This window comes from Molothrus aeneus, chromosome 3 (assembly GCF_037042795.1).
Source record: "Molothrus aeneus isolate 106 chromosome 3, BPBGC_Maene_1.0, whole genome shotgun sequence".
Lineage (NCBI taxonomy): Eukaryota > Metazoa > Chordata > Aves > Passeriformes > Icteridae > Molothrus > Molothrus aeneus.
Window position 1 is genome coordinate 39,632,269 of NC_089648.1, and position 288,358 is coordinate 39,920,626.

The 288,358-nt window shown below is 39.6% G+C and overlaps 5 protein-coding genes across 14 annotated transcripts; 2 read left to right on the forward strand and 3 right to left on the reverse strand.

Annotated features, from left to right (window-relative positions):
• Window positions 1-38,959: 38,959 nt before the first annotated feature.
• On the reverse strand, window positions 38,960-131,027 carry WDR27 (WD repeat domain 27). The gene is made up of 24 exons (XM_066545647.1): window positions 130,782-131,027; window positions 129,780-129,921; window positions 127,433-127,557; window positions 126,854-126,967; window positions 125,888-125,939; window positions 125,328-125,398; window positions 124,351-124,465; window positions 121,556-121,688; window positions 118,453-118,556; window positions 117,941-118,008; window positions 116,905-117,038; window positions 115,406-115,482; window positions 113,821-113,899; window positions 113,238-113,309; window positions 111,994-112,097; window positions 110,780-110,869; window positions 107,756-107,877; window positions 107,061-107,194; window positions 104,551-104,648; window positions 104,122-104,243; window positions 100,102-100,199; window positions 90,667-90,769; window positions 80,805-80,903; window positions 38,960-39,730 (listed from the first exon to the last, which is right to left on the reverse strand). The coding sequence occupies exons 1-24, from the start codon at window positions 130,962-130,964 to the stop codon at window positions 39,683-39,685; spliced, it is 2,487 nt and encodes an 828-aa protein (XP_066401744.1). The 5' UTR covers window positions 130,965-131,027; the 3' UTR covers window positions 38,960-39,682.
• A 4,045-nt stretch (window positions 131,028-135,072) lies between these two features.
• Window positions 135,073-139,984, forward strand: C3H6orf120 (chromosome 3 C6orf120 homolog). Of its 4 annotated transcripts, none has more exons than XM_066546714.1 (3): window positions 135,073-135,212; window positions 135,455-135,723; window positions 136,894-139,984. In XM_066546714.1, exon 3 carries the CDS (start codon window positions 136,937-136,939, stop codon window positions 137,492-137,494), a length of 558 nt encoding a protein of 185 aa, XP_066402811.1. In that variant the 5' UTR covers window positions 135,073-135,212; window positions 135,455-135,723; window positions 136,894-136,936; the 3' UTR covers window positions 137,495-139,984. The 4 variants fall into 4 exon arrangements, with proteins under 4 accessions (XP_066402811.1, XP_066402812.1, XP_066402813.1 ...); XM_066546715.1 differs by having other exon boundaries at window positions 135,666-135,723; XM_066546716.1 differs by lacking the exon at window positions 135,455-135,723.
• Window positions 138,666-157,523, reverse strand: PHF10 (PHD finger protein 10). Of its 4 annotated transcripts, none has more exons than XM_066546713.1 (12): window positions 156,933-157,046; window positions 154,289-154,395; window positions 153,595-153,725; window positions 152,691-152,768; window positions 151,043-151,176; window positions 150,780-150,929; window positions 149,575-149,684; window positions 147,976-148,129; window positions 145,397-145,552; window positions 140,611-140,719; window positions 140,160-140,348; window positions 138,666-138,893 (listed from the first exon to the last, which is right to left on the reverse strand). In XM_066546713.1, exons 1-12 carry the CDS (start codon window positions 156,999-157,001, stop codon window positions 138,808-138,810), a joined length of 1,473 nt encoding a protein of 490 aa, XP_066402810.1. In that variant the 5' UTR covers window positions 157,002-157,046; the 3' UTR covers window positions 138,666-138,807. The 4 variants fall into 4 exon arrangements, with proteins under 4 accessions (XP_066402810.1, XP_066402809.1, XP_066402807.1 ...); XM_066546712.1 differs by having other exon boundaries at window positions 152,691-152,774; XM_066546710.1 differs by lacking the exon at window positions 145,397-145,552 and having other exon boundaries at window positions 152,691-152,774; window positions 156,933-157,523.
• Window positions 156,739-181,181, forward strand: ERMARD (ER membrane associated RNA degradation). 4 transcript variants are annotated; one of them, XR_010783358.1, is made up of 19 exons: window positions 164,017-164,347; window positions 165,216-165,384; window positions 166,502-166,641; window positions 167,136-167,237; window positions 168,366-168,455; window positions 168,886-168,983; window positions 169,517-169,653; window positions 170,943-171,057; window positions 171,599-171,701; window positions 172,148-172,177; window positions 172,688-172,755; window positions 173,522-173,693; window positions 174,582-174,665; window positions 175,461-175,540; window positions 176,009-176,137; window positions 177,631-177,840; window positions 178,762-178,875; window positions 179,461-179,869; window positions 181,075-181,181. XR_010783358.1 is itself a non-coding variant. In XM_066546707.1 (18 exons), exons 2-18 carry the CDS (start codon window positions 165,216-165,218, stop codon window positions 179,618-179,620), a joined length of 2,001 nt encoding a protein of 666 aa, XP_066402804.1. In that variant the 5' UTR covers window positions 156,739-156,824; the 3' UTR covers window positions 179,621-179,991. The 4 variants fall into 4 exon arrangements, 3 of the variants coding, with proteins under 3 accessions (XP_066402804.1, XP_066402803.1, XP_066402806.1); XM_066546707.1 differs by lacking the exons at window positions 164,017-164,347; window positions 181,075-181,181 and adding an exon at window positions 156,739-156,824 and having other exon boundaries at window positions 179,461-179,991; XM_066546706.1 differs by lacking the exon at window positions 181,075-181,181 and having other exon boundaries at window positions 179,461-179,991.
• Window positions 158,680-164,036, reverse strand: DYNLT2 (dynein light chain Tctex-type 2). The gene is made up of 4 exons (XM_066546718.1): window positions 163,894-164,036; window positions 161,273-161,419; window positions 160,298-160,456; window positions 158,680-158,982 (listed from the first exon to the last, which is right to left on the reverse strand). The coding sequence occupies exons 1-4, from the start codon at window positions 163,927-163,929 to the stop codon at window positions 158,872-158,874; spliced, it is 453 nt and encodes a 150-aa protein (XP_066402815.1). The 5' UTR covers window positions 163,930-164,036; the 3' UTR covers window positions 158,680-158,871.
• Window positions 181,182-288,358: the final 107,177 nt, after the last annotated feature.

Below are 288,358 nucleotides of genomic sequence, written 5' to 3' on the forward strand. Positions count from 1 at the left end.
CAAAAGGAGTATGTGGAATTAGAAGATATGTAATAAGTGCTTGTAAGAGCCCATAATGCATTATTTCCTGTAGCCAGAATGTGAAGATTATATCAGGGTTCTCAGCACCTTTCTTGGCCACAGACATCCTCAGATGCTTATTTGTCCTCTTTTAGGGCTCTCAGATCTTAAACTTGGAAAACCTTTTGGAAATTTCTCTTTCAAATTTCAGTCTGGGATGATAGAAGCCTACTCCCTGCTCCCAGACACACCTCCATCCGTGCAGAGAAAATGTTTAAACTGCTCAGACTCCAGCCAGGCCCTTTTGTGGATTCAGCTGTGCTCTGCCCCACCACAGGCAAAGCCTTCCTGGAGCCTCTCTCTATCAAAGCCCCAAGGAGCCGCTGCCAGGCTATTCTGCAGTGCCATCTAGTGAGGCAGGCACAGTTCCACGAAGCTCCCCGCTGAGCCCAGGCACATCAATCATTCCTACACTTTTTATTTTTTCACTAAGGATTCTTTTTAGGCCGTGATACAAGCTGAGGTTGCAAAGAGGATGGATCTGAGGAGCAAGATGACTGGAGATGTGGGGGAAAAGGACATGGAAACAGAGCTAAGAACGGCGTGAGGACCACGTAATAGGTGTGTGCTCTGGGAGGGAGGATGAAGAGAAAGGACTTAAATTAGCAGAAGAGCTGAATGAAGGAAAGTAAAACTAAAAATGGTGGTAATAGATGATACAGTGATACAATAGGAGATAAAAACAGTGGAAACACTTATATCCACTGTGGCTGCCCTGGGAAGTTATGATGGGAAAATGGGAATGACCAGGCCTGAACAGCAGCACTGAGAAGCTGGGAGAAGCTAGTATCAGACTAGGACAGGTGGAAATTCATGGAGATTTGTCACAGACATCTTTTTGTGAAAATCTTTTCTTAAGATTTTTTCTCTTCTGAGAAGCTGAAGCCTCAGAAACAAAATGTAAACAATGGTTATCTGCTGCTGTGAAATGCAACAAGTAGATCCTTGATTAGTCTCCTGTAAATGTTTAGATTTACTGCCCAGTCACAGCAGAGCTGGCTCTCGCACTCTATCCGAGCCAGCTGCTTTTGTTATCATTCTTTTCTATTCTATTTTTACCTAGCCTTCTGAAGAAACCTTTCCTTCTATTTCTTTTTAGTATAGTTATAATGTAATATATATATCATAAAATAATAAATCAAGCCTTCTGAACATAGAGTCAACATTCTCATCTCTTCCCTTGTCCAAGAACCTCTGTGAACACTACCACAGATATTTACTGAGGATGGAGCCTGTGGCAAGTGACAAAGGTAAGTGCCAAATGATGACTATGCTCATGTGTCCATGTTCTGGTTTTCAATTTGATAATTTAAAGATTTAAGAAACTGAATGTATTAATGCAAAGTGCAAGCATGCCCAAACCTTACATTACTTTATTAATATATAACCTAAACCCTGTCTTACACTGTAGATCCAGCTCCAAGCTCTCCAAAATTGATAACAGTTGGAGAGGGTTACCTATGCCTCCTAATTCCCAACATGCCTTTAAATGAGCTGATATTCTCCTTTGAGAGAAGTCAAGAGGGTGCAGTAGGGGAATTGTCTGTAGGGGACCATGCCTGCCGTTTTTCTTTATAGTCAGGAGATGTAAGGAGACAGTGAGCTCATGGCTAAGGCAGATGAATGATGCCAGATAGCCAGACTCTATCTCTTCCTTTCCCCAGTGTGCCTGGGGGACACATCTAGACTTTTTAGACAGACTTTTCTCAGGTGGTGCTCAATGTATGATCTTTGCTTTGGGGTTCCAGACCGGAGGTCTATGGATGTGGTTTGCAGAAAGGCAGAGACATAAAGCTATAAATAATGTCATGATGAATTCCCATGCTGAATCACTGCTCAAGACTACACCATAAAACCATCCTGTCTGGAGGGCACCTATATGCCAAGAAAACCATCATCTTGCACAATGGCAGTTTCTGGCTTTCTTATGTGTTGCCAAACAATTTCCACATACCCAAGCACAGCTCTACTTTTTCAGAAGGTAGATGTGCCTGTGGTCTGACTGCCATGGTTTTTCATGTAGTTTTATGGGGCTAGGAGTCAAAGTACTAATAAATGTAGCAGCATGTAAACTGATCTTTTAATAAAACTGCAGTTATTGGGAGGAAAAAATCTTTTTCAGATTTTGGAGTAGTCTGTATTGCATTTTCCATTTTTCTTGGACAGAAATTTGAGGTGGTGCCTGCACTGAGGAAGAAGAAAACAGCCCCTTACAGCCCTTAACTCTATCTCCAAACACCTGAAAGAATACCACAATCACTCTCTGTTTTCAGTTCAATAAGGTAAGGAACTTCATGTACTTCTAAGTAGCAAAAGGAAAAACAAATATGAAAGGGAGAAAAGCCACAATAAACTCATGGGGTATTTTCCATCCTGTGGGGCTGGCTTTTCAGTATTTACATTACATAATATACAGCTACTAGAATTACTGTGTCCTAATCCAGAGAAGCTTCCGGAAACCAAATTATTTAGTGGCTAGGCATGCATTCTGACCCTATCATTTAAAACACAAGCTAATAATATAGAAGTTTATTCCACCCAAGGGTATGTGCATCCATCCTACTTGAAATTTATTCTTCTGTGTGATAGATTTCATCTTGATGGGCATGTTTGGAGAGGCTTTCTTCCTAGGATAATTGGACAATTTTGGTTTGGGGGAATAGAGACATTTGAAAAGAATCCTAACATAGTATAAAAAAACTCCAGAGATCTGGCTACAAAGAGTTGAGGCCTGAGGAAATGAGCAAAACTCAGAAAGAAGAGATGAAATCATCAGTCTGCAGCGAGCAAGAGGCCAGCTTGTGTTGGCTGTTGTTGTCACTGAGAGAGCCATGGTCAACGTAGCTGCCCCTTGCTGCCTACGACATACAAGGCTCAAGAGCACTGGTCATTCAAAATGCTTGAGCTCACCACGCTTCCCTCCCATTTTCCCAAGGAACTCTTCCCATGGAGCAGTAAAGACCTTCCCATGAAACCCCTAGGGCTTGCAGTGCCTTTGCAGCTGACAGGGCATCCAGCGGCCTGAAGCACAGCCTGAAACCCATGGCCAGTAGACTTTGCTATTGCAGCTTAACATTTAACTCCTCAGATCGTCACTCCCCACCCACGCCTGAGGCCAAGCTGGGACAGCTAGGGCAGCTAGGTTTATACAACAGTGGAGATTCCCTGCTGCCTGCACATTCCTCTCTCCTGACTCCCTGTAATGCCGGTCCAAGGCGATATATTTACCACTTCCCAAATATCACACCGATTTGTCCACAATTTATAGCAATGAAAAGATGCATTCATTTACCCTATTTGGCCATATGAATATACATTTTTTTTCTTAGAAATATCCTGAGGGCTTCTGCTCACAAACTACTAGTAAACTCTTATGTACTACTGGCCAAAACCCGAGGCATTATGTGGACAAATTTTACCAGAAATTCAGGGGTCAGGTTGGACTGCATCACCAAGCTGCTACTTTGTTGTAAAAACCAATTTTAAAAATGTCCCTTTTCAGAAGCCCATTTTCAGAAGAGGAGTCCCAGATTGCAAGAGTTTCCTTTTATGCTTAGTCTGATTCAGACTGGCTTTTCATGGCAGCACAGGGAATGTCAGAGTTCCTATTCACATATATCTCTTGCTGATCCGTAAAGGATCAAGTCCCAAAATCACAGTGATCAGGGCCAAGTCACAGGAAAAAAACCCCATCATTACAATGGGGGAAAACAGGGGGGAAGCAGGGAGAGGCAATGGGCAACTCAAAGTGGATTGTATGGAGGGTCAGCTCCTCCTTAGTTTGTGGAAACAATGCAGGAAGGAAGCTGGAGAAGGATATTAGAGCTCTTTCTGTGCCAAAGTGTCAAGCTTCCTTACCCTAGTATAAGGTTCTGCAAAAACAGTGATTCCCAGCTATTGATGTGTTATGGCTTTGGGGGATCTGAAACTAAAAACCAATTTTTTCTTTGTGTAAAAACTATCAGTGGCTCTCTGCTTTTTCCTGAAAAGTTCAAAGAAAAATCCCTGTTTGCAAGACTTAAAATAGACGGTCTTTACCCAGACATCTGTTTCTACTTATGACAAAGTGACATCAGGGGAAAGGATACTCTCTTTGCACATTCTTTAAATCTTACCCCCATTCCTCCTACCCCAAAGCCCACTTGGGCTGGTTTCAGCCTTGAAAAGAGATTTCCTGACTGTCTCAGGAGCAGACATCTACTACAGAGTGACTAATAAAGTGTGTAACCACTCAGGGTCAAGTTTGGGAATTTCGTGTTTGTGGTGCCAGCAGCCCAAAACATCACTAGACTAGGTCACCTAGTCTCCATGTATCCAAGTAATGTCCTTCTTGAGGGCTTTGTCTGTTTATCAGGAAGAAACCTGACCTGGCCACTGATTTATCTTTCCAGAGCATCAAAGTACGGTTCAGAAGCCAGCAGAATTGCAAGAGGATGGCATTCAAACTTTTATTCACCACAAACTGCCCACAAACAAAGTTAGAAACCATCAAGTGTCAAAATCTACCGCAGAAGAGTAACTTAGCTCTCTTAGTTGAGTAACTTGGTTGGATTCAAAGGCTCCCAGAACCAGTTTACCACCAAGATCTTGCTATTAAAAATAGCATTTTTAAATTAAATAAAAAAGAAAATCTGATCACAAACTGTGATTTTATCAAGTGACTCTCATATCAGTAAAAAGCTTTTTGCTAAGATCATCTGTCACACAAGGAGTCAAATGCCTCAAAGTCTGAGAACATCAGCTGACAAAAGCAGTATCAGTGCTAGAATTTCAACCACATTGAAAAGAAAAGTTGAGACAGACAGTAGTTTTATTACATGATGATTTGTATCTTAGCATCACGTTACTGTTTTCTGGACGATTTATCCTAGGAAAACTCTGGTGTGCAAAGTGTTCAATCAAAAGACATGAGTTCAGTCATTTCTCTGAGCCTGGCATAAACAAAGGTGTTCTATGCCAAATGGACATAACCAGGCAAGATCTTTGACATTCCTACTGCAACAAGTAATTATTATTCCAGCTTTAGATATGACAATAGCTGTCTTTTCTCCTTACACAAGAAGGAGCCATCATTTACTTTGTTAGGTATGGAAGGGAGAAGGGACCACTTTGTCCTTCAGAGAAGAACTTATTAGATCTGGTTTTAGCACACATGCCTCAGAGTTTGGTCAGTATAACAGTATGTTCATGTTTAAAACCCCGTGATGAGAATGCATCCTCAATGCAATAAATTTGTTTTAAAGCAAAATTTTCTACCTCCTGAAGCCTCGCCTTGTTTCCTACTCTCAGAGAAGTATGGGGGAATTCACCCTAACATCCTTGGAGCAGGAAAGCTCTGTTTCTGTCCAAGAACCACTGTATGATTTCTGGTGATAGAAAAATTTACCACAGCTTGTATTTTGCCTGATCTACAATCAAACATTCAGATGAGTTTGGAGAATTAATTCAAGTTACTAGGACAGATAAAAGGCAAAAGTTAAAATGTGTTTTAGGTCTTAGCCAGCTTTTAACTGCTGGTTACGACACCTGTCATCCCCAAGGCTATTTATGCCATCTCTGGAGAAATTGGTGCTGCCCATGAACTGAAAATATATAGAGGGTCACATGGATTTGGGATGTAGTTCAATTAGGCGACTTCCACATTTAATTAGAAATGTCACTAGTTTATTCAGCAGGTATTTGTTAATCAAAGAAAGGAGATTGCCCTCCAAAAGAAATACTGCAATCTCCATTTTCTTTCACCAATTTTTAACATTCCCCAGTTCAGAAAGCAGAACATCACAATACTGCTGCTATTAAAAGAAGAAACACCAGGTCACCAAGTTATCTAATAATCAGAGGCACTGATAACTGTTCTTTGCTGAGACACTCTGCATATCTAACTGGTGCTCTGATCCCAGCTTCAAAAGACATCCATTGACAACAGCAGATCCTTAACCCATCCCATCTCTATGCAATGCAAAAGTGTGACCCTCAGCAAAGTAAAAAAAAAATTAGTCTTCCAAAAAAGTCCCTCTTGTAATATGAGAAATAGATAACAATTCTTGGGAATAAAATGTTTCCTTTCAACAGATGTGGGCAAAACTATCCAAGCATGTTTTACTGGAAAGATAGAGTTTGCATCAGCCCAATGGCATCGTAGTCTGCAATTTGCCAAACAAAAGACGTTTCATCAGAAACAAACCATCTTCACCCTCCCCATGGCCAGGTATTACACATATCTTGCAAACTCACAGTTCTTTTTCTTTTCTCCTTTCAGGAAAAAAAGAAAAAACAAAACCAGGAACCCAGATACAACAAGAAAATGTGGCTGAAAGCATCAGCCATGTGTATGATGAAGAAGATCACCCCCTTCAAAGTGAGGTGTGAGCAGGTGCTGCTGTGGCTGCTTTGGCAGCTCACCTGCAGGGCCCATCAGTTGTCCTCTTCCCTCTAGCTGCCAGTGCATGGCCTGGACCCAGAACCTCCCCCAAGAAGAAGAGATAAGGAGAAGTGCAAAAGGGGAGAGGCTGTTCCTTTGTTGAGAGCAGAGAGGTCTGACAGCGCTGGAGCCCACCAGGATCCATGGGCCTGCAGGAAGCTCCCACAAGAAGCCCATGGTCTTGCATGCCCAGGGAGGTGCAGGACAGCCTGTGTCCTCCTCCCATGCAAAGAAGCAAGAACCCCATTTTATGAATGCCACCACTGCTATGAAGACAAAGTCTACTTCTGAATTGCAGATTTATTCCTGCCTGTAAAGTTTCATGGGACAATTAGAATTTCTATACTAGTTGTGAATTTAAATATTTACCTATCACCATAGTAAAACTATCACTCTGAAGGATCTTCTTCACTTTTTCTCACACGTATGATCACTTGTCACAAATGTGAATGTGAATGTGTTAGAGGGATTTGAGCATGGAGAAGAAATTCAAAGCCAGAATACTTTGCATTCATACTCATCTTTAGCAAAATACAAACCCTAGTGAATGCACAGCTCCAAGTCCCTCATACTTAGCCCTGCCCTGTTACACCCAAAAAAAGAACAACACCTCAGTGGGTGCTCTGCAAAAGTCACCTGTGAAGGGAACACCACAAGTCAGACTGCAGAATGCAGACTTTTTGCAGGCTTTTTGCTACTTACCTCCTACAGCACACTATTCTGTGCCAGTCTGCCTGAGATTTAGACCCAGGCATCTGCTGTGTGTTTCCCTGGTAAGGACCAAGTTTGATCTCTCTGGTGCAGAGATGAGGTGCACAAAGGAGCCACTGCCTCATTGCTTGGTGATAATTTTTCATGAGATCGGCGTCGCACCTTTGTGTGTGTGTGAGAGTGTGTGTGTCTCTGTGTGTGTGTGTGTGTCTGTGTATCTCTGTGTGTGTGTCTGTGTGTCTGCATGTGTGTAGTGTGTGTGTATGAGTGTGTGAGTGTGTGTCTGTTTCTGTCTGAATCCTTTCAACTGGTGTTTCTTACATCACCCCCTTGGGATGACAGCAAACATTCTTCTCACATGACTGGTGCATTGTACTTTCTGCAGCTCTCTGGTGCCATATTTTTTTTTAGGACTTTAGCCCTTCCCCATCCTTTTCCATCCCATTACAAAGGAGAGTAAAGGTTCACTGGCTGGATTTCCAAAAGGGCGGACAAATTTATTACCACTAATAATATTTTCAGCTACAAAATTAAATCAGCTGAGCAGCCAAAGCTTCTGACTGAGGTAGGAGGATCCCACATTTGGGACTGTGCTTTTGCTCTGTGTAACACATCAGCAGTCCCCAGTCAGAACTCAGTCTGCTCTGGCCAAGAACTCGGGAGGAGGAGCATGGAGATGGCTCTGCAGGCTGGCTCCTCGCAGGCATTTAGGGCTCCCCTGACACCTGAGAGCCTAGAAGGGGCAAGGAGGGCAAGGCAAGAGGGAAAGAACAGTGTGGGAGAAACAAATCTCAGTTCCCTCGACACAATGAGCAACAAGGATGGGGGAAAGTTGGACCATCTGAAGGAATGACCAGCTGTGTTGGCTCAGGGTGCAAACAGGCTGTCACTTGTGGCAGAAATGGTTTCCAGAGTGACACGTGGCTGTGGTGTCACAGCATGCTGTTGCCCTGGTTTGTTCATCACGTCTTTCTTTGCTTCCCCTCCAACAGAGTACTGTCAGCTGCTGACAGATGAGGAAGGTTTCCTGCAATGGCAAAAATGTCTTATGTTCCTCTTCCACTCTCCCTCATCCATCACACCCACTTTTCCTCAGGGTGCAGCTTACCAACACTCAAGTTTCCCTGATCTCCATCTGCTCCCAAAAAAGTTTCTTTTTTCAGGAGCATATTAGTAGCCACAACCAGAAGGACATCTCACAGACAGCTCCAGCTGTGAAGTTGTGGCACAGGAGTGATGGGGTAGTGCCAAGGGATCATCTTATGTTGTCTCTATATCAGAGGAAAATTTAACACATGAAAATTTAACACAGACAACACCTGAGGTGCGAATTTCTGGCAAAACATGCCTTGTCTTGCCACACCACTGACTCTGGCGGGATTTTAACCTTATGGAAAATGTTTTAATAAATGTCATTCATTGGTTTTTTTAAAAAATGTACTAATTTTTTTAAATTATGCTTATTCTATGGGCACACAAAAGTTTTAAATAAAACGCTTGCAATGTTAGGCAGCATATTACTGCTCCATTACAGAATGTAGGGTATAGTTGCTATCTGTTAATGAAATGTACCCTGCAATGGTTCATCACTTAGGTGAAAAAGAACATTTAAGCCAAAGCACATTCACTGTGAGATTCATGGTTATTTAAATTTCTTTCTTGCCAGATTTTGAAAGTATTTAAAACAAGCTATAGATCAAGTTTTTTAATGGCAACACTATCATTTTTTTAATGCTCCTGGAAGAAGATAGGAGTCATGCAAAATCCAGAGTATCTGTACCAATTTTGGATTAATTCCAACTTCTGCACATCTTGAGAGTCTATCTATTAGAGATGAGTAACATTCACAGTTTAATTGTAGACATTTGCTATTAATATAAGTCTGTTTCTGCTTATGACTCAGGGTACTTTGCTGCCAGAACACAGTGAAAAACCCCAAAAGGCAGTGACAATGAGTGCATTTATTACATTGAGAAGGCAAGGAAGGGGAGGGAAATGGTAAACTCATTTTGTGAAGTTATAGCTATTTATTATGAGTCATTTTATTGTTTGTCTCTGCATTACCTTGCTGGAATCTCTGCTGAGCTCCATGCTGTGAGATAGCCCATGACCTTGTAGCCTTCCCACCCCACTTAGGCACAGAGTGTCTCTGGGGGAGACAGGCAAGCCCTGGAAGGACTGCTCCTGTGGGGGGCTCAGCCAGGACAGTGGGGTCCAGGCAGGAGCCCCAGCTTACTCCAAGAGCACCCAGACACTGTTCACAGTGATGAGCCTGTGTGATCTCCCACATGCTGCTTTGAAGAAGAAAGTGGCCCAGGAAGGAAGAGGAGCTCCTCTCACCCAGGCTGATACCTCTCAGAAGCAAAAGAAGGGAAAAAGAATAGAGCCTCCTATTCCTGCTATAAGCCTAATCACCCTCCTTATAAAAGACTATTCCTCATTTACATGTTAGGGACAATTCCAGATCTGTGTCTGCAGTTAGGCATGAATGAAAAATGAAAATAAAACTGTTGGACACCAACAAGTAATGTCTCCTTTTCTGGCCACCCCTCATTTTGAGGAGTAGGATCTCTCTAGGAAGCTGCAAAACATTACAGACATCAGGAGGAGCATTTCTATCTTTTAGCATCAGTGTGGATTGCCTGACACTCTGTTCTCTATTCTTCTGAGGCAGGATTTGTTTTATTCACGCCAAGGGCAAGGGCACAGCACGGCCACGTGCAGCAAGAGCTATTGGATGTCAATCTCTAGCAGGATTTCTGCAGTGTCTACAGTCTGTTTTCCCCATTACAGACAGTGATTTCTTCCTTCATGTCCTGAAATAAAAAATTTGTCCCCAAACCTACCCAACAAAAAGCTGCCTTCTGTACCTTCTTTCTCATTTGCTTTCCACACTGGCCTTTATAGACTTGGAACCTTGATCTCTTCCTCAAACCTTGTGGAATGCCAGGTAGTAACTCAGAGGAATTTGTTCAGCTCAAGTAATTCTAATCTTAATGCATATATATGTAAGAAAGACAAACAAATAGGCCCAAAAAATACCAAAATACAGCACAGAATCATTCCGATATTACTGAAATATAAGCAAATAAAGCAAGTAAATGTGTCCAGTTGACTGGAATGACTTGTGGGTTACACAACCTCCAAAGGACTGGGCTGAGGATTTCCATGTGTTTGTTTCACTGAGTCATGAGTGTGTCAGGCTCCCTGGGAAAGGCCAGCCAAAGGAGATCGCTTCTGTCTCCCTTCTTCTTCATTCCATCCATCATAAACAATTCCCGTACATGTTCTTAAATGGTACAAAACAACAGGAATTGGATCAGGTTCACAGGGAGAGAACCAACATCCCATAATTCTCACTGCTGTCTTTCCTGTCAAGTTCATTATCTCAGCATGGCTATTCTGTTGTCTTCTGTTTCTATTTATATGACTTTTTTTTTTTGCCTAAATCACTCCTTACATTGATCCAAAGATTTGGTAAGTATAAATGAGAAGCCTCAGAGACAGAAAGAGACACAAAATATTTTTTATATTTTATTTTTTTCTGCAGAGTATTAACAAAACATCAGCAAAAAACCCCAAACAAACACAAAAACAAAACAAAACAAATTTTAAAAAACCTCCCCTTCAAAAGAGTGTTAAATTTACGAATACATCCTGTCCACATCTTTTACATGAGTGATTTGGGTTCTCAGAGTGTACCAGGAAAGGCAAGGCTGGGTACTGTAACACTGTCATCCTTGAAGTTAGGCTTTGCACATGTCAAACCCTTATGGTTGCTGGGACAGAGGGCACCTTGCAACCAAACTGCAGCTCATGGATCAATATGCCTTCACCAAAATCTTGCTGAAAATTATTTGATCACAGAGATCATTTGAACATCTCTTTACTTCAACTTTTAGATCTCACTGAGAGAAACAGCATTATTTATTAAAGGCCTATGTGATATTGATTATCTATAACACCTGTTTGTTGAGGTTTTAATTTAAAAAAACCAAACAAAACCTTCACATTGCAATCTGCCTACATTTCAAAATTTAGGCCTGCAAGTGTATGCTCGAAACATGTGGGCATGAGAACACAATGTCTGGGTACATTTATAGGTAAAGAACTAAAGGTTGACAGGTGAACAGAAATAAACAGTTGAGAACTTCTTCTGCAAATGTTTTTAAATAGATATGACAACAGTTCATAGGCTGTAAATGTCTTTAGGCTACAAAATGCACATGCACTGGATTTATTTCCTTTATGATCAGCATTGTTTTTAATTGGAAATTTACAGTATGAAGTTAGAGTGACTAAAAAGATATCATAGCAATTTTTGTGAAGGACTCAGTCTTTCCTGATCAAAAACCTTTTCTACTGAAAATTCATTAACTGGTCTCAGCCTCTGACCTAATTTCATCTTAACTCTCTGTCTGATGTGTCTTAAATTTTGGAAAAAGCTGAAGTCAATATAGCTGCTTTCTCCATTTCTACTCTGAAAGAAAGTAAATAGCATGTAACATGTTTACACTGTGTGATGCCAACAAAACGCTGCATTTGTTAGCTCCTCTCAGAAGAGCACAGCCAGCCTCATTTAGTGCCAAGGCTGTCAGCAGCAGCACGGTGTGTCTGGCTGTGCCTGTGCCTCCCACAACCCCTGGCAAGGCTCACCCGTTGTCTCCACCCTCTCACATGCTGGAGCTCTCACCTGGACAGTGGTTCTCCTGCAGAAAATGAAATACATGTTTCCCAAACCTCCTGTTGCAAAGTCAACCAGGGCAAGATTGAACACTCAGTCCAGCCTTGGGAATGCAAGTTGTGGTGGTTTGACAGGAAATGTGTTTTTTAGGATGCTGTGTTTTTGGCCAATAGATATTCAGACTTTAATATTGGCATTTAACCTGGCCATTGGGACATGGACATGCCTCTGAGAACACGGGGTTAAAAGCAGAGCTCTCCCCTGGGAGGGTTCTCTTGGGTTTCCGGCGGGAAAGAGTTCGGGTCTCTCCCCCGGCCCAGCTGCTGGCTGGGCAGGGGGAGGGGAAAAGCCATGAGGCCGAGAGAGGTAGGCCTGAGCCCCGGGGTGGAAGGGTGGAAGAGAGAGAGAGAGAGACCGGGAGCCACCGGGCAGCCCCCCCTGAGAGACACAGAGAGAGAGAGAGAGAGAGAGAGAGAGCCGCTGCCTGGGACTGTAACCTTGAAACTGGATAAACATGGGCCTGTGCTGGCAGCACGGCTGGGACGGAGAAGAAGGGGGGGTTCAGCCGGCCGCTTGTAGGAGCTTTTAACCCCTTTTTTGGAGAATGAGAACTTTATAGAACATTGACCTTTCCTAGAAGATAGAGTGGAAGATGAAGAAGGAAATAGGCCAGTGTGAGAGAAGTCTGAGCGAGTGAGAGATAGTAGAAGAATAGAGAAGAATCCTAGTAAGAAGAGATGATAGAGTAGCTTTTGCTGGACTCTTTTTGTATAGCCATGGACAGAACCATGTTCCTTGTGATACAGAGACTGCATTCTAAGGAGAAGCAATAGCCTCAGAACCAAGAAAGTTCAGTGTTGATGCCCCTCAGCCCCAGGAAGTGAAAATATAGAGGAGACAGGTGTCCCAAAAGAGAGATTGTAGAGACAAGTGTCCCAAAAGAGAGATAGACAGACCCATGTTCCTTGTGATACAGAGACTGCTCAGTGTTGATGCCCCTCGGCCCCAGGGGGTGAAAAAATATGGGGGGGACAGGTGTCCCAAAAGAGAGATTGTGGAGACAAGTGTCCCAAAAGAGAGACTGTGCCTTTTTTAGATCGAGACAGAGCATCCTTAAAAAACAACCCTAGAAGCAGTTCTGGTCCGTGTTCAGTGGTGAGAGCACTGAACATGAAAAAGAAGAAGTCACGATGGCAGATGTTCTCCAGGCAGTGCCACGAGTGACACAAAAACACACGAGGCTTCAGCTGTGTTTCCAGAAGAAGCCCATGGCACAAAAAAGACTCCTCTCGATGAATTGAAGATTGATTGTCTAAAAAGTGGTGCTGGACCGAGAGTTAGTGATTTGAAGAACCAAATGTATTGTGTTAGAAATTTAGTGGGGAGAAGAAGAAATGCACTTGTGAAGTTTTCATTTTCCCTGTGTGTGTATTCCTTTTTATCTGTAGTTGTAGAGTAGTTAATAAAGTTCTAGTTCTTTTTCCCTAAGTAAGAGCCTGCTTTGCTTATTCCTAGTCACATCTCACAGCAGAAACCAGAGAAAAAGTATCTTCATGGAGGCACTGGCATTGTGCCAGTGTCAAACCATGACACAAGTCCTTTTGTTTTCAGTCCCAGTGCCAAGGTAAGGTAGGAAGTGACATGCCTGACTGTATCCCCCATTCTAAAACAGATGACACCTCCCACTTTGAGGATGTGAGGCTGGAATTTTGAGGGCAATTGAATCTGTTGCACACCATCATTGTAGGCATTGCATGGCTGAGGTGTTTGTGCCTCTTGTGATTCAGTGGGAGTTTCTTAAACCACTGCTGAGAGTGGAGATTGTTCACTGTGTCTCTGCACAGCAAACAGTGGGCTGTCCAAGGTAACAGCATTGTCAACATCCTAAAGATTTCTCTACACTACTTTGTTTCAACTCTCCTTGAGCTGCAGCAGCTGCATTTGCCTCATTACAACATACTTTTTCACTTCCTGTGGTGAATCCTAAAATCTGCAGGGTCAGGGTACATACCATAAACACATACACATCTATCTGCCCTGCATAAATAATTCCCAATTCAGATGCAACTCCTAATTTGAGGAGTTCAGCTCTATTTCCACTTCCACAGAGCATTTCCTGGTGGAAGAAAAGCAATCACCCCAGGCCCATTGGATTTATTTTTATTACAGCTTATACAGAGCCACAGATCTGTCAGGTATCCCTTTTCTGAGGAGAGAATAGAGATGGCACAAGCCCATAGCTTTTACAGCAACAAACCCTAAGCCCACAAAATCTGGACTAGAAAGAAGTCTTGCTTTCTAGCAAGAGTTCCAGAGACAGGCATGCAAGCTGAATGATCAGTTTTTACTTTTCTGGTTATCTCCACAACAAAAAGAAAAGTAGAAATCTTCATTACACACATGCATGCAATGCAAGCAGAGGTCAGCTCTGGCACTTGATGTGTTTTCAGAACTGCAGAAGCAGTCCCTCAGGACCTCTTCTACTTGGCAAGCAATATCTTTTTCCTGTATGAAATAAAACCAGATACAAACATGGGACTTGTGGTTATTGCAAAGGAGAAACCATGTACCACATAGTTCATTATTTGGGGTTGATCAAAATCCACTCACCTGAGGTTCTGACTAACATTCAAATGGGTTTTCCCCATCTTGACTGGGAAAATGAAACATCATAAATCACTCCTGAAATGGTCTTCTCACAAGATTTCCGACCCATTCCTGCAAACTCCAGAAATTTGGATGGTTCAAATGAAGCTGGGCATTCAGTTTTGTACCTTCCAATCATGAAATCTTGCCCCTCCATGCTGTCACCCAGCACTGACCATTGTATGGTCACATTTATTTAACTACACTACAGTGGTGGTATTTGCAGGTTGAGCAGTAAAAATTAGGCTTTAAGTGGGAAACAATAGGAAATTTCCCTCCAACAATATGCACATAAAACCTGATAATTTTGTACAAATTCTCTTGAAGGTCTTATAAGTGCTTTTCCACTTTTTATTTTAGAAAATATTTCTTCTACTCATAAAAAAGAAATTATGTTAAATAATTTTTCAGTAAACTCTGGATTCAAAGACATTAGAATGGAATTAGGCAGTATGAAAGAAATTTGCACTGTGCTCATTTCAGAAATGTAAAATGATAAAGAGTAAAAAATGGCAATATTTTTAATGTGGAGAATTTGGACAATTAGCAAAAAGGAAACACTATACTGCTGCATTTGAAAGAAGGCACTAAACTTCTGTGCAACTTCTAGGTTTTCAGATGCTTTCTTTAGATGCAGAACAGCCTCTAAATACAGATTTAAAATGTTCATCCCAAATTAACTAAGAAGGAAAATATGAGCAATATATATTCCTCCTGAGATTGCCCTAACCTGTGCAGCAATTTGTAGCACAGAAAGAGCCTCATGCTGGTCTCTGAGCAGCCTTTGGCACGTTCCCTACAGAGAGCCTCTGTACCAGCTACACCCACACTGCCCAAGGCAGAAAAGTTTCAAGGGACAGGAACTTCCAGCTTTGCTATTTTCCTGGAAAACACAAACTGCTATTTGTACTTTTACCAAAGATGAACAAACAAAAGAAGTTGCATCTCGCATTGAACTAAAACCAACCCATGGTTTCTTCCTGAATTTCTTCAGCTGAATCTGATTTGTGTCCTGATAATATCATGAAGTCTTCTTGATTTTAGATGCCCAGGATGCCTTTGATCCCATAACCTGTGGTTGTGTGCTGTGAATGATCACTCAACAGTTATATCTATAATGCCTCACTCTTCAAGGAACAGGACAAACGTACCCAACCCCCCTCCCCCCAAATTCTCCTTGCAGAAGATGCAGCTGGACATTCCGGGCGCATATGATTTGTCAGGAAGACTGAGGTATCTAGAGAAATAAGCCAAAGCTTGGATATTTCACAAATATTTCAGAAAAAAAAAGTCTCTTTTAACATTATTTTGACAGATTTCATTATGTTTTGCAAATGGGAGATTTAAGGATGCAGGAAACTTAAAATTTGCCTTTTGTTCTTCCAGCTCTTACAAAACCAAAGCAAACAAATATAGGAAGGGGTCTGTGACCCAGGAAGTGTTAGGATGTAAACATCCACAGGTTCTGTACTGTGAAGTGTATTCTAGCTTGTTCATGGCCTGGAAAATAAACATAGTAGTGCTCAGCAGCTGGATGCTGGATTAGAGCTGCACAGCTGAAAGCCTACAGTTAAAAAAGTGTTATCTATAACACAGTGACAAACAGAAGGATTTGCTATAAATTTCTGAGTAGCTGAAAGGTCAAGGAGGAAATACAGGAACAATGAGAGAGAATAAAAATGTTAACTTGGTTATTTACTTTGTTAAGTCAGCTAGGAAAGTTTGAACTAGACATTTTGGTTATTTCTCACTATAAGGCACATCCAAGTGTGTTAGGGAGTTCTCAGCTTTAAAAGCAAAATATGTATGAAAAAATGTTTTCTTAGATTTTCTAGAGAGAATTCCTCCTGAGGAACCCTCTAGAGCTGGTGACCATGTCCAGTGCATTTCTCTCTGCTTATAGTTGGGTTCACCTCAAAACCATGGACGTCCAAGCTGTTATTTAGTTATTGATACAACTCCCATGGGCAATGGAGACTGCTAAACATCTTCCCAGAATAATTAATTTCACTGGTTTTAGCCATCTATCTCTTTCCAAAAAACTCACAAGATGATTTTGAGAGACATCAATTTAATCAGGTGCTCAAGATCTGTTTCAGGGCACGGAACTGTTAAATATTCTCTAGACCCGGCCTGGATGCCCTGCACACTCCCTTTGAGCAGGGTAGAGGGAAATAGTAGAAGGCTTGGTGCAGAGTGACCATTAAGTCAAAGAAAACTAATATGACAGACTAATGAGTGTTTGTAGAGGTTTTTCTGTAAGCTTAAATAGCGTTTCTTATACAAAGCAATCTCGTTGCAATCTACACAAACTGATCACATTGTGTTGTCCCCGTAAGAGGGCTGAAAACACTGACCACCTCTCTCTAACAGCAAAAAAAGAAAAAAACAAAACCAGAAAAAGCATAGGATTTTTTTTTAATTATTATCTGCTTTGCTGATTTGTTTGGCTATTTCAAATTAAAAGATAATGAAAATACCCTTCAAGAAAACTGTACAAGAACTAACACATCAACATCATGAAAACATGTAAAAGTGAATGCACATTGTATATCTGCAGACTTTTAAAGACTCTCTGTATTTGTAAAGCTCACTCAGAGGTATTTCAGTAGGTGAAATGTAGAGGCATCAGGTACAATATATTCAGCTTAATTCACTTATGGAAAAATCCTTTGGAATGTAATGAGTGAAGCCCAAAAAGTAAGAAAAGCAATAGAAATATTATCCAACATCCCTCCTTTACAATTATACAAATTGACTTTTGAATTCTGTAGGAAGACTATCACTCTATTAAAATCTATCATATTTTTTTCCATAACGACCATGTGCCAAAGTCCTTATAGCTATTCCTGCCTTCTCCTCCAGAAAAAAACCAACCCTCTCCAGCAAAACCTGTGACCCTCTATATATCCACTTTCTAATAATTGATTGATACTAGAAAAGAGAGAACTTTCCTTTTCTTTGGACTTAGGGGTATTTGGAAAGAGACCCCCTGCAATCCATCCAACAGGGCTCAGTGATGTGAGAAAGGAGACCACTAACACACAAGTGCTCTGTAACATTGGAAGGGAGACCCCCTTTTGCACTGAATTAACGCCTGGAAAATCTGCTCCCCTTATGATTTTTCCATGTGATTTGCTGGAGCTCATTCTTGCTCCATTGCTGTGAAGGCCAGGACATATCCCCTGGCAGTTTTTAAAACTTTTATAAACTGGAAAGTATTTTGCTGGCTTGAACTTAGCTCGCCTAGAATCTGTGAAAGATGCTGCTGTTATTGTTGGGGTTTTAGTTGAGTTTGATCATGTTATTCATTCCTGTTAAATGGGCTGATTTGGTTTCTCTTAAAGCTTTGTTGTTTACCTCAGGATGTCAATTAATTAATTTCCCAATTGCTTTCTTTTACTTCATGCCTTTGCTTCATTCCTGCGTGTGCAGAAACTTTCTGTGGGGAAAATGGGAAAAATTTATTGTTCCAGCTTGGTTTCCAATTTGTTATTTTAGTCGAGGTGAGAAGGCAAATCTATAGTGTTTCAAATGCCTGCAAGGTGAGAGGGAGATGGGTGTTCTCATGCCAAGAGAGCAAGACTTTTTGCTGAGGAGAGTCCAGTGTGTCTTAACTACAGATGCATTTTCAGCATCCTTGAAATCTGAGCAAGCCAGTTGGGGATCCTCAATGTTTCAGGTGAAAATAAACCCCTGTCAGTTTGTGATTAGAATTTGCATGTATTAAATATTAGTCCAGTGGCACATCACAGTGTTTTTTCCTAAGATGAAAAGCTGTGCCTCCCTGAAGTTTCATTGGCTGAAACATTGACTTGAAATCCTGGAAATGATTGTGTGTATGTATGTGTCTGTACAGAGAGCTCAGGTGAAGATGAGACATTCTAAACAATCCTTACATTTTGCATAAAAATCATGTAAAGATCTAAAAATGGGAAGTTGAGATCATTTACCATTCAGTGCAGTCAAAAGTTTGCTAGCAATTCATTCACTTATTTACTTGGCTCCTTGCCTACAAAATTCACTGTGGAATGACTTAAACAAAGAATTTCATGGAAATGGGAGACCAAGTCAAGACTATATCCCCGTGCTGCTGAGGAAATATATCTTGAGTAAAATGAACATAATATTTAGTGTGCCTGGAATGGAGTTTTAAGCTATAGTTTAAACTGGTGATTTGTGTACTTTGAACTATACACTGGAAACAATACCAACTGCTGGTTTGGGTAAGATCAAAGCCTGGGATGGCTTTTGTCTCAATGGTTTGTTCGCATAATAAAGGGAAAGTTATCAAGTCTGAAGGCAATCACAGTAGAAAACCATTTGGGGATCATAAGTAAGTCTCCTTAAACCAAACCCAAAGTTTACTGAAAGCCATAAAATATTAGGAAAACCTCTACTTGGGTATTTGTATTTATCTGCCTGCTTATATTGTTATCATAAATGCACCATTTCACTGTAGATACACAGAATGTGTTGTGAAATAGCATGGCAAGACCCTATCATCAGCATTAATAAAGACTTGATTGTATGAAAAAGTGAACAAACACGTAACACACAATATGTGAATATTATCAGAAGTGAATTAACTTTAAATCAGCTAAGGAAGGGTCACTGGGACCTCAGGAGGTCATTACACAGCAGAGCAAACAGAGGGGTGCACTCCTCATCCCAGGGCACCCTTGGTCCCTGTCAGAGTGGAAATACCAATCTGCTCATGAGCAGCCCCAATCTGACTGTCAGCTACCCCATGGTCTTCTGCTGGCCCTTCAAAGCCTCCAGGAAGTGTTCCAAGGCTCCATACTGATGATCAAGTGCTCTCCCACTGTCCTCCATCACCTGCTGTCCAGCACAAGGGTGTAATATGTGCATAGTATCAACAAAGGACCTCCGGAATCATGCATGTAAGAAGAAGTTTTGGGAAGGTCATTTTAGTCTGTGTCAAAATAGAGGGTTTGAAAGAGCCATGGCTTGGACAAAAAGAGATTTCAACCATACTCTTCAAATGTTGCATTTCAAACAATCCTGGACCCGAGTTCCATAATTCTGATCTCTGATCTCATAAAAACCTAGAAAAGGTAATGTGAATCATGGTGAAATATTTTCAGGCCTGGCCTGAAATAGCCCATATGATTCCAGTGTAGCTGGAATGCATCTCAACAGGTTTTTTTCCTCCTCAAATAAGCATATGTGCTCAGCTCTGTATAAAGCACACAGATGGCAAACCCACAGGGCATGGTCAGATAGGCAGGAATACTGGGGTGTCTGTGAGGAGAGAAGGGACTCACTGTATCAGCTGAATTTCTGTACGTGTAAACAGGCCTTGCCAAGCAACATAAAGTAACTAATGAGCCATAGTTCAGTGAGAATCTATGGCAAAATGGCATTACCTCTGGCTTCATTTTTTGTTATGAAATTATAGAAAGCAAATGAATTTGTGTACTTAAATTTCAGTACCTTTGCTCTGGGCAGAAATTAACTCCTCCTCTGCTGCATGGACTTTGCTTCCCCTTGATAGCGCAATTCTCACTCATTTTTCATCCTGTCTATAACTGATATTAACTAACACAGTGCTCCTGACAACTGTCTCACCACATTGAAAAGAGAGCAGAAATTCAAGTGGAGATGGAGAACAGAGTTCAATATTGACACCAAAATATGTTGCAGGGTTAGTGCAGTAGTTATTTACGGTTGGTTTTTGGCACAGAGTGCAGAATAGAGGATTCGTCTTGTTCTCTTCATCAGGAATCACCCTGTGAATTGTAGGTACAGCACACTGCCTTAAAATAGTCTCTGCATCTTATTGGCAGTGAAATAATCTGTGCTTCAGAGTCAGTGTATTTATTTATTGCATGGAAAAGTGCAGCCATGTGCAGCATTCCCTGATACTGGTGCACAGGCTCTGACAGACCATTCACGTTCTCTCTGTGGTATGTCACCCACAGGACAGAAGAGAAGCCCTGCTGAGATCTGAGGTTATTGATAGACATCTCAGAGATCATTTTGTGGAGAGTGACTAGATTCTCAGCCAGAAAAAGGGTGAATCATGTCTTCACTAACATAATTCTGAGTAACAGAACAAATTCCTCAAGGACGAGCTTCATTTTTCACAGAAACAACTAAAACCAGCAGCATGTACCTGGTATTTTAACAGTTCCTTAAAATAACCCTGCCATCAGGAGTTTGCAAATAGAGTCTGGTTCTCAGTGTTTATTCCCAGTTCTGATCAAAAATGCCTCTGTAGGCATGCTACACAGAGACCAAGCCCCATGAAGAGCCTGTAAATTGTTATAACTGGGGAAAAAAGTGGCAGCTAACATTAAAATTTTATTTTAAATAACAGCACCTCAAGAAAATATGTTTAAAGTGGCTTTAAAAACTCTGATCTTTTACTGTGCAAGAAAGCTGTAAAAGTGAAATTTACTTTTCAGGCACCCAAAATGAAAGAATAAAGCAGATGGCATTAGTGAGTCACGGGTGTTAGAAAAGAAAAAGGAGCAGACTCCATGAACAGAGTAACCCAACTAAATCCCAGTATGAGGACTATTCAAAAACTTACCATCCTCCTGTGATGGCTCTGCTCAAAAGAGGACCACAAAGAAGATATGCATCTCACCCTATAAAGTTCCCATGACATCATGGATTGCAACACCAAATTTAAGTTTGCATTTCCTCAACACCAGAGGGATATGTTGCACAGCAACTCCAAAACACACACTTGAATTTCAAAGACGCTTTGAACCAAGACAAAACTACCCCAGACCCAGGGCTTCACAGCAGGTCTGCAGACTCCCAGGCCCTCGGCACACTCACCATCAAATCTGTGCACAATCTCCTCCAAAGGGCTTGAAACATTGCCCATTCCAAATACACATCTTTTCTAGCTTCCCCTGGGTTCTGAATCCCTTTCTTATGAAATCACCCCTCCATGTGACCACAGCCTTAGTGATGAGAATGGACTCCTATAGCATTCATCTCCCAAATCCAATTAACATTGCTTGTCCAGGTGAAAACCCCAGGCCTACAATTTCCCCATAAGTCTAAATTGACTGTCAGACACAACTTTGTCAACTGCCTTTCTGTTTAAAAGAAAATAATAACATTTATTCATCAGTTACCCAACACTCTGCTGCTTGATTTATTTTTAAGAATAAATTGAGGTGAGTTATGAGGCAATTGACTGCCAACTGCAAAATACCCATCCCAAGGGCACCTCCTGAGTTTGAAACACTAGCTCACACTCAATTCAAGCAAAATTTTGTTATGTTTCTGAGCTCCTAACTGATTCCCACAACTCTGTCACTTTAAGAATTCATCACCTCTTCACCTAAATCAGCATTTTTAGACACACCAGTCAAGATGGCAATGTTGAAAGGGAGGAAGGAAGGACCATCTAGAGCTTTTTCTGGTCTCATGCAGAGTTGCAGAAGATGCCATTGGCCTTGTAACTCCTTCCAGATGACAAAAAGATTAGAGTAGATGCAGATGGCTCACAGTTCCATTGTCTGTCTTATCCACTGTGCTGGATTGTTCTGCAGACATGGAGTTCAGTGTTGGTGATGGATGTCACCAGCACCCAGATTCTTGTCTTCTCAAATATAACTGCATTCTGTTAATGAAAACCAACAGCTGAAAAGCCAAGGATGGGGGAACAGATATAAGGTTTCTTGCTTGAAACTTTGTTACTAATCTACCACTTTTGCTATAATTTACAGAAAAATTAAGAACAACTTTGAGATCATTGTTTAAGGTTTTTCCAGAGTTCACTAACTGCCTGCTAGAAAGGATCTGAGTGAAGGAATATGGCCAAGCACCTTTCCTATCAACACTGGGTTAGGTTGGATTTAAAGGCATTCAGGTCCCATGACTATGCTGTGGAGAAGCTCCATTTTCCTCATTCTTGTCACTTCATTCATTCTCACTACTGTCAAAGGCACCCCTGTTTGGTGACTGCATGAGACAAAGAACTCACCACTTCCCTTGGTAGTTTTCCTTGAGCACTGATAAAACATATGACTACAGATTCTTGTTATCTTTTCTTGTATGGATTAAATAAAAATGTAATATTTGCTTTGCCCCAGACATAAAGGTATTCAAATTATGCAACCAAGACCCATCTTTTTGATAATCTAAAATACTGCCATATAAATAATTTCTCTATCTTTTGAATTGTTTCTGGTATTCTTTTTTACCTGCACTCTCTAATTTTTTTCATCTTTTCCTGGCTGACAGCAGCATTGAATCTTCAGTGTCTGACAAGTTCAAAGCAAAAGCACTCTGCTACACTTCTAGGTCTCCCCAGCTGTGTTCCAGTCGCATGTTGCAATTTAATCATTAGGTGTAAGCCTGCTGTGTGTTCTCCAGCTGCTGTGTTCTCATTTTTGCACAAGGCCACCAGTTTTGATACACTGGCAGATTTTATTCATTTTATATTTTCTCCTCCATGTTATGGATACACTGAAGATTGCCAGCCAAACAATGGCTTAATGCAGAGTGCCTTCTTAAATAATTAATTTGATAATAATTCTCCTGGGATGATTACTTTTTCAATGAGTTTTATGAGATTCATCTCACACACAGTCCTGAATCTATTTAAAACACATTACTTCTTGTAGCTCTAACTTCAAACACCTTGCCAGACTCAGCTAATTACTTTACAAAGTCTAAATACACTCCATCATGCAGATCTTTTGCTTTGGTCATTAGAAACTGTATCAAAGATGTATGCAACTTCTGTTTAACAATAACATTACATGCATCCAGAATCATGCTATCAGAATTTATAGCTTTGTATTTTTAACCATTATTTGATACCTGTATTAATTACACTATTATTTTATCCAAGACCTAATTTAGATCAAGTATTTTGTTTGTCTGAACACAGTGTAGCACTTTTCTGAAATATTGGCAGAACATTAGCACATTTCAGTTTTCTGAAATGTTCTCAGTTTTCAAAGATTCATTTAAAATTAGTATCAGAAGGACAAAGATATTCTCAGCTTTAGAATTTCAGGACAGAAGTCAGCTGTGTCTGGTGGTATAAGAATTCAATGAAAATATCTTGAATTCTTTCTATTTTCTCCTCTTACAATTCGCCTTGATCATATTTTTCATCTTTAATTGATTCTGTAAGTTTGCTACCAGGGGTTTAAACCAGAGACATCCTTTCTTTTCTGACAGGGCATTAAGCCATGTAGTCGATACAAATCTCTTCAGGGACTACATCTCATTTCTAATAGTACCCTCCTGCTCAGCAACATTGAGTTCATCCCCTAGGGGAGCTGTGTACAGGAGAATGTTCCATTGTTTTCATGATGACAAGGGTTCAAAGTTAAGGGCTTCAGGATGGAAAAGTTGCATTTTTACTTCTTGCTCTGTTAACATTGAAGCTCTTTGCACATAATTGTTAATACAAGTCTTTATCGTGGTCCAGATGAGATACATGTTCAACATGAGTTGTTCACCCACTGCAGCTCTTGTATTTCCTGTTGGACCTATTTTTTTTGAGGGCTTTACAGAAAGGAATATTTCTTTCAAGCTCTGAAATTCTTAGTCTAATATTGATAGGAAAGACCAGTTCTGAGGATCAGAATCCCTCAGACCCCTAAAAATCATAATTTTTATCAGTATTATTTTGTTAACTTAAAAGGTGCTGCTCCATATAGGGCTTGGCTTGTGAGATCTGCATATGCCTTCAGTCACTAAAGCAAAACAATAAAACCCAACCTCCTCCTGAAAGCAATCGTGCATTTTCAACTGACTGTCTACATAGGGAGAAGGAGCAAAGATGTTTCAGAATGGAAAGAAAATTTCCATAGAGGAGGGAATCCTTTCAGATGTCTGTTATAGAGAAATCCACTAACCAGCACCAACTGTGTCCCTGTAAGGAAAGAGCCAGCTGCTCCAAGGGAATAACAACAATATGTGAGCTGAGGGTGCTGGGCAGCCAGCTTGTCTGGAAGCACTTGAAAAAATGCAGGGAGGAAACCAACAGAGACAAAATAATAATCATGATGAAAAAGTGATAAAAGATGGGGGGAAATTATTCACACTGTAAACTGCTGTAAGTCAAAACAGCATTTGCAAAGCCAAATGGCGAGGGTGGTGATTACCACAATAAAGAACCTGTCTTGTACTAACTGATACCTGCTGCCCTTTCCCTTGAGTTTCTCTATTTGGCCCTGGAATGGTCCCACTCAGCTATGAAGAAAACTGATGCCATCTTCGTTTAGAGTCAAAACAAATTGCAAATACACATCCCTACAGGAAACTTGGGTGTGACCAATGATCTGAAAAATTCAATCTCTGGATTAAGTAGCCAATCAGTGCAGGTCTGCCTAATTTAATACAGTGGCCATACAAGCCCAAAGCATGATCTCATTTAGCTCTCTTGGAGGTCATATGGCCTCACAAAGCCTCCTCCACCTACAGCTGCCTGTCCTATGCTTTGAAGAAGACCAATGTTTCTCTGTCTCCCTTGGCCCTTTTGCCCTTCTTTGGGTCCCCTTGGTTTTCTTTTCTCAATTCCCACTCCTGTTCTTGCATGTCCCAAGCAGAATAGGCCTTTCTTCTAAGAAAGCAGCACCTGGAGAATAGTGGGGATGACACCTTCACCCCCTCCATCGCCTCTGGTACCACTGTTTGCCAGTGGCCCCTTCTCTTAGGCTTGCCCTGGCACTGAGCCTGAGCCAGGACTATGGCTCTGGGAAGGATCTGGTAGGCACAGAGAGCAGCTTGACAGGGTAACTCAGTCACCTCTAGCTTTTGGCTGTAGGTGCTCTGCATGAGCAAAGACAGAGTTTCTTTGTTTCAGGAGCTAAGGACTTGGCAGACAAGATAAAACGTCTCAGATAAAGAACTTATGTCAGTCCCCATTTGGCTGTTTATGATACTTCTCAATGTTCTGGCAAACATAAGCTCTCTCCTCAGGACCTGGAAAGCAGCTCCCTTACTTTGTAGTACAACCTGCTTTGTTTCCACAGGTTGCCAGTGACCTAATCAGGGTGCAGGCTAGCATAAATCTCTGACCTGGCCAGCACATCACTGCAGCCTGCCAGTTAGATGTCTTCACTTCAAATGCAGCTTTCTGTCTTAGCAGTAGAACATTTTACCCTGAAATGAGATTTTACCCAGTGAACTGGAAAGTTCTGGGCAAACTGATCTGCTGCTTCACCTGCAGCCTTGCTTTTACTGTCAGAGCCAAAACTCTGAGCTGGATTTCTGTCTATCTGATAGCTCTTAATTCAGATGATAGCCCAGAAGACATATTGCAATGCTCTGGTGGGTCAGCACGATTGATTTCAACTGAGAACAAAGCATACCTTTCTGTACTTTCTAGACGATCAAATGTTTACATTTACTCAGTTTGATTAACAGCTGCAGCCATACTCAGCCAAGCTCAGCTTAGAAAAATTACACAATGTGTCCTGTTTACAGCTTAAGCTGAACAGAGGCAGAAAGATAAAAGATTTCATTTATGAACTACTGATAAGTTGCTTAAATCTGGCTCAGGAAGCAAAATATCAACAGCTGTGGAGCATGGGATTTTTAATTCCTGGACAAACCATCATGGTTGTTTTCCCAGTGACATGGCCAACTCACAGCCCTGCAGCTGAGATAGCTCTGAAGTGAGGCAGCTCTGACTCGTCAGTCGGCTGGAGGGAGAATAATGAATTCAAGATTCTCCCTCAGCCTCTACTACAGGTGTGTTGTGTAAATGAAACAGCTCTGCACCTCCATTTACACTTCTGTGGAGGAAGTTAACTGCTACAGGGAGGGAAAGTAAAGCACTTCATTAATTCTCCAGAGCATTCTGAAGGTAACTTAAAGCATCAGATTAACAGGAACATACTTAGAGCATAGGAACGAGATTTGAAAAAAATAAGGCCTTAATCAGAAACTGTTGAACATGAAAATATTGGTTTTGTAAACTCTGGGATTTTTAACACTGATGTTTCTTCCTGTACAGTTAGCAACAGACTAACGTGGATGCAGGTCTTCATCTGGTACTTATTGATTCCTGCTAAAATCCATAAAGATCCAAATCCAGGAAGACCTCTAAGACAGAACAATTATCTGCTGAAAGAGTTAAATTTACTTAAATTTAATTTTTCTACCAATCTAAGGACTAGGTTGTACGAAATAGCTTCAGGTGGCTCAATTTATAAGTATCTGTACCATTCACATATTCAAACATACTTTTATTTACACACACAAGTAGTGCAAAAAATAAAAAACCCTATTACAATTCCTATATTTAGATAGAAACAGAATGAACAATTAACAAGACATGTGTACAAATTATTGTGCAAATCTTGCTAATCCAACTTTGATTTGAAAAAAATGCAGCTTTGCTGCATTGTTTTTTGAAAACAAAAAAATTTGTTTTCACACTGTGCTTCAGGTGTTAAATATGCCTGGAGAGATGGCAATCTGCAGTGGGAAGGAGAAAGGTGACTTTGGGTATTGGCTACAGTGTCCAGCAGCCAGGACTCTGGTACAGCCATCCAGGCAGTGGTTTCTGCCCTAAGGAGGTGCTTGGCACCCTGCTCCCTCTCGGTAGGAGATTTCAGAACCTCTGCTACTAATAGCATGTTCGTCAGACTCTGGCTGCCATCACTCCCATCCAGGAGAGATATTGCTCCTTCTCTGCCCCCAGGGACCTCAGAGGACCTGCCTGGACCCCTGTACCAACCGTATCACTCCTCTCTCTGTGCACCTCCACTCTGGTAGAAAACAGCAGAGCCCACACTTCTGCACCAGGGGCCAGATCCCTAAAGAGCCGCCAAAGGAAGAGGAAGCACGGAAAGAGAACTGTGGGGACCATCAGCAGCCTTCCGTAGCTCAGCAAATCAAAGGTTTCCAGGTTGCCAAGCAGGTCTAACAGGAATTATAAAAAAGCATGACATACAACAAAGGTAGCAAGAAGAGAGTCCAAGAAAAGTGAAATAAAAAGTCCTTGAGAAGAAGCCAAAACAGTAAGAGGATGGAGGTTCAAAAAGTCTGTGTCTAACACCAATAGTATTTCTGAGGATTTGTACAAATCAAGGCAAGCTATTCTTGCCCCATCTTTTATTTATTATCTTATGAAGGAATTAAATATGAGAAGAAAAGCATCATGCAAAACAGAATGAAAATAATTTCATTTTCAACATTGCTGCAATATGTCATTATTTCATCCTTCTATCTGGCTTCTTAGATCATCAATGCAACCCAGAGTTCAAAGTTACCAACATGTGTAATTTTGCTAATAAAAGTTCTAAACACAGCTGGCAGTAATGCCTTAAGATGAAGGGGAAAAAATCCCATTAGAGTCCTCATATTTATGTATGTGTCTCTGTTCTTGAAGAGATGTTGCCAGAGAACGCAACCGGGGCATCGTGAGTCAATAATCTTTTATATTCACATGATGTCCTTTGGGGCTGTGTACGTTCTAGCACAAAGCCATATGGTTTGTTATCCTGGAGAATGAGCATTTAATCGTTAGTATTATATATGGCCATGATTTTGTTTTCATAGATCAACTGAGCATTGTTTGCATAGCAAGCACCATGGAGTCTACATTTCCAGCCAAGTGGCTAAACAGAGCAGTACTGTTTCCCATATGTTACGTGAACTTCATTATCACCCTCCACATTTGGAACTGGAAGTTACATTCTTTTTTTTTTTTTTTGTATGCATTGCTTTTTTGGCATTTCATATTTAAATCTTCACAAAGAACGTCATGGTGAAAAAATTTAGGAGGGTGTCTTCTCATCAGCTTTTGAGAACAGTCTTGAGAAACAAGATATTCTCCCAAGCAGAGGGAGCAGAGCCCCACTGTTCCAGCAAGGAACAACACAAGAATTTCCAGACAGCAACACCGATCCATTGTGCTTTGCCTGTACTTTAGGGCAAATCTCACATCTTAATGTGAGATAAATAAATAATAAATAGATAAATCTGAGATAGATAAATAATAAATCTCACATGACTTATCAGGACCTGGGACATCCAACAGAGATCCCAGAAATCTGTCATAGCCTTATCCCAACTAACACTGCAGGCAGAGACCCTGCAGGCCACTGGGGCAGTGTGTCAGGGCTGCAGCTGTCTTGTCCCAAAGACTTTGGCTCTGTTGCATGGAGCATGGCAATGGGCTGAGCAAGCCCTGTGAATCCCCTGTGGCCTGTGATCTCTGGGGAGAAAACAGGGAGAGGATTCCAGAATAACAGAAGAGACAGGCTTTGAATTGCAAGCAATTGACTTTAAAGCTGCAGATGAGTTCAGGGAAAGCCTCTCCCGCTTCCTTCTTTGTTCAGTGAAACTAAGTCAATACAATTTGAAGCTGTGGTTCTGCTATTGAATTTAAGCCACTGGAATACAGAGTCATCTGCCAGGTCTAGAAGCTGTGCAGGGGGATTCACTGAGAAATTATACTTCTCATGGCCTGGAGATCCCATGCAGTTGCTGTGCATTAGGATGCATCCTGAATTTACTACTTTCACTGGGATTTTGCCAGTCAGTCTAGTCGTAACCTCATCTTCTAATTGAAACCTTCATCAAAATGATAAATGGTTTAACAGAAAATTATTTATGGGACAAAAATATAAAAACCAAAATCTCTTGTTCTTCTGCAAATACACATTGGAAGTGAGAATGAGCTGATGAGTCCGAGCCTAGAAATTCGGGATTTCTGACCATCAAAGAGAACACTAATAGATAGAAAAGCAATTAACTTCTTCTTTTTTTTTTTTTTTTAACTGCATAAGGGCCAGCAGATCTTTATTCTCTGAAAGTCTGAAAGAGTGGAGTAGCAAGACATTTTTCTACGCAGGATTTGTAAACACATCCTGTCAGAGCAAATAAGCACTCTAGTTCTTAGCACCTCCAAATCCTGTACATTTGTGGTGTTTGCTGATACAGGAGGGTTAACTAGCTCCTGTGGAAATTTTTCCCATGAGAAAAGGAAGAGGACTGGCTGCTGTTTTGTCATTTCAGCCCAGCTATACTTAGGGCTCCTGGTTTCCCTGTAAGCATCCTGGCAAAGGATGTGTTTGACGTCTCCACTGCTCTCTTTTTGCTCAGGCTCTCCAAGAAGATGCCAGGGATCTGGAGGCCTTTGGATTTTGTGGGTGGCAGAGGCTCCTCCAAGGTGAATGAGCATCCTCGCCAGGTCTCCAAGCTTTTGTCCCTGACCGCAAGGGCCAGCCCCAGGGCCAAGCAGTGGACTCCATGGTAAGCTCCTTCCCCATCCAGTAGTTTTGATTTTCAGGCTTCCAGTCTCTGCTGTTCCTTGCACTACTCAGGAATAAGAGTAGCTATTCACTATCTCCTAGGCCTCACCTGGGACTGTGGGGATCCCCTTGCCAGGTATCTACCTTGTCATCTAAGCATCTTCCTATGATCCCTCCTATTATGAACAGCAAGGATATGGAGACAGGCAGCCTGTCTGCCTACAAACCAGACAGGAGGAGCAAGGAGACGAAAACTTCATTTTTTCTTTCATGAAGCCGAATTTCCTGGAAATCCCCCCATGTTTTGAACACCCAAAGCCTGCCCTTTGAAATTTTGTCCCCAAGTAGAACAATGCCCTTTTAAGAATATAACTTTTCCTGGGAAGAGATTCTCATTTTGTCAGCACCACGGATGGGGCTATTTGTTAATTCAGTTTCAGATAGGAGCCAGAGACATATTCACTCTCCCTCTGAAGCATGCACACAAAGGAAGGGCAAGGGAAACAGGAGCTAAATGTGACAGGAGCTTTGAATTTCTGCAGAGCTCTTTCCTTAAGGAAAAAATTCCAAGGAAAAGTTTTGAAGCCTCAGGCATTTATATTTGAGCCTTTTGTTACTCAAAGTAAAGGACACTAGGAGAGTCCTTTTTGCAGTGAATGGCAAATTGCAAAAGCAGAGGCAGGCAAGCATCTAGCGTATTAAGCGTCAAGAGAACCAGGAAAGCTCAGAAAGTTTTTTTCTGACATTACATTTGAATCCAAAATTTTATATTAGAAAGTTTTTCCAACTGAGTATCAATGAAGGAGTTAGGATAGGGAGAAAAATGTTTGTGACAACTAATTTAATTTTGTTTATCATTTTTATAGAAATACCTGTTTTCTATTACACCAAAGGTCAGTTTCATGGGGAGTACTCTTCAGTGTGTTACCTGATGCCAGGGTCCCATGGGCCTGGATTCAGTATTATCAGCAAAAACTCTTTTCTGTTTTGGCTATAGCTTTTGCTATCGCATTTGGCCTTGATAACATTTGGCCTTGATAAAATTAGTCACTTAACCAAGTTTATTTTCCTTCTACTCAATTTGGAGAAAATACAGGCAGTTTATGTATGTAGGGAATCTTTTAGAAGGTTGGGAATTGAAGCTCTTGTATCTTTCACATAATTTGCAACCTACTGGAAAAAGGAATTTGGAAAAGGCACTACAGGAGGAAACCTCACCCTTCTTACATGTTTCCCTTTGGGAGAAAGTTATTTCCCTTCCTAATTATATGTGTCTTCTTAAGTAATGTATTACCTACACAATAAATATGAAATTCATATGGATTTTGCTAGGTGTTAGCTACTGTTGTCATTTATTAACTTTAAAATGTTTTTCCAGTCTGTCTGCCAAAGGACTGTGAAGGATGATGACAGTGTGTGTATATTATGACATATATGACATATATAATGGGTGTGCAACTTCATTATCCTTAGTGGATGTCCACACTTGGAAGAAAAATGTCTTAAATCTCCAGTCTCCTCCACCCCAACTATGTTTCTTTCACATCATCCTTACAGTTTTTATTTTAATCACTGGTGTTAGATTATTCTGCCTTTTCTTAGCATGCAAACCATTTTAATAGGTGCTTAAAAGTGAGATGATAAAGATTATTTGTATTAAGGTATTAACTGGCAATCTAGAAAGTATAAATGCATAAATATTTCTAAAGAAGAATAATAAAAGCACTTATCTCTTGATGGAAACATGAAAAAATTTTTTACCACTGTCTTATTACACAATTTTGTTTCCTTTCAGTGCAGCTTACTATCCTGAGATTGAAAAGCAAACAATCAAACAAAAAATGCAGTGAACAAAAAAGCTTTTGGATGAGTGAACTAAAAAGGTAATTTTTATTTACTGAATACCATAGATACACATCATGCTTCACTTGAATATATTCACTATTATGACTTCATGGGTGTGAGCAAAAAGGAATAATGGGTGAAATGAAATGTCAGACCACTGATCACAATGGTTTCAACTAGAGAAGTGAAAAAAAGCTCATTGCAACTGTGTTTTTCACAGCCCAGCATCACACAGGGTGGAAGGCACTTCATTCATTTGTTTCAGCTATTATTTCCTTTTCTCAAGATGTCTTTTTCTCTCTGATTTTGGAGAGTGTGTTTTATATTCATTAGGTCAAGTTCCCCCCTGGTGCAACCCTAGCCGGGTGTGTGGCATTGGGCCAGGAACAGTTTCAGCCTCTGGTGTGCTTTTTTGGGGGATTGTTACTACCTGAAACCAGCATCCTCCCCCAAGGCCTGGCTTTGGGATGGGTTAGTCAGCGTGAACAGACGTGAGACAATGCTTCCTGCCAGGGATGGGCAGCTGCCTGTGAGCCCTGTCTACAAGCGGGTAAAACGAGACATTCTGGGCATTGTGGGAGAGCAAACTACACACACACTGCCTCTCTGCCTAAATGAGAGCTTAAATAGTAAATTTAGGGGCAGGTGTTGCTTTGGGAAAGTAAAAAGCAGTTCATCCAGGCGTTTTGGCAGATTGCTGAGCAACAGCATGGAAGCAGAACCACAACCACGCTACTCTGTGGTTACTTTTCACAGCTCACATTACAAGATGGCTCTAGGAGCTCTAAGTTTGCCCTTACAGACCCCACAGACAAATGGGAAGTATTCAAACAATATTCCAGTGAACCCTTAATTTGAGCCTGTATTTATGATATTGCTGCCTTTTCTTATTTACTGTTTCCCTGAGGGTTAAAAAAACGGAATGTATAAGAAAGTTCTGTGCCTAAGCTTACTCCCTGTAATTGTCCCAAGCTGAAATACACTGAGTGATGCTGGTAGATGACTAGAATTCTTCTTTCATGTAGAGATTTAAAAAATGTTGGATTAGGATTTTAGACCTAATGAGACTCAGACCTTTGAACTCCTGAAGGTGCAGAAAAATCAGGTTAACTTCTATCCTTTGCTTTTATTCTTATTAATTTTCACATAAAAAGCCCAAAACAATGGAGAAATTGCTTACCTTACATAGCTTTCGTTTTTCCTCTGGCTTCAAGAAAATTGCATAATTCTTTTCTTCTCCTAATTCAACTGCTCAGAGACATATTATGCAATAATATCCAAGCTCCCTATCCTTGACAGAGCTAATGAGAGAAACAGGAGCCAGAAATCTCCAGTAGGTCCAGTAGGCTTCTGCAGTGGCACAACGTAGCCTTTACATGGAAGCTGCATAAAACATCAGAAAATGTTGTCTTGAAGATGATAATAGTAATACTTTGGGGTTTTTTTGCTATTCCTTCTAAAAGATCATAATTCACTGAGGCTGAATCAACACAGCCACTCACTACAATGACTTTGGAGGGAAGTAAAGTCAGAGATTTAATTCACCTTAATTCTATCAGTGCTAATGAGGAACCACTCTTTGAAAATGACTGGAGAGATTCGGTGTAAAACAATCATGAAGGCATTTTGGCCAATGTATCTGGTCCTTTTCCAGCTATGTTGCTTTTCTCACAGTAGGAATGCTGTAACTGGTTGTCCAAAAAGGTGATAAACGCCCTAGCCCTGGAATAGCCAAGATGAGGCTGTGTGGGGCTCTGAGAAACCTGATACAGTCGAAGACGTTCTTGCTCATGGTTGGAGGACTGGTCAATGTGCCCTTTAAAGGTTCCCTTCAATACAAACTATTCTATGATTTGTATGAAACTGCTTGAACCTAAAAGGAGAGTGAGACCAACAGTGTTTCAAAGCCTATGCCTTCAGATAAAACTAAAATGTCTGCACATAAATGTGTGCAGGATTGTTTTTTTACAGCAGAGGGGTAATGCCTCTACACAAAGCCCAGATGAGTGAAGGAAGAGGAAATTTGCACCATGAAATAATAAAGTAACAATGACACATTTTGTCCTCAGCAACATCAGTAAAAGCTGAAGTGCCCTGCCTTCACTTTGGGGACAGTAATTTCAGGTAAGTATTCACTAAATGTCTTTTCTCATGAGCATGAACCACGTAGAGCAAGTGAAATAAAAAGAATACCTTCTCTGGCAGTGAATATATAACCTAGGAGCCAAATCAGCAGTCAATCCACTTTCTCTACCCTCTGGAATCATTACTGATCTGATTAACAGAAAATAATAATAAAAAAAACTGAAAGGCTGGAGGCAGTTCGGAGTGCAGGATCAGAATGCAATGTGATGGTAGCTAGTTGGAAAAATAAGCTGAAATGAAGGATCCAGCAAACCTAGGGGATGGACGTGAGTCAGTAATGCCACATATCTGTGGACCAACTCAACAGCACAGTGGAATGCCAAATTATGAGTGCCATATTTAAGAGGCCACGCTAAGCCATGCCTTCACTCTACACTGCACTGGCACAGCACATACTGGTGTAAGTTTTTGAGACCACTGCACTGCCAGAAAGAGGAACATGGGACTATAGGAGGTTCAGAAAACAGCAAAAATTAACAGACATCTAGAAAACATGACCTTTGAAGACAGATTGAGTGACCTGGCTTTGTCTAAAGTAGAAAAGAGAAGTCTGAGGGGAGACATGATAACAACTGACAAGTTTGTAGAGAGCTGCTAAAACAAGAAGGCAATGAATTATCCTCTCTGCTTAATGGATTAAAACAGAGAATAATGGGTTGAAATTGCACCAAGGGGATTTCCCCCCTGGGGAGGCTGTGGAATCTCTGTCACCAGAGGTTTTGAGGAGTAGTTTAGACAAACATATTTTAGGAATGATTTAGAAGTAAATGCTTTGGGCCATTGGGCTGGTCTTTAGACATGACTTCCCAGGGTGCCTTCTGTGACTGGATGGCAGAGGCAAGTTAATTTTCACAATATTTTACAATATCTTTGTATTTTGGAACATATTTTCATCCAGCAAAACTAAACCAAAGAAGTCACAAACTCTCTCTAGTTTGGACAGAAGGGAAGGCATTTGTATACATTACCTAAGACAGTGGAAATGTTTCATTGTGGTTCATTGCATTTCAGACACAACATAAAACTAATCTGGAAGGTCCTAATCTGGGAATGGAATGTATATTGCTTTGCTAAATCAAATTCATTATAGCTATAAATCTAATTTATGCTACATAATTTACTCTGTTTGGTCCAGTATCTTCCTTTAACAACATTCAGTTTTCATTAAAATATGTATATGAAAGACATTCAGTTTAACACTAAATTTTGAATGAAGGTGTGTTTTTAGTTAAAGACAGTATATTCACATCAAACATAAAGATTTAACATAAACCAGCTAACACGGGACGTCAATGATTTCTGTAGGCCTTCACAGGTGTATTCAGCTTTTAGACTTGATACCATTTTGTCACAAAATTTGTTATTAACACAAGTATGCTGTTTCCTCTTCAAAGTTATTAAAATGCCTGAGATGGAGTCCACTCCTAGCCACAACTTTTTCATAAAAATAAGGAGAATTACTCTGGCTTTAACAAAATGCAGAACTCTGAAGAGCAGAATTTGGCTTAAGTGATCGTGGGAATGCTGGTAGAAGTTCAATGTAGACAATAAGATAAAAAGCAGTATCTCCCAGAACATCTTACATTGTCCTTAAAAGAAATTTCACTTTCAAACCTGCAAGGATTTAAGGGAAGGTCTTATTTTAGTATTTCTTTCTGCTGCTCTGTGTTTTTTGACTGCCATTCATGCATTGAGGCAAGGCATCCTAAATTAGATTTTAACAGAAATTACCTACCACTTCACTTTTATTTATTAGACATGTGCCAATTTTTTAAAAAACAGTTTTATGGATTTTTATTGATATTTTCTCTTTCTGCAATAAAATACCATGAGACAAATAGATCTATTCATTCTTTAAAAGGGAAAATAAAAGCCACAACACAGTTCTGATCACAATTTGGTATGATCAAATGAAAAAAAAAATGGAAGAAAACAAAGAATAAGAATAAGTGCTGCTGATATTACTACCTCCAGATATTCCAGGGTTATATAACTTTATTTCTAAATGCAATCATCATATACAATGGAAAGCAATATAGTCTTGGAGAATACATCCAAAAAAGCACTTCTTTAATGAATTAATGAAAGGGAAAAGGCCAAGAGAAAGCAGAGTTCATGGGCTTGCTCTTTACCTCCTCCTGACAGTGCAACCCAAGCTTGTCTGTATATTTGATTTATACAGAATACTGGGTAGTACCTGATATTTTGGAAACTTCTTAATCCCAAACAGTTTTTTACAGCATCTGCTTTAGAACAGTGCTGGCCACCATGCTGTGCTTTCTGACCTTTACAGCACCAGAAAAAAAAACTGCTATGCATTTTAAGAATTCTGTGGCATTTGGTAGATGTTCAGCTGGGAAAGTCCCTCACATAACAGCACACAGAAAGTCACAAAAACACCACTCCTTTCCCCAGCATATAGGACATTCAAAGACATATGACACAGCAGACATTTAATGAAACTAGACTATTCTTCTGCCAGCTGTTTTCCTCACATATTGCTACATAATCCTTCAAAGCAAGACTTTCAATTTTCTTAAGCTATTTGGGAGTTATATTATAATCACTCTTTTCCCCTAAAAGCAGTCTGAAAGCATACTCAAAATTCCTTAAAACTACATATTAACTATTTACACTTGCAGCTGTTTGTGTCAATGTTTTTAGCTGAAACATGCTATCCACCTTAGCTAACCAAGAATCCTTCCTATCTGCTTTTGGGACTTTCTAATTTCAAATAGCTTTGTCTTTAGAACAGAAACTGAACACGTAAACTGTCAGTTTTGCCTGTTAAAAACACAAAGATATAGATGGTGCTTTTCTGGATACACCCTCATGACTTTAACTCTTTAGTATTTAAATATGCCCTCCTGTGTTCTTCTATCAAAGATATCTCAGAAGGATTATGATTATGAAAATTCTAGTGATTGTGAAAATTCTAAATATAATATTATAAGATGGTAACACCATCCACAGCAGTTTTTTCCTCCTATTTGCCATTAGAAAATCTTCTTTCAAGCACTTAACTTTGCCAAACTTGAAGTGTGTCAGCTAAAGTTTTCCATTCTCAAAACCACAAGCATTCAAGCATTTATGAGGAGTCCAGGGGGGATTTTTTTTCTTTCTTAAGATGGAAAAAAATTACAGTGAATTTCCATTTGAAAAGTTCTAGTGCCTGTGTGGTAGGACAGATTCTCTGTCTCCCCTGAGGGAAAAAGGGGTTAACAAATTCCTGGGCTGTCGAAGAGCTGCACATCTGCAAGGCCTGAACAGATGAATGTCTCTATTCATCCCGGATTGATGATGCAGTGGTCACAGCCAAAATGCCCCAAAGAGTTTTCTATCCAGAAAAAGTCCTTGATAAAAAAAGAAACCAGAATACAGCTGAGTCTCACTTTAAGGAAAGAGAGATAACACCATGTGTTTGGAAGAAGAGTTCCTCCTTCAGAGATCAAACTAGCTCAAGATTATGAGAGGCTTTGAGGATATACACTGTCTGACTGGGCACTAACAGCAGTTAGTTCTGGAAGGTAAGAGATGTAGAAAATGGAAGTATTTCCTGTGGGAATCCATAGAATTAGAGGGTTTTGGGGAAGGCTGCAAAAGGCAGGCCTCAGATACAACAGAACTGTGAGGAGAGCTAAAGCAGCAGCCATGAGATAGGTCAGCAGAAAAATTATTTAAACTATAGAAAAAGCAAGGGCAAATAGAACAATGGCCTGTGTATTAACACTTGTCTGAATAGCTCTCTAAGCTGCAGAAAGTTTATCTAGCAAAATATTAGGAAGGTTAAAGCTTAATAATGGAGCGCTGTGCGTTGAGGCTTACAAGTAGGTATTGTATTCGAAATAAGCAAGCATTGTTTTAACCAAAGGCACGTGTGCTTATGGTGATTGGATAGAACTACTGTCAATATGCTTTTGCTTTGTGTGATTGGTCAAGAAGCTTATAAAGGAAGTTGTAACATTAAGTTTTTTGGCCTGCCGCCTGGAATGTGAGCTGCTAGCATCTTCCCATTGTCATAATCATGTAATGAGACTGATGCTGAAAAATAAACAGCTCAAGACACTTTCCACAGCAGCCCCGTCTCGTTCACGTCTGTAAATAGCCCCCCTTGCTGGTGTCATTTCCCTTTTATTTCAGGCCAGTGGGGATTGTGACTACCTCCATGCTTGCAGCAAAAATTCACAGTTTTTCCGTGTGTCCTCTACCTTAGGCCTGAGAATCATTCTTCTGTCAAAAAATTTGGTGCTTTAAAAAAAAAATAGTCATAATTACAGGTCACAGCCCTTTGGCAGATATTTCAGCCTTGCTGAAGAGTCAGTCACTACTAAGTAATGACCCATGGCTCAGAAACACTTAACTTGCCAATACAGCTATGGGCTGTCTTCTGTATTTGATAGTGACTCTTAACGTGGAATCCACAGCATGCAGATGAGAAAATTAGCTAAATTACGTTTGAAAAAGACCATCCTGAGGATCCCTTTGGTGGAAATTAAAATTTAAATCTTGTTGATAATTTGTGAGTGGAGCATACTAGCATTTAGCTGCAACATAGAGCATGACTTCTTGGTTAATCTGATTTTGAACTGAAAAATTATTTAAAAGTGTTGAAGTGGGTTATTTCACATTTTCTTTGCTCATGCAAAACCTGATTCTGATATTCAGAGTTCTTGTGAGTATGATCAGGCTGCACTACATTCCTATAGTCATTGATGAGACCACTGTGTTCTAGAGAATAGGAGAATACCTGGATATGATACCATGTATCCTACCACTGTATGATTTTGCTCTGCAAAAAACTACTAAATACTTTACAAAAAAATGCTTAATGGAAACTAAACAGTTTATAGAAATAACTTGATCTACTTATACTTAATATTAAATGCATGAATTAAGTACATCTATTAAATAAAACATTCTTTACAGTACTGAAAATGATCTGGCTTTACTGATTGGTGTTAAAGTGGATGTAGGGTAATAACTCCAACTTTTCTTTTATTTTTTTTTTTTAAGTAATCTGATCAATAAATTCTGTTCTGGGAAATTTAACTTTGAAAAGGCAGCACAATTTTGCAAGGAAAATAAATTCTGCATCTCCCTTCACCAGTCACATACATGCTCTCTACTCTTAGCTAAAGCCAATGAAGAGTGAGACTGGCCAACCCCCCCCCAAAAAAAAGTTGCCTAAAAACTGTTTTCTAAGAGCAAGACAAGTAACCTATGAAGACTACATGAAATGAACATTTTTTTCTGATAATTTTATTTTCATATTATTTTAACATTTTTGAAAATATTTAACAGTTATTTAAAAGAAAGAAATAGTTTCTTTTAAAGAGAAGAATTTTGTAACATATTTCCTAAGAAATTTACAGAATGTGGTATAAATAGCAAGCTGGCAAAATTCTAACCTCAAACAACATCCATGCTGATTCCAGTAACCCCAAAGATTCCAGTAACCCCAAAGAAGTATAACAGAAGAAATCTCATGGCATTTCAGAAAGACATACAATCCTTCTTTCTGTCAGGTTAATTTAAAAATTTGTCACAAACAGATCTAGCTTTAAAAATGGAACACTTATTATTTTACTTGAATTTTCAGTCTAGACTAAAGTAGTCCCCTGTCTAGCAAAGCACTACAGAATGCACCTGACCATAAGAACCCAAGAAGACCTTTGAAAGCCACATCTGTGGTGATTTGCTAGAATGAAGTCAGAATGAGTAGTCTCATCCTTTTCGTTATCTTTCACCCTTATTTTTGCAGTAAGGGTAACAGACTGTACAGCAGAAAAACTTTGAGAACAGCTTGAGGAACTTCCTGAAAATGACATCAGAAGAAAACTGTAGTTTAAAAGGGAATATTATGCCACTTTCTTCGGGCCAGTTAGCAGTCTCCTTTCTCTCAGCAAGTCATTATTCTCAGAGTACCATGGCCAAAGCTCCACAGGCTGGCAAGTATCAGGGTAGGAACAATCGGAGTTTGCCATCCAAGGTGGCTGTGGTGAGCTGCAGTTCAAAAGAAAAGAACATGTGGCTTTAATGAAGATCTTTCCAGTAAGCAGTTTGCTTTAGAGCAACAAACCAAATGAAGAACATTAAGATGATATTTAAATTACTTCTATGTTAAGAGGTCCAGGATTTGTTAAAAAAAATAAAAACACCATAGACTCTTCTCAACCAAACTAATCTGAAAATCCCATTTCACTTAGATTTTTCTTTTCCAGCTATTTTCAAAATTGTGTCAACATCCGCTAACACATCAACAGTCTGTAAAACTGAAGCATATGTTAAAACCACATAGAAAGTCAAACAGACTTCACTGTGTATGACTCAAGAAGAGAATATGGAAGAAATAAGAAAATGAGCTGGAATAAATGAAGATGGAAAATACTGTGAATTAAATCAGGCATACCAACAAATACAGTTTTCTGATTTTTATTGGTGTTAAGTGTAGAGTAAGAATTTCCTTTGTAAGAAAGTATGTTGAAAAATTTTATGAAGAGGCAAGTCTTGAAGACATGCATAAAGAGCCTTCAGCTGCATTAGCTTTCTTTCACTAGGCTGAGAAAATCTTAATTATAAAATAAGAGGCAATACTATTTTCTGCACTAACTCTACAAACAAGCACTTGAAAACCTGCTGTATCTCAGAAGGAAAGGGACAATCTACAAATGACACCACTTATTAGTCATTAAAAATTCAAGGTGTTTAGGTCTTGCATATTAAGATTTACAGTTATTTCTCACCAGTGATGAAAAATATGAAGGGCTGGAACCAAATAGGCTGCTCATGCACTGACAAGTTCATTTGGGTAACTTTTTGCATCCTCATTTTTCTTGATCTGTTCTTTCTTTGATACATTGACTTATTTGTTTTATTCCTCTGGATAAAGGAACTCTGTGGTCAATGAATTATCTTCTTGGGTTTGTATTCCCTCTTTCAATATCTCCAATGATCAATTCTTCTAATCTCTCCTAAGTGTTGACTCTCAAGACACTGATTTATATTCCCTCATTTTTCTTTTTCTAACTCTCACTTAAGTAACCTGAAAGTATAGAATATCCAGAACCATCCAATCTAATTTCTGCAACTCTACTTTTTACAGCTATCTAAGATAATAACATATTTCCAAAGACTTCCAACATGTCTTTATCTACCTCTGCAACTTACTGTTGTGTTTTTATTTAACCCCAGACAGCAACTAAGCACCACACAGCCTCTTGCTTACTCACTCGCTCTACCCCGAGGGGGCTGGGGCAGAGAATCAGAAAATAAAAATGCGAAAGTTTATGGGTTGAGATGAAGACAGTTTAATTGGACACTAAAGGAAGAAAATAACAATAATGTTAATGATAACAATAATGATGAAAGAATTATAATGTACAAAACAAGTGATCACAACACTCACCACTCACTGACCAATGGCTGGACACTTTGCAAGCAGATGCACTAAGCCAGCTTTCCCCTCAGTTTATATACACTGAGCATGGCATCATATGGTATAGAATATCCCTTTGGCCAGTTTGAGTCATCTGTCCTGGCTGTGTCCCTCACAACTTCTTCTGCCCTTCCAGCCTTCTTCCTGGCAGAGCAGGAGAAGCTGAAAAATCCTTGACTTGGTGTAAACATTACTTGGCAGTGACTAAAACATCAGTGTGTTATCAACATTATTCTCATACTAAATCCAAAACACTTCACCTACTAGGAAGAAAATTAACTCTGTCTCTGCCAAAACCAGGACATACTGGAAAGATTATATAAATGTAAAATACCTAAATAATGTGTCCTTTCTAAATTTTTGTAGCCATTTATTGTGTGCATGAAAAAAAAAGGTTTTATTATTTCATGTTATCAAAAGAAAACTAACGTAACCTGAAAAAATCAGAGATTCATTCTATTCTATAAGAGGAGATCATATAGAAACCCTGTTTAGCTTTCAAATTAAAATAAAATAATTTTAAATGAAATGAAGTTTTACAAGGAGGTCATCTTGTCTATCTTCCTGGTCTCTAGGTGGAACTACTTAAAACATTAGATGAGCTTAGCTATGGCTTTGTCTGGCTAAATCTTGAAAAAATTCAATGAAATTTCACAACTCATTCCAGTGTTTAAGTGCTGTCTTAGTTGTCTTTCAATTTTTTTCCCTAATGTCCAACTTGAACCTCAAAAACTGCAATGTGCAGTCATTCCTTCTGTGATGTCCTCTGACAGTACTGAAACACAGCTTGGCTTCCACCTGCTAGATGTATTCTCCACACAGCTATTACATTCTGCCTCCAGGGACCTTCAGCTTTTATTAACCATAAAAAATTATCTTTCTACTCCAACTAACCACTTCCACACTTTTGGTAGTACCAAACCCATCACTGAACTGTTGGCTGAACTAAAAATGCCCACGTCCTGGCTTTATGATCCCTCCTTGTTGGTCATATGCTCTAAACTGCTGTCTCTCAAGTCCTTCTCCTTCCTTTCCCCTTTCTCTTACCTTTTCCACCTATTTTCCTTGGCTATTGATAAAATGGGGTTGGTCTTTGACTGCACCATTCTCCAGAGAAGTGTTACACTCAATATCTTGCCACAAACAAAAGGAATATACCTATATACAGAGCCAGTAGTCTTTATTTAGCTCAACTAATGTTTCAAAAGCCTAACAAAAATAAACCAATCATTAGGCAGTTAATACTCATAATACCAAAAAAAAGCCTAATGCTTAAAGAAAGATTTCATTAAAAATTGAGGGTTTGATGGCATCAATTAATCATTAGCATCCTGAATTCTTTCAGTGTTATTGATAATTTTTGTCCTTAGAATGAGTTTTTTTCTTGGGTTATATATTTAGACATTATATGAGTTGATGTAAACTAGCTCTGCTCTGGTACAATCGATTGAAAGTCTGTTAGACACTGAGTTCATTTTCTAGTTGGATGTTGTCAGAGACAAGCCCAAAATGCACCCACACTAAGGATACAGCAATGAGAAGTGAAGTGGGATAAGTAGGGACAACTGGCAGATTCAAAAGCACATCTCTGATCCAAACTAAATTGCTAATACACACTCACAGGGCATCCAGTTTAGCCTTCAGATATTAGAATAAATGCCTATGCCTGACTGCTGAAAAAGCATATTCACTTATGTAAGTGGCACACTTCATAGAATCACAGAGTATGCTGAGTTGGAAGTGTCTCACATGGGTAATTGAGTTCAACTCCTGGTCCTGCACTATCCCCAAGTGTTACACTATGTGTCCAAGAGCATTGTCCAAATGCTTCTTGAACTCTGCCAGATTTGTGTTCAAGCAGTATAGAAATTTTAGTTAATAGTATAATAGCAATATAATAACAGGAGAAAGCTAATTCCAATTCGTATTAACACAGATAATAACAGTTACTAAAAAACTAGCCTGTAGGACCCTTGAAATTCCTGATTTATCACACTTAAGAGCTATTAAAATTGATTAATAGTGTTCTCAACTGTATTTATAATCCATAGAAATCTCAATAAGATTTCTTTTAACAGTTTAACTTATGCCAACATTACATTTCCAAATAATGCAAACATGTTACTTCATTCAAACCCCTCAGCTCCCAAACATGCTGCTCCAAAATTGTGTTTTACATTATACTTGAAATCTCTATAGTAGTTAAGTCAATATACTACTCATAATTAAAAAAGGGAAAAAAATAAAAATAAAAACAAACCAAATTCCCAAACTAATTATGTCTTACTATTACATATTCAAATCTTGGCATCAGTCCTGTGAATAATTTGACACCTATGTAAAAGCTTCCTATGGGACAAACATTAGAATGTTATGGAATATTATGAAAGTGTAGACTATTTTCTATATCAATAGATTTTTTGAGGGAAGAAAAGACCTTCAAGAAGGACAGAGGACAAGACTGAAGTTCTGTGCATTTTGAGCTTTTAACAAAAAAAAATTCAAACTTTTAAAAGTACCTATGACATTTGGCACCAGAATGGGGAGGAGAACAAGTTCTTGAACACAGCTCTCTTCTACCTCATGGTCTGCACAACATATAAAAGTTGATTGGATATTTAAGCTCAACCAGTGACATGCAGTGTTGGAAGGCTGTGAGTTAAATTAACAGTATGATTTTCAAGACATTGTCTACTGCATTACCTTTCATATTAATACAATGTATATATTTTTCTAGAATTACCTTTGGTTGGAGGGAAATTTGTTTCTGTAGTGATACCACACCAAAAAAAAACCCCGAAGACCATGCTGCAAATTAGATACCTGGATTTTCTTAAGCCACAAACACAAACAGTTGAATTTGTATAGAAATGCATCAAACTAATATTTTGTTTTAATATTTCACACAACACACATATGCATATATGTGTATGTATACAGGGAAGGCTTCAAGACATTCCATTTTATTTCCGGAAATAAAAAGAATCAAAGCAATTTCAGCTGGTTTCACATCACAGGTACATAACATCCTTTTGTTTTCCTTCAGTTAGTATAAGTATGCATAATATGCAAGTAGAGACACAAATTTTTTAGAAATACACAAGCTGCACAGCAAAAAGTATCATCTGGCCAAAAGTCCAGTATCTAAGCAGAACAGATGGGAATATAGTTTTTAGGAGGTTAGTATTTTCAGCTTTCATTATTCAAACTATCCTATGAAAAAAGGAGGCCATAAGTAGAACCAATGATCTTGAATTTTGCATTTGTTTCACAACTACCAACAAGCAAGAGCAACAGGAAAAGGAGACATTATGGAATTGGATTTTACTATATTTTTCCTGTTCAGAAAGTGGAGTCTAAAGCAATGAAGAATTCATCACCTTTATGATCTATAGTGCATGAAGGCTTTACCAACTCTGATTTTTTAGTTTAAGCCAAGAACAGAAGACATGTAAGTAGCACTTTGGAAAGATTTGTTTTCTTGAAAGATGAGTGTTTAATTTGACAGCCGCACTCTTAAGCATTCAGCAGCTAGATCAAAGCCACATGGGGTTTTTTCAAACAGAAGACAGAAACTTTTATTCTTAAATAGCTCTCCTATTGCAGAAATGAGAATTGAGAAGAAAATACAAAAAACAGGTTAAGAGCTTTCAACCATAATTCCTTGGGGTGTATCATGCACGCATAACCATACAGGGGTAAGTACAGGTGGTGTCACTCAAAGTGAGCATTTCAGTTTTTATAGTACCTGCAGATGACATGCTCACATTTTCCCTCCAATTATGCTCAGTGCATGGATAGGGTTGATCAATTTTAGTGTCTCTAGTTCCTGTATTTGATATGCTCTGCATATCAGAGGCGGCTTGCCTATTCAGAGGGACTCAATATCTGAGGCCACCATGAATAAGACATTAAACAGTTGTTAAAGGACCCACTGATGATGTTCATATAGAGATGCTCTAGGTAGGCTTTTTGCCTTAAAGAGAAGAGTTTTTTCTAGAATTGATAGGAAGGATAATTTTATAGAAAGTCAAATTATTCAACAGATTAAAGTCATAAGAGGAAAACAATGTCTCAAAGTTAGTAAACTGGGGCTGTAGAGAGGCCAAGGAATAAAAATATTTTTCCAGACAACCTATATGTGCCAAATCCCATCAAAAGAATTATGAAAATGTAACTGATCCACAGTTACAAATCCATAAACAAATGAACAGATAGATTTAAAGATAAACAGGTATACAAATATTCTATTCTTCCCATATAGGACTGGAATTTCAGCCTCTTCAGGACTCATTATTGTTGAAGTTTATTAATTTGCCTCTCTTCTATGCTGTCTTTAATGTAAAGCATAACTCCACTGCCAGCAAGGTGCAGTCTGTGTTCCCTGCACACTCTGTAGGCATGTACTGCAGTGCCTCTCCTGATTACCCTTCTGCCACCAAGTTTGTGATAAGCCTGACCAGTCACCCAGGGCCACCTTCACTCAGTGCTGTCCATTCTGTTTTCCCATCTCATTGCTTTAGTTTTAAAACCTTTTGCCTTCCCTTAAGACTCAGATTAAATTCATCTGGAACCTCCTGGGAAGTTTCTCTAAAGCATAATGCTTTTAAAAGTATTACCTACTTCAGCACTTCAGCACTGCATTTCTTTGCTGTCGGCCTTTAATAAATATTATTTATGTGCTTATTAAAAGCAGAATTCTCATCTATTTCATTTTAAATGACATTTTTATAGGCAAGTAAAACTAGTAACTCCCAATAATTCTTTTGATGTGTTAAAATTACTTGATCAACTTGTTCTTGGACTCTTCACTACAGTTATGTAAGATCCATTTCAAATTATGTTCACAAATCTGGAAATACTGAGTTTGGTAGTGTAGGGTGTTTTTTGGGTTTTCTGGGTTTTGGGTTTTTTTGTTTTGTTTTGTTTTGTTTTTTGTTGCTGTTGTTTGCTTGCTTGCTTTTTTCTTCTATCAATCCCTAAACACTCTAGATTTCCTTCATTTTATCATTTTGGGTTTTTTTCCTCAACCTAAATAACTAGGAAAAAATTACCAGTAAATTATATTTTCTTTCTAGTAGATAAACTGAGTTGCTTGGTGAACATTTGTTTAAAAGGCAGTAAACGTCTTACTGCATGTCTCAGGTCTAAAACTAAGAAACTACAGACATAGAAGTTCATAAGGAAGAACTGTAACTGGAAAGATCAAAACCCAGTAAGATGGAATAACTTATTTAATCTTTTCCTAGGCTAAGAACAGAGAAGAGGAATAAAACACATCAATATTGATAAAAGTATTCAAGTCAAAAAGGAGAAGAAACTTCAAAACAAGACTTAGCCATTCATGTCTAATTCCTGCTCCCATCTGAGGTTCAGGCAACCTCTGTCCTTTCATTCATAAAAACATTCAGCTTTATTTAAATTAATAAACAGGCCCCCATATCTAAGGCAGGGATTTTTTCCGTTGCCAAAACTCCAACTGACTTCTTGTGGGCCAGGAGCATAATTAAGATCTTTAATTTACAGTATGGATAGTAAGCCACTTCATCAGTTCTGACTTTCCTTACCAGATTTCAGATGCACAGAAAGCTGACCCTTACCTCAGATTACTTAATTATACTTCCACTAAATTAATTAGCAAATTTACTATCAAATTAGGAATTTTGCAGTATTTTGACTTGTTTGAAAAACAGAGCTGATGTGGGTCCAGAACACAAAGAAAACATATCTCAGACACCAAAATCTTACAGCAAGGAACATTCCTAGTTTCTGCAGTCTTCAATATTTTATTCCAGAATTCTACACTGTCCCCACACCCTAAGCATGCACAGCATCCTCAGTGAGAGGGTGGGAGACCCCATCTTATGTCCAGTCCCAAATTACACAATAATCCACACTGGTTCTTACATCAGAAGTCAAATGTCAATGTGTCTGATTGTAGCACAGCAATACTTCCTGCTCTGGGAATCCACACAGAGCACAGCTAATTCATGAACAAGGGAAAAATCTAGTCTAGAGCAAGGGCTTCTGAAGGCCACAGAGAAAGCAGCACAGTACTACCAATGCTTGAGACACAGTTTCTACAGACAACATAAGAATCAAAATTGTTTCACTCATCATGTAAGATGAGAACTGATGAGTGATTTTGATGTTTTGCTCATCCATGATGCAATTTGTCACGTACTATTCTTCACATATTATTCCTCAAACTGACAAATATGATACTTGGCTGCCTTGTACATAGAAGTTTGGCTTTCCTTGGCAAAGGCTAACTTGTGCTTGCATCAAGCCTACTGGAGTCAATAATAGATACCATTTCTTGAGGCCAGTAGAGCATTTCCTGAAATGCAATGTCCAAAACTTGCTAGTGTCCCACGCAGTGATTCAGCACCACTGATGTAGACTGAATAAACTACAAAAATTGATTGATGTCTGACATTCATATGTTGCCATCCCTCATTCAATGCACTTAGTGCAAAACTTGGCAACAAATAGTATGACTTCATGTGCCAATTATGCCTGTATTCCAAGAAACGAGTTTCTAATTTACCTTAATTAGAGGTACCATGCTAATCACCTGAAGCTATTTCAATCTTATTTCTGTCACAGATAAAATAATTTCTATTCCTATGTCTCATTACCACTGCTAATTCTTCTTTGGCTTCCATTTTCTTTCCTTTACATCAACATCAATAAGAGATTAAAAACATACCATGAACATTTCCTCTGCTTTTAGGTAAAATCATGCCATAAATTACCAATACATGTTTTTATGGGCATTTACACATATCCATACACATACATAGAGTTTATTGTTACTTTCTTCAAGCTTTAAAAGTTGGTTATGTATTGGTTGTGTTTCAGATAAAGAACTGGTTGTGCTTCAGAAAAAAAGTACCTCAGAGCCTTTTTTACTGAACCCAAAAAGGTTCAGAATATGCATTTAAACAAGAGTGCTATGTTAATATTACTATGTCCTTATAAATACACATCAATTTACATACAAAAACACACAACACTATTTAAAATACAGCTGGCTTGCCTCAGGATATTACACTGAGGAAGCTTATAATGTCTTACTTCACTGATTCGTAAACATAAAAACTCTAGAAGAAATAAACCTATTCATTGTTAGACTAACCCAACCTAAAATTTTACAATATGTTCTAAATTTACAGTATCTAAACAGCCTGTAAGCATTCATATCTGGAATTTATTTCCTTTGATAGTTCATACTCAGAATCAGCACTTCTTTGTTTTCTGATAAAAAAGCTGAACTGTTTCAATGTTCCTGGATGAAGCCATGCTCCCATTGGAACTGAAAGGAAAGTCACCATCAACTACAAAGAGCTGGAAATGATTTCTAGGTTTTGTGGTTTGTACCACCAACGAAGATTATGACTTCTGCTTTAGGTATTCATGTTGACTGCTTCATCTGTTTTGTAGCCATAAAAAGAGACTCACAGAGCTTTAAAATCCTGCAGAGATTGAGATGTGAAATAGGAACACCACAAAAATATTTTCAATTGCAAGAATAAAGAAAGACTAAGGAGCAGATTCTCATTCCTAACCAGATTTAAACTGGATAATTCTACTGGTTTCCATGTTGTAACTCCACTTTTTCATTGCTTTGAGTCATATCATAGTCAGTTTCGTCTCAGCTGCAAATGGTCCTTCTACCAAAAAATTCCACCGTGGAATTCATTCTTTAGATGGTCACCTCAGTTGTCCATAAAACAGCAGAAGAAAAGTAAGCACCTCAAAAAGGAATCCATACCAGCACACAGAGTAGGAAGATGTTTGCCAACAGAGACAACAGAGGAACCATGAAAATAAAGAGATGTCTTAACTTCCATCCTTTCCCAGGGTTTGGCTCTTTACCCAGGATTAGGCAGTGGGAAGCTCACTTCACTCAGGATTCATAGTCTGGAACATGTTCCTGAAAATAGTTTTTATGGCCTGCATTGCTGTATCTATTGGCTGATTACTGCAATTCATAGAGGATTTTTTCCTTTTAGATTCTGAATGTTTTATTTAATATTCACTTCATATATATACATATTTCTCTGTGTGTCTGTGTCTCTGTATGTCTATATACTTCAAACAGCTAACACTGTTAGACCAGGACGTGCATGGTTTTGGGTACTACCAAAGAACTGATGCTACACAAAAGGAGCTGGCACTAGGAAGGGAACCTCCAGGATAGGTTATGGCAAGTGGCTGCAGTTATGTGCAGGAGTTGGCAGCATCATTCATTTCCAGATGACCTAAATAATAACCTGCACTGACATTTCACCATGAAGTAAGCATAGGACATAGAATGAAAAGAGTATTCTAGATCAAGAAATGTTTATCTGTTTCATATATAATCAAGATCCATTCTGCAATTAAAAGTCTTTCTATCCCAAAACTTCCAACTAGAAGTCTGTTCCAGGTCCTCACTCATTGATTACTAGGCAGGAAATTACGAAAGAGATTTTAAGTTTTTCTGTCATTGTTGTTTCTCTAGGAATACTTTTTGAAAGTTTCATGCATGGACTAGAGAATTCTACTGAGGTTCCCCATTATTTCAGGATTTCAGGCAATTCTCCCTTCTCCATAGTTCTCTATCTCAAGTACTGTGCAGCAGACACAACATTGCACAATCAAAAAGTTGCTAATCTGGCTGCTGATTTTTTCAGTCACACATCCACTTTTAATGTGGGTCATTGTAACAAAAGGGTTGTCATAATTACAGCTTATTGAAGGCCATCTTGCAGTCAGATTGCTGTCCATTTGCACAGAGAGCAAATGGAGGCCCCATTGTGGAGCCTCCATTCTGGAAGATATCCAAAAGCTGACTGGACATGGCTCTGAACAACCGGCTGCAGGTGGCCAGCTTGAGTAGAGGGATTGGACTGGATGACCTCCAGCTGCCTCTTCCAATCTCAACCTTTCTATGATTTTGTGATATTAGGTTGGTGAAGCAGGGATCTGAAGATACTGCATGATGAAAAACAACAAAGAGCACTGTGCAGTTATTTGGTTCAATCATTATATGAGAAAGAAAGTGGCAGGACTAGCCAAACTTGCAGAGATCAAAGCAAAATCCAATTAAATTAAAAATATGCATAATTAGTGGTACTTTAAATAAATTTTTAATGTAGAAAACACTTGTACTCTATCCTTACAATAGCAACTTTTGAAAGTCTGCAAAATACACTTGGAACTTACATGGCTGGACAAATGATCAGGAATGTTTTCCAGATCATTTGTTTTAATGATGGGTTTGAAACAACTTAAATGTAATCTCAGACATTCTTCAAAAGCCTGCCATAATCTCTGAGGCTACTAATGTTTGCATGACATCATTGACATTACAATCCTGTCTCTTCACTCAGTAACTAAATAAACTGAGGAAAAAATGAAAAAGAGTTTTTACTAGCATCCCACTCAGGTGTATAATTTCAAATTCCACTTCAAAATCTGGACATTAGCTCACAGGAAAATGCACTAAAATCCAAAATTCTTTCACGCAAACCTAGCCACACAAGTGTAATCAGGCATTCCTCTTCAAAGAAGTAGTTTTACACCCCTAATTAGCCTTGAAACACCAGAGGAATGGATTTTTCTTTGTAAAACTGAAGCTTGTATCAGAATTTAATAGCCTCACACTTCTTCTTTTATTATTCCACACTCAAATGATTCAACATGTTTACACAGAGTATACTGTGGTATTTTTTTACCAAAACTCAGATATTCTCATGGAATTTCCATATTTTAAATAGTCACTTCATTATGAAATGATGTATCACAAAAGACAGACAATTATAAAAAGACTAAGCCTTTTGTATGAAAGTATTTCTATTACTTCTTGCATTCAACATTTTCAAAAAAAATGCAAGAGTAAAAGGAAATTATCAATATGATTCATCCTGAATAGTGTTGTTTCTATCCCCATATGATATTGACAAAATTTCTCCAAGTGGCATAAAGTCTGTATTACAAAAGCTTTGAGAAAGAACAACATTTTTCTTTTTTTTTAATTAGGTGCTAAGTACTGATCACAGAGGCCCAAAGCAGCATAATGAAGTAATTTGTGCCTGGCAGATCTAGACCCAGTTAAAATTAACTGCAGGTGGATGTATTTTTTCAGTGTACTTACATATACATTTTAAATTGGCACCATAGTTCAAAATATTTTGAAATAAAATGTATCAGATTGGTTGCTAAAAGAAAGGGGTAGAAAATCAGACATATCATTAGAATATTTAGCAATTACCACAGTGGCTTGAGGCATCCTAAATTTTGCTCAGTTTTAGTTTACTTCTGGGCTAACAATTTAAATAAAGAAAAAAAAACAATTATTAGTTACAAATCTTCTTATATGCTTATACTGAAAAATTTACTACTGAGATGTACTGAGTTAATCTATATACATTTTTTTTAATACCATCAATGTAATTTTTTTTAAATACCATCAATGTTAAGAACATTAAATTACGGAAATGCTAAAAACCTTCAGTTCTGCCCTATCCTAAAAAATATAGCATGATCTTTTTATGTAAGTTAAATTCTCTAAAGCCTCTTAATATTTACTAATGACATTTAGGACATGTATTCTGAAACTTATTAAAGCAAAAATACAATGATTAAATAAAAATAATTCCAGATGTCTATTAATATTGCCTAAAATGGTAGAAAAAAATGAAATTTGTATTTTCATCTTCCATAAACATATGTATGAAACAAAGTTTAACCTGAGATTAAAATTCAACCTTATACATGAGCTGCAGAATTGTACCTTCCTAATCACAGTAATAGAAATGTAATTTCACAAAAAATCATTGCACTAGTCTTATATTATCAATTTCTGAAAGAATGAAACAGATTCCACTTTGTCAAAAATACTTCTGGAAGCAACTACTGAAAGTAATTCTTAAGATGAACTTTGAAGAAGAGGAGAAGCCAAATGTGTTTTCCATATATAATGAAGTACAGTTGCTGGCAGCCAAAAGCCATAAAACATAATGAGATGTCACCACCAGAAGAAAGTACCTTCCCACTGCTCAGTGACACATGACAACTGTCTGTACCTGAAGGAGACCAGGTGACTCATTAGCAGCAGTGTGAGTGTATCCTTATAGCCCCCACAGGCTCTATTCTGAGAGTCACGGGCTACTGTCACTTGGAATCTAACACACCAAAAAGCACGGATAAGTCCTAAATCTGAGTGCTTTCTTGCCTTAAAATGGAAAAGCTCTCTTGTCAAAAAGTGGAAGATGATTTGTTACAGTGTAGGCAGCTAAAAAGCATCTACAAGTCTCTACAGCAGGATCAGCTGCATGACGTGAATTTTCCATTCATGATCACCACAGTACGTAAAATCATCTTGAGTAGAAGGCCATAATTCATTTCACTTTTGTCATTCAGCAGATGGTTATTTTAAAATTTTTCAAATAGTCTTAATATTGTGAGATTATAATTGTTGACATTAGTAATTACAAGAAGTGGGCCAAGATGCAAAGTTTTAATGGCAAAATAGGGCTCAACTGTGGACATATAAATGTAGATGACTCTTGATAAATGGACCTTCTCAAAGAGAATGAAAGACCTGGTAAACCACTCAGGATATCACAAGAGGGAAAGAGGGAGAATTTACATATGTTATGCAGGTAAGATATTTCTAAAAGTATTTTTTTTCTTGAACTCATAAATATAGTCCAAGTTTCATAATATAATACAGAATATGAAAGAAAACTCTAGTCCTGTTGTGATCATAGTTAATTTTATAAAGAAACTTTTAAGATTATTGAAATCTTGTGCAGATTCACCTTTAAATCTTAATATCTGTGTTTAAGTCTCATCAAATCATTGTCTTATTAAATCATTATTTAAATCTGTATTTAAGTCTCATCTGTATTTAAATCTCATTAAGTCTTAATGACTAAGACTTAAACATGTCTCTTCAATAGTTTCCTATTCCTGTGAAAAATATTTGATGAGGGTGTACATGTTTTTTTACCTTGCACTTTTACAAAGAGTATGTCATCACATCTGGAATACTCTTCACTTCTCCACCAACAGATGCAAGGTACAATAGAGAGGAAATGTGAACTGATTTCACTTTTCACTTTCCATATTAACTTTATTAAATTAGGAAGTTTAATCTTTCAGGTAGGTGAAATAAACTTGGCAAAGGTGAAATTTTAAGATTCCTCACCATTGCAATTTTATCATGCAACAGTAGGCTCTACATGTGGAAATATTTATTTCATAATATGAAGATTATTTATAAACAATTATTTAGAGTTGTTTGATGCCATTTGGGAAATGAGGATTATATCTGAAGTTCCTACAAATGATAACATTTGCTTTTTATCAGTTCCTCATTAAGCTAATATCTTTTGAACAGCATATACAATATATCACAATGAAAAGTTGAAATGAATTTTTTTTTAAATGCAAAACATTTTTTTAAATTATGTTTTAATTTATTTTCTAGTACGTCATTGGAAAGTATGCAGATTCCTACTAATGTTTTTGACTACAATCCTATAAAAGATGGAAGGCAATAAATATGCATCATTATAAACATTTCCTCTAGCTAGCAAGCCACACGGAAAACACACATTTTCAATAATCTAATTTCCAGAGCCTTGGATATTTACCAATTTCTGTTAACTTTTCAAAATTGCAAATATGGAGAAATGTTCTGCAGGAAAAAATGCAACATCACATTGCAATTTGGAACAAAACCAATTACTAAAATAATATACACTCTCGAAACACTCAGAACACTAACAGAAGACTAACCAGAATTAGTTTCCTGGAACTTCTTAGCTCACAGAGTAAAAACAGTAGAGAAGCTAGATTAATAGGTTTCTTAAAATGTGCTTTTCCTAAATGCATGATTTGTACAGCCAAGTGAGAACTTTAAATGTAGCAAGTCAAGTAACAAGCTCATTTAGCGTTCTCTGCCTCAAATATACATATAAAAACATTTGCGTTAGCAACCCAGGGGGTGATTGGACTGCATACGTTAAATTTAACCACATTTTTAAAACAACTGTAAGTCTTCTAAGAAGTCTGCTATTTATATCATCATAGAAACAAAAATGAAGACCTTGAAGGCATGAAATTAATAGTTATCCCTCTGTCAACAGAGAAACAAGGCAGGTTCATAGAGTTTAGCATAGAGCAACACAGTCTTACATATGTGAGCTTGGAAGCAATGTAGCCGTGTTAGTTTGGTGTGACCTTCCAGGGAGTTAGTAAGGTTGACAAGAAGCATTAGCTCATTTACAGTGCTGGAATAAAAGTTTAACTGTCCAAGACCACAAGCTGGCTTGTTAGAACTCCACTGATGAGTTTAAGCCTAGTGTGACTAAAGCAAGGCTGGATCCTTTGTGCACACCTACATAAATATCACAGAGCCATACAATCACAGAATGGGTCAGGCAGGAAGGGACCACAGTGGGACATCTGGTCCAGCCTCCCTGCTCAAGCAGGGTCATTCTAGAGCACGTGGCACAGGATTGTGTCCAGATGGTTCTTGAACATCTCCAGTGAGGGAGACTCCATAACCTCTCTGGACAATTTGCTCCAGTGCTCAGTCACCTGCACGGTAAAAAAGTTCTTCGTCACATCCAGGTGGAATTTCCTGTGTATTCAGTTTCTGACCATCGCCTCTTTTTCTGTTGGTTGGCACCAGCAAGCAGGGTCTGGTTCCATCCTCTTGTCATCCTCCCTTCAGATACTTATAGACACTAATGAGGTCCCCTCTGAGTCCTCTCTTCTCAAGGCTGAACAGGCCCAAGTCCCTCAGCCTTTCTTCATAAGTGGATGCTCCAAACCCTTAATTGTCTCTGTAGTCCTCTGCTGCATCTACAGGAGCTCCATGTCTCTCCTGTCCCGAGGAGCCCAGGACACAGCACTCCAGATGTGCCTCAGCAGGGCTGAGTAGAGGGGCAGGATTGACCTGCTGGCAATGCACTTCCTAATGCATCCAGGATAGCACTGGCCTTCTTGGCCACAAGGACACTGCTGGCTCATGGACAGCCTGTTTGCACCAGGAGCCCCAGGTCCTTCTCCACAGAGCTGCTTCCCAGCGGGCTGGGCCCAGCCTGTGCTGCTGCATGTGGTTAGGCTGCTGCAGGTGCAGGACCCTGCATTTGCCCTTGGTTGATTTCCGAAGGCTCCTCTCTGCCCATCTCTCCAACCTGTTGAGGTCCTTCTGAAGGTCACTCCTACCAACTTTGGTCACTCCTCCCAACTTTGTGTCATCAGTGAATTTGCTGAGGAGGCATCTGCCCCTCCATCCAAGTCATTAATCCAAGACTGGACGCAGTATTGAATCTTGGGGGACACCAATAGTGACAGGCCTTCAGCTACAGCCTGTGCTGGTGGTTATGACACTCTGGGATCTGCCATTCGGCCAGTTCTCAATCCACCTCACTGTCCACTCATCCAGGCCACAATTTCTGAGTTTGCTTACAAGGATGTTGTTAGACACAGTATCAAAAGCCTTGCTGAAGTCAAGGTAGACAATATCTACCACTGCCCTCCACTCATAACAGGTAGGTGTTAAATCACAGAATCACATGTAGGTCAAGCATGATCTACCTTTAACAAATCCATGCTGACTGCTCTTGATCACCTTCTTGTCATCCATGTGGGCAGAGATGGCCTCCAGAATGAGATATTTCATCACCTTTTCAGGGATGGAGCTGAGGTTGACTGGCTGGACCTTCCCTGGGTTCTCATTCTTCCCGTTTTTGAAGATGTGGTTGATGCTTTCTTCTACTCCTCAGGCACCTCTCCTGATCTCCATGAGCTCTCAAAAATGCTTGAGAGTAGTCTTGCTATGGTGTTCGCCAGCTCTCTCAGCACTTGTAGATGCATCCTGCCAGGGCCCATGGACTCTTGAGGATGTTCAGTTTGCCTAGGTGTTCTCTAATCCAATCGTCCTTGATTAAGGAAAAGTCTTCCAACATTCCTTTACCCTGAACTCCTGAGTAAGGAAGGATGGAGTTGGGGTGTTTCCCTACTCTAGTATTGAGGATAAAGGGAAGTCATATATCAGTATTTTAAAGTGGAGTAGTCTGCACAGACATTCAGCCTGTGCACAGGTGTGCCATCAAGCATCGAAGATTAGAGATATCCATGAGGTTTCCCTGTCCCACTATCTGAACCTAAAAGAAAAGATGAAGAGAGGGCCCCACCTTGTTTGTTACAAATCCAACTTTTCCCTTTGAACAAGGGCCAAAGAGTAGGAATGCAGCTGTGAATACAGATAACAATTTCCTATGAATTTCCCTCTCACCATCCCTCTGGTTTTTGAAGAAATAATCTTTTCAACCAGGAGATTATCACTGCATACTCATCCTCTGAATGGCCTCAGACTTTATCATTCCTAGCCTATTCAATTAGACAAATTCAGAGATATTAGAAGAACATATTAACTTTAGCAGTTGCATAATTTTCTATAAAAGCACCTATCTATCTTCAGACTGTAAATACACACATCACTAGCTTAGACACACTTCCAGAATTTACTTCGGAGTCCCTTTGGATTGACCTGACGTCTTGCTGCTGAAAATTCTCTCCAGCACCTTCACAGCAGATATGCACAAAGCTGGCACTACTTTGGAGAGGAATATAGTGAAAGCCTCAGGAGTAATCATATCAGGAAAAGCAAATAATATGCAGCATATCTTTTTAAAAAACCTGAATCTATGTATTTTTCCAGGAAAGATGTTGATTACCAAATGGTCATTTTTATTAAAAGAAGATACTGTAGACATAAAAGGTTCACAGTAATTTGATACCCCTTTCAGTGATATAGTCTCTAGAGGGAGAAAGCAGAAATTGTTCAAAGTTACAGATGTCAGTGTATGAAAAAATTTGATAATCTTCCACAAGAGCACTGAGCAGACACTGATGCCAAGTGCATCTTCACACAGTTTACAGAATTCCTCATGCCAAATGGGGAACAAATGGGTCTTCTGGGATTGAAATGCATCTGATTACATTCAGCATCGGAATGCCAGTCCTCTTCACTATGTATTTTCAGTTTCCTTTACATTATTAATTATCTGCCAAGTAAACTTGCTTTAACCCTCAGAGTCATACAATATTCCTTGGAGCAGATTTACAAAGTTTGCATCAAAGATTTATTCCAATCCATTAAAGAGGCTTGCACTGGTAAGCAGCCCTGAAATCATGACATCTCTAACATGCCGGTGAGGTAATTTTCTTGAGAAAATGATGCCTTGCTTTCCTCTATAATTACAGAAGGAAAAAATCTTGACAAAGCAGAAACAAAAGGACTATATTAGAGCTTCAGATAAAGACAAAAGATAGAACCAACAAGGAATCCTAAACTGGTCCTGGAGAAGAAAAATTGGCATCTTCCTATAAGTAGTCCTGTTAGCAGAAGACATAACAATAGAGGAAAAATGCAAAAAGGTTGATTATGGCTGAAGCCATGGCTAGCAGCAGAAGCTCCTGGCATCAGATGTTTCAGGGGAAACAGAGCTCTGTACTTTTTCTTTCCTTTATATTCCCCTGAATGGTTGACACATAATATACAGAAGCACTGGGGTTTGATCCAAGTTATTAAGAACTTCCTGAGCAGCCATGCAGAAGGTGAGAATGCCTGGACCAACTAATCCTTGAAATCTAAAACCAAATTCTCTACTAAAACCACCCACATTTTTTCTCAGTAACTAAATAGGAATCCAAAAAATGAACATACCTGAGCTCCTAAAGAGACAAACAGTAGAGAGAATGTCAGTTTTTCCTGATACTTCCGCCTAATTCAGAGAATGAATACCCAAATGCTTAGCTGTATGTGTTCCTTCTTTAAAGAGTGGAAGTAGGCTGCCAAACCAGAAGTACAGGTGAAGCTCAGTCCATTCATTTAGGAGACAGTAGGAGGTCAACAGTGAAATGTCAAGACAGGCAACATATTCAAGACCCAGAAACTAATGTGGAAGAGGAACATGCAGAATATAAATAAAATACTACATCAAAAGAAATTTGCCTCTGCTGGAGAGTCAAGAAGAGATGTGGTACATTCCCTAAGATTTTCAAAAAGTAAACAATGGAAAATTAGGAACATGCCCTGTGGTATTGCAGAGATTATAAAAGCCTGGGGTCTTGTTTGCTGCCAAAGTTTGCAGGTCAGTTTTTAATTTTATCCTTACACATCTAAACCTGTCAAGTTAATTGGCAGATACAGAAATGTGCATGAAAACTTATGAAAATCAGTTTCACTCACCTATGTGAAATATACAGAAAATGATGACAAAAATCTTTTTTCAGACTTTCAAGATGTTAACATTTTCTTGAATAGGTTCTGAGAAAAGCCCTATTGTATATGCATCTTTCCACAAGAAGCTGTTAGTGTATTTGTGTTACCCATTTATTATGTTATATAACATCCTGACTGTGGCTTTAGGTATTACTCCAGTAGGCTTTGCTACTATTTGTTATAATTTCATGACAGCCTCCAGACACGACACTGCTCCAAATAAAACAGATGGCTGTTTTCACTAATGTCAGTCAGAGCAAGGTCCATTGTTTCAATCCTGCACTTAGAGCACACAAAACACAAAAACACACTTGCTTGTATTTTAAAATCACTGTCATATTAAGTACAACTACAATCTACTAACCTTTAAGCAAAGTTCTATATTTAGAAGTAGGTCCTGTCTCCAAATATCAAGATTTTTCACCATACTATATAATATCCTAGTTAGGCCAATCAAACCCCAAGTTCTTGGCCTGAAAAGCAGACTCCATAGCCAAATAAAATAGCACTCAGGATCTGTTACAAACATTTCATGAAAAATTGTCAAACCCAGCATTTTCAGTCCTGTGACTATATTTTATATCATAAAGGACTAAAATTCTTTTTATAATTAAAAGATTTAAAAAATTAATCTATTTTACAGTTTTTCTCTGAATTTTAACAAGTATTTTAAAATGGCTCTGGTATAAATTAATAACATGCTACATCTTTTAAAAATAAAATACTAAAACTATTTCCTTCCTAGAACAATTGGATTTAAAAATATATTTTTATAAGTATAAGCCTGGAAAACTGCATCCACTCACAAAAGTATGTGTGATACTACAATCATTATTAGTCCATTCTTATGCGCAGTGATTAAGAAAATCCTTTCTTACATGCAAACAACAATGGAGAATCCACTGATGCATAACAGAAATTTTCTCCCACACAGCCATCAGAGCAAATTTTTTTCTGTTTAAATAATTTTGATATATTTTCTTTTATATAATTATTTTTGTCAAGTTAATACTCAATTTTTAATCAATTATTATTTCTTATTCTTGGTGAAATGTATTACATTTCTAATATCAATGTCTCACAAATCCAAGGCATATTTCTGTTTTTATTCAACTCATATTTACTGATGTTTTTAATATTTTTTCATTACCCTTTCTTGTTTTAAGAATTTTTCATCTTATAAAAGTAAATGTTCATTCTACCCTTTCCTGCAACTTTAAAGCTTTGCACTAGAATTGTGTGTGAATACACAATTTTTTCTTGTTTTTTTCTTTCCTCCTGGATTCTGTTCTACTTCAACTTCTTTTTGTTATGTTTTGTGAGTTTAATTGTATATAATTATTTTACATAATGGTTTAGTAGTCTGCTAGAATAAATTTCTATTACTTCTTTTGAAGATTAATTTTTACACAAATCCCTGTATAATATACAAGCTTGTGATCTTGGTACTTTTTTCTCTGTAGTTTTGCCTGAGTAAGATTTCTCCTTTACATCATAGACCCATCAAAACCAGAGGGAAATCTTATTATATTTTTACCTAGTAGATGTATTTCCTTCAGGAAAAAAAGAATTTTCAAATGGAAAAAAATAATCTCCTCTTCTTTTTTTCAAGTGCCAGTACAAAGCCAAGACCATGAAACTGTCAAGGTTTGACAGGCATGCCAGTGCTAATGTGTCACCTTCCAAGGTACCTTTTGAATAAACATAAGCAACCAGATTAATAATATGTTCCATATATAAATATAGGGTAGGATGGTGCAATTAGCCTTCTGAAAATCTACTATTCCATATGGGAGAACATAAAGTATAACTATTTTGGCATGTAAAAATCTAAACACTAATGGCATAAGCTCAAACTAGTAAGAATTGTATACATAAAGAAAATCCTTTGCCTTGGTTCTTATTTCATTTGAAAACGTCAGAACTTTAAGTAGTAGTAGTAAGTAGTAAGTAAGTAAGTAAGTAAGTAGTAAGACTGATGGGTCACTTTGAAATAGCATATCCTTGGGCTGCCATCATGCCTATAAAATTTAGTCCATAAGGAATATCATATTGCCCTACACAGCTAATAAAGAAATTTTTTTGAGAGACTCAAACTGATGTATGTTAAAATTGAGAGGAAAGCATTCTAAAGACTCTTAAAGAAGACAACACTCCTCCATCTGCATCCCCAAAGCATGAGTTTCACAGCACTTTGCAAGAAAATATGTAATACCCAAAAAGATTAAATAAAAAAAAATTGCAAAGATCTATCTGCATTTTTCATGAAGGGTTATCTTTTACACATTTATGAGTACAGATCCCAAAGACAAGCTCTATGGAAGATAAAATATGGGCTAGCAAGAATTGCAATTGAAGTACCCTTGCCCTAATGACAGACTAGGTTTGTTTATTATGTATGCACATGAAGGAGTGACCTGGCTAACTCTGCTGCTTCAGCTGAGCAGATGAATTGAAAAGGGGGATGTTCACCTATAGGAATGGTCAGCAAGCACTTCAATAAAGAATTTGAGAATCTTCTTTCTTTGCTTTTGGTGAGGTTACTACCCTGGTTAAATAATGCTTCTTTTCTAGCATGAAATTTCATAGTTTTAATCACTACAGTTTCTTTCCTAATCATCCCTATTTCTCCACGGTATTTTCTACTTTTCTCATAGTTTTCCCCTACTACAGTGCTGCCTTGTCAGTTGAGATATTCCTCTTCTGTACTCCTTCCCTTGCTTCAGAGGCCCAGTCTCACACATTAACTTACTTCCTTTATTCTCTCCATTACTTATTAACATATCAATGTCATCTGACTCTTCCTCCCTGCAATGTAACCATTCCTTATTTTCTGTGTCCCTGAAAGTCCTCCAGTGGTCCACATTTATTTCTCCAATTACAGATCATCTCTCATTTACTTAATAACAAAGCATGAACTGTTTAGAGTCAGGTTTGGTGAGGGTTTTTTTGCAGTTCTCTTGTCTAACATACCTTTTGCCCTTGAATTTCACCTTAACAATTCCTAATATTCTTTCCAATGATCTGTTCCTAGACATAACTGACAGTAAATATGTCATCTGTACTTGCTTCTATCTATCAAGCTGCCTTCCATACAGCTGATAATGCTTTTCTAGATTTTAGATGTCTCTTGGATTCCATGTTTCTTCTCTGTCCTGATTATCTTTTATCAGTCCCTCAGAAGAGCATTCTTATCTCCCAGTAAGTTCCCCAACAACATTTCACAGGAATCTTCTTATGTTTCTCTTTCCCCCACTTACATATTAACTTTAAATAATGTCAACCCACTATTTCTCTAAGAACAACTCAGAGTTAAACTTCTCTTCCAGACCAGTCTCCATGCCAGTCTAATGATTCACCATTTTTTTAACTCCAACAAGACCAGAACAAGGATCCTTATTTCTCTTTCACTGCAATTTTTCTTCATACCTTCTCCATCATTGTAGACATTGTAACTTTTCACTGGGACAGGTAACTTGGAGATTATCTGCAACTTAAATGCCCTTCTACATCGTCACTTCTAGGTTATGTGCTACTCCTCCAACTTTTTTCTCCTTAGAATCTCAAGATATGGTCTTCCACATTATTTTAAACAGCTAAAACATTTATCTAGGTCTAGGACTCATTGCAACCATGTCATTTTACCTCATCTGGTTAATTGCTTGAATCCTTCCTTTTTTTCACCATTGCCATCCCTCGATTCAAAACAAAACTGACTATGCACCACCTTCCCTTCCTTTTTTTCACTGCAAGCTAAGAATTTTCACTACCAAATTTTCAAAGTTTGTTCCTGCATCCAGCTTTGAGCATCTTGCTTACAGGAGCACAACTCATTTGTGTCAGACATAAATGCAACAAGTAATTCCTTAGCCTGCCATTACATTCAACAACAAATAGCTGTGGAATGCTGCAACGTGTTAATTAGTACTACATAATGTATTTTTACTTGCATGGATAGATCTCTGAAATTCAAAACTAAATTAATAGGTAGCATGGGAAAACCAAAAAAGATGATGCTTGAGTGCAAAAGAAAATTTCTTCCAAAGAGTTTATAAATGTAATAGTCTTTGGGGTTACCTGTCAGGGTAGTATAAAGTAGGAGAACGTAAGGTATACTGTTAGTCTTTGAAAGTATTAAATCTTGAAGGTTATTAGGAGAAAATGTCCATGTTTGATAAAGTTTTTTTCAGAGAATGACCAAAGCCTCCATACAGACTTATAGAGAGAGAAATTCTTACATGTTTACTCTGAGCAACATAAAGAAGAACCAAGTGGAAGCAAGTGGAGAAAAATAACTGTGATTTAAAAATTTTAAGAGACAAATATAATTCTTTCAAAATAATACAATTCTTAAAATTGAAAATATTTACTATTTTCAAAACATTTCATATGTAGTTATAGATAATCCATAGTCTTTATATAACCTCTCTATTTAAAAAAAGGACCATATTACATCAGCAATAATAATATTATTTGCATACCTTCAAAAAAAAGCCCAAAATGGGCATTCAATAACAATTGCTAATGCCAAACACAGATTAAGGTTCTTTGGAATGTGAAGATTTAGCTTTGGGCATGCTGAGTGTGGGACAGATGTGAAATTCCAATACTCTCAACTGCCCACACATTGACCATAGAATTACTCCACAGCAGGAGACCGTCTATAGCAAGTGAGGATAATCACTCAATCTCTGAATGCTGTGACAAGCAGACACACAAAGAATGTTCATGAAGTCATTTTTTTTTAAAAATGTATATATTCTTACCTTGTTGCAAACTCTCTGGCTCATCTGCTGGAGGTTTAGAAAATTTCCTAGTGCTTGTCCAAAAGAAATACATCCTTAAAAAATGTCTAGAATTCTGTGAAAATAGATATTTCTGTCTGCTTTATTTTCCCTGTGTGTTCATGTAGGTTTTTTTTTTCCCTTGTTACATCTTTCTTACCTACATTTAATTCACTGTCATCCTTCTTTCCCACTTCTATCCCATACCACTTCTGACTCTGCACCATGCTGTTTCCAAAGCATTTTCCATGCACAGTTTCCTTACAGATCCAAAGCTATGCAGAAGCCTGGATGGTGGCTGTATTTCTGGCAACATCAGTGCCCTGTCAATAATTTTGACAAGCATGCAACTCTTGACAAATAACAATTTCTTAAGAAAGCTGGCAACTCGAAAGTTTTTCATTATCACAATTCCAGCATAGAAAATCATTACAAAACAAACCAGCAAAAACGGAAGGAGCAGTTTAGTTTTACTGCAAATACTTTTATGATTGATCTCGTTCTGTTACTTGATATAAGACAAGGAATAAAATTAGAGAGTGCTGATAATATCGGGCTACCACTCATTATTCATCCTCAGCATCCATAGTCTATTAATATGAGACAGAGACACATGAGCTACTCTGCAAATATTTCACTTTCTGAAATTTTTGTTCGCAAAAATAAAAATTTGTTCATCTTTTGAAAACCTACTACTGAGCTGGCAGATGTCATCAACAGTCCCTGAAAGAGTTACAATATTGGACCTTTATATCCCTGGCAAGTGATTTTCAATATGGACAGTTATAATCAGGAGCTGTATTGTTAACTAAGTCAATATAAACTTTCTTCTCAAACTGTGTTTGGGAGCAGTTGTATTGACTTTCAAAGGTAAGCCAAAAATGACATTTCATCACTGCTGATTTCCAAAGCAAAGTAGTACTACATACTGTCCAGCTGAGCCACTTACTAATAAGAAACTCCTTGAAATTACAATGGGGCAGCTTGGATAAGGACACATGGAAATCACAAAGGGCTGTCAACAGTTCCACAAGATTTCATTATCCACACATGGTATCAGCTCTAGCTGTGCAAAAAATATTTTTTCAACTGTACTGAGAGGAAAAGATTGCTGCCTAATTGGACTCTCATTTAGAAATTTTCAAACATGTGAAAGCACAAAAAGATCATTAATTTGCTTTCATTTACTTCAATTCTTTGAATTGAAGTAAATGAATTCTTTGCCATTATCCATCAGGAAAAAAGTGTTTTATTTTGCTGGAAAAGGTAATTAACTAATTTAAAATATCTGTATTTCTTTAATAGTATGAGGAAATAAATGTCTTCAATGACAAGTGACAATGTTTATAGCATCACAATTAAAAGCAGACTATAATAGCAGACACAAATGGTTCAAGGTACTGAATACTAGTTAGACCTGAAGCTTTCTTCAGAATAAGAAGGCAAATTATAGATTTTCTGATGATCTCTACAATTGTGTGTACATATAGAAAGGCTTACTTACTCATGTGCCACTAAACAGTGATGTGGATTCAAAATCAAAAAGGGGATAATTTACTCTTTCATCAACACTGATATACCATCCAAGAAATCAATTGTGAAATCAACCTGTTGCGAGGTAATAGTTGGTTTCAGATTCACATTATGAATTTTGGAAATAAATGAAACCAAGAGCTGATTTTTCTGAATTCTTTATCAAGCAAAATTGCAATAAAATCAAATATGCTTTCAAATTCTAGCTTGCAAATGCAATGATCAATGTTGACCTAAAAAAACCTTTCAGATTTGTAGCCTCATCAACTACAGTTTTCTGAACAGCAAATAACAGGAAAAAAAAAAACACCAAACCCTAATTGTAGCTAAAATAAAGACTTCACTAGTCTGTCTCTATTCTCATATTGCTAGGGAAGTAGGGGTATAAGAAAAAATGGAAGCATGTTACAGATTTCAATAACTAAATAGGCTGGTTTATATTCTTGCATAACTAACTATAAAAATTACCAATAGGTCACTCCTAACTGCCCTTAAGACCACTTTGTGTGTCAGAATTAATCAAATACTAATGCAGTGTACTTTCTTGTTTCTTTCTTTGTGAACCCTTTTTTCTCCCACAAAAAAAAAAAATTGAGCAGTGTAGACTCCTGTCAGGTTTACTGAAAATACTGAAAATATACAGCATAATGCAGTAGAGAACTGCAACAGTGTCTTCACATAAACTAGTAAAAGATACTTTATGAAAACACTAGATTCTTGCTATGATTGTAGCAGATATTTCATGTTACTGAAACATTTTTCAAGACAGACAAGAGCAAGCACACAAAAAGTGCAAAGAATGTCTTTTTGCTCACTTATTCCTTAAAAAATATGAAAACACTTTTTCTTGAGAGCTGAGAAAACATGTGTTAGTAATTTGCCCCAAAAAAGTCAGAAATTAGTAAACAAATGACACTCTAAAATGAAAACATCCACAAAACTCAAGTATGATTCAGCCCTAATAGCTGTTTCTAGCAACATGTTTTTCTGTTTTTTCTTCATTTGTTTCCACTTAAAACTTTTTTTTTTTTTTGCTGTTTCTGGATTGGCATTTTATAAAAAGAAAGACATAGACTACAATTAATGAAGAATAAACATATAGTATCCAGACTAATGAAAAGAAAAAAATTGGCTACTTTGCTCATTTATCATGGCTAGATTTCAACTTCTCTGACATAAATATATTAACATAAACCACTAAGAACTGATCAGTGCATTGGCATATGAGGAATACATGGAAGGCACTGAAATCACAAGCAATAGAATAGATTTTTAAACAAAGGAGCTGCACTACTGAAGTCTCCTTCTTAAGAAAGAGTCAACAAAAAAGAAGCTCTCCTCTAATAAGAAGGTAACCAAGGTGATTCACTTCCATACTACATCATTCAAATCAACAGTTCCCCACAGCTTTTTGGCACACAAATTTCTTTCAACTTCAAAGTTTGGAAAAATTCTGTGGTTTGGCAATAGAGAAGCACAAGGGTGCAACTGTATACAGTATTGTGAAGTAAAACTGTGTTCTTTCAGAAGAATGCAACTATACCACTATACCAATTAATGTAAAGAGTTTATTTCTAAAGATATTGCAAGATGTATAATCAAATATTCTGATCTTTCACTACTTTATCACGATCCAGGAGCCATACCTGCCTCCATAATTATAAACTGAGTTGTAAACTCTGATTTTCTTCACTGAAATATAAAACCCCAGTTTACCAAAGTATGCCTACAAGTGAGACTGCGACCTGTGAGACTGTTTCATGTGGAGTCATTATGTATGCAGTATCTTCTTTTCCTATGTCTCCTTCCCAAATGAGTGGCTGTGACAAGGCTAGCCATGCTTAGAGGAGTTAAACAAGAACATACCTATAAACACAGAGCATTACACTCATTCAAGCCATTTCTTCCAGAAACTGTCTTTTGCAGGAAACTCTTGGACCACCCATGATACATCCTATTTAGGAGCTATTTGTTATTGATCGACTCTCCCAGACTGCCAATGTGTTATGACCACCCATTGTTGGTTTGCTTGAGGAATGCAACTCAAGCCATTCAACAACAACAGTGAGAGTCTCCATAAGTTGACTCAAAGGACTAAAACCTCAAATACTGAATAAAAGATCTAACAAATGAATAAATGGTAAATAAATAAGAGTGACTTAAGAGCAGCTTCCAATTCCATCTTCAGAAAGGATTTATAAGCTAGAAGCCTAAATCACTTGAGTGTTTTTATATCCTGCTATTCAGTGCATAAGCCAACATCCATCGCAGATACCTTACACTCTTTATGCATGAAAGCCTGGAAAAGTACAACAACTTCTGATTCATTAATATGGGCCGCATGTTTTTGCAATCTACTTACATTTCCAGACTCCAATATCACTATTAATAAAGAGCCACCATTGTCTATGGAGCATTCGTCATGAGCATTGCTGTATGGTCCAGCTATACTCCAACAGAATATTGTTCCCACCAAGTATTGTATAACTCTCAGTCATTTTGCTGTTCTCTTAGTTTTAACTGTAGCAGAATTTATTTTTACTTTCAGATCTTTCCAATTCTTAAATCTAGAAGCTTGTAACTCAGAAGCATGGTGGAAAAGAAAATGCAAGGATGCACATTGCACATGGTTTGAATATCATCCATTAATGACCTGTAACTTAAATTTAGCTCTTAAGAAGCCCTTCATTCTACATTTTGACTATAACTGAGGGACCCTCATTTGTTCTCCTTCTCAACTGTAAGGCCATACTTTGTGTCCATCAGGCACAAAATAGAAAACATTTAACAAATCAAATCATGTCAGAAATATAGGCATACATGAGGCTAAGTTGAAAGGCACTTTGCCATATAATATATAATTCCCTACTAAATTAAATTAAGTAATTTTCAATACTGTTTCTTATACTCTTACTTATTGGCACAACTTCTTTGAAACCACTGCATGTTAAAACTCCCAAAATAGCTCACTGGAACAGGAAGTGTTTACAGAAGTGGGACCTTTAAAACTATGACAGTTTTTCACTTCAGCTGTAAGCACCAAGGCAGGCTGGCCAGCTGATTGTTGTGTCAATCAAATGGACTTCAGATCTGATATAATATAGTTTGTTTATAAAACTTTTCATTGAAATAAATTAAAATCTCTGTCTTCTTTAAAGTTTCCCCCATAGCATTATAAGTTAACAAAAACCTCTTCCTCTTCCAGCATTAGTCTTAACTATGTAATTTAACAAATATATTAACATTTGTTTTCTTTGACTTGCCCCTGAAGAACAGTCTTTTCTTCTTCAGACTTCATCACATTCTTTTTTTTTTTTTTTGCATTTCCTTCTTAAAGAGAGGCCAGAAATGCTAGCTCTAGATAATTGCATTACCTCTTTTGACATGCAAACAGAAGATAATATGACTCATTTCACTGTACAAAACTCCATCACATCGGTCAATTTTAATATATTCATTACATATTAAGGATATTTTCCTTGAAGTTTAATAATTATTTTTCCTTTTAAAATAACATATGTGTAAGATTTTAGCTGTTCTAACACACATCACAGTTCCATAACACACAACCTGATTCAGACAATGAGGGGTTTTCTTAATCCAGCATTGCTTCCTTTCCATAAAGGTTTTCTTTTCCTCTGGATGATACTCATACTCTGTGGCTGAGAGATTTATAATGTCTATATGTGCCTGGATAATACACCCTGGGACTCAAAATATATTTTGTTCATTAATTATTCCACCCTCTAACTATATGTCTACAGAAAGCAAGTTCATTTTATTGCTGGGTAATCTACCTTTTTCTGGAAAATATTTCTCAGATAGCAAAGTCAAAAGACAAACCATGGTCTTACATGACATATTGCATATTTAAATATTTTCAAAAGAAAAGGATATTCTGTGTAAAATTAATAAAGGCATATAGCTCACACTTGAAGAAAAAGTGGAATCATATTTATTTCATACAGACCTTTGTATCTTGAAATATTGCACTTAACTTCCATGAAGGACTTTATTATTTATAAGATGTTTTAAAACTCTGTGCTCATATTCAAAGTAAAAGTAACAGGAGCTGTTCAAGTCATGGGATAGCAATGCTTGCATAACACTTGGTAAGTCAGCGGGAAAACTAGCTAAACATGCCAGGCTAGCAGCTTCCCAATGGAGAGTGTATCATATTCTGCAGTGCAAACAAAACATTTTGAAGTTGAGTCATTCACGGACAGAATTTTTTCCAACCTTCAAATATAGAGTAAGTCTGAAGTTTGGAAAGAGAACACACTTGAAGTGAAAAACACTTCTTTCAGTAAGTATCATAGCTACTTACATAAATTATTGATGGAAAAACCTACATTTCAGAGGAGATACCTCTAGCTGGAACCTATTCAAAACTTTTAGATCACATCTAGATTACAAGCAAAATAAAAGATAGTCCATGTTCTTATTTCATACTCAAAAAACAGTATTCTGCAAGACAAATAAGGGATTTCAGAAATCCTTATGAATTCTGTAACGACCTATAGCTTGGGTGTCCCTCATTAGGTACTTCTTTTATCCTTATGATGAGTACTAAAGGTATTTCTCGAAAACCACCCTATGAAAAAATGATTTTTCAACACTTTGTAACTATTACTTTTTTGCATGACAGGCATTTATAGGAATCTATTGTTGTAACTGATGTATTCCTATAGACTTTTGGACTGCTTCTCAAACAAAACAAAAAAATTTCTCAATTTTGTATCAAACTTCATATTAAAACAGTCATGAAGATAGAATGGAAGGAATGCAACTTCTAGTTAGAATCACAGGAGAAAATGTAATATGCTCCAGATACAATAAACTGCTGCCATGTATAGTGTGAATTTTAGTTTACAGTACATCTTCTTGGAAGTTCTCAAGATTTGCCTGACAGTTCTGTGTATTACTCCTAAGGAATTCTAACTCTAATTCTAATTCTACTCCTAAGGAATTTGTAATTCTTAGAAATATGTACCCTTGAAAGGGTAGCATTTATGACATACTCTTTGTATAAATTGTAATCTTGCTCTATGCCTTTTCTTAGAATAATAGCTCTACAATTTCTGTTTCATTTTTTTATTATCATACTATTTATTATATTTGGCATCATACATTTATTTGAAAAATTCTTTAATATAGAAAGGTTAGCTAAAATCGGATAACTGGAATCAGATGTTGCTTTTAACTACTACAGACTTCTTATCCTCAGTGTTCTGTCCAAAGTCAAAGTGGGTAATTGCATTTCAATTACTCTGCTTTACAAAGGCTCCTATCCTACACTCATCAGGCTATCTCAAACCTAGAATTTTAATTTCAAAAAGCAACATCTCATGTGTTACATTTCAGCATGGTCTATTTTAAACAGTGAAGACCAACTTGTGCCTTTGCAGGCCCACTGCTGAGACAGAGTTAATGAAGGCTCATGTACTCAAACTGCCTACACAGGATCAGCATTTGTACAAGGAATTCCTTGCCTAAAACAAAAGGTTTAATATGATATATATTTTTTTGCTGCCTTCAGCAGGCCAGACTGTATAGGACTAGGGGAAAAAATTGGATGGAAAGGCTGGCCTTCAAAACTTTTGAACTGCCATAGATATTCAGGAATAATTCTCTCTGTGGAGTTCATTGCTCATCCTGGGAAATATACTATCAGCATATTAATAGTATATCAATAACTTTTCTTTTAAAATTTTACCGGTGAGGAACATTTTCATATTGATAGTATATCTACTAATTTTCACCTTATCTATGAAGTTTCTGAACACTAAAATATCTCAAGCAAATTTCAACATTCTGAAAGGTCCCCCCCTTTTTTTTTATTTAATGCTTAAAATGAGAAAAAACCCAAAACACAAACAGAAAAAAACGCTTAAAGATGAGTGAAAACAGAACTACATAATGGAAGATAAAGAAGAAGGAAGTTCCTTAAATCCTTAGATTATCCATAGAGTTTATGTCTGAGAAAACCATACTTGACAAACCTATGTTACAACTCAGGAAACTTCCTATCCCCTAATTAAAATTCAAGGTCTAGTCCTAACAAATACTGTTGAATTTATGGCCATGAGTTTTGAATATACACTGTGAGACCATAGATGATTCTGTCTTGACTGTAAACAAGGGGAAAAAATCTATTTCTGCTGAATATACAAATTTATAATTTGAGATTTAAAACTATGAGCACTCTATCAGCTTTTGGATACACTAATAAAAAGCCTTTGCCAGAAATTTATCTTGGCATAACAGTGAGAAATAAGATTCATATTTCACTAGTCATTTTTTAGGACCTGTGTTAGTAAAAGTTGCACAACAAAGTAATTTTATTTTCCACTTGTTTCAAAATTTAATATTTAATTAAATTGCTAAATTTGAAAGCAAAGAAAACAACATATTATAAATGTATTAATAAAACTGTTTTCTCTAATCAGGGTCAAATGTCTGTAGAAATCAAACAGCTAGCTTTTTTAAAAACAATTTTCCTGGCACTATTAATTCAATGTAGAATTTCACAGATTTCACACTTTATCAGAAAAGTGCTTCTTTCATTAATTTTAAGTGCATTTTTAATGTGTCTAGGTATAATACATGGTTCACATAGATGTTAAATATATACACCTATTCAGACAAATCTGGGTAGACACAACTCCAGATATTTCTTTAGGATTTAGCTACCCTTATCATTTCTCAAAGTCTCTGCATCAGAGCAATTGTATTTCCCTTGAACAAGTTAAGTAATTTTCTAAATGGATGCTTGAGTTTCAACTAGTTAATAAGCAAAAGGCTTCACTTTGTCCCAAAAATTCTAGATAAAAAGATAGTCCTATCTTTAAGCATTTTTGATACAAAAATAATTCCTTCACTTTAGAAAGACACAAGATAGAGACCTCATGAGAGCAAAGTCTATAAAGTCATGCCAAGGTAAAAACTGGCTTGTGAAATAAATTTTATCTTATATAAAGTTGTACTCAGTAATCCATAATAATGAATAAATAGATTTTAACACATTATTGGGATTCAGAAAAGACGATTAAATGATAGGATTTGACATGTCTGCATTAGCTGTAAGAAAACTTGAATAATCTGAATATTGAGATAGTTTTAAGTCTTGTGAGCATTGGCTCTGAAACAGATTCAGAAAGACAAAAGAAAACAGATAAAAATATTGTTTCCACTTGTAATCTTCATGACATGTCCTTGAAAGTGGTTCTGGAGCTGAAAACTCCAGGCATTTCAGGCAAATGATAGTCTCATCTTTATTCAGCTCATGCTGAGTGCAGGAAATGTAATAAAATTGAATAATTATGTTATGTTATGCCTGGAGTTATCCCTAAAAAGCTCTGACCCAGTTTGAGTCATCCATAGAGCAGCTATCTACATTGTGGGTCCCAGGCCCATCAAGGAAACAAGGACACGAGGGACACACCTATAGCATCACTCAGACAGGACTGCAGGGCCCAGGATGAGCTGAGACAAATCCCCTGGGTCCTTGGCAGGATTCTGTGTGGTTAGAGGCTCCAGAGAATGCCAGTCCCAGCCAGAGGAGGCCTACACTCTCTGGATCCTGGCAGGAGCAGCCCTGCACCATTCATAAGCTTTCCTTTCAACAGTGATGGCTGACCACTTTGAAGAAGAGCATTGGGCCAATGGACCTCTGCTCTGATGAGCACTGCTGTTCTCAAGCTGTCTTGTTTTAGCTTTTTTTTCTCAGAGAAAACAGGTCAGGCATTTCTAAAACTGATTACAAGGGAAAAAAATCCACAGGGAAATGAACAGGTATTGGTATTGCTCAGCTCAAAAATATTTGCAACCATTTAGTTCAGGAGCACACCTGCTTCAGACTGAGCACTTTGTCTTTGAGCCTTGCAAGTGTCAGGGATACAGGGATTTGACATCCTGTGGAAACCCAGCTGAACTTGATGAACACAAACTTTAAAAAACACACTTCCCACATGCTTTTTGCAAATTTTGTTCAGTCCTTCAAATCATCATACAACAATCCGCAGCTCTCACACCCATCAGAAGGTTCATGCCTTCTTCTCACAAAGGGACACAGCCAACACCTAGGCTGGAACATGATTAGCTATTCAGTCCCTTCTACTAATGCAGGGCTGGGAAGAAATATGAGAGATTTCCTCAGCATGTACTGCTTGGGAAAGGAGGAGATAGAAACAATAAAATTTAAATTTAAATTTGAATTAGAAATTTAATTAGAATTAAATAGAACAGAACAGAATTAAAATGGAAGAGATGCACAAGTATCATCTAATCCAATTTCCTAATCACTTCAGGGCTGACCAAAAATTAAAGCATAATATTCAAGCATTGTGCATCGACCTGTTCCTGGGTTTCACCACTCTCTCTGTAAAGAAATGCTTCATCACATCAACTCTAAACCTCCTCTAATGGATGTATCCTTGAGCCATTCCCACACGTCCTGTCACTGGACACTAGGGAAAAGAGATCAGTGCTTTCATGTTCCCTCCTCATGAAGCTGTAAAGAGCAATGAGGTCACTGCTCAGCCTCTTTTCTCCAAAGTAAACAAGCTCAAAGTCCTTACTGCTCCTCACAGGGTTTGAAGACCTGCTATGATGGAGTGACTGCAATGGTCCACAAGGGAAAACTGACAGTTGTCATCTACCTTGGCTTGTCTCAAGGCCTTTGACAAGGGCCCACATGACATCCTTATCTCTCAACTAGAGAGACATGGATTTGAAAGGTGGATTTGAAGGATAGATAAGGAATTGGCTGGATGCCAGCAGGTCAAGGAATGTGATTCTCCACCTTCACTCTGCTCTTAAGGAAACCTAAGCTGGGATAATGCATCTAGCTCTTGGGTCCTCAGCACAAGAAAGATGTGGAGTTGGAGTATGTCAACAAAATGATCAGAGGAGTGGAGCACCTCTCCTAAGACAAGCTGAGAGAGCTGAGGTTGGTCATCCTGGGGGAAAGGTGGCTCCAGGAAGATCTTATTGTGGTCTTTCAGCACTTAAAGTGTTTTATAAAAAAGGAGAGTGACCCTTTATACATTTAAATAGTGATAGGAGATGGGGGGATGCTTTAAATTAAAAGAGGGATTTAGGTTAGATGCTTGGAAGAAATACTTTACTCAGAGAGTAGTGAAGCAATGGCATAGGTTGGCCAGGAAAGTTGTGGATACCCCATCCCTGGAAGGGTTAAAGACCAAATTGGATGGGGCCCTCAGCAACCTGGTCTTATGGGTGACAACCCTGTCCATGGCAGAGTGATTTGGAATAGGTTGTATTTAATGTACCTTCTACCCCAAGACATTCTATGATTCAGGTTAAAGAATTACACACATCACGTTGACATTTTAAAAGAGTCTTCATAATTGTCGCTTTTCTTTCTCCAGATCTAGCTTCTCTCTGCAATGGACCGTGTTGGTCATTCCTTACCTGGTCACAGAAGAAAAATGCAGTGGCAGAGTCAGTGTGATTTGCCCCAGATGTTAGCAGAGGAGCAGAAAGGAAGGCATTAACTGTTGGAATAAATCCCAGATTTGTGTTTGTTTCTGGTGTGGTATGATATGGCATGGCATGGCATGGCATGGCATGATATATCAGCAGGGAAATTATCTATTTCTTTCAAGAAATCTTCTTGCATGAGCAAATAACTAGCTGGATAGAATACAACTACAATTCTGCAAAAAAAACACGTCACAGTGTCTCAGCAACTACAATATTCCAGACAGAAACATTGTGAATGATTTATGAAAAAGCATCAATTAACCAGTCCCTTCAGATGACAAAGTTAGCATTTTAATGCATGTATTACCATAATTTTTAAATATTTCAAACACTACTCTTCAGAAGCACAGCAACTAGTGGTGATTGCAGATGTTGAATATTTCTATGAGATAAGAGAAAGGGGCACAAGATCCCCTTACCAACATGTACTTTTCCCTGCCTACCCCACCACACAGCACAGCCCTGAAAGCAAGAAGGCAAAGCAAAAGTCCCCCCAGTTGCCAAATCAGCTCACAGGGAAAACTTGTTAGGGATTGCAGAATCAAGCACTTCTGAGACTGCTTTACTTTACAAAGTGGACTGGAAGAAGAGAGGCACAAAAGGCAGCTTTAAAGAATTTCTGCTTCGCGCCTTTCTCCCTTTATGCTGAACACAGTTCAGATACAGCCAGGAGCTGGGCCAAGATATTTGGTGTGGCTGTATCATACTCCATCAGTCAGCTGGAATCATTTTATGTTGCTATTTTAATTTAAGACAGAAGTTGAGTCTGTTTTTCTTTTCATATTTAATCTGTTAGCTAAGACTTAGCTTTCCCTTTTCCAAAAGCTCATTTAGAATGCAGCTTATTCCACACTTCATTTTGGTTGTACTTCATCTAAATATATTTTAATGCATGAACTCTGATTTGTTATACATCCACTATACGTTTGATTCATGACTGCCAATTAATTTGGCTTTAAATTTCTCAAAGACTATGTAAGAAGGGAAAATCTTAGAATGCAAATGCTGGAATTTTAATTGAAATGGAGGAAGAGGCTTTGTACCTGTTCTACATGAAAAGCCCAGAAACTTTAAACTGGAACTTCTCACAGAATGGTTTCTAGTATCAACAAATGTTTAACTGAATTCTATGAATACTATCTGTTGAGTGAGTTAAATACAACACTTTTCAAGAAAGAGAAATAAGATACCTTGACAGCTTCCTAAAGTGCTACATAAGATAATTAAATTAAAAATTCTATTTCTCTATGAAAATGTAGCTGAACAAACTCCTAACCATTAGCCCTTTAGTTCTTCCTGTTTGGCAAATTTCAGATCCTCTGGACAGAGGAGGAGACTGTATTCAAAGTATACTTCACAGAATACTTTTTTACATGCCCCTTCATGGAGCATTAAAAGCAGGTGCTCACTTGCTTATCCCCTTTTAATATTGTATTATCGGCTCTTAAAAGACAGTTGTGTAGTGTGTAAAGGGAGCAAGTGAGGTTTATCTCATCTGGAAGCTTCCCTTTATTTCCTTTGAAAAGATGGGGTTTTTTCTGAGACACTGAACACACTAATTTTCAAAACTGTTAAGAGCAACCTCCTGTTCTCAGCAGCTCTGAAAACCAGGTGACAGGCATCTCACTTTCCCTATCTCTTTCTGAAACAAGGCTTAACCAGAAGTTTAGAAACCGTAATTCTTAACCTTGCAGTTTTCATCTCTTACTTAGGGCTTTCGTTCCCTCCCTCTAGGCACTCTCTTCATCTCTCCAACATCATCACTTCACTCCATACATATGTTCTTCTCCTCCAGTTCTTAGTCTCCACCATTCTCTCTTCACTCTCTGTCTGACAGTTTCCAAGAAGCTGTCTGTTCTCCAAATTATCCCTATCACTACAGTTAGTGCCTTTCCTTCCCGCTCCCAGCCAATCCTCTCTCTTTTCAGTCCACAGGGAAGCCTGTCTAGATACTTGGTAAACAGAACTCACATTGAACAGCAGAGTAACCAATTATTCCAAACCAGCCCTTTCAGCCTAGCAGTGCCATTCAATAAAGTATCTACCCTTGTAAGACGTACCATAAAGATTTTATGACAAATATGCTATGAATTGAGATGCTTGCCTCTGCAAGCATATTTATCTAAAATCATGTGGTGTACAGCTGTTTTTTGCTGGCAACACACTTAAAATGCATAGAGCATTCAATGATTGAACTGAATTATATTGTCCTTCCTAGCTTATAGAAGGCTCTTTCTTTCTCTTTAAAAATCTACCATGCTTCTTCATATGCTTTCCATATTTATTTGCAAGAATTTTTTGGTATAAACAATTTATTGCACTAAACAACATCAACTCATATTTTAATATAATGATACACAACATTATTGGAGTTTGTTAGAAACTGCAAAAGAAATTATCCTTCTGCTATAAACAGTGACATACTTGTTCAGTGATGAACTCAATTTTGAATTCTCAGGGATTGGAATAAATTCAGTTGGACTATCTGCTGTGTCACACTAGTAGCCTAGTTATCCACAGGCTCAGCAGCCCTTGTAGCTGGAGAGTGGAACAGCCCAAAGATCTGCATTCTTTTCTGTCAAAGCAGTTTTTAAGATGGCAAGAGCCAAGATCTGCAAATATAACCACTGGCTTAAAGGCAGTAGCCAAACAAGACACTGTAGGAAACCAAGCCCACTTTGAGAATCTCCCAAAGGTGGGTAGAGCTGAAGATCCTCTTTTCCCCCAAGATACTTAGACTGGCACTTCTCTGCTTTGACTCAATTTCTAAATCCATTTAACTGTTGAAAGTTTGAAAGTTGAATGGTTATCCATTTCTCCAAACCTGAAGACTATCTCAAGATTTTTAACATGTGGTAGGCTTGTATACAACACAGTTGTATCAGTCAATGACTGCTAATAATTTTTTTTAAATCACCATCTTACATAAAAAAAACCCTAAAGTTTAAGTCATGTCCCAGTGATTGGTTTGCTCAACAATACTCCAGGTGCTGTTACCTTTTGAAGAGATCTTTTTACTCCAGTTTCTACCTCTCATAAGCCTTAGAGTCTTACAGAATAAGAAAGGGTGCATGCAGCTGCCTTGAACTGCTTTATATGAGTATCTTGGTACCATTTACAAGCTGATCTATAACAACCCATGAAATATTAGGACAAATTGCATTAACTGCTGTCCTTTCTTTTTTTTAGTAATACCATCACAATAAATCTGTACATTTGAGGATGAAAAAGAGAAGGATATTGAATATGATGGTGAATAAAAATTAAATATTGATAATATAATATTATAATCAGATCTGATATATAATCAGACTGATACTTCAGTAATTTGAATAGAAAATTAAATCAGTATGTTTGTTAAAATTAGGAAATTTCCGGTCCCTATCATCATTCACTTCACTGAGATTAACCAAATGTGAGTACACAGATTTGGCTAACAGTTCAAGAACACAGGGACAGAAATACATTCATCCTCAGAAAAGGTCAGCAGGAGGCTCTATTTTTTTTTTTTAATGACACTGTCTCCTTTGGCTGAATGTTGGTAAAGGAAATATCTTCTAACCAGACATAAATTACAGTACAGTCTTTGGCAAAGACAGTCTTCCTACAAAGACTGCATTACTCCTAAACTGTATACGGAATATTTAACAAAAGAGAACAGGTTTGTGAAATGAGTAGAGAGTTTAAGAATTGATACCAAGATGCATGAGAACATGCTGACCTCTCTTTAAATAGGAAGAACATTTAAATAGTCTCTCTCTTTCTTGGTCATCTCTGATTTGCCACTCAATTTAATTATACTCTGCTTCAGAAGGTTCTCAGCCAGGCCAGCTGACCAACTGTGTAGGCTCAGCTCACCAAAAGCATGAAACTACCTCCCATAGTGTTTCAATGGGGTGCTAGCAATGCACACTGATTTCAAAGTCCTGATTCTGTCATGAAAAAATAACTATCATCATAGCATATACCAATATTCAACTTCACAAAACCAGTAGATGAGAATAGAGTCCCCATTTGCTTTTATCCTGCTTCAAAATCACAGAGATTACTTATTGTTTCCATATTTAGTAGATAAGACTCACCCCTTTTTTAATTTAGACTGACTAAATGTGTTATAGTCAATAACTACAGTTACTATAGTTAAACACTAGAATAACTCTTAATGTATACTCTCTAAAATAGATTGAAATGCTACTAATGGTTTTGGTAAGATACATATTCTTCCCTACTTAAGTTTTGAACAATGAGTGAAAACCAGAAAGTGACAACAAGAAGCCAAAACTGAGAAATCATCTTGAAAATTAAGATAAATGCAAATTTTCTAGCTTATTCCCCTTCTCCAGCTTTCATAGCAATCATTTTATAATTATTTCAGAGTACCATATGATGAAAGCAACAATGCCCCCTATAATAATATCATATCCATCCAGGGTTTTTCCCTCTTTTCTGGAAGAACACTTATGCAAGTGAGAGTTATAAGAATGGTTGGAATAAGCTACCTCATGGACAGGTGCCGGGCAAGCAACAACTGAACTGGAGCACTGACAGAACACCACACTTTTGGCTGGATGTTTCCACAGCAAAAGACTTAGTTATAATGTCTGAATTTCACTCATCAGCCACTTTCTTTTTTCACCCATTTTGCTTTCTCCTGCCAGTGTTTCCCTTTGAATGCAATGGGGCTTTATGCAGTGGCTGCTCAGAATCAAATATAAATCTTAATTGCATTCATTCAAACATTGGATGAAACAACAGAGTCAATTTTAAATCCCTAACCAGTAGTAGAAATGTGTACAAAAATCTTTCAGTATTGGAATAAAACAAAGTCTTTCTTTCAAGGTATGGGATTATTCTTTTCTGATTAATTTATGGTTTTCTTCTTTTCTACTCTACAGGTTTATCATTGCATTGCTTAGCAGCTTCTCCTAGTGCCTTAAAATATAATCTCATGCTAAATTCTATGTTGGAAAGTTCAGGTAGATTTTTGGGATTTTTGGTTTGGTTTTTGTTTCTGTAACCCCCCTAAAAAGAATTATTTAGAAAGCATTTTGGAGTGCATATCATGCAGAATTATTTGGTTTATCAAATTTACCTTTCATCTGTAAATTTGCAGCAGCTTTACACATTCCTTGTTATATAGTACAGTGTTTCTGATAAAACCATCTTCGAAATCTTTCCCCACAAGATTATCTATGGGGAAAGCCATCAGTGGTTCAAGACCACAGGCCTGGTTTCTCAAGAAAGAGCTCTTCAAGAAAAGGGTTTGTGGCTCTTGAACATCAGATTTGGCTTTAACTATAATACTTAATTGACTGTGTAATGTTTGATAAAATTCAGTATTAAAGGGTTTGTGCCCCAAGGCACACTCTCATACCAGTCTGGCTTGGAGCCACAGCCAAAGCTTATTTTACACCATTTGTAGATTCCTCCCCCTTGATTAACAACTGATTTTCTTGAACTTAATTATTTCCAAGTCTTGATTCACACTACTACTGCAATTGAGCCTAGACTTTTAAAAATTGAACTCTAATTAGACATTTTTCACCAAAATGCATTCCAGCAGCTGGACCACAGATCAGAATTCTGCAAGATTACAGTCAGCTCTATTCTTATATTATACCTTTTTTGCAGAAGTATGTCCAGTGCTAAACCTTGCACTAATCTTAATTTGTAAAGTTTAATAAACTGTACCATTTGCTTGAATATAACATTGCTGAACCCAAAGACCAGAAATACGTAATGTTAACCCTAAGACGGCAATCAGCAATTTCTCAGTTCAAACAATATATACATAAGGAATAAAACTTCCAGAATTTCTAAAATCACAGAATGGAAGATGATATACAAATGGAAGGTGATATATAAATGTTACAGCACTCCTACAAGTAAATGAATTTTATTTACTCCATAAGTATCTTTAAGAGCAACAAGTATAGTCAGTGGTGAGGTGGCAGTGAAGTAAACAGAAGCTACTGTACTACCTTACATAAATATATATAGTGACCATTGTTGTGTCTTTAAAGTAAGGAACAAAAAAGTAGAAAGTATAAGGCTTCAATGCAAATTCAATATATGAAAACAAAGAGGGTAAATCCATAGGATTTAACTTCTTTAAAAACAGCATACAAAGAATTCACAAGATCAACTAGCTGCAGGGAAGCTTGGGTGTCAAAATAATACTTAGAAAACAAACCTCTTTGCTGCACTGCAATTAAACCATTACACTGAAATGTAATGCTGTTAACATAGTGCAATGATCACTAAACAAATATAAATTGTTACTGTATAATGCCTAAGTTCTTTGAAGTACTTTTCACCTATCTTTGAAGTACTTTTCACCTTTTAGATATCTAAAAGGTTCAAAGCACAACAGTAACAGTTTTTCAAAATATTGTGATTAAGCAATTTCAATAGCTATTCTGACACAGCACACTTGAAATAATGTTACTTTTTAAATCTTTCAGGCCTTTGAGTTATTTTACATGCTTTCATTACTAAGAGGAAAAAAAAGCAATGGCTTACCTGTGGAGATGAGGGATTAAAACTGACATTGATTACAGATTCTGTGTGTCTCCCCAGTTTTTGTAAAAAAGTGCTTGAACGCATTTCATAAATGTAAGCCTAAAAAACAATGAGTTGGTATTTTCAGTATTAAAAAACAACCACATTCTTGAAGCATTAAGTTATAGTATAGTAACACTAAATATATAGCCTACAAAGAAGTTAGAAAATTTTAATCATTGGAGTTATCTAATTTAGAAAGGTATTAGATTCTACTTAAAAGAAAGGATTTCAATTCCACAGAACATAATTTAAAATGTATTTTTAAAGGGTAATTTTTTACCTGCTTCTTTAAGTACACGTAATGTTTAGTTATTTATTGGGGAAAGAGTGCATTATTCTTTCTAAATACTTTTTTTTTGAGTTAATTTAAGCATTTGCTAAATTTTCTCAAATTATAGAAATCAGTTTGAAGATATTGGTGATTTTCATATCTGTTTAGGTCTTGTACTGCCCAGGGTGTATCCTTGGAAGGCCTTTTACTAAATACCTACTTGATTCCTTTAACTCTGTCTAGCCTCTGTTCCAGGTCAGCCTCTTTAGGCTTCAGTTCCCTTTTTTGGAAGGAGGAACAGAGAAGAGGCAAAATCAATTACAGCAAGAATCAAGAGCACAAAATTCTCTGATTCACAAAGAAATATGCTCCATCTTTTAACCAAGAGAACATATCACAGAGAGGCATTAGTGAAGTTGAAATTTTTCCATCATAATCTAGTGGCTTGCAGAACTTTGGCAGAATTATCCAGTAAAAATTAGTTTTCCATTCCAGGTCCTCAGTTTAATTTGGGAAGGACCATGTTCATTTTTGGCTTAATCTTTATGTCCCTGTTCCACTCTGTAAAATAGATGTGATAATATTTCATTATTTTTTGAACAAAACTCCAAAGTTTGTTAAACCCAGGTATTCTGGTTATTTATTCTCTTCCACACTGTTTCTAAATCAACCATTTGGCTCATACCTTTCTTTCAAAAATGCTGTGAAGCAGTCCTGCAACTTAATTATAATCTAATGAGAGCGTATTTGGTGCTGTAGTCACACTTCTCAGCCTAAAAAGCATTCAAACCCTTACCTCCCACCCTTCAAGAGATGATTCTTAGCCCTGAGCTAGAGATTAGGCTGGGATGCAGCACTTTTCCAAATTTCCACATTGTATAGCCAGATTCATTGGATCAGAGGAAAGTCATGACAAGCAGCCACTGGCAGAAACCCACCTGCTAACCCACCTGCTAACCACCAAAGCATTGGGAAAGACCAGATATGGGAAAGCCCTTTCCTCTGACCTTTACCACAAAGACTCTATGCTCATTTTGAACAGCTGCTAGGCAAAACACACAGAACATGGCAGGGAACACAACCTGCCCATTGATCACTCCTACAAACCTTATCCTAATGGAGCTACTGCTAAATGTCCTTCCAATACCATATTCCTAGCCCCAAAAATCTTAAATATTTAGGTGTTGCGGTTCAACAGATAAAGGAGCAGAGTCTCTAGCTACATGCAAGAATAGTTTAACACATTGTGGCAGGTATCATCTCTTCCAAGAACTGAAAGGAAAAGTAATTTAAGTAATTTTCTGAGTAATTTTGACATGCAAGACAATAAAATCTGATTAAAAGAAAAACGTCATCATATAAAAGTGGATAAAACCAGCTTCTGTTTAAGTAGCTCTAGCCATAGATATTTCAACTAGCCAGTGACAATCTAAATTCTGAGAATAAAAGTTAAGTTGGTAAAAGATTGAAAGTACATTTATTTTTAACTTCAAAAGTTTAAAAACAAAATAAAACATAAACCCCAAAGAGAATTATATTTTAACAGAACTAACACTCATAACAAGAGGAATAACTCCAGTATAAACATTCTTCTTCTACAGTCTGCCATCATTTTAGTTTTGCTGTATTTTCTGATGTCATTCAAATGTTTTTTCTAGTCTTTACTTACTAGATTATTTTAGCATAGTCTTCTCTACAGAAAAAAAGGAAATAACAGTAACTGAATAATAAATGATACCATCAACACTATCCACAGAAGAATAAAAAAACTTGAAAATATGAAATCAATGACAGAGGAAGAACAGATTTTCAGCAAACTAAATGGAATGAAAAAGAAAACAAAACAGTCTAGAAAGCACTCAGCAATACCCAAAATGCATATGTGCATATAATGTTTTAGACTTTAGCCAAAGTCAATCCCCTTTTTTTATATTAAGACGAATTTTGTCTAATAAAAATACTTATTCAGTAGATATTGGTATTTCCTTTCCAATTCTTGCTGAGGGTCAGCCAAAAGTAAAAATAATTTACCTGTACCAATAGCTTCCAAAGAAGTTTCCTGGACCCATAACCACATACTTACTTGTATTTCCTTTCACTAGACATTTGAAGAACATTTGGAGTAGTCAGTTTTCAGTAACCCAGAGTGTGACAGTGTATTTAGCACCTTACAAGTAGACACAAGCTTCTGTTTTCTTCCCTAGACTTGTACCAAGAGACAGGGAAGAATGAAAAAAGGCCCTTCCTTGAGTGGGGCCTTGAGGGATTTGTATCCAAATGGAAAATTACTTAATTCTACTGCATTGGTAGACAGAGTGTGCTAGATAAATTGAGGCTTTATCTGCAGAGTTTCACTGTAAATTCTTTCCTCTGTTTTCTCACACTCTAACTTCAAAGGAAACTTGTTCCCATCTGTTCCCATTGCCCCATAATCCAACCCACGGCCATAAACATTTGTGTCAAACTACTTAAACTCCTACAGCCTCCTAGGATAGGAAAGAGGGGAAAGCAAATAATAAGCACTTGACTAATAACAGAAGAATTCTCCTTGTTATCAGCTTTTGCACGGGGATCAGAAAAGCAACACCAGTTTCAAGGAAAACCCTTTGTTGCTGCTGTGGCTTTAAGCTGAAGCATGTATTTTACAAACAGATCACAGGAAAAGAACAAAAGAACACAACTAACAAACAAACAGAAAGACATTGATATCTAAGATACCTAATTTGGCCTTACACAAATAGAGTGTTTTCCTCACATGTTTTGCATGGATTGGCCAATGTCATCACTTTTCTGTGACTATTTTTCCTAATATTTCAAATGAGCTACAGAAGACAGAAATGTTTAAGTCCCTTGACAGAGGGACAGAGTCCCTTGGTAATCTAACATGTTTTTATAAAAGACATCTGTCGTTATTAATAAGGCATTATTGGCCATTTGCTTCCACCAGTGCCATCAAACTTGATGCATAATCCCACAGTACATAATATAAGTGTTTAACTTGCACTCCATCGCTCCCTATTTATACTGGGCCACATATTCCACTGAACCATGTATTTTTCCTCAATTTCAAGCTAAAAAAACTCCTGAACTACTTACACTAAAGAAAAATAACAATTAACCTGAAGCAGACACCGAGCATGGAAAGTTTCAGCCCAAAATGTTCTTACTTATAAGCAACTGAAAACAAAATTATAGTGGAAAGTGTTAGACTACCTTAACTATAGGTATTGGTGCCAAATCCACAAATAATAAAACAGATTTCACAAGTATCCTAAGCATTGATTAATGCTCTTCAATCCCAAGATATCTTATACATTTACCACATGGTAGCATGGAAAGTCTAATCAAGCCTGGCACCAAAATGTTGAGTACAGTACACCCTCTCAGAGTCCCTTTCCTTTTTAATGACTCTTATGGAGGCTCTCTTTCTGGTAGTCACAGGAAACTTCCCACTACTGTAAGATCCCAGTTTCCATATGATTTCCTCTGACATAACTAAAAAATAGGGTGACAGTGAACATTATTAATGCTCTTTATTATTAAAATAATATTACACATATCAGTCATCTTTCAAGATGCAGGGGATGTTTTTCAAATGTATCAATCTTCTGGCAGTTATAGCTAACACATTTGAATTTTCCTCACTAAAAAAAAATTACATAAACCATCTCTGACTTCCTTCTCTAAGCCACCCTTCTATGAAGCTTCCAAATTGTAATTTTTGCCAACTCAATTCCTATTTAATTTGCTAATTTTAAGGCCTAATGTATGTGATTGTTTTTATTTGTTTTAATATGAAATTTATGCAGCACCACGCACCACTGAATTTAGGTTGCCTTTATTTTTAGAATACACATAGTGTTGTCAGAGTACAGAATTATAAGTTAAAGACTTTATTCTAAGAATTCACATCTCACTATGAAGCAGCATGGTTGTATCACACCCACTTTGGCTCTTTTCTGACTGCTGCTTAGATTCTTCTCTGTTTCAACAGTACCAATAATTGCATTTCCTGCTTGTGCACTGGTGTTGACTGACAGCAATACTGAAAGGTTCATATGCTGCAAAGGACCTTCAACCAGATGTTTGTACCAGATGTACCAATCATACCCAAAATTCAACTACTGTCAAGAATTGAGACCAAGAGGTACGCATATAGGAAACACAAGCTCTGCGGATATAAAACTATATAAACTATATAAAACTATATATCCACTTTTAGCACCTCACTGCTGTATGCATTCCAAAATGAACATTGGGTATTCATATCTACTTCACCTTCCTGTTTTGTCTACAGTTGAACATGGGGTATTATCTTTTATAAAATTAGTTTTCTTTAGCAAAAAGGCTAATTTCTCACACTTCCTCCTGTGTCTCAAAAACATTAGCAAAATTCAATGTTAACATAGTAACAAATTACAGACTCATAAAATACAGTTTGGAAAAAAAAAAAAAAAAAAGTTGTTCAGTAGTAGTAGTTAAATAACAATACATCTATAGCCACCAGAAAATCATCCTCCACCTCTCTCAGCTGCTAATCTGGTTTTGTGGTGTACTGGCCTAGATAAGCAATAGCCCGACCTGACCATAAAGCACACAAGAACAATTAATGTGCTCATACTCATATAACTCCATGCTTCATAAAATAACCTACAAAGGACAAGATTTTCAGTCATCTTCCAAGATATATCCAAAGAGACAGTGAAGTATCAGCATACCTGAAGTCATGACTGTATGATCAAGAAAGCAGTATTTATCTGTACACTTCTAGGATAAAGGGCCTAACAGCCAACCACGTTACCAAGGAATCCAAAAAACCTCAGATTCAAGACTAAAACAATACTGTGCTCCTCTTTGGAAAGGGGTAGATTTTCTCCATCAACAGTTGGCAGAGAGGCTGTCACAGCCTGTCACTCATTCTCTGCTATGGATTTTGTTCTGCCAAGCAATGTCAGTCCTGCCTTCTCCACAGTAAACATTACTAATGCTGTTTTCTCCAGATGTTTCCTGTTAAAGCCTATCTTAGTTAAACAGTACAGACACATAAGATAAAACTTGAGTGATATATAATTGGAATACCAATCACACTGAAAACCAAAATGCTTCAGATAGTTGCTACCACTGCTTCATACAATAGATTCTGCAAGCCCTCTGGTATGAAGTGTAGACCAAGACAACAACTTCAATACCAATACAATGTTAGCATACATTTCTAAAAGTAATTTTTCGGTAAAGAAAATATCCTCTTTTCTCCAAATAAAGTAATAAAGCATACTTCAACATATATCAAATATACCTAATTTAAACCTTAGTGATGCCTCCAAGATACACTCCCAAGAGATATGGAACAAAGCATTCTAGACTATTAACTAGTCCTATCTCATCCATTTACATACAACTACATCAGAATATCTTTGCCAACTCCCTCATTTGTAGTCTTTTACCTAGCATTATTAGTACCTAAAAAGTTCTAATGAAGTGGGCTATTAAAGGGAGAAAATCAACCACACAATTTTATCATTTCACATTTGGGATTTCCTGAGGTGTTTCTTCTTTGTAGTGTATCTAGATAATTTTATGTCATTTTTAACCTAATCAGATGCAATTTTAAATCTTATCACACCACAGACACATAAGGATGGAAGCATTTCATATAAGATCAAAGCAGCTGATCACAACAGTAACAAACTGAAACAGGCCTCATCTAAACTCTTAAAGACAAGAGGAGAGAGGAAAGATATCATTGCTAATCTCGATTTTTATAAGTCAGAACTGAGCCACAGAAAGACTAAGGTGGATAATAATATATTTATGGGGGTTGAGAAATACAATCTTCTTGCCAATGAAGAAGTAGGAAGCAGTGCAGTGCAAGAGGAGTAGATGTACAGAGTGCTGGCAACCCAACTCCCAAATGTATTTTTCCAGTAGTAAAGCATTACAGTATATTGCTTAGCAGCATTGATATTTTATTTGGAATATCAATCTCTGTAGCTACTTAAATTAAGGTGTCAACTATAAACAAGTTCTACAGTCTGTATTATGCCTGATGCAGAATCTTGTATCTGAAAATAACTCAGTCTGCAAAAAATATCAGGTCTGGGTTTGCATCCAGCCACCACTCACAGGTTTGCAAAACTCTTTGGATTTGCCCCCGGACCAGCATCACTTTCTACCATCACTTGCATAATGAGAACTCACTCTAAAATCAATTTTGCATGAAGGTTAATATTCAGGGACTCACACGTGGTATTAGACTGATGTTATGTAAAAGAACCAAATTGCTTTATCCTGTCTCCTGCTACTCCTTTGAATGATGATGCCCTATGGGCTACTGCTTCAAGCTTTGGTGCCTTCACAGTTGAAGGCATAAATTTAATCTTGAATTTAAAATGTGTTTCAAAGACAGTGTTGTAAGCAAAATCCTAGGCTTTATTGAAAAGTGTAAAAAGAAAAGGGAAGAGAATTTCGTACATTACCCATGTAATTTTTGTTTTTCATGCAGCAACCTGATATGCTGAAAAATTTCTGGGTTTGTGATATGGGTCAGTCTGTGTGAGCTATGAACACAGGCATTGAGATTTGGCATGGACAGAGAGTTTTATGTTAGAAAATCCAATTTCAGCACTAGGGTCAAAATGTGCCTCTTAGAGTCTACAGTTCAAAGAGAGCTAGCAAGAATGAGTCTGAAAGCAATTAAAGAGACAAATATTTATTTCTTCATTCCCTACTTCATTTCTGGAAACTTGGAATTTTTTCAGAGAGCCCTAAGGTCTTCAAAGACAAAAATTAAGTGGCTAATTAGACATAAAGTAAAAGAGCTAACTAGAATTACATAGCACAGAAAGAAAATGAGGGTTTTTTATTATAAAAAGTAGTATTTCACACTGTCCAGATATCTTTTTACACTAAGATTGCTTAGTCAACAGTTTTGTATAGAGTCCAGCAAAATGGAAATCTAAACCCAATTAAGGTGTATTAAGGTCCAACATCCTTGATAATATTGATATTCAGAAACCTGAGATTGTCCACTTGTAAAATGGTTAAAAATTACAATATTATGTGTATTCAGTTAAGCAAAAGTCAACTAAATTCTCTTGTAACCTTAGGCTATTTAGGATGCAGAAAAGATTTGACATTAAAAGTGTTAGCCTTTTATATTTGCTAGTCACAACTAATTACAGAAAGGACAATCACAGTCCAAAACCAGGATTCTGGTTATCTGTTTATCAGACTGTAAGGTCCTACACAGGTCTTGGTAAAGGTTCTCTTAAGGAAGTTGGAGTAATCATTTAGGGAAACACTTTCAACCCCAATTTACAGTATCTACAAGTCTCACACTAACATGCACCAGAGCAGTTCACATAAAACCATGTGGCCACTTCAGCCACACAGAAGCTACATCAAGCTCTTATATAAAACAGGTCTTACACCCTCAAAGTAGAAAAAAAGGCAGACAGAATTTTCATCCCTTTTTTTACAATAACATATTTTGGGTTGCTATTCTATGTCCTGTAGGAATGTGATTTTGCTATTATTCATTGTAGACAAAATATTCCTGTTTGTCAAATGCTTCAGATATTGTGAAATACAAAAAGCAGTTTAGGGTCAATGTCTCTCAATTGTATTTCAATTATGCCTTTTTTGGCTTCAAAATCAATCACATTTGTTAACCACAGAGTGTAAGAATTGCACTTGATAAAGTAAACTCCAAGACGACTGAAGATGCAGTTGCTTTTCAGTGGAAAGGTACATAACCTATTTCCAGAATGCTCTTTTTTAAGATAATGCTTTGTATCCACACTACTGATTTTTTCATGTAGCTTATTCCAATAGACATTCATTCATATAATCATCAGGAATATGGGACTCCTTGATACTATTAAAACTGTCCCAGTCACACATTAAGCCATCTGTCAGGATGCTATTAGTTGAAAAATATGAATGGACTATTCAGTGCAGCATTCAATTTTCTGTTTCAAAAGAAAGCATAAAAGTATATCCAGCCTCAACACTTCAAAGGGAAGCTTCCTAAAAAAATGCCCCAAAACTGCATTTTGTCCTAACAGTACAGTATAAGCAAGAGTCCAAGACTTTACTAAGTTTTCCTGAGGGGACAAGAAGAACAATGAAAGTTCTCTATAGACACAGGACACAAATTATGCAAAATTCCAACCCAGGAGCCAGACTAAAAAGTATTGACTGGCACTGTGCCCACCAGGGACCACATGCCAACTGGAGCAGGATGCATGCCAGCTATTCAGCTTCCTTTGATGACCCACCATGTGCCAAGAATTTGGAGTTAGGACAAAATCATGCTGTCTTTCTTTTCTTGAATCAGCACTAATTCCAAACAAATACCCTAGTGCAAAAGAGAAGACAAAAAGGTCTTGTGACTGCACCTATTTTTATACAATTCAAAAGCAACTTTAGTTAGTAGCCTCAAATAAATATATTACTATATCATATATATCGTAACCTGAGATTAATATTAAATGCATTTCTTCACAGGCAAAGCAAAAAGCCCTTCTTTTGTATTGCAAGCTACATTCAGAAACTCGAAAAATATGTTTTATCATTAAAATGTCAAGAACACAACACCTATTGCCAAACATCCAGCAATCTGCCAATAAAATCTCTAACCTTCACACATTATTTGAGCCTGTATTTCAAAAATATCCAGAAGAGTAAATTCCTCTTCTGAATTTGATGTTGACCAGAAACTGTGTCATGTTCTGATGATTAACCTAGAAATACCTAAAATAAATTTCAACAGCATTCCTACCCAGCTGTTTCAAAAGGATGTATTTGCAATGAGCCCAACCTCAGTCCAGTTTCAAAGGCCTATAGTACAAGTTAGCAATCTTCCATCTCTTCACAAACAGCAAGACAAATGTTCTGCTAACATTGCAGGCATACTGAGTTAAAATTAGGTGCAAACTCAAAAAGGTATCAATACACTTTTACTCAGGATTCCTCTCTAAATAATTAAATAATTAAATTTTATTGACATTGATTCAGAAGAGAAACTGTCAGGGGAGAAAATACACACACAAAGGGTCTGGAAAGTACTAACTCCAGTTGAATGACTTCTCATTTTTTATTCAGCTGATTGGTTCATTGGTTCATGGCTTTCTAGCCATACTAAAAGATTCATCACCCGGTATTTGGGAGCTTAAGTACATTAATTTGTATTTGCTACAGATTTCCTACTGGTCAGATATATATACAACACATAAAGCTGTGCTACAGGAAACACCATTCTCCTCATCTTTGATGGCACATGACAATTCAGAGTCAAATATTATGGAAACCTATAGAAACAATCTTTTAACAATTACTTTGAGTGCTAAGATTTAGCTGCTCTGGGATTTTTTGGACAAAATAATCATGAATCATTTGTAACTGCTACATGTTAATGGACTATACAGAAGTATCATAGGTTCCAGTAAACCATGTTAAGATGAATCCTAGAATCCTCTGAAAAGACTCTTTTAGATACAATGAGTAGTTCCTGTAGTTTAGGAGGAAAAATAAGCAAAAACTACTTACGTATTTGTCATCTGATCCACTGGCTATAAAGCGTCCACAGGGAGACACTGCAATTCCACATGGATAGCAGCGGCTACTGTGCCCTTCAAAACGACGTTCACACCTACAGAGAAGTTTCAGTGTTATTAACCCCAACTAAAAATAACATCTTTTACTGTCATTTTCATGAAATCCTCCTGGTATCATGTTTTTCTTAGTCTACAAATTAACTACGGCAAATCCACAAATAAAGTTTTAAATATATCAGCAGTAGGATTTTGTCAAAACTGGAAGACATTGAAGAAAGAACATTAATGACTAAAAATCAAATGAACACACAAAACTGCCCCAGGACAATGACCAATCCCATGCTTTGGCCTTTTTTGGTTTACAGGGATAGAAACATGATTACTAATTAGAGAGGAGGAGCTGTGATGCCTATCGGTTAGCTAAGGGGAAGGTGTTGTGAAAGTCTGCTCCATGAAGATTTATAAATCTCCCTCAAGTTATTTATATCAAATGAAGATGGAATCATGGAATCATGGCATAAATAATTATTGCTTGCTTTTCTTACACCCAAATCTGAATATTTCACCTTTGTTGCCTATTTACATTCTATTCCATTAATTTATTGTATATGGTAAGTCAAGAAAGACAATAGCTAAACATTCCAAAGTGAAATTCCAAAGTGAAAAATCTCTCTCTCTTTATCTCTCTCTCTCTCTCTCTGTTCTATAACTGTAGATAACTTCTTACCTATCTGTAGGGATGGATTTAAAATTAATGCAAGGAATTAATTTCTTACTTTTCAAGTTAATATTGCAAGAAGCATTGTAGAGTAAGTTTTAAATAGCTGAGCATGCTTGGGCCATTTACAAATAATAATGTTTTTAATGAGCTGAAGATTAATATCCACATAAAAAGCACCACATGGTTGTAAAGAACTTTGCAGTCAGCACAAAACTAATGTTAAAAAGATATTATTTAGTGTTTTCCTTGATATTAAAAGATATTTTAATACAAGTTTCAACACCATTCAGACCTGTGATTTACATATGCATACCTCATTTCAGAAGTTTATTTTTATACCTTTGAGGAATTATTTTCAAACAGACTTATAATAACCTATATTCCTCTTTTGTCTGTATTATGAATACTGTCAACCTATCCTTTTTACAAAACAAATTCACATACTTCACCATAATGCAGATGTCATATTCTTTTTTTTTTTTTATGTATGCTAGGTCCAGGAACAAATTTGAAATAGTAAAATATCCTGCCAGCTCCTGTGATATACACGTTTTCCTGGCCAGTGAAATCACAGAAGCTAAGTAAATTCAGTCGACAGAACCTATGTGCAGAAAGCTCTAAATTTTTATACCATATTGTTCTGTTGTAGACACATATGTATGTCTAAGAATGTACTAAATGCCAACACGGTTTCACCCAGGTGAAAGAGACATACTTAAACAAAAACACTACTTTGTACTACACTACAGATCTAATTGCTATCACTCCTTAAAGCATAAAAGAGACACATTTGAATGCATGAAAATACTTCATTTTATAGAGCCTAACTCTGAACTTTACTGTATTCTGTATAACAAAACTACTGGTATTAACAGACCTTTTGAGCATACAGTAACCAGACACTTCACCTCAGACAAGTTCTATCCTGAAACTGCTAAAATAACCCAACTTAAAGAGAACACTACAATTCAAGAGAAGCAGCTTACGAAGATAGCCAATTACTGTGACTAAGATGTAGAAACATTTTGCAACTTCCTTTTTTCACAAGAATATTGAGAGACTTTCAGTAACCAATGGCCACATGTGGTCTATTGAATAACCTGCCTCTGTTCAAGCTCCCTATTTACAGCAAAGGAGAATACTAGCTACCTCAGTCTCCTCAGTATTTTCTTCCTCAGTTAGCCATCCACATAACATTATTCGTTGTGTAGAGTAAACTTCTCATACAACTTAGCCTCAAGTCCCAGTTGCACTGTTTGCAAATTTCAGGGAATTTTTTTTTTTTTGACTGCCTTCTCATAGAGAATTTGAGGAAAAAAATTCTCTTTAATCTTATACTTGTGAGATACAACAGCAACATCTGAAAGAAATTTCTTCATGAGAAAAATAAACAAAATTCATATCCATTGTCCCTTCCAAAGCTGTCTTCAGATTCACCATTCTTCCTTAAGTAGAGGACTGGTCATCAGGACTACTTCTAAATGTTTAAGACCTCATTGTCAGGGCCTGTAAAACATCATTTCCTCAATGGGATGTTCTTCACAGAAGAGACTCCTAATAAAACACTGAAAAAAACAACCTTTCAAAAGAAACATCTCAGTATTTGTGACCAATAACTCGAATATTTCAGCTATAAATAGAGCCGCAAGAACTAACAGGATTCTAAGGTTTTCACTCATCTTTTCTCTGCTATACCATAGCAGTATAAAGCAATGTCTCAGTCAAAGGATAGTGCCCTTTTCCTTGTGCTAGTGCAGCCTCAGTAATAACCAACACCCTGGATTCTATTTTCTTAATTGTTTTCTTGTTCAACTTTTCTATTATATCAAGATATATGTTCCATTACAAGTTCAGCTACTTCCCCAACCTCTCAAAATCCTACACACATTTAAATTAAAAAAACCTGATTCCAATTAAACTTTCCACAGAATTAAGTAGAAATTTGTTACTCAATCTATTAACTCCAGATATCTACAGGTATCACAGCAATGGGGAAAAAGGTGGACAAAAAAATCATAGCATTATTAGATAGATACTATGTGTATGATTTTAACATATTTTACGGATTGTCTTCTTTCAGGCTTTTTTTTTTTATTTCTATTTTTTTTTTTTAAGTAGCAACAGGTGGTGATCCAAATTATTTTGGATATTGCAGGCTTTACGTGGCCAGCTGGCATGCTCTCCAGCCTCCTAAGAATGCTTTTCTGGTCAGAGCTTTTCAGGGGTTACCATGACAAACATCTGGTAATTGCATGGGACAGCAAACAGCCAAATTTTCCCTATGTTCTTCATTGTACATCTTTTAGTCTACATTCCAAAATATGTATCTTTTTATGTTGCTAAAAAGCTTGAATAATATTAGAAAAAAAAGTACTATTTTTTTCTGTCTTTGGAAGAGAAAGATACTGGAATGTGTGTCTCCTTATAAATAAGAGAATACTCTAACAAAGAAGTCTATTTCATTCTACTTGATGCATTAAAAAAAGAAAACTGCAAACAAAAGTTTGTGTTTTGTTTTTTTTCTTAAACCACTTTCATTTGTATTGTTACTTTGTGCCAGTGCTCTGATATTTGTTCACAGACTCTTCAGTACCAGCAGATCTACTGAGGCTCTGCAAAATGTGAGTCTAACTTGACAGTAGGAGTAGCAGCCACCTTAGATGTACGGAACATGTGGGTTTAATTTCATTATTCCAACACCAAACCCTTCACATAGGAGCTCCTGATGTTTTCAACATAGCATCCAGCAGGGACCACATCCCTGTGTTCCCCATCCTCTATACTTTCATGCACATCCAGTCCCAAACTTGGAGGAACTCCAGACACTCTTTTATCCCTCAAAATCTGGATAACTAGACTCAAAAGCTACAAGGGAAAAAAAAAAAAGTCAAACCATGGGATCCTCATTTTCAGAAGAAACCAAGAAGTAACCAAATTCTGAGTATGTATATATTTGTATCTTGCTTAGGATTATGTCAAGCAACTAGTTCACAGTGAAGATGCAAACTGAAAAGTATCTCAAAATTCAAACTGCCTGTCTGACTCTAAGTTCTCAAAGTGCAAATGTGAGAAAAAGTATGAGATGAGTTCCCTGTGGCTGTGGGAATTCTGCTAAAATATGTTGCCAGCGGAGCTTATGATCATAAGCTCCTCCGGCGCAGCATCATAACACTATTCAGAGATGATAACATAGTGGCATAGCATTAGAACACTATTTGAAGATTTTGCCCTAATGTCTAATACTATCTTCATACAACTGGTAGATTCTGTCAGAGGCTGAAGGAAGGTGAAACTGATTTTCTCTGGGATCATACATCAAAGCATTATCGTGCAGCTGAGTATTCAGCTGAGGCAATTCAGTATGTGCAAGTGGTTCAATATTCCTCAAATCTTCACTGTGTCCAATAAGCATCCACTGCCTTTTTTGGTTTTTTTTCAGGAGAAGAAAAATGGCTGTTTCAGCAGCAAACAGCATAGTTCAACAGCTGAACTTCCATTTCTCAGCTGATCAGAGTATAAGTCACAGGCAGGCAGCTCCTACCACCATAAGTTTTAGTGGATTGGGTGTTGGGAGCTCTTCCTAACACCTTGTCCCGGCTAGTCTTATTACCTGCAACAGTAATCTAGCACCTACTACATCTACCTCCTCACACTACCATAGCAGCATCCCAGACTTCCAAATGGGGCTGTACTAACTCTGCCCTGCTCTCACAATTTCTGGGTAGGTTTTAAGCACAGCACATCTGGCAGCATAGCACAATTGTCCCTTTCCTGCCTTTTAAATTAATTTTCAATTACAGCTGTTATTGTACATCTTGCTCTCTTAGTCAATATCACATCAGCTACCCCAGCAAGTTTCCCATACCCTATCTCTTCTGTGGAAAGTAAAGAAAAAATGCAATTTTCATAGAATCACAAAGTGACATGATGGTTGAGATTGTTAGGCAAGTTTGGAGGTCATCTTATCCAACCTCAGTGCTCACATAGTACTAGTGTGGCTTCACCAGTGCTAAACAGAGTGGAGGTATCACCTCCCACAGCCTGCTGGCAACACTCCTCCTCATACCGCCCAGGACATCATAAGCCTTCTTTGCCTCAAGGGCACATTTCTGGCTCATGTTCATCTTGGTCTCCTTTCTGCAAAGCTGTTTTCTACCTAGTTGCCCCCTCAGCATATATTGGTGCCTGGGGGTTGCACTTGGTGCCAAGAGGACTTTGCACTTCCCCTTGCTGAACTTCATATGGCTTCTTCCAGCTCATTTCTACAGACTTCTACAGCCTGAAGCAAGGAGCAGAGCTCATGGGTGGGATTCCAAGGCTCGTCAGGGCAATTAAGGCCCACTGGTGCAGTAAGGGTCCTCACAGTGCAGCTGGTTACTTGACTAAATATACATCTGAAAATCTGATGTCAAGCCAGGTCACACAATTATTGACACAAAGAAGGATGAAGCTTTATTGCATGATGGCTTTAGTCATAATTTACTGATGAGCAGGGAAGGTCCACACCAGTGCCTAAAAGCTTTGTAGGGGATCTGAAATCTGCCTCAGGGAAGAAAATTTTACACTACTTCACATTCTAAAACCTCTCTTGAGGAAGAGGACTCCTTGGAATGACCCATGCAAGAGAAGCTGCAGAAAACTGGACACACAATTTTTCTCATTATCATCCAGTCATGAAGATATCTGTATTCATGTAACTTTGCTAGTGAATGTGAGCTAGTGCTACTAAGTGTTTAGTCAATATTCTAAATGCATTTAATGAAGTGAAGGGTGCAACTCTATGAATTTTTAGTTTTCTCCTAATAGAATTAATGAAAGAAATTTCCTTTCTTCTGGACATTTCAAGCACAGAATTATCTAATCTACAAGTGGGAGGAAGTGAGAAATTGAAAGGATTCAGACTGGTAAAGCAGAATTAAAAACTGTCATATGAAATTTAAGTGATATATGAACATATTAAAGCAGCTGGTATTTAGTCTAGTCTGATACTTCCTGTTGTTATGAGTTTACTGTGTAAGGGAATTGAATGTTTATTAATTCCTAAGTTTCTACATTCTTTCTATGCATTGGTTTTACAGCACTAGGATGTCAAAGTACATCTCACTGCCCTATATGTTCATGAGCATAGCCACTAAACACAGGCGGGACTGGCAGACAAGGAGGCTTAGTGTATTGGAATTTTCTGATATATCTGGCCTCTGTGGCTTAAAGGACTCAGCAACTTGTGTCATTCCAATCCAGACTTTTCTGAGATATTAAATTGAATTGGTGGAGACAACAGGTATGGCTGAGTATAAATCAATGCTACATTCCTGAATCCAGTAAGAGTAGCAATGTCTCCAAAATACATTCAATACACACAGCAGTATGAGAAAGGATGGTAAGGTTTCTTGTGTCTTACATTAATGAGTCTACAAGGTTTCATAACAAAGAACTCTTCAACTCCTTCAAAAATGTAAGAATGTATTAACTTTTTGCACCTCCTGATCATTAAATGCTTTTCTGAGTCTTTTTTTGGGAATCCTGAGCCTGGTGACTATAATGTCCATCTCATTCAGATTTCCACAGCATCTCAGCCTAACTCTTGTGTTTACTGCTTTCACCTTGGACACAAGAGAAAGAAATTTTACTTTTTTTCCAAGTAGTCATTCTTTTTGACAATACAGACTGAAATTGCTCTTCAAAATATCTTGGAAGTTGGTCAAAGGTCATTATCTTACTCTAAACCATGTATTCATATGGTCACATAGTTCATTATCCTAACCTGGAAGAAGAGTAGCCATATTTTTCTTCTTCCAAGAAAAACTATTTTCCTTGCCTTTTTTTTCCTAAACCTGTTTTGTAGATCATCTGGAGCTTTTCTTAGCTTTAGTTATAAATGAGGAGAATGCAGGAGAATTATAAAAAATATTCAAAATCTTCAAATGAAACTTTACAAATCCATGCATTTCAAAGCAAATGGAGCAAGAGTCTGAGTAAATCCAAAAGCCACTAGCAGTGTCCAAGATTCCCTCATTTATTGGCAAGATGACCTGGCTGTGTGAGGTTGGCTGACAACATCAGAAAGTTAAAATGTCTTTTCTTGTACCACCTTCAGAGGAACCCATGAGACGTTCTGGCACTCTCTGAAGGAATCTTGGAATTCCTCCAGATCATCAATAGTGAAAGAGACAGACAAATTCACAGTTTTATCCAAAAAAGATGATGAAAATTGAATTTGCTAAATAATTTCACCAAATTCAAGAACATAAGAAAAGTTAAATGAATTTTCATTGGGAAAAAAATTGTAATTTGATAACACAGGTTGAACAGCAAATTTTTTGTAGAACTCAAAGCAAAAACATTCATATATCCAAAACTTATAAAGCTATAGGCCAGGTTAACCTGTTTGAAGATTTAATCTGTGCAGATCAAAAAGGAACCAGAGCATCCTGCTATGATTCCTCGGTCAATTGTGAGAAAAGGAATGCATGTCATATGAAAAGGAACCATCATCAAAGAAACTGAATTAAAAACCCCCTAAGAGTCCAAGGGAATTGTGCAGTTATTTTGTAAATTATTTCCCATGCTTTCAACAACAGCTTTGAAGAGCACTGTGATGAAGGTATTTTTCCCCCTTATTTAATCAAAATGTTGTACTTAACAGAATTTTTAAATAAAGTAACAATGGATAGATTCTCAAGGGCAACAAACAGATTAAAGAAAAGCAAAATAATTTTCACTGTGGACAGCTAGGGAAAATATTTAGAATAAAATCAACAAACATAAAGTGGAGATCTTGGACTTAGTGTTACTATCCACAACCCTGCAAACAATATAAATGAGAAGGTGGACTTACCTTTGCTATATTGCAAGAACACTGGACAAAGATTTCACTAAACAAACCCTATTCTGGCAAACCCAAAGGAAAAACAAAGGCAGGTCATTCCAGAGGGACTGGAAACAGTTGTTGATGCACCAACTTTACAAATCAACAACTTTAAGAGATTAAAGGTACTGGCCCACCATAAGGTTGTTTAGGAACTAATCTCTCCTGTAAGTACTCAACAGTGCAAGGGATGGACTGGATTTGATTGGATAAAACCTAAGAACAAAAAAAAAAAAAAGCAAAAGTGTTCAATCTGTGTAACTATAGTAGACCTAACACTTCAGCAGAGACTTGTTCCAAGTTCAAACAGACCTTTCCAAACCTAGACATTTTAAATTTATTTATGTGAAAAACACCTGGTGAACACATAGGAAAAATTGAACAGTTTTACTCCTTTTGAGAACTCAGGAACAGATTTTAAAATATAGAAGACTCAGTCTCTGGTTTGAGCAATGGCAGAAAATTTCATTTTAAAAAATGTGGTTTGTTTGTCTTTTGTTCCTTGAAAATTGCTAACAAGAAAAAAACAATTTTTTTTTCTATTTCTTCTCCACAAGAGTTTATACTACTGATCACTGTGTAATGTGTAACAAACACACACATATACATAGTACCTCACAAGCACCCTTAAAATATCTGTCATTAAGGATTTGAACTACTTTTTTGAAGCTTGGCTAATAGAACACAGTGGATACTAGAATACACTGACCTAGCCAAATTAAATATACAGCAAGAACATACATAAATTTGCTCCTTCTTCTCAAGACATATTCATTTAATTGATTGCCCAGATTTTACACTTTAACTATTTTACCTTTCACTGACTTTACTTATATTAGTATTTAGAAACAAAGAGACAGATAAGTGATCTGTGAAAAGCTTTCTACTTTTTCATTACTCTTCAGCAACACAGTTTGAGCAGCTTATTAGAAAAACATAAGAAGGTAACATATTCCAACCCAGCAGTTTCTAGTTTCATTACTTTCTGGCATTGAGTGAAGGTAATACAGCAATGATTTTGAAAAGAACACATATGCCCCCTATAGATTTAATGTATTCTTACCACAGAAAGATGGAAATAAATGAAAGGTTTATTAAACATTGCCCAAATAGAAAATTCGGTACTAGAAAAATTATATGACATCTTTCCATAGCTATGTTTACATACACAGAAAGCAAATAGGAAATTATTCTTTGAAGCCTAAACATCCTCCTGCCCAATCCCCTTTTCTTTTAATCATAATTCTTTTGGCCTCCACAACAGAGCTTGCCCCAGGTATTACTTCTCCTGAGCAATGTTCCCTCCTTGATGTTCTATTAATTTGTCCCAAGGCTTTCTCAAAATTGAAAGGTGTTTAGAAACAGTGTAGCATTTAATTCTGAGTTTATGGTAATGTGTCATGCAAACTTATAGCACTACATACATGGTTTTTAAAAATGTTGCTGCAATTGGCTTATATTTTAAAAGATAGATCATAGATTTTACTTATTTTAGCAGTAATGGCATGCTGTTTTGGAAATACCATTAGCATTCAGTTCAGGGCACCATTATATATATACGATTAGATCTACAAATGTGGGTAAACATAGATGAAAAATCCTAAATATTCAATGGCTTCCACATAACTAACTATAATTGAGGAATGAGCACTTTGCTTGGTATCTAAAAACTAGTAAACTTCAATTAACCTGTTGTTCAGATTCCACATCAAAATTTCTACTGGTATATGAGAGCAAGTATGAATTCTGAATAAAGATAAAGCATATAAAGATAAAGATAAAGCTTTAGCAAGATAAAGATATAGCTTTTTATTCCAAGGTACCTAATTAATTCTTACCTCAGTGTTCTTAAATCCCACAGTTTGATGCCATCACCTGCAGCTGTGGTCAGGAAAAGGTTGTAAGCTTCAGGTTGCTGAGTGCTGTAGGATGATCCCTGTAAAACAATAAATCAGTTTCAGGTAACTATTCTCTATGGCATTAATTATTTATAGAATCATAGAATATCTTGAGATAGAAGAGATCCATGGGAATCATCAAGTCCAACTCCCTGCTCCTTGCAGAATTACGCCATATGATTAAGAGCATTGTCCAGATGCTCCTTGAACTCTGAAAAGCTTTAGTGTTGGGACCACTTCCCCGGGGAATCCAGTCCAGTGACCAACCACCCTTTCAGTGGATAATTTAGTCCATCTAAGAAACAAACAGTAAATATTTGTTAGATTATGTGAAAAAAAGCTTGTCTGTACACATGCAAAGGAGCAAAGAGGAAGAGCATGCAAAGAGCATGTAGAGGAAGTCCCATAATCCAGTCAGAGAAATGGAGCACGGCCTTGGCTCCTCCCAGTGCTGTCCCAGGACAGCCATGAGCCCTTTGGTCCAGGGGTGAAACCCACCAGGACAGTCAGTGAGACAGGTTATCTGGGGCATCTCACTGACTGATGGGGATTGCTAAAATCAGGGTATGGGATCCATTATGTGAAGCAGGGGAAGATCTTTTTGTGATTGCACAAGACAGTACAGGATGTTTTGGGACAAAAACAAGGGCAGTGAAAGGGAGGGAGCAAAGGTTACTTCAACAATTAATTATAAGACATTGTTAGCCCTGGGCTAAGTGTCCAATTCCATTGACTTCAGTAGCAATTGCATTCATTCATCACAAGACTAATTTTGGCTTCATACTTTTAAATAATTAAATCCAGTTTTAAACCTCTGATATTTTAACATCCACATTGGCAAATCCCAGCCTTTTTGCTGGCTAAAGACTTCTTTCTCCAGGGAACCAGATTGAAACAGTTAAAACACTTTCTTTCCTTTCCTAACCATTCACTTTCTTGATTTGGCTGAATACATCACAGAAACCTCAAGGTAATTTCCTGCAATCAGTATTTGACTGCCAGGAATCTCCTATTCATTATGAAAGCTGGTGCATAGCTTGCTCTAAGAGATGAATTAAAATGTACTGTGCAACACATTTCCCCACAAAGTCTACACAGTCTCACATTTTCTCTGTATAACTAAAAAAAAAGAGTAAAGCAAAAGACAAAGACAGTAGTAGCCCAAAGGACAGTATTCATTAAAAGTAACTGAGCACCCTTTTTTGTGCCTTTGAAATATTTGCTCACCACCCCTTGATTCAGCCAGCACTGGTCGCAAGAATCCAAAACAAGAAGTTCTACAGACACATACACATTTACTTTGTGCATTACTCCTTTACTATAGAATACACAGAATACAGGGAAAAACTAAAGTTAAGAAGAGCAATCCATTTGTTCCTTCTCTGCCCTGAAATTTTGCCGGCAATATACTTTATTAATACATATACTTGTATCTTCAAATGACATTGGCTACTGAATTTTGATATAAAAGAAAAGAAAATATATACTTGTTGGGATAATATGCAAGCTGAATTTTATTTTTCACTTTGTGTTTTTATAGCCCATCAATTTATGATAATCTATTATTTATGAGAATCTGATGCAAAAAGTAGCAAAATCCCACACACTCTTGAAACTATGCTTTCATTCTGATAGACAAATCCCTTTCTTCTGCCCCATCAGCCTCCTTATCCTGCACTGTAATCCCTTCTCAGCTTCTCTCTAGATTAACTACATTGCAACCTTCACATAAGATTTGGCCTCAAGAAGGATATGGTTCTATAGAATCTCACTTTCCTTCATTAATTCCTTATAAGCACCACTTATGTCATCCAAGGAGTGCAGCTGGCTTACGCTAAAGGCATGTATCAATAGATATATAAGAAAGCACTCTGTACCTTCTGGTGATCTTATACTTTTGCCAACATTGTAACTATGGTTAGGAAAAAGTTAACTGACTGAAACTTCAGAATTACCCATTACATTTTTCACTCTTCACATCAAGTAGACTTCCTAACTAATGGACCAATGAATTTTGATACAAAAGGGTCTGAACAGAAAATTGAAAATTTTGCTGTTTCTGTGAAAATGAGTGTACTCTATAACTGTGCTAGCAGAACACAATACCATCCAAATATTTGTGGCTCACAATGACAGTTTTCTGTTCAAAGAATGTGTTTTGCACGATTACAAAGGCATTATTAACACTAAAGCTCTGAATCTTTGTGATCTGATCTCAAATTGGCATCTATTTTGATATCTCATATGTTCTAAACTCTAAGACAGGAAGATGATTTTGATATGTCATTCAATTCATTTTACTATGTCTCTTAAAATTCAGTATAAAAAGCAATGGACTGTTATGATAATCTTAATCAAAATACTTAAGGCTGAGATTAATTTCGTTTGGCAACTGCAGACAATCTCTAGAACAGATCAAAAGAAAAATTTAAAATCAAAGTCATTACAAGGCAAATTATATATACTTGCTTCAGCTGTTTTTGTCTAAAATCAAATATAAGAGAACATCATGCTGATCATCTAGGCTTCCATGATATCCTATGCATTTTATAATTTGCTAACAGGTTTCTCCAACATATAATTGGAACATACTTTCCCTATAATCTACCACAACCTCAAAATAGATTTGCTTTTTTATTAATTTAAAGAGTAAATTTTATTATTATGCCCACTTAACGATTATCCAAGTGGAATCACAAAAGAGTCTTGGAACATGAGAACTGATTTGCATGAATCTAAAGAAGAAAATGCACTTCAAGAATATGTATACTGCAATCACAAATGAGTATGTAGTCCACACAATGAGACTAGGAATAATCCAAAGGAAAGCCTTCATAAATTTTGGGGTGTAGGCACTGGATTTTCAGAATGAACTGTTTCTCTCCACAGGTTTGTTTCCATTGAACCGTGTCTCATCACTAGAGAACCTTAGATTCCAGTGTGTTTCATACTTTGAACATGATGTAGTTTGCACACAGCATTCTGCACATTTTTATAAGTCTAATTTGCTCTAATAGGTTTAAACTACCCGATGTAATAAAATAGTTGATGTGTAATTTTCCTATTGACTTATCTTAAGTACTAGTTTTATATAACTGAAAAAAATAGAGAACTTTGATGTAAAAATGTCCCTCAAAATGGTCAGTTTTCTTTGCTCTACCACATACATCTAGTTTTTTCTCCCAAGTGAGTACTTACCCACAGCTTTAGAGTTTTTCTTGATTAAATAACCTGAAGGCACTAAGCTGACCCAGCAAAAAGAAAAGCCAGAACTTTAAGCCTATATGTGTTACAAACAGTACTGAAATAGTTAGCACAATTTTAAGTGTTTTACCAGATCACATCTATAAGGAAAACCCACAAAGAGTTCTACAACAGTAATAACAAGGATTGTTTTAAACCCACAGAAGCAAGGACTTTCCAACTGGGAATGGAGCACCACATTCAACCAGACCTAACACAGCAGGCATTCCAGAACATATGCTACCATAAAAACTACAAATACTCAAATCAGTCTTCAAGGAAAAAAAGAAAGAGGATGAAAAGAAAAGGATGAGGGGTTTTAAGTCATCTATTCTATTGTAGTACTGAGAACTTTTTTTTATTGCTGTTTCCAAAGTTTCAGAATAAATCACACGGTGTCAGATTGAGCTTCAGAAGAGAACACTTACATAAGGAAAAATTCCTGTTGGACTACAGTAATACAGTTTAGCACAAGTAAGGCAAAAGATAATAAACACTTCTCTAATAGCAAGATGACTCAATCAGTCTCACTGCTCCCTCCTTTACACTAGAGAACAAATGAAATCTGTATGGACCTATCACACAGACTCATGTTCTTGCCCATCCTCCCCAACATATAAAAACTTACTGATTACTACCAATTCTACTTTTAGCCTCTGATTTCTTTGTTGATGATGTTGTAGTGGTATTAGAAATAAAATTCAATAAAGAATATACCTTATTTTGGCAGATCTGATGGACTGATCTAACATGAGCTTCCTGTATCACTGCTGTGCTGCAGCCCGCATTGAGGTCAAAAACTTCCAACGCTCGGTTGCTGCCAGCTGTAAGTACAATATCTGTTCAGTTCTCTGTGTTAAAGTTAAACTTATCCAAAGGGGAAAAAAAGCATATAAACAGATTAAAAATACAGATAAATAAGCATATATATAAACTCTGTTGTATTTATTGCTCTATGTGCAACACCAAAAATCTTACAGCACTAAAAATTTATGTCTAAGGATGAAGTTCAACATCACAAAAAATTACAAGTTTTTTACTCCAATAGAAAAGGAGTACTAATTCATCAAATGCTACTTACTTTAGCTGATGCCCATGTCATTAAGTCCAAAGAACTACAAAGAAAATAAGAAATACAAAGGATACAAGAATAGAACTCATTTACTGCTGAAAGGCTGGTAATCTCCATTGCTGAAGTCATGGGAAATTTCTGTACCAATTTGCAAACACTCCTCTGTTTGTATCTGCAAAAAATATCAAATCAATGCTTGTGTTAATGAAATTAGTTATGATTTGTTAACACCCACTGGAACCACAAATCAAAATGCTTTCTTTCATTATTAAAAATTAAAGTGACAGATCTTTTGCCTTATTGTTGAACCCTGTTAAAAACTTAGTAACCAAACTCATTTAGATGAAAAACAACCCATGATATTCATATACAGAAGACTGATTTTCCATCAACATGAAGCACTAAAATAATCCTGTATGTATACTGAAAATATTGAAGAGATTAAAGTCTGTCAAGTACCTATGTTCAGAAAGCAGATATGCCACTGGTTTCAGTGTAGCATTTAATGTGCTGATGATAGGGCAATCAGGAAGAAAATGAGGAGAAAACAGTGAGAAAAGAATGAAAACAGTGAGGAAACAATAATTTCCATTTAGATGGGAGGAGAATAAGGGACTGATCACACAGTACCAAAGAAATTTTGCTTCCCAATAAACACAAAACTTTTTAGGGTCCTGTGGGTTACCTGCCAGCTCCATGCAGAGGTGGCAAACATGCCAAAACCTCTAAAATGGCTTCAGACTTTTTTATTAGACAACTCAAAACTGTGTTGTAATTAAATATAATTAGAACTTTCTGTTTACTGGAATAGATCCACATAGGCAACATGGATCTATTCTTATAGTAAACAGAAAACAGAACTCCATGGATATGGATATGTGGGGCAAGAAGAGTGTGATTTTCATAGAAGTCACCGAAAGAATAGAGAGTCAATAACAACTGTACTGGGTCTGGTTGGGATGGAGTTAATTTTCTTCATAGTGGCTTGTTTGGTGCTGTGTTTTGGACTTGAGATCAAAATAGCATTGATAACACACCAGGGTTTTAGCCATTGCTGGACACTGTCTGCACAGTGTTAAAGTAACTCCTGTGTACCAGTTAATATCATACTTGCATTTTAGCACGTCTGTCTAATGAAAGTGCAAAAGTCCATGCATGACGTGCAGTAGGAATCATTACTGTTTCTTTCCAACAATGCTAGAAGTTTGCAAAACTGAGATCATTTGACAAAAGCAATATGGTTGTCAGCCAGATCTGTTCAAAAGAAAAATGCTTAGTGACTTGGTTTTTGCCTTTCATTGTTATTCTCTAACAATGATCTGCTGATCTTTTCAGATGGACATCAGAACCACTTTAGTAGTGATGGTGAAGCAGAAGATAATATACAGTGTTTTGCAATTTAATCCAAGAATCTTTTGTAGTTTCCACAAGTACTTTTTTTAAATAAACTAAAAAATAAACTGTACTAGACTTCAAGAGCAAATGATTTATTTCTATTTTTCAGTAAATCTACCCAAGCTAACTTTAAATAAGCTGACTGATAAAATAGGTACAATCTAATAAAGGCAGTATGAAGTTTCCTCTGGTCCAATTTACCATGCTGAAAGAAGCTGATTAAAACAGTTAAGATTTTCCCAAATGCAAGTTTTTTGCAACAATTGTTTGAATTGGCTGAAATACCTTTCTTCTACACTGCAGACTACTACACAGATAAATACCTCACAGGGCATGACATGGGTAGAATTTCACATAAAAAGCAAATCAACCAAGAGTAAACTGAGATTCATAAAATACAAGTTATGAGAAAACTGAACCAAAGTAACAGAGGGAGGGGGATATAGAAGAGTACCCATTATTAAAAAAAAAAAAACCAACAGAATTTTATCATGTTTAAGGAATTTTTTTTGACACAATGCATTTGCTACATGTCCTGTATATCTTCAATTCTAAGTGCAACTCATTTAAAATTCAGGCAGGTATTGTGGACACACTGAGCTGGACACTGTACATTCGTTCTCATCTCTTAGAAATTGAAGTTTATGTAACAATTTGGGTTACCTTTTTAGTGGTTTATTAATATCCCCATAAACTAAGAATTAACAAGTAAAACAAACTAGGTAAGCGGATTATGGAAGAAAACTATTACATAATTCTGTATGACCATTTAACATTTCAGTGAAGTTCCACATACCAGGTTCATGCCTCAATCCAGGAAAGCACTCCTATTCCTAAACATATTTAAGCTTGTGCTTAGTACATTTTTCTGTGCAGCAGCAAAACTACAAAGGAAATAGAGGAAGAAAACAGACCAGCTTTTCCCATCTAAGGATGCAGTCCAATACTGACTAATACCATCAACAGACAAAACATACCATTCACAATATCAACTAAGACTTCAGTGTTGCAGCCCTAATTCTTTTTGTTCTTCCATTCAAAACTAAGATATTTTGGAAGTAGCTTTTACTATTTGTTCAGCTTTTTATCTTCTGTAATAGTTTTTCCCCCTCAGCTCACCTCACCTCACCACACACAAAATTGCAGATCAAACTTTACAAGAACTTCACTGGTCTGTTAATGAACTCACCGTTTTAGGTCATCCTTGGTTGTGTCTAGATGGAAACTTAAGAGATGAAATTCAGCTCCACAACACAGCAATATAAATGTATCTATAAAATAAAACTGTGCAAAGCGTACAGTCTTATGGAACTTCTCTTTACCCTGAAATATAAAGGAATTTGTTAAGAATAGAGTCAAATAAATATTTTTTGTTTGAGATTCCTGATGTTAAGACAGAACCTCCCTGTCATCCTGATCATAGGCCAGGAGGTTAAACTCTACATAGTGGCCCTTCTTATTTTTGACATCTATTACTCTGAAAAAAGAAGATTTAATTAAATTAGCTGGCAGTATATCTGTAGTCAATTGAATCTAATACAATCTAGCTTCATACTCTGAACTTCTTTTTGAATTTGGGAATGGACTAAAGTCAAGTAAGCTGAGCCAATGAAAATACTACATACAGACCAGACATTAAAACCAAAACTTCCAGACGTGTCCACTGGGATTTTTTTTTAACAAGGTTGATTTTTTCTGTTCCTAAATTATCATGAGAAAAACCTAATTTGGAGTCAATGGAGATCACCCAGATCATTATATCAGTGGGAGTCACCACTCAGTAGCTCTAGAAATTGGTTCTTTCTACAAAGCTTTTAAAACAGAAGTAGATAAAAGTGTAAAACAGTGTTCTCTGTGACCAAATGAATGGTAGATTCCAATTACCAGAATTAGGGCAGGTTCCTTATTGCAGATTGACCAGACCCTTAAGGTTCTGTCTTCTGATGCAGAAACTAACCACTTCCTGTCATGACTCCAGCCAACAGAGTTAACTGCACCATCATGACCTAATAAAAATAATAATGTCTTGCATTAATAAATTTCTCTAGAGTTACTTGTAGTATTTTAATGTAATTATGCACAACATTAAAATACATTCTAAGTACAGGTTTCAAATGGTTGGATTAAAACTGGTAACAGTAAACCAGCTATTGACATTTTCTTCCACCAAAAAACACAAGAAAATGTCTCTCACTAATGAACAGACAAAGATAATTCCAACTCTAATTTTTCAAAGTTATTGGAAGAGCACTTTCAAGAAATATCCTTGAAATTAAATATAGGCAAAGATTCAGTATTGGAAAAAAAATCTGAGTATTATATTATAATGAAATTTTATATTAAACATGGTCTGGAAACCCCTTAAGACATCAAAAAGGGTTGAAATATTTTGGGGTTTTTTATTAACCTTTTATTACTGAGCTAGATATTTTTGGCATATAAATAAAATAAGCATGCCACTTCAATGGCTTGTTAAAAACAAGATCAGAAACTTATCTTTAAAAAAAGATAAGTTTTAAAAAAACTTTAAAAGCCAGAAACAATAGTCAAAAGGTAAAATTATTAATTTGATCCAACATTATGTTGAAGCTGATAAAAAAGATCAAAAAAGAACATGCCAATCAAGTTTTACAGACTTTGATGCATGTTACTGCAATTTGTCAGATGAAGTCTAATGAATTTCATCTAGTCTTAAAACATTCAAAGTTCTTATGCTGCCCTCTTGTGCATATTTTATCTTTACTCAACGAAAGTTTCATATTAAAAAATAGCTTGCTTTAAATTACAGGAAGCTATTAAATATATCGCAGCAATTGAGATATTTCATTTTGTAGACATATGTCTACAAAAATTCTTATAAAATAGGTATTTTAATTCCCAGTTACCAAACAGCTGTAGAATTTTCACCAGAAAATTGCACAGGCACTGCTCAAATACACATATAAGTATTATTCTTATTTTGTTCACAACAGAAAGATTTATTTAAAGGCTTTCATTTCCTAAAAATATTTGGAAGCCTTGAATAATCTGCATTAAAGAAAAAAAAACAACACACAACACCAATCAAACAAACAAAAAAAAAGAAAACCACAACAGAATACAAAACTCTTCACCAAAGTAGTAAGGAACCTGAGAAACTTTAGGAAAATCTGAGGTTTGGAAAATTGGAAGAGCCACGCAAAAAGCTTAAGAATCTCTACTCTCCAGGCCCCAGAGTCCCAAAGCACAGTGAAGGAGATGCCAGCTGGCTTGAAAGAGCCCAGTAAAATTCAAAACAGGCATTACTCAGGGCTCCCCAGCACTAGAGCACATTGAGAAGAATAGCAGCTGGTTTTGTGAAGAGACTTATTCAGAAAGGCCATGCTGGCTGTAACTCTATACAGCTGTTCAACATCACCTGCACTTCACTACAGGACACAGACACCTGAAGAGTCACCACTGAAGAAGAATGCAGAACTGCTTAAAACTGTAACTCAACCCCTCAGGGAACAAGGCTGAATAAATCAGGCTAACAGCAAAACTGCTGTTATACCATTCCTCTGATGCTGCCTTATAGAGCCATGACTTTTGATAAGCAGAATATTCAGATGTTAATGCTGCCTTGAAACTGAAATTTTTTAGCAGAATAGATACAATTTCCATTTCTTGAAAAAAAAGAAAATTTTACATTGCCATTGATTGCAGCTCTAAGTGACAATAATGCTTCATGGTTATCACATATGACAGTACTAAAACAAGAACATCAAAAGTAGAAAGTAAACAAGTGACTGCATGGTAATCTGAACAACACAGAAAAATGATGTGAATGAAACAAGCAGGCAACTAATGGTTTGTGGTTCCTAATCCCATGCATTACTTTACCTGGGAGTTCAACATTTATGTTGCTTTTGGAAAGAACTATATACATGTTAGAATATGGTTTACATTGCTTTTCAGACTTGTGCATTATTAAAAAAAAAAACGACAAAAATTATTAAAGGCATCAATGAAGGAAGTCAGTGAAAAACTTAAGAACTTCCTATTGTAGAAAAAAAAGACTTTGTCCACAAGGCACATTTTCATCAATTTCCTCACACAAGAAGGATGATATCAGTAGTGTTGCCTCCTTAATGTCACCTCTTACACTAAATATAATGAAAATTACTCAAAAAGAAAAACTGTTTCCACAAATCAGTTTTCAGAGTTATTTACTGAGAAATAATTCTCTAAATTATCTTTAAGATGTCTGATTTTAATACTTGTTAGGGCCAAATAGTAAAAAACATTTATTTTCCATTATGAGATTTCACAGAAAATTCATGCAGCAGGATCGATTTAAAGCCATAACATTTATAGTTATTAAAAATTTAACAGATTGTTCCTGTAGAAATTTAGACATAATCTGGTGTTGAAGACTCATTTAAAAGCATATATGTTTACACATGCATACACTTTTGTAATTTTGGATTTCCTCTTAGGAATAGTCCCTTTTTGTTTAAATGGTTATTCTCTAGAAGTCTGGAGTTGCAAAGCAAACACATCTTTTGCCAAGTCATCACAGTCAATTTTTGGCTAATAAACTATCAGAACATACTGCTATAATATACACATGCATTATTATTGCAATATATTGCCTTTATTTTTTCCCTTTAATTACTGTAATACATATTATACATCATTATGAAGATTTCAGTATATATCATCATAGATTTCTTCTTACCCCACAAAAAATTGAGAAATGTGAACACCTGGTAGTCACTTTAATTCTAGGACAAATTAAGCAATCAGAGAAATAAATTTTACGTCCTGAATCATCAATATTTCCTCTCTCTTGATATTAGGGTGATGTAAGTGGAATCCATGCCATTTTAGATTGAACTCAACCATCAACTCAACTCATATCTTTTATAATATAATTCATAAACTTACCTGAAAAAATACTATGCACATCAATGAGATTGGAATTGAATATCAGCACAGTTTTGTCACCCTGGCCACAAGCCAGCAGCTCTCCATCCCCTACAAAGAAGAGCATTTAATAATTTACATCTGAAAGCAAAAAGAAGCTAATATGCTACTTCTTTTAATCATAAAAATCATGTATGTCACTACAACAAAACAAAACCCAGATATTCATTTAATATGTTTAACACTAACTTTTTATGAACATCACCAATCAGTGTTGCAGAATTTGGTAGGATTGTAGGCAAATTCACTTCTGGTCCGGACATATTCTCTAAATAACATAATTTTTTAACTCAAAAAAGTAAAATCTGAATTTTTTGCTTTACTTGGGTTATTTAAGCCTGTGTGTGCATGCATGGGTGTGGGAGAGACAAAGAGAAAAAGAGAGAAAGATTTTTCTTCCTCAAACTAAAAGAAGATTTATACTTACAACATAATAGCAAAACTCTCTAGGGAACAGAGATGGAATATATTTTAGCAAAGTCACTGATTGCATCTAATTGCTTTTATTTCCCGAGGATTAAAGTTGTTCTTATCTTCAAAACACTTACAGTTATTTAAGTTTTTAAATACTTTGAAAATATTTTGCCTTGCATGGTGTAGATTGACATAATTATATATGTGGTAGAATGCTTGATTGCAAATCTAGGAAGTGCTTTCTGCTTAATCATATTTACATTCGAACAGACTAAACCTATTGCAAGAGTCATTTATCCAAAACAGTTAAGAAAAATCCCTCTCTTTGGGTCACATAGGAGAATTCCTTTTTTAATATTTCAATTTACAATAACTGAATAATATTTATATAAGAAATATGAGTGTTTTGAAACAGAACTTCAGTATTTTATACACCCTAATGAAACTAAGTAAATGTGCTAGAAAATAAATTCCTTAGTGAAAGAACTCTTAATTTTCAAGTAGTAGTGGGAAAGTCAAAGAATAAATTTAAAAGGAAATAAGACATAAAATCAGAAATAGAATCCTGTTGCATATGTAGCAACAGCTTGCATGGTTTTGCAAGATAAAAAATTATGATCAAACAGTATATGGTATTGTCAGAAACTTTTCTGTGGATTTATCCACACTAAATCTCCAGTCTCTAGAAACTATGCCACACAAACTTTTAATTTCTTTCTTCACACTGACACAACTGCACTTTTTATAAAGCCTGTACTTACCAGAATATTGAACAGAAAAAATTGGGGTTGGTTTACAAGTAACAGATACCTCTTTCTCATATTTGATTGGAGGATAACTTTCCAATGGATATTCTTTATTTTTACTTCAAAGAAGGAAAAAAGAAAGAAATTAGTACATCTTCATTTCAGTTATGAAATTAATGTGCTTTGGGAATTATTCTAAACAACTTTATATAAATATTTGCTGGGAAAAAATATGTCAAATCCAATATTGGAGCCAAATTCATTTTAAATTATTATATTTAAACTACTCCTACCAGTAAGAGGTATGAATTCACAAGATCAAGAATTAACAGTGTCTGGCAAAAAAAGAATTTCTTAAGTCACAAAAGTATTTAAAGAATGTCAAGTCTACCTTGTTCACAAAGACCTTGTGGAAAAATGCAATATTAGCTAAAAAAAAAGGCAATTTAAATAAAAAACCCACACACAACTTAAAATACTAAGTAGCTTAACCTATATAAAACAGTGCTAAAACAAAGTTGAAATTATCTGAAGTACTCATGTAAAGGCTTCCTATGTGTGCAAGGTTTACAAAAACTTAGTCTTGAGCTATTAAGTGGGTTTCTTAACACTTTAACATCTCTTTTTAAATAAGAAAAATTATGGCATCAATAATTCTTTACTTTCATGTTTGTATTACTTAAAGGAAAAACTATATAAGAGTAAAGAGAAAAAATGTGTGCAATATCCCCATTTAACATTCCATAAAAATTAACATGAAAATGTCAGCTTTAGAAAAACGTTTGTTCTTTTTGACCAGTGATAAAGATTCCACTGGTCAATTTATACTATTGCACACACTCTGTTTAAATCCATTGGAGTAAGTTTGCATTGACTTCAGGTAACAAGATTTTTAGGGGTGAATGAGGGACATGATCTCAAATCACTTCTCCCTGTGCCACATTCAGTTATTTTTCAGACTAGAACTGCAGCTTAAGAACATGTTAGGACTTAGCTTCCAACCATATTTAGCACCTGTTCTTCCTACCAACACAAATCTAAGAAAATAGATATGCATATTTTCTTTTATATGAAGCACTCAAGTTTAATTCAGTCTGATAAACCAAATCACTTGCTGCAGGGATAAATTTTTATATCAAATTTACCAAGCCTTAGTTCTAGCGGCAACCCTTACTAAAAAGTTCCAATGACAGAAGCATTTTTAATTTCTTAAATTTATTTTAATTTGTTCCTCCTTTAACCATCATTAGATGACCTACCATTTACAACTGGTCTTCCACTTTGATACCTCTTTTTTTTTCAGATTAGTATTTGGAGAAAACATGGCCATTCTATGAGAGAGAAAACATACACTCTTATATGAAATATTAAACCTTGCATGGGAAAAACAGCTTTTTTCAAGCAAAAGCAATCCTATTCCCTTCTTATTATTTACATCTGTGGCTAATGTCAATAGAAAAGAGAATTTACACTTTGATGACAATATAAATGTCTAATATTCTAATGCCTGAGTTTGGACCTTGATTTCTGTGAGTTATTTGTTGAGTAGCATATTCTGAAAGTCAAAATTCATACAAAAAAAGTTCTCAGACAATACTTTCTGCAAGCTGAAAACACAAGAGTCGAGCCAGATGAAAGAATCAGGATACCAAATATGGATTTCAAAAGGAAGTTGGACAATGGCCAGAAGCTGTGAACATTTTGGTTTTTAAAATTCTTTTCTTTGATAGCACCATAACTATTTTTCACAGGTGATTAATTTCACAATCATAAGACTACATAGTTATGTGAAATAATATCACACACCAATAAGACAGGGAAAGTAGTAATATTTCTACTGACCGTGGTGCTGCTGTATATCCTGATGACTTAATTTTATTATGGAAAACCAATGGTTTATCCTTCACTGTGTTCTTCACTCCTGTAGGAAAATAATTTAATTTACATTAAAATGTTTTTTAACATTATATTTTTACAGTGAAAGTAGATGGTTTTGCACAATATAAATACTTGATGTTTCCTTATGTTACAAAACACATAAATGACCAATCACCCTAAGATAATGATTACTGAGAAAAGGAAAGATATATGAACTGTTACATTGTATAACATTCCTCCTCCAGTTACATGAGTAAGTAGGAACTTTAAACTTTGAAGCAGCAAGAACACTCTTCTGAATCACTTTTTTCACCATTCATTTCAGTTAGAAAATGTGTTTTCTATGTGCCTCTGCTTAGCCTTTGTATGTGTTAGCTATAATGCATTCACAGCCTATATTTGGACTAAGGAATGGATCTAAAGATCATTAACCAGCTAACTGGTGGATACCTTTAAGTATTTGTGTTCCTACAGGGCTCAGGTCATGGGTAATGTCTGCATGCCCAGTGCTGTACTAGGAAGCCCAGTGGGCACCCCTCAGCTCCAAACTGAATATTTCATCTCAGCAGAAACAAACCAAACAAACAAACATTGTAAAGGGGGAAATTCTGTTGATATTCCAAGGGAAAAAACCCAGATGGATTGGGACAATTTACCTATCCTGAGGGTAGAAGTCCCATCAAATGCCACTAACTATCCTTTCTCTTAATGCAGCAATGAGGCACAAAAAAGGCCCTTCCTGAGAAGCTCCCAGTACCACACACCTTAAGAGACCAAAGGATTTCATTACAGCACTTATCTATCTGATCATGAGATGTCAACAAAGGCAGCACAGTTGTCAGTGCTGGGTGTCCAAGGCAGCCTGAAATTCTAGACAAAACTCTGTAGATGCATTCTGAAAACACCACGAAACCTTAGAGATATAACCTTTGATATTCTAACAGGCACAATACATGCAAATGGTAAGGATGAAAACATTTTTTAAAATATTTTTTTAATTTTATTGTTGCTCACCAAAAAAAGCTACAGGTGCTTCAATGGCAACTGGACATCAGATCTCTTTTTTTAAGCAGTAGAATATTGAGTCAAAAATTAACTTCCTAAACATCCTAATAGTATTGGCAAAAGATTATTAAGAACAACAAAATATACCAAAACATCTCTTTGGTATATTACATAACCAAAGTTAAGAAAGAAGTGACAAATTATACAGAAAAATTTACTGCATGCTATAGAAAAAGAATGACTTACAAGAATGTAAACCTTCAACACTCTAACACTTTTAAAATTCAAAGAAAATTCTCAGACAATGGTTTTTGAAAAAATAAAAATACTTAGAACCATAATTTTTAACTACAATTGCATATGTATGATATGAAATATTAACAGAAGTCTAAAATTCTTCCTACTGAAGTAAAAATATAATGCAATATATATTTAAACCAAAAAACAACTTACTGATTGTATTAGGCACAAGCCAGCTGGAAGTCAGCTACTATTTTTAAAAATATAACTTAATTAATTAATTTCAGAGTTGGTTTATACTTACCAAGTGTTTTACTGGAAGGTCCTTTCATGTTCTTCTTTAAACCTTTACACAATGGAGAATTTGCTAATAAAGTACACCTAAGTTATAAAATGAAGCACAAAAAAATTGATCAATGCAATGAACAAAAATGTCAGATTAGAAAAAGGTGCCAAAACTCCTTTTTAGTTATTTGTCTGTACATGTGTGTGTACATGCGCAATAGCAATGAGATTTTAACAAAAACAAGTTAGGCATAGTGGATCAGCTATCATCTCAGATACTCAGCAGCACAGACAAGCCTTGGCCCTGACTCAATTCACAGACCATTGCTTTTACATGCTGGATTCCAGTTTTGTGAACATTAACTGATGATTTTATTTTAAGCACTGAAATCTGCATTTCAGTGTATATTGTGGAGGTTCTTTCATCTTCAAAATGTCAGCATTTTCTCATAAATCATTTCTAGGGACATAAAGGACAAGAAAGTAACAACCAGCAGGGATTCACCAAGGGGAAGTCATGCTTGATCAGTTGGATAAACTTCTGTGATAAAATGAGTGTCTTGGCAGATGAGGGGAAAGCAGATGAGAATATTGTCTACTTTGACTTCTGTAAAACTTTCCACACTGTCTCCCATAAGAACCTCACAGAGAAGCTGATGAACTGTGGTCTGAATGAACACACACTGAGCTGGATTAAAAACCAGATGAACAACCAAGACCAGACCTTGATCTTGTAATGATCAAGATCTAGGTGGAAAGCAGGAACTAGTAGAGTAACCCAGAGGTTACAACTCCATTCCATATGATTCCATGGGTATAATAATTCCATTCAAAATCTGCATTAGTAATCTGAATAAGGGAGCAGAGTGACTCTCACCATGTTTGCTGATGACTCAAAGCTGAGAAGAGTGTCTTAAAGAGCAGAAGGTTGTGTTGTCATCCAGGGAGACATTTATTGTCTACATAAATGGGCTGACAGCAACCTTGTGAAGCTAAACAATATGAAAGGCAAAGTTCTGCAGCAGAGGAGGAACAAGCCCATGTAGCAATTCAGGCTGTAAAGCAGACTCTAGAGCCAGGCTCTGTGCCCTAAACCCAGCAGCAGGACAGGAGGCAATACATAAAAAATGAAACACAGGAGGTTCTCTCTGAACACTGGGAAACACTTATTTACTGGTGTGATTGAGCACTGGCACAGGCTGCCCAGAGAGGTTGTGGCATCTCCCTCCATTGACATATTCTAAAGTTGTTTGGACATTGTGATAGGCAAATGACTCCAAGTGGCTCTACTTGAGCAGGGTTGTTGGACAAGATGACCTGAGAGGTGCCTTCCAAACTCAACCATTCTTTGATTCTGTGATTTCTCCCTCTCAATACAACTAAAGCATGATAAGAAAAAAAAAGTAAAATCAAACCATGTCAACAAGCAGCACTATAGAAAACCATATGACACACTGTAGTGCCAGATAAACAAATTCATCATCCAACTTGGAGAGAAAACATTTAATAATTCTGTACCTGGCAATAACTGATAGACTTTTCTCATTTCCACATGGGAGAAAATCACTGTGCTGAGTTCTCACCAATGCAGCAAGGTTAATTTCCAACACAGCAATCATATCTTCAAACATCGAGGAAATCAAGCATAAAACCTGCAGCAATCACCATAAATTAACACTCCATTTACTCAATAATTTAAGTTCAAAACATAATGCATTTATAGTGTAAAATAAAATCAATTTCTGAAATTTATAAAAATTAATCAAAAATATCCATGGATTTAGTCATGAAGAGCATTAAGTGGTAGAGTGTTTAAAGCTATCCTTCAAGAATATGCCTATGTTGCTTAAATGTGTTTTAACAAACTTACATACATAACAGTGACAGAAATTCCAACACCACCTACACTGGAGACAATTCTGCAGCGAGTAGTGAGAAGTACACATGGAAGAATGACTTCAGCAACATGATGAGAACATGCTAAGAGCTGAATTTAAACAAAATCCTAATCTAAAGCAAAAGACTTCTATGTTAAATATGTAGCCTAGATTGAGCTTACCTCTGTAGGAAAATTGCAATATCAAAAATGGAGTATATAGATAAGAATGCCTTCCATTTTCTTAAAATCACTTTTAGTGGCTTTCAACAGAAATTTTCTCACAACCCAAATCGTTTTGACAGATTATTTAGAAGGATTCAGAAGTAGCACATCCTAACATTTTTTTGAAAAACAAGCTATAACAATTTTTTTTCCCCATAAAAGATTTCCTCTGCTTCTTCAATGGTCATTCTTGACATTCAAGGTATACCCTGGACACTGTAACAATTCACCTTTTCCTTATTAATCACTTTAGACTATATATAACCCTTGAAAATCTGCTTCAAAGTAGCAGATTCCATGATGAAGAATCAAGCCTCTTCAAAGAAATTACCATGTAAGTCATATTAAATAACACAAATCTGTGCACTAATCTGTTAGCAAAATGTGTAAATATTTATGGAAAATAACTGTAACTGTTGACATTTATTAAAGCAACATTTACTGTATACTCACCTTTCCATTAGCTGCCTTCCTTGTTAATGCACATGATCTGGCAATCTGAATGCTGAGATCACTGTAATCTTTATCAAGAAGAACAAAGTACTATAAAATAATACCTGCATTTCACAACAAAAAACCTATCTCTATGACACACACAAAAAAATCACTCATACTAATTCGACATGACCCTAACCCATTCTCTTCAGAGTATATACTTCTATTTTACCCTCAAATTATAATGGAGTAGAATAACTTGTATTTTACACTTGTATTTAACACTTATGAACTGCAAAATTGAATAAAAATTCATGGCTAGCCACTACAGAGATCTAGCATGAACATTTCTTCTGAGAAAAATCACCAGGGCCAGGAAAACATACAAAACCTATTAGGGAAAAAAAACACTTTTAAAAACATTTGGTTTCTATTGTATTCTACTCTTTCACAACCTTATTCTTACACTATTTATGTCAGATAACAAAAGCAATCTCATTATCATGTAATCATATATCTTTTAAACATACCTCTGTAAGATAAAAGAGCTTCCAATTCTAAGTTTGCCAAATTAATTATTAACAAGCCAGTAGAGGTTCCAATCCAAAAATAGCTAGTATTCTGGGAAGAATATCTATTAAAACAAGGAGAAAAATATCTCTGAGTAGGATAAAGAAGATTTTCTTGCTACCATACAACAAACAAAAATCGGTGTTTTTAATTCTCATTGCCCAGTCCCAGTGCAACAATAATAAAGCACACACAGAAAAAATACATTACATCTAAAGCTTTTTTTTCCAAATCTGTAGCTCAAAGTTTCAAGCAAAATTGGTGAAGTTTTGAAAACTGGAGAGCAGTTTTCACAATCCTTGAGCAGAACACAATCCTTGATTCATGTAAGTGCTTCATGGCACATCCAAAATTGCACAGGAAATACTTTTCTTCAAAATGTTATTGTGGTTTGTAAGAGTTGGGAGATGCTGTAAAAGCATTGTATACACAAAAATGAAATTCATACCAAGAGACAAATCCACTCGTAATTTACTTTTAACACTCTTATATGAACACCCAAAACACAGGGAAATTCAATGTATGTTTTTACATAATTAAAGTACAAGAGAAAAAGCAGCACAAACTGAAGGGGAAAAAAACCCAGGCAAGTCTGGAATGTCTGTCTCAGCCTGTGATTAGTGGCAGTACTATTGCAGCTGGGTAATGAAATCCGGCTTCTGCAAGCACCAGAGAGTAAACCAATGGGCTTGTTAATTTCAGTTACCAGCCTCACAGAAGAAACATATTATCAAGCATAAGATAATTGTAACAAAATAACAGTTGTCATTCTCAAAAAAACCTAAAAATTTTTTGATGCCACAATAAATAAAAATTGGCATCAACATTTTAACAAATTTTCCAAATAGGAGTCAGTAGACTTATTAGTTTGATTTAAAATCAGACCACAAGAGTTGAAGTAAGGATATTGAAAAATATGAAGCTGTAACATTATTCAGAAAAAAAAAAGTTAAAGAAAAAAAAACCCAAATGTATACAGTCAAATCTGTTAAGAAGCAGACTGGAATAGACAGTTTCATTTCTGGTTTGTGATACTTTTATATGATATGAATAATTTTATTTGTGGTTTGCATTACTTTCATTGCAGCAGTAACAGACTGATTTAATTTGCAAATTCTTTGAATTATGTAAAAAGTGTCACTACCAAGTTATTATGAACACCATAAAGTGATATATCCAGGAAGCTTAACTCACTCCAACTCTAAAATAATAAAATCCATTGTGATGAGATTGCTCAATGTCAAAAAGCTTAGGAAAGTGTGAGATGCCTAATTTTGGACATCAGTGTTCCAAAAATGTTTCATTGTTGCTTTTCATTGCAGGCAGGAAAAGCAGTATATCAGGGATTGCTCAATTGTTCAGATAAATCTGAAGCATCTTCTAAAACCAATACACTCTTTTTAAAAAATAAATAGAAAAGAATTTTTATAAACACAAACCTCTCAACCCAAAATATAATGGAACTTAATTAATAGTAAGAATTTAATGGCCATGGTTGTTTACAAGCAGAAAAAAACCTTCAGCTGCGATGTGATAGCTGAAAGAACAAATAGACCTTAGATGTACACTGTGTAGCAGTAACAGGTGGGAATGCAAAAGTGATGTTATCTCAATTCAGAAAATTATTTCAAATAATCCATTGGATTTCAAATGGATCCATTTCAGGCAACCATGTCCCAAAAGGGGATTGAAAAATAAATGAGATTGAGTTTCAGAAATTTCCAAAGGCAAATGTTACAAATGTTACACAAAACATGCCTTCTACAAGGTACAAACTATTTTATCTGGAAGTGCAGAGGCAACTTGTTCATGAGTTGTAATTGGCTGTCCAAGGAAGGAACAGGATAGTGGCTGGCACTGGACTATCAGAGTGAAAAACATACTAAAGTCCTGTATATTAAAAGACAGCAATTCAGACTAGAAGCAAAATTGAACAAATCAGTTCCTGGAACAAATTCACTAGGGACATGGTGGATTCTTTATTGCCAGAAAACTTGTCATCTTTAAAGATATGCTGCTGTTCAAACCAAACTTACAGTTGTGATGAAGGCAAAGCTTTGATGCTTTGAGAGTGATATTATACAAGCAGTAAGACAGACTGTAATAATTCATCATCTGACCTTCAAGTGCTGTCACTGCATTAAAATATGGTTGAGATGTGCATCTTAAAAATCACCACTTCCTTCCTCTCAATGGTGGTACTTCTAAATATGCAGGTAGCATGAAAATAACAGTGAATAATTACTTAAATTAACATAAAGACAACCAAAATTGTCCAGTACTGCTGGATACTTTTCTTCTTTGTTTATCAAAAGTTATATATCTAACCAGAGTTTAATCGGTTCGACCTGAATAATCCACCACAGAGCAAAGGTTAGGACAAGAGTTTTCTAAAACATGGTGTGGCTGAGAAATTTATACAGGTGACAATCATAAAATGCAACACAAACAGGTTGTTATTTGAGACAGATCTTGTGGGAATGTCCTGAACAGATCTCCAAGTGTCTGATAATATGGTTAAACTTCTCTTCAGGAAAGAAATGCAATGTAAGAATTAATTCTACCTGGCTAACCAATTCCATGGGAATGAGAAAAAGCATCATGTTCTGAAACATCTGTCCCTCTGACAGAAGTTTGACTGGAGCAGGTTATGTAGTTCAAAAATTATTTAAACTTGGAAGACAAACTGACACAGTCACACAGTGGCTGCATGAGATATTTCTTTAGAAAAGCAAACTCAAAATAAATTTGACTTATTAATTACTTTTTAACTCATCCTCCCTGATCAGCTGGTATCAATAGATGTTACAATGGATATTCTCAATGACATTTTTATATAATTATTTTTCAGAATAAAACCCAATTCTAACTTTGTATCAGCTTGTGTACGTTATCTTCCTAAGAGTAGGCCACTAAAACTTGCAGATCACTAAAAACATTATTTGATTTTCCTACTGCATTTTTCAAAAAGTACAAATTGGCAGTGAAAATAATCCAAGAACCAATAGGAACTCCAAGAAATAAATTTGACTCAAATACTAGGTGATATTTTAAAGGACTTACATGCTTTCTTCATTATGGAAACATACAAAAAAGTCACAATGCTCAATTAAGAGGATAGGCAATGATGTTTCCACTGATCCTTCTGGTCTCATGTTGTCTGTTTTGCAAAGCTTGGAATTATTTTGCCCTTCACCTAAGAAAGTCAACAATACCAGCTATCAGAATACTATGAAATAAGGGAAACAGACAGAATTGAAGAGAGAATTTGTAGCAGTCATGAAAAACTAAGACCACACCCAAGAAACTTCTATTTCAAAAGATGGATATTTCCTAAGAGCCGGTTTTCCTTGTTATTACGTGAGGTTTTTTCACATACCTAGAGACAAAAATCCAAAGATCCTACTTATGGACTGAAAAGGATTTTGCAGGTTTTAGGCATTTTCATCTCAAGAAGTGACACTGAAAGCCATATTCCAACAATTCTTAAATATGCTGGGTACCTTTCCACTTAGCCTGAAAATTGTCTTGAGACTAAAGTTACAACATAATCCAAAGGCAAGATAAAAATCCACCTCAATTCCCTGTTCCCAAGGAGTCTCCAATCCATTCTGCATGCGTAATTCACACTCAGGAACTACTAGCACCAAATTCAGCATTAGATACAGATATTACATCACTCTCTTTCAAACATGAAAGTCAGATCCATAGATTTTAAATAACAAGAAATGGAGCAGACTTTCTCCTTAGGTTAGGACTTCAGGGTTATGGAAGCTGGACCCCTAGGCAGGTAAGAATACAACAGTCATTGATCCAGAAAAAGTGCAAGCAAGGTAAACCAGATTTCCCTTTCCCTAGGAAAGCCACAGCAGTGCTGAGGGGACAGGGGTTTGCACCTCACCAGGGAGAGGGTGACCTCCCATTTGTCATGGTTTGACACTGGCACAATGCCAGTGCCCCCATGAAGATACCTTCTCCCTGGTTTCCGCTGTGAGATGTGACCAGGAATAAGCAAAGCAGGCTCCTACTTAGGGAAAAAAGAACCAGAACTTTATTAACTACTCTACAACTACAGATAAAAAGGAACACACACACAGGGAAAATGAAAACCTCACAAATGCATTTCCTCCTCCCCCCACCAAATTTCCAACACAATACATTTATTCCTCAAATCACCAACTCTCGGTCCAGCACCACCTTTTAGACAATCAATCCTCAGTTCATCAAGAGGAGAGGAGTCCTTCTTATACCATGGGCTTCCCCTGGAAACACAGCTGAAGCCTCGTGTGTTTCCGTGTCACTCGTGGCACCACCCGGAGTACATCTGCCATTGTGACTTCTTCCTTTTCATGTCCAGTGCTCTCACCACTGAACACAGACCAGAGCTGCTTCTAGGGTTGTCTTTTAAGGATGCTCTGTCCCGATCCAAAAAAGGCACAGTCTCTCCTTTGGGACACCTGTCCCCACAATCTCTCCTTTGGGACACCTGTCCCCCCCATATTTTTTCACCCCCTGGGGCCGAGGGGCATCAACACTGAACCCTCTTGGTTCTGAGGCCATTGCCTCCCCCTAGAATGCAGTCTCTGTATCACAAGGAACATGGGTCTGTCCATGGGTATACAAAAAGAGTCCAGCAAAAGCCACTCCATCATCTCTTCCCACTAGGATTCTTCTCTACTCTTCTACTATCTCTCACTCGCCCAGACCTCTCTCACACTGGCCCATTTCCTTCCTCATCTTCCACTCTATCTTCTAGGAAAGGTCAATGTTCTGTTAAGTTCTCATTCTCCAAAAAGGGGTTAAAAGCTCCTACAAGCGGCCGGCTGAACCCCCCTCCTTCTTCTCCGTCCCAGCCGTGCTGCCGGCACAGGCCCATGTTTATCAAGCTTCAAGGTTACAGTCCCAGGCAGCGGCTCTCTCTCTCTCTCTCTCTCTCTGTGTCTCTCAGGGAGGCTGCCTGGTGGCTCCCGGTCTCTCTCTCTCTCTCTTCCACCCTTCCACCCCCGGGCTCAGGCCTACCTCTCTCGGCCTCATGGCTTTCCCCTCCCCCTGCCCAGCCAGCAGCTGGGCCGGGGCAGAGACCCGAACTCTTTCCCGCCGGAAACCCAAGAGGGCCCTCCCAGGGGAGAGCTCTGCTTTTAACCCCGTGTTCTCAGAGGCGTGTCCATGTCCCAATGGCCAGGTTAAATGCCAATATTAAAGCCTGAATATCCATTGGCCAAAAACACAGCATCTCAAAAAACACATTTCCTGTCAAACCACCACACCATTGTACCAAGGCTGTCACCTACTCATGGCCATCCAAGGCACAACAAGGCAACAATCAAACCAGTCTGATCCCAGGGAATCACCCTGTTGGGGTTACCAGGGCAGCCTATAAAGACTTATATGTACTCCACGTAACACCACTAGAAATATCACAGCCAGAGAAATATCACATTATGAAGGCACTGTTATAGATAAAAAAAAAGGAAAAAAATAGAACCAAAGCAACTTCAAAGGTAACTGAGAAATAGTACTGCATTTTGACAAGGGATTAATTTTTAGGTATTGGTTCTGTTCTCACTGAGGCCTTGGACAATGAATTCAATCAAAACAAATACTTAATACTGCACATGATGTAATGTTTCATGAACAAATGCACTGGCCAAGAATTTATTACATGCATACATGCAAAATTCCTTCCAGATATACCAATACCCAACTACATATCAGCTTCAGTAAGAATTCCATGTCACAGTCTAAGACTCATAAGTCTACCACTTACAATAAATTATCATGGTAAAAAAAAGCACACACTCAGCAGCCAGTAACAACTAGACTCTACCATAAAGAGCATTCTAGGAGCATTGTGCTACCTATCTCTTGGCCAGATTTCCACACTTTATTACAGAATTTCTCTTGCTCTTTCTTTAAGTCGGTATGTGCTACACAACGGTAATTATGATCACTGATTAAACTGAAGATCCAAAGCTGCAAGAAAAAGAAAAAGCAATTGCAATAAGGATAAAGCGTACATGAATACAAACTAAAGATCCAGTATTTAAAACCATAGATGTAATTAGTGAACTTTTGTCCAAGGCATCTCACCTTGGACAAGAACTCCAATTATATGTATCCCTAAGACTGTTAAAGATAATCAAAGCAGCAATGATCAGTTTGAGCTGTACATCTAATTCCCACATGTTTATGTGTTTTGAAAAAAGCTCCTTATAGAATATTTCTCACAATTAAAAATCACAGGTAACATGGATGCAATTGCTCATTGGGTCATGTGGGTCATGAATTTCATTTACACATTTCTCGGTTTAGACACCGCTACAGGTAAAGCTTTAATTTTCTTCAGAATTACGGAACAGTAACACTGAAGAAAAACATCTGGAAATTTTCATGTAAATATATTCTTACCATTAAAGTGGTGAAATGGATATTCACATTTACCACATTTTTATTAGAATTCTCACATGCTGAAATCAGAGCCTCTTCCATTTAATTGTCATGCATTTCCTTTTTTTGGCCAAAATAGGAGAATCCTATTTTTCACTTTTTTTCTTTTAAAACAGATATATTTATAGCCTCTCAGAGTGCTCTTCTTATATAATCGCTGATTGTGCTCTTACAAGTTTTCCTGGTTTTCAGGAAGAAGTTTCTGTGTTGTAATAGAGGTCTTATTTACCTTTTGTGGTTTACACTAAAAGCACTGAATTATGCTTACTAAAATAAGTCTTTTAACAATTCAAAAAACTTAGGCAGCTTGTGAACCTTTTTTATAGACAGAAGCATCAATAATAGTTGATTCTTGACATAGAGACTGAGTTTAATGAACAATTCTTACCTGTCCCTCAGCACATCCAGTGATAATCTGTTTGTTTTCTTCATCAATTAGCAGACTTAACAAAGGAAATGCTGCTCAAAAAAGAAAGAAAAGCATTTATAGAGTAAACACAAATCAGATATTTAATTAAAATACATCATTCAAAATTGAATCTTCTTATTTATAAAGACAGGGAGAAAAAGCCCTTGCTGCAGTTCTCATGGTTGCACAGAGCTTTGTGTGCCTCAGCCTTTGTGCTGCTGAGGGCTTTGTGTTTGCAGGTCTCTGGACTGCCCATCATCTAAGCTGCTATTGCAGTGGTTTCCTGAACCCTGTCACCCAAGCTGCTGTGGCATGGTTTGCAGAATTATGAAAGTACACTAAAACTATCCATTGGGAAGTAGACATTAAAGGAAAAACTATTTACTGTTGGCTTTAAAGGATAGTATGTTTACTGTTACCTTGTCTACAGGAATTATTTTCACTAAATCAACCCAAAACTTCTATAATAATCATAGATTATTATTTAGAGATAGGAGGTTTTTACTATGCAAAAATACATTTAAAAATAGAAAAAGTACCTGTTATTATTCCTGACTGATATATTAACTGGCTGGTAGAATAGTCCCACACCTTTAGATTAAAAAAATTAAAAAGATATAAAGATAGGTATCTACTCAGATACCTACTGAAAACACAACTTTTAACAGCCATCATTTGGTGAAAACAGAAAAATGGAGGCATTCAAAGTGATGTTCTTAGGAAAGAATTTTTTTTTTCAGCACCTGTTTCCATTTATGAAGGGTTTTCTCCAACTGATAATCATCCCTGATGAGAAAGGGCAAACTCACATGATATGGATACACAAAGTATCAATTTTTCTTAGGTTGATCTCTCAGTGATTTTAGTCAATTTACGAAAAGGCATACATGAAAAAGAAAAGAGGAGAGAGGTGCATTGCATACAGTAAGCCAGTCCAATAATCCCAAAAAGGAAAATTCAAATTTATATCATCAGAATCAAAGGGAAATGTTTTCCTTCAGCTCAGCATACCTGAAACATTTCAGTTACAGCCAAGCTAATAAAAATATTTCTATTTGCCAGATGATAATAATCACTGAAGTTAATACTTCAATGTGTTAAGTTTTGAATATACAAAACCTGCATTGCTCTTTTAAAAAAGAGTAATTAATTTTTATTGTAATTTCCCAAGCAATTCGAAGAATAATGTCCTTATCTCCATAAAGTCAAATATATTTTTTACTTAATCTTCAACGCATCTATTTGCCAGATGATAATAATCACTGAAGTTAATACTTCAATGTGTTAAGTTTTGAATATACAAAACCTGCATTGCTCTTTTAAAAAAGAGTAATTAATTTTTATTGTAATTTCCCAAGCAATTCGAAGAATAATGTCCTTATCTCCATAAAGTCAAATATATTTTTTACTTAATCTTCAACGCATATTTAAAGGGGAATAAAGAAGAATACTTCACATATTCACTAAGTTATTCTTTTTAAATTTCATTTCTACAATTTCCTTGCCTTAAAGGTTCTGTCTTCTGACACTGATATGAGCATACTTTTCTCCCATGTGCAAAATTCAGCAGCAGTCACCGGAGCCAAGTGTCCATCCAATTCAGCTAGTACAGCCTCATTCTGTGATTAAACAAGTCAAAAATAAAACCAGAATGGACTTCAACATAAAACTGGCAATTAAGTGTTTTGATAATTAATAACTCTTGCAAAGCATTGTCAGATTTGTTTTCAAAATATAATTCAGTAAGATTTCTATTATTGAAACTGAAGCCCTGTATACCATCCTGCTGGCAAAGCCACTACACATTACTTTTGCTTCTTCAGACTGACTGATACAGGAACAGTTTTTCAGATGACCTAAGAATATTTTCTACTTTTAAGTTATTGAGATACTGTTTCATTTCACCTCTTTAAACATAGCCTTCTATCTGATATGTGATGCATTATCAAGTGGCAGTTCCTACTTATTTTATGACACAAAATGAATGTTTTTGCTTAATTTTACTAACATTTCTGTATCATGATTTTATTTGAAAGTGAATAAGTAAAAGAAATACCAATACCATACAAAGAACGCTATCTCACCTTTGCACTTAACATGTAGATCTGATTTCCAGCACATACTGCCACTTGTTGATCATCTGGACTAAATCTTATATGAAGCACCATTCCCAAAAGAGTTCCTATAACAATTCCTCGAGGTGTAAACCCTGCAGCAATTGTATTGTTAATGAGACTCAATGAAATATAAAAATTTGGTGCAGTGATTCTAGGAAAATTTGCATAGCAGTTACCATCCACAGAGCTGTCCCAGTTTCTGTCAGGAATATGTACAGAGAAACACACTGTTTACATACACCAGGGTACTGGGGAAAAAAGCAGAGAACTATGGACCACCAGAATTCCTCCATCTGCCCTGTTGCCTAGACATGATCTGTCACTCCTTATGATATTAATCATTCCCATCAAATCATGCTTTCTTGCTTCTATTGAAGATTGCAAGGGAAAGGATTTTTGGAGTAGGGTGATGTGCCCATGGAACCCACTAGTGCCACATTCATTTTGGAGGTAAGAAATCCTAACTGAAGCCCAGAAAACCATGGTTTTGAAAAATACTTCTTCTGGGAGACTATGCCAGTCACTCAGCCAAAAAGTAAAGAGGATTTTCCTTCTCTGCTTTTAATTTTTCTGTGGGAAAAGGCTGAAAGAGAAAGTACACCACTAAATATCATTACAGAGTCAGATAAGACTAGATCTGAGAACAGGTCATATTTCTATCCTGTCTTCATGATTTCATTATGGTCATCTCACTGGTTCAAGCAGATTGGTTTCTGCTGATCCCTATTTTATAATGCTGCCTTTAATGATGTGAGGATAGTTTGGATACGTCATGAAATTTTAGGATTTCATAGTGAACAAATCCTCTAGAATACAAGCACAACTACAGGTGTCCTTTCAGGCATTCATATTAGATGCTGTGGAGTCTTTTTACAATTGATTAACAGGTCAAGGTCACACAAAGAATTCCTTAACTACTTTGACCCAGTTTATAAGAAATAATATGAGAAAATGTGCCAAGAATGTGCAGAGGACAGTCTGTGGAGACAAAGTCTTTACAGCATCTGCTGAAGAGCCTGTAGATGGAAACAAAATTAAAAAATCAAGCAGCAGACAATCTGGATGCCGAATGTCTTTGTATCAAAACTACACACACTCTTTATCTCTCTGCTACTTTCTATTCTTATCTTCCAGTTTTATTTCCTCCAAATTCATAGTCCCATTTTATTCCCAGTTCCTGAAGTACCCTTTGATTGTCTATATTACTCTTTCATGGATTAAAATTGACCTTTATTTTTAAAAAGCACTGATAACATGAGCTCAACATTAGTTTTTATATTATATAGATTTGCAAATTCAAAATGGAACAGAGTACAAGAGAACTCCCTTATATTAAGCCATTGGCAAATCTCTAATTACAGGCAACAAGCCAGAAACTTTTAATAGTGTGGGACATTGCCATGCAACTTTAAAAACTTTAAATATTGTCACCAAAAGGGGACAGATTGCCACTGGAAATCCAGTGAATCATGACTGTGCAGATCTTTCTTTTTTTTTTTTTTTCTTTTTCTTTCATTATTCTCCTACTTTGCAATGAATTTAAGCTTGCAAAGAGGTTAGCCCTGCTCCCTAGAATCTAATGCCATTGGTTGAGGCTCCAAACCAAGATGGTGGTCAGGACACTAAAATTCCTATTTTCTGTGTGCTATGTCACCACAATGCTCTTCCACTCATGCACTCTTCTCCCAGATCAGACACTTGCATTGGTGTCTCTCACACACACACACGAAAACAATGTTCCAGAGACAGAAGGAGAGGCAAAGCAGGATACAAAACACCAGTTCCACAAGTATTCCAGAAAAGGAAGTACTTCGGCATTGCATGTTTAATTATGCAGTACTGCTATGATTATTTTTCTTCTGTCCATTGTATTCCACAGTGGCAGAGCGTCACCGCAGTGCTTCTCTGCTCGCCCCGAGGCGAACAGCACAGCACCTCGGCCAGCTCCGGACCCAGCTCAGCATCGCCGCGGGGCCGCCGCCGCCCGGGGCCGGTGGCTGTGACAATGACAGGACGGGCTGTGCTGCCGGCCTGGTTCAACTCAGCATTGCCGAAGAAGAGCAGGAGAGAAGCACAGCACTAATATGGCTGTTCCTGCTGCTGAATCTGAGTGACTGAGGCGTGCTTCTCAGAAATAAAGAAATCTCGTTAGAGAAGGAGCAGTGGGAGAAAAGGAAGTGTTGGGGTGGCCTTCCAAGGTTATTGCTGCTCAGAAACTGGCTGGACACTGGTCTGAGTGATTGGTGGTGAATGGCTGCCTTTGCATCACTTCTTTGTTTATATAGATGACACACATATATAAACAATACTCTACCTTCTTCCACTTTCTGCGTACATTCATCAAGATTCCACACTATCACACGTTCATGAGAGGCAGAGCAGACAAGGAGTGGATTGATGTTATTTCCAAATGACAATGCAGAAATTGAATAATGATGCCCTGACAAATATAATGGCTGACAAATGTAGATAAAGAAAAGTTAAATTAAAACTTCAAACAAAGATTATGAATCATATAAAAATACAAATGGAACAATAATTAATTTTTATTTACAGCTTCAAAATCACCTAAACTACAATGTAGCTGTACTGGTTTGGCTGGGATGGAGTTAACTTATTTCCATAGCAGCTTGCATGGCACAATGCTTTGGATTTTGTGACAGAAACAGTGATGATAACAGGGTAATGTTTTGGCTGTTGCCAAATGCTGTTTGCACAGCACAGAGGCCTTCTCTTTTTCCCCACATTTTCTCAGTTTCCACATCCCAATCATAAACTGAAGATGCATAAGAGGTCGGGAGGGGACACAGCTGGAACAAATATTTCAGTTTGCTGAACTGGCAAGGGGATAGTCTCTACCATATTATGTTATGCTCAACAATAGAACTGGGCTATTGCATGCAAGAAGGTGTTGAGGGCCTGGGACATTGACTCTAAGGTGGCTGTTGCTCAAAGCCTGTGCTGGGCTTAGTCTGGTTGTAGGGGGTGCCTTGGTATAGCTTTTTTCTCTCTTTTCCCTTCACTCATTAAACTACCTTTGAATCTACATGTGACTTCTCACTTCTTCCCATCCTATGCTCTCCCCTACTCTGCTGGGAAGGAGTCAGCGGGAGCCTGGGTACTGGTTTAGCTGCCAGCCAGGGCCAACCCACCACAACAGCTTATTTTATTCTTATCACAATAAAAAAAGTTCATAAAAATGCTAGTAGCCTTCCAGCATTGAAGTGAAACCTGACACTTCTACATTACCCTCAAGTATTTTATTTATAAATTAGTTTAAAGTAGCAGCCTACCAAGGGCTCTATTCTAGCTTTACCTGAGCAGTGGCTGTGTTCCAGACGCACAACCCATTGCGACTCACGGGGAAAGCGCAGTGATGGTGACTGCACGCCAGCTGAAAGAGCGGCTCCGGCAGTTTGCCTTTAAACAAGTGCTTTTCGCGGACAACGTCAGGATCGCGGCTTCCTCCAGAGGCGCAGCCGGCCCAGGCGCCCTCCATCCTGCGGCTGCGAACGGCCCCGCGGCGGAGCCGGATCACCGGGGCCGCCTTCCCCCGCCGGCTGCGTCCTGACCCCGGGGGCCCACGGCTCACAGCCCCGCTCGGGGCTCCCTCCCGCTGGGAGGCGGAGAGCCCCGGCCCCGGGCCCGGCCCCGGCCCCGGCCCCGGCCCCGGCCCCGGGCCCGGCCCGTAACCAGGGCAGCGCCGCCGCTGACAGGAGGCCGGGCGGGACAGCCCTCGGTCGCCCGCAGAGCGCGGCGGACCCGCGGCGGCAGCCGCTGTTCCCTCACCGGGGCAACCTGCCCCGGGGCTGCTTTCTGGCTCTCCAGAGCGATGTCCAGGGCTGCACAGAAAGCAGCATGGCCAGAAGGTCCAGGAGTGTCCCACCCGTGTCCCACCCGTGTCCCACTCGTGGGACGCCAGCTGTAGCACTGCGCCCAGCGCTGGGGATCCCAGCACAACACAGACATTGGAGCGGGACCTTAAGGAAGAGGTGAACATCTCTCCTGTAAAGACAAGAAGAGATACTTGGGTTCTTCACAGAATCATAGGGGTCAGAATGGGTCAGATTGGAAGAGACCATGGTGCATCATCTGGGTCAATTTCCCTGCTCAAGCAGAGCCATTCTAAAGCACATGGCACAGGAATGCATCCAGACAATTGTTGAATATCTCCACATTCATATCTTGAGAGAGATTCCACAACCTCTCTGGGCAATCTGTTCCAGCAGAGGTCACTTGCACGGTTCTTCCTCATAGTCAGGTGGAACTTTCAGCCTGGAAAAGAGAAGGCTCTAGGGGCACCTTACAGTACCCTGTGAATATATAAAGTGACCATATAAGAAAGACAGAGACAAACATTTTACCAAGATCTGTAGTGTCAGGATAAAGGGCAAAAACATTAAACTAAGAGGGGGTTGATTTGGATTGGACAGAGGGGGCATATTTTTTACAATGCAGGTGGTGAGGCACCAAGAAAAACAAACCTTCTATTTTCCCCAAGTTTGTGGATAATGCCAATTTGGAGGGAGCAGTCAGAAACAAGCTGACAAGAATTTTGTGGAGTCCAACAAGAGTAAGTGGAATCCCACGTCTAGCACAGAGTAACTCCATGCAAGATGAAATGCTGAAGGATGAAGGGGCTCTCCAGAAAAGGATCCAGACATCCTGCTGGACAAGCTGAATATGAGCCCCCACGGTGCCCTTGCAGCAGAGGCAGCCAACTGCATCCTGGGCTGTGTTAGTAATAGAGAGTAGCCAGCAAGTTGTGGGAGTGATCCTTCCCCTCTATTTGGCCATGCCTGCAGTGCTGTGTACAGTTTTGGGGGTTTTGTTACAAGAAAGATCCTGACATACTGGAGCAATCCTAGTATAGAGCAAGAAAAATGGTCAGGGAGCTGGAGAAAATGCTGTACACAGAGAGGCTGAGAGAGCTGAGTCTCTTCAGCCTGGAGAAGAGACAGCTGAGACTTTATTGTTGCCCACAACTACAAAATTGGAGGATACAGGAAAGACAGACTTTTCTCAGAGGCACTCAGTGATAAACTGGATCCTGGGAAAATCCAATTAGGGTCATACCAAATCAGTATTTAATTTTTTAAAATATCATGACAGTGGTTGAATATCAGAACAAGTTTCTGAAGAGAGGTTGTGGATCTCCATATCTCGTCTTGTCCAGGAGTCAAATGGACATGACCCTGAGCAACTCAATTTAATTAGAACTATTTTGAACAGGAAGGTGGACAAGAGGAGTCCAGAAGTCCCTTTCAACCTGAGTTAAGATTTTATGACCAAGTTTTTGATCTGCATCAACTTAAACCGTTTTGATGCAGATCAGTCAATATCAACCTCAGCTTCTTTTTAAACAGATACTTTCTATAGGGATGTCTTAATTGTGTCTGTCTGTAATTAACACTACAAGCATTTTTGCCCTATATAAGCATCTGATATATTTTATCACTGACAACATAGTCCTCTGTGCTTGTTAGTTTTGCCTGGAGAAAGTACCAGTCCAAATTCTCTTTAGTGTGTGCATGTGAATTTGGATAAAGCCACTGTATTGAGAACCAGCTACACAGAGGCAACTCAGTGTACTGCACATGACACTGTTTTTCTGAACTGTGACTTGTGGCTGGGAATATTAGAGAAAATTTTATTGTTATTATGCTGGTGACAATTTTCACAAGCAATACAGTCATGAATGTGTTATGACAGTTTAGTCATTGGTAAAGAAAAATAAATGCTGACACAGCAAAAAGAGTGCTGTTCTGACACGCAACCAACCCCTGGGAATCTTAAAGAACTTGTTCTGAAACATGTTGTGTCTCTGCAACTGCTTCTAGGCAGTTAAGTACTCTTTTATACAATTTTCACTTGATTTTACTTTCACCTTTCAATGTTTGTACCTATGATACTTTCAACAATCTACTACCCATAATAACTAGTAGCAATCCAAAGAAGTATCAGAGATCTTGGACTGGTTTCTTGACTGATCATTATTGACATGTAAATGTGCAGGAAGAATTTTATACCTCACCACACCCCCATGAAACACCTCTGACAATTATTTTTTATTTTTGTTTCCTTGGCTCCACATGTTCCCACACCTTGGGTACCCACCTATCTCAAATCACAGAACCACAGAACCAATTAGCTTGGAAAAGATTTCTGAAATTACTGAGTCCAACCTGTGACCAAACACCACCATGTCAACTAGACCATGGCAGTAAGTGCCATATCCAGCCTTTCATGATACAGTATATACTATATATATATATATATATATACAAGGGACAGTGACTCCAGCACCTCCCTGGGGAGCCCGTTCCAGTGTCTAATCACCCCTTCTGTGAAGAATTTTTCCTGGTGTCCAACCTATACCTCCCATGGCAAACCTTGAGGCCACTACCTCTTGTCTGGCTATTTGTTGCCTTGGAGAAAAGACCAACCCCAACCTGGCTACAGCCTCCTTCCACATGGTTGTAGACAGTAATAAGGTCTCCCCTGAGCCTCCTCCAGGATAAACAGTGCCAGCTCCCCCAGCTGCTCTCTATAGGACAAGTGTTCCAGATCCTTCACCAGCTCCATTTCCCTTCTCTGGTCTCACTCCAGCACCTTCAGTGAAATTGACATCTATGTGGAAAATTAAAGACTGCTGGAAATAACAGTTCCTTATCATATCATGCTTTTGTGTCCAATAGTATATTTGTAGTGGTCTCAATATTCAATCAGAAGAAGAACTTTAAAAATGAGGTCTAGCAACTATAATATTTTAATGTTTTAAGCAGAATAAAAGTCTTTATACAAACAAAACTGATTTCAAAAAAGCTAAAATTTATCAGAACGTGCATTTGGCATTCTTATGCAGCCAGTTTGTTTGAGCTAGGAATGAAGAGAACAAGTTACATGGGTGTATGAAATTAGAGGGCTTTGAAGATAGAACATTAGCTCAGTTAGCACAGGGCCTTGGGGTACATACACAGGCTCTCTTGAATCTCTCAGTACACAAGGCACTCCATGTAGATTTTTGTTTTTTTCAAACTTTCGCTCTTGCTTATGATTTTAAGCAGCTCAGCCACGTTAAGGTAACTGTCGAAATCAATGGGTATTCAATAATGGTGTGCGGTATATTTTCTCTCTGTCATACTGCTTTTCCGTTCTGTGATCTGAGGTCAGGTTTATGCCGACAGTCAAATAAACTGTCACTGACCCACGGAGGGACACCTATCCTCCAAATTCCAGTCTCAGCGCAGCTGAAGGACGCCGACTCTAATGTCAGGCTTTCGTGGCGAAAAGCGCTTCCCACGGCGTACCAAGCTCTCCCCGTTCCGCCCTCGGTGCCTCCCCGGCCTCCCCAGGCCCTCCCCTCCCCTCAGCCGCGCTCTCGCGATATCGGGGGCGCGGCCGTGCCCGGGGCGGGGCGGGGCGGGAGCGCCCGGCGGTACCGGTGGCGTTCGGGGGCGGTGCGGCGCCTCCACCCGCCCCCAGCGACTCCCGCCGCGGGCCGGGCTCTGCCGGGCGCACCGAGCGGCTCCCGGGGCGCGCAGGGGGAGCGCCGTTCCGCCCTGCGTGCCGGCTCCTCGGCGCCGGCCTCCTCTCGGCCGCCGCGCTGCTCCGGGGCCCGCCCCGGGGAGGGGCTTTCCCGCGGCGCCCCGGCCGCGCTGCGCTGCCGCACGTCCGTGAGTGCCCGCTGCTCTTCCTCGCCGTAGCTGCGGCCTTGCCGGAGCCGGAGCCCCGCGGCAGGTCGGAGGTGAGCCGAGCCCCAGCCCCTGGCCGGCGGGGCGACGCCGGCCCGACGCGGCCACCCGGCGGGAGCGGCCCGCTTGCCCCGGAGCCGCCGCCGCCGCCCCCGGCGGGCGTCCCGCCCGCGGAGAGGCGGGGGCGAACCGGGGTGGGCAGAACTCCTCATTCGTGGCTCTGTCCAAGGTCTCTTGGAATCGCTTCTCCTCCTGAGCGCTGTGCCAGCGTCACGACGCTTTCGTTCTTTCCTAGATAACTTTAATTATTTTCTGGTCAGATGTGGAGCTCCTCCTGTGGCTCCGCTCGGCTTTTTCATCACTACTTCGATGGACAAGTGACAGAGTCAGCTCCCTCCTACGGTCGAGACAAAAGACTGTTTTTTTCCTGTGGTTGTTGAGGCAGTTCTGTCAGTCTGGCAGGTTCAGCACATGCTGCACCTCGTTCTTTTATGCTGTCTTTGCAGAATTGTGACCTTGCAATAGAGAGGCCTCTGGGACAGAAAACGTCAAACTACAGAAACAGTTGGGTATTTTTTTCTAATTTTTTCTGCCCTGGATCCATTCAGTTGTAGAACTTCTAACATTTAAGTGACATCTCAGTGGAAGTAATGCAGTTTGTTTTGGTGCTAGCAGGGTACAAAACGAGTTACAGGCAGCTTTCTGGTTTCAGATAATTGTAGTCCTTATGGAAGGAATTAGGGGATGAGAACCTTCCTCTTAAACGAAGTTGTTCAGGCTTGTGGCTCCTGTGATTTGCATGTCAAATTCAGTCAGCTGTATGCTTTGGAAGCCTTCAGCAAGGTTTGGAAGTTGCTGCTTTGCACACAGAGACTTAGTGCAGCTGTTCAGAGGGCTGGAGTGTGGCAGGCTGCTCAGGCTGCTTGACTAGGAGCGTGCAGCAAGGAGGGAGGGAATAGGCTGTAAGAGCTTTGATCTTGCAGCAGTCCTTTCCATTTTCCCCTTCTCCTGGTACCTTCAGCTTTATCTTTTGTACCCAAGTGCTGTAAAGAGCTGAGCATCTATATTGTAACAAAACCTTCCTGAAAGTAAATGCATTTTTTTCAGGGAAGGTGTGCCAAATTTGGTTCTAGAAACAAGCCATACATCAAGATCATGAATTAATGTATTACCTCATTAGATATTTTTTTTATTTCTAACTCCATCCCAATGCAAGCTGGAATGCCTACTGCTTCAAGTCCACATCCAGATTTGCACCGTTACTGTCTTTTGAAGTTGGGAGGATGAGGATGGGAGAACAAATAGGATGCCTTAAGCACCTCATATAAAGTTAAGCATCTTCAAGCATGCAAAAGCCTTCCTCTCCTTAATTGTTTGTTTGGTTTTTTAAAGTGAAGCTAAAATCATTATTGGGTTTCATCCCTCCTGGGTATCTGTCAAGTTTGGCATGCATGCAGGTAGAGTGAAACTAAAGTCTCGATGTCAGTTCTGTTGAAAGAATACTGGCTTGATTAATTTCTGTTTAACTTTTGAAAATGTAAGTAATTTTATTCTGACAAAGTTCTGAATGTTAACATGGTTTCTGTGACTATTAAAAAATACAAGTTAATGAACACAATTAAAGTTAAATTTGTATGGACTAGAGAGGATTTTTAAGAATTATCAAATTAAAAAAATAGATTACTTCCAAGAAGGGAATATACTAAAATCTGAATTTTGCCTTATATTCATAAGGTAGAACACGGACACAGGAAGAATCCAAATACAACTGAAGACCATGGCAACACACTGGAGAAGAATCCTGACAGTATTTGTGACAGCTCAAGTACTATTTGTGGTAAATGCCTTTGAGGAAGAGGACGTACCAGAGGAATGGATTCTTCTTCATGTTGTCCAAGGTCAGATTGGAGCAGGAAACTACAGCTATTTGAGACTAAATCACGAGGGAAAGATTGTTCTTCAGATGCAGAGTTTAAAAGGTGACGCAGACTTGTACGTGTCAGATGTGACACTGCACCCCAGCTTTGATGAGTACGAGTTACAGTCTGTGACTTGTGGCCAGGACATCGTCCACGTGCCTGCACACTTCCGCCGCCCTGTGGGAATAGGGATTTACGGGCACCCCTCTCACCTGGAGAGTGAGTTTGAAATGAAGGTGTACTACGATCGAACAGTCGTACAGTACCCGTTTGGTGAGGCTTCTTACAACCCTGAGGAGATGGAGGCAAACCAGAAATACTCACAGTCTACAGAAGATGAATCTCAGGATGAGGAGTCTGTTTTCTGGACTATACTTATTGGAATCTTGAAATTAATACTTGAAATCCTTTTTTAAATTGATACACACTGGACTTAAGTCACACTTCATCCTGTGAAATTGGTATGAATGACTTGCTGTTATACGTAATACTCACTATGTTTCCTGAAGATATATTTAGGTTACATTTCCAAAACCAGAAAGGAAGTGGGGAGAAAAGCCATATTTAATTTTATATTGTAAATCCTCCCCAATATGTAAAATGAGCAGCCAGGACAGTATTTGCAGTGCTCTTCAGAGATCAGGGCTTAAAAATGAATGTATAGTTGGGATCTTGTTAAATTCACTTAAAATAGGTGCTTAGGAAAATCAATTCCAATTCAGTATTTTCTATTGTTTTTTATAAAGAAAAATGAATAAACTACTGCACTTCAGTCCCCCTCTCAATTTAGAGCATATTTAAAAATAAAACCTGCTTCTTTTCTGAGCAAGCATCTCCAGTAAAACTGATCAGCAACGTGTTTGAGTGTATTCATGAAGTTGAGGAACTTAGGGTGAAAGAAGGAGAAAACAATCAATCACCTAAGGGAATAGATGGTCTGTATTCTGACTGCGTGTGCTCTACATCACATCAGCCATCTGTCAAACAGAGGTTGGTCCAGTCACTCATCACCACTACAAATCCATGACCTGAATCAAGTGCATGTTGCTTCTTTGCTATTACTGCAGGGAGAGGGAGCCTTCAGCTGTTGTTACTTGTCAATATGACATTTTCGTCTCATTAAAAACAACACAGCATACAGGTATCTCAAACTTGAGAGGTGCTTTCTTACACTTCCCTTGATAGCTTTTTGAGACTGATTTTTTTTCCAAGCACATGTTTATGAATAAGTCATTAGCTTGCACAGAAAATTTCTGCTGAAAGATTTTTGCAGTATGTTGTTAAGAAGGTCATCTCATGCCTACTCTTCCTTAGAAGTTACTTTTACCAGGAATACTTTTTGCTTTGGTTGAGTATTTCAGAATAACCAGTTGCTATGCAAATAAAGTACATTAAATTGCTCTGTAATTTTCTTTTCACAGGGCTTACTGATAAATGCACTGAAATAAACGAGTATGTTGCTATTATTTTATACAAATGCATGTATAATTTAAATTTCATTACTGAAAAACTTCTCCTTTTTGAGTAGTAATTTGGCTTGCCTCTCTCAACACCTGACAGGACAGTAGTGACTTGTATCACAAAAAATCACTATATAGACAAAGTTTATTTAGTAAAAAGAAAAAAAAAAGTGGTATTGCTCCTCTTATAGAGTGGTTGATTAAATAGCACCAGAGTATCACTTTAATTTGTGCAGTTAAGTTTTGGACAGCAAGTTTTTAGGGCTTTCTTAGCCCTCCTTGCTGTTTTTCCCCCTTCTTCCTCCTCTTCTGGGTACAGGAGGGTCTTTCTGACAACAATCACAAATCCAGCGACCTAAGAAAAGAAAGTTATCAATTATTGGGAAACTAAGTTTGTTACTCTCTTACCTATTTAGGCAGCCCTTCACCATTCTGTTAGGTGCCTATCTATTTGCAGTATTTCCTTTAATGCGAACAACAAATGCTTTTAAAATTAAGCGTCCTTTCTATAAAGCAGCATACACAATTCACACTCCTTTGCACACCCATTATGTGTAACCACTGGCTACACCAATCTTCATGGACCTCAAGAAGTGCCAGGACTCCAAGGAGGTGGGTATTAGGTAAGAGTTTTACAAACAGTGCTCGAGTTTGCCAGTCATATTTTCAGGTGAATGACTACAGTTCAAGGTTGTGAAGTTACTCAGAGCAGAAATCAATGGCAGCTGGGGAAGCATTTAACTTTTTATTACAACAGCTGGAATCAATGGCTGCTTTGGTAATTTTGTAGTTTTGTAGACATATAATCTATTTTGATTATATTCTTAGGTCAGCCTCAAAATGAAATCAGCCACAGAACCTGTACAATAGTGACAGCTAGCTCCAGTGCTTCCCAAAATGAGGCATTACAGTGTTTTAAGTACTGTCCAGGGAATACTGTCACTGCCACTGAATACAAATTGATGAACTTACCATGGACATAGAACTACATGTAAAGCAACAGTACCACCTGTATTTTCTTTCTACTGCCCTGAGTTGGCCACATGCTATGAGCGACTTGGCAATTTAAAGCTACTGGCTTGCCTGCCTACCTATGGAGGTACTTCTGTTGCAGTTTTGATGTTTAAGAATTAAAAAGGGAATGAAAGGGTTTAGAGATATTTACAAATATTAAATTGAGATAACTATTTCATTTAGAAGCTAAAACAGCACAATTAATGTGAAAGCTATGCTCTAGCAATATGCAGCAATACAGTTTCTTTTACAGGTTTCTTCAATGAAAAGAGGTAATTCTTGTCAGTATTCTGTGGAAATGGAAAAAACATAGTTCTGAGCGAGCCTGTTTGGGTTATGCTGTAAAAGCCAATTATATCTCCTGCACAGGAAATGCGAGGTTTAACTGTGCACAACCAAATATACAGAAATAAAGCTTAGTAAAAAAATCAAGTCCTATAGTGTGAATGTTTTCCTATACGGTTTCTTACTCTTACTCTTCACACTTGTTTTAAACTATTCTTTCAAAAGAATATGTATTAATTCATTAGTTCATGTATTAATTCTGAGAATGAGCCCAAGACTTGAGAGGAAGAGGGAAGGGAACAAGTAACTCTTACTTTATTACCTGAAGGGATAGCATCAAGCCCCACACAAAAAGTGTGATAACCACGGTCACATACATCACAGAACATCATTTCTTCTTCATGGTGAGGCTGCCCACATATAATGCACGTTTTACATTCCATACATTGCCAAGGGTAAGTCTTAATCATAGCAACAAGCTCCGGGGTCATATCAAGGCAAGAAGGGTGGCCTAGATTAAAACCAGCATTATTATTTTTATGCCTGAAATGAAATTTAAAATTAGTTAGACTGTTTGCTTTTACCAAACATGAAGCTTAGGTCACCTCCTGGTGAGATCCCACAGTGTGAGCACAAAGAACATGAAAGAGAGATGGTGTCATAACAAAGGACAGAAAAGGCAACTGAACTCCTGCTACACATGGAGTACACTAAATATGTCCACAAACAGATCTGGATCCTTAGGAATCGACTTAGTGGATGTAGATACTCACCACTGTTGTCACACTGGGAGCAATGTATAAGAGCTTCAGGTTTTCCTTTCTTGTTGGACTCCTTACCCTTCAGACAAATTCCACATATAGCATTTGGAATGACCTTTGGCTGGAAGGGTAGAAGAGGGCTATAAATTCATTCCAGAAGAATTTACAGATTCAACAGGAAATGTCATCTATCTCCTTAACTATTAAAATCTATAAACTATCTGTCAGGATGTGTGAACCCTGAAACACGTGACAATTACTGACAAGCAGCAGCACTGAAAAAAAACATAGATTAAACTATATAAAATTTTCCATTTGTTATACATAGTGAGTTTTATGTAAATCAAATTGGATCAAAAGCATGTACTTGCCTCTTCCTATTAATTCATCAGCTAACATTCTCCTTATGGTAAACTAAATGTGACACAGGGTGAAAAATTTCAGGAAGATTCTTCCAATATAGAATACTCTTTATGAACTTCTGTGTGGATTTTCTGTATATGAAGGAAATATACAGGGTTTTTTTTTTGCATTACATTTGTCCCTACATATAGAAAATTAAATATACAAACAATAAACTTCATTTTTTTTCCTATCTGCAGTTTCAAATTATATGGTTAGCTATGCTGTACAGGGCTGTATTCCTTTTATCATTCCTTCTTGTATCCAGTCATAATAATTTAAGAAACAAAAGCCTTGCATTTGACTAGAGATTTTTACATTTATAATTTTTCTAAGTTATCATCCAGAGTGTGTCTGGGTCCATGAGATCCATTTAAAGGGTAAGAGAAATAGTAGGCTGTTAACATGTGAAACATCTGCCTAGGTATTCTGTACATCAACTTAGTAGATACAACAAGAGTGTCATCCTGATGAGGCCTTAGGAAGAATTAAAGCATTCTGAATTTCAGAAACACGGCAGTAGTTACATTGTTGAGCTTTGACTGCTGCATAATGAACTCAGTGAGAAATGTAGTCTACAATTAATGTAGAACTCACTGATGTTAAACTGACTAGCACCAGTTTTTAAAAACAATGTTGCTGCAAAGACCCAACTAGCAGAGGGAGCTAAAGGCTCTAAACAGGTTGTCAGTAAGAAGACTCCCAGTCAACTACCAATCACTCATGGGGAGAAGAATAAGGTTTAATTTTAAAACAAATTTAAAAAGTGAAAACACAATAAATAAAAAAAGTTACAAAGATCTTTTGCAATACAACTTATCTTTAAGTGTGTTTATTTCCCCAGCCAGTTTTTGACAGCACCTAGCAAGGTAATTAGTATCTTGACTCATTTCTAAAATCAGGATGCATTGCTTTAAGTTTTCTGAAGTTTTCAATGTACTTTTCATGTCAAAACATGGCTACAGCCTGCATCAAATTGTTCAGTCTAAGGAGTTTTATTCAAGAAAGCAAAATACCACACCAAATGTTTATAGGTAACTTCCTTCAAAAGATGACAGAGGCATTCATAGACATTTTTTTGCTTATTTATTTTAAAAAAGCAAAGTCAACCTGTTTTATACATAAATATAATAATAAACAGTAAAAGAAGTCTAACACACAAACATCTCTACAAAATAATAAATATAATGGAAGGAAAACCACGCATAAACTCTTTTACTGTTAACTATACTACGTGTCCTACATGTATACCTTTATACCCTGCTCCTCCCAACAAAAGTGGCACATGCTTAAACCTTGTCAGTGTGGCAGCATTTACCCTTCCATTGTTTAGGCTATTTTTAAATTGTATTGTAATATAAGAAACCAAGCCCTTCCAGAATAGCAAGCAAACTTTTCTAATCAGACTTCTGGCTTGTTACAGATTTGTATTTTACTGCCTTTAATATACATCAGCACACTTCCCAATACTCCAGCCAAAGCGAGCTGCTTTTTGGACACATCCAAGTGTTACAGGTGTGTGCAGTTCACATTCTGATACACATAACTCTCAAGGTAGACATTGCTACAGATGCATTTATTAACAATGCTTCCATCTAGACTTAGTTCACTAACCTGTATTCATTAGAAACTGTGCATATTAAGGGGGGGTGAGAATCACAGCCTTTTAAGAATGAAGTTCCAACAGTATGGAAGTATTTTTACAAAAACAACAACAACAAAAATTTTAAAAAATCAAGACTATTCACATTTTAATCCAGTTCCATTCTATCACCATAAATGGCTTTTAGAAATGCTATTAAAAAATCTGTCAGTTCCAAAGGGTAAGTCACAATATCCCATCTCATTAGGAGTAAATTTTGCTTTCAATATCCCCATCTTACTGGGATAAGATATGAGAGAAAATGAATGCAGGGTCAAAATGATGACTGTGATGTGTAGGTTTTCACTTCCATGCTGCTGTGCTGCAGCTCTTAAAGTAAGCTTTCCAACTACACCATTTTTGTAACATTCTATTCTGAATGCGAAGCATTACATTTTCATATACAGTGATCCAAAACAGAAGTGTTGCAACATAAAGATACTCAATACATTTCAGTTTTATGTGCAAAAAAATCTTTTGTACTTTTAACAGTACCCTGTGTGTGCAATTGTAGCAGTCAGTCCTGCAGCAACAGACTCACTACTTGTAACATGACAAAATGTAAAACACATGCTAATCGTTCTTTGTTAAAGAACTGACAATAAAAAAGACTCCATATAAAATACAATATTTCTATTACTTGAAAATAACTCAGTGGAAATGTATGGAATCCTGTAATACTCATAACATGGCTATACATATATACGCTGATGCCGTAGCAATTATCCCTCAATTTTAACTACACGTAACCAAAAGATTAGTGTCCTACAAAAATAGTCCAATATTAGAGAACAATATAGAACAAAAGTATTATAAACATTTCACAGGGAAAACATTTTGAGTCAGTTAAGCCTTCGGCTCAAAGTGCCTTAACATGCAGGCACATATGGTAGGTATATTGTTATCTGATGTTTTCATAGACTCACAAACAAGAATCATTTTGTCTTGTTAAAACAGCTCATGTAATTTGTCTTATTGCAGTATTTCAAACGTTCCCACAAACAAGAAAGCCAATCCTCTCACCCTCCTAACACATCACCACCACCCCTGACTTAACAACAGGTTGATGCAGGCAATGTATGCTGACATTGTAAAGATGAGGCACTGTAACTAAGACCTTGTTACTGACAGAATCACAGTAAGTAATTGCTGTGGGAATCCATTCTCAAAATGCAGTGCTGTATACTACTACCACTCTTCTACAATTTTAAGTTCAAACCAAAGCTCTGCTCTACTAGTTCTCTCTCTATGCATTCATAAGGCCATTAAATAGATTCAACTAGTCAAACACTTGGGCATCTCGCAGCTAAGTGAAGCTTCTGTAAACTAGTGGCACACAATTTCTAATGTCAAGTTAAACAAAGCTAAAGAAAAATTTCAGCCTTCATCTTTGGATTTCATGTTCATGGGAATACTGAAATGCATTCTATGTCTACAACTTCTTGCAAAGTTACATATAAAAAAATATATATATGTGGTAACCACATTCTAAATCTACACAGTTCACGCATTTCTTAATAAGTTCCTGAAAACAGAAAAAGCAACTGGAGCTTGCTGTCTGTTATGAACTTGTACAGATACTGTATGTAGAGGAAATTTATCAAAGCTGTCCAATTGTTGCTGGAAATTAGCTTCTTATTGTAAGTTATAGTTTATTTACTATTAACTTGGTAAACACAGATAGTAAATATTTATAAACATAAAATGCAAGCCATCAACAGCTCACTTTTGCTAAGACAGATTCTCAGTATGTACAAACTTGTCACTGACAAAAATGTTCCCTGTCCCATAACTATCAATAAGCAATCCTCACTGGTAAACACTCAACCCGATCTTAACTTAGTGTTTTCCTTTTTTATGGATCTATTCCTGCTCCCACTTGAGTCAATGGAAAATTCTCATTCCTCTCAGTGGAACAGGACTAGACAACTACCTGCTTTAAATGTGTTACAGTTTATTCAGATCCTCTCTCAGTATGCAGAACAGTAACATATAAACAATGCATGTCAATTCTCACTTCTTCTGAAAAGCATTTTTATCATAATTCTTGAAATTATTATATAGAAACACTGAAGACTGGGGTCTTAGGTTCGGCAATCACTGCGTGATAGCTGAAATGTCTTAACATCCTCTTTAAGTTTCTAGTTTAGATAAAAGCATATTGCCCACAAATGTTATTACATAGTATGAACTACATAAAAAGCTATTTTCCAAATACTGTTACAGGGGTTACATAGTGTGGCCTATACAACTGTAATAAGCTTTTTGCCTTCCATCCTATACATCATAATATTGCAGGATAAAAGGCTGTATTTAAAATTAATGTTGTAACAATATGCTCAGCCATACCGCTGCACTTTATAGGACTGATCTCTTGGTATGCTGCCATACAAAATAGGAAAAAAAGTAAAAGACAGTGAGTGGTAGCTTCAAACTGGCACATATTTCTGACTGCCATGTTAAAGCAGACAGAAAGATGTTGAGTTCCAATGATAAATCCACAATGGATTTTTCTAGCGTTATTGCTATGAATCTAAGAAGTTAACCCAATAGGAGGCCACTGTACAGCTAGGGTAAAGAAAAGCCCCACGCAAAATATAAGCAAAAAGGAAATAAGGAAGCAAACAGATGGAGCACACAACAGGAGAACAGCTAGTGAAGTACAGCAAGCAGAAGTTCCATATTATTAAAAAAACCAAATACTTCAGGAAGAAGCTGGTGAGTAAAATTCAGTCAGGGGCTTTTTTCTTCGACCTTGTACCCAGGAACTGATTTGGGTAATACAGAACGTTTGGAACCATCTTTTCTTGGAGTAGCACTTTTGTCTCTTGTTTTTTGTCTTCCCTGAAAAGAATCCTCCTGGTTGTCTGTGGCGCAATCACCTTCAGATACATTGCCAGACGAATTGTCCTATAATAAAAATACCATAGCTATATATTTTTTTTTTTGGATAGACAGACAAGTCTTTCCTATGCCCCTTAGAGTCAACTAAGGTAAGAGAAGGGTATGTCATTCCTTCTGCAAAAGCATGGGGTTTATCACAATCTAGAGCACCTTTGTTCACAACATTTATCATTTGTTTTTTTCTGGTTTAAGAGACTACATCAGCAGTCATGTTTTTGCAGTTGGTCTTGGTACCACTGTGGGGAGCACAACAGTATAAATTTCTGAAGTGTTTTCATTAGAAATCAGCAAGAAATCAACTAAATGCAATATGCTGTTTACAACGTAAAGGGCCAGCAAAAAGTTAAAAGTGCCCTTGTCATGCATTTAAAGTATACAAGGACTGCCATGAATTAAACACGTGAAGGTTTTTTTCTGCCACCCTCACCTACTGTTTTCACCAGGAGCAATCTGAGTATTTAATTTGGACTGCAGCAGAAGAATGCCATCAATGGCAAAACACATTTCCATATTTAATACAGAACCAAACAACAGAATTTCTTTTGCAGTAAAAGCTTCCCTTTTTTTTTTTTTGAGGAATAAGGAGGCAAGAAAGAGGGGAAGAGGTTCAAAGATGGTGAGAGATCAATGTAGGCATAATTAAGAGCAGCAGCACAAGACTTTTGTCAGAAAAGTGTTAAGAAAGGCTTCCAGAAAGCTCCAGAAGGAAGCAGTGTGATTACTCACATTTATTACAATAAAACCCAAGAGGCCAAATAACAATGGTGCCCTACATTAAAACACACTCTGTAAAAACACAATAGTAATCAGCCTGTGCCCTAGGACCTAAAATCAAAACAGACAAAACAGACACAGAGCAAATGGTAGAGTGTAACACAAAAGCAGACTGAACTATGTGGCAACAAGAAATGGTAGGTTTCACCAGTATTTCAGGGGAAGGCTTCTTTAGGTCAGACCCACTAAAACACTACAGAAGAGAAAACTGCTACCAACTCCAACAAAGGAGTAGGGGGAGGTGTGAAAAAGGAGAAGTTATAAAGTGTATTGTGGCACTCACCAGGGAGATCTGACAAATGGGAGATACTCCAAATCTGACCATGTCCCACCCCTGTTTTTTTTCTGAACTATATGTCCCCCTCAATGATTAACTATCCAAGAACCCCTGCTCCCACAGCCAAAACCACTTCACAGGAATCTGATTATCAATCTTCCACACTTCTCTACACTATTCAAACTCAGGGACATTTTTCCTTCTGCATTCTGTCACAAAAAAAATTTCTGAGCCTCTGTGAAAAATCAGAAGGATAGCCTGCTTGGTCCAGTTACTTTTCTTTACCATTAATGAGAACAGAATTAAATGGAAAAGGAAACTGGGGAAATATGGTTAAAGACCAAATGACCAACTGTAAAAAAGCTGGAGTGTGATTAAACTGAAAACTTGAATTGACATTCAGCATGCTATGTTTCTGTGATTTTGTCTCAAAAAAATGCAAGCAGAAACAGTGTGTTAAACACCTCTCTTTCTTTTTGTTAACCTACAAGCTGACCTCTTCCTTTCTTCAATTATAAGTTTCTTACAAAATTCAAAGAAGATGTTTACATGACAAAATTTAGACTTGTACATATCCACCATCAAACATGTTCATCAATCATGCTAGAAATTGCTAAATGCACTGTGAAATTCTACTGCTGTTAAAAGCAGGGTTAAAATTCTGGAAAGAGATTGTCCCCAACATACAAACTGCACCAGTACACCAATGGTTCAGGTGTACTCAGCTGGCTCTTGAGCATTTAAAGCACTATCAAGGTACGAATGTGAAAGTTTCCCTTAAGTTTCAGCTAGCAGTTAATTTTGCATTTGCATAAGTGGAGAGAACATAAATATCTTTTAAAAGATGTATTGTAAAGTAAAAAAACCACAATGTTTTTTACCTTCTTTTTAAATTGGAATTAAGTTACTGTTTCTATAGTCAGTACTTGCTGCTTCCACATCACAGAAAAAAAAGTTATGAGGTTATTAATGCCTTTGCTTTGGGGACAGATTCTGTGGGACTTCCAACAGCAAAATATACTGTGACCGGAACTATAATATTCATTCTCCTCAGAAATGCCAGCAACTTCCCCTTGGGAAAAAGGCTATAATGAAGAGCTGCATTGGGAAGTTTCTTCAAAATTTTTTTAAATAAAACAAAACAAACGAAAGAAAATTTTAAAAAACGAAGAAAAGGCCTAAAATATTTGTTCAATTTACTCTGAAAATGGACCAAAACCAAAAAGCAATGGAGAGCAATGTTATGAAATAAACCAAAGTACTAAAAAAGGTCTTCCCTTCATTTTGCAAATGTTAAAAGATTCTAAGAAACTAATTAATCTAACAAAAGTCAAGGAAAAGAATTTTTTTGTTCAAGAATACTTTCAATTTGTCTCACCGAATTGCCTTTGGTTTTCCTTTTTTCATCACCTCGCCCTTCCTCTGCATCATCTGAATCTCCATCACTGTCCAGCGTAAGCAGCTCCGGATCCAAAGGAGGTTCATAAAGGGCTGTGTTTAACGGCAAGTAACGAAGTTCATCTGGAGAGTATCTGAAGTTAAATAAATAAAATGCATTCATTCATGTGTACTTTATGCATAAGTATTGAGTTACACAGTATGCAGGGACTTTAATAACAGTCTCCTTTTTTTCAGGAAGGCACATAAAAACATGCAGTTCTGAAAACAAAGGAAACAACACTAATTTCTCCTCCCAAACACGATGCCACATATACTACTTGTCTTCTTTGTAGAGCAGATATTCATAGAACACAATTTGCAGTTTCACCCAATCCATGCTCCTATGCCAAACAGACCATACACTTTTTTTATCCATGTACTGTGCCCTGTAACGTGTACAATTCTAACCCAGGGCACACAAACATGTCCAAAGCAAAGTAAAGAATAGAGATGTATAGCTGATTATTAAGAACAAAAAAATGCAAGAAAACAAGAAAATGTAGTTTCAGATGAATGTACAGGTGTAATCTCACTGCTCATATCCAGATACAGCTCAACATACATAATCCATCCTTTTTCTTTTTAACATTAAAGACTAAGAAAAAAGTGGAAGTCTTCTTACTGCTGTGGACAAGCATTGTAAGGAACAGGATACTATTTTGCTGCATATTATGAAAGGTCACGTCCTTCACTGAGATGGAAAAGCAGTTTCACTAGAAGCTTACAATTGCAAAATAAACATAACATGAAGTAACTTTAATTCAATTGATTTAATAAAATTGAAGTCCTTCAGGAACATCCTGTAACATGCAAATTTGGGGTGGGCTGTATGAACACTGGAAGGAGCAAGGCACATGCAGACAAAGAGCTTCTCTACAGAAAACCAAGCACATATAGCATGAATACCATCTCTACCGTACAATAAGAAGACTTCAGCAAAATCGTCAAATCTGTACAGATTTGTTCAATGGTAGCACACTGCTAGTAAAATCTTAAATTTATGTCAACAACACATAAGTCAAGTAACACATTTTTCATGAAATGTAAAGATCATGAAATGTAAAGTTTGCAATGTCTTTCTCTCTCACTTACAAATCCAACATCAAACTTAAACCATAAGACCAAACTTTTTTAAAAAGAGTTTCTAAAAATTCAAAATGGAACAGCAAGACTCGTGATCAGAAGCCAGCATAACAACACTTTGATACAAAAAATTAATTTTAGCACATGCAGAGGCAGATGATAAGTAAACAGGAGGGTGGCAGGAGTGAAATCAATGTCCCTTTTTACCATGGGAAATACCTGAGCAGGCTAAATCTCAGGCACTGCAATATATCAGCAGAACAGTGCTCTTGAAGTCAGTACTGTTTTCTTAACAACAGCTGTCACACTATGCATCTTTGAAGCCTATGAAGTGTCTAAAACTAAAATTAATTTGAAACCTTAATGCAAAGACAGTGAAATGTTTTCCACCTGCTAGATGGAGACAAAAGAGATCAGTGCTACAGAATTGGCAGCTGGAATGCTTTTAAAATACCTTTTGTAGTACTCCTGGAACTGGCCGGGTATGAGAGCCACTGGATAAGGACTAACCTTTGTTCTCTCTGTAGGCAAGACTTTGTATTTTCCTTGAGGCACCTGGATAATCTGCATTGTTTAATATAAAGCAATGACATTTTTGTTTAACATACAAACAGTTGAGCCTTCCTCACCAAATACTCCTCCAAGTACTATTTTAACTTGCCAGTTTTACTGAATTGAAACAGCTACCTGAGTTCTCCCATGAGAAACTCAATGCATTAAAATTATAAGAGATCCCAAAACAGTATCATGAATTAAATCAAATCACTAAGTATCTAGTGGATTGAACAAAGATTAGGTAAGACCCCTCTAAACAGTACACTATGAAAAATAAAACTGAAATTAAAATCTAGCAATTGAAACAGTAAACATTAACCTTTGTGACTGGCATCTTTAGCAAGAATTATCAATGTTGTTCCAAATTGTTTTAGAGTAGAAAGAACGTGCCATCTAATTCTGAAACCAGACTGTACTATAAAAAATATCCGTTAATATATAAATACATAATACAATGGAAAGGAGAAGATTACACAATAAGCCTTCCTTCTCTTAGAAGGAAATAGAAGTAATCATCCACTTTCTTGTCTCTAACACGGTCAATACCAGGAAAAGGAAAACTTTCCATAATTGTCTGCCATGTAACAATTTGCAGAGAAAATTTTTGCTTTCTGCCTCTATAGAAGCAGAACAGCACTGCTTTGAAATGACAGATTTTTTTTTAATCAAGCACAGAGGCATGTAACATATGCAATACAAAAATAATAAAACAAATAACAAAAAACAAGGGCATAATATTGACAAGCACACTTTTATGTGTAAAATAGCTTTCTTTTTTACTTCAGGTATTGTCAGGCAAAATTTTGAAGTTATTCAAAAGAAGAAATAGCCATTTATATGAATAAACAACGGTCTTAGTTTTATGCTACTACTATCAGAATAAAGAGATGATAACAAAGTAACTCTGAGATTTTCAGAGCTTTCTGAGACAAGTATTTTCAAGTTTAAAAAGTCTGCAGGTTAAATATATTTAGATTATTATTTTTAGCAGCATTACCCATTACCACCCCCCTAAAAATAGCTAAAATGGTAACAAAACAAACTTCACTAAAACAAACAAGGAGCTCCCTCCTCACAACTGGTAAGAAATTTAAATCTACCTACATGTGTCTGTAAATCAAAATAGGCTCTTCTTTCCTCCATCCGCTCTCGGTTTAAATTGCTGTTGAATTCTGCAGCTTTCTTGGCAGCTTTTTTAATATATTCTGGAACTTTACTGGCTTCTACTTTCTGTGTGTTCTGCTGCTGCATTTGCTGGAATAAGAACAATTATATATTAATTCACATACATTTCGCTATCAGTTAGAGAAGAACCTTTTCTCACACTCCCACTGCAGATTTGGTTCACTTAAGTGGTAATTACTTACAGAATACTCTTTGTAATGATCTGTTATTCGCTGCCGTTCTTTCTCTTGCAGTATAACAGAATACTCAGCATGTTTGGCAGGGTATTCTTTAATCATGAGATCAATTACTTCATCACTACGCAAAGCTGTTAGACCTAAAATAAATAAAGTAATAATGATGCTATCTGGCAAAAGTAACTGCAGGTTATTTATATCTCACAATGAACAACTCAAAGTTTTTGAGTAGCTGAAGACAACAACCTGCTGTGCAAAATGCTTTTCCTTCTCAAGTAGCAGCAAACTTGTGCCATTTAGCTTTCAAGGCTGACTGGGAGTTCGCTTGTACCCAAGGCTCATATCATTACTTACAGCAACAGACCCCTTCACACTGACTCAATCACCTACTTAAACTCACTGGTGAGGCAGAACCTTTGTTCTAGATGGGATCTTGCATACTGTTAGTTTCAGCTTCCAGTGCTGCTGAAGTTTCATTACCCTGCAGAACCTTTACTGAAATTAGGAGGTTTACATAAAGTCTCTATACAAATCAGGGAAGAATTGTTAGGAGGGCAATTTAGAGCAGCAAACTGCACACAGACTCCTGACTCCCGATTAAAGCATTTCACGCTCAGAAGTCAGAATGCCTCAGTTTGCAGCTACAATGCTGATCTCCTCCCCTGAAGATTCCAAAACAACTAATCTCCAGACATGGACAATAGCATGGAAAGATTTATGTCATTACCACTGATTATAACTATAATTTTAAAAACAGGGGTAGTTAACACAACTAATCTCCAGACATGGAGAATAGCATGGAATGATTTATGTCATTACCACTGATTATAATTTTAAAAACAGGGGTAGTTAGCACACATCTCTATTGGATAGGTGAGGCAGAACATAACATTTTACCTCTCCATATAAAAATTAGATACAGTTCTCTTATGCATAGTTAAGTTAAAATTAGCTCACAGGTGAGAAATAAAGGTGGTATACTAAAGATTGTTAGCATATAAAATAACATTACATTTCCACAGACCCATGATACACAGAAAAAAACCCATGGCACCATAATTTAAACTCTACATGTCCAAATGACATATATCAGAAGAGTAAGAAAAAAGCCCTTTCAATAAAAGCCTCAGAAATTAGATCAATCCATTTCAAATATATTCAATTGCCTTAAAATACACTCTTCTAATTTCTAACATAGAAGCTGAGCCATTTAAGATACACTGAAGTCTGCATGCCTCCAATGCAATCCAGCAAAATAAGACTAACGTATATAAAGACACTCTGTACATATATATGCAATATATACATATATACCACCATGCATTTATGCACATATAATGTATATATATGAGACCACACTATTATGGTGGTCTCTTTTCTAAGAGAAAAAGACTCTAAAAGTTAATTTAGAATATAGAAAAATCCCCTCTAAGTAATTAGAATAGATCCAAAATATATTTGTTAATAATGAATCTGGAATATTGATACAACATGGCCAATTTACTAAGCCAAAAATAAACCAGTTTTAATTTTAGAATTTATGTTTCCACTTCAGAGGGATGCAATTCTTCTCTACCAAACTGAACCCCTTTTTCAGAGTGCCTAAATTTACTTTTTATACTGTAATAAGAAGTCTAACAATTTGTTTTCTTACCTAGTGTGCATTGAGTCTCTGTGATAACATTTAGTTCTCTGAGGTAGAGTTTCTCCTTGTGAGATAAATCTCGCCTTTCTAAATCTCAAAAAAAAAAACAAAAAAAAAAAAAAAAAAAAAAAAAAGAAATAAAAATGGGTGCAGTAACTGAAACTCCCCCATAAACACTGTCAAAGTATTTCAACAGTTTTGTTTCCAGGCAGCTAGAGCCTGTATTACACTGCTATTTCAAGAAACATGACAACTTCATAAATTAATTTTAAATTTAACAACAATGTAGGGACATGATAAATTTTCTTGACTTATAGTAGGTCAAGACCCTCTCTACAGTTATGATTTACATAAAAACTAAAGAAACCTGATGTATAAGTTCAGATACAGAAAATTTTACCAAGCACTGAAAGTGCAGTATTTTTTCTTTTGCCATAACTTTTAAAAATAAATTCCCCAACAAAGAGCCAGATTTGACAATTCTGGATAACAGAGGCTCAAATACTACAATCTCCACAAACATATTTTTAAATATTTTTCCACAGTATAGGAATGTTGCTACAATTCACGAAACAGAATACAGAGATCCAGTTATAGTAAGAAATCATCAACAAATCACTAAAAATAAAATTGACACCAGTTTTCAAACAGAACTTGTTGATCTAAGCCTCAAATCAGACTTGTTTGCAAATTTTCAATGGCAATATCACAAAATCTTTTATTACTTTGAAAACCAGCGGACACATTATATTTCCAGTAATGAAAATATGAAGAACAAGTATAATTAATCCAGGTCTACTTTTCCTGGGTCTTTTTTTAACCGTTAGCTCACCCTATAACCAAAGAAGCAGAGACTACATCCAAACTGTTTAAGAATTCAAATTTTTAGAAGAAAGACTTTAAAAATAAATACCTGGATATTTTCTTTTAAAGGAAGTCACACCCAAATATTCACTGACTTGTTCCTGAAGCATATAGTATTCTCCTGTTTCATCAGGTGGCCATTTGTATTCTATCAAATTTTCAGCAGGAAAATAACTATACCTAAACATAAGAACAATGTTACAACAAATCACAACAATCCTTAATAATACTACTTACCTCCCTAGAAATTCAGTAATTCCCATTTATATGCCAATGAACAGTAACTACAAAGTTGGACAAGCACTTTAAAACAATGCATCCTGTTAACCCATTTCAAAAGTCACTTTGTTGTACCCAAGCTCAATTATATTTCTCTAAATCTCCATTTATCAACATGCTAAGGGACAGAATCTGAAGAAACTGATATCCATCATAATGGAGAGGACACCAGGAAAAGCAACTACTACAGAGTCAAAATTCATTCAAGTATGCAATGTCTTAAAAACACATAAACTGTGCTTCTGATTGTAAATCAGATGCAACACTTTTTGTGGCACTCTAAAATAAAATGCCTTAAAATATGCTGGGAGGAATAGATATCTAGCTATTTATAGGACATCACCTCCATTTGTAAAGATGTATGAAGAATATACAAGTAATGACTAAAGAGCTAATACTTAAGCATGCTGAACAATAAAGTCAGACTTACAATAAAAATTGGGAATTGTAAAAAGCAGTATTACCCAAGGTCTTGACTGGAAGTTTCACAGCTTCGAGAACTGTCCCCTGAGCCCATACGCCGCCTTTTGGATGGCTGGCTGCCATCATTGGAATTTTCTTCTGTGTCATCCTGAAATGAAAATAAATATTAAAAAAATTAGACTCCAAAGATAATGTAAAACACCAAAAGCATTGCAAGGCAATCCACAATTTAAATATACTTGAACTGGTAAGCCATTCTATGACAGTCTTAAACAACTCACAGGACAGTCTACATAACAAATTATTCTTTGTTATAAACTATCTGCATGACACGTGGTAGCCCAGTAGGAGAATTGGGTGGCTTCTCACCTGTGGCATAGGTAGACTTCTGAATAGACAGAGCTGTAGCTCTGACCACCAAGTTCATAATTCCTGATGTAAACTACCTCTGGCACTTGACCTGACTAGCACTCCACACCAAAAGGAAGTGCAAAACAAAAGCCCAACTCCTTGCTGAGAGCTGATGCTTACAAAATCAGGGAAATATTACTGAAAGCAACACAGGAGTTTACAGGTATACAGTTAAAATAAAAGGAACGGTACACAGTTTACAAAAAATATCATTGCAAGCAAGTAGCAAAGACTTGAGATGAAAAAATGTACAGAAGAAAAAACCCAACTTGGTATTACAACAGATACAGAAGAGAACAAGGCTCTTACATTCAAGGGGAACATTCAGACAGGTGTCACAATTCAGATCTCATGTGATCAATATAACAAAAGGGAATAAAGAATGAAGAGGAGGAAAAAAAGACCCAAGCAAAACAAAGAGTTCTGTGAAATCTAGAAGAGAGTGACTCAGATAATGTTGTGTTTTTTGGTTTTCACTGCTTTGTTGTCCCATAATGCTGTGCAACTCCTACCTGCATCATCAGCAATCTCAAAGCATTTAGTGACCAACCCTGTCTGATCATAACTGAGATAAAGACAGCAACAATCTTTAGGTGCATTGTCTACCGTGACCAGTAGTTGAGTCAAGAATAAAACAGTTCCTTAAGTAATTGAATTTCTGAAGTGGAGCAGAGTGACAGAATCAATTTCCTAACTTCTGTGAAAACTTTAAGCAAGAGCAATTAACCTGTCAGAAATAAATGGATCAAGCCCAACTATACTTATTTATTTAGAAATGACAACACTTATAATTAGGTCTACCTTTGGTAATGTCTTTCACTCTAGTATGTTTTACTTAACATATAACTTGGAATATCAATTTAAAAATATTCCAGCAAAAAAGAATACATTACTTTTACTAAGCAACATTTCACAATGTTATAATCAAGACAGGCCCTAGACAAAAAGCATTTATCTCCTGGGTTTTTGGCTTATTTCTTATTTTCTGCAACTTTATACAAATTCTTCTTCCTCTTTAAGGAACAAAAACATATTTCACACAGTTATAAAAACTGAAAAGCAAATTTTAATGGAACTGTGTTTTCTTAGTGTAGCCATCATTAAAAAAGCAGTATGCAGCATCTCCACTCACATTAGCAGTAATGCCATTTCTTAGTATTGCTGAGAATACCCTGTGTGAACTCAGACGAATGAAGCAGCAGCCCCCAATCAAACCAACATTGCATTAGAATATTTTGTGACACAGCTGTCTCATCAACTACTTCTCACAAGAATATTAATGCACTCCAAACTGCTAGACAAAGACCTGAAAAGGGCCAAAGCAACCCGCTGTATACCAAAACTTCCAAGAGAATTCAAAACGCCATTAAAAGACAGATCTCAACCTGACAGTTTGGTGGAAGTGCCTGATAATCAGTTTCTCATTTCTCTTTGTAATTTTTCATTGATTATACCCGGTACTGTTACAAAGTATGAGTGTCCATAACACAGAGAGGTCAGCTCTCTCCATTTCCATGCTTGCTTCCTTATTTGCTTAAAATTTCACGAAATTTAATCACACGAGTTTGTTGCAGACGACTTACTACATAAAGAGAAAACATCCGCAATCTAAAGGCACAATGCTGCTCAATCACCTTTACTGCTGAAAAATAGAAAAAAAGGGATAGTTCTGTGGCTCTCTTTACATGAAAAATCAAACACTGTCCAAAAAAGTCCCTTTCTCCCTGAAAACGCACGTTTCTGTAAAAAGCTTGTTAGTCCTTACGAAACATGGTGACGTTACAAACTTCTGGTACGTCTGTCACTGCAAGATCGACGTAACGCTGTTTCAATAAGCTATCGAGAAGCCTAAACAGCTCGAGATGTGTTTCAAAGGGCGACTGCCGATCTGCACCGGGAGTCTTTGGCGCCACAAGTGCCCGCGGTGCCCGGGATGCGCGGGAGCAGCCGGCAGAGCCAACGCGGAACTGCCCACGGCCAGACCCAAACTTTCCCGGCTGCGGCGCTGCCGCGGCGAGCACTCAGCTGCCGCGCCGCCCCCGGGAACACGCCGAGGGACTTTTGCGAAGGAGGACGGCCCCGGGCACCCGGCCCCAGACCCGCGCTCAAAGTTCGGCCCAGGACGCGGAAAGCCGCCCGCCGCCCGGCTCCCCCAGCGGGCGTGAGGTGAGCCCGGGGCGGGCGGGTCGGGTGAGAGGCGCGGGGGCCGCGCGAGGCCTCCCGCCGAGGCGGCTGTTGCGCCGCAGCTCCGCGGCCGCCGCCACCCGCTCTCACCTTGAGGGACTGCGCGCCGGGTGTGGCCGGGTCGCTGTCGCAGAGGCGCGGGGACAGCACGGCCGCCATGGCCGCCGCCGGCTGGGCCAACAGGAGCGACGCCGCCGCCGCCGCGCGACCGGGCCTCGCGCCGCGCCCGCCGGCCCCGCCCCCCCGCGCCCTGCGGGGAGCGGCAGCGGCCCCTACCGGCCAGCGCGCGCACGGGCGCGGCGGCTCCTGCTCCGCCCCCCTCCGGGCAGCCCGCGGCGACCCCGGCCCGCGCCGCCGGACCGGCACCCGCACCGACCCAGGGCCGCCCCGCGGGACCGGCGCGGGGGATCCGTCGCCGCCGGTGCTGCCGCCGCTGCCGCGCCCTTCTCCTCCTCCTGCCGCCGTCGCTCGGGCAGCCGCGCGGCCCGGCCGCGAGCGCGGAGCCGAGCCGCCGCGGTAGCGCTTGGGCAGCAGCGCGGGACGGAGGGGCAGCATCCCCCCGGCGGGGTGGTCAGCGCCGAGCGCGGGAGCCGGCACCCAGCAGGGCCGGGTGCTCCGCTCTGCCGGCAGGCTCCCGTCTCCGGGAACGTCAGCCGGGGACGAGCTACGTTTGTGAACCATCAGCCCCCGCAGGAGGGGGGTTCGGGGGGCGGGGGGCGCACTCGGAGGAGCCGCTACGAGCGCGCTCGCCCCTGCGACGGAGGGAGGGCGCGTGCGGCCGCTCCCCGCCGCTGCGCGGTCGCGCCGAGCCCGCTGCGCGCCGTGGCCGCGCCGCCTCCCGGTGCCGGTACCGGTCCCGCCGGTACGGGCGGGCGGAGCTGAGGCGCAGCCCTCCCTACTCGCCACGGGAACGACCCTCGTCCCGGGGACCGGGGCGGCGCGCGCGCCCGCCCGCACGCAGCCGGGCCCCGTGGGCGCGCACGGCCCCGCGCCGGCGAACAAAGCGCACGGCCGCGCCCCAGCCACGGCGCCGCCCCCGGCCGGGCCCTCCGCCGGCCTCGCGTGTGCGCCCACCCGCCGCCCGGGCTGCTCAGCGCCCCTCGAGGTTTGCCCGGCCGCGGCTCCAAAGCTGCTCAGACCCAAGCTGGCCATGGGGCGTAGGAAAGCACCCCCGCCCCGTCCGCGTTTGTTTTCCGCTCCCAACAATAGAACGGACGTGGCAAAGGCACCAGCGCTAGATTTCCACGCACGGCAGATCCAAAAGCTGATGTCTACACACCTCACAGATCTGCGAGTCTCATTAAAAAAAATACAATCGGTGCTGCCCCTGCCAGTTACAGACCAATTCTCAATAGCCTTGAGATTGATCCCATCGTCCTTCTGCCACTGCCACCAGAAGCCCCCAGACCAAAGTTACCTAACTCGCTCGATTCAGTATTTGTCCACCAACCAGACCCGAGGCAATACTTAACCAAAGGTTATGACCCGGGGAACCTAATAACTGAAATTACACTTCATTCAAGGCAAACGGCTGGAAACGTACACAAGTTTCTAGGACTGCAAAACACAGCTTCCCTCCCAGCCAAGTTTCTAGGCAGACCAGCATTTTATCATAGATACCAACTATGAAAATGAAAAATGAACACTGCTTTTCTTACAAAAAGCATGCTTTTAAGAAAACTGATACCTGCAACTGCATATAAGCATTGGTGAACAGTCCTAGACACTCAAGAGACAAGCAACATTCAGAATTTTGCAATGTTTGGCCTCTCACCAGCTGCTCCCACTTCCACAGCAGAGCATTACAACAGATGAAGCCCATATGTACTCAACCATAAACATTTCCAAAGCAGTTTTGTTTGGTTTTTTTTAAACAGAGCAAAAACGAGCAAAATTATCTTCAATGTACATCAGTTTCAGTGTGCCAACACCAATAGGACAAACATGAATACTAAAATAATGATGTTTTGAAAATTTTCAAATATACCATGTATTGTGATGCACAAATGCAGCTGCGACTTTCAGAGTTTTAGTCGTAATAACAAGCCATTACCAAAGCCAGTGCAATAAATGTATCAGTTTCACATTTAGCTGAAACCCAAGTGTCTCTTTGAGCATCCCAGAGGCATCTGCTGGCAACCTAAAGGGATAAAAGGGAAAAAATTACAAGTGAACCTGTATACCCAGCATTATCTAAATGCTAATTAATCGTTTTAGGAGAGTTACAACTATTAACAACAATGCAAAAGTTGAATAAAATTAACAATTCCTATTCAATGTTAAATACATGTTCTTGCTTCACAGTAAAGCTCCCACACAGAGAGATCCAAAAGCTCAGCACCAAACCTCCAATTGTCTCTTGTGTTCACTTGTTACAATTTAACATACAGTAAGAGCACCCCTTCAAAAGCAATTGAATGTCAGTGTGAACAGACATCAGTTTTGCGAACATTTACAACCAAGAAATCACATCCCCCACTCTTCCACCTCCAGCTTACTACAGCCTACTTGTAAATTTATTGGGCTCTCAGCCTTTTTGGTAAAATTGTTTTCAAAACTAAACTGTGTGAATTGATGGCTGAAATAAACATATTCCTTGGGAGAAAAAAGTTAACTTGGGCCACTTCACTAATCTGTTTGCTCCTACAGCTTCTCAGTCAAAACACCTCTTAAGAGGCGGCATACTGTGGGATGGCACCAGAAAAGCAGGTAGATGCAAAAACTGGATTTGGTGCTGAAGCTGCACCCTTCAAATGTTTTATGTAACTCACTGAACATAGGTTGGTTTCAATCAGGTTTTAAGAATTGATGATGAACACTGCAATGCAGAAGTGTTCTTTGGCACTCTACTAGACAGATAAAAGCATTCTGAATGCCAATGGGAGCTCCAAGGTAGTTGGAATACTAAACTTATATACCAACACAGCACAATCTAGAATCCTTTTATTTTCGGTGTTCGAAGTTCAGATGACTGATGTTAATTTGAAGTCCCAGGAGCATGTCTGGTGGCAGCTGCAGTTACCATCCACCCTGCAGTTCCCTGCCACCCTTCTCTTCCATGACACCTCACACTACAACTGCATAGCATCTCACATGGAATGCAAGAACCCAAATGGAGATCCAAGTACACCGGACAAAGAAAAACAAAATTCGCTGAACTCATGGAATTGTACTGGCACAGCAGGCAGCAGAAACAAGTGGGTGACAGGTATGTGCAGTTGGGGGTGTTTACCACTTACTGAACACATGAAGACAGCAACCCTCAGAGAGGCAGAATCACAGCAGCACCTTGAATTGTCACCTAGGATACTACTAGCCATAAAGAACGTAAAAATTTCAGGACCACCTCAAACAAGTTAAGCTGCTGAAAGTGAAAGAACATCTAGGAGATAACACACAGTTTTAAAAGTTGTTTTTAATTTTCAAAAGGTGTAACAAATAATATGTTTGCTTACAATCATTGCCTGATTTGCCTTTTCCACAATTAGCACTGATACCACATACTTATAACGGTCATAGTCCAATTCCTTCACAGCATTTAATATTTCTTCTGAGATTGAAGCACACAGGAAGGGACTAGAAGCTCCATCGTATGTGGCTTCTTGTAGTTTATTCTATCAAAAACAATTTTGAAAGATCTTAGTTTTCATCCTAGTAGTCTTTTGCAAAAAACACCCTTTACAGTCATTTTCATTACAAGAACATGAGAAGAACTAGTGAGTTGAATAGTCAGTACAGATGATGGTCTCAAACAGCAAAGGATGCACTACTTTTACTCTGAAATGTTTTATCTGTTTTTTTAAAGGTGACACACATGCCCAGCCAATCTCCATTTAACAATCAGGAGAGTACTCTTCATTATTTGGCCTCAGTTCACTGGAAAACAGTGCTACAAGTATCTGTTCCAAATACCCAAGATATGTCTTCCAGACAGCAGAATTAAAAAGATCTGGTTACTGTTCAAAATACCACTAACACCTGTGGATTATCTCAACAAATTGTTTTCTATTTGCTCCATTTGTGTATGTACCAATCTGACTGTCAAGGATACCAAGTAATTTTATGCAGGTCCTGTGATATTAGCAGAATTAATAGAAATCCACAAATTTGATGTCATGATCCTTTGCTAACTGGACATTTTGTGAATTATGGTACTTTGAACTGTGCTGTAGCTCAATTTGATTTTAAAAAATGCAAGAATTTACGAAGCTTCAGCTCCACCTAAACAGCACACGCTCAGCAGTGACCTCACAGAGGCCCTTCTGCACTTTGCAAAACGGAATACATTCACATTACATCCATGTGCCAAAACTCAAAAGACTGCAGAGATTTATGTGTGTTTAAGTTTATGCAATATTCACTGTTCTGCAAATATTTCTGCAAGACAAGCTGCTTTTGCAATGAGACAAGTAATTTAAATAATACTATACCGTTAGTATCGCTTGAGCTTTGTCTTGTAATAAGCCATCCTGAACTTTAGTGCGTGGCTCCAGTCTGTACGTGTTACGGCTTTTTGACTTTGCCTTTCCTTCTGTTGGAGCTGTGCCTGAAGCATCCTGTGGTTTTTTTCCTTTTGACTGTACAAAATAATAAGAAAAAATCCACATCACATGCCATTACTTTAGAGTTTAAAGATTCTAAATAATACTTAATGGTGTACAGATAAGAGAAAAAAAAATCCCCAACAATTAATCTAGGAATATGTTAACAAAAACCACAGAAAGCTAGAAGCTGGTTATCATCTTCTGGCTGTTTTAACTACTGTTTTGCCTGAAACAGGAGAAGTGGTTGACTTTGACTCAATTTTAAATTCTTTTAACTGCATTAACTATGCATTTAAACTCATCAATCAGATACACCATATTACCACCCTGAATCCACTCCCTTTTCCAAGGAAAAATACACAGATATAAATGTACCCATCCAAGACTGTTAGCCACAAGTTCAAGTTTCTCATTCAAATAGCCTACACAATACCCAAAATACAGACTTGGTTCATTTACTACTTCATTTTGCTTGTCCTTATTCCTTGTTACTAAAATAGTAGCTTATGTAATGATGATTTAACTTGCTCATTAAAAAAAAAATAATAAAGGAAAAAGTAAGCTCCAGTGTGCAAAGCTTTGTAATTTTGCTTGGAACTGAAAACAAGATCTCTGAAGATCACGTTTTCTCCCCATTCAGCTATGTACTCTGTATCTTCAAGACACATAACAAAACTTGTCCCTCTATGAATGCAAGAATTAAGTCTGATGTTGCAAAAAAATGTTACCTGCTGCCACCACGGTGGCTTAAAATAGAACTGTAAAATAGTAACAAAGACAGAGACAGAAAAGCACAAGAAACGATGAGATCATAACAAATGCCACAGGCAATGGTCTTCCATACCAGCTACTTCCTAACAAACCACTTCCAAGTTTCACTGACTCTTCAGTCTCAGCTCCACTTCCTGACTACTGCTAGAACCTAACATTGAGAGAAAATCATCAATTCCTTACCAGGAGAGCAGAAAAGAACTCAAAGGTGAAATAACATCACAATGCAAGGCTTATGCTAAGAAGTACTGAAAAAAAAGTCATTTAAGGATAATATAAAAGTCTAATGAGAATTATTTTAGAAGATGCGCTACTCAAGGGCTCACAACTCTTTCCATCTGAGGAGTTTTAAGAATCAGGGAAGAAATGCAGTTTCTTCTCTATGAAATCGCTTGCACATTCATTCTGTCAACAACTGCGGACATTACCTAAAAGTGTCCTCTAGTTCCAAAGCAGTGATGTTGGCAGCCTTAGTGCAAATTGCCTGCTGGTGTTTGTTGAACTCTGAATGGCATTTACTCTAAAAACACAAGGACCAAACACATTTGCACTTAGCCTGTGGACACTCATTATCTAGTAACTGCAAACTCAGATCTCAAAAGACTAAAAAAAAAAAGACTAAAGCCCTGACATGCTCATCACACATCACCTAACAGAAGAAAAACCACCTCAAGTCTTGCAGCTGAGGTCTTCAAATGAGTGTCCCTATCCATGTGAGTAACAATGAACTTGTGAAAAAGGGTGCAGTCCAAAGAGTGATTCTTTGCTGACATGGTTCAGCTTGAGGCACATTACCTTCAACCTCTACCACCAATGATGGAAGAAAATTCATGTCTATAGCACACAACTTCTAACAATGGTGATATTTAAAAGTTTACCTGCTATTATTAGTGACAGGAGTTTTTATAATCACTTGCAAAAAGTCATTGCATTTACTAGTGAGACAACCAAAAATCTTGATTTCTCTATAGACGTGGCTAGTAAATAAACCTTCTTCTGTACATCACTGTATAAAATACACAGTAAACCCCGAAGTTTTAGCACAATGTGGCAATTATGTTTCTGTAAAATATTTGCGCCCTCTGAATAAAACACTCAGAATTTCAAGAACTGACTGCATTTGAGCACTTGACCAAAAAATGCCTGTTCTTAGGCTACTGAACTCGAGTACATTGGCTTAACTTTGGACATACAGAAGGAAGATTGCTAATAGAAAAAAAAAAGCTTTTGCTATTTACATGAAATTCTGCTTGTTAGTAAGTCCATTTTAACAATCAATGGGGTTTAGTTGTTAAAACAAACAGGAAAGAGTTCTTGTTTATTCCTTCAGAACAGGTTTAGAGCAGAACCCCGACTTGGAGAGACTGCCCCACCAAGGGCAGGACGCCCCTTCTCTTTACCAGGGCTCTCAGCGCCTGAGGCAGCACGACAGCCGCAGGGCATGAGCCAACATCACCCCTGACCAAGCAGAAAGAGCAGAGCTATCCCAAACCGAGAGGGAGCAGCATTCCTCATACCAATTTTCACAAGATCCCATCTTCTCCCCGCCCCATCCTTCCCTCCCAACTGAAGCGCCGCAGGCCAGGACCGGCACCCCCGCCTCAGTCGGGCATCACACCCCCCCCCACGCCGGGGCCGCTGCCCGCTGCCCGCTGCCCGCTGCCCCCGCTCCCGGCGGGGCCCCAGCCCGGCCAGCTCAGACCCCCGGAGCCGCCCCTCGCACTGGCGGCGCTCACCGTGTCTTTATCCTGGCGCTTTTTCCCTCCCTCCATGGCTGCGGCGGCGGCGGTCCCGCTGGGCGGCGTGCGGCGGCCCGGGCCCTGCCCGCGAGCCGGCCGTGACGCGACGCGCGCGGGCAGCGGTAACGGAGCCGGCGGCGGCCATGGCGGAGCGGAGGCGCCGGGCCGGGCCCCGGGAAAGGGCGGGGAGGGGAGGGGACAGCCCTGCCTTGCCCCGCTTCTGGCAGTGCCAGCCCGCTCTCCCTGCAAAGGTCACCGCCCCGTGCCTGGCCCGTGTTACAGAAGTGACGGCAGTAAAGGGTAACAGCGGTCGGGCAGGTTTTGCTCTGGCCTTCTGTCTCTGACAGAGAAACGGCGAACGGGAAGCGGAAGAGACACAAATTAAGATGGATTGAATGATATGTCTTCGGAACATTGTAGATTTTTAAATTTCTTTTTCTTTAAATAGCAGGTAGGTACTCCAGATGGCAGCTAATAGCGGTTTCCAATGGGAACTGTTACCCTTGCTTAGTGCTGACAGCTATGTAAATATTTCTTCTCTCCTTGAAGCTATGGATTCAGAAATTACATATGTGAGGGTAAATTCTGCCACCTAATTAGAGAGGAAAAATGTTTTTAATTTAACTTTAATGGTATATTTTTCATTATTATTAGTTCTGGTACTTCATTATCAAACAATTTCTTATCTATCTAATGAATGAAGAAGTGTGACTCTTTTAACTAAATCAGAAGCATTTTCATCCTTGTTAACGTGGCACAGTTTTATCTGTGCAATTTTTAAAATTTAAATGTGTGCTTCTGAATCAGTCCATTTTTCTGTTTACACTAATGTGAAAATAGCATGAATGCTTAAATTACACTAACATTGCTACAGAATTCACATGTTCTTCCCCTGCCTCCCTCCAAGGATCTTGCTGGTTTTAAGGACTGATGCTCTTGGTTTACTTGAAGTAGCATCAGTTTCTCTGCAAGCTCAGATTAGGCAGAAAATTTATGTATAAACCAGGATATTTTGCTTCAGTCTATCTTGTCACAGTTTCACTAGATATAACCATTCTGAAATTCACCCTCCTGACCTTGTGAAAACAGAGCAATGCTTTCCCCCAGTTTTATGAAGGTAGTTCTGGTTGAGAGTTCCTTTCATCAAGTATGTGAATGAAACTTGCATTGCAAACCCAAACAGCTTGTTTACAGACAGTGTATTACTGCCTGTGTAGCTGTGCTGATGGGTATGTTCTAGTAGATTTTGTTCTCGTGTGCTTTCTGGCTTTCTTGTTACAAGGATTCTTTTTGTGTGTGTGTGTGTGTGTTTTTTCTAGATGGCATTGCCAGACTCGGTCACTACTTGCCTTTCTCAACCGGTGCACTATGTGATTTGCAAACTTGGATTTGAGAAGAAAGACACCTATGATATTGATAATATTTTATCTGGAAACGGGGAAGTTTGTTGGCCAGCTGTTACAGAGCATGTGTGTTACCTTGAATCAGGTTGGTGTTTACCTGCTGTAGTAGTGATGCATGTAAGACTGATGCAGAATTTCAGTACAGCTCATAGCAATTCTAGCTGAGTTGTGACAGTTTGTTACAGTACAGCATTAGCTCTGTGGCAGATTAGACTATGTAGAGTTCATATCTACAAAGAGCTTTAAATTTTTCATCTGCATTTGGTATTTGGCTTTTGCTGGCTCCTAAGGTTTGTGTCATCTGTGCTACCTAAGTAGCTCCTACTTTGCCATCATCTTGGTTCCCAGCTTTATGTGCCTGTAACATAAGGGGTTCAGTTCTGCTTCTCTCCGACCCCATGATTGTTTTGTTCTGTGTTCTTTATATTCCTTTTGTGCTAAATTTAAAAGCCTGGGGCCATCAATATTGCTACTGTTGCTTCTGTTTGTGTTTCCCAGCTTTCGGTTGTACAGAAGTACAGTCCTGTTTCACTTCTATGTGGAATAGTTTGTAGTTGTTTTTTAACCAAAACAAAGTATTTATGTCCTGATGAATTAATAGAATTTTAATTTGCCAAATTCCATCATGCAAGCTCTGTTATTACTTTCCAGAGGTGGTAGAAATAGCTTTCAGTAAACCATAAGAATTTGTTTTCCTATAAAAAGTGTCCCATCAAAAAGAGGCAGTGATACCACTCTGTAAGGTACCACATCCATCTTCCTTCTTTAAAGGCCATAAGTGGTGCATTTTGATTCTCACTGAGCCTGCACTAGCTTCCACCTTGATGTATGGAATTTCTATAGAAATTCTAGTAGTTTTTTCACATTTCAACAAAAGCAGAACACAATGATCCTATTTACTTTCATATTTTCTTGTGTTAGGTTTTTGTTGGGGTAGAATTTTTGGGTTTTTTTTTGTTATATTCAGAGAAGGTGCTTGGTATTACCTGGATTTGCATTGCAGTTTTACTTTTTAATACCTTTTCTGTGTGGTGTTTTGGACAGTAAATTGTATTGTATTGGTTGTGCTAAAATAGTCGGGATAAAATTGTCTGTGCTAAATATGTACACAAACTGTAGCAGGTTTTATCCCTAGTGAGTTTTAAAATATTAGGCCTTCAGGAAGGTTGGTACCCTAATCACCTTCTGTTTTTCAATTTAAGATCAAAGTGTGGATTATATCAACAGCATACGATCTTTAGGACCTGTCTGTGAATCTGTTAATTCGTACTTCAAATCTCTGACCAAGGAGCAGTTTGTAATTCAGTATGCATCGTGGTTCCACTGGACAAACTGCACAGAGGTATGGAAATTTCTCTTAAGTTTGTATTTTGGCACCTGAATTCTTTGTGGAAGTTTAATGTGAGAAGACAGAAGAGACATCCATGAACAAAAGTGCTTAGAATTTGTAACTAATTGTCCTTCTCTGATAGATGGTTGCTTATAATTTTTCTGACTTTGTAATTAGATTTTGTGTTAGACAACATGAGGAGCTTTGGGCCTGTTCTAACATTAGTTTGTAGGATTTTGTTTTTTAATAATATGTGCCTAATGCCAAGTTTTACCTTGTAAAGTAATTATGGATATTTATAAATATGTAAGTCACTAGATATCAAGAGGTACTCTAGGGAAGTTTCTCTCCAGGTATCTACGCTTTCATTTCTTTGGCGTGGTTTTCTTTCTACATTTGCACAGCAATTATCACAGAGGAATATTTACGTTTCTCTGTGCTATTGGCTATGTGATCTTTCCTTTTAAATATTGAGCACAACATTCTTCCTCTCCCCCATCATGCAGGTATTTCTGGAAGTGTTTGATGTTTTACAATCTACACAAGCTACAGGAGTTGCTCTAGGCTTAATGAAACTAACATCATGCTTGGAGCGAGCCTTGGGTGACGTAAGTGCCCGCATGAGAAGTCTATCTTGGCTTTATAAGATGGGATTGAGCTCTTGGATTTAACTGTACATTGAAAAAAGTGATATTACCCTGTTCTGTAGTAGTACACTAATAGCCCACATACATTTTGAGTTGGACAGAGGTTCGTTCTTTCCTGGATCCAGTTGTGCTGATGGAAACGTGCTTGTAGAGTTGCTTGTGTGAGTGCTGTTACTAACTAATTTAATTAGGAAAGAGACGTGTTTGATTGATCACTGTACAGAGTAGGTCTTAATTAGTCTGATTTATTTAACTGAAGTAGGATAGCATAGCTTCCACAGAAGATCTGATGGTGTTTTAACTTCCGAGAGGGATGGCATACAGTTGGAAAAACAGGCTACTGGGTATCTTCTTTCCTAGGGAGAATAGAGAAACAGCTACCTATACAGTTTTTGCTGCTGGGCTGGTTTACAGCCACGTAAGTTAAAATGGCTAGCTGTTCAATATCTATGAGGAGCTCTGGAGAAGGAAATGACAGAGAAAGAGCAGTGGGCTAACTTACAAACCAATTTGCCCAATTGTGGGGCGTGGTAAACTTTTCAGTAAAAAAAATCACCAAAGATTGGAAAAAATGTCAGGGAGAGTACAAAGAATGGAAGCTGTGATAGCAGTTGAAAATTGAAATGCTATTATTGTCCAACAAGGATAAAATCTAGTTTAAAGAACTGTCTGAATCAGAATATGAACCACATGTCTCCTCCCTTTCACATTGACCGACCCTGTAAATTTCTATTGTAAAAATACACTGTCCTTGGTAGAGCTTATTCCCTTAATTAGGTGTTCTTGTTGTGCCTTACTGGTTTTTGTGGGATTTTTTGGAAGAGAAAAGCAGTATATGTATAGACCTTGTGAAAAGCCTAACTATGGTCACATTAAATAAAATATCACTATTTCCTGATATGTTGTCTAAATTTTAATTGGTAATGAAATTACGGAATTTAATGCCTTTTAAGGATTTGGTGGGTTTTGTTTGGTTAGTGTTTTTACAATAATGAAAATGGTTATTGGGTAAAATAGTCAAGGTATATGTTTGAAATACAAAGAAGTATAATAAATTATTTATTATCTGTTCTGCTCTTTTTTTAATAGGTGTATTTACTTAAGGGTAATGATTGTCCTTTCCTTCTAAGAGACTTGCTTGCATCTGAGCAGCTTGCAGATGTCTTTGGACAAGCTGTAGTAGGTACATAGTTTTGAAATAAGAAATAACTACTGAGCTGGTTTTCTTCCTACCAAATGTACCTTGTGTTAATTTGCATTAAATTACATTGGATTTATAGTACAAGAAGTAAGAGCTGAACTTGATCTCATTTGTTTGCCTGTCGTAACTGTTTGGGATATCTAATAGCTAGTTTGATTCTTCCCATATTTTATTCTATATCCTGTACAAATAACCTGAGAGATTCTCCTTCAGAGAATACTGGGAATTGCAAGTAAAGAGTTTCTGCTACTGTGACAAGTGATGGCCAGTCATCTTGACAATAGACATTGTAGTCTCTTAATAACTTCTGAACTTTACTGCCAGGGAAAGGTAATAAAAGTAAGAAGGGTAAGAAAGGCAAAAAATAATAGATTTCTTCATGCAGTAATTGCTTTATTTATTAATTAGATGAATGTACTGAGGGTATTCATTGGATCCCCACATGGTCTGAACCTTCGTAATGTTTTGTGGCATGGATTTGCATCACCACAAGAAATTCCTGCCAAGTAAGTTACCAGGAAAAGAATACTCCTTTTCTTACCAGTCAGACTTGTGAGTTCTTGGAAAGTGGTTAGTAACCCCCTACTTCTCTTATGGGAAAGAAATTTCCCTTGCAGCTTCTCCTTCTTTTGGAAATGGATTTCCATAGAATACTTCAGCCATTACAAAGATGGCCAGTATTAGGTCCAGCGGGTTTTGTACTGTTAGGGAAAACAAGAAAATTTAACTTTTTTTTTTTTTTTTTTTTAAGTCAGGGCAGTGAGGAGTAACTTGGAACAAAAGACAGAGTAATGGGGTAGAAGGAGAAGCAACAGCAGCGAATGTAGAATACAGTGATGTTTTAATCTAATTCTACACTTTGTTTCATGCTTATGAATGCAATTAATTATTAAGTGCTCCTACTTAGATGGGGAGAGTACATTCTGGGTGTTTTTTAAAAACCAAAAAAAACCCTTTGTTCCTAACTCACAAATGTTGGTTCTTTGCAGAAAAAATTCTTTGTATAAGCTTTTCTAATATATTGTGGTATTCTCCCTAGATACTGTGCTATGCTGCTCTTTTTAACTGCAGGATTGGGTCAGTTGTTACAGACTTATCTTCTGCAAACTAAAAGTGTTTTAGTACATCGACCTTATGTGATCTTCATTAGCTTAGAGGAGCTTGATGCATTTCCAGGCAAGTATTTAACCACTAGCAATTATTTTATTTTCCTGTATTTGCTATTGTTTCCTTGTCCAAAAGTGCTGTTGAAAATAATGCATTTCCCAGAGTTCCAAGATTAAATTTTAACTAGGATACCTATATACACTGTCATTAGATGAACCAGTCATGCTTGTAGGGCAACTTCTTAATATGTAGACAGTTCACTGACTATTGAGTAAAAGACTGCTGCATTCTAAAATAATTGCAACACATTGAAACGTGAAATATGGCTGCTTCTAAAAGACTTCAGCTGTATGTTACATTTTTTAGATTATGCGAATTAATTTCATGTAACAGTCATCTAGTTTGCCTTTATGAAATCTAACTTTTTTCAGAATCAATGGGTTCCAGCTGCAAGGGTCCCAGCAGGAGTGCCCTGAGTCTTACAGGGAAGGTAGTATTGAAACAGAGTAAAAGGTGGTGACACATCTTTACTACACTAATGCCTTTCTCAGGGAAGGATTTGAAGTGTCAGATTAAAATCTTCTCCCGGCCCACACACCTTGTTTGGTTTATTCCTACTATTTTAAGGCAATAACAATATAGGGGATCTTGGTGTCAGTGGTGATCATGATCCATTCATGCTATATAATCAGTGGAACAACTGTCCCAGAAATTGAGACAGGGATTTTGGGAATCAAATCAATAATTATGTAGTGTAAATCTTATGGCTGTTGATTTGCTTTGAAAAAACACTTACTGTAATCAAGTAACACTTATCATTTTAAGCTTTCTCTTGAATAAGACATTTATAATATGAATTTATAAGTGTGGGTTTCATTACACGGTAGCATTGAAGTATGAAGTGTTAGTTTATAATGCTGTACTTTTAACACAGAAAATTTATAAAATAGTAACTACGTGCTCATGTTCAAATGTTCATACTATTGTATTGATTCTGGCTGAATAAAAATGATTCATAAATATTATACTTTTCTAAAGTATCTGAAGTAGATAGAGAACAACTCAATAGAAGCTGGGTCCAGTTGCTATGTAGTCTTTCAATAAAAAGCAAACATGACTTTTTAAACTGATTTTACTCTATAATTTTATATTATCACCAGAAATACAATCTTACATATTTAAATTCTGATCTTAAGTATGGCTACTGTTGTACTTGCTTAGTTAAAAGAAAATTGATAACTTTTAAATTTCCCTTTACAAATGTTGAAATTATATCATATTTTTAGTAAAATATTTAATATTCCTTAGTCAGGTGTAGATTATGTGTAATTTTTCAATGTTGTTTTTTTAACTTGCAGATCTTAATAGTGAAATACTTTCCATAGCTGAAGAACTTGTAAAACTGTCCAGTTTTGTATTAAAAATTATGTTACCATTTTGGATCGCTGCTTTAACAGCTTTCAAGCAAAGCAGGTAAGATTTTGTAATTTTTTTAAATAGAAACTAAAAAGAATATATTCTGTATTTTTATAACTACATTTGCAGATTCCAAGGCTTCATACTAAATTACTTCACAGCATATAGTTATGCTTTGTTACGGTGATGTCTTGGAAAGTTCATTGAGTTATGGCTTTGTTTTGTGCCAACTAAGATTATAAACTATATTTTGAAGCCCAAAAAGAGCTGTTGGAGATGTAGCAAAAAAGGAGAGGTTTACAAAGCAAGTGGAAAGAAATCTTCGTATGTTAAATCACACATATTTTGAATTTTAAAAAAAAGTGTATTGTTTTGTTTTCCTCTCCCATGCTCCATCTTTTTGTGAGTTATTCTCATCTCTGAGCTTGGATTCAGTGGTCAGTTTCTGTTTGGCACAGGTAGTCATTTATTGTTTGTTTACAAAGTTCATTACAAAGGAATTTTGTAAGGGTTGTTTAGCCTGAGACTGTAACTCTGAAATGCTTTATATTTATAAGGAAGAAAAACACCCCTTTGGATATCTCTGTTACTTTTTCAGATATGCTGACAGTGTGATTCTCTTACTTCCTCAGCTGGAAGCTGGACTTAGATTGCTCTTCACTACAACTAATAAATGTCCAAATCGATTGCTAACAGCGGAGGTAAACTTTTGTCTAAAGTCAATTATGATTTAGTGCTTACAATATTTACAAAAGAGTTATTCTAGAAGTCTAATGTCTATAACCATTTACAGATTTTCCCCACAAAATTTCAATCAATTTTGTAACATTATTTACAGATCTCCAGTTGTGATTCATGAATGCCTTTAATATTTTTTTAAATGTCTGCCTCTAAAAAGGACTGAAAAAGTAGTGGAAGATTAAAGTTCAGAAACAGTAGTTTAGGGTGAAAAGCAGGACATGATATATTTGCTTTAAAAAACTGAGCACAAGATCCCAAAATGCCTTTTTTCATTCATAAGGGGACTTTTTTGCTATTCATGCACCTCTGGTATCTTATGCAAATGAATAAACTAAAGTTTTATATACATGACTAGTTAATTGATTTTGTTTGAAAACCAAATAATATTATTTGTGTTTTGTTCTAGTCTTCTGCTCTCTACACCACTTTTGATGAGGTACTGTGATTTTTTCTAAATATATATCAATGTCAGAATTTAAACCATGCATGTTTTCCATTACTAGAGTTAAGAATGCACTTTCTTTTGTTGAATATGGCATTATTTCTAACTTTTTTCCCAAGTAAAAGATGGTGGACAGTAAACACTTTAAATTTGGAATGCTTCAGCAAATATCAAAATTAATACAAATTATAATCAACAGACTATTTTTTTTCTTCATGTTTTTATCTTGAAATTCATCACTCCACAGAAACAAACATTCTGCTATTTTTCCTAGATTCAGTTATTCAAAATAAATACAAATAAATCTTGTCAGCATAAATCCTCAGTTTCAGAAGTTGATTGGATTATTTCAAGTTGTTTGTCAGTAATAATTAGGCATCTTGATTCTAGAGTAGTAGAAGTAATCACATCAGGTTAGGAAAACTATTTTAGTTGGTGTTTCTTCTTTGATTATATGGTCTTCAATAATTCAATAAATTTCTATTCAATTTTTTTTTTTCCTAGATGCTAGCAAAGCATTTGGATAATGAAGAAGTCAACCAGCTACCTGTAGTTCTTAAAGAGCCTGCCATGGAAAGTGTTTTGGAAGTGTTCTAGGGTTTTGTCATTGTTGTCTTTTGTTTGTTTGTTTCACTTAGTAATAATCTTTATGATATGCCTAATACTCACTTATTTCATATAGCTTATGTCCAGCAGCTTAGAACCTTAGAACTTTAGAAGCTTGTTAGTCTTTTTTTATTGTGGAGGATGCAAAGTCATACCTGACAAGCTATATTGTACTGGGGTCTGGGACTAGATTTCTTTCTGAAATATGTCTCAGATATATTTGTTTTTAGACTCCTGAAGTTCAGCTGAATGGAGCAGAAGAGGAACTGATGCCTCATACAGGGATATTTCAAAACTTATTTCTGATTGCTTGTGAGACATGCCTTACACTGTCTGGGTAGATAGCACAAAAATGTGGCTCAGACCTACCAGAGCACATTCTGCATCTTACTACCCAGACAGATTGTGATCAGGAAAGCTAGGGGGGCTGAGTTTAGAGGTCTTTTGAGAGTATGGGGACATCTGAGGTTACTGTTCTGTTGCCAGAGGCAGTGGGGCTGTGAAGGGCCTGGGACACAAAGCTGATGGAAATCTGTTGATAGCTGTCACAGTATAGAATGTATGTTACAGGTACAGTTTGCACTGGCTTTTTTTTCTGAATATCTGGACACCCCTATAATATAGACATGGTCACATACTTGTCTTTCAGAGATATTCTATACACACAATATGTTCAATTTTGTGTGAATACACATGGAATAGAATTCTGTATTGTTGGTGTGTGTTTCCACAGGACTTCCTTTGGGATTTCTTGAACCACCAGGAGGGTCCACGTATAAGAGATCGTTTAAGCCATGGAGAGATCAATCTAGAAACATTTCCCAGAGAAATAGCTAACCAAATAGTTGGATTTGCTATTACAATTCTCTGCAGATTCTCAGATGAGGCTATGTTTTCTCTTAAGGTAGGGACCAGTATTTTGTTCTCAGAAGATTTTTTTTTTGTTATTTTGGATACAAAATATTATTTTAGAGTTTTATGACTGAATCTTTCCTGACAACTGCTTCTTGTGCAAATGAAATATTCCTCCAAGTAAAAAAATGTGAAACCTAGTTTTGTAGTGAAATAAGTACAGAAGGTTTTCCAAAATGTTACCCTTTCCTGTTGTGCTATAATTTGTTGGCTGAACCAGTCCTTATTCAAATGGTTGATCTGTAAATTATAATGATTCCAGTTAATTTTGTCAAATTGTACTGATGAACCAGCCTGTTTATCTGCAGAATTATCTGAAAGGTATGTAGAACATCTGTGGCTCACCCACTGGGGTATGTAGTGTGTAGTTATTGAGATTTTCTTTTCCTGAGACACTGTAAATAGTAGTGCCTTCCTAATAGAAGTGTTACTTGTATCTATACTTACACTATGAATTTGTAAACACTTTTTGCTTAGCACTGTGTTTCTCAACATCAGCAATTATTGTGTTTGCTCTCCCCAGTTTCCTGTTTATATTTGAGATTACTGCTTTCAATATCTTGCAGCAACCTATGAGATAAATCTTCCATTTATTAGTTGCAGTTCTTTTTTTGGTTTCTCAAGATGTATTGTGTGCTGCTGCACTAAGAGAATACTTTGTTGCTTTTCTGTCAGCTGCTGTCAGGCTTCATAGTTAAAATATGTGAAATTAAGCTTTAACCACTCATTGTACTGATTACTTCTTTCAACCCTTAGACATTTGGAAGTGTTTATTGACATCAGTGCTATAGGTGGCATGCATAAAATGAAGTCTAAGTCTGCATATGGTTAGAACAGCTTAGAGAAACTGTTGTGTATTGTCTGTGATCTTGTAAATCAGGAACAAATGGTCATAAAACCACTGATGAGCTGTGCAAGTTGCTACCAATCTCGATTTCATCCAATTTCCCAACTCAAGAAACAGGTAGGTACTTCCATCTGTGACAGCATTGTGGTCCTTAAAATTCTGAATCCTCAAAATTATCTAATTCTTCATGCTTTGATTGTCCTAAAAAAAGTTCAAACTTTACATATTTTTATTATTTCTTTTGGTTTATTTTTTAAAACATAAAGGAAATCAGAGTTGCTAAAATGAGATATAATTATGCACGCTCCTGTTAATGCAATTAATACCATATTTGTTTTCTAGATCACTAAATAGTCTAAATCACTAAATTCTTACCTGAGTGTTTGCTTTACTGTAGTTTTCTTAATCTCCATATGTTTTTTTATGTCAGAACCACTGCTAGGTCCTGTCTCCAGGATTAGGCTGTTACTAAGTTTTTTTACTGTATGAAGGCCAGCTGTTAAGATTCTGTCATGGTAGCAAAATCTACTTTCCAATGTAGTTCTCTGCCAATCAATTTAATGAACTGCTTGAGGATGTTTCTCTATTGATTTGAGATTGCAGTAGACATACCTAGTCCTTTTATTTTCAACAGCATGCAAACAGTGTGTTGCAAAAGTAATGTTAGTTAATTTTTTATATTTAAAAAAAATAGAATATTAAATTCGTTTGTTCAGATAATGTTTTAGCATGGAAGTGTACATCCAGACTTTTTGCCCTAACCTAAACCTTAACAAATGAAGTTAGCTTACACAGTTATGACTAGTGAACAAATAACTTCCTGTCTGTTGCAGTTTTTTTCTAAATGGGCCACTAACAAAAGCATGTCAAAGTCTCTACTTTACAAAATATTTTTCATTGTATGTTTTTGAGGTGCTGGAATGTATGAAGAGCATCCATTTATGGCCTGAATTGGCAACAGTGCCTGAGGAAAAAGAACAAAAGATTAAAGGGTATGTATGTGTTGTATAAGATCAACATAACTCCTTATTCTGAAAAGGACTAGGTAACCAGTGGGAAACTTTATGTAAGATATTAGTTAGAAAAAGAATGTAGCATTCTATCATCATTTTAAAAGGAGGAAGTCATTAATAATATCACTGGAGGATATTGTACTTGTTTAGAACTGAGAGAAGAAAATTTAATGCATCTATCATATAACCAGTATACTGTAGGCTTTTTATGAATGGAGGATTAAGAGGGGTTTTGAATATTGCTAACAATGAGAAAAGGTTTCTTTAGTTGGAGAAAGAAAATCTTGCTTGTAAGGTAGAAGGGAAAGAAATTATATGAGAGCATTATAGTGGATGCTGAATACACTGCTATCCAAAAAATCTGCATCTTGATCTATGCCATTTAAGAAATAAGTACTTGACCATTTTATAGTGTCAAATATTATTTTTTTCTCTCTTGTTTTTAAGGTTGGAAGGAAATGCTGAAGCTAATGCTTTAATTTTGATGATATCTGAAATTATATCTCAGTTGCAGCATTATATGCCCCAGAATTGCTGTAGTTCAGATGATCCTATCAACAGTGTCCTAACAGAGAGGTGAGTTTGATGCCCTCCTGGTTCCTGCTGTCAGCATCTACTTGCAGCCCAAAGTAAGAATTCTCAAACCTAAATTATCCTGTGCCTGTTTGCAGAGAAACACTTGAAATGTTGTATGCACTTTTCTAGTGTTGCTACTGATTTAATCTGAAAATTTTAGGATTGAAGCTGAACATCATCTTCAAAATAAGGATGAGACATTGTACATTTTGGAATTACAGTAGAGATTTTACTTGGAAATTAGACTGAAAAAATAACCTTTTTTTTTTCAGACCACAAAACCAAAATACTTTAAGTATTTGTGTACTTACTAGATTAGGTTGGGTTTTAGCCTGGTTTGTGCTAAAACTGCATCAGAAAATCGTTTTAGTGTGCTTGATGTCACAGCTGTGTGTGGTGTTCAAAATGGCAATAGGCTGCTATGTAATTCTATTCTTCATACTCTAATATCAAGATTCAGAAAGAGAAAATATCTTGTTATACTTAGTGTCAGACTTGGAGGTGTGTTAGTTCCAGTGCCCAATTTGGAATAATAATCAAAATAGTTTGACTTTTAATTGCCACTCTTAGAGCAGCCTTAAGATTCCCACGACTGAATGAATATGTTGAACAAAACATATCCTAATCAAACCCATTAGGCATGAGTGGCATATAGCCAAGAGGACTTTACCTGTTGCTGATTTTACCTGTTACTTACATAGCATGTGGATCTTCTGCTTCCTACCCACCAATATGCAAATTCATTATTTGGAGGAAAGAAGCCTAATTATTGGTGTGTTAGACCTTTAGAGTGTTCTGCCTTTATCACTTCACAGGGATAAACTGAGCATGAGGGAGATTAAGAAACACTTCTATAAGAACAGAGGGAGATTAAGAAACACTTCTATAAGAACAGAGTGTTTAAAGTGATGTGTGACGCATTAGTGTAGCAGATATGACAGCAGGAAGATATTTGTGAGCTTTAATAAAGCATGATCTGGTGTGGTGTTGATTAAAAAAATGGCCTCACCACCTGCATTTTACGCAATGTTAAGTCTGCTTCTTGTTCTGCCCAGAAGAAAGACCACACACTAATGGGAGTACTAATTAATAGCATTTGTTTCAGTGAGTTTTATTTTGGTGGAGGTTAATTCATTGTGAGTTGAGCTATGGTGGGAGACTTCAACCACAGCCCTGCTGTGATTTGATGTGTTCAGTGTATAATTTCAGCCAGGCAGTTTTGTTTATTGTGGTTGTGTTTCTTTGATCTGAAATGGGAAACATATTCATCATAATCAGTTTTGCATTTATATTCAATAAAGTGATAGAAAACACAATCACTACTCCTACTACACAGATCCTTGCTTTTTTTCAGTCATGAGGTAAGGGCAGTTTGTTTCCAGGTTTTCTGAATTAAAACATTATGAGTCAAACCGCACTTAATATGAAATGTATCCAATGTTTAATCCAGCTAACAAAAGATTGACGTTAAAAAATCCCTTTCTGTTTTGGAGGCTGCTGGTGGAACTTTGTGATACACACATTTGCACGCTGTATTGCCCACGACCTGTCCTGGAAGTAGTGGTGGTTCTCCGCAAAATAAGCGCGCAGTGCCATCAAGTGTCCCGACAGGTTATTGCCGGCGCTGGGCTGAGACACACGCAGTGGCTTAACAAGACTCTGCGCTCCCGCCAGCGGCACAACTACCGGCGGATGCTGAACAGGTTGGCTGCTGGTTTTGCTTTACTATGTGGTTAGGTTTATGGGAGAATGGCTGCACGCTGCTGTTGCTGCCTTTCAGTGGATTCACTTGGAAGTTTAAAGTCAACAGTGTTCACGTGTTCTTGTTAACCATTTCAGACTCAAGTGTCAAACATATTTATTTATTTACCAGATTATTATTAGATTTCTATTAAGTAGCAATATTGAAATAACAAGAAACTCTCAAATTGGAGACTAATTTGGAGGGCATTGCTAGATTATGTCACTGTAAATTGAAAGCTTTCAAATTAGGTACTACTTGAATGTTAGATTGTATTTTTTTTTAATTTCTGGCTTTTCCTATTTGGGTATATAAATGCCATTTCCAAGTATTATCTGACTGCAATAGGTTTAACTGATTTGAAGATTCTATCTTCTTTATTTTACTGCTTTTTATCTTTACACTTGAATCAATTTCTTTATAGATAGAAGATATTTTAATACTCCATTAATTTTTTTCCTAATCATAGAAGCTTTCCATAGTTTTATAAGTATTGTGTGCCTGGCAAGGTAATGTTCCCAAAAATGTTAACCATGTTACTTAAGAAACATAGCTTAAACTGACAACTGATGATACACATTTGTGATTCAGTTGAACTGTAGTTTATAATCTATGGCTTAATGGGAGCTCATGAATTTTTCTTTGGAATCTTAGATATTTGTCTTCTCTTCCCCCCTCATTTTCAGTTTATAGTCTCTGTTTACTTTTCTGGGATTTGCACTGCTTTTTGCTGAGGGACATTTCATAGTCTTTTTTTCCCCCCAATTCTACAATATCCAGCAATTTAGATTTGGTGCAGAAGTCTTAATATTTTTTTATATTAATGATTTCTTTTGAATTTGGTTTTAGTTTGTTTATTTAAGTATTTTTATTTTACTTCTAGCATTAAATTTTTGTCTCCAGTGTTGCGGCTCATCTTACTATTGATTACTGTGGAACTAGTCAGTGTTCATTCAGTTTGTAAGAAGAATCCTTTTGATTATCAGCAGTATCTAAAGTGAGTATATAAATTTACTTTATGAAAATAGGAATTGCCCCAGAATTCCATTTTGATGTGTACTGTAGAGATTTTTCACCATTATAGTCATAATTTTACCTTGGACAATGTTCATTCGGGAGCTAAAATAACTTTCTTGAAGTGTAGATAGGGAATATTAATACATAAAAGTTGCATTCAGTATGCTGCTGACTTTACTCCTTGTGTGTTAATTAACAGCTGGTTGGATATCACATACATTGTGAAACATTTGCAAGAAATGCAAACCAAGAAAGCAAAGGGAAGCTATTTGGGGAAAACTCTGTCACACATTTGGTCTCTATTCTTTCTATGGTGCTGTTAATTGCAGTTCTGAAGATTTTCCTATCTTAGTTTGAGAGGGAGGGTTTTCCAAATTAGAGCAAACCTTAATGTATTGATCATCCAATCCTCCTGAAGGAGATTTGGAAACATGAAGATGTTTGCAGCTTTAAGAAGATGTTTGCAGCTTTAAGTCAGGCATTGCAAATTCTTCTCTCTTTTTTTTTTTTAATTTTTCTTTTTAAATCCTTAAAGGAGTTTTTTCTCTAATGTTATTTCTCATAGGTTTTTGAAGTCAGTCTTGCAGTACACTGAGAACTTGGTGACATACACAAGCCCTGACAAAAACAAGTGGGATGAAACCATGGAACTTACAAAGAAGACTTTGATAAAAATAAAGAAAATCAGTGACAGAAAGCTAATGTTAATGCATCTAGCTACGTGAATGAAATGGGCTTAGGATTGTCTGGACATTGTTATATCTAAACAGTTTACGGAGACCTCATATTTGATAAATCTAATTCAAAGACAAAATTCATACGTCATTTTCAAATTTTGGATGCAAAATTTACTCTTTTTATCAGAAGGTAGCTGCTGATGCTGGAGATGAATGATCAAGGTTCCGGAGAATGGGTTGTCAAATCCACTGAAAAAGATTTAGCGTGAACTAAATCAGGATGATACAAATTCTACTGTAAATATATTTTGTTTTGTACATTGATTGTTCTTATATTTTTTGTATTTTTTTTTATTTCCTACTGTACTGAAAAATACTTAAGAAAAAAGTGTGAATAAAAAGCTCTGGAAATTTTTAAATCCGAAAAGTCATTTTTTACTTTGGAATACATGAGATCTTATGTCAGAGACTGTGATTGACAGGTTAAGAAATGATGAACTTTCATCCTAAAATAGTGCTCATTGGCATCTGTGGTTGTTATTAGTTGTGAACAGTCTGATCTTGCTCTTAAGGCTGAGGCAGAGCTGGTGACACAGTAACCAGTTGTTTATAGATGAGGATTTAAGGGAACAGGATGGCTACTTCTGCAGAAGGATACTTCTGCAGGGTATGTGTTTGTTTTGTTAAATTTCATCTTCTCATTCCAAAACATATTTAGTTAGTTAATTTCATATGGAATGAATGTGAACACGCACATGCTCACACACATGTATTCACTGTGGTTTAGAAAGTTATCCTCTTATTGCACAAAATATTAATTTGAATATTTTAGTTTTTCAAAATAAATTCTCCCCCTTTTTCATCACCAAAAAGTAGAACTTCAAAGGAATACATAGGTTGAAGAACAGATTCACAGAAGACCACCAATGTCTCTCCATTTGCTTTCTCCTATGGAGAGTTAAATCTGGAGGGTAATGTCTGGAGAATGTTTGGCTCTACAAAGGATTAAAGATTCAAGTTACATTTTAATAAGCTTCTTTGCAGTGTTTCTTGACTAGAAATCACAGCTAGAGAATTGCTAGTTTGGTTTATTCATCGTGGGGGATGGATATAAACTTAAGATCATACTGCTTCCTTTGTGCTACTCTTGAAATATATTGTGTGTGTTTGAAATTTAGCTTTGTCACTTCCCAAAAATTCTTTTGTTGCCATGAAAATAAACTATGTGAAGAAGTTTGGACTAGATAAAATAGATTAAATCTAGAAATAGAGAATATTTAGTCTAATGTAGTGTATAAGCCTAAAAAGTCAGCTTTTTTTAAAGCCTGAGTCAGTAGATCCTAATTATATTTTTGGAGGCTTATTTTGTACCCACTGACTTTGCTCAAATATATTAACTGCTGCTAAGTGTGTCTTGGTAGTGACATTTATGATGACATTTGCTTTGATGGTGATAAGTATTCTAAGACAAAAATCAATTAAGTTTTATATATTCATTGTAGGAACAAGATCAAGAAATTACCACACAGTTATGTTTTGAAAGTACATAAATGGCTGGCACACTTTTTCCTTTTGAAAGTGCATTCATATACTAAAAGGCACCTAATAGACTGCAGAAATGTATTTTCAACAACGTAAGTTCTCCTTTTGTTGCTATTTTTAAACTTTGGTAAAATGATCTTAAATTCAGTTCACTGCATTTGCTTTACCTAAGATGAAGCACATTGACAGTTTCTTCTTTCCTAATTAGTGCCACAGATGTGATTTGCTGCTCCAAGTTTGAGGTAAGAAGCATGAAGGATTTCTGGCAATTCTGTCAAAGATGTTTTTTCAGTTTGTTTTCCTACCTCTGAAGCTCTCTGATGGGAACACTGCTACCATCTATTGTTAAACAATAAATCTGGAACAGGCTGGGACAATCCAGTTACTTATTCTGACTCAATGCTGTCATTTACCAGAAGGGCTTATGCATGCAGGGCTTATGGCTTATGACAGCCCTGCATGTCATTTGCATGCAGGGTTTATGGATTTTTCCTGCTGTTAAAAGACTTGTGGAATAGAGCTGTAGAATAAGTGTATATTCTACAATGCACATTGAAGAACAAATGGCAAGAGATATGGTAGAGGTCATTTGGTTTGTCCTTCATCAGTTACTTACTTTTCCACTTCAGTTACTCATCTTTGCCATCTCTTTAGAATCACTTTTAAGATGTAAGAAAGAGTCTAAACTCTGAACAATCAGCCTTTCTGAGAGCAAAAGAAGCTTGGAATAACTATGTATCGAGATATATCTAGAATTGTACCAAAAAATATTTTCTTCCAAGAGTGGTATTTCATCCATGTATTAGTTGTATCTGTTTTAACTGTTGGCCTTACTCCCCAGGGTCTGTGTTTTCCTTGAGGTATTCATACAGTAAATCTAAATATCTATAAATCTATATACAGATTTGGAAGCTGCAGCACTCCATGAGGAGAGGTGTTGAATTTTTTTTTTACCTAGATAATGCTAATGAGGGAGTGATGATTCGTAAGTCAGTTTGTCCAAGTTCAATTAGTCAGTTTATCAAGAGAGTCACAGAATATGCCAAGTTGGAAGGGATCCACAATAAGTGAGTCCAACTCCAGGCCTTGCACAGAACCATCTCCAAGAGTTACACCCTGTGCCTGAGAACACTGTCCAAAAGCTTCTTAAACTCTGTCAGGCTGGAGCTGTGACCACTTCCCTGGGGAGCCCATTCTGGTACCCCAAAACCCTCTGGGTGGAGAACATTTTTCTAATATCCAGCCTAAACCTTCCCTGACACAGCTTCAAGCCATTTCAACATTTGTGATTTTTGGTACCTTCTAGGGAGCATCAGGATCAACTACAAGTTTGCTGGGGTGGGTATTGCACAAGTACAATGAAATATCTTTTATGGTTAGGCATCTGTGTGTGAAAACAAAGCTTGTTCTTTACATTCTTTGAGCCATTCTCTAGTTTGTGCTTTCCTCAATGGCGATAGGAGGGGTTAGAAACACAACCATGTGTTCTTATTAAACATAACACCGGCAACTAAAAGTAATTAAAAACTTCTTAGGGTTGTCATCACTACTGCATTATACAGAAACGTTTACATAAGAGATAGAGCAACAAATTTGATTTACTTCATCTTTTAATAAATCCCATCTAGTGGTTTTCAAGCAGCCTGATGGCCTTTGAAGTGAACACATGGTGGCAGTGTTTGGTAATTCAAAGTAGCACTCCATGCTGACATTCACATTCTTATCTCTTTTCTTAGGATGTGTATAAAAAAATCAAGTTTTCTTCTGATTTCATCAGTTTTGTTTATATGTGTCTCTGATTGTGTCTTCTGTAGAAACTTGTTTTCTCATTTGTTTCCGATGACTTTTGGAGAAATTGAATGCATCAAAAAAAATTTTTTTTGCAAACATTTTAGTAGTTAAGTAGAGGTTCATCACATTTCCACACTACTTGCTGAGGACTTTTGGAATTTTTCAGAAGTCCATCAGCTTCCCCTCTCCTTACATAGTTTAAAAGAATGAGTTCTTTGAATTTAATAAATAAATTAGTAAAATATTGTTTTTTACAAAACATAAGTATTGATATTCCTAAAAGAAAAAAATTCAGATTGTCACTTATTAATTGCTCTGAGAACACAACAAAAAAGGGTGTTTTTCAAAAGCAATATATATGTTTTGAGCAAAAATTATAATTGTCGAGAAATATGTTTATTGAGAAAATTTCACTAAGGTCTCAGGCTTATTGCTGTGGTAATGATTTTTCAGTCTGTTGAAACTGAAATGTGCTACTCATACGCTGCCCTGTGAAGAAGAGCTAGTTGAGCATTGCTTGTTGGGTGGGCTTTGAAAACCTTGTCCACAGTAGCAATTTCAAACCATGCAGAGAGGTTGCAGTTAGAAAAGATTTTCAATCACATGATGTGATTTTTGTACACTGTGAAATCTTGTGTAGAAATGTTGGAGCATCCCCAGCAGAGCTCTTTTTTGCCTACATTACATGAGTGCATCTGGCCCATGTGTGGTGCATCACCTTTTTTTCATAAATTGGTCTGCAGATGCAGAGCAGATTCCTGGCTGCTGTGAACTATTCCTATTCCATCTTCTTTGGGGCAGTTCCTTTACTCTGGTAAGGATCCTCCTCACGCTGTTCCAGTTTCCCTTGAAGGGGGTTGGTTTCTAGCTGTATATCTTTTTCAGGCTTGTGTGTTTTCAGGGGACTGGAAGAAAGAGCCATGTAGTTCAGATAAATTTGCTGTATAGCAAAACCTCATTAATTTAGTGGCTTGCACTGCAGGGAAGTGAGGATCATGTGTGGGACTTCACAGCTACAAAGCAAATACTAGATTCTTTAATATCTTTGTGTTTCTGGAAGAACTTCGCCTAGAGTAGAAATGAGGTTTTTTTGAGGCTTTTTCAGGGCACCACTATAAGTTAGAACACCTGATATTTGCTTTTTAAAAATTTTGAAGGATCAGTGGATATCTCTTATTTAAGAAGTCTTTTAAGCCAAATAGATTTTCAGATAGAAATTGAAAGGAAAATGCCTGTTGTTTGTCTTCCCTGGGCCTCAGGCAATAGGATGTAAATATGGGTAGTGAATACTGTGTGAGATCAAACTGGCGTTTTTTCTGAAGGTGAGAATCCAAGACAATGTATACAATTAAAGCCAACAGCCTTGCCTACCAAAAGGAGTCCATGCCTTCTGGCATTCTCCACTGAATACCTCCTCTGTTCCTCTCCCATGTATATGCATCTCACAGTTTCTCAAAAAAAAAAAAAAAAAAAGCATAGTAGAACCAGCCAGCGCCAGTTTGTTTTCCATGTTTTCTTTTCTCTGTAAGGGATTAGTTGTAGTAACAGATTTCATGTGCCAGAAAGTGGGTGAACATTAACTATTTTGTCATGCACTGATCCTTCCCACAGCCCTGCAAAATTTGAAATGCAGGAATGGTTATTCATTAACATTTCTTTGTGTCTACAGGAAGTACATTTACTATGTAAACATGTTTTATATAGAACATACAGCTGTTTTGAACGAGCACTCAATGAAACATAAGAGTACAGTGCCTACACTGCCACTTCAGAAACCCTGAGATACCATGGCATTGTGTTTTGGAAGAGTGAACACACAAAGAGTTGGTGGAAGTTTCTTTAAAAGAACGAAAAATCTTTGACTTGCTTGATTGTTTTTATGTCTAAAATGTATCTGCACACTGAACTATTAATGTGCAATTTTTAGAAGTGGGGGGGGAGGAGGAATGTGTTTCTTTGTGCTGATTTTAATAGAGATCACATTAAAGAAAGAATAGTCAAACACCATCAGACAGTCCATTTTTCATAGACTGTGGAGAATATTGCCACCAGAAAAAAAACAGACTTATAGGATGCAGAAAATGTGCCTAGAATATCTAGAAGAACCACAGGTTGTTTGTTCTGAGATTGTCAGTCGTAAATCTGTGAGGAACTTCACTAGTAAAGATATATCCTTGGGTAATAGGTGGAATTGTCCCAGATTCACCTCTCTGCAAGCAACTCCACTGACTGAACTTCACTTTAAGAGCATTTTATGGAATTGGGATGTTTTCTGAAATGGTGAGGAATGATTCTGTTTCCCAAGCAGTCAGAGTGTTTTGGCTGTGCTGCTGCCTCTAGGTGGCTGAAGCTGTTTTGCCCCTTAAGAGCTGCAGGATGCTGCATTGACCAAGGTACTTCTCAAGCTGTACATTGTATCCACACATTTTATTTTAACAATTCCAGGGATGGTGAATCTATCACTTCCCTGTACAGCCTGTTACAATGCCTGACCACCATTTTGGTGAACAAATCTTTCCTAATATCCAGCCTGAACTTTCCCTGGTGCATCTTCAGGCCAATCTTCAGGCCAATTTCTTCTTGTCTAATTGCTTGTTACTTGGGAGAGAAGATCAAGTCCCATCTGGTTACAATCTCCTTTCAGGTAGTTGCAGAGAGCAATAAGGCTCCTCCTAATCCTTGCTCAGAAAAGCCCAAGATGGAAGAATGGAGTCCTGGTTGTCTAGCCAGTCCTGCATGCACCTTTTATTAAATGTTAAGGAAGGGGAGGGTTTCTAGTCATATCAATGGGAAAATACTGCCCTTAAACTGGCAGGATAGTACAGTGATAGGAGATGACAATTAGATGAGCTCATAAATTTTGAACTAATGGCATCTGCGCAAAAGCAGAAGGTTAATTCTTACCACTTGATAAAAAAGAAGTGTAACAAAAAAAAAGGCAAAAAGCTGCAGTCGACCCTTCAGGATATAATGCACTTGTGTCAACATGGACTCTGCCCAAACATTGTTCTCCTGTGGAAGCAGCTGGATGCCCTGCCCTCTGGTTTATATAGTGCCAAAGGGAAGGGGTAGGGAGAGATGATGTGAGGGAAGAGGGAGGAGAAAAAGTGGCAGGAGGGAAGATAAAGCAAACCCAGCTCACATCTTCAACACCATGCTCTGAACTGAAAATGTTCTCCAGCTGACCCTCCCAGCACTCTTTTCTTGATATTTAGGAACCTGCATCAGTGGAGAGTCTGCCTCAAAGTCACAGACACTGTGACAAGCTGCTTCCTTTACAAATATTTTTCTCTGGCAGGGTAGGCAGTGATGGAGAAAGGAGCAGGGGAGAGAGTAATGGCTATTCCTGTCTGGCCTCTAATATTCAAGGTCTAATTTATAGTATTCCATGTAGCATGATGGTGTCATTTTAATGGTGTATTAACACTGAAGTCTGGAATATTTATTTGGTAGAAAATGCATCCGATACTAAATATACCTCTGGGGACATGGCTGTGGGATGATTACAGAACTGATGCCCATCAAATTGATAGCATTTCTCTGTCCTCCTGAGTCTTCTGCTGTAAAAGTGGGGCAGGGTGTTTTCTGGTTAAGAATAATGGTCTCTGTGCTACCCTTGGGGGCAGATGTGTCCCAGCACCTGCGCTCTGGATCCAGGATACAGAGCTTCTACACAATTATCTTCCAGTTTGCTGTTAATTTCTATTCAAATTAATCAGTAGTTACTTGACATGAGGAATCACATTGTGAGCTTTAAAGCTTTATCACACACCATTGTTGTTTATTTATTTATAGTCTATTATTCATCCCAGAAATACTGAACAATTTAACGGTATTTGTAATGTTTCTTTTTTTTTTTTTTTTTTTTGCTTTAGTCTCCCATGTGATTTGCATACATATAATGAAGCAGGGTGGGGGAGAAGGGAGGTTACTGTGGGACTGAATTTTTTTTTGTGGTTCATTATCTATACCAGCTAATATGAGATAGTGCCCAACAGAGTTTCTTAGCATCCCTTACTTTTAAACAGGTGAACATACTGAAGCAAGACAGATGCTGATCTCAGGAAAGAGCAACCACATATGCACATACTTGTACTTGATTCATGGAGTTTAATTTAACATGAACTGTGTCAAACCTATGCTGTGGATATTTTGAGAGTTTCTTTTCATTAACATTCAAGCAAGGTGCTGTCCTGTCTGTGGGAAAGACAGGATGTGTGATGGAGGGAGCCCTGCAGCCCGGCATCTGCAGCCTGGTGATCTATAGCCAAGGCTTCTGCAGGCTCAGAGCAAAAAGGGTGTGAGCGTGAGTGCCCCGGCCGTGTACGTCGGTGGGTGGGTGACAGTGGGGATTCTCTTGCCAACAGCCTTGCTGGATGGCAGGGATTGCAGCTGTTAGCAATCAAAAGGAAGCTTTCATTTCCTTTTGACTTTTACAAACTGGCCTAATATAAGTTCTATTTATTCAGGTGTTTTTATACAAATTTTCCAAAGATATCAAGTTTGACCTTTGTGTATGTAGTTTCCCCTCCGATTAGTGAAAACCATTTAGAAATGTCAAGGATGGGACTAGAAGGGACCTCCTAGGTGCTGGGTGCTGCTGGTTCAGTCAACCAGATTGCACATGATCTTTTTCAGCTCTGTCAAATACCAGAAATAATCTGTCGCTCCTACTCATCTGTTTGCTGTACTGCTGTACCAGAACTTTGTCTGTGTTGCTTAGAAACCCTCTTCTAGTATACAAGTTTCTTTTCACAGTCCATTCATATTAATTTGTTCTTGTGCCAATATTGTCCCCTAGTTGGTGGCTCTGGTCTCTGTCTAATGTTTGCATATCACTTCAATGTATTTATAATAAGGAACCATATCCTTTCTCAGATTTCTTTTTTTTTTTTAATGTTAAACAAGCACAGCTTTTTTAGTATCCACTCATAAAATAGGTTTGTTATTTCATGAATAGGCCCTGTAACATTTCCCTGCACCTGCTCTTGTTTTAGTTCCTTATCTATAGGACAAGACTTGCCTAGAATTGAAGTCAGATTAACTGAAATAATTCCCACTTTGGTGTCACACACTCTCACTTCTAACATGACTTTTTCAGATCCCAATCCCCGTTTCTACTATTTATGTGATCTTTGCTTAACTCAGTTTAATTTTTGAGGTGATCATTCATCCACCTAGGTTTTATGCCACCCTCATTGCGTTGTCCCTTTGGCCAGAGGTTTGACATTTCATGTCTATTTTATCTTGAAAGACATTACAGGTTTCATGTGAAATCCCAGTCAATGAGATTTTTAACCCAGTTCACTAGACTACCACAATGCAATGAAACTATCAAATTCCATCAGATTCCCAAATTTAATTCCTATTGCTTTATTCCATAAGCAGAAGCACAAAATGAGGAATTTTTGTTGTTTCTGTAAATGCCTGTAGAGTGTTTTTGATCTCAGCCTGGCACCCTTGTTGTGGGTGATGTGAATGGGTGATGGAGCCTCTGTGCTGCTGCCAAGGGCCGGTGCCCCTAGACAGGCAGGTGTTCCCACCTGAGACAGGATGTGCAGATGCTCCAGGAAAGATGGACACCCACCCCAGGCTCCATCCCACTCCTGCAGCGGCATGTTTGAACAAGAAGAAAGAACGCGGTTGGCAATGGAATGAGTAAAGTTTTACAAGGAGAGCAGGTGTGCCTGCTTGAAAGATAAACTCTTCCCCCATGCGACGATAAGATAAATGATCCGAACTTGTGATTTAGTTAATGTTTCTGTCTTTAGCCTGCTGTGTACACAGCACCCTGCTGGATAAGTTGCCCAGAACTGCATGCCTCTGTATGCACAGAGCTATAATAGTCAGCAATATCATTCTCTCACCCTGTGTCCTTAACTAAACAGCCTTTAATCATTATACATAGTTATTATATGTTCCTTATTATACAATGCAGCAGCTACCTTGCATCAAAAAAAGCCAATGCCTACATTAAATACCATCATTGGCTGTGTCCTGAGGATCTTGTTTCACTGCTATTTCAGGCTGTCACGGTTCTCCGGAGCAGTATTTAAACTATGTCTGAATTTAGGCAAATGCTTTTTGTTCATGTGCCTTGAGAATTAGAGTTAATCCATCTTTCTCACCAAGGGAAAATTCCTCCAGAGGCATCTTGCTCTTGTTTCACTGCTTATTGATTATCACTCCCAGTTTGCACGTTACTGGCTGTGGTGTTCCAGCTGCATTTGAATGAGCAAAAGAAAAGCCAGCTGGTGCTCTGTTGTTCTGATTTTTATATCAGCATTTTGGTTTCAAAGACATTTATCTAATCTTATTAACTGGCTTTACCAAGAGGATTTCCTCACAGACTTAACTGGGAGAAAACAAATAGGCAGCGAGGAGGGGGTGGTGGAGGATGTCTTCTGTTATTCTGCACAGAAGCACATTCTTACCTACTGGGAGAAAAAATAAATCAGGTTTGCCATTGACTCAAATGCTGACACGTTCTGACTAAGGCAAAGCTCTTTATTTTCCTCTATGTGAATGGCCTTTAAGAAGACAAGGCGATGGGCATTTTCTTTCCATGCAAGTGCAGAGAACAGGCCAGAAGGCACAACCTGCTCCAGGAAAAAAGGCAGGCAATGAGCCCATGCTCTCACTCTGAGGAATGAGGCCTGGGGACTGGGGACTGTGGCCATGTCCCCAGCATCTCTCTGTTCTCCCTTTGGGGTAGAGATCACTTGTTTTGTATGAAGCTTTCTTGCATGAAAAGCATGACTAAAAACCATGTGTGCAGAGTGCAAAAATGGAGTAGATTTGGGAAAATCAGTTCTAATGGTGCCTACACATTTGGAATCTCTAAGTTTGAAGGTAACAGGAATGCAGCATAAGGTCCAAATTACCAGTGAGACACATGGACAAGCAATGATATTCATAAAGTCAGTCATATTCAACATGAGATAAAATACAGTGAATAAACAAGCATTACAAGAGTGCATAGCAATAGGAAAAGGGGGAATGGCTACCAGTCGAAACAGAGTAGATTTAGATGACAAAAATAAAGAATATGTGAAGGAGAGAGAACTTCACTTTCTCATGAATAAAATGCAAACAATTGTACCTGTCCTTATGTTTTATAATCAGCATAGTCAAGGCTCATGGGGTTAGGCATGGACTTGCTTGCTTTCCTTCCTTTCTTCTTTTCCTTATCACTGCCTCTTTTGCTGTGTACAAATCCCATGTTTACATTAAAACCTTCTGTTGATTCCTAAGGAATCTTTTTAAATTTACATGTGTTAGCCTTTAACTTAAAAACTCTGTTTGGGTTAGCACTGGTGGAGAATAAAGGATGGTCCTGGGCTGAGTCAAGAGAGTCGTAGATTGCTTTTCTCCTGGGAACAATAGGGAGTTTCCAGGGAGTTATTGCCCTAAAGTCCCATGCAGAGCAAGATTGGCAAGAGCTACTAGCTTTCTCTAGCTCTCTCTACATGCTGAGAATTATCCACAAAGGAAACTGTATTATCCTGTCTAAAGGGAGAGCAATGATGCATTCACATCCCATGCCCATCACAGGTCTTGCCATCCATGAGCAGGCACAAAAGCCTGTCCAATCAATTCAGAAGAATTTGAGATCACCTGAAGATTAAGCCCATTCACTCATACTCACTGCTTAGAGTGTCTGCCCAGCTCACCTTTAGGCATGGCTGGGCAAATCTTATTGCAGCTTCTAGTCTGCTCCAGCCACCTTCAGCTTCCAGCCACCTTCAGCTTCCAGCCACCAAGGCTGTGAGGCAGTGGATTGCACAGGCATGAGCTGGGGGCTCTGAATTACACACTGTAGCCTCTCTGGGAGCTGAAAGATGGCATGCTGGAGGGCACCCACTTCCTTCCAGTCTGAAAAGCCATCCTGCCATGACTGTCACAGTAAGCTTGCCCTGCCTCTTGCTCAAGAGTTTTGTAGAATAACATATAGCAAGGAGTTCTGTCCGAGGGCACATCAGATAAAATGTCCTCAATCAAGGAGCATAGTAGAGAGCATCAGTGCATCTACCATGATGAAAAGCTACATGTTTTTTCCCAGTGAACATATCTCCAATAGCACCTACATTTCTGTAGACTCAGCACCTGTCCTCATGGGGAGGCAAAATAAGTGAGTGTGTCCAAGGGGGTGAATTTAAAACAATGCTTTAAATCATGTCCTTAAACAGAGACTTTGTCACAAAAGAACATCTATTGGTTGCTCCACTTAACTCACCTCCAGAACCAGCTAAATGTAGGCAGAACTCTAGGTAGAAAATAAGTAAATCCAAGCTCGAAGTTAACAGAGGTGCCACTCTGGATTATGTCCCTGTTGCAGCTGTGTTCTGAGATGAGAACAGCTTCATGGTACTCCAAGTCTTACACTGTGCATCCCAAGTGGAGGATTTTATTTATTATGTGAACAGATTTGTTTCCTTCTCTACTATAAGTTAAAACATATTTGATCAAACAGGGACCCTATGAAAATCTGGATGCTCAGTGTAGTGATGATTTTTAATTTTAAGATGTGAGTCATTGTCCCCATGGTCTGAACCCAGACTATCAAAAAGAGCCTAGCTGAATAAAGCAGCCAGTGGTCTTCTTGTCCCAACAAAGTTGAGTTCCCCATGCTAATAACAGACCTTGATTGTTCAGTAAGTGAAGCTTTGTTGGGGCATCCTCCAAAGATGTGATAAAAGTCCATGTCAAATTTTTAGTTCACCATCAAGTAAGAAGCAATGTTTCCCACCTGTGAGAAATGTTTTTGTGTTTGTTCAGTGTCAGTCAAAAGTGAGCCAAAATTGTCTTTAACCTGAATTTTCTTCATGGGATCTCTCACACCCCAGTGTGGGGTCTCAGGAAAGGCTTTGTGCTGCGAGCTGTGGACTCCCTCTGCTGCACATCCAGCCCTTTCCAAAACTCTGTCCTCTGGAGTTCTCTGGAGCTGCAGACCCAGTACAAGCATACAAAGGCACAGACAGGCTTTGTGCCAGACTCTAATATAGTGTTACCAACTGCTTAGAAGAAGAACATGAGAGAAAGATCTGAAGAAATAATAAGCACACATTGACACATACACACACATATATGTCTTAATTTTATTTCTTATTCTTCAGAAGAGTTGGGAAGGGGTAAAACTCTCTAAGTTTTTCAACTTCTTTTCCATTTGGCAGCCTTCATTCAGGATCATGGCTAGGTAGATTTGTTCTTTCTGTCCCCAGAGGGTCCCCTGATTCAACTGAAAGTCCCGCAAGAATGTGTCCTTCCTATTTCCTCTTTTTCACTTGGAGCTTATTATTTAGTCCCTCTTAAAGCAGTTTTGCATCCTCCTTACTGACAGTAGCAGTGCTGTAAAATTGCCTCTGTATAGCTGTCGAACTCTTTCCTTGCCAAAGCAATCTCTAAATAGTCACACTTTTGGAACAGTGCATATTCAGTAAGTGACTGACAACAGCAGAGAAATGCTTCGGTTTCCACAAGAAAAGAGGGATTTCATTCCATCACAATATTTTATGGCTTGAAAGGACCATATGAACTGCCTAACTCCTACCATAATTCTTGAATTGCACATAGATAAATAGAAGTGTTATCTTGTGCCACCTGCAATGCTAAAACTTTTTTCCCCTCACTGATAAAAATATAAATATATGTTATATATACAAAAGTCACACCCACTTAGTGGAGATTGAAGCACACAAGAAAGATTTCCCACTTCAAATTGCACTTTGAGAAATATCAGTTAATTTTTAATACATTAAAAAAACTTAAATTCAAAGAGCTTTTATCTTGTAGTGTCCTAGTTTCTTAATTAATTGCCATATGGTACCAGGTGAAATGCTTTGTGGAAGAAATCTAAGTCTCCTGTGTCATTATTTTGCCCTTATTAATCAAATGTACGGCCCAACAGCTGTTGAGCATTCTGTGTGCAATACTTCTATATTTCATTCATCATGGCAATGTACCCACCTCCAGGCTCGGAACAACTATAGGAGTCAGAGCTTAGAAGGCATTTTCTAGGTTTGCACATTAGGTGTATTTCTGTTCTCACTTTTTGTGTGCATTTAATCAATTTTGTGCAAGCATCCAAGCAAAGTGAGTGTAATATATTTGTAAGGAATTCATCCAAACTTTGCTAGTCACTTAAGAAACAGTAACAAGATGACTTAGCTACCAAAGTTTATAGGGATCTGTCTGTGTAGTAGTTTGGAAGAAGCACATGGTCATGACTCTTCCCTTTTTTTTTTTTTTTTGGCCATGAAATATTGTACAGAATGATGACTTGGTAGATGAAAGCTTATGCTCCACAGCTGGGATGTGACTGATTTAATGAAGTGTTTTAATTAGTTCACGTTCTGTGGACTTGACTGTATATCTAGACCACATATTTCATCTCATCTAGCAAATAAGTAATGCCAGAATTCAGGTCCAGTTTCACTTATGAATAAATCTACCTTTGGTTCCAACTTAAATATCAAGTGTAGACTCCCTTCTGAAGTTGGCTACTCCTGTGAGTTTCTCTCTAGGCTGTGGATATTTATAGTGCCTTTCCTTTTCAGGATACTTGTGTGTTGAAGAGACCCAAAGCCACTTTAGTTTCCCCTGTGTGTATTCCCTCCCTTTTTCTTCCCCTTGTTCCCTATTCCCAGCCTTCCTGTCAAGCAGGTACCCTGGGGGCATGGGCTGTGGTCTCCACTGGAGGGAGCTGGAGGATGAGCTGGCTCCCACCCTGCAGCACCATCGTACTTCCCCTGGGGCTGGATTGGTGGAACAAGCCCTTCCCCTACCGCCTGTGCTTCCTTTGGTTATTGAACTTGTGAGGAAGACAACACCTGAAAAACAACTGGCCAAAGAACATACATTGCTGGATCAAATATTAATGAATAAGAACAGTAAATCTTGCCAGAATTTTCTTGGCTGTATCTCTCAATGGTTCTCTTATCTGTATATCTCTAGAGATTTTCTTCATCTTTTAACCTCTTTTTTGATGCCGAGTTAATCATTGTCCCATCTCCTTCAGTTACTCCTTTGAAATGCCATGTCTTGAGTTGGAAATGTAAGATGTGGCTGGGGGTGTGTGTTCTATTGCCATCTGTTAGAGGTGGGGCAGTTATCTTCTGTTAATTGGGCCACCTGTTAAAACCAGAAAGGGCAGTTTTCTTTATCTCTTCCACAACCAATCCTCCCTCCAGAAAATATTTTCTGTTAATGGGCCATTGAGTCTCACTGCATGACTGATAAAATTACATCATCCCATTGTGAGATGCTCCACCCAGAGGGAGGAGCCAAGCATTCCTACCTGGATATAATCAGAGATTTGGAACACCAGAGACAGCCTTTTCCCACTGGGTTCCCCAGAGAAAGATTAGGCCCATCTACACCACCACTGGATCTTCAGAGGAAAACTCCACTTTTCTACAGGCTCACTACTTCAACAGAACCACACCTGTCACTCCAGGAGGGCTGCAGCCACCATTCAATCACACCGCTACCAACACCCTGACCAACAGGCTGTCAGGTTGTATTCTGACTCTGTCAGTGTTGTTTTGTATTACTGCATTTTTATTTCACTTTTATTTTTTCCCTAATAAAGAACTGTTATTCCTACTCCCATACCTTTGCCCGAGAGTCCCTCATTTTCAAAATTATAACAATGTGGAGGGAGGGGATTTACATTGTCCATTTCAAGGGAAGCTCCTACCTCCCTTAGCAGATACCTATCTTTTCAAATCAAGACATGCCATCATCTCGGGAGAGTCTGAGGACAGCCATTTGCCATAAGGTGAGACAAGGACCATCACATTTGGATGAGTTAAAAGGAACTCAAATCAAAATTTACCCTTGAGATAGTATCTGTCCTCTCAGGTTATAGTATCCTTCAGCTATAATGCAGAAGCTGCAGTTCTAAGGTGTTTGTTGGAGCCAGTTTAGCAAGTTGCCCTTGGGTGATGTTTTATACTCAAAGAGAAGAAGCTTTTACTTCTCTAGGCAACTCTTGTCCATCATCACTGTGTTATCTGAGCATGGCTACCACCCTACATGATCATTGAGAAATTTGACCCTATTTTAGTGAAGTGTTTGCCTCCTGCTCTGTATTTCCCAGGATGTGAAAAACTACAGATGTAGGGTTTTTTCTTGAAGAAAACATGCAGGAACAAGCAGCTGTTTTGCATAAAAAGGACACATCATTTCTGGAAATGACTGGTCACCTGAACTTGGTTTTATAGGTCGCTAAAAAATGATACAAGGTTTATGGGCAAGGATGCACCTGGAACACAAGGGATTTTGAGTATGGTGGTGGATTTATGGCCTTCTGTGAAGAAAAAGATTAAACTGCATCTATTTATATATGTGCACTCATAATTTGTATAAACCCAGATGTTAAAACACTTGCATATCACTGCATAAATAAATAGCAAATAAGGACAAGATTTCTGAATTTAGGATGCCTTTTTAGTGCATCCTTTAGTTCTTGAAGGATTTTTCTTTTCTGAGTATAAAGCACAATTTCCTTTGAAGAAAAGATAATCAACATGCACCATAAATGACAACTTGTTATGGATGTAAATATTAATTATACATTGAAATTCTGGAACTGTTTTTACTAGAAGCTTGTTAGCTTGTTAATTATCATAATTATCATACAAGGAGAAAGGGAAGAGAGAGAGAGACTGATTAGTGTTGGTAATTTGCCTCATCCTTTCTGTGCTGTTGCCTTTTTTTTTTTTTTTCAATTTTGGGAAAATTAATTCTGTGAAATTATCACTAGGGTGCTGTATGCTCCAGGATACGTCTGCATGATGTGGCATTGTTCTGGTAGAATGCAGACTTAATTCCTGCTTGGCACCTTTCCTGTCCCTCTCTTCCACGCCACATTGGAGTCTGCCAGTCTTGGGCAACACAATATCGTGCACTGCTCTACCCTCAAAAGAAAACTGAAATAAAAATGGGGACGGACACTCAGTGCCCCTGAAACCTCAGACAATAAGAGAAGTAAAGGAAAATGGTGGTGTTTTAATTACAATATAATAGAGGAACATAACTCCTGCTAGGCACAAAGCTGTTAGTGGATACCAGCGTGTATCATAGTGTGTTCTCGGTGTTTTTGGAGTGGTCTATGAGTGAGATTTCTCCTCTTGCTGATTTTTAATGGACTCTTTGTTTTTTCTGCTTGCACCTGTATGGGTGGAACAGCTCTGGATGCTGAGAGACGACAGCAAAAAAAAAAGGAGAGAAAAAAAATTCCCATATAATGTTTGCTCATGTGTGAGTTTTGTTTAACTCTGAGGCAGGAAAAAAAGAAATTAAGTTTAAATCTATATTTCATCATAGCAAAAATTTGCCTTTCAGGTTTTTTTAAGGATCCATATGGGCTCCTGGGTTGCCCAGGATACTCAGGAAAGATCTGGGAAAAAAGCCGTTGTGAATCCACTAAATCTGCAAAGAATACAGAATCAGTCAAATTCTGAAAAGTCTGTGAGCAACTTCAGAGGCACCTTATCTGACTAGATGAATGGGTGACATGGTGTCATACAAGGTTCAGCTCTGTTCAAATAAAGTGTTGCACACTGAAGGGGAGAAAAAAAAATGGATGTGCTCATATGCCTTACAGAGCTCTCAATTACCTGCAGTGACTTGGGAAAAGCAGCTGAGTGTCACGGTGGACGTCTCAGTGATCATTTGGATGCAGATCACAGCTCTAATTTATTGGTCAGGCAAGATGTTAGACTGCAAAAGGAGCAGGATAGAGAATAATGTGTAAAATGCAAGCAATTAATTATGTACGTCGATGATGCATTCACATTTGGAATAAAATATGCAGGACTGGACACCCAATACTCCCAAGTTTCACAAGAAGCCTGCACCAGAGCAAGACAGAGTTCAGAGAAAGGTGACAGGAATGGAAAAGAGCGTGTGAAATTTCCCATCTGAGAAAAGACTGAAAAGACTGGAGAGTTCACATTTTTAAAAAGGTGAAAAAGTCCTGATGTTGTATAAATACCATAAAAGTAGGTTGTGATATACTGCTAGCAAACAGAAAACCTATTTGACCTGTGTTACGATCCAGACACAAGAGAGGAGTGAGCGAATTGAAAAAATAGTCATTTCAGAGCTAATTTAGTACAGAAATTTTTAGCACATGTATCGTTTGCCTCAATGCTGCCAGACATCAGTTGCTAAACCTTTAACAGCAAGTAGTTTGTCAGGGAAGGAGTAGGTTTGTGGAATGAACGGCAGGTGCTGGGGACCCACCACCCATGCCATGTGCCCTTGGGACTGTTCCATGGGACTGCATCTGCTCTGATCCCACAGAACAGACATTCAGTGGCAGCAGCCCAACCATTGCACTCCTGGTGTGTGCACTGTGGTTTATATTCATCCACTGGAGAGGCACTGGGTAGAAATGGTCACTCCACCCTGTGAAGAAAAGTGTGTCCCATGAGGACCACAGTGAGAAACTATTCAAAATCACATATCAGATTCAAATTCAAATGGTAATGCAGATGCATCTTCTGAGCCCAAGATCAAACTGAGACTCAAAGGCTTGACATTTATAATATAAAGAGAATGTCAGAATTGTACTAAAGAATCTTGGAAGCTGATTGTTTTTATTCTATTTTTATGCCTTTTTTTTTTTTTTCACTGAGTGACAATGGGGATGCAACATTTTAGGTTAAGGATCTAGGAAAACACCTATGACAGAAGTCTCTGTTGTGTCTTCATAGTGAGGCAATTACAGCATGAAATTAAATATTCAAGTGGGTTTAATACAAACTATTATAAACTTCTGCACACCTGACATGCATGTCTTAGATAAATGTTTGGAGTGTTTTTTGTGCCACTGTTTCTTTCTTGCTCTTGCCCACAGTGCAGACTCTGGAGTAGCCTTTGAAGTGAAAACAGTCATATATTACACTGAATCCAATAGATTAATTTTTAAAAAAAAATTTGCTGTTTTCAGGTTGTCAGAGAGATTCACAACTTTCAGAAAACAGCTAGATCCAGGCTGAGGAGACCGTACAGAAGCTGCAGGCAGTATGAACACATGGGGTTTGAGATGATTGCTATCACCTGATCTAGTCCATCAGGACACACATATAAGCATCACTCATGGGATGTGGGTTGACCCTGGCTCAGTGCCAGGTGTCCACCAAAGGCACTCCTCCCTACTAAGCCGGACAGGGGACAGAAAATGTAACAAAAGGCTTGTGGGTCAAGATAAGGGTGGGGAGAGATCACTCACCAATTACTGTCAGGGGCAAAACAGACTCCATTTGGGGAAATTAATTTATTACCAAACAAGTCAGAGTAGGATAAAGAGAAATGAAAGAAAATCTTAAAACCTCTTCCTCCCCACTTCTCACTTCATCCCAGTCTCAACTTCACTCTCGATTTTTCTCTACTTCCTCCAGCCCAGTGGTGCAGCAGGAGGGGAATGGGGGCTCTGTTACCAGTACAGCAGAAAGCAACTCAGCCCAGTTAACTGTGAGTTCAGGGAGGGCAAGTGAAGACCACTGGACTGTTTGGTCCCTGATGGGTCTCAGCAGCTCCCCCGCAGCCCCTTCCTGCAGCCAGCACATCCCAACAAAAGGTCTTGGGAAACTGCCCTGTGGAGACCGCAGTGTGACATCTGGAAGGTGCACCTATCTCTGGAGGAGAGTAGCTCTGCCATAATTATTCAGGTCTGATAATTAACTGGGATGTAATTAGATATAATCACCCTGACAACAGTGTGCACCTTTTTCAACAGACAAGGAGGAGGCCTTGTTGTCCACCTGTGTCTGATCAAAAGGGATAATAGAGGAGCAAGCCATTAGTGTGCACGTGGTAAGGGAGCTGGGCCAGTGCTCCCATTGAAGGCCTGATAAGTGATACAGCCGGGCATGGGAGAAAATAATTAATTCATGATATTTTTTTAAACTGTCTTTGCCATCATGATCTCAGTTGTCAGTAGCCAACCTGTTTGAATAATACCATATTAAAGAAAAAAAAAGGAAAAAAAAAAAAAGCCAGGCCAGCTAAAAGGGAAGAGAAACGTTTTCTGCGCTATCAGCAGGGTTCAGTGAAATTATTGTGTCCTTTTGTTGTAGCAAACAACAAGGGAACAGCTGAAATGCTCTATATCCATCTGCACATGGCATCTACCCAAAACCTGCTTAACACAAATGTGCCAAGACCTATGACAAGGGCCCTGTCCTCTGCTCATCCAGAATAGCCAGGGTTGTGCATGGAAATCCCCCATCCATGGAAGAAATGCCTAAAACTGTGAGCTGGGAGTGTCTGGTGGCTGTCTGAGCCTTGCTTTGAGGGTGGTGGAGGTACCAGGGGAGCTGCACATAGGGAAGAGCAGCAGCAGGGCCTTGGAGCTGTGTTGGGGATGCCTCCACACCCTGAGCAACTTTAGTTGAATTACCAAAAGCAGCTGTTTTCTGGAGCATCACCACCAGCAGCTTTCCTCCCTCACCCACTATTATGGCTGGGCCACCCCTTTCAAGAAACACACAGCTTTCTCCCTTCCCATGGAATGGTGTCCTATCAGGCCCTGCTGAAGAGCAAAATGGGCACCTGCAAATATGTGCATGGGGTTGCCCTGACACCCACAAATACTGATTTACAGGCTTCCTCTCAGGAGATGCTGCTGTCAGCCTGCTTGCTGAGGCTCATTCCACCCATCTGCAGGGACCTGGAGAGAAAACGTGTCCCAGAAGGAGACAGGCACACACCTGTGGTGTACTGGACCATGCACACAAAAATTGTATCAGAATGGAACCTTTCTTTTGCAGGAGGAGAGGGACCAGATCCAGCAACCAAATATCTCTGAAGTAAGATGAAGTTCATGCTTGGTTCCCAGATCTAAAGGCTGAGGAGAACTCTGTAAACCCAACATTTCTGGCCTTCTGATTCACATCTGTGCATAGCAGAGGTTTTTCCCTTAGCACCTTTGAATGATCTTTCGGATGGCAAAATATCACCAGCCTGTACTTGAACTGCAACTCAAGGCTTTCTAAAGAACAACAGATCCTCAAGGTCTCTTAAAGCAGAAATTTCTGCTATGCTGTATATCAGAAATAATTAGAAATTGATACATTGCTATAGAGAATGCTGTTAACTGGCTTTGTGATGGGTTCATTGCTATGTGCACATAAAAAAGCCATGCTGGGGTCAGGGCCAGAGCCCTGATAACATCAACTTTTGGAGACAAAGAAGTCTAGCCAGAAGTTAGACTCTGTTTAAACCACCCAGCTGCTGCACCATAAGGTTTTTTTCTCCTGGAAGGGTTGAACGTGTGGGTCTTAGGCTCAGTGATGTTACCTGTCCATGCTTGATTCACTCTTAGAGGGTAAGTTCTGGATAACCACCAGTTTTCCCCATCTGTACAGAGTGGCACAGAGACAAAGTGTCTACAGTCATCTGCCTTTAAACCAACTTGCTCAATGTACTTGGTGTTCCCCCATTCCTCCTTAACAGGAACTTTATTTCTTTTTCACTTTTTTTTTTTTAATTTTCTGTTACCTTTGGATTCTTGCATTTTCCTCCTCCAAGGCAGATGTGGGCAAATTACATTTCCATAAGTTCAAAGACAGTTGCACATTTTTGTTGTTGATATCTTGAAAACGTTCAATGAGACTATAAGTAAGATTTTGTTACTTATAACCAAAGTTCCCTTACCTCTTTGTGTTCCCAGATTCACCTGCTTCTTTCTATGTTTCCACTTTGCCTTTTCTAACTGTGGACCCTCACATGTACCACAGTGAAAATACTGCAGACCACTGGGGAGAGTCCTCACCATATTAAACAAAAATGTCTCTGTGGGTGCAATCAAAGTCTAGAATCTTGTTTTTTCTAGGTATTTCCTAGAATTTACTACATTTTGGCAACTGGTGCTGCATTCATAGAAAGCAGGTACTGGAGCAGCATTGGTGTCTAGATGCTTTAAAATGCCATAAAGAAGTCTTCTGGAAGTTTCCTGAGCTGCTAGGATTTTTTTTATGTCAATTCTTAGGGGTTTGGTTTAAGCCTTTCTGATACTGCTGGGAAGGAAGCTTTGTGTGGTGAGAATAAGGCATATGAGCTGGAGGGAAAAGCTGAGCTGTGCTTTGGGCACACTGCAGCAGCCACCCTGCCCTGCTATGACCCCCTGCTCCTTGCTCCCACTTGCCACTCCCCTGCTGCTGCCTGTGCCCTTCCTGGCTCTTTAGAGCAGGGATTCTCTACATCCTGACTCACACTGCCACAGCTCCAAATGGAACAGCACCAAGGGGACCTGTAGGAGCTCTTTTAACACAAACATCAGTTTCTTTCCTTTCAGTAGCACTGAGTAGTTCAGCCAAGCCTCATTTGGTAGATTTGTGCTCACCAGAGAGTCTCCAGCTATGATGCTTCCCCAGGGATGCCCATACCATTTTGGTGCCCATACCATTTTGTATTTGTAAGACATCCTTGTCCCCTCCAAAAAAATCACCCAGCTATCACTGCTTTGTGGCACTTTGGTCAGAATGCTGGAGGGGAGAGTAATTTCCAGCCCTACCTCAGACATGATACAGATGCCTGATGAAGCAGGGAAGAAAGCAGGGCTAACGATAGCCTGCCCAATTAGCGCAGCACCCTGGGCAGGGCATTTCATCTGGGCCCTCCGCACCGCCTGCCGGGACGGGTGCAGATGTGCGAGCGGTGAGTGACAGGCAGAGGAGCTGGGACCTGACTACATTCAAAATCCTTCCCTGAGATTTTCCAGCTTCCTTTTTCTCTTTCTCCCCTTTCACCACGTGAAACGCGCAGTGGGCTGTATATGCAAACACTGACAGATGGTGACACTCGGCTCCAGCTCAGGCAGATTAGAAAGGGAACTCAGTGTTCAAGGGACCAATTACCACTCTGTCCCCTCGGGGAAGAGCATATCAGATGTTTACTGGGGGTTAATAATAAATGAATTGAAAAAAAAATTGCTCTTCGAACACCATATTCTGTGTATTCATGTCAGCAGGTTGTAATTAGCTAATTAAATGCTTGGACTGACAGAACGGCCCCAGTGGGGGTTGCAACATCGCAGACCGGTCCTGAAATATGAGCAGGAAACATCTTGGAATATGTAGGCAGGAGAACAGTTAACACCTCACATTTAATAGGAAACTTCTTCCTGCAAAGGTTACTGGCAGAGCTGGGAGGAGAACTTGGACAAGTCCTATGTCCGCAGAGCTTGCTGCCAAACAAGCTGGGGACAGCATTCAAGTGAGGGGGGCACGCTAGATAAGGAAACAAGCAATCATGGGCTCGAGGCAAGCAAAACATGGAGAGAAAAGGATGAAGCATTTGAATTAGTATAAAATTCAATATTAATTTCAACTAGCTGATAACTCCCAGCTCCTCCTTAAAAGGGTAGAAGGCTCCATGGTGGTGGGAGAGCTACCAGGAGGCACAATCTGCTATAAATGTAAGTGTCCAACCATGTGCGATTAGTTTGAGTCATCAAAACCAAAGCTACACTTAAGGAACATGAAAGGCCCACCTTTAACCTCCTGAAGCAGAGGAAATGAGAAGGCACATTCAACCTCTTGGCTGCCGTTCGGGTATTAGCTCATGCCTTACATGCCTGCCCTCACTGCTGGCCTCCAGAGATGAGAGCGTTTTGTACCACTGGCATGTCACCACTGCTTGTTTGCTTTCCTGGCTCCTTAGTAGCAGTGGGGTTGGGTTCATGAACAGCAAGGCACCTGGCACACTATACAAATAGGGGAGCAAAATCCATGCCAAATTACAGCACAAATAATGCATCTGTCTGAAGCGTATCAAAGGAGGCATTTGCAGCACTGGCAGTGAAAATGATAGTGTCTTAGGATTTTTCAAGCCCCAGGTTTCTTTGGTCTCCCTTTCTAGACACAGTGCTTTGGAGGTAAAAAAATGCTTGCAAGGGATCAACTTTGAAGTATTCAAGCCAGCCCCATAAGAATCCACGCTCACTCTCAGCAGCTACATTTTGGTTGTGCAAGATGACACATAGCATTGTGTGCCTGAACCTGCAGCCTGCCAGCATATTGTAGATACACAGGAGAGTGTTCATCTACCACTGGGGTCCTACCTCCTTGATGCTACAGGAGTTTATTACAGATGAAAGGCTGTGTAGGTGTAAGGGGTGAGAAACATGCTAAAGATGCCTCTGAAATGTAAACGATGAGATATCTACAGAACCCGAAAAATCAAGGGCAAACATGCCACTTTGCACCCTTCATATATTACTGCATCAGAAGTTGGGGGTACACAAGGCATCTTGTTTGAAAAGTTTTTTGAGACATGCATTAGACCATGTATCTAGACAGAAGACAGAAGAGGAGCCAGCAGATCAGGGCTGCATGCTTGGTGGTGCTGGTGTACACAGGACACAGGGAGGACCACACTCTGTTATACCCTCTGTGTGCAAGGGGTTGCCTGCTGTAGATAGGTGTCATCTGACTCCCAAAATCAGAAATGCTCTGATGAACTCAGGAGGTCTAACCAAACTTTTCTTTGCTGCAGCTGTGATGCTTTCCTCATGCCCCTGCTAGTGCTCTGTGCTCTGTGCTGTAAACATGCCCACCCAAAGAGCCTGAGAGAGGATGGCTGTGATGCATTGCTGCCAGACCAGGATGTATGTTTGCACTATGGAAGCTTGTTGATCTTCCCTTTCCTCTCTCCCCCAGTGCTTATTATGATTGCAGAGTAAAATCACTGTCTGCCATGTATGCCAGCCTGAAATGTCCCTGCCCCATGCTCTCCCACTCTCCCAGGGTGTCATCCAGTCTTGGGGGTCAGTCTGAGGGGGCAGTTGCAGGAATAACCAGTGTTATTTGTCTCCTTCTTGTGAGGGAATAAGGCAGGTTACTTTGTCCATTATTAATTTTTAAAGACTTTTCTTTGATGAGCCAGCCTCACAAAACTGCAGTTCTTTAAACTCTTCTAAGGGTTTTTAGCACTTACTTGTCAGGCAAATTACTGAAATAGCCTTTTCAATAGTATTTTGGCCATCTGGGACAAATCCATCCCTTTGTTCTAAGCCAGTAAGCTCATGAGTGACAGAACAGGTGTAATTTAATCAGGTGGAGGCACAATCTTGGTAACCTGAAGGCTGTGTATGGGGCATCTCTCCCACAGCCGTCATCCATGGCCAGCCTTTGCAGCACATGGATGCTTGGAGGCAGTGGGGTCTGAGTAAGACACTCCTTCATGGAAGTGCCTGTCCTGATGGCTCCAGATGTGAGTTTGTAGTAGTCTTCCCATGCTGCTGCCCAAAACCTGGGGAAAAGCATGTGTCCAAAGTCAGCTCTGAGCCTGCCCTGCCCTGGGTGAGCTCTGCACCTCTCCAGATGTGCAGGCTTGACAGGATGCTCTGGTCCCCAGTGAAGCCAATGGACCTGAAACTTGTGACATCAGGGCAGACCCAGGTGGTGACTGCTTTGCAAAAGGCTCATGAGAGTGCCCTTACCAGAATAACAGATTTGTCTTTTGGGTTTCAGTTGCCATGTAGTCACAGTCAGAATTACCCTTGGCACTTTCCACTGTGGGAGTTTAGGTTGAATTTTAAAAAAACCTCCAGGAGCTACTCCATGAGGGCAAGAAATGAACAGGGAGTAGACAACATCAGCAGGCTTGCTCCTGAGCACAGGGAGCAGCCATCCTGCTGCCTGCCTCTTCCTTATCACCAGTTGCCATACTCATCCCTACTGAGGTGATTATATTATGTTGTTTTTTAGATCCTCACTTCCTCAAGTTCTCTAGGTTCATTCCCTGAATAAGCAGCACCATTTTTACATACCTATGTAAGGGTTCAGGACCATAATTTGTGCTTTGCAAAGTGTTTCTGGACTCTCAGACTATTCCACAAACACCTACACTCTACTTACTTCTATACCCATTCCAGTGAAGCAAGTGATGCTTACAACTCATCATGCTTCTAAGAGCTTTCCCAGATCCTGGCCACATAGCTTGACTCTTTGCAGAAATTATTTCTACAGGTATATGTTGGCACTGTTACAGGCAGGAAGATATTTTCTGCACAAATATGCATCAGAGAATGTGTTCTTTATCACACCCACTGAGCTGCCTGAGAGAATGGAAGGAAAGCAGGCAGCATCCTCCAAGGGGAAGGAAGGCCTGGTCAATCTGCCAGCTCCTTGTTACCAAGCTGTGACTAGCTGGTGCAATCCTGCCCAACCATAATATTTCAGAACTGAGTCATCCAACAACATCAGCTACACTTGTAATTGCCATCTCAAATAACCACATATATTTATTATTTGCCAGCACATGCTTTATTGGTGCTCATTACAAGCCATTAATGAGGTGTCTGTTTTAATGGTAGTTGTGGAGCTAATAAGCAGGAGGCGGAAGAAGCCTGCCCTTTGCCAATACATATGATTTCTTTGCTGGCTTTTAGGCTGCCATATATCCCACCCACAAATGATAAATGCAGGATTGTGGGGTCTGCCTCAAACACACCTGCTGTTGTCTCATTTTTACAGGGTGTGGGGAAACAGGAGTGGGGAAACAGGAGGCTGCATGTGGTTGAGGAGGAGGTAGAGAGGTGAAAGGTTTGACCCATAGAGAGGACCAAGAGCAGTGAGAGGAGTGATGCTCACCCAGCAGGTCCCCCAGCCTGTGCAGGCACACCGTGCCCCCCCAGGAATGCATGTGGCACGCTGCCCCTTCACTGGCAGCCATGGAGCTGTGTGGGGTTCAGCCAGCTGCTGGCAGCATGGCCGCCCCACACAGGCGGCACTCAGCTGTTTCACATTTGGCAGCGTTTTAGGAGAAACACGTGTCTCCCCCGTGGGCCCTGTCCCACACAGGCACAACCACATGGGGTGTGGGACCCAGCTGCCTGGTGAGGGGCGGCTGCTGAGGAGCCCCTCTCCCCATGTCACCCCGTGTGGACTGCCCATGTATCTGGGGTGCCTTGAGGGCCTCACTCATGAGAGCCGCACTCATGAGGCAAAAGTATGATGCTTTTCCAGCTCAAACTGTAGGCTTGAAGCAAATCAAGAGAAATTCCTTTAAACTTTCATGTGAGCCCAGATGCACACGTTGCAGAGGCTGAGCCTGGGCTGTGTATGCAGCCCTGCACACACCTTTGCCACCTGTGCCAGCAGGGCAGCTCCTCTTCCTGCCCACACACCCCACCCATGGGGGCATGGGAGCTACCCACTGGGTCTCTCAGCTCCCATCCCTCAACCCCAAAGGGGGAAAGAAGCCATCCCAGCCATGCCCCTTCATTGCCCTCCTGCCCAGGTTTGCCTCCCCAGGACAGGAGGAGACAGCAGTGCTGGCAAGGGATGGTGTGCAGGATGAGACCAGGCCTGGCGCAGGCTCTGCCGTGCTCACTCAAGGACACAGAGCAACAGATGCAAGGCAGGCACTAAGAGTGGAGGCTCCCATTATTTTGGCCTTGGGCACTTTCGGAGCTTGGCGGTCTTGAGAGTCACCCAGCGTTTGGCCAGATCCCCAGTGGCTTTGCACATTCCTTTTCTTTCCATGAATGAATGGTCTAATCTGGCTGGAGGGCATTGCAAGACCCAATAGCCAGTTTGCTGCACCTGCTCATCAGGGATTGAAACACCTGCCGTGGCCGGGGCTTAGCATTTAAGTGCTGCTATTTGAAGACAAATCTCGTCTTTTGTCTCTGCCTGAGCCTTGCAGCTTCCCCCTCCCCTTAATAGAAAACAAAGGAAAAAAAAATGGAAAAAAAAAAAAGGCTGTGATGGGTGTTTTTTTGGACAAGGCCTATTTTTCCTTCAATTTCCTAAAGAAGCCACCCTTGCTTTCCACATTAGATGCATTGCTGGGAAATGTTATTCACACAGGGAAAGAGGACTTTTATTCTGCTCACAGCTGTTTAGGAGGCCTGTGCTGATGTAAGAATGTGGGAGCCTTGGGTGGTTTCACTCTGAAGCACTGCTGTACCGTCCTGGTACTGGCAATTAATGCTATGCAATAAACTGATGCTTTTAGTGAGAACAGATGTTCCTCCACACAGCCTCCTACCTACATTAAACCTTCTTTTCTTTTTTTTGAGTTTCTTTCTTGTGACAACAAACAAATAATGTTTAATCAATAGCTAATGTGATATTTACTTGATGGGGAATTAGAAGGCAGTTGTATGGTTTCTGCCAGCAAATTAGGAAGTAAGAAAATAGATTTTATGCAAGCAATGTTATTTCTCTCTTCTTTTTAGTGAATTTACATATTTGGGTGACTGAGACACTTGGACTGTGTATGGAAGCCTTGGTCTTGCAAGATTTGTTAATGAAGAGGCTAGAAAGATATAAAATACACTAGATGGATTGGCCAGAAACCAACTGATACATCTCCAAAGTTAACAGAAAGCAGAAAATATCTTTCTAGTGACTCTCAACTGATGTCTTCTTGAGCCAAGTTCACTAACACTTTTATCAGTGATCTGGAAGAAAAATAAAAGCCATTTTATATACAAAGATTGTCAGAGAGCAAAGTTGCAAGGGAGAGCAGGCTTCAGGGCAGGGAGCTGGACAGAGCTACAGCCTTGAGTGAAAAACAAGGAAATGTCTATCTCCAATGCAGCAGCAAGGGCTGCTGCTCTGCCCAAGCACCTTCCCTGGGAAAGGAAATCTGGCAATGCAGCAGCCTCAGTCTGCCAGAAGACAACAAAACCTAGAGCAAAGAATTGAAATTAGGCAGATGCAAGCTAAAGGGTAGATTTGCAACAGAGGACAATGAACCACTGAAATTACTTACTGAGAGTTGTGATGGACTCTCTATTACCCGAGACTTTCAAAGCACATGCTTTTCTCATCTCTTCTCCAACCTCCAAAAGAAAAAAAAAAGAACAAAAAGAAAGAAAGAAAAAAAAAGAGATCATTTACTTGATTCAGAGGACTTTTAAGTATTGTGTTACAGGGAAGATCAGGCAGGATGATCACAGTGGTGTTGGCTTTATAATTGGTGAATATATTTGATCAGAAAACAATTTTAAGAGAAGACAAACTCCTAAAAATCTTGAGCTCATTCATTTCATTTTGATTTATCATAAAATAATTATTGGGTACCTAAAAAATATGCAGAGAAAGCTAATTCACTCCTTTTAGAGATATTTCTTGGGCAATCATAAGATCATGTTCAATAAATGAAGAGAAAAATTAGGCCAAATATAAGAAGAGGCTCATTAATAGACTGATGGTCAGCTTGCAAAATTCTCTACATTGTGGGCAAAACAAACAAATAGACAGTTAACTTTTTGGGAATAGATCCTAATAAAAGACGCCAGTGTTCATCTGCACAATAAGCTGAACTTGCCTTAGGGCACAGATCAGTTGCTAGAAGGTTTAAAAGAAATTTTTTCCATAGGTATCTGAGGAAGAGTGATGTGTGCTCCATTAATTCCTTGAGAAGCAGGAGAAGCCCACTTTAGGTCAGTGGGAGCTTAGCCTCAGTCTGCTTTTTGAAAGACATCAAGAGTTTTGTTAAGAATTTCAATCAGCTGAGTCCTCATACAGTTTTATACAGTGGTGCCCTTGATTTCTTTGTGATCCTGGTATTTTTGAAGCTAAAGGACGAGGGACTGCCCATGGGGAGCAAAGTTTGGTTTGGCACTTTCTGTTGTTGTCTTTGCCCGGAGCATCCAGTGGGAGGTCGCTGCTGGAGGTACAATGTCAGCTGTGATGTGATCTGGCACAGGTTTGACTGCTATGAATTCCCTTGGCTGTTGCCTCTCAGAGGCTATACCAGAAAAAAAAAACCAACATAAAACAAAGTAAAGATCAGAGACAACTCTACTTACCTGTTCTTAGCAGTATAGAGAGAATATCTTAATTATCTTTTGCCTGTGAGATTAATCATACAGGACTGTTGTCCTTTCCAATTGCCTGTGAATTTAAAGTAGTGCTGTCTCTTAGAAAATATTTCAAAGGAAAAGAAATTTTGCTTTACTCTACCTAGATGTGCCTGTGTCTTTGTCCCCCATGTGGCATCACTCCTTCTTTTCCACCAATGTGGCAATAGAATGGATTGTGTTCTAGACACACAGTTCACAAAGCAGCCCACAGTGCCAGAAGGACACAAGCATGAATTCCAGCATGGCTCAGGTGTGAATTCAAGTTACAAAAGATTTTTTATAGTGTGAGTCTCAGGCTAATTTCCCAATTAACAGCTAAAAGCCAGCAAGAAAAAGTGTCAGTGGCTTTGAAGAAGATTATGTCCTTGTAACATATCACAGGGAGCTACTGGTTCCAGTGAGGTGGGTGGAAGTAAAACCACTGCAGGTGTTTTCCCAGTGAGGCCAGAATCAGACAGGTGGAGATAAATAGAGGACAGAGGGCTCCCCTGTTTTTGGGAGGGAAAAGGGTTCTGTGCTGGGGAGGACAGTGCTGCAACTGAAAGAAAGATGTGCCTGCCTGTGATGTTATCTTCGTGCAATCAGTGGAACAAGGTTCTTGGCTCCAGTAATAAGGAAAGAAGTCTGTGTGCTTGAGGACTATACTGCATAGTGAAGATTTAGAGAGGGCAGAGGTTGTAGGACCTGAGTTTGCAAGCTTGCCAAGGAATAGAAGTGAGTTATTTGCAGGGATCATGAAAAAAAAAAAGAGAGAAGTGAGTCTTAAAAGTAGAGTTTGTTTGGGTTTCGGAAGATGTTTTGGGGGTTTGCAGCATGAGCTGTCTTCTTGATAGAGATAGCTCTGAGCCTGCCAAGTTAACTGGTATTTCTCCCCTGAAATGGAAAGTGCATCAGATGAAAGAAACAGTGGAAAAGAGGATGTGCTTTGAAAATGGGAAAAGAGAGAACAGAAGGGATGTACTTCCTGAAACTTTCAAATATTATGTTCTCCCTTCTCCATAGGCAGTGAAGGTGAGCCTGTTTAGCTTTTTAGTTCTTAGTGTTCCCCCACTGCTTAGGGGTGGGAGCTATTGGCAAGATAAAATGAGTTGAGTGTGCTGTAATGCAGTCTATTTCTCTGGGTGCTCCAGGAGAGAGACCTGTATAAACATTACCCAGTATAAAACTTCTCCGTCTTGTCCATTGAAGCAATCCCTTTCCCATCCATTCTTCCTTGCTAGAAGTCTCACTGTGGTGGCTTTTTTTTTTCTATCTTAAGAAGCAATTTGTAATTAGCTTTCCTCTACCACACTCCCTCTCTGCCAAAACAAACTTGTCAATAAAAGCCTGATGTTTAGATGCAAAAAAGATGTACATTTAATTAAATGCAAAGTTGTTTTGTGAGAATGGAACATATGAAGAAGCCACTAAAGAGCATCACACAGAGTGCAGAGCTGGAAGCAAATGTTTGAAGAAAAGGAACAGTGTGGATATTGTGATTTCTAGCCACAAACTTTGTAGCAGTGAAGCAAATTGTAAAGCAAGCAATTTCTGGATAGTTAAAAAAAATAGCTGCTAGTTGCATCAAATTAAGCCCTGAGAAAAATCTTCATAAAACTTGAGAGTGCTGAGCTTGAGACGTATGTACAGTGAAGCAAACCCGGTGTGTGAGGTCCTGTGGGGCTCCATGTGTGATGTGTGTTATGAGAAGGCTCAATTTCCAAGTCTTCGTTAGCTTTGCTAAACAAACAGGCATTCTTGTTAAACATTTCTCCTGAGATGACAACTATTGACAATACATCTTCCTGAAGCATACGACAGTTATCAAACAAATAGTTGACACTTTGCAAAGTTTCCATTATTCTCTGGTAGCTGAAGAAGCTGGAGGGTAGAGCAGGACACTTGGCATTGCAAGTACTTTAGTGGTTAATGTTTTGCACAAAATTTAAGTATAGAAGCTGCACTCAAATGTCTAAAGTGCTGATTCTGTGAAAACATCAGTTTGGGGCCTGCTGTTAAAATCTGGGGAGACACATGCTCTCTGGGAAAGCCATGCACATCAGCGGCAATTCAGTATTATAATAACAGCTAATGTTAGGAACCATGTTCATTTAAGCTTGTTGGGTCTTTCATGCACTATTCATCTCATGATTCTGGAGCGGGGGGGAGGGGGGGGAGGAAACAAGATTGCACATTTCTGTACCATCTTCAAATGTGCAAACAAGAGGCTCCATCTGGATCTCTATACGGAGGAGGATGCTGTTGTGAAACTTGCATGTGATCGGAGCCTAACTCTGACATGGTGTTTCACTAACCTGAAATCAGCACAGTGTGTGCACAACAGACAGGACAATAAAGCTGATTTTCTTACTTTGAGAGAATCATATAAAACTCTCAAAATTAGAGAAGCTTAAAATCCTCTTCAAAAATATGAGAAAACATAAAACAGTCAACAACAAAAACAAATTGTTAAGAGACATTATTTGCAAAAAAAAAACCCAAAACCAAACTCCAAACCAACTAGCAGCCACTATATTCAGGTGGAGCACCTTAGCAAAACCATAGTCAACAGTGTTGCTGTGTGAGAATATATGTCCCTAATGTTGGGGAAAACTTGTTTTCCAAGGAAGGCAGAATGAGAAGCACTGGAACAATTTCTCTTTCGTCATATCAGCTAAAAATGCTATTTATGGAGCAGAGAAACATGCTGAATCATTTACTTAACTTACATTCTTTTATACTTGATTGTCTAAGCTGATATAAAGCCATGGAAAGTCTTCCTTTTTGCTTCTTTTTAGGCTGCAAATCAGAGCTAAAGATAAACAGCCTTCAAATTGCCTCTTGCTAAACACAAGCAATTACAATAAGATAGACAAAAAACAGTGTATGCATGATAGTTTAATTTAAAACACGATGGTTACATAGTCTATCGAAGATGGCTGTCTCAGCACCATTTTCCATGACAACAAAAAACCTGAAAATGTTGTTGGTTCATTGCTATTATTCATCAGTGCTGTTGAAATGTTGGCTGGAAGGACCTCCAGAACCCCTGGAGGTTCCCTTAGGCTGTGGGTTTGCCTGACCCTGTGCTTAAATATTGGTTGGTGGGATTTCAGTCTCACAAACTACCCTGCTCCAATGATGTATGCAATGACTATGCCAAATAAGTCTATTATACCTTTTTAGTTATTATGGTTTTTTCTCTGCATTGCTTTTATCTCCTTTGTTGCCTCATAATGTAGTTAATCTTGTCACAGTGCCAGAGGTGATGAGCAATGGCTGATCTTACTCATTAACACAACAATCCCTTTATACACAGGGATGTTCTCCTTGTAGCACTTTCTATTCTCCCTCCTCCCTGGGAAGGCGAACCTATTCCTGTCAATCACTCCTTGAAGCCTTTCGTGGTGCCTCAACTTTGTAATTTTGGCCTGCCTTCTAGTATCAGAGCCCATAGTCAGTCTAACTGCCCCAGCTGAGACCTCAGAAGCATTTGAAATAAACATTTTCAGTGGCCGTCATAGCACAAAAGTGTTGTCCAGTCAAGGTTGTGGTTTTTCACTTTTTGAAAAAAAATTGTGAGCAGGGACATGGTGCTGCTTGCTCAGTTTGAGGCATGCTGTGATTACTAGGTGTTTTCAGCAATGCTACTGCTTACCCAGTCTGCACTTTTGAATCGTTTTCTTCCTGTTTCCAATAGACAACATGACAAGACTGTCATGGGAGGAGCCGACACATGGTTCATATGCCTGTGCTGGTGGTTTCCAGCTCTTGCTGACACTCAGTACAGCAGGAGCCATAAGATGAAGAAAGCCCTGTAGGCACTGGAGCAGGGTGTTGGCCTCCCCGCTTCCCCCAGCCCCCAGATCCTGTCCAGGAGCCCAGAGGCTGTGTGGACACTGTGTGCAGCAGGTACTCAGCTGTACTGGCCCTGTAGTTCTTGGCTTTCTCCTCGTTGGGTGCTGTGTGCTGTTTGCCTCTGTTCCAAGGTGCTGCTAAGGACTCTGTTTCCACACTGGTGGCTGCATCAACGTGTGCAGGGAAACCACATTTCTCTCTCATTCTGCACCACAGACATGATACAATGTGTTAAAAGGCAGATATCACCACAAGAGAAAATTTTTCCTGTGGTCCAGAGATTAAACCACAGCTGCCAGTGGTTTTGCTGCAAGTACAGCAATTGCCAGACAGGAGATTACACCACAATATTGGGCTTGCACCCCAGCCTCCACACTCAAGTTTTCTAGGAACATATTGCCAAGATTCCTTTAGTGTGGCTCCCTCCCCAGTTCTGGACACCCTTGTGCCATGTCTGTCACTACTGCAGAAGTTTCAGAGCCAGGCCTGTCCCAGCCAGTCAGTCCTGATGCAGCAATGGCTCAGTGTTTCAGGGCTGGGAGAAAGCTCTGGCTGCAGTTTCAGCCTGGCCAGGAACCCCAGAGGCACCTCATCAAGTGCACCATCAGACATGGTTGCTGCTGAGGACCAGCCACTACCCTGAACACAGAATTATAGGCTGGCTTGGGTTGGAAGGGACCCTGAAAACCACCTAGTTCCAAATTCCTTGCCATGTACAGGGACACCTTCCTGGAGACCAGATTGCTCAAGACCTCATCCAGCCTGGTTTTGAACACTTCCAGGGGTGGGGTAACCATAGCTTCTCTGGGCAACTTGTTCCCGTGCCACACCTTCCTCATAGTAAAAAATTTCTTCCTAATATCTAATCTAAACTCGTTCCCCTTCAGTTTAAAGCCACTCCCTCTTGTCCTATCTCTTCATGCCCCTGGAAAAACTTCGTCTCCTGCTTTCTTGTAGACTCCCTTCAGGTACTGGAAGACTGCTGTAAGTTCTCTGGGGAGGCTTCACTTCTTTAGGTTGAAAAATCCCAACTCTCTCAGCCTGTCTTCATCAGAGACATGCTCCAGCCCTCTGATCATCTTTGTGGACCTCCTCTGGACTTGCTCCAGCAGTTCCATGTCCTTTCTATTTTGGGGAACCCAGAGCTGGACACAGTACTCGAGGTAAATACAATGTCCACACTCAGAAAAATGGAGTAGAGGGGTAGAATCACCTCTTTCAACCTGCTGGTCACAACTCTTTTGACGCAGCCCATGGCAGAGTTGGCTCTCTGGGTGCATTCTGCAGCTTTTCTTGACTCTCACCCTCATGCAATCCCCAGGACTGAATGTCCACTTGCAGCTGGAGTAAATCACGTTGGGCTCTTGCAGCACGTGTTTTAGCTTGGTTTTGCACAGAAAAAAATCCAATATGAGATCTTTGGAACTGCTCCTTGGTGCAAGCTGAAGTACAGCATGCGAAGACTAGGAAGAAATTCAGAATTGCACCACAGAATGGAAACGCAAATGTGAACACCTTAGATTGGCTCTTTTATATATTAGCTTTGCCCAGGAGAAGCTGAGGCTCAGACAGAAGCTGGGAAACCTGGCTAATTACAGTTACCTTGGAAAGGTGTTAGGAGTGTGCTTCATCACTGCCTGTTAGCAAATGCTCTTCAAGAAACACAAACAGTAGCCAAAGAAACACAAAGTGATGTGGAGTACAGGGTTTTGGAGAAAGCCAGTGGAAAATCAAGCATCCTATCTATGGGATAAGGGAGACAGAGAAATGCCAATCTCTCTGCCATTTTCAGTCAGAAATTAACTACAGGTAAAATCATATGTCCTACAAAGATGGTGATTTTTCACAACTGCTGATGTTTTCCCGAAAAATGAATTCTAAAATACATAATCTTGCTTGGAGTGTCAACAATAATCATCAGTTTTGGGTTCACCCAAGCACCAGTTTTGGATTCCCCACTTCCTTCAGGAGACTTGTCAGAAGCTTGTGCTCTCTTAAAGAGTTATTTCCAGAAATAATGCAAATATTTTATATACTTGTCTTCAGGGGTCAGCATTATTGTGGACCCTGAAAATCTGTCAGTAGTTAAAAGCTTCTAGCCCAGTTCCTTTGGAAATGTCAATGGCAAGTCTAAGATGTGTTTATCTTCCTGAAGACTGACTTGCACTCATGCAGCTAGGCAAACACTGCTTTCAAGTGGTTAAGTATTTGCAGCTATAATCAAATTATTTTAAAAGAGACAGCATTTCACTCTCTATCAAGATAAAGCAGGTTAGATTTGTTTTATGTCATTTGCTACCAAAGATGCTACCTCTGATCTTACTGCAATAGAAACAGAGAAAACTTATTTTGCTTTCTGCACAATCTTATATTAAATTATATTTCCTCTTTCAAAGACTATTTTCCAGCAATTTCAGACATGCTGCCTTCTCCATCCCTCCATTCCCTTTTCATTCCAGCACAAGACATACTGCTCAACTCAAAGGGAACCACAACATCACTACCAGCCCAGAGCCCCCACAGGGAGGACTGGCAGCAGAGGTCTGATGACATCCAGGGCAGGATACAGAGAGCAGAGCCAGCCTTTTCATCTGCCCATTGCTGAGGTGGTACCCAAGCCCCTCCCTTGTCCTCTGTGACCCTGAGCCAAGCCTGCAGCCCTGAGCAGCTAGGAGATGCTGATGCTTGTCAGCTTAGGATCTTTGACACCCAAAGCTATTTTGTAACCAATCTGCCATCTATTAGCACAAATGGGGAAATAAAAAAGAAGGGTTCTGCTCCTGCTGCTCTCTCAGGAAAGCACAGTAGATGAATGGGCCAGGTTGCATGAAGGGATGTCTCTATACTCACAAATTTATCCTGGACCGTTCATCTCAGGTCTCCACAGCACCCACCTGTTAAATACACACCCATTGTGTACCAGGTGTGCACCCCACAAAAATCCCTGCCTGCTGCTGTAGGGGCTGTTGCCCCTCATTCTTCCTGAATGTCACTGATTCCACTACCTGAGAAACCACAAAGTCTAAGTACAAAGCAGGTGGCACTGTGCCACAGGCTGGACCAACAGAGGACAAAAAGGCCAACTCTGTCCAGAAAACTAAAACCTCCGACAGGGATTGTCCCAAAGGGGACAGACAGAGGGACCAAAGGTGGGCCATGTCCCCACTCTGTCTCCCCCTCCTCTGCCCCCACCAAAACTTGCTGAATAATGTTCTAGAGAGAGTTTAGGGAAAGAATAGTTCCTCAGGGTCTTCAGCAGCTCTCTGTATGGCAACTTTTATAAAGAAATGTTTTAATGCTAAAAAAGTAAACAAAGAAGCCAAAAATATGTCTCATTTTCATCATTTCATAATTGAAATCTTAAACATTATGAGCATGAGATTTGCTAAACACAGGTCTCAGCTTGAGTAGATTTTTTCCTGTTATACAAAGAAAAATGTCTGGAATATGGTAACCTTGCATTGAGCTAATTTTAAAAAAATATATTTGAAAATTTGTTTCAAATCCTTTTGTGCCATTTAAATTTATTAAATATAGTGGTATTTTAAACAGAAAATTAAGTAAAAAATCAGCAGGAGATTTAGTCTGATTGCTTTGCATGTAGAAAGAAAATGCTCTGCCTGTTTAAAAGAAAAACACACTTAGGCACTGTGACATTCAGTTTTTAAGAAACCTGGTTTAATTATATTTTCCCTAATTAAGGATTTCATTATAGGGGATCACATGATTTAATTATATCAATACCCCAAAGACCTGATTGTGAACATAAAATGTGGATTAAAAGGATGCCTCATCACTTAATTACCTGCTAGATTGGAACAGATCCATGTTGTAGGTCAAAAGGGACATAAAATGCAGGCTTCTGCCTTCCTCTTTGTTGTGTGTGAAGGGTTCTGTGTATAGGGAGAGTAGGAGGGGGGAACACTCATATCTGTACTGGGAGTGATAATTATCTGTGAGCAGTTTTCCAAGCATATATTGAAATAGATGGATAGATGATAGATAGATTAGATAGATAGATAGATAGATAGATAGATAGATAGATAGATAGATAGATAGATAGATAGATTTTAAATTATTGATGTCTTTTAAATTTTCAGCAAGTCTATAATGGAGGTGAGCTTGCATATTTCAGCTTACAGTCTAACAGAAGCCTGTGTATTTCTTCTCAAAAGGTCTTGTCTTTCAGAAGTAAAATGTCAAGCGGTTGTGAATCTTAGGCTGGGTTTTAGACTGTCCCAAAGTGAGCAGATGGATACCCAGTGCTGTAGTAGGGACTGGGGCTGTCTCTCCCTGTGTCCAGTCAGCATGGGGTCCCTGGAATGGTTGCACTTCTGGAGGTTCCTCACCACTGATTAATGGGGCTGATTTGGGGGATGGAGGGGATGAAATCTTTTGGGACATCAGCATAAAGCCAAGGGACAAATGTAAACCTGCCCAAGCCTTGCTTTCCCCACACCTTTCTTCCCCACCCTCTGACCAGCTCCCAGCTGCTGCTGCCAGGAGGAGGCTTTGGCAGGGAGCACTGAGCACATGAAGGTGGAGAACCTGCACCAGTCACATTGGTATAGCTTTTCTTCTGTCATTCAAAAGACCTTCTCACTTTCCACAACCCTTACAAGCTCCTACCTAGCAAAGCTAAGAATCTGACCCTTGTACCCAATGCTCCCAAAGTACAGACCAAATTCTGTCAGCAAGAAAAGGTCCCATGGGTGCCAAGTGCAATTTTATCAGGGCCCATGGCAGCACTGCCTGCTGTGGACTGAGCCTGTTGCAAACCCCCTACAACACAGCTTTCTAAGGGCATTGAAGAGTTGCAGGATATTCACATAAAGTTAGGGTTTTTTCCTCCAACATGCAATAAAAAGGAGATTTCCCTGCTGTCCTGCCCCGGCAGGTATCCTGCTTTTTCCCAGTACCCTCAGGGCCAGCAGACTCTGGTAGGTACAAATGGGGTGACAGATCCACAGTTACATTGCTGCTTCAAACATTGTAGTGTTCCAAAAGCCAGCTTTGCCTATATCCAATCCCTACTCTGATGAGGAGAATGACTCTTGAAAGATATACTTCAAGGCCACCAGGAGGGCTGGTCTAGAAACAGAGGACAGAGTGCTCCTTTTCCTAGGAAAAGTATCTTCAGGCACATGGGAGCAGGATATCCCTTAAGCAAGGGGACAGCCTTCAAAGTGTCTCTGCTCTCTGGGGGCAGCCTGGTGGCTGAAGCACAATCACAGGTGACATCCTGCAAGTGCTGCTGCAATGGTGGTGTTACTGCCTGGTACAAGATTGTGGAGGCCCTGTAGGGGCTTCTCCTAAGTTACACCCCATTGGCTCCTTCCCCTGTGCCTATGCCTGAACATGGGTGCTCCTGAGGCTCTCCCTCCCTTTTCCCTGATTAGGCCTCACCTTGATTCTGCCTGGAGACCAAGGTCAGCTGGGAGGCCCCTGGGGGAGAGAGCTGGACCTTGGGGGGAGTGTGCATCTGAGAGGAGAACATCTCACTGCACGGCTGAATTAAACATCGATGGACATTATGCAAAAGCCTTTTTGATTCTTTACCCTGGGCTTTACTAGCAGCAATTCAAGCTGCAACACAAGATAAGAAACCAAATCCTGGGCCCAGTTTGGGTAGCAAGACTAGGTAAGAAAAAGGTCTCTTGAAACTGCTGCTAACAGCTGATGCTGATACACCCAAAGTCCTCTCTATAGCTTTTCCAAAAGCACTAGGGAGGATACAGACCTGGATGATCCAGCTGTTCAGGGCTATTCCAAACCAAACAACTCTGAACCTCATGACAGGAATGACAAAGATGTGCACCCCACAGCAAGGGGTGCCACAGCCTGGATACTGCCAGCTCCATAGACAGTGCCATCCTGTCTTGCCACTGCTGGGAACAGCCACCCTGCTCTGCCTGCCCCCAGGCACAGCCACTCTGGACACAGCCACCCTGACCTGCCTGCCTCTGGGCAGATCGTGGAGGAGGCTTTGCGCACACACTGTGGCAATGTGCCTGGGCCCTGAGAAGCACATCCAACTGTTAAATTATCATCTGCAAGTGGTACAGTGCTAAGGGATGCAGACCCATTTCTTTTACTTTGATTTGATCCCATTTTCCTAGGCAGGGAAATGCCCCAGTGACAGTATCGCTGCAGATGGCATCACAAAGCCCTGGCTGGCACCAACTGAGTTGGCACAGTCAGATTATCATGTTCGAGTTTGTGTCTGTCTTTTCTTTCTACCCTGCTTTGCTGTGCTAATAGCATTTCTATTACCATATAGGCTTCAGTCAGCTCCTTCAAAAGGACAGAGACCAACACAAAAAGTAAATTTCATTATCACTGGCAAAAAGGATGGGTCAAAGAAAAAGCTAAATGATGCTAGTCTATCTTTATAATTCTTCCTTTTTTCTCCCTCCCTCTCTCTCTCTCATCTGGGCTTAAAGGGAGACTGGAATTGAAGTTGCAGGGTCTCCAGGGCAGTATTGCAGAGCAGTGCTGCTTAATGGGGCAGCTGGTGGAGAGAGCTGAGCACGTTTCCTTTGCAGTTTTCATCTTCATACTTCACAGGGCCTAGGGACTGATTGATGGAATTCTTTTTTTTTTTTTAAACATAGCTTTCTTGAGGCCTAGAGGCTGCCACACTGAACATATGTCCACATATTCCCTTGGGCAGTATTTAAATGTGTGCATCCATGTGACTGTATTTGTTTAGTGTGTGCTCCCACTGATCTAATGGGACCTTTCCCATGACCCATTGCTTCCCTAAGTTTGCCACTTGCTGCTGTCAGGCGAGAGAGGCTTTAGCTTGGATGGCTGTAGCTGTAAATGAATGGGACTTTTTTTCCCTTTCAGTCCTTTCGACTGAACCCTCTTGCTGATGGATCATCTAATGCAGTTTAGTTGAGAACCCTTCCTCGTGCTGTTAAAAAAAAGCCAAACCTAAACAGACCCCATCTGTTGCAATCCTATGTCTATTTATGTGAATGCAAAATTTGTTGGGCTGCTTTCTGCTTGTTAATAAGCCATCCTCTGAGTACAAAATCCATTCTTGGAAAATTCCCAGTAAGATGTGCATTGCTTGCTACACTGGATACTTCTAATGCTAAAATTTCTTGGGAACAAGAAAAGCAGTGGTTGCACTCTGCACTCACTTCCTTTGAGGAAAATGTACAGATCTGCATGGTAGTGTCCCCCAGGCAGGCAGCTCAGTGAGACATAAATTGGAATAAAACTATCTATAAGACATTTCCATGCACAACCTGCTGAGTAACACCCAACACTGCTCAGAGGAGGAGACTAGAAGCAGATTATTTACATTTCCCACTGTTGTAGCTTTGTGCAAAAGCCTGATTATATCCTACCTATGGTCTGTCTTTCTTTTTCAGCAAAAAGCCTGCAAACCCCACAGAATGACACAAGTACAGGAGGTGTTTGAACTGGTTCAGGAACTATGGCTGACTAAAAGAGTTTAAAACTATATAAATATTCCACATGCATCATTTGCACATATTTAAGGCAGTGCTAGGAAATACTGTAATATATGCAAAATGTATAGAGAATTCAAATCAAAACCAGGTGAAATATATTGTCTGCTAGAGCGCTTGCTCAAGAATGGAGCTTTCCTGCCCAGCACCATCCCTGCCCTAAAGAGCTTAAGGGAAACAATGGAGGGCTGAGAGCTGCGAGGGACTGCCCTCACCTCCCTGCCAAGCTGCACATGGAATACCCCTCCTTCAATCTTCTGGCAAATGCCCACAGGCTCACACCACACCAAATCCTGCTCAAGGTGGGGCTGAGGGCAAACCCTGCATCTCTGTGCCATCGGCATGGCATGGGCATGGGCTGGGCTACGTTTTCCAGCACTTTCCACAGGAGGCATACCAGGAAACAAGTACAGCATAAGGGAATTCATGCTGGACTTTGAAATGTCACTCGTGAATCTAAACCCAGCTATCTCTTTTAGCTTGATGTAGGTTGGTGAAAAAAATCAGCTGAAGAATAGTAGGAAATATACAAAATGCAGTGTTTGTTAAATATTGTATTTTCTATTAAATAAAGAATAGTTTTATCAGCAATATCAGTGAGAAATGTATCGTGGACTGAAAAACAACACCAGAGAACTCAGTCATCCTAAGCCTAAACTGACTTTCCATAGAAAAATTATTTACTAAACAAAAGGGCAGCCTTCAGGTTATCTCAGGGGCTGACAAATGTTGTTATACATGTTATTATATGTATGGTAAATGCTACTGTAAGAGATGCTGTCATGTGAACTTGTGTTCAGCTATTAATCACTGGTGGTTTTATCACTTTCAAAAGAAAGTGTAAGATGATGGATTAGCTTATTTACGCCTTCCAAGAAAATACTTATTTTCAAGTTGATTTTTAGCCTTGTTTTCCTTAATCTCCTGAGCCATGCTTCTGCTGGAAAAAGCTTTGGAAATGGGTGACTAGCTTAGCATCCTGGTTTTGCTAACATTTTATGGTTTGTTTTGGTATTTTTAATTCTTTGTCTCTAGGATACTGACCCCAGGAGTACAGCAGGCAATGTTGTATGCACAGGGTACATGTCACCACCTTCCCACATTGCTGTCTTCAAGGAGTCAGGGCTGGCTGGAGATGCCAGTGGTGTGTGTACTTTGGAAGCTTTTACCCAGAAAACCTGAAAGGTACATTCCAAATAGAGCTATAATGTTGTCATGAGGCAGGAAGAAAATTTTGAGCATCTATTCCCCAGATAGATTTTCCAGTCTATAACTCAGCCAAAGAAACAAAGCAGGGCCTCCTGCTGGTTGTAAAATAAGATGAGTTGGTAGCATGAAAAAGGAAACAGACTTAAATGCTTCAGTATATTCTGTGGTGATTTTTTCAGTCAAAATGACACCATAAAATAAGGAAAATAATTACTAATTTCATCAACACTTTAGCCCTTGTTGTTAAATCTGGGTGGCTGCTTAAAAAGTTAGCTACCTAAACATTGATGTCTAAAAGTTGATTAGTTAGGTAAAACCTCCTATATGTTGTGTTAATGACTGTAACAAAGTTTCAACTCTTGCTTGCATCTTACATGCACCACTCCATCATCTGGCACCAGGTTATCCAATTTAGATTTTTAATGTAGAAATAATGAAGAATAATGAAGAATTTCATCATGTAATGAAATTCTTTCCCAATTCATCAGAGTATCACCTGTGCATCAAGATTATTTTATAAAAGTCATGGTGAATGAAGTGATCTTGGGTCACTCCTTTGACAACCCTTGAATCTATCTGGGCTTCTTACTGTAGTATCTATTGCTGAATAGCTTTCATAATCACTTTTGAAACAGAAAACAGTTCTGGTTTAGACATTCATATATCATCTGACTTTTTTGCCAAAGTAATCCACTTTTTATTAATATAAGACAATGAAAAATGTTGCAATTAAGGTTCTAAATTTGTACAAGGGACCTTCTCAATTGCTTGGATCATGCCGGAGAAAATACTTTTACAGTAGCTAGAGAAGCAGCTACCTTTTTAATTTTAAATAATATTCACTTCCTCATCTTTGCACCAAATTATTTCTGGTGCTTTTTCATTTGTAAAACAAATATCACTTTTCAAATGAAGCAACACCATATGTAGTGGGTGTGGAGAGTTGCTTGTGGAAGCTGATTCTGAGATGAAGAACTGACCCACTTGTGAGTACCTACACCCTACACCTCAAGCCCCCGCTGCTACTCACCAGGGACACTCAGGTCTTATGGCCCCCACGTTAACCTTGCCTTTCAAGGGCATTTTTTGCACAGTCCCATGGTGATCATCAGTTTTCTTCACCTTTTCTGATCCATTTAAAAATGTGGTTCCATCCCACTTTCTTTGACTACATGCATTTCACTAATTTTAAACTCTTTTGTAAACCTGAAATCTATTCTGTGGAATTGAACACAATTGGGATGTGGGTGCACAAGGATTCATCGGTGCTGCTGGAGTCTACGTCAGTCTCTGATGTGGTTTTCCTGTAATTCTGCCATATTGGTTTTGTGTGATGACATCTGTGCAATGCAAGGTCAGCTAGATCAGAAATAACCCTTTCTTAGGCATTTGTTTTGATGCCAAGTGAAATTTACCTTTCCTCAAGTCCATTTCTTTTGGGTCCGTTTTCAGAAACTGCGTGTCCTTGGCTGGTAGCTGCTATGACCCCACTGTTCACTGCCCACAGCCATCTCCTTCCTCCTCCTTCCTCTCTGCTGAACTTGCCAGTCATTTTGGTAGCCTTCATTTTACACCCCAGATCTATCATTGGTGCCCCTATCTAAGCTGTGGGGGGATTCATAAACACTGCCTTGGTCACTGTGGAGCAGGGTAAGACCCAACTGCCAAGCTCAAATCCCAGTTTCATCAGAAAGTGGCTTGCTAAGAGTTGTGAAGTTCTCAGAACCATGAAGTAAGCCACAGCAGAGCACCACAATTTAGTTCAGATGCAACTGGTGTGATCTTACTTCAGCTTTCTGTGAGGAAATGGTTGTTTCTGACACAGAGAAAGCCTGCTTTCCCCTCAGTGGTGGATAACTTTGCTCTTTTTTGTATAGTGAAATAGAAAGTATAGTGGGAGCGCTGAGCATAATAAAGCACGAAAAGTAACTCCTCTGTGCTGAAGGGCTCAGCTGGAGTGCTGTATCCAGGCTGAGGCACCACACTTTAAGAGGGATGTGGACAAACTGGAATCAATCCAGGAACAGTGATGAGAGAGCTTAAAAACATAACCTATGAAAGAAGGCTGAAGGAACTGAGGTTGTTTAGATTAAAGACTAGACTAAGAGGAGATGCAACAACATAAATGCAGTTATGTAAGTGGTTGCTGCAAAGAGGGAAATAAACTCTTCTCTCTTCTCTCAACTGTGGACTGGAAAAGAAAAAGGGGCTGCAGTTGAGAACTATAGATGCATATAAATTTGACTTTCTGTGGAGCACTGGGGCTGAATCTGTGGGAGACTGTCTGAGCAGCGGGGAAAGGGGAAATCCACGGCTCGGGTTGTCCCTCACCAGTGTAGGCCACACCTGTAAATGTAACATGTTTGACCAAGAGCAGAGAGGGAGCCTGAGGCTGGAAGGAATGATGACAATCAGGCCAGCTGTGGGGAGAAACAAAATGTTTGTTTGGACAATTTGCATCTGTTGCTTTTTTTAACCGGATAAGAGAGTACACTATGTAATATACACACACCAGCCTCACTTACCGACAGAGACTTAAAATATTTATATCACGGACAAACAATGCCAAGGAACTCCCCTACAAATGCAGTGATTTAATAAACACAGTACTGTAATGTAGCATTTATCTTTATTATACATAATCAGCTGTTGCTTTTACTTGGGTAGAAATAACGTCAAACTGAGTCAAGGTAAGATGGGGAGGTTGGAAGGTTCCCACTTCCCCAGACCCAGACATACACACCTTTTTGGCTTTTGCAAGTACAAATGGGCTTTAAGACTCTGTGAGGCACAGCAAAGAACTTCCTACTGTGGCCCCACAAAGGACTGTGCATCTCACAGACTTCTTGAGGTCTCACATAGCAGATAGCTCCTCTCCTCGGTCTCCATCAATCTCATGGAATACATATCTTCCATAACACCATTGAATAAATGTGTATGCATGTATCTAGGCAAAAGCTGTGCATTGCTTCCCAAGCAAAGGTCAGCAAGATATCTATCTAACAACACAGGTTACTTTCTACATAGAGATTTTTATACTGGACAACAGGTACCAGATCCTCAGACAAATCCAACCCAGTGCTCAGGGTTCACTGCCATGCTCAATACAACATTAAAAAAAAAAGTGAAGGTGATATGCTGTGACTTTATTGACAGTTCCCAATAACATGATAATCCCATGCTTATATGATGTAAATCATTGATGGACTGATTGGCTGAGTGAACTGTCTACTGCAGGTGCTTTTTCTCCCTGATATGTACTAATATGCTATTAGTACATGTATACAAGAAAAAACCCAAATGTAAGAGTTGGAGAGGTGGCCATTTTTCAAGGGTATTTACATTCTTCTTAATGGAGGCATTTTTTCATGTGCTCATGAATGTGATCCAGCCTGAAACTTTTTTTTCTGTAGGAATATTTCTGTGTTCTTCCACCTTCATGTGAAATAGGGAATTGCCCCAAAGAGCATTTAATCAAGCAACCGCAGTTTTAAGTGAAGCTTTGCTTCTGGAGAAAGAACTCCACAAATTGCTTGAAGGTCAGAGTAGGAGTTGGCCCATACTTTGCAGACTTGTGAAAACACGATGCCAGCAGGCTCTGAGAGCAATGTGAACAGTGGTTGTGCCGTTTGGAGATGCAAATGGATGTAAACACATAAATATTACACATATGGAAAACTTTTTCCTTGGGCAAAGTAATGGCAGAGCTGGGGTCATTAGCAGATATTGTTCCCTGTGACTTAATCCAAGCTCACGTCACCACAGTGAGGCCTCATCACCAAATCCCTGTCACCTCCATACCCAACTGAGCCCCATATTAATACACCCAAATTAGACTGCCCTGCATGATCTTTAGTTCTTTAAAAGACAGGGTTGGGTTTTTCACGTCCCTTCTCAGTGAACACTCACCTAGACAGCAACTATTTTCATGTCAAAGCAAGGATACAGTTGCCAAAACGGACATCACCATTGGGATGGCATCTGCTAAATAAGACTGAATGCTTCACAATCATAGGCGCCAATGTAATTTCATCACAAATTTTCTTAATTGAAAGCAGAATAGCCTCCTCCTGAAGAGTCAATTACTTGCTCTTACCTGATCTGTTGGGAAAGTACCTGGCTGTGGTGTCTCCCAGTGTTGGGACAAAGAGATCTCTTAGATCCAAAGAGAGAAGGAAGGGATATTTTGGGCAGTACATGGGTTATCTGAATTTACAAACCATTCAGGAATAAGTGAGCTTCTTGAGGAGAGCACTAACAAGCATTGTCAAGGTTCCCAGACAAAGATCATAAGTGTTCTTTCCACCAGTCTCTGTTGAGTTCCCATAACAGTGTCTGTATGTCACCTGGGTCTGGAAGACATATGACCATGAGGTGTGAAACGTGTCCTAAGTAACACCTTTGGAGAAGCCTTGGAGTGGCTTTTCCAGGCTGTGTTGACAGCACAGGACTAATGTGCTTTTTGGAGCATAGCACAGGAGTGGTCCCTGAGATGTCAGGCAGGGGGGAGAACAGACCTGGGCTTCCTTCCAGAGTAGATAAGGACATGCAGGCTTAGGGATGAGAGAACGCTGCATTTGGCACCCCGGGGGGCGGGAGGGACTGCAGAGTAACCTGCACCCTCTGCAGACACAGGTCTCCACTGTTCAGGACATATCCGCAATGCTCCTCAGTGAAGATTCTGGCAGCAATGTCAGTGTTATCAGGGAGCTTAAGGAAAATAGCATTCTGTCAAAACTACAGTGCCAAGCCTTCTGCAAAGCCCAGGTGCTGTTCAGCAATGGAGGAGCTACAAGACAGTCTGTTTAAGGGTTTATTTTCTTCTTTCCCAATGTCCTGGATACCCGAAAAACCTCTTCTTACTCCTGGCCTTTCTTGGAGGAGCCTTGGAATATCCCACATGACAACAGGGAAGCCAATAAGGGGTACCTTTCTCTACAGAGTCTGAGACCAGAGCTGGACACCTCACCCACAGCAAAGCAAGGGCCACTGAACCAGAGGAAACTCATCCTGGCTCACCAGAGTGATGGCTAGGGATCATTCTCATAACCATTATCCTTGGTCACAGGCAGGACAGAAGGAGTTGGTAGGGCAACCCTGGGGAAAGTTCTTGCTGGAATAGGGCATTGGACCCCCATTGACAGGTATTAGTAAATATCTGGTTCCTCAGATACTGTGTGGTGAGAAGAGGCTTCTGCTTAACAGGGCAGTAACTCCATAGAAGGGGCACCTTGGAGGACAGGACACTGCATAGGTGCTCTTGGGTGCTGGATAGTTCCCAAAGACTAATGTACTAGTCATCTTCTGTTCTGCTTTGTGCCTACAGGCTTTAAATAGTGTGCCTAAAGGCATTAGACAGTGCTGCAGTGGGACTGTAGCTCCTTAAACCTGTGTTGTGATCATAGGTGTCAATGAAGGTGTTAGAATGGAGAGGAGAGTACTGTCAAGGAACTGCATGATAGAGGACAGGGATGTGGAGGCAGTCAGGAGTGCAGCAGGAGCAGAGACAGCTGCCCAAAAGCTTGGAGCCCCCAAGGCACATTCACACAATGGCAGAGCACAGGCAGGCAATTACATTCCCCCAGAAAAACCTTCATCTGCTCTTTGGTGTTTTTACTAGAAGTCCATTGTCATGTCTCAGCAAATCGTGGGCTGTGCCTCATCAAGGCAAAAATGTGTTTCTTCCTCCTTTCTTACTTTGATGTATTTCACTTCCATATAATGTCCAGAGGGATAATTTAGCATGTTCAAATGCCTTATTGAGGAAGGACTGCATTGTTCTTCCAGCCTTTGCACCGCATCGGAATGTGCCTCTTCCTGAGCGCTCCTGCGCATGGCCAGCCCATGATAAAGCTTAGGCTGCTTTTCTCTCATTGTTTCTCCTTGCCTTTGCCTTTCTCTTCCCAGCTTCATTTGTCCGAATACTAATTTGTGTTTATAACAAGAAGTGGTTCCTGCACCTCCCCTTTGTTGCCTAATTGAAGGGAAACTGAGCAACAGGTGGATCTCAGGAAATATCATTAGTCTCTTTAAATTGTTTTTGGCACTTCTATGAAAGAAAAGTTCAGCTCAATGCAACTGGCTGTTCGCTCTTTCCAGGCTAATTACAGCAGGGCCCAAATGAGGAACATATTTGAACAAACCTAATTTAAAGAAGGTGAGCTGCTCACCCAGCTTGGTATTATTTACACCCTTAGAGTTGCACAAGTTAAGGACTTTGATGAAGCTGTGTCTTATAACCAAACCTCTAAAGGAGAATAAATCCCTTGAGTATTGCATAGCATAGAAGTACCATTGGTGCACAGAAACACAGCCAGCCACAACCCAGTGTGTTCATGTTTATGTAAGGGCTTCCTTTTAACCTATTCTTTTGTTCATAGAGAATAGAAACAGTGTATAAGGACAAAAGTATTGTTGTAGGTTTGATTTTGAGAGGTGCTTGTCAGTGGAGCCTGTAACTGGAAAAGAAAAGCTAACCAGGGAGACTTCTTCCTCACCTCCTTGGCTCACAAGTCTGAAAAGTCACAGACAAGGAGAAAAAATGCTAAAGAAAACAAGCAGCATGATGCTTCAGTGTGTGGTTTTAGCCCAACAATTCCCAGTAGGACAAAAGAGGCAAGATCTCACAGTATGCTCCTTCTATCCCTTTGTAGACAGAGCTCCAATTTCTGCTATTTTTAAAACCAGAACCCTGGGGGAATATTTCACCATTGAAAATCAGCCAAATGCATTAACAAAGTGCTCCACCTGTTACAAGAATGCAGGCAAAGGGCTGGATGATGGCAGCTCTCACTTGATGGTCAGCAGTCAGGATATTCCTTACATGTGATATCCCATGATTTTTGACCAGCTGAAAATCTTGCCATCTGCTTTGTCTTTCGAGGCTTGAACAACTAGGCAAGTCAGAGGAAAAGATATGACAACATATTCTTTAATTTCAAGGGTAATTAAAGGAGATGGTAGGTATACTGAATCTAAAAATGCAAAAAGTAATGTAAATATAACTGGCTCAGTGATACTGAGCTCTCACCATTGTCTGAAATGTAGCTCCTTCATATTTCTTTCCACTGAGAAGCTGGGAAGCTCAGCACAGAAATCTTTTGACATGTAATGTGTCATGGGCTGTTTGGAGCAGGAGTAATCAGTGGGTGTTGACAGCAGTAGGGCAAGAAGTGGTACAGCAAAAACACACACACACACACTCAACTACAAAAGCTGGGGAAGCCAAGGACAATGAAATCATCATTAAACAAGCATTTTTCCCCCTGACATGGGAACAGGGATACAAGTAGAAAAGCCCTGGCTTTTCAAGCAATGCCTCTATGGATTTATAACTGTAAATACCCCCTTTTATAAAGGATGTATTTAGGAAGCAAACTGGTTCCCTTTTCGTGAATGATCTATTTTACAGGGCTTAAAAATATGTCAAGGTTTGCTGCAGTAAATCCTCCTCATGCTGTAGCTGAGTAATGTAAGCAACTTGGGTTGCCTTTTAAACAATTCCCAGTGTGTGGCATGGCCAGTGCAGTTTGAAATGCCTCTGTCTATCTAAACAGAAACAGATGTTTGAACAGCAGAGCTGTGCAGAAGTAATTCTTCAAACAGTAGATTAAAACATCTGTCAGGACCATTGGATGGGACCAGACAAGCAGCAGCAGTGTCAGCTGGGACTGCCAGTCACTTCTACCTTCCCCTGGAGGTGGAAGGCAAAGGACGGGGGAATTCTGTCTGTTCTTTGCATGTGACACCCTCTTATTTTGCCTTGTTTCTCCAGCAATTCAGAAGATTACAGGCCCAGCTGTGCAGAAAAGCTCACAACCTCTCTCAGCATTGCCTTCCGTAACAGAGGTCTCCTAGGCTTTCACTTTTCCCGTTAATGTCTTTTTCTGCCACTGCTGGCAGTCGGTATGAAAGCTGTGAAGTGCTGGTGACATGCCAGGTTACAGCATTTTACAGTTATTTCCATCTGTCCTTCATGTTTCAGCATTTGACCAGTTTAGTGCCATTGCAAGCAAATTCTTCAGGCCTCACTGGGTCAAATAGATGACAGCCGACTAATCTCCTGCAACTTGCCCGCAGGAGCTGTGCCACAGGCAGTGTATTCATTTCCAGCTGAGCAAGAGGCCAAACCAAACCCTTGGATTAACACCTCTTTTGCACTCACCCCCACCCCAAAATCAGAGCCAAGAAAGTGATACAGAGAACAGTGATACTGTTCCAAAGTTTTTGGTGAATCAAGTCAAAGCTCTGAATCCTAACAGCCCCTGAAGGATACCATTTTTACAGTCTGGACTACAAATCCATAGTCTTGAATCCACTCTCTGTTTCCAGCCTGGATTTTTTCTTACTTCTTTTTTAGCATCCAGAGGAATAAGGACAGGGGACAGCCCTACCCTCTGGACTGCTCATTTTGGGGTGTAGCTGCTGTGGCTGCACTCCCAGCACCTTCCTCTTTCGGGCACGCTCCTGCTGTGCACACCTGAATCGAGGCTGGGACCAGGTCTGCCACCCCAGATCCTCGGGTGTTCCCTGGGAAGTCCCTCACCACCACGAGGTGCTAGTGCTGGGACAGGCAGCACAGGGTCCCCTGTGAAACTGGTGGAGCTCTCCCTTCCCCACACACAAGTTGCTCTCCCATCTCATTTGTCCCCAGCAGCCATTAATTGTGGGCTATAGCGGCAGCAGATTACCTCACGACAGCCTGGCAGATGTGCTCTTGCTGAATAAATAAACTCATTTATATGGCTGTAATGACTGTTGCTTCTGTGCTCTCATCATGAAAACTCCAGCCTATCTACAGCAGTTTATAAACAAAGCTGCTTTGCCTTTATGGAAAAGCAATTTGTGGCTGAGGAGCCTCAGCAGTGACTCGTGCCAAAGAGAGCTGAGGCCATTTCTCAGGGAACAGGTGTCCACATCATTAAAGCCACCACCCCCCCTGGCAATAATTGCCATCCCTGTTGGCACACTGAGAAAAGAAATTGGGGTTTGTCTGGGCCATGAAGATCAGCCTCCGCACTCCCTCCTTCAAGGTAGCTGCTCTGCCTGCGGCATTGCTGTGGCAGGGAGAAAGCTCAAGTGCTGTGTGGTGGATGGACTCACTCTCTGATGGTGGGGGCAGGGAGCACTGGGAAACTGGCACAGACTGGTGAAACAAAAGCATTCATGGGGAGAGAGAAGGAAACTGTTTATTAGATGGAGCAAGTTCATTAACTTCCTCCTTCCCCTCTCTATTTAACTCTCTCCTTGCTTCATCTCTTCTCCTCTGTTTCTTCCCTTTCTTCTTCCTTCCATTATTATTGCAGAAAGTAAAACAAGCTTCACCCTGTAGTTTCTTAGGCTGCTTGCAGCTTTAGAGCAATAAACTGCAACTAAAAAACACACTGTGCCCCAAAACACAGCAAAGCACAGGCATGCACCCTGCAAAAATAGAGGGCTGCTGAGCAAAGTTCTCAGCTAAGTGGGATTATCTCTCATCCACCTGAATCACTGAAGTGACCCCATCTATCCCACTTGTGCCCCCACCTGGGTAGTTTCCTCCACCTCTGTGGCCCAGGTAGCCATGTGAGCCATGAGCACAGAGGGAAGAGGGAAACTTGAATGAATGGCACATCTTCCCTGCAGACAGCCATGGTTAGCACCACACACATGGTGCCCGGGCAGGAGAGTCACGCTGCAGAACCGCCATGTGGTTGCAGTGACTTCACCCTGCTAATTATGGCAAGGCAGGAACATGCTGGCAGTATTTAGGGGTTTAGATTATAGCCACACTACAAAGTAAACATGCTGTGAGTGGTGTTTTAGTCTATAACCAAAGACAGGATGACTGTCTTAGTTAAACGCCCTGGTAGTCTTGAGTTAGGGGATTTTGGGCAGGAATGGGAGCTGCATTAAAGTAAGCCAGGGTTTGTCCTGAAATATGCATCTCCAAGAGGATGCATTGCTCTCTGAGCAAGATTATTTTAAAATCCCCATTAAGCCACAAAAACAAATGTTTTCACAAGCAATCAGGACATTACTGCTCCAGCAAACTTAGCCATGAGCATAACGGCTGGGAAACATGACTGTGAAGACAAGGGAGCAGCAGGAAACGTTTCCAGGGCTGGAGCTAAGACAGCCATCCTCAGCAGCTGCTGGCCATCCGTCTGCCTTACACTGGCCATGTCCCCACAGTCCCTGTGGGTCATCAGCAGGGCACTGCTGTTTGTAAGCCCAGCTCTGTGCAGTGGCTGCTCAGAGGAGGAGCAGCTCTGCTCACACACGCCGCTGGGGCTGGGGCTTGCTGCCTCCTCCCTGCTCTCGCCTGCAGCCATGGCTGGCACCTGCCATGCCTATGGTGGGCATTTCTGCAGCTGCCTAAAGCATCAGGGAAAATTGCCTCCCTCTCTCCATGGATTATCTTTAGTGCCGGGCAGCAGTGACAGGGTGAACACTGCCATTGTCTTGCAGCAAGCCCAACAGAACCAAAATGCACCCACTCAGGGCAAGGCTGCCCCAAGCCTCGTTTCCAGCTCTTTGACATTGCTGAGGGGGACAGAGAAAAAGAGTTAGGGCCTGGAACAGTTTTTAGGGACAAACCCAGCAAGTGGCATTTTGCCTTCCATTAACTCTGCTGGTTTTACTCTCTGCAGAGTTAATTACAAATCAGTTTAATTGTTCTCTCGCTTGATAACTTTCTAATCTTTCAGAGACTTGCTGCACAGCAGGCTGTAAGGTTATATTTTATCACTTCTCTTTCCATTAACCCCATCATGTTAGTCTGTGGTCCGCTTCCTCCCTCTCTCCCCAGAATGTTGACCATTAAATTGATTAAAACCAACGTGGGCAATGGCTCTGTTGAGAGCCTTCCCTCTGCTCCCTGCCAGCCACAATGGCTGTCACACTGTCGGGTCACGAGCAGTGACTTCTCTGCCACCCCTACATTCCCTCCCCATTACACCACCAAGCAAGGCAGAAAAATCATGCAGTGATGCATGACTGTGCAGAGAAATGAGGGAGAGAAACGAAAAAATCACTCTGAGGAATGTGAATTAAAAAAAAAAAAAATAAAAAAGGTAACAAACCCTTGCAACCTGCAAGTCAATTATAAAAACATCCCAAGTCTGCCAGGAATTCAGTCTTGGATGCCTTCTTACAGTCAGCACTGACCGGCATTTTCCCATCACCTCTCGCTTTCTGATCAGACCACTTGGTGTAGATTAACAGCATCTGCCACTTTTGCTGCTGTTACATCTCTGGATGCTGGATACAACAAGGGGTGGGAGGGAAAGTGATTTGGTCACTTTTTTATCTTTCCTGGTTTGCAACATGCAACAGCATGCAGGTCACACATTCAGGATACAGAGGATCTGGGAGCTCTGCAAGTGCTCCCAGGTATAGTTTGTTCTACCTCTGACAGCAAACACAATTGATGTAAAATTAATTTACAAAAAGCAAATAATGCTGAGTTCTCCCACAATGCCCTCAAACAGGAGAAATCCTGAAATACCTGAGAAATCGGGTACACTAAAAGTACAATGTTTCAGAAATTTTCTCGTTCAACTGTTTGAACAGAATTTTTTGCTGGCTTATGCTTTTGTGTCTGATATGATGTGTTCTATATTCACTAGATATGGTTTGTTTTCTTTATTTCACTGAGCATATCCATATCTTACTGAGATTGGTTCTGTTTCTGCCTTCAGGGACATCCTAGAATTAGGAATCTTATCACAAAAATACTCCAAAGAACTCATGGTTTATACGTGTAATCTAACACTTGTCTGATGTCAAACTCAGAAGAAATCTTGCCATGCAGTGCCATTACTGCCTCAAGAGAGGATAAGGAGAGTTTTTTGTAAGCCCATTAAGGCATTTCCAGGCAAGAGTAGCATCCAGAAGCCCCTTGACCAGATGATCTTGTAGGAGACCCAACCACCACCAGCCTTCCTCTGACCAACCAGCCTAAACCAGGCTGGCTGAACAGCTCCAGAGTGGGGAATGCTGCATTGTCACTTGACACAAGCTGCTCTGTCAGATGAGATCAATGGCTCCATTTATTATCATTTGATAACAATAGTTAATACCAGACATGTATTTGTTCATCTTTCACCCCCAGTAATTCACAGAAGACTGCTGTGTGCTACAGACATGGGATGGGAAGGCAAACCCTGCTACATGGCATGTGGAAGGTGAGTGTGGGCAGTGCAAAGCAGAGAACCATAAAACCCTTGTCCATAAGGTCCTTGGTGCTATAAAAATCACTTAATGGCACACAGGAATCACGAAACCCAAGTATAACAGAAGCTGTGTGTCCAATGCAATAATGTGAAAACTTTTCACCCTGGAGAGCTCTCTAAAGTTTCTTACTAAATGATCATAAGAAATCCTTCAGACTGCCTTGTCAGTGAGTCTGAAAACATTTTGCTGGCTGGCAATTGCTTATGTATGTAGGCTGCAGTAGCTTGCCAATGCCTTTTTCTTAAAAAACTAGTATGTTATTTTAATCCATGCTTTTCAGTCAAGTCAGTAATTTACACGGGCACTTGACCCTAGAATATGCCAAATCAGAACTGTCACATGCTTTCGTTAAATCTGGAAACAGATCCCAACCTCATAAGTCATCACAATAATTGTAAGGGATAAAAACCAGACCACCAGTGACTTAATCATTCCTGAAATTTGTAACTATGTTTGGATCTGAACTCTCACTGAGATTTTCAGCAGCGTTAGATGACTTGTTTTCCAAAGATACATTTCTCAGCATTTCTGTAAATCAGGCCTGAAATCAGACACTAATTTAACACACAGACAGAATTCACCCCAAACCACCCATACTTTTTGAAAATATAAATTTCTACTTCATTATCAAAGCATCAAAGAAGCATTTGCCAACGTCCTCAGAAACAGAACATTTCATAATAGTAAAAATTTCTTTCTTACATATGAATTGTATTTTTTAGAGTGATACTTTCATTCTTTTAGTACTTCAAAGCTTTGGAGAAAATGCCTATGTAGTTAGTAAATCATGAGGGCATTCAAAATCTGTGGAAGTCACTGAATTAATTTGAAAATCTTTTCTTTTGTCAAAAAATAGTGCAGTGGGATTGGTTATCTATCAGCTTGCACTTAACTTCCATATCACATCAAGCAGTGTATACATTATATCCTAGACCACATCTGTGTTTTCACACCTGGGGGACAGTCTCCCAGCCTCAGTGCAGCACCAAGCCCACTCAATGATTCTTTCCTGGTTGAGATTTGGGCACTAGCTGTCCTCCTCTGACAGGGTTTTTTTGTCCCTCGCACAGCTGGAGATGGCCAAGATACCAGGACATATTGTGCTGCATATTGAGCAGTAGACTTGAATGGGACAATATAGATTAGTCCATTGTAAATTACTCATATGTCTAGTCAATTGGATGGATTTATATTTCATGGGCTTGTTCACAAAGTGGTTTGGGGGATTTTTTTGCCATACGGAATTTTTGATTGGTCTCTGGCGACAGCTTCAGTGGCTATGAAAATGAAAACATCAACTTGAAGTTCTTGTGACTGTTCCAGACCAGACCATGCTGTATGCCAATATCAGCAAAGTAATGCTGGGAGCAGTGTGAGCCATATTCTGTCTCTCTGAACTCAGCATCACTTCACCTTGTAAACTACAACTTCCAAGAAAAAATGAACCATGCAATGTCCAAAGTGACATTTAGAGTATCAGTTACAGTTCATGCACAATTAAAGTGCAGTAACACATTTATCTGTTAAAAGCCGTGTCTCTTTATTCATGTTTAAAACTGCAGTTTCCATCCTAGCTTAGGGACCAATCTTTGTATCTCTGCTCTGACTGTAAAGGGTTGTGTTATTCTTAAAATAATCTTGTTGCTATTTAAAGAATGGTGGTGTGTGAAAAACCAAAACCCAGAGAAACTTCTGCAGTAAGGACATGGAAGGACATGGAAATGAGGTGAAGAGTGCTTGGAAAGGGAAGGTAAGGATGCAGACAGTTGCAGGTACCTGGGAAGCTGACCATCAACAACAATTTCCTCATGCAGTTTGGACTAAGAGATTATTACAGTTGTTCTGCATCCCAGAAGAGTACATTAATCATCTCCATGTGGCAGCACACAGCTGAAACTGCTGTCTGACATCCTGAACTGTTAAAATTAAAACTGTTAAAATCCTCAGCTGTTAAAATTTTCTGCATTGCCTATATGCCATCCTGTGATTAAATAAGAGCGATTTCATTGCATGGCATTAGCAGGCATGGCAGCCACCTTCAGCCTTGGCAGGAATACTTAAGGAAAAGAATCTGAAAAAATGTCCCTGAAAATGTACCTTCATGGAATTGTTTTCTGAGAAAATATATTTTGGGCTAACTGGCCAATTCAAATGTCAAGGAGTAAATATTTCTCATGGTTTATATCGAGACATGAGTATTTTTGTACTTTAACTATTTTTAATTTATTTTTTTTTCTGTCCACCTCTATTAAAAGATAATGGTAAAAGTCCAGAATAAATCCATGGGTGTCTACTGAGCTATGCTGATTTAAAACTTAAGCAGCAGTAATGGCATGGTACTGAGCAGCACAGCCCTGAGGTGGTGAGAGACCTCACAGCCCTGTCAGCTACCAGAGACAAAATCTTTATTCACACCAGCACTGTTGGTGTAAACAAGACATTTCCATGCCTCCCATGTCTATGGATGGCAAACTCAGGCATGGCTCCCACTTTCACTACCTATTTCATGGCAAGACCTGAGAGAAACACTTGGGTTAATGCAAAGCTGTTCTTCAAATCCCTCCTTGGCTGGTTGCAGGGTGTTTAACTCTGCTCCCACAGCTTTGCTGTGCCATGTCCTGGTGTGTCCATCCAGAGGCATTTCTGTTTAAATGACTACCAAAATGATCCTCATCTACATTTTTTAGCCCATAAACAATTTTTAGGGCAGAGGCTTTACATTAGCAACAGAGGAGAACAAGCTCCCCTGTTGGATTGGTACCTCTTTATTTTCCTTGGATTGGTACCTCTTTATTTTCCTTGATTTTCACTGTAGAGGGAGAGGAAAAGATGGAAAAATGTTGCCTTCCCTTGTCATTTGTCATGTTAAGATTTACTTGTCTCTGAGGATTATGAACTGAGGATTGCCTCCTCTCTTTGTGCTTCACATGTGCCTACTTTTACACAGGTCAGGTTGTGAGTTCATTCCTTTGTAAGTACTCTGTGACGCACAAAAGCCAAAAGGGGAAAGAAAAAATCCCCACCCACTCTGAGACAGTCTATTGAACTTTGTTTTCCAATTACCTAACAAATTGCTGACTAAGGACAGGATAGGGCGGTGGAAATATAAGACCTAAAGGCACTGTACATTCCTCATCTGTAATGACCAGAAAAAGTGGGTGTTTTTTGGTGGTTTTAGCCAATTTGCAATTTATCTTGGTTTTAGCCCAAGCAGGCTTGAAACCAAGACAAACATTCTTTGATGTAATCTAATTGTGACTAAGACCGTTTGCATAAAGGTTTCACAGCTAGGATAGGAAGAGGAAAAAGACCTTGAAAGCATTCCAGTGGAAAAGTCATGTGCACCAGGCTTTCAGCTGCACCAATGGCGCCCAACAGCCCATTGTTTTAGTTGCAGCTTAAATTAATACCTGACAGCAAATGAATTAAGGCCCTGCTGAAGTCATGAATTCATTTATTCTTGTTTTGTTTCCAATCATGTTTGCACAATGATAGCTTCAGGTGAAGAAGTAATGGGGAAAATGCTCTTCCCCTGTTCCTGTTTCTGCTCTCTTCCAAAAATATATTTAATAATCTAACTTAAATTCTCCCCAAATACATTAACCTGATCAGGCTAGCCTCACAAATTAATGAAACTTCACATTGTTGGTAAGGCTGGAAAGAGTCTGGAGAGGGCTGCTACAGGTCCTGAAGTTCTGCAATGCATTAGAAGCAGTGCCTTGTTTTTCTCATTACACAAATCTGTGGGTCTCACTCTTCTGAGGTCAATCCAAAAGCAGGATCCAGCTGCATGATCACAGCTGGATTTACCAGCAAGCTGTGCATTTTAAAGACAGTGAAGGAGGTTCTTTTTCACCAGTTGCCTTTGATCCAGTGTGTGGAGAGACCAGGTTCTAAGTTCAGTGGGGAAAAGCAAACCTAAGAGATATTCTGCTCAGGAGAATACTGAAGACAGAGCAAAGTCATTACTCAAGCATAAGCAGGAAATACACAGAAGATGGAAGTAGTCCACCACTTGGAATGAATATAGAGAGGTTGTCAGGGTAAGTAGAAATGCTCTTCCTCGCAGCATGTTAATACCAACAGTCCTTGCCTATTACCAACAACTTTTGGCTGTTTTTGCCAACAGTCCTTGATTGGCTTCACAGCAGTCTGACTATCGGTGTTTGCTATATACACATAAATACACATTATTTTCTGGGCTTCTGCAGAGGAAAAGCTGAGACAGTTGGGCCAGTTCAGCCTCGAGAAGGGACGACTGAGAGGGGACCTCATAATGTGAATAAATATCTAAAGGGTGGGTGTGAAGAGAATTCAGCTGGGCTCATCTTGGTGGTGCCAAGCAATAGGACAAGAGGCAATTGGCAGATCCTGATGCACAGGAAGTTCCACCTGGATATGAGGAAGAAATTCTTTGCTGTCCAGGTGACCGAGCACTGGAGCAGATTGTCCTGAGATGTTGTGGAGTCTCCCTCACTGGAGATGTTCAAGAACCCTCTGGACACAATCCTGTGCCAGGTGCTCTAGGATGACTTTGCCTGAGCAGGGAGGTTGGACCAGATGACCTCGTGTGGTCCTTTTCAAGCTGACCCATTCTGTGACTCTGTGAAAGGAATGTGTGTATCTGTGTGATCCATAGTCTACTTCTGCAGGTGTCCATGTGTGCAGCAGGAAGGTCAGGTTTAATTTTGATTCCTCTTTCCCATAAAACCTGTCATCTCTTAATTACTCAGCATAATTTAAAAAAATGTCAGAGCAAAGGATTTTATTTTTTGTGTCACAGGAGTGAGGACATGGTAGCAGGTTACAATTGTGCTTGTTGCTGTAACATATTTGCTGTTAGCAATCCATTATGGTTTATTGCCCAGTCTTTAAGCACAGACACCTTCACATTTTCGCTAGGGACTGTGGCTAGTATGGTCCAATAAGCACTTTCTCAATTAAGTGTTGTAATTCAGCTTTCAAATTGGCCTTAAAATTTGCCAATCCAGGCATAAAATATGCTCTTCTGAGCTTTATGTTTAATGATAATGAAAAAAATCCAGTGGTATTTTATACTCCTGTCAAAATACCCTTTCCTCCAAGTCTGTTTGAGTCATAATTTCCAAGACAGCAGCTATAATTTCCCTAGGAAAGCATCTATATGTACCTATCACTGCATAGTGCTTGAAAAAAAATCAAATTAAGACTAAAATATTAAGAGTTTAAAAGACATTCACACTATTTAGAGGTGGAGAGCTTTGTAAGAACAGGTAGTATTCTGTCTACAGGACAGAAATATGTCTTTACTAAGCTGCTAAATTTTTCATTTCAATCTACAGCAAGAGTTTTGAGTCTCAATGGTGCCTTCTATTTTTTTTAATTTTATTTCTTCCATGTCCTAGGTAACAACCTGCTTTTACATTTCATTCAGAAATTCATTCTCTTTGCCTTCTTTATGGAGACTTACAGATAGATGAATTATTTCCCTGGCAGTGGCTTGTTAACCAGATGGTAGCGCAAGGAGGGTGTGTAACAGGATATCGAGATCTCCTCATTCTCAGTTCTTAAGTCATTGTGAGATAAGCCCATAACAGGCTCAGTGATTAGTTCAGGAGAATTCCTCTGGGGACCAGGAGATCGATCCTGTATACACTGTGTCCTCTCGGTCACTCCAAGTGACGACTGAGAGACAGTATCTTACCAGGACTGAACATTACAGCCCCAAAGAAATGCAACACTAATTAAATGCAAGGGATTTTCTATGTGTTACTGTTCTCATAACATTCTCAGCAAATTCTGAAAAGCTGCTAGTTTTTGGAATAATGCCTTTATAGATTAATGCTGCTGATTAATAAGAGCTGTTATTTATGGTGAAAATCGCACAACTGCTGCGTCTAAAGGCTTCTTTGGGGCTGAAAGCTTTCTGTACAGAAAGTTGTTGTTGGGAAACAAGGGACTGGTGTGTTACTGTAAAGGATAGGTTGTAAAAGGGATGCTTAAAAGGGGCCCAATATGGTTTGGATCGCAGCCAAGGTCTTGCATAACAGGATGCCTCATAAAAGAAAGGCTTAGAGGAGTATGGTTAAAAGACAGACGTTTCTTTTGAGCAGAGATGTGCCAACGGGAGGATCACTGACAAATCTTTGTTCACTACTATGTGTGCATATAATTAAAAAATGTTGGGGTTTGCAGCCGTTCCCAGATGATGTTGACTGGTTTAGAGATTCACTATTTGAAAAAATTAGAAAAATAGACAAGGACACAACAAATGCAGCTCAGCCAGGGATATCTTGTGTGGGTAAACAGGTCAGATTTTAATGCCCTCAAGGAGCAGAAGCAGGAATGCCCCAGACCTTGTGACCAGTTGCGTAGCATTTGCAGCTAGACAAGACTGCAAATCTGGGTCAGCTGTCTTGCAAAGGCACATGGCAGCATGATCCCCAACCTGGGTATCAGACTGGAGTTCAGGGGCAGCCATTTGCATCTAACAGGCAAGCCAGGAAGCTGCTAGGTTGGTAACAGAGGCTTCACTGAAAACAAGAGAAAATTATCTTTGCAATGACAACAGGGGAAACTTTTAACTCCAACCTAGTTGCCTGGCAAGTATTTGCATTTTCCTGCAGATTTAGAGTCCACTAATAGTGCCTTAGAGCAAGGCCTGTCAAGACACCATACATGATGTCTTTTCTAGAGGAAATACTTGATGTTGTTCTCTTGTTCTCCAGAAACCACCCAACACACCCATCACACTGGTCCTAGCACTAGGACTCAGGAGCTGATGGAAGGCTGCATCAGAGGAAAAGTTAACACAATCTCTTTATGATTTCTTCCCACAACCATTATAATACTTTGTCTTGAATCTACTGCTGGTTTTAGTGGAATATATTCAGGCTTAGGGAATGTTGTCCTGCCCATTGCAGAGGACTTAGAATGAGATTACCTTAGATGTCCTTTCCAACCCATGCCAGTATGTAGCTCTGTGATTCTGCATGCAGAGCAAATCATCTTCAGCACCAGCCAGCTGTGTCTGACAGTGCATTTGATGAAGTGCCTCTGGGATTCCTGATCTGGCTGACACTGCCTTCAGCATCAGTCTGGGATGCCTAATGACTTGTGTCTTCCACACCAGAGGAGCCTGCTGAGCAAAGCAGGCAATGGCATTGACATTTTCCATTACATTTCTGGCTTAATACAGGTGGTGGGACAAATGACTGGGTAATGTGCCTTGCAGGTGGACAATTTGTTTATTTCACTGGCCAGGTCAGAGTTCAAGGGAAGCTCCATTGAAGGACCTAGGGAAGAGCAACATCTGCAGCAGAAATACCCATGGTCAGCTCCTGTGCTATGCCTGCCAGTGCTATGAATCAGAATCAGAAGCATAGAATGATTTTTTTTAGGAGGGACTTTAAAGATCACCTAGTTCTAAGTCTGCTGCAGTGGGCAGGGACACCTTTCACTAGACCAGGTTGCTCAGAGCCCCATCCAACCTGTCCTTCAACATTTCCAGGGATGGGTCATCCACAAATTCTTAGGGCAGCCCTTTGTTTCCTAAAAACTACTGAGAATGGTTTGACATCTCCCTGAGAGAAGCAAATTATAACCTCATCAACATTGTGCTTACTTTTACTGCCTCACAATAAATCAGTTGTGAACCTAAGAAGAAGAAATTGTCAACCACATTCTAGGTTCATACTCAGCCGGGCTATTCTGTGTGTTAATGTGACATAGAGACAGCACAAGACCTTCTCCAGGAAAATTCCTCTCTTGATTTTAGTGTTGTAAATAGAAACCCAAAGTAGATGTCCTTCCAGCATCCTGCTCCATAATTACACTGTCAAGAATGAGATAATGAGGTGGTCCTGTGCAGACATGTCATCAGTTACCAGTGTGTTGTCATGAAATAAAAATGTAATTGCAGTTTTATAGTATTTTACAGTTTTTCCTCTATGTGTGCCACTGGGTGCATCAAAGGAGATGAAAAGGCAGGGCTCCAGCTTGAGACAGGTTTGTTGAGGTATTACAGAGAAGCAGGTAGGTTATTAAATTCTCATGTTCTCATTTTGGTTCTGAGAGCAGCAAAGGTTCCTCTGTGCTGCAGGAAGCAGTGGCAACTCTTTGTGAATCAATACTTGATAAGAAACAAAACATCATTGCCATATGCTGAGAATAGCATGAACCCAGTTCTTTACAGAGCTTTCCTACTTAATACCAGCTTTTTTATTTAACTATGGAAATGCTTATACCTAAGCAATTATACCACAGAATCCACCACATACTTTTTCTATGCAATATTCTTCCAAAATTGTGTGCTCCCATGCTGTAGATTCTGGGGTGATGTTTTTAACCGAAGAGCAAACCCGGTGTAAAAGGACTTGATGAAAATACAATGTGTGATGGGCATAAAGGGTTTATTGGGCACTGCAGTAGGAAGGAGAAAGCACAATATCTGAGTAGTCAGACCTGATAGAAAGACTGGAAGACAAACAGACACCAACAAACATTTTCAGACCCAGCAATGAGTCCTTTCCAGTTAGACATCTGAACACCAATCTAAATGAGGCCTGGATCCACACATTATAATTCCCCACCTTATGTAAAGTAATTGCACACTGCAATTACCCCACCTTTAATATATTGGGGCCTGGAGCTAATCTTACTGATGTGTCATTTCATTGCATGTAATAGGTTCAAATTCCAGATTAAAAGAAAGCAAAACAAAACAAGAAACCAGTCCAACAAAACAAAAAGTAAAAGTGGAACTTGTAAAGAGCATCAAGAGGAGAAGGAGATCCACTCTGGAGTTTATGTCAGTGGAATTAGAGACTCAATATATCTGCCAATGTTTTGATGTAGGCATGCTATTGTATACCACCAGTTTCATTCCACCAGAGAGATTAAAAGTAAAATAAACTCAGAACTTGCCCCAACACAGAATGTAACTAAAATTCTGGCATCACTATATGCTTAGTTTTTGCTTTTTCATGTATATATTTGTGTATTGTTTGGAAAGTAACCATAGCATATTCTAGCAGGAGTCAGACAGGTCAATCTCTGTGAATTCAAGATAAAGCTGCATGCCTTGAAAAAAAGTCAGGTCTGGAGACCAGGCTTGAGATAAACAGCCATCTGAAAGATAATAGATTTGCCTGACATTGTTGTATCCAGTAAATCATAACAAAACTTCAGAATACTGGAGAAAGGCCAGGAATCGGTGACTTACATTATTGTTTTGTTATCACATTTTGGAAAGGTAAAACTAATAGCACTGTTTACTTAAACTAATATTAACTAATTCTTAACTCATGGCTGCCCACAGTTATCCTGCTTGAGCTCACAATTGACTCACTTTCCAACAGTGCTAAGAAAACAACCTTCCAGCTATGTCAAAGGAGAAGGGAATGGGAAAGAAGGAAATAGCATTTGGGAGGGCAACATGCACCTGCTTGGGCTACATTTCAATCTCACTCTTCTTTGTCCTTTTCCTGTAATGGAGTGATTCTTGTAGAAGCTTTTTGCCATGTTAAAAATAAATATAAATTATGCTGGAAGGAAAATAAAAAAGGCAACTGTTTTCAAAGCTGTATTTCAGACCCTTTTCAATGGTATAAAGCTGTGTTTCCAGAGGCTTTTTCCCAGGAAGTGCCTGGTGAACACACGCAGTGGTTAATGTGAAGCAGTGAGTGCCTGTGCAGGAGTGAAGCACAAGCTGTGATACACAGTTCTTCTTTCTGGGGCAGAGGCAGACAGAGCCTACCTGTGGCTTCTGGTTTGCTTGTTTAGTTTCTCTGAAGATATTGAGCAGCCTGAAGAGCAGGCAGCTGGCAGCATTGGTGTCTACACAGATGACATGGAAAACAGAGCCTAGAACAAAGCAGGTGCCCATGTAGAAGGCCTCTGCCTGGTTTCTTCCTGTCAAACCACTCTCAATTTAGCCACCTTTGAGAAGTAAACCCATAAAAAGGGGACCAAGGCAACTTACTAAGGTGTGTGGATGTTCTGCCATGGCCAGACACTTTGAAGGATTCAGATTGTTCACATAACACTGCCTTGGATGCTAGTGAGATGGCACCTCCTCAGTGGGAACTCTGCATCTCTGGCCAAGCTGCCCTGTGGCTATATACACCTTCCCCACAGCAAACATCACAGAAGGAAACTCTTCTCTTGAATTCATTGCATAATGGGAGTAGGAAGAGTGACTAATTCTTGAGTGCTGATATTAGTGTGTATCTAAACTCCTAACCAGCAAACTGTAAATAGCTCTAGTAGGTTTGTGTCTGAACTTCTAATGGGCAGACTGTAAATATTTACTTAGAGTTTCTTGTTTTTCAGGGGTAGACAAAACTCTCTGCTAACCACATAGTCTTTAACCACACTTTTGTTCTGATATCTTGTTTTAAAAATTTTTCATCAAGGAGATACTGGAAGGTTTGGAAGGAAGCTGCTGTGTTAGTTCACAGAGTCAAATTCAGAGGTGAGCTGTGAGTTAACTCTCTGAAGCTCAGACCTCACAGAGTTGTTAACAGCTGCTCTTCCCATGCAGAATGAAATTCCCTGTACAGGATCTGTGTAAAGAACTGAACCCTGCCCACCATCCTAACTGGTGGGATATGGACAGAGACCCAGATAGAACAGGATTCTGAGAAAAACAAGGTATTTCTGCCCATTTCATCAGCAAACTCATACCAAACCATAGCTTTTAGAAAGTTCCCATTTGACTCCCATTTTGCTGGAATTCTCCCTCTCATTTTGAGCCCTCTGTGTTTCTACTTTTCACATGAAGCAAGTGCACCAAAATGCCAAGGGAAATGGCTATTCTCATAAAATTCCAAACCTAAGAGCAGTGTTTTGGAAATCTTACTGGGTAATATTCTTGTGAAACTCCTGGCTGGCAAAATTAGAGAAGCTCACAATTTATGCAAATTCAATGAAATAAATGTGTTTCTGTCAGCTTCATCCTTTTGAAGCAAAAAATAAGGCAGTGTGTGTTGGATTTTAAGGGTCTTTTCAATCCTAAATGATTCTAGTATTTTAAGTGTTTCTCCTCATAAAAAATTAGAGTGATATTACTTGGCTTTGCAATGGGCAATGACTCGTGGTTCTTGGTTTCTCACTTCTTTAGAAACTTGACCCTTTTTGAGGCAACTCCTTTCCCTGCAGCACTTCACTAAGGGTAGACTTGACCTCTAAGAGCAGCAGAAATCTCTGACCACAACTGTGGTGAACTTACTTGTCTATCTGCAACCTGTTGACAGCCTCAGACTTCACAGTCAAAGTACTTGCCTTGCTCACAACACTTACAGCAACCAACTGCAGACATAAATGCTGCCCAGCTTAGGGGATCACGGAATCCAAAGCTGAACACACCACTTCAGAGTCACTTCTGTAGTCCCCTTGAATAATCCCTGCAAGAAAGATCAGGACAAGCTTTTCAGCAGACTGTTGCAACAGAGCATGGGGTAGTGGTTTCAAACTAAAGGAGGGCAGATTTGGATTAGATACAAGGAAGAAATTTTTTTTGGCAATGTGGATGGCAAAACACTGGAACAGGTAGCCCAGAGAGGTGGTGGATACCCCATGCCTGGAGTTAATCAGTACAACCAATGACTCAAAGGGAGCTAAAATTATTTACAAAGATCTCACAACAGGCTTTATTGCAGTTTCCCTGAAACAGTGTTGGATTAGTAGTGACTCAGACACACACATTGTTATTTGCATTGCTAATGGCAATCAAAACTGATGATTTAGTCTTCTATCTGTTTGTATGAGAAAAAGAGCCCTGTGTAGCCCAGCAGTACTCCTCGAACAGGTTCTCACTGAAGTGGACAATTTTCTAGCTCCCAAATGAGAAATTAAGCCTTTATCAAGAAGAGACACACAGGGTAGGTGGTGTATTGAAATCCTACCTACTTTACAACTTTGGATAAATAGGGAAGCTGGGCTACACAGACACTTAGTCCAACAAGCTAATCTTTCAGAGATCTCACATAGTGTGGCTTGGCAGATTTTCTCTCTTCACCCCAAAATGTTCCTCTTGTGGTTTTGTCAGGAGTCAAACATGCATCACTTTTAGGAGACCCAGACTTTTCAATTTCCAAATGAGGCGCTACTTGCAATAGGTAGTTATTTATAAGATGACTGTGTGTACTGTGTACAGCTCTGTTTCCATGAGCTGATAGTGAGATTTCCTCTTGCTTTGACTTGGCAGTGAAGGACAGAGGGCAAATGGCTCTCAGGACAGCGTGTCTCGGGCTTGTCCTCTTTCTAGAGGTGCTGGTGTCAGGTGTGGCCTGTGATGGAAGATCAGACATTGTCCTGGCCCTTTCTTTGTACCCCAAACTCCTTAGGCCTCTGGCTACTATTGGGATTCCATGCTGAGAAAAGAAACTTTCTTGGTGCTAAGGATAAGCTGTCTCTAAGGTATCCAAACCTAGGGATTTTTAAGGCAAAACGCAGAAGATTTTTCTAAAATTCTCACTGTATTTCCTGCTCCTTACAGTGCAAATGTATGTGCACACCTATGCACTTGTGTGTGCTCATGTGTACAGGCACCTGCACAAGTGTCCTGCTTCTTTATAGACTATGGCTGATGATATTCACATATTGATGCTTTTTTACAGACTATGGTTGATGATACTCACATGCTGAAGTTATTGATATCATCTGACCTGATGAAGCAATCTGGCCCTCAGCACATATCTGCCCCAGTACAAGAATGGCTATTTTTTTGACATGTTATTTGTAAATTAAAGTAACACTGGAAAAGGAGGACAGCAATATTAAATGTTTGGCAACCAGGCATTTCAGATGTCATTTTACAGATGGAGACTGAAGTGTGTAACCTGGTGCATATCAAAATTGTACAAATGAAACTTCCAGATTTATTGCAAGGAATCCTTCACAACACACTGATGAAATCTCAGTGTTTATTACTGAAAGGTTCATAGCAGTAATGGAATGGCAAAAGTGAAGCTGTGACACAGCATTAGCCCAAAAGGACCCTCTAAACATTTCACTGAAAATGTAACTTTTTGGTAAACACCACATGCAAAAACATAGATGCTATTCAGGCTCGCTGTTGTCTTTTTAATCTGTGAATTCTCTTCCCTGTGCTTGGCTGACCAAGAGATAAACTCTTCCATCTCCATTCTCCAGATCTCTACTTCATGCAGATGATTTAAAATGAAAGTTTTCCTGTGAAGTGTTTGGACTGATTCAGACTAATCTCCATTACTGTGAAGAAAAATTAAGAAATAAAGACAGAAATTTATTCCCTTTAGAAAATCAGCTATTTTAATATGCTGATGCAGTAACCTTTTGTTGGTAAGAAATAACAGGCACATAAGTACAGTAAGGAAAGCAACTCTGTAGCTTTTGCTTTCCTTTTTGTTAGGCTTTGTGATATGGGATAATTGGTTGGGATTTACAACATCAGTGGGATGTGTTAAAGGGTGTTTAGGTGGTCTCAGTCATGGCCATTGAGAAATGAGACCCAGATATAGTCTAATGTCAAGGCCAGCATTCCTCACTTTGGGCCACATTTTGGACAACACCCTGTTACAAAATCTTTGATTGTTCCAGGAGAAGACCCCTGCACATTGGAAAAGTGACTCATCAGAGTCAAGATCTTCCTTGCAGAGATGAAAGAGTTTTAGTTCAAGGGATTTGCCTTCAAAGAAGGGAGTTACTGAAAGAAGTAGTCTCTAGTGAGGTTTAAAATATGCACCTGTTTAATAGCAGGGCAGAATTTGGTGACCTTAATCAAAACTGGAAAGGCAATTGAAGACAGCTTGGCTGTCTTTTTCAGTTTACTACTTCCATGCAAATATTGTCATTAAATGAACTAGAAGACTAACATAAAGCAATAGCAGGAGGGAAAAGGGCCCTTTTCAGATGAAGCTTAGGAAAAGAAGTCAGCGCAATCCTGCAAAGGATAGGAGATGTGGCCCAGTGCTAAGTTTCACTACCAGCTGCATGGTTGCAAGAGGAGACATGGTGGGACAGGCTGAGCAGGAAGGCAAGGATGTCTCTGCAGCCTCCAGCATCAGACCATAAGAGCAACCATGCCAGATATGGTCAGAGGTCTATTTTCACAGCCTCTATTAATCCACACCTTAGAGATTAACCAATGCAGAAACACTATTTTTGCGCTCAAGCTCCCAGCATGAATATATTCCTACAAGAAGGAGTCTTTCAAAAAAATCTGACAAAGTTAGGATGAATTTGACCAGTCCGGTGTCCTAAACTGACAGATTGTGCTCTAAGCCTTGCTGCCTCCTCAGCTCCAAATGGGAGACAAAAAAAGGTCTGCACAAACTCTGCACCTTCTCATTTCCAGAGATGGTGAGGGTCCATTGAGGGGGGTATGACAACAATTTACTCCACTGCACACACTGGTTTTTCTTGTTGATCTAAGTCATTGTGACACAGTTTTTGGTGTGAAAGTGATTACTGAGGGCAGAGCACTCCCATTCTGGGCATTCCTATTGGTGCCTGGGCAATGCTGGATTTGAGAATCAACTAGTCATGTCCTGGTTTACAATTATATTCAGTGACTAATTGTGTGTGCTTTGGTCATCCTTCCTCTCCATTAATGTGCTCCTGATAATTAAGGACCCTGAGAAGATCTCTTTGAGCCTATTACAGGAAGGCAGGTGGAAAGGAAGGCGCTTGTGCAAAAGTGAAGGTAGAGGGAGTTAAGGGAGTTTGTAGCATAGCTAATTTTTACCATTTGTTTAATCTGTTTCTAAGGGTCATTTGTCAAACTGTGGCTGCTGTTCCTGCCCCTCCTTCCCTTGTTCACAGTAATGAACAGCCTGGGAAAAATTATCCCCTTTCCAAAGGATCAGCAAAGAGGAAGAGTTGATGATAATGGTCCTGAGAAGTGAGGCAATTGTGCATGGATCACTTCCCAGGACACAAAGTCTGTCTGCACACTGCACCCAGGAAATGAGGTTAATCAACACCTGCTCACAAGGACAGTGAAAAGATCTTCCTCATGATGATGGTGAGACCAGGATCTTCACTGCTTGTTTCCTGAGGAAAGTGGCTGGGCAATACTAAGCAGTACGTTGGGTGATGGCTCCACAAGACTTCATCAGAAATTGGTGGGAGAGTTGCTCCTCCAAGGAATGAAGACTTGGGCCTTGTACAAAACTGGCATGTCACTCAGCCAAGGGACAGAAGAAAAGGCAAACAAAGTGGCAGCATCTCATACAACATTCTCAAGGTGGAATCTTCAAGTGATGGGCAGCGTGGTTTGTGGAACCTCTTGGTGAGAAAATTAATAAGCTGTCCAGCTAGAAGATTGATGGTTAAGTAAATGGTAGTGTATGAGATATTTGAGACTTAGCAGTCTGTCTAGCAGTTTTGGGAAAAGCTAGAAAATAGCTTTGTATTTGTGTTTAGTTTGATCTTCACATTTTAGATCAGTACAAGCAGGTGGGCCCATCATTTTGGAAAGAAAGGAGGGACGTTGTTGCAGCTGAATAAGGGATGTGTCACATTAAATATCAATAGTCAAACTCTATTTTTAAGAAAGCATTTGATTTTTGCTGGTATATTTTCAGTTGACATGCTGGAAGTTGCTGATGTCTTCTTTACATCTAACAAAAGAGTATTTGGTGATTAAAGAGCTGTGACGTGACAGAGTAAAAGTGAAGTCAGGAAATAGAGCAAACACTTCAGCAATATTATGGAATCTGTTAAAGGGAAGTACTCTTCAAAGATGGAAAGTTAAATTAGCATGCTAATCAAAGGATCAGTGGTCCTACAGACACTTGTAAGGCTTGCAGACAGGTGTTCAGTTTAATAATCAACACTAGTTTAACTAAAGATTAGTTATTTAGGTGTTGGAATGATTATCTCTTTCCCAGAGTGTCTGGCTTTGTGTGCTTGGGAGATCTCACCTTTTTTACATATATAAAAAGTGGTTGTTTTTTTTCTTTAAATATCTTTTAAATATAGAAAATAGGAAAGCATTAACTGGTAAAAACAAATGGCTGCGTCCTGATGTGAATCTTGGACATTACTCCAGTCCTCCAGCATCTCAAGAGGGACATGAATGAGGGTTCACTCTGTATCATTCACCAAATTCTCAGCTTTCTGAATTTCCAGGAAAGTGACCAGACTGAGTCATGCTATGCCACCTCTTTGCTTTGCTTTCCACTACTGGACCTGCAGTCTTTGTTGATGTTAAATAGGATGCAACAAGACAGCAGAAAGAGATTATTCGCTCAAATACCCTCCTGACATGGAAGTGATCTCAGGTCTTTCTGCTTAGCCATAGCAACAAGATGAATCCCCTTACTCCCTTTCAGGAACTAGTTAAACTACATCCTAAAAATGCTTCACTATTGTGCTTGCATTTCTTCTTTTGGAAAGGTCTTTCCTCATTGTTTGGATCATTGGCAACCTGCTTCTACTTTTGCTAATTTTATTTGTGGCCACATAGCATTTGTTTGTTCATGTGCCAAGTCACTTTTTAGCTTAAATAGCTTTTTTCACCTCCCTCAGGTTTACTGCTCCTTGATGTATTTGCACTTAGCAGTCACATCCCCTCTCAGCCATTGTTTTGCCAAGTAAAAATAGCCGGGCTCTTCAATTCTCTTGAAAAATCAATTTTTTTGTAAGGATACCAAATTGCAGAGCAGCAGTCATAGACAGTTGCAGCCAGAGCTAATGAAAGAATCTCCCTGTGCTAAAAAAAAGTAGGTATAACACAATTTGGCTCATGGCCAAGGCCAGCATTTTGAAGCACAGTAAAATTTTTATCTCTGGTGAGGCATGTCAGTAAATGCTCTCTTACACCAATGCGATGAGAACTTCATTTGTCCATTGACTTCAATGTCTAAATAAATTTCTGTTTAACTAATGCCATAAAATTCTAAGCATCAGCACCAGTTGTTTCTCCAGTTATTGGTGTTTTCTCTTGTTTCATTATTTCCACACACTCTGTTGAGAAGCATCCACATCTCACTGGAGTTATGGGTCCTGACACCTCTCCAGGGCAAGGAAATGTTATTTCTCTCTCCATATATTCCAACTGAAATCAAAGAAGCCTTAGACCATCCTGCAATAAAACAGGGAAGGGCAGAGGGGCATTAAGAAGAGTAAAAAAAATAGCAAATTAATAACAAAATTTTACAGAAGCAGGTACAAGACTGTTAATTATTGTTATGTTCTCAGGCAATATGCCAGTGGCCAAGGTACAATCCTGGTAGGTAATCCTAAAAATATGGCCATTAGCACATGACACAGTCATGCCTTCTCCCATGGGTCAACTTAAATAATACACATTTAATGTGATGGCATGTCCAGTGGGATGGGGACCCAAAGAGAAAAGAGAGGCCCAGAGCATCACACTGTCTGGGGAGACATTCAGATTGTATTTCAGACATTAACAACACTTCAAGGGACTGGCTTCTGATAAAAGAAAAAATTTAACCTTGCCTTGCACAGTGGGTTATTGCAGCACTGGTGGAAAAAAATGTCCCACTTTCATAGTTTCAAACACTAGTGACAAAACATCTTTCTGCTTGCTGCCTGAAGGGTCTAAACTCCATCTTGCCCTTAAAACATGCTTGGAGCTGAATAATTGTTCTAGTTCTGCTTTAACTTTTGCCTAAATGGCATGTATATGTGTGAATACAGCTCTGCCCTCCCCTGCTCTCACAGCTACAAATACAGCCCAGGCTTCCAGCACCACATCCTCATTTAAACCCTGACTCCAGCCACTTGTGCAGAGCCCAAAGAGCTGGGCCAGATCAGTTGCCTTTTAACCAGTTCTTAATGAGTCAGGGAATTGGTAAAGACTTGTCTGTGTCTGGTTAGGTAACCAAGAGAGCTTATGAGAGTCTAAAGCTGTTTTATCTCCAATACCAGGAGAGATTTTTGGAGTAGAAAAGATAAAAAAGTTTTCTGTAGGCTTCTCTAGATAAAACACAAGTTGTTACTAGATTCAACCTAAATGGAAATATGGAAAAAAATCTAATTCTTTCATGTATATTTATACCTATATCTATACCTGAACATTTAAAATGCCACCAAAATAGACAGATAGAAGAGGCTGAAGTGTTTACAGAGGTCTTCCCAATAGGATTTTAAACACTGCCATGCTTACTTGATCCAAAATCCAGCAACTGACTAAAGCATATGTAACTTAAAACATATATGTGATCTCTTTGGTGCTCTTTGTATGCTCTTTAGTCACCAAAGAAGTGCTTAAAGTTCACTCTAAATTCCGAGGTGAATGGCCCAGCATGTTTTGAATCATGAGCATGGGGCTCAGTTTCTGTGTAATATCATCAGCTTTACTGACTGTTGCTGCATGGTCAGCTTAAAAATTAAACCTCAGGCTACATTTCCCAATGAAGATGGGTTTAATTTTGCTAATATCAGATAACAACATAAACTGTAAACTTGGGACAGGTTCATTACATATTTCAGAAGTTTATTAACCCAGTTTGATCTGGAGTGAAAGTCTACAACAAACAAACACTCTATCCTTGTGGTAAAATTCTGCCCTGTTTTCTGTAAGAAATTAAAATTTAATTTTAGGAGGAGAAATTATCTTCAAGTAATAGTTTTTAGAAGCCTTTATGAAAGGCTTATAAATACTCCTACATTTATGAACTTTTATAAGTTTGATCTCCTATAATTTTATACATGTGCTTTTACTTCAGGGGTAGTTATATGTGAAGGAAGATAAATTTTGCTTACTTGATAGAAGTAAGCTACAATAAGAGACCTTTGCATGAGACAGGAGGATGTCCACAACCACTCCTAAAGTGCACAGTATGTTTGAGGGTGCTCTGTCAGAGAGTTTTGTGTTTTGAGGCCAGAAATTTTTACATCTTCAGTTGTTCTGGTGTCTTGTATGAATTCTAGACTAAGAAACCTAAATACAAATGCTCACCCAAATATTTCATTCTAGTCTTTCCAAGAACGTCTTTGCCTTTTACAAGGCAGTGGAAAGAATTAAAGGAGGATCATTATTTAAGAAATTCATTATAAGAAAGGAATTAGATGTCCATAAGGTGTCTGTGGCACTCCAGACTGACAGGGATTTTGGGAAAATTTGTTTGGAAATATGTTTGCTGCTAGTTTTTCAGCCTAAACTCTTTCCCCATGTCCTACTTTTTGGAACCTTGTGAGCGTTAACTTGTGTGGAAGAGGAGACGCAGTTGCACGTGGTTTTCAATCAGATATAATGTTTCATGTGCCGCTCTGAAGTTTACTTTTAAATGCATTTTGTCCCCATTTCTTTGCCCTCTGACCCACAGAGAGGTCTGGCTCATGAACCCTCGCTCCCTACAGTGCATTTCCCAGCAGAAGAAACAGAGTCACAGGTGCTGTGGGCCTGGCATTGCTCTGTTCAAATAAAACAAAAATCCAGCCATGAGATACATAGGAAGCAGGTCAAGCTTTTAATCTTACCAGAGACCAGGAGGCTGAGCAGACCATCTATAAGTCATTAAATCTTCAATTTTCTCCCTTTCCTCGAGGCTTCCTTTCATTCCCCTTGGGACTCTCAGGGAAATCAGACTCACCTCAAATCCTTCATACACTCAGAGCAGGAAAATTGCAGCAGAAAAGGCAGAAAACCCTGGGATAAATCCTCCTCTCAGATAGACAGGCAAAACTTGCTGAGAGTTGTAAGTCCTACAGCAAGCTGGCTTCTTGCCACGAAGAAGAACAAGCCAAAGCCACCTGCAGTGCCAGTGACACGGCTGTGGTGGCCCAGGGTGCCAACATCTCCTGCAACAGGGCACTGCTTTTCCTTGGGATGTCTGCCCATGTGGTGCTAGCATCTCCCAAAGACATTTCCTAGCAAACTTAAGCCCCTGGAGCACTGCAGGGCAGTCACACCAGGAGGCAGCTCCTCACCACTAAACTCCCCATCCATTGAATCTTGTTTGCAGCCTGCAACCAAAACCTCTCCCACCAACACTTTAGCTTGCTGGGCATGACAAACAAGAATGCAGTCACACATGAAGAGTAACCCACCTGCAGCCTGGTCTCTGAGACTGCTGCCCTGCCCTGCCTGCCAGACCAAGCACCTTTTCATTCCCAGCCAGCCTCTGCTGCTGCTCCTCAGCAGTCCTGTGGGGTCCGGTTCAGACACGAGGAAAAGGAGCTGACACACCAGAGAAGGGAGAAGTGGGAAGAGTGAAAGAAGCCCAAATGATAAAATAAGCTGGAAACCTGGCTGCTGGCATTGCAGGGCTGGTGAGGGTGAGCCTTCTGAAATAAAACACTAACTCCTTCTGCTCTATCTGCCCTAACTGGGAATGTGCTGTAGCTGGTAGATCCTAATCAGAGAGGGTCCAGTCTAAGTCTCCTTACTTGATGCTTGGCTAGACATGTGCAAGTGGCTTAGCATGGGCAGACAGATTCAAAAGCTAAAAGCTATCACGCACATATCACAGAACATTGGAGTTGGAGGGGACCCACCAATGATCATTCATGAAGCTGGATAAAGCTTTGCTGTTTCTTAAGAGTGCCATTCTTAATAATCTGAAGTATTACTGTGACTTCTCAGTGTCTGCTTGGGCTACCTTTGCTTTTTCTTTCTACCTGCCATGCTGTGATATCTGAGACTCCTTGTAAATATAACTGCTCTGCTGACAGAGGTCCTACTCCTCCAGACAAGGATCAGGCACACTCTTATCTGCCTTTTCACACCCCACAGGAGAAAAGCTGCAGTCTCCTCACACTGTGAAATTGAGCTATGCCAACCAGTTGTTCTCAACTGAGTCCCAGACCAGAATTCTTCCATCAATTTTGAATTTTTTTTTTCCCTGCAGTTCATGTTGGAGCAGCATACCAAGTGTCTGCCATTAAAACCAAACCCCCTGGGCTTATAGACTGTATGTAGTGAGGGGAGACTGCTCTTCTACTGTGCAACAGATATTCGTGAAAGAAATATTTTTTTTTTTTGGCCATTAATCTCAGTATTTAATTTCTAGACATCAGGGTTTCACCTCCTGGTCTCTTTGCATTCATCTTCCTTATGTTGCTTCTTGACTGGCACCATCTTTGCTTCTGCTTTTTGTGTTTATTTTCAACTTGTAATCCTATTTTATTTCCCTACCTTCTGTAAGGCACAACTCTTTGGTGTCCAGCTTACATCTCCATCTGTATTGTACTCAACATTTCTGGCTGTTCCTTTGCCTCTCATTTGAGCTGTGCTGAGCCAGAATGACAGGCACTGAGTGCTCTCCACCATAATGCTCCCCTTGCCTCTCTCACTGATGTTAACTTCCCAGCCACTTCCTTTTGCATCTCCACTGTCAGATGTTATTCCTCTCTCTCCTCCCTTTTCATCACCCTGCCTTGCTACTGGAAACTGTTGGGTATTTTCTTCCTTTCCAGCTCTTTATTTGCTTTCCTTCCTGTGCTTACTGCGATGTCCATTAACTCTTGCTTTGCTCTTCACCATTTTTTCCTGTCTGCATTGGAAGTACTTCACACAGATTGTCTCTACCAGCACCAGCATTTCCTCAGACATCACACCCCATATAACATCCCACAGTCTCACTGGCACCATGGGGTTAGATTGAGTCTCTTTTGTCTTTCTCGTTGAAGCTCCACGTAGCTTCCATCCAGGCAACTTCCTTGGGTTTGCTTCATCTTATTCCCTGTCCTTTTTGAATATCTCAGGATTTCCATGGCTGTCCTCATGCACAGTACACTCTTCTACACTTGATGAACTTAAAGAACCTTCAAGATTCGTGTATTCAAATTTCTTTTTGAAATCTTACAGCCTGGAAGCTTACCTTCAAAAAGAAGTCTGGTGTCTCTGCTTCAGGAAAGGCATCTTTAAGGAAGATGAACCTTTTAGAAAAATACATGATATGGCATGACTTCCTCTGTAAATGCCAAGCATTCAAACTACAGCATTGCTGTATTGAAGGTCCACACTGTTTTGGTTTGGTCTCAGACACTGGATAAACACATGGTTCAATCTCCATTGTATCCCTGCTTTGTGCTGCTAATAATTCATAAAAGAAAGATAGCATGCCTCCCATCCCTTCACTCCAGATGCCAGATCCCAGTCATATCCATTGCTCTCCCAGGATGAGGGGCCCCATTCTCCTACAGCTAACAATTGCTGTTTATTACTGGCAAATACCATTCAGCCAAACCAGGAGCCTGAGGAAAAGCAATTTTAGGTTCACTTCCTAGATAAGAAAGAAAATTCCTTCCTGTTACTGATTCCATAAAAGAGAAGGAGGTAACCTGCACAGTCTGATAAAGTCAGCCCTGTATTTCAGCTCTGGCTGTGGGCTATGTTAGCACTGAAGACAGGCAGCTCACGAAAGTTTAATGCAAGAGACACAGAATAAAGAAAATTATTTGGCTCTCCCAGCCCCCTGAGGGGAACTGTCTTTGTTTTCCAGAACTGAAACTGCAGTGATATCCTTGACAATCCCCCTGCAGTGGTTGCAATTTGTAACTTGCTGGTTAAGTCATTTGGGAGCAAAAGCGTTTGAGATTTCAGATTCTCCTGGCCAGTGCTAAGATCATTTTTGCCCCTCACCAGAGTTTCCACAACCACAGGTGCTTGCTCAGGGAAGGAGGCAAAGACCCTGTTTGGCCCCACAGGGTGGCTCCTGGCTCTTTGGCTGCCCAGCTGTGCTGGTATGCACAGGTTGAAGGTTTGGGTGCATGTGCCATCTGACACTGTAAATAAATACAATATTAACTCATTTGCATGCAAGGACATGGACACAAATGCTGCCCTCTCAGAATCATCCTGGAACCCTACGGGTCTCACATCATAAATCTTTTGGGAAAGCATGTACTCTGCTTCCTTGCTGACACTGATGCTTGTATCATTGTTTGTTTTACTTTGCTCTGAGCTTAATAATTGGCAAATCCTGGGGAGGCAGCTGGGCCGACTTGCTGTGCGCCCAGGCAGCAGGGGGATGCTGCTGAACAGAGATACATTTCTGTCAGGATGATGGCTTGCTTGAGAGGCGGTGACAAGTGGTACAAGAGTGGGAAATGTGTTTTCCAGATACCCAGATTTAACCACTTTCCCTCCTTTCTTTTCAGGTTTTCCTTCCATCTGGCACATAGGTGGAGCCATGTGCATCAATACACGCATGAATGCAGCAAGTGTGTTCGTTTACCAACCTTTGCACAGGCAAACCTTCAGACCACTTGTTTTAATTTTTTCTTTTCTTTGTTCACAAAGATGAAGGGAAAATGTTCCCACGTGTGGATTTTGCAGGAAATGGGAAGTGGGTGACAGTGACCGGGGCTGTGACCTGGCAGACCTCTCTGTCTAATGTAACGCGATCTCATGGTGCTTGGGAGAAAAAAGGGAAGAGAAGTCTAGCCCTGGGACTGCAAATCACAGGCCGTGATGACAAGAGGGGGCCTAATAAAACTCAGCACCCTTCACTTTTAAATGAAATGAGTGGGGAGGGGGAGTGGGGAGAGGATAATTTATGGCCTAGATATATCCTGGGGTATTGCATTCCTAGAAATGCCTTTCACTGCCCCATAGCATTTCAGAGATGGAAAATGTGAGTACAGCTTTGAGCAGTTAAGGTCTTTATTTGAATTAATTAGAACAGCTAAAACAACAGGATTTAAGCAGTGGAGGATGGAGAAAAGAAGACCTTGCATTGTTCATGATGCCATGTCATCCTCCAACAGACACCTTCCTAAAGGACATCAGGACTGCCAGAAAGTAAAGGCTGGGGTGTCCAAGTGACTGTGATGGGATAAATGACACAGGTACATGATGCTGAGAAAACATGGCATAGCTCTACCTCTCGTCTGACCGTTAATTTCTGGCTTTGTGTTGCAGATGCTACAGGAGCAAGTGAATTTTGCTGGACAAATTTCTGCTGCTGCTATTTGTGGTCAGGCAGGTCTTATTTTGCAATGATGGTGATGAAATTAAATTTACTGGGGAAGGATGGAGACTTGCTAAACAAACTCATTGGACAATAATGGGAGCACAGTTTAACAATAGCTTGGCATGCAGGACATGAGAGGATTCAGGGGTCTCCTGCATCCCTTTCTGGAGCAATGGCTCTGCCACTTCTGTTTTTATTGTTTCATTTCGTTTGGTTTGGGGGGAGGGTTAAACAAAAACAAACCCATAAGAATAGACAAACTGGGAGCTTCAGAAATTCTGCTGATTCAAGCACTTGTGGTACCAAGGTACTGATACTTCTTTGTAACTGCAAAAACAGGTTGCAAGTGACAGAAACATGAGTCCCCACACAGGACTGCAAACTTCTTTCTAGTTGAGCTGGAAATGCACACATTTTCCAAAGGATTTTCATAGTTCTACTTCTGGGCCTAAAATATTTTTAATTAAATTAAATAGAAGAGAAGACAAAGGAAAATTAATTAAGAGGCTTTTTTGTTTGTTTGATCTCAGTGGAAGGTTAAGCTCAATTTTTATTGAAACTTTAGGCAGAGGCTCTTGTTTGTTTAATCTATCTTTCTGATTATTATTATATTTCTGGTAGGATGAACACCAAAGAATAAATTAAAGACAATGAAATAAACAGAGCCAAGTGTGGCTGTGCCCTAGAGCCGTCCCATCTCAATATACAAGCATGTGTTTCATCTCTCCAAAGCAGTGATTTCAGGACTCAGCTGGCACCAATAAAGAGGTATCACACTGGGAGAGAGAGCTGTCACTCCCCTGGGCTGCTGTCTGCCCCCAGCCCCCCGTGCAGGGCTGAGGCAGGAGCTGCATCTCCCTGGAGCACTCACCTCGTGGACACATTCAGTGTACACCTACTCCCCTCGTCCTGCTTTGTTGAAGCTGCAGAGATCTTTGCATGTCTCAGGCACAAAAGCTGTGCAGTTTCAGGCCTGTGCTTGGTACAGCAGGCAGAGCAGCTGCTGAAAGCAAAAAATGGTTTCTGAATCACCTGTTACAATCTGCCATCAGCAGGGCTGGCACCACTGCAGCTCCCCCTCCCACTTGGTCACAGCCCCCATTTGCTTCTTTTCTCCCCTTAGCAATCCCTCACGAGCCACCAAGGCTGGAAATACTAATTTATATATACATCTACCACTCACAGCAAGAGGGAAAGTTGCTCTTCCCCTCCTCCATCCTATTGTGACAAGGACTTGGTCAGGTTGCTTCTGCTTTCTACACTTGGGAAAGCCCAGGTGTCCCAAGTAGGGAGGGAATAAAAAGATATTATATATAATATCTCATCCTCTGAGATATTCTCAGAGGATGAGCACGCAGGTGCAGTGGACCAAACATTACTGAATTATTCAAATATGCTTAAATCTGTGAGATTGCACCAGAAATCACAGCAGTCAGCCTTATGATCTTGTACACCTTGCTTGAAGTCAGGACTTAAAAATTACCTGGAGAACAGCCTCTCACACAAGCTTATTTGGTTTCCAGTACTGGCTGTAATCCAGGTTAGTAGCCACTGTGTGGTTGAACATTAAAAATACTGAAGCAGAAGTCCCTGTCAAGTTGGGTTGATGGTGACCTGGGCTTGGTGCTGACCAGCTGGGCTGGTGCTGTTGATGAGCAGGGCAGTATATCTGAAAGAGAAGCTTCTATTGTAACCTATACTGGTGTGAACCTTCTTTGAAAACCAGTAGGATTCTTCCTGCAGGGGATACTATTACATTTTTAGTGTTGAATTTAATATTTGATTTTGAAAGTGCACTTTGGTGTTATTATTATATATTTTTAAGCGCTTAATCCTGTGCCTTGCATAAGTGTATTCCCTTCTCCTCCTGGATATTCATGCACTACTGTGGGAATACAGGAGCTGTTCAGAAGTTCTGGGCACCTGCAAATCTGCTCAAGAGGTACATCCAAGTGTTCTCAGGGTGGACTTAACATCTGGTTAAACGTTAACATGGGGCTTGGTTCCATCATTTTACAATGTGTAATCTGTGGCAAGTAAATGATATACTGTTCTGGGTGCAGCCCTGGTTGCCAAGTACTTATATTTCACATTGTTACTCTCCAGAGGAAAAGCAAATAACTCTCATTTGGGAGCAGGTAGGCAGAAAAAGATGCTGCATATTGATTTCTTACTCTCCTAATAGAGGCACAAAGATAACAATTGCACTGGAAAATATACAGTTTAGTATTTTCTATATATTTTTAAGACAACAGCACAAGGTGCTGAAGCAGAAACAGGAGAAAGATACCTGCCACTGTAGGGCAGAGCTTATGAGGCACTGCTTCTTATTTCATGAATCATACTGATCTTTCACCTTCTTCTCCTCTTCTCTGTTTGCTCCTCAACCAATACAACATGTTAAAAGATTGGTCACAGAGACTGGAGCTGCCCACAGCTTGGGCTGGCTGACCAAAGTACCAAGCTGCCAACACAGCCACCCCTCTCTCCTGCCCACATTGCAGCCAGGTACTCCAGGTGCAGCTGGCACTGCACTTGGGGGGAACCCATGTGTCTTTGGGCAGTGGCCCACCAAATGTGCATTGGTGTGATGCACTGTGGTAGCTCTGACACCCTACATCCCTGCCGAGACCCTGATGGGGTGGATCCAGGGAGCAAAGACAGCCTGCCTTCTGTTTGTGCTCATGAGATAATAATTGTGATGAGATTCAGGAAAAGGTTTAATATTCATGCAGTAAAAAGGCACTTTCCAGTTATGCTGACTGGGACAGATACTGCAATAGCCATTAACCTCCATGCTCCAGGCTGGAAGCTCATCATGGGCTGAAGTCACTGTCTGCCCTCCCTTCCCCCGAGTAGGATTGTGCAATCCTCATCCGTGTTCATCATCCGAGGTGAGAGGGGAGGGCGTCACCTTCCTCTGAAGCATCCGGCACCAGCTCGGCTCACTGGCAGGATGCTGCCTGAGGGGGACATGGCCGTGCTCCAGAACGGCAAGAGTTGCTCACCCTCCTCCGAGTTACAACACCTGATGCAGCCAGATGTCACCTCTGGCCAGGCTTACCAATGCAAATCACCTTCCCCAGGCCTTGAGGAGTCAAATCTTTGGGTCATTTCTTCTCAGCGTGGTGCCCTGCTTCTTACAGGCATTGGAGTGAAGTCATTGCTATCACATCCCAAGAGTTTGTGACCCCCAGTATTCAGAGAGTTCATGATGCAAGTACTTACAGACAGGCAAGAGGATGTGGCTGTAAAGCTGCATAAAATGATACACACTTCAGCACTGCTGACAGGTGCTTGCTTCCTAACCTAAATTTGAAATTACTTCATCCTTCTTTAATATGAAGATGTCTTACGGACTTCATTATCAGGGATCTTCCTTTTTCTCCTATTTGCGTGTGTGTGTGTGCACATTTCTCTTGTCCTCTCTCACTCCTGTTTCTCCCTCCACCTCACATCAGTGTATACTGCAGACTTCCTCTCTCACTTTTATAAGCTGCCAGAAGTGAAGTGACCTGGTTACACATCCAGCTCTGAAAGCTGCCTCAGCAGTATTTTTCCTCCCTTTCTGCAGTAGTCCTGGGCAAGCACACTGTCGTCTGCTTGTCTGTGCCTTTAAAGCAGGGGGGTTATAGTCTGCACCACACTTCACACCACAGCTCACAGAGCTGACATCTGCAGTCACTGACTTGTGACAACTTTATTAGGAAGGCTGTAGTCACTGACTTCAGGCAGAAGCTATGAAAAAAAGGAGATTATATTATTGTTGTTGTTATTGTTGTTATTAATATTATTATGTCTGTAATCAGTGTGAGCTGCTGACAGAATATGCCTCTCCGGAAATAGCTCATTAATTCTGAGAGCTGCCAATGGGAGGAGCAGCCCAGAGTTCTGATCCAGCAGCGCTTACGCAGCAGGATGCCCGTGTTATCAGTGAGGAAATCCACAGCCTGACTCTACATATGCAAGTGTCCTCACTAATTCCTGAAGGCAGCAAAAAGAGAAAGTCCTTCCCATCCTCATTCAGTGCTCTTAGGAGTAAGAGCACTGAATGAGGATGTAAGTAGAACAGTAAGATGTTCCTGTTTGTTTCTGCCATTCTAAATAGTGAGGAAGTCAATTTGCCCTCTCTGAGAATCAAACTGACACTCCAGCAGTCCATCACAAAACTTTATTTTCTTTATTTTGTCTCTTTTTTTCCTGTAGATTTGTCTCTTTTATATCCCAATGTCTTGGGGGTAACACCTGTAATAAACTATACTCCTGGATCCTTGTGGTTGCACATGAAACCAGGACTTTAATGTAATAGTTTACATTCTAAGACATTTCTTGACACCAGACTATTATCATGGATATTAGAAAACTAAAAGCTTATCATCCAGTCTATTCCTTTGGCTGGAGTACATTTATATTTCCATATTAGTCTAGGTCCATCTGGAAGTTAGTAAGAATATAATTTGGTAGAACTGTCTGATAAAGTAAAAATACAACAATTGTTCTTTCTGGATTTGTACTAAATTTTTCCACTGTTCAACTTTATTTCCATGACTCCCAATATTTTTTTTCAGATTTTCAGATTTTCAGATTCATGGAGCTAGGCAATGAGATATCCAACTTGAGAATGCAGAGATAAAATAGAGAAAGCTTTATCGTTACCTTATTTTTATGAAGTTCCTTGTTCCATGTCAGAAGAAATGCAGTTCAAAACATGATTGCTGGTTTATGAGATGCTTGCAGACTCACTTTCAGCCACTACAAAGGGTAGAATAGCTCCAAAGTGCTACCAAATCCAGCAGGCTTTTGGGACTGCATCCCAGCTGGGAGTCATCAGCACTGTACCACCAGTGGACAAAAAGAAACTTCATATGGCCTCAGGATTCTGCTCTTCACTGAAGAGGCATATGAAGCTCAACGGAGATGGTAAAGTATAAAGCAACCTCTCTTCCTCAGGCAAAGAGAAATGTTAATGAAAATTTTCTGTCTGTGACGAGAAACTAGTTAAGAAAGAGGACTTTTTTCTGGAAGTACATTAAATATTCCACTCTCAAGTGCAGGAATATGAGCTGACACATGTGTACGAAATCAAGTCTAGAAGTTTTATGTTAAAGACCTAGAATACTCCAAGTATTCAAGATAGAACCCAAACCTGACTGTAGTCAGATGGGAAAGTTTTGGCTTAATGGGCTCTGCAGGCAATTTCTGGGCAGGGGGTGCTGGAATGCCACAGTCTTCCCTGAACACTGGTGTGGCTTTTTGGGCTCACCTCTGTCTGTCCATGCACCCACAGAGGTGCCCTCACATCTGGGAGAATGTTCCATGCCAGTCCCAGGCTCTGCTGAGATAACATGTCGCCTTCCCTCTCCCAAGTGTGAGGTCTGAACCAGAAATTGCAATGAAAATCACAAAATCATAGATTTGTTAAGGTTGAAAAAGACCTCTAGGATCATTGAGCCCAACTATTAAATAAAACTGACTGGTAAGAGCACTGGTGAGCTATTACCTTTCAGATTATTCTCACGCCAGAACCCAACACCTCCATATTCCATACACAGTGTGGCAAAACACTGGAATTGCTGTTTTTAAATTTGCTTGTCTCCCATCTATAGTGTGATTTTGTTCCTTTCTGCCCATAGTTTCATCTTCCTGAATTCTTGTAATTCCCTGGTGTCATCAGGAATTTTTATACAGTCCAGTTAGGCACCATCTGTACAGTTGGTAACATGCAATTAATTAATTCCATGGGTCATTAATACATGTTTTGAATAAAGATCAGAAATGCACTCAAACTAAAGTCTCTGATTGATTTTTGTGTATTCCAGATCTAACCTCAAAGCTTGCCCTCACACGTATCTCTTCAATCACAGTATCCTGACAGATACCTCCTTGCAGCTGGCTATACTGGGACTGTACCATTCATGGATGTTTTCCTTAATCCCAGCTGGTAATTTGTAGTCATTCATTTCTGTCTGTGCAAAGCCTATCTGGACTGCTCTTTATGTGAAATGTTGCATGATGAGACAGTGGTATCAAAGGACTTAGAAAATCCAAATCTATTTTGTACGCTGTATTTGTCCGCTGTGACTTGTTCTTTTGACTGTATGTTTACAGAATGACTTTTAAAAATGTAAGAGCTTTCTCTTTCCCTGGCAGGAGCAAAGCACAAGATTGCCCACCTGCTGCTCTGCCTCTACCAGCTTTGAAGTTGAAAGGAGGAGAAGGAGCAGGGAGACCATCAAGGCCAGGTGCCAGGGCTGGAAGTGCTCCTCTTGGGCTGCAGGGCTGGTCACAGCACACAGCAGCCACCCCCATCCGTGACCTCCCACCCCTCCTGCCAGCCCAGAACCCCTTACCTTGTCCCACAAAATTGTTCTGTCCCAGCTTATTTACAGTCCTTGAGGACAGAGGCTTTGTCCTGTGGTCTGTAATAAAGCTGGGTTTATTGTTCATCTCAACTCTGAATTACAATTTTCTCAGAGCCCTTGGCAGCCATACTCAATTCCCTAGAGGTCTTTGCACATTATATTGGAAGTACACAAGCCAGCATAATTTCTTTTCTTTTAGCCAAGGTAGATGCAATCTACTAACTTCAGTGTGTGCTGTAATCCTCTGTAAATACCACCAAGCCATTATTTCCAACAGTATTGCACACCTAGATAATCCACACTGATACTGATTTTTCAGTGTAAAGATTATCTTGCACAGTAAATGTCGTAAATGTTGTTGCTGCCTTTGATGATTAAATCCACATACTGTTCAACTCAGGTCTTCCTTCCAATCATAGCCAGATTTCTCATTTCATGGCATTTATGTCCTACACCAATCAAGCTCAGTGGGAATGGAGGGTGCTAGCTGACCTGCAGAGCAAAATCCTCATTTAAGGTTGCAAGTTGTTTCTCATTATTGAAATTACTATAGCTGTCCTTTCTAAGTTTCTCAGTTCACTATACCCTGTGATTTGACTTGAACATGCAGAGTATATGATCCCTCAAACCAAACAGTACTAAAAAATGGACAAGATGTATATTTTTATTCACATTAGGCCCTTTAATTTACATAGACTATTTCAGGATAAGGAATAAGGAGACTGACAAGCAAATAGAATTTTTGAGATTATGAAGACCATTATTTAGGGACTTAAATTTCTTCCAGCAGGATTCTTTCAGATTGGATGTAGGAACAGTACAATGGCACTACAGAGAACCTATCTTTGCTGTGACACATACTGGTTTCCTTTGGAAGACAAGAAGAAGAGCAGACTGCAGAATGTGACTTGGTTTTATTTTCCTGCAGGCTGGGGCTGAAGTCAGGAACAGAAGAGGATGTGGGATCCTGGGCCTGTCTGGCAGCAGGATTTTTGGGGAATGAAGAGGACTAGATCAGTGTTGACAAGTGCCTGTAGATTTTTATGAATCTTGTTAACTCTTAGGTTTTTAGAAGTCTTTTAGAAGTTTCCTTATATCTTCTTTATATAATGCTCTTTAAGAAGTTGAAGATGACTGGTCTATATGCTCTTTTTTATCCTGTTTTTATTATCAGAAAAACCTTTGCCCAGTTTTTTGATATCTCATTTTTCAGGTGCTCCCAAATCAGAAGTGGCTCTCAGTTTAATAAAGAAAATACTTCAAAGGTTTTAGGATAAAGCACAGCAGCTCTGGCCAAATAGAAAGCCAAAGTAATTTACCAAAGTATTATCTCATCCATCCCTTCTCCAGTTCAAGCTTGTAGTTGTGTTTACTGCATGGAAGTTGATTTTTCCTTGTTAGTGCATACAAAAGACACCTTAATGCACCAGCTTTCTTGACACTATTTGCCAGTAATTAATCCCTCTATGGAATAATTTACCTGGTCTCCCTTTTACAATTAATGTGGTTCTTATTAACTTTATCCACTAAATCTGCAATAGGTTCCCTGTTCTGTTTATCACAATTTTCTGAATAAGAAATGGCCACCAGCTACTTCCAAAAGATTTTAGGCTGCCCCACATTGATTCCCAAGAAAATCCTAAAAAAAATAAATCCCCCACTACAGCAATGTCTGGTATCGTGGATAATTTTGTCAGCTCCTAGTAAGTTCATCTACATGATTTTCCTTGTTTGGCAGCAATGTCTACTGGGACCATTCTTTTTCATCAAACTTTGGTCAAATGTTTCAACATCAGCTGTTGGTAAGATCCTTCCCTCCCCGAGCTGAGCACGCAGCTCCATAGACAATGCTATGAGTGAAGCCTGGTTTCACAGTGCCACAGAGTGATTTAGGTGAGAAGAGACCTTTGGAGGTCTCTATGGAACACCCAGGCCCAAGCAGGACTTGAAGGCTAGACCAAGCCCTCATGGCCTCTTTTAGCTGAGGTTTGAAGTCCTCTATGGATGGAGAATGCACAGCATCTATGCTTGCCTGTTCCCTCCATGAAAATGCTTTCCTACAGATCTATTTCTCACTGTTGTTTAAAACTGGTGAATAGGAATGTACCAGCCAGAAACAAAGCTTTCCTGGTGTCTGGAAAAAAAAGGATAAGCCCTTCCTCCCACTCCCTCACATGGCTTCTCTGAAGTCTGCTGGAAGCTAAGTTCATGCTATGGCTTTTCTCTCCATCAAATCCCTTATGGGTTTTTCATACTGGGTCTCCCTTGGACTGCACACAGTTGTCCTGCAATGCAGATGAAATTTATCATCACAGTCACCTTTTTTCTCTTCCTCTCTCTGCAAAGTTTTGTTCCAGTGCAGCAGCAGCTTCACAGACTTCCAAAGGACAGGTACACATCTGTACACACACACAAACACATTCACAACGCAGAATGCACAAGCACCTATGTGCATTGAAATATCTGAAGAAAACAACCAGGTTCTTATTTTCAATACAATACAATTTCTGGCTAAAAATCAGAAACAATATACAATTTTTAAGCACACTCATGTGCTTATTTATTAGCTAGCTACTTGTGTCCATTATGTTTGTTTTATTATGCCTCATTATTGTTCACTTGGAGACGGGATGATCCCTGGCAGGCAGAAGATTGCTGGTGACACATGTGGACAGAGCCACTTGCAGCAGCATAGTCCTGTCACCAGGAGAGCTCATTTCAGTCATAGCAGTGCAGTGTGGAGATGCTTTGATGCCTGAAGGCACAGGCAGGAGCCAGTGACAATCATAAGCCCACGAGGAGCCAGGCAGGAGACACCCCTTGGGGCACTGCCTGGCCCCTGTTGAGGCCAGCAGCAACATCATTTTCTGCAGCTCCTAGCTTGACCCTAAAAGTGAGGAGAGCAAAACAGCATCTTTGCCCTCACTTTGCTCACCTGTACAGGGAAAACACCTGGGTGGAGGGGTCTGCCCTCCTCACCAAATCCAAAATAACACGTAGGCCAAGCATTTCTGAGGAAAGGAGAATTATTTTTCTGCTCAGCAGAGCAAAAGCAGGGCACAAACTAGCTCTCTGCAAGCAGAGACAGGCGCTGTATTCATTGGATAATCTACTGCAAATTATTTGCCCAGCTCTATTAATTAATGCTGCGAAGCACTTGGAGGGTTAAATGCCCTTGAGCCATTGTTCACCTAAGCTTTGCCTCTGAACTGACATCAATGAAAAATTCCTAATGGTGGTGGTAGCAGCAGCAGCAGCAGCAGCACTGAATTTTCAAACCCTCCTGAGGCAAGAAAACATGATTTTTCCCTTCATTTTATGGTCTGTTGAATCTGCTGGTTTTCTTGTTATATAGCAGGAATAATGTTCATGGCCTTGGAGTATTCTTGTGGTTTTCCAAATGCTTCGGATTTAATTTGGCATCTTCCACACGCACAAAAATTTACTGCCTCATATACTCTTTCACTGTGAATGCTGTCCCTTCCCCAGCTCTGTGGAGGGGTCCAGGAGACAAACAATGATCCCATGGAGCTGTTTCTCAGCTGGTGAGAAGCCCTGCCTGGTGCCTCTGCAGACAGTGATCACACAAGAAGACAGCTCCTGATGGGGAGGAGAGGTCAGCCCAGACCTTTAGCATTGGCCTGAGCCCCAAACACTCATCTCAGAAAATAAATAAGAAAACATAATAAGATGCACACACAGGCCCTTTGTTACCAAGCCCAAACCCCAACAAGCAAGAATAAGCTTTGTGAGCAGGGCAGTCTCCACAGTGAAAGGCGCCCAAGGGCAGGCGGCGGGGATGGGAATTTTCTGGCTGGTGGTGCCTACTCTCTGTCTGGGGCTCAGCAGGATGGCCTGGGGTCAGGTCTTCGTGTCTGAACCTCTCTAAGGGCTGGTGTTTGGTTTACCAATCCTTCAGAAAGAACATGCTTCTCTTGCAAAGAAGAGAAATGCACCCAGGCCACTCCAGATGTGAGGGCTCCTGCCTGGGGCTCTCATGGACTAAGATTCAGATCCAGATGTGAGGACTCCTGTCTGTTACACTAATGGATCAAGATTCAGACTCCTGAGTTCAATTTTCCTCCTTAGAAATTATATATGGTCAGAGAAGCACATGAACTGCAGCTTCAGGCTGCTCTGAAGCCTGCAGGAAAGACAGAGCAGAGCTTTGGCAGTCCTTTTCTCCTTGCATAGATGCTGCAAAAAGACTGTGGATCATCCTACTGCCATTGTTGTTTCTTGCACAGAAGTATGTGGAGGGTGTGGCTGTTTGGCTACCCTTCATCATGCCAGTGCTTCCAGCTTGGACTCAAAATACTTGAAACAAACAACGGGTGAAAAGAATATCTGTGGGATGAAGGAGGACCTGTCCAGTGCGCTGCCGTGGGGTGGCAGCAAATCTGCTGCCTTGAAAACCCAGGCTGTGTTCACAGGAACATCTTGAAGGTCCATAGTCCCAATGGAGCCCATGACATTCTTCTGTGCACAAAGCCCATGTTCCAGAGCCGTTTTGGATGCTCCAAAATCCATAGGGCTCTCCATAGCATCATACAACTCTTTGTGTAAGGCCACTGCCCCGGTTGCATTGACACACTTCAGAGAAGACCTAGTCTGCAGCATCTTCAAGGCAGTGAAGATTATGGCCCTGAGCTGAATGGTAGACTGAGTCAAAGTCCAAATCTATAGGCAGACAGTGAACAGCTGCCAGCAGCTTTCTGCCATAGACCACGATAGTGTATGTGATACAGGTCACTGACCTAGCTATATCAGATCAGATAAATACCAAAAAAATCTCCTTTTTGTATATATTTTTAGCTTTGTTTTTCTGGTTAAGAATCTGAAATTATCCACAACCCAGCTAGTGCTTTGCATTAGACCAATCCCATTTGGGCAGATTGCAAAGAGGAATAAACCAGATGATTCAATTTCCAGATTGGAATCAGGTCAGATAACTATCACCTCCCTTCCTTTGCCTGACCTCCATTAACTCCCAGCTCCACCGTCAGCTCCTGCAGTGACAACCAGTGTCCTTCACATGTTGCTGAGACATGTGAAACAGCAGGGAAAGGCTTCCTGCCATGGCCTCAGTTCCCATTTCCAGGTGCAGTACCCAGCGAGGATGGAGGAAGGCACACTGCGCCTCGCCTTTCCTAAGCGCCCCGCCCAAGGTCGCTGCTGCCAAACCCTGCAAACGCTCCCATCAGATGCGTGAAGGGAAAACCGGCCTCTCCCTGACCTTCAGCCACATGCAAAGTAACTGGGGCCGTCTGGGGCTGCACCTGGAGGTGCAGCTGGGCGTCCAACAAGGGAGCAAAGCCCTGCATTGGTGCTGACCACTGCTGGCACCAGGCTGGGACCAAAGAGGCCCATCAGGTTTGCCAGGAGCGAACAGAGAAGTACCAAATCATGTGTGCAGTGGCTGTGGATGCAACCACCTGGATTCACAGGGAAACTGAGGGCACGCAGAGGCTGTGGGAAGGATGAGGGATGCCTGCAGAGAGCATCCATCTCAGTGAATCAGGACATCCACTGCTACTCATGTTCGCATCTCAGCTGGCTGAGGAGCACAGGGCGCACCTGGGGGGCCGCCACGTTAATCAAGATGTTCTGTCTTGGAGCCAAATCACCTGTGTGCAGGTAGGGACAAGACAACAATGGCTGTGGATAGTGCTAAAGGAGAGAGGAGAGGAGAGGAGAGGAGAGGAGAGGAGAGGAGAGGAGAGGAGAGGAGAGGAGAGGAGAGGAGAGGAGAGGAGAGGAGAGGAGAGGAGAGGAGAGGAGAGGAGAGGAGAGGAGAGGAGAGGAGAGGAGAGGAGAGGAGAGGAGAGGAGAGGAGAGGAGAGGAGAGGAGAGGAGAGGAGAGGAGAGGAGAGGAGAGGAGAGGAGAGGAGAGGAGAGGAGAGGAGAGGAGATGGATGGTAAAGAAAAAAGTGGGAAAGTAAGAAAGAAAAATACATGTAAATTTTTTGTGACAAAAAAAACAGCTCTCACTGATGCATGTCACGTACACATGTAAAATATGCAGCATCTCCTAGGCCAATAAATATTCAGTATGTTATACCTGACAACATGGATGGGAAAACAGGAATATTTTTCTCTCTGGAGAAATCTGGATTAAGTTCCTATGCTGGTGGAAAACTGCAGTGGGATTTTCTTTCTCTTTGCAGAGCCTATGGTTTACAGAAGGTTTATTTGATCCCTTTCCAGCCTCAAGGACGCCAAGTTCATCCTGGCACCAGGGGCTGCTCTGAGCCTGAGGCCAGGTCTGAGCCAGGAGGTGCAGGGATTCGTGCAATGGGTGTGTCCACATTTGCTCCCTGCTGTGACTCAGGGCCTTTAGCAGAAGCAGCTGTTGCCAGATGTGTTACCACTGTGTATCCCTGCTGAGGGTGATTTCCCTCTGCCCTACTCTCCACACAAATGTCACAGCTAACACCCATTCTGGGCATGGACTTCTCCAGCATGCACAGACTGCCAGTGTGTCCTCACAGACCTGTGATAGGGATGTCACTGAGAACACACCAGAAACAGCATCTCAGAAGCTGATGTAACCACACTGCTTCATGGACCTTCATTTCTGCTGCACAAAAAGTGCCTCTCCCACTAACCACCTCTTATGGAGGTTCATCTTCCAGTCTCCTCTTTATTTTGAAGCCTCCTGTGCTTTCCCAACACTCCTGCCTTTTTCCTTTGCTCTGCCAAGCCAGTGTGGCCAGTGTTGGCTGCCATGCAGAGGTGAAAGGTGGCTGGTCTGCAGGGGCTGGGCTTGAGCTCTCTTGGTCCCAGCAGCAGCAGGGCCAGAGCTGCAGCCCCACTCCCACCCAGCAATGTTCTCACCTGGGCACCTCAGAGCCTGGCCAGCAGCTCCAGCCCAACCAGGAGAGAAGGAGAGACATCTGAATCTCCTCAAGCTGCTCTCATTTGCACACAAGGCTGGTGAGTATGCACAAGGCTGGTGAGTATGTGCGTGTTCATTCTAGGAGGGGATCGATTAATTAGGTGATGATGGGAGCAAGAAAGCTCTCATGGCTCTGGGTCTGCCCCCTACCAGGTTTTACTGGCATTTTCTGAATGCTTCTTTTAGCTCAGTGGGCACAGCTTATATGCAAACAAATACAGTTAGGCTTAGTTATTGTTTGGGGTGATGGGATTGTCGGGGTTTTTTGGTTTTGCTGTTGTTTTCTTAAAAGTATTGTTTCTATTTGTCATTAGGGCTCACTTTCTAATCTATCTTTGCAGGAGTTTATTCTTTTTTGACATTTGCCAGTTGCATGTAGCCAGAGCTCTCTTCTCTGGCCTGAAAAGGCATCTAAGGCCAACTGGGGTTTTTTGTATGTTCTTTTTTGTTTTTCTTTTTCTTTTCAGAGAAGACAACCAGAAAAGATGGGGGGGAAGAAGGGGGGGGTTGCTTGTAAAGAAAGACAAACATATAATTAGCAAAAATAAATACATCATTATTTGATGGTTTTCATGCATGTCACTGTTTCGACTGCTCGTGAATTGGTTCATCCAGATTGTAAAATATTCATATTTATATGTTACTCTGAAAGAGATGTGATGCCCTGGAGAGGCTAATTCTTGGTTTGCAGATTGTTTACAAGCTGTCAATTGCAATTTGAATATATTTGCAATTCATAGGGTTGATAAATAACGTAAGTCACATGGCATGCTTTCTGCTTCTGAGCTACACTACATCCCTGTGTAAGTAACACTAAGGTAGGCGAGCATTTGTCTCCCCATCTGCCTCTCAAATCACACATTTAATGGAGCAAGCAAACATAATACCCCAGAGTACCTCTGGGATCTCATAATAGTATTCTCTCCTCCCTGACTCCCTGGAAAGCTCTGCTCCCATGGCATTGTGTGTGGCCACCTTTCGCTGCGCCCTGTCTCAGTTACAGCTCTCACAGGATCAGGACGAGTATTCTGTGTTTGCTGTCTCAGGAGCCCAGCACGCTGTGGGACAGCCAGCCAGAAAGGGGTGAAAGGAAAACTATGCCACAGTGACTGCCAGCTTTGTGTGGAACAGGGTGGCTGAGAACCTGGCAGTTCTGCTTCATTATTCAAGACTTGTGGGGGTGACTCTCATCTTTGAGGGATGAATAATCCAATTATCAAAACAATACTATTTTCAAATTGCATTTTATAATAAAAATACCAAATGCAGCATTCTGTCTCCTATCTTTCCCTCTATATTTGAAGTGAACTTTTTTAAGGGGTTCATAAATGAAGAGAAAAATTTTTGAATATTCCTAGGTGGTGAGATTATTATTATTTCAAGCAGTAAGACTGCTTTTCATTTGTTTCTCCTTGTCAACAATTTTGTTTGTTGGAATCGATCCCTTTACTCACAAAGACTTATACGAGAAAGTCTTTTCACTTTATCTCCTGGTGTAAACAAAAACCTGCCTCTTGTTCTTCTCCTAAAATCATAGTACTAAATTGCATTGTGTGTGACTTGCATGTACATAAATATGCATAGCCACTCTGAGTGTCATAAATCAATATTTTCAATTAGATATGTTGCTCTGCCTTTGCAATTGCTTGTGGCGATTCTCTGTCCTTACATTTGAAACCTTTTTCTAATTCTGAATACAAATCTCTTTTCTGTTATGTAACTTCATTATTTCTTATCCTCTGTACTGTAAAACACACATTATTTCCTCTGTGGCAGCCTTTTGTATATTTGTGTTTTCTCAACTTTTATATATTTGTGTCTTCTGAGTCTCACCTCATTTTGACTGATCTTTCCTGCCAGACAACATTTTACTCCAATACTCTCCTTGGGGTTTTTCTGGACTGTTTTTAGATGGTTGACATCTTTCTTGAAGCCCAGTCTAAAAGACTCAACTCTGTATCAATCAAGACTATGTACTGTCTTTTACTGTAGAGATGTTTTCTTTCAGCTTGTATTTGTACAGAAAGTTCCTTTCAAATAACAATTACTTGCCTTTGTCATTACTGAACTGCAACTATTTTTCTTCAGATGATTTAGCCAATTTCTTATGTCTAGTTTTAGGAGGAACTGATTGTTTGTTTTTTGGGGTACCTGTATGGATCACACAGTTTTTTGCTGCTGTCATGAATCTTCTCTAGCTGGACTCTCTGGTCTCTATGTGGTTTTGGGCATCAGTCAGGTTAAAACAAGTTGGGAGGGTTCATGATCTTGGGGTACCCTGAGGGCACCCACCCTGTGTCAAAAGAGTGAGATGGCACACAGCAAAAACAGCTGGAGCTGAGGCTCTCTGGGTCTTGAGAGGGAGGGTGGGAGACTGACAGAAAACAAACTACTCAAATCCCAAAGCCAAAAAACTGTCTAAAACTGGAGCTGTTCCTGCCATAGGGAGAATTACCTATTGCAATTTGTGGTGCCAAAGCACTTATTTCAATAGCAAGTGTTCTGTGTGGACACGGAACATTTTCAAGAAAAGTAACCAGTTTGATACAGTATCTCCATGTAGATCATGCCCAAGTCTTTCCCACTCATTTTATGAAGCTCTTTGAACTGTGTCAACCCACTATTAGTGTTTGCCATGTGCATAGAGTCAATTGTTACCCTGAGGAATGGGACAGATGATGACATGCTTAGATAGTAATGCTTTAAATTAAGATTCTTGAATATGCCTCTGATGTATAGAGGTTAATTAAGAAGCTATTGTGAGCTGAATTAATACCATTTGCTTATTGAAAACATAAGTCATGAGAATTAACAACAAAGTCATAAATATGTTTCCCTAAGGGCGAGATCCCTCAGCTCTTACTTATTTGAGCAGTCCTTACTCATGTGAGTAGACCCACTGAATTAATTGAGTCTACATGTATGAGTTAATTTATCTATATGACTAAGAAGTTGTATTGTTGGGTCCCACTCAAGCATTCATCTGAAAAGAATATGTTTTTAATGATAAATTGGTATTTAGATGGACTATAATGATTGTTTACATCCAAGCCTTGTCTTAATAAGACTGGTTTAGCTTGCCAAGTAAATAAATCCAGCCTTTTCTTAATAAGCAAGTGACAGAGATCCAACAATTACCAATTAAAAGCAGAATTCTGACATAGACTAAAAGCAAGTGTGAGGTTATATTAGGTCCATTAGCAATGAATACATTTTTACAGATAGTTGAATGAAAAGCTGGCACGTCTTGACCACCAATTTCAGTATCATGACCCTGAGCCATTTCTGAGTGATTTTGCACCAGAACCAAAAGCAGGGTGAGAGGGGAGGATGCTTAGTTGGGAGAGCAGCAACCCAGTCCATCCTGCTGTTGCAACCCAAGATGGTCACGCTCTGTGGTATTGCACTCTAGCATGTAAAATACCATATCCCACCCTGCCACATCAGGGATCTCCTGCTCACTAGCACACCTTTATACTGTAGGTAAACTAAGAGTCACTGAACTCCCACCTCCTAAGCCAAGAGCTGGAATCTTCCTCTGGTACGGTGAACAGGAAGAGATTGCTCCACTGTGGTTGGTTTATCCTGAGTCTGCTGACCAACATTGAATAATCCGATGGTGGTGGTGCAGGAGGGAACAGAGGACTCCATCTTCTGAAAGATCATCTTGGACTAACCTGCCTCCATCTGTTCCACTGATAAAAAGCCTCTGAGGGAGCACTTCAGTGTTCACAGAGAGCAAATGGTGCAAACAGAGATGTTGTTCCCTTCCCTGTGTCCATATGTGAGATGCAACCATCATCCACAGTGAGTGACCAGGGCTGAGTGACTCCTAAGCAGAGTAGTTCTGGCATCAACTGATCCTTAAAAGTCCCATGAAACTTCCCTTTCTATCTTCCTGGGACCAGACACAGCAGCAGCTTCCTTTATCCCTCTAGCTGCACTTGAGTGTTGTGTCAGTGGAGACCTTTTGGGTAAGAAAAAATAGTGAGACTTTCCTCTTCCAGGCTTTAGCTCAGCCAGTTTGGGGAGAGGGAGGAAAAAAACCCAACCCTACTAGATGTCAACAGAAACAGTTCAAATGGCTGTCAACAGCCAGAATATTTTCCTTTCTTTTTCTCCTCCCTGACTGTGCATTTTCCCAAAGTTCATCTTGAAATCCTTTAATGCTGCAACCCTTTCTCCCCTTTTCAGTGCTAACAACTGCTGAGGATGCAGAGGGAAAGGTCTCCTTCAAACTAGAAGGAGCACCACAAAGCATTTCCAGAGGCTGTCTCTCCTTCAAGACTTCCATCCCAGGGTCAGATTTCTTGGAAGAAGTTGTAGAAATTCATGATAAGGCCTCGTTTAAAGAGCAAAATAATCTAAAGCTAATTTACCTCAAACCTTTAGCAAATTAACCACTGGAAATCAATATCAACACACACTTTGACATTTGATTTTCTGCATTGGGAAAATAAATAGAATTTATTGCTGCAAATTTTGATTTTTTGACATCCTTTAAATCCTTCAAGTCATCCACCTAAGGGATACAAACACAATAAGAAAAAGCTAAACAATTCCTACCTGATTTAAAAGCATCTGTGATAAAAGGGAGAGATGTGGTTTGGAAGAGAGACTGTTTACTGCCAGACATTTGTGGCATCTATTTACTAATCCCCAAAACTTATTTTCATTGCAAGCACTTTCTTTTCCCACCCCACATCAGGAGTAAGTAATAAAAATAACAAATTGATGCAGCAAATTAAATAACAGGAACAAAAGGCCTACATGTCCTGGGAAGCTCTAGCATGTTCTAGGATTAATATCAAAGAGCCTAATTTTTCTTTTCTCTCTCTCTTTTTTTTTTAATTGTCAGCTGTCACCCACAAAAATCTGGACCTATGTAGAATGTGTCCTGCCTTCTCCCTCTGTGCAGCTCCAGAGCCATTTTGGTGGCCCCCAGAACTGTCACCTCCTCCTGGGAGTTGATGAGGTAGAGGTTGATGACAGCAGTTAACGTGTTGGATCGTCGGGTCACGCTGCCTTTCCTCCCCCTTCAAGCTCCTTCAGAGCAAGTAAACAGAGCGGGCTGTAGACTGGAAATGTGTCCTCTGATACTTCCCAACACAAACAGTGTGGGATGGAAAAACAGTCTGTTTATCCTCAGAGTGTTAGCAGATGGCAGCTCCTTCCTGCTCCTGCCCTCTGCTGCGAGCCAAACTCCCCGGTGCATCCCCCGAGGCACTGCTGGTAGGATGGACATTGTCCAATCCACCCAAAGGATGTGCACCACACAAAGGTCTGAATCCCACAGACTGCTCTCAGGGGCTCGTGCACTGGCTGAGAGGGAAAGGGCACTCAGGGGTTCCTGTAGATGCACCCACTCTAGGTAGGACATTGCACAGATGCACCTTGCTGCTACAAAACAGCACACTCTAGACTTTCCTTAGATTTCATTTCTGTCCTGTCCCAGGTGGCACCAAACCTGCCCACACAGAACCCCAGAGGCTGTTTCTGAGAGGAGAGAGACCAGAGAAGAGGCGGACATGACCTTCCCTACACACTTCTGCTGCATCTCTGGAGCCCACAGGTTCATGGTCAATTCCCAGCCCAGCTAAGCAAGCTGCCAACTCCTGGAGACACTTGCTGCCTCTCTCTTGCAAGGGACTGCTGCAAGCCTCAAATCTCTGCTAGGCTGTTTGTGGGAATACTTCTTTACTCAGTGCCTTCAGTGATTTGTTACACTTCAAATTTTCCACCATATATGTAAGGCTTAGATACACAGTCATGGCATGAGAATTTCTGATTTTACCTGTGGACTCCCAGTATCTTGTGTTGTAAAGGTGGGGATGGAGGAGTGCACAAGTTAGGGCCCCCTAATAAGGTAAAGAGAAAAGAACAAAAGAGAAGATTGCTGCCCTGCTGAGAGCCTTAACACCTAAACACTCACAGGGATCACTGTCTTCTTGTTCTCTGACAGAGACCTGAGCAGGAGTTCAGGGAGGGCATGGCTGGATGAGAACTGCAGCCTGTACTTGCAAAGTGCCATGCTGTGCTCTGACCTCACCAGTGGGCATCATGCCATCTCACTCCAGACATCCCATCTTGCTCCAAGAGTAGTCACTCTTTTTACTGTCAAAGGATGGAAACAGGCTTTTGTACAGAGTTACTCATCTAACATACCTTAGATACCTTAGATAGGAAGAGGTGAGTTGTGGCAAACCTCTTGCAGAGTCCTAGCTAGAAAGTAGTTGCCTGGTTGAAACTAATGCCAAGCCCACCTATGTGGTTTACCTAATCCTGACAAGCCATAACAGAATTTAGAGGCTGCATCTTACTCAAGAGGAAGTGATGGCTCCTGAAAACCATGCATGTTTCTTCAGAAACATACAGCTTATTTGCTTTTCAGTGTCAAAGTCACAGTTACTCACTCAGACTACAGCAGTGTGTCACCCCTCAGTAATGCACTTCCTCTTAGACACTTGGAGGGCATCCTGCCCTGCTCCTGGCTCCCTACAGCACACCTGACTGTGCCACAACCAGTCTGTGGCTGTTCTCTGTCTCAACACCCTGTCAAAGGAGAGCAGCATAAAATCCCTCACAGGCATATTTTAGATGTGTAATGTTGATATGCTTAATAAAACATATCAGCACATTTAAAAAGTTATTTCTAAAACTTAAGCCCATGAGTCAAAAAATACCAGGGAGTGGAAAGTGTCCCACATGCCAAACAAGAACCAGCATACATATGAAAGCCGGTGAAGGAAATGGGCAGCAGCCAGTGACACAGCAGGAGCTGGTTTTCCCCTGTCCTCTCTTGTATTCCAATGCTTGTAAAATTCTAAACTCCAGTGGGAAGCACAGAGCAGAAAATGCATGTCAGTATACAATGGAAGGGGGTGTGTGGGGTGTGTGCATGATTTTCACAGCATTTAGGTTCATGCTGAACTTTTCATGGAGCCTTGACAGCAGCCTGACTTGAACAATTTATGGTAGAGCTGAAACTCCCTTCGAGGTCTCTCAGATCATAAGATAACTCCTGGAGTGTTTCTGAGATTTTAAAAAGAGCAAAACCTGCCCTCCCTCCATCTGGTATACACACACCCTGATGCCAAGCAACTTCCTAACTGCACGTGACACAGTCTGGCTGTCCTGTCCCCAGTTGCGGTCTCTAACATCACTTGCTAAGCAGAGTGCAAGGGCAGGGTCACAAAGGACTTCTGAAGTTTTCTGGACCCGGGAGGGATGGGTGTGAGGCCAAGGCAGGTCTCAGCTTGCTATGCACAAGCTCACAGCTGCGGACCTGTGGCATTTACCCCACTTACCACAGCAAGGCTCTCACTCAGAAGCTGCTGAACCCAGATGTCAGTGTCCTCCTGAACTGAAAACCTCACAAATGCCAGCTGCACTGCCTCCAAGCCAGGAGTTTCAGTGTCAGCCTTCATCAGCTCTTCAGCTTGTCTGTCACAGTACGGTGCAGCTGAAGCATCAACCTCATCACTGGTGCTAACTGGGTCATTTATTCCACTACATCAGTTTGTGCAGCTGAGTATAGGAAATACTGCACTACAGGTTGAGGATGCTGTGTTTCTTTGCTAACCTTCCAAGGCCATATCAAAACATCAGAGGAGACAGAGAGCAGAAGCAGCAGCAAACACATCAGGGTGTCTCCTGGGGCAGCAGAGACATATATTTACATAAGGAACACAATTCAAATCAATCAAAGTGCTTGCATAAGTTGGGTTGTGATTTTTGCAAATATGAGAATTACAAGAGCAAACTAGAATTAGGTCAGCAGTAGAAGTTTTGGTGTTGTTTTTTGGGGTTTTTTTTTGTTTTTTGGGTTTTTTTTTTTTGACTGAGAAAGTAGAGAGAAATCTTTTTCCTTTAAGGCCATGAAGGGTGAGCAACATGGTGGAGTCAAGAATTCATGGGTGACCAAAGCTCTGTGGACCTTCACGTTTAGCACTGGGAAGATGTTATGCTAAGACAAATTCAAAATAGAATACAAGTAGCCATAATAGATACAGAGGTGCTTCCTAAGTAAAGATATAACCCTTGTCACTTTGAAATAGCTCATGTGAATGAACCCTACAAATGCATTTCACAGACATATTCACATTCACATAGAATAGCTGAAAGTGAGAAGGGACTCACGGAGACCGCCTAACCCAACCCTCTGTTCAAATCAGCCTAGCTAGAGCAAGTTATGAGGACTGTATCCTGTCACATTTTTCGTATGTTCAAGAATGCAGACTGCAAAACCTCCCTGGGCAACCTGTGGCATGGTTTGACTATACTAACTACAAAAACTTTTTCTGATATTTAAATGAAATTTCCATTGTGTCAGTTTGTCCATTAACTCTTGTGCCATCACTGGACACCACTGAGAAATCTGGCTCCTTATTTACTCCTCCCCTCAGATATCTATGCTCATTGATAGGGTCACCCCTCTGAGCCTTTCCTTCTCCAGGCTGAACAGCCCCAGAGGTCCCAGGATCACTCTCTGTATTTATACCACTGATGATTGGCCTCCAGTAGTACTTCATGCCACTGATAACAGCCTGCTGAGCCAAGCAATTCAGCCACTTCTCAATCTACCCCACTCTCCAGTCCATATCTAGTTATCTAGTTATCTAGTCCATATTTAATCAGTTTTTCGCTGAGGATTTTACAGCAGTGAGTGTTGAAAGCCTTACTGAGGTCAAGATAAACAACTTTTACCACTCTTACCCACCAAGCTAGTTCTCTCATCAGAGAAGGCTATTAGATGGGCCAAACACAGTTTCCCTGTTCCAAATTTGTGTTAACCACTCTTAGTCACCTACTTGTCCTTAATATTTGAAAATTACTTCCAGTAATATTTATTTCATCCACTTCTCAGGGATAAAGGTAAGGTTAACCATCCATTAGTTTCTGGGTCCTCCTCCTTGCCCTTGAGGACCCAGAAACTAATGGATGGTCAACCTTTCTGAGGGACATTTGCCTTCTTTCCATCATTAGGAATGCCCCCCAGCCACCAGAGAAGTTCAAAGGCAGTCAAGATTTGCCTTATTATGATGTTGGCCTTTTCCTTTTGTGGACAATGCATCTACAGAAGCCTGTCCTATATTGCTTCATGTACCTCACCACATTCAATTCACATGTTGGGCTGTTCTAACCCAACCCCTACATGCACAGCCTCTCTGTATTCTTGTTGGGTCACCTGATCCTGCTTCTACAACTTGTGCAGTTCCTTTTTCTGTCTCAATTTTGTCAGGAGCTTCATGATCATCCGTGCAGACCTCCTGCCAAATTTGCCTGATTTTCTGCCACTGCCGTGGACCGCTCCTGAGAATGGAGGAGATCATGCTTGAAAATCAACCATATCTCCTGGACCTCTCTCCTCTCCAGTGCTGTCTCCCATGGGCTTCCTCCAACCAGATCACTGAAGAGGCCAAAGTCTCCTGTTAAAGCCCAGGATGATGATCCTGATTTTGATTCTGCTGCCTCTTCTCAGATTCCTGAACCCCATCATCCCATGATCACTGCAGTCAAGCCTGTCCCAAACCTTCACATCCTTCACAATGGTTTGTCGGTACAAGGTCCATCTCCCATGGTCCCCTTGTGATTGCTCCTCAACCACACGTGTCACAAAGTTATCATCACTGCACTCCAGAAAACTGCTGGATTCTTGTGTACTGTTGTGTTTTCACCCCAGCAGATTTCGGGTAAGCAATTACCTATGAAACTGTGGAGAAAAACAATTGTAGGAACATCATGAAAAATTATTGATCCACAGATCAGTGAGCTAAGATGAAACATTTGCAAAGTTTTAGGGAACATGAAGAACTTACGCTGAACCTTGAGTAAATATGTACACAGTTTCAAAGAGGTCTTGAACTACCAATATAAATTGAAATGGGAATCAGGATTGCTTTTAAGGAAAAGGTAAAGTAGTGAGGCTGGTGATGATCTTCAAAGTTTAGTTTAATTTTCACTAATCACATTGGGTTTATGATGAGAATGCTGAGAGGACCAGGATCTGAAAACTTCAGCACTATTGAAGACTGAAATTTAAGCAAGAATGTATTCATTCAACTAAGGATTTTAGCTCCAAGAGAAGCTGAGGAATTAAAATAACAGGTCACATATTTCTTGAGTGTTAATCAGCTCTTAGCACCTTTAAGAAACAAGTAAACACAGTACACTGGTCTTATTTTACAGTTTAATTCTTCTTTCTTCACATTTAAGGGAAGAGAGGTGGGGAGGTTGAGTAACTTGCAAGAACAGGTATTAGCATGTAAGAGTTACTGGCACTTCATTCAAAGCTCATTTCAGATCACACTCCTCTCTGACTATGTTTCCAGAAATCCAATTATACCTGGCATCAGCACTGATAGTTTTTAAAATCTAATTACAATGGAAGGAATGTGGTGCCATAAATGCCTTTTTGGAAGCATTTGATACCTCACCCCACAAAATTATCCTGCAGAAGTGAAATTGAAATTAATTCCATCTTGGATAAAAACACCAAAATCTAGGAATTGTCTGGATGTTGCAAACAGCAGGAAACCAGAGACAGCAATGTCCTGAGCTGGGTGTGGGTCCAGCAGGGAGCCACCAGGACTGTGTGAGATAAACTGTACGTTACATCTGCAGATAATAGCCAATTTGTGGGGGCATGAGCACCAGTGAAGGCACAGGAAAAAGCTCCAAAGGCAATCTGTCAGAGTCTGAAATGCGTGTAGTGCATAAGGAAAAGGAACCCAGATTGCACTAAAGGCACATTTCATATTTAGAGGAACAAGGATTGGAAAAAAAAGGACACAAAAAGCAGAAATATCCACAGGACTCACAAAGCACTTACTGCCAATAGCAGATAGTAAAAGCACTGTGTTTTGGTAGCGCAAGGGAATGAAAAAAACCTCTTACATTTTATGATGGTTTGTGTGCAGAAAACCAATGTTAGGCAGAACAGAAAATGAGAATCCCTTCATGAGCAGTGAGCAAGGCACTGCTGACATCCACCTTTGAGTCATAATTCAAAAGAGAGAGGAATAAGTCATGCTGCTAGAGGAAGGATTAAAAAATGATGTTATGAAAATGAATGAAATAAAGCATCTGTGATCAAAATCCATCAAAGTGTCCTAATATTGGATCCTTTGACACAGATAAAATTTTGTCATAGGCTTCCTTGAAACATTCAAGAGACAGAAAAAATCATTCTTCTACAGGAAAGGCACTTGAGGATAACACATTATTAATTTCTCTGCCATAGGCTGGATTTGAAGAGAAACTTCTCATAATGGATGGATGGATGGATGGCTGGATGGATGGATGGATGGATGGATGGATGGATGGATGGATGGATGGATGGATGGATGGATGCTGTAGAAAAGATGGAATTTTAATCTGCCTAGACAGTGGCCAGCCATCATGTCCTAAGCAGGGAGGAAGAAGAGCAGCCCTGAGGGTCATGTTAGGTGCTCCTTTCCCAGGCACTCCCAGCATGAGCTTGTTGGAATGGGAGAGTTCATCCTCCATGTGCTGACTTCACTCAAAGAGGGCTGGTGGGACTGGGGAGAGCTGCAGGAGCATCCTCAGGCAGCAATGTGAGACTCCAGGGGTGGCTGGGGGTCCTGCCCAGGAGGGGAGGGAGGCAGGGTCGCATCAAAGCCCCCCCAGAGCACAGCAGGCACTGGAGCCAAAGTACTGACCAGTGGAAGGAACCGGTCAAACCATTCACAGATCAAATGGCAAGATTGGCAGCAGAGAGATGGGCAGCAGACTAATATTGAATGCATATGAGAAGCAGCCACCAAGCAGCATTTTAACAGTTGTGGACCTGCAGTCTATCTCATTTTTCCCACCCCACATTCCCAAGCAGCTTTCTTCTTCCCAGTGCCTTTCTGAAATGAACAGTGCTCAGAGTGTTCGTTGTGTTGTTGGCATTTATCTGGGAGAATGAAATCATGACCTGATTTCCTTTTCCCAAACTTTCCTCTACAATATAGGTCAGCAAAAGCAGTAGTTTATACATCTGAGATATGCACAATTTCCAGCCTGGTGACTTTCACAGACAAATGACCAAACACAAAAGATCACTAACCCAAGGTGACTAGCAGAAATCTTTTTTTATTCTAAAAGTTTCTGATTGAAGGAAAGACCAGTGAGTAAATTCCAGACACTTCACACTAGCAGAAAGAAATGTGCCTTTATCACTTCATTTCCTTGCTGCCATGAGACATACTGTAATTGTCAAAAAGAATGAAAAAGTAATGGCTTGCAGCAACAATGCAACCCCAGAAAATAGGTGAACTTTTTTAAAGAACAGATTGGTGAACTTGTGGAGTTACTGAGGCAGGGGTTTTATTAATAACAACATGTCTAATGAAGCCATTCATTATATTGAACAATAAGGTTTTTTTTTTTTTTTTTTGAGAAATAAAAGAATTAAAAGACACTTAAAGGTATATCAAGGGAATCGCAGAAGTTAATAAATAACCTAAAATACACTATTAGGAAGAGCTTTGATCAGATATTTGGATAAGTTAATAAATAACCTAAAATACACTGTTAGGGAGCCCTAACTTCGATCATATATCTAGATAAGTTAACCAAAAAACACACACAGAAGAAACTTTGGAATCAGAATATTTGAAGAGGAAACATTGGAATTAGAATATTTGAAGAGAAAAGCAGAAATGGAAGCCAATAAGTTAAAGTGACCTGCCAAGCCATAGAATCAAGCCAACTACAACAATAACTTCTGCCAAGCCATGGAAAGACATGCCAAGAATAACAGGAAACTGCCCAAATTAGGAAAAGCTTAAAATTTAACTAAGGAAGACCAAGAATTCCCGGAAGACTCCGACTGTACTCCTGCCTACCTATGAATATGCATGTAATAATGATGTAATCCTTTTCAAAATTGTATAAAAACCTGCTTTTGCTGTACACAATTTGGAAATCCATTTAGTGATTTCTCCAACGCGTTGCCAATAAATACCTCCTGCCTATAGACCTCAAATCCAGTCTCTGGGCAGCTTATTCTCGCCTTTTGGGGCAAAATTCGGCATCATTTTTGGCGACCGCGGCAGGACAGAAAAGGGTCCGTCCGAGCCTTGACTCGGGGGACCGGGACCTCTTCAGGGCCCCTGACGGAATTCTGTCAGAAGAGACCCCCATCCCCCAGCCAACGCGCATCGGTGGACAAGGACTTTCTGCATCTCCTGCTCCAAATTAAGAGGTATTTATCTTTGCTTATAGGTTTTATGGTAAAGCGCTTTAATGGGAAACGAGGGTCAGACGTGACCGCTCGAAGGGATTCCGGGGGACGCCCTGGTAAAAATATCCCAGCTGGGTTAGAGTCCCGGTAATAGAAACGCAGGTTAGAGTCCTGCTGGTAATAGAAACGCAGGTTAGAGTCCTGCTGGAAGGAATATTTGTTTTTCATTTATCTTGGTATTTTTGGGTTCTTCATATTGTGTGGGAAACTGTTTTAATATTGTGTTTAATGTTATATTTACTGTGAATTAAGGGTCAAGAACTTTTGGGTTCTTCTTGTTGTGTGGGAAACTGTTTTAATATTGTGTTTAATGTTATATTTACTGTGAATTAATTGCTCTCTGAGACCGGGAGAGAGGTCGGTCAGTTTGTGGTGTTCTATGTGTCTGTTGCAAATTTTACAGGAGACATTTTCGGTCAGTTTGTGGTGTTCTAAGTGTCTGTTGTAAATCTTACAGGAGACATTTTCGGTCAGTTTGTGGTGTTCTATGTGTCTGTTGCAAATCTTACAGGAGACATTTTGTCACTCTATGTAATCTTGTAGATAAAGGTGTGTGGGTATGGATGAGAGTGAATGAGACGCAGCATCGCTGCGAAGCGAGAGGGAGTCCCGCTCCGCAGTTCCTGTTCTTCGCGAGAAGCCAGGTCGGAAACGGACGAAGCGATTGGAAATTGTGTGTGTGGAGTGTTGCAATAAATTGGCAAACAGTACTTGTGGGAAAGGGATTGATCCGGTTAAACAGTAAATACAGCCACAGGGAATAGTAATGGGAGGTCAACAGAGTAAGGACGTAAATATGAAAACCCCCTTAGGATGTATCCTAAAGCACTGGAAGGACTTGGGAGGGATTCCGGGGGGAAACATAAGTAAAAAGACACTCCTTAAATATTGCACACAATGGTGGCCATTGTATAAGTTAGATGACGATGAGAAATGGCCACCGGAGGGAACAACTAATTATAACACTATCTTACAACTGATGCTTTTCCTTCGTCGACTTAATAAATGGGACGAAGTGATGTATGCTGATATGTTCTTTACCTTAAGAAATAAACCGGAGTGGCAAAAAGAGTGCGGGGTAAACGTAGCACCTCAAGACCCCCTAGTACTAGCCCTCGAAAAAGATAAGAAAGGCTTAAAGCCTAAAGAACGTTGCTGTGATGCATGTAGCATTGGGCAACAATGTCTTAAGTTAACAAGAAGGGACAGTGGGAAGGAGAGCGAAATAAGCCTGTGGGAATACCATCCATTCGCCCCAGGACGGGAAGGGCCTCTTCCCAGGCCAAAAGAGGAACAAGGGGATCCTAGCCCATTAAAGGAACTGGAACGATGGTGGAAATCTAAGTTTGGGCACAGCCCTCAGAAGCTCGACAACAGTTGGGAGGGGGGTGGCCCATTAAAATCGGGGACTAACAAGGGGGAAAGCAGCCCACGGGGACTGGACAGTCCACAGGGGTCGGGGAGCTACAGGGACGTTGGCAGCCCACCCAGACTAGAAGTTGAGAGGGAAGGGGGCAGCCCACATGGGGAAGAGAGCCGAGGGGAGACATGCAGCCTGCCCGAACTAAGTCCATGTGGGGATGGTGGCACACCTGGGAATGGAAGTTTAAGGAAATCAGGTACCTGTAGAATGGACACCAGCACACTGAGGACTGGAGACAAAGGTGACTTACTGGGGGGCGACGTCTCTAAGTTGAAATATAGTGAAAAGAATGACAATGAGACATGCGAAAGGGGGGTGGAGAACGACTCACAGAAGCTGAATATAGTAATTCGTATAGAGGATAAGAGGGATGGAAGGGGAACAGAAGATGAGGAGGACGGTAGCCCGGAACAGGATAGGCACCGGCAGATGCGGGAAGAAAGGCGACAGATGCAGAGTGAGAGGTGGTTGGAAGATCCCGGGGAGGGGATTGGTCACTCGTATTATACCAGATCTGTGGCACGGAGGGAAGCAGAGCAAAGAGAGGAGGGGAACCATACGATAGCTCCTCTCCGACAACTTATGCCAATGGTAGGGGAGAGGACTAGAATAAAGGTGCCGTTCTCAACGAGTGATCTGAACAATTGGAGGGATGAGGCAAGGAACTTCAGGAGGAATCCAGAGGGAGTAGCGAAGAGGTTTGAATTAATGGCAAAGAATTTGGATATTGATTGGGAAGATATAGAGGTGATGCTGTCAGAGTTGACAGATACAGAAAGGGAACTCGTATTGGAAACCGGAAAACGACATGCTCAAGTGTTATCGGGGAGACTAGAAGATAATTTCCCCAGCAGTAAACCAGAATGGGACCCGGGCAATGAAGAGCATTATCGGAGGCTGGTGCAGTATAGAAAACTGATAGCGATGGGCTTGCGTAATGCGATCCCTAAGGCTATCAATTGGTCGATGCTATATGACATCAGGCAGGGAAAAGATGAGACCCCATCAGAGTTTTTGGATAGACTTCGGGCAGCCATGAGACAATACACACCCCTGGACCCAGCAACGGAAGAAGGTAAACAACACCTGTTGGGATTAATGATGGGACAAAGTAACCCGGACATTAGGAAGAGATTACAAAAGCTTGAGCATCCAGCAAACAAAAACCTGGAGGCGTTGCTGAATGAGGCGTGGAAAGTGTATAATAATAGAGAAATAGAGGAAAAGAAAAAGGAAGATAAGAGGCTTGGTCGAATAGTGGCTGCAGCAATAACAGCTCAAAATACAAACCATTTGGGACCTAATACCAGGGGTAGGGGAAGGGGCTACCCAGTGGGAGGGGGAGGGAGGTTCCAACCCCACCCAGCTAGAATAGGGCCAAACCAGTGTGCCTATTGCTTCCAAACGGGACACTGGAAACGTGAGTGCCCTCAACTAAGATCAATGGACACTACTGCTATCGCACATCAGGGCAGTGAATGAGGGGGACCGGTGGGCCGTACCCTAGCAGACCCACTGGTTAAAATGGAGCTAGGGGAAGGTAAAAAGGAATTGGATTTTTTGATTGATACAGGAGCAACATTTTCGGTTTTAAATCAAGAATTGGTACCTAAGAGTGATGAATTTGTACAAGTTGTGGGAGCAACAGGCCAACCAGAAAAAGCTTACTTTTTGAGACCTATCAAATACAAAATTGGGAAACAAATGGGGATTCACCAGTTTCTGTATTTGCCAAATTCACCAAAGCCTCTATTAGGAAGAGACTTACTGGAGAACTTGGGAGCCGTAATAAAATTCAACAAAGACAAATTGGAATTTCAAGTAAGGGAAGAGCAACTGATTACAGCCCTAAGCCTAACAATCAGTTGTATAGAACCGAAGCCTGAAAGTCACAATATTGAGCGTATCCTGAGTGAAACATATCCATTAGTATGGGCTACTGATATACCTGGGAAATCACAACAAGCAACACCTATCATTATTGAACTTATACCTGGAGCGAGGCCGGTAAGTAGGAAACAATACCCACTGAGGTTAGAAGATAGAAAGGGAATTGAGCCCATAATCACAAGGTTTTTAGAATTGGGGTTATTGATAGAATGTGAATCGGATTTTAACACCCCAATCCTGCCAGTAAAGAAACCTAATGGAACTTATAGATTGGTCCAAGACCTGAGGGCAATAAATGAAATAACCAAGACACTACATCCAGTAGTTGCTAACCCTTACACACTCTTAACTAAATTAAAAGATAATTTGACATGGTTCACTGTGTTAGATTTAAAAGACGCATTCTTCTGCCTTCCTTTAGCTCCAGAGAGCCAAAAGATCTTTGCATTTGAATGGGAATCTGTAGATAGGGGAAGAAAAACCCAACTTACCTGGACGGTGTTGCCACAAGGGTACAAAAACAGCCCTACAATTTTTGGGAATCAACTAGCCAAAGAACTAGAACAATGGGAAAGGCCGCTGGGAGATGGTACTCTTTTGCAATATGTAGATGACCTCCTAATAGCAACAGAAACAGAAGAAGAATGCATTGAATGGACTATTTCCCTGTTAAACTTTCTGGGTTTAAATGGATATCGAGTTTCTCAACAGAAAGCACAGCTGGTACAAGAAGAAGTGGTGTATCTGGGATATGAAGTTTCCAGAGGACAGCGATCCCTGGGAGCAGCCAGGAAAGAAGCCATCTGCCAAATGCCTAGACCAGAGACGGTAAGAGATTTGCGTGCCTTCCTGGGGATGACCGGTTGGTGTCGGCTATGGATCTATCAATACGGGATACTCGCCAAACCACTCTATGACTTACTAAAGGAAAGTAAGGGTGTTCTAGTTTGGACTCCCGAGGCAAAGGGAGCCTATAAGAGACTGAAACAGGAACTCATGAGAGCACCAGCTTTGGGTCTTCCAGACGTGACAAAACCATTCTGGCTGTTTTCTCATGAGCGACAAGGAATGGCCCTAGGAGTCCTAGCACAACAGTTAGGACCACACAAAAGGGCTGTGGCCTACTTCTCCAAACAGTTGGATGAAGTGAGTAAAGGATGGCCTGGCTGTCTAAGAGCAGTAGCCGCAGTGAT

Coding starts and splice junctions, on each gene's coding strand:
- ERMARD (XM_066546707.1), top strand. CDS start 165,216: ATGGCATTGCCAGACTCGGTCACTACTTGCCTTTCTCAACCGGTGCAC. Junction 169,654..170,942: donor GGAGCTTGATGCATTTCCAG/GCAAGTATTTAA, acceptor TTTAACTTGCAG/ATCTTAATAGTGAAATACTT. Junction 176,138..177,630: donor AACAGTGTCCTAACAGAGAG/GTGAGTTTGATG, acceptor TCTGTTTTGGAG/GCTGCTGGTGGAACTTTGTG.
- PHF10 (XM_066546710.1), bottom strand. CDS start 157,523: ATGGTTCACAAACGTAGCTCGTCCCCGGCTGACGTTCCCGGAGACGGG. Junction 150,930..151,042: donor ATCATTACAAAGAGTATTCT/GTAAGTAATTAC, acceptor TTCTTATTCCAG/CAAATGCAGCAGCAGAACAC. Junction 140,720..147,975: donor GGAAAACCAAAGGCAATTCG/GTGAGACAAATT, acceptor CTACCCTTCCAG/CCAAAGGTCATTCCAAATGC.
- C3H6orf120 (XM_066546717.1), top strand. CDS start 135,651: ATGCTGTCTTTGCAGAATTGTGACCTTGCAATAGAGAGGCCTCTGGGA. Junction 135,729..136,897: donor CAAACTACAGAAACAGTTGG/GTATTTTTTTCT, acceptor TTCATAAGGTAG/AACACGGACACAGGAAGAAT.
- DYNLT2 (XM_066546718.1), bottom strand. CDS start 163,929: ATGGAGGGAGGGAAAAAGCGCCAGGATAAAGACACG. Junction 161,420..163,893: donor AGCGCCAGGATAAAGACACG/GTGAGCGCCGCC, acceptor TATTTTGTACAG/TCAAAAGGAAAAAAACCACA. Junction 158,983..160,297: donor AGGCAAATCAGGCAATGATT/GTAAGCAAACAT, acceptor TTATCCCTTTAG/GTTGCCAGCAGATGCCTCTG.
- WDR27 (XM_066545647.1), bottom strand. CDS start 130,964: ATGGAGGGCGCCTGGGCCGGCTGCGCCTCTGGAGGAAGCCGCGATCCT. Junction 107,195..107,755: donor AGGAACCTGCCCTAATTCTG/GTAATTGGAATC, acceptor TTTATATTTCAG/GGTAAAGAGAAGTTCCATAA. Junction 104,649..107,060: donor ACCAAGGATGACCTAAAACG/GTGAGTTCATTA, acceptor TATTTTTTGCAG/ATACAAACAGAGGAGTGTTT.